We start from the raw sequence: 288358 nt of genomic DNA, 5'->3' as shown, positions 1-288358 counted from the left end.
AGAGCAGTATGTGAATTGTATCGTAATTTCTCTCGTCTGTGTCAAGTTATTGTTACTTGAACTTAAGAATTTCTATTGTTCATTGTCGCGTGCGAAGACATGGTTCCATCTGTTGAAAGTTATCACAGGCTGCATAATATTTTCTATAACCATGTTAATTTACTAAAAGATACACTATATCTAGAAATCAATAGTTAAGAAATATTAAAAGAGTAATGACACTATATATGGTATATCGGAGAGAAAAAAAAACATTTTGAAAGTCCAGTTCAATCAAAAAATCGCAAGTATATAAATGTAATTGTTAAAACAAGAACACGGTCACTAATGTCTGAAATATAGAAAAAAACGTTTGTTGGTGTCAAAAAGTTTAACTTTTAGGAAGTATTTAATACTCTTACAGAGTCCACTGGAGTAGAAAAAGAAGAGTTCCTAGGTGTAGAGTGGTTTCTCTACATAGATACCGAAGTAAAACCTGAGGATGGCAATAAGGAGTAGGGATGAAGAAATGGTCGCACGAACTGTAATGTGAACTGGACATTGTTAGGGCGTTGTTAAAAAAGTAAAAATAATATATTTATAAATAAAGATACGATAAAAAAATAATTTATTTATCCTTTGTCTAATTTAGTTTCTAAATAGTTAAAGATTTAAGTAAGGAAATAGTTTAGGAAGAGACTAGAGTAACTTACACTGTGACATGCAGGAACGTCAGCAAAAAAAAAAAGGTAAATGTTAACTGTTTTTTTTTTATTGTAAAAACAAAGGCGCGGACCGTACTGCCTACTGTATAGAGATTCAATAAATAAAAGACTGGTTTTAATTTTTAATTATATTGTTGGGATCAAAAGCATTGATTCATAAACAAAAAAAATAAAAAAGACGAACGAGTTGAATTAAAAAAAAAGTTTCAAAGTGACGTGTAAGCGAAAGTAAATCAAGTGTGGAGAAAGTGGATCTCGACAGAAGCGTAATGTTATTGTAGTCCACTACCCACTGTGGGCGATACCATTACATAATCCCACGGTTAAATTGGTTCATTTCCAGTTTTATTCAAACATATTTTTGTTTGTTATTTTGTATACATAATTTAAACAAAAGTGTTTAAAAAATAATAATGCAGAATGACATTAACAAAAAAAAACATGGCCGACTACTTATCGATTTCCCGCTAAAAATGAAAACAAAGACAACTCGTTTTTTTTAATAAGGTTTTTGTTTTTTTAAACTTTAGTTTTAATTTGAATTTTTATTAATATTTAGAAACGTCTACCCTATTGTGATCATTATAAATATTCATCACACAAATTTCTAAAATCACTATGGAGGCAAGTCGACAATATGCAATATCGTGCTTCCGATTTACCTTCCGACAAAATAGATTGCGCTGAGTTGGGTTTTCTATGGATCTCATTTCTGATTCGATCTCGCAGCGAAGCCTTCTTGGTTGCTCTCAAAGTGACCTTAAACCTTCATATGACGCCCGTCGCCTCTGGCATCGGTCCAAACACATGTCGATCTACCTAATCAAGTTACTTCACTTATTGTTGCGTAATTTAAGAGTTTAAAATAAGTAACCATCTTCCATTAACAGAAAAAAAATTATAAAAAGGTTGTATATGAATTAAGAGATCCTGTTAGGATGTTATTCTTAATTTGCTGACTATCACACTGGTTGAAATGGCATATACAGGCTGTGAGGATTTTATAGGTTACAAATTTTCGTTTCAAACGTACGACTTTCGCTATCTATCAGCAGTCATAGCTTTCCGACATATATAATATAAAATTTTATTATATATATATGTCGTTGTTTTAGCCAATAGACACCCACTGGCATAGGACTTCCCCAAAGACATTTTTGTTATAATCTGACAAAGCATTTGACCTCTGCCTGATGTTAAGCGATCACGAGGTCTTCGATGCTACATGCTTGCCTAGAAGATATCTATTTAGTCTATACTTGACTCCCGAGTGGTATGGATAGATATGCCATAATCGCCACGTTTGGCAGACAAGTTGGCAATTGCAGTGAGGAAACTTATTTGTGAGCAATAGCCATCCGGTATGATTAATACAAAAAGTGTGAAATATATAAGATTGTTCAAGTTTTCTACCGCCGGACTACCACCGCTATACTGCTTGTCTTCATTTGTTTTCTATAGGTTTTTAAGTTTATAAGTAATAATAGTTTATTGCTGTAATGTTGCAAAGTTATCTTAAGTTACATTTGAGTTTCTATGTAATTGGAAAACGAAGATGTGACTTAACTAAATTACTTACATATAACTTAATGCTACTGCCCTTTCCAATCCAATTACTTTCTTATGTATAGTAGAACATCAGCTTGACATGTAATCATAGCAAGGTAATAAAATATTTGGTAACTTGATATATACATATATGTTTCAACATAAAGTGAAGATGCCGTATACGGGTTGCTTTCAAACGTTCTTATTTTAAATAATGTTGATATTGCAGTGAACAAACCAGAATTTTAAAACACAATGGAACCTACAACTTATTACTGACTACGAAACTTATTTATTTTTAAATTGACAAAATTTCAACTATTCATTGTGAACACAGCTTTCTTGTTTTCAATCGGCGTGAATAAGTTGAAAGATTAGAATGAGACAGTAATTTCTCTCTATAAAAGATAAAAGATCAAGATCAAATCAATATATTTTTAATCTTTTTTTATTTTTGGCTTTACTTTATTTCGCAAGGTGTTATTAGTGGAGAAGAAACAGGAAGAAACTACACTACAACACATCTTTTAATATAGTTTAACACAGATTGATATATATATATATATATATATATATATATATACTTTATCAGATATAGCCTAAATGAAATCAAAATAATCAAGCGACATCACTGCCAAAGATTCTTGTTATTTAAATATTCTTTTATTGAATAATTAGCTTTTTTCTACAATTTACTTTTAATATGCGTTTTCAATTTTGTTAATGTTACTTCAATAATGTTTTGCGGAATTTGGTAAAAAAAATCCGATTCTGTTTATTACAAATAAATAAGAGACTTTTAGCAGTAGAAACTTTGATACAGACAGTTTTTCACGGTGTCTTGTAAATATACTATGGATGCCAATAGTTGTCTAGTACTGTTTTATAATACTATTAAATTACTGTTTTATGTATTAATATCTTGAAAATGAATATATTTTACTCTTCTTTTAGAAAATATAGCTAAAAACTATACAACTATGGTAAACCAACCCTATTCAACCAATTTTCTAGAATTTTCTAGAAATGAATTCAATGTGAATTCCTCCTCGGTGAGAGATACAGCTGTCCAAGAACGAAAATCGGCTCATTTTAAGTTTATAAATCAACATTAGTAGGGTCATTTAAAATTTGGTCACAGAAGGAAAGAAAGAAGAGTAATAGGTGAAGTTGAACAAGGAGATCCCTGACCTTCCAACGCAATGGACCTGTACGGTAAACCAATGCCGAGAAGTTACGCTACCAACAGTAATTTAAGACCTCAAAATGAACACAATTTTTGACTTTAATGCATGATGTGAGATAGGAAATTCCGAAAGGAGACCACACATTACATATGAAGAAGACTATATTTGATTCCTTCTACCTAGATTGTTGTATGGATGCCAGACATGAAGTCACACACATAAGGTAAAAGAAAAAGTTGTGGCAACAAGGAGATCAATGGAGAGAGGTATATTAGAAATCAAGAAGATGCACGAGGTCAGAAACTATCAGAAGAAAATTAAAATAACTGATGCTTTATCACAGTGTTTAAAATTTAAACTGGAATGAGCTGGTCATATCACTAGAGTTAAAGACAATAGGTGGACAATAAATATGACTCGTTGGAAAGGAGAATTACGTAAATGTCGGCAAACCAGCAAAACTAGGGGCTGATGATATCGTTGCAACGGCAGGACAGGATCGGATGGCCCTTGATAAAAACAAAGTTCTGGAAAGTAAAAGAAGAGGACTTCACCCAAGCGAGTTACACGTCAATGGAAAAACTAACCATACTAACAATAAACTAATAAGTTAGTTGTACTAGCATGACTAAATAACATTTGAAATGTAAATTATGTTGATGTGAAAATAAAAACAAGGCTTAATAATAATAATGCGTGACCTCATTAGAAAATGAAAGCACCACTTGTGCTCGTAGACAAAGAAATAAATATAATAGTAGTAGAAACTGCTGAAGTAATAAAAGGTACTCACCCTAACTCCATACGCTTGAGAGTAGTGTGGAACGGCATCGAAGTGGTCCTCTGAGGGTATAAACTTCGTGAGGTAAGGATAGTAGACGGGAGGTGCGTTGTTTTTCACTTGACCAGCACCTTCCAGCTGAACGTTCTCCAATTTATAAAGTTGTTGTGGCCTCTCACGAGGTATAACAGTGTTACTTATAGAAACGCCACGTAAGTTGAAAACTCCATTGTTCGTTCTTGGGTCGTGGTATAGCGTTTGCTTCTCTGGCCACACTTGCTGCTTCTTCAGTACGATTGGCGAGATCTGTGGTATCTGGCGGTATCCTGTGTATTCCGCTACGCTTTTGGGGAACTCCCGTATCGGCTGCGGCGGGTTGTAATTGTTATACCCTTTAGGCGTGTTGACAAGTCTTATTATCGCTTTCATTCTTTCGCTCTCGGGTAATTTGGTGTCAGGGTCGTCGAGGTAGCTTACTAGAGCATCTTCCAGGGTCTTGTAGGTGTTGTACGCGAACTCTGGGGCCTTTGCCCCTGGGCCTGTATCATCATAATTGTTCTCTATTGCAAATTTGATCTGAGATTCTGATGCTGCTGAATAATTAGGTATGGTCAGCCGTTCCTGGAGCGAAGTCACGCTTGAAACGGCCAGAACTAGAAGCACCTGTAGACAAATATTTTTTTTGTTACTGTTTTAGTATCATGGTAGATTAAATTTTAGTCTGCGAAGAAATTAACAAGCTATAGCTTACGTATCGGTATTAAATGTCTTGATACTTTACTGCTACATTCTCACGCAACAAAACGCACCGATACATTGCGTTACGCGCTAATAAATAGCTATTAACATAGCAGCTATTAGCAACGTTGTACGAAATATAGCGTTAATTAATATTGCGTTTTTAGCAGTTGTGTAACGGGTTATTTTTTCGTTCATGCACTAATTGTACTTCCACGTCGGGTTTTTTTTTATTTCGTTTATTATGTTTCGATATTTTTTTATGAATTTTTTACTGTGGCAATACTCTTGCATATATAACAATAAAATGTATTAAATATAGGTCCATTGTTTATACGTGTAAAGCTTTCAAAATATATATATATATATATATATGTATATACATATATACACTTATATATATTTAATTGTGATCACTTTATTTATACACGGTGATTGCAAATAGATGTAAATAATCTTAAGACTTTTTTGCTGACGAATGAGATATATACATTCTCAATAAAATTATATATATATATATATGTATATATATATATATATATATATATACATATATATATACATATATATATATATATATGTAATTTTATTATTTCTCTTGGTATGACAGCCAATTAACCTCGGGCATTACAAAATCTGTAGGAACAGATAAACAATAACAATTTTAATATATAGTATTTTTTGACTTTTGAAAACGTTTTTCTTACTAAATCATGTTGTTTATTATTTCAGAAACCATTGATTTTTAGATAGGGTGGTCCAAACATTTATTGACAAACCATATATGTCTCTTTAAAACTTTTAATACCTATTTAAAATCATCCTGTAGGTATACTTATCATATTGCGAGGGATTTTTGAATTCTAAGAGCGTATTTGAGATAGGGGCATTTGACGGATATCAGATTGACGTGTTATTTTTATTTAAAATGTCTTTTAACTGTATGGCATGTGCAAAGGTATTAATAAATAAATTATCTGATTATTTACTTTGATAATAAAGAAATATAATTTTGTTTAACGACTTACTACTATTAAAATGGTATAACCAAATATGAAATTTATTATGAGACTTTATAAACATTTAAAAACAATCTATTATAAACAGTTACATTTCGAAATGCTCCAAAAATGTTGACTATCGAAGAATGATAAGGGCATGAAAGTTTTATTCGTGAAAGTAAAGATTTAAATTTATACAAGGTTCTAGACAGTTGGCATAGGACATCCTTCTGATTATACTGTAAAACAGGGATACGCAACCTTTTTTAACAAGGGACTATTTTAAATTTAAAAATTGTTTAGAGTTCCGCACATAGAGTAACACTTATTTATAATCTACAAAACATTATTTTTAATAAACATTAGAATAAATTTAATACGAATAAACCGCGCAGTTGCACCGCGTTAGTATTGTATGTTTGAACAAGTCGTTGTGCGAATAACTTGTTACAAACAGATTGTTTCGGTTTAGTAAGTAATAGGGGGAGCGGAAAGTAACGTCACTTTCTTAAGTTAAATTCACACGAATACAATTTTAACAAGTTTTTATTTCTAACCAGCAATATATTCACCTACGTTATCAATAACCTTTTGCTGTCTAGTATACAAATCAATGCCGGAGCGGTAAAAAGCAATCGGTTTTTCTGTAAAATATGAAGACAGAAACGACATTACTTTTCGGTTCCCCTAATACTAACACTTTATTATAATAATATATTGATAGGGAAAAGTCGATAGAATAAATCAGTGAATCCCAAAGTGGTCTATATCGACCCCTAGGGGTCTATGACAACCTGCAAGGGGTCTACGTCAGCGAAAAAAATTTGGGGGTCCATGAAATGAAAATGAGGGTCCACGATAGTGAATCTCAATACATACACTGATAGTACCTATTTACTTACATCATACTATCTTATAATATCAAAACAGATTGAACTGACGCCAAATGTTGATAATTTATTATTAAAGCATCAGGTTCATCCTTCTAAAAATATTGACTTATTGCTTATGTTATTTTATTTATAGTTTATTTAATGTTACTTATATTTTACATAACAGATACATAATTTTATTTTTAGTAGTTTTAATTTAAATTCAATTAATAAATGTATAAGTTAACATGTGTTTTTACTTTAAGTTTTTAATACTAAATTTCACTACAGTTAGAAATTTACAGGAAATCAATATCAGGTAAGTAGGGGGTCTACCCAACACGGAAAAATATGGCAAGGAGTCTACGACACAAAAAAGTTTGGGGAACTCTGGAATAAATCGTATTTTCGAAATGCTAAGCGGGCCGGATTGACATTTTTAAAGAGCTGCAAGATGATTGCGGGCCGCGTGTTGGTCGTCCATGTTGTGGATCACGTTATAGAGGATTTTTAAGTTATAACTAGCTGATCCCGCAAACGTTATTTTGCAAACAAAAATTGATATTTTAATTGACAAGTAAAAAATAAGGGTTGATCGTAGAGGGGTGAAAATTTATGGTTGTATGTATTCTTGTATGCTGTATCATAAAAAAATATAAACAAAAAATTTCGTTAAAAAATAAAAAAAAAATTTTAAGTGTGAACAATCTTTATCACTTAAGGGTATAGAAAATAGATAGTAGCCGATTCTCAGACCTACTGAATACGCATATTAAATTTGGTAAAAATCAGTTAAGCAGTTTCAGAGGAGTTCAAGTTCGAACACCGTGACACGAGAATTTTAAATATTAGATAAAAAAAATTCGGGAAGCATTTCTAAACTCTAGTAGGTTTTTATTAGCAGTTATATTACTATACGACGAGTTAATGTTAATATTTAAAAAAAATATGTTTTCTCTGGCATTTCGTACAAAAATGAAAAAAGCTATAAATAAAGAAATGTTTCTAAAAAACTTTCAACATAGATGTTATTTTATGAGATCCGTTTTTGAGAGGCTTTCGTTCTGCTTGCCTTGTGAGAGGTAAAGACAGTACAAATTCGGGTGAAATGATATTTTCAATTTTTACTTTTTTTTTTTACATGATCTGTCACTCTCCGATTGCATCTCTTTCCTTCCTTCATCTACATTCCTAGATCACAGTTTTTGCGTCTTTATATTTATTAATATTCCTTTTATTATTTTACTACTTAGCTCTATGTTACTAACTTTTTTTTAAAAACCTTACACTTAATACACCTTTTCCTTATGCCTCCAACATAAGTAAGAGTTATTGCATGTTGTTGACAGTGTTAAATTAATATAATGTAACATATAATGAGTAGAAAGTAGAATCAGTCGCTCTGGTTTCATTTAGTCGATTACGTAGTGCGGTGATAAGTATACCAAAAAAACATTTATTATGTAAACTTACATTTATGAATAAAAACATACAAACAGTTACATTGACATATAAATAAACATTAGTTGCGTATATGCTAACATAAAGAATTTAAATTCAGTTTGATGTTTTTGTTACATATAGTACATTTGAATGTATAATTAAATTTAGATGATTCAGGATAAGGATAAGGCTGTAAACACAGTTTATAATTATAACCGTTGCTAACTACATACAGGTAACATATTTCGTAATTTTAAATATTTTTTTATATATTTATTCATTATAAATGAAATCTACTATAGTATATATGCCTAGAAGAAATATATTCACCCTTGATTTTTTATAATGAATTCATGGTTTTTTTATGACCTCTGTATTTGGGAACCTTTTGTCTTCCCTGTCATTTGTAAGCAGGTATATTTTTTACAAGTGATTTTTGACAGTTTTTATTTACTTACACTCTCACATTTTTTCCTTTTATAATCTTTCATTCATTTATCTATTGTCTTTCTCATTCTCTTCCGTTTCCTATGTATTATACATCGACTCTCTTCGTTTGACATTGCTTTCAGAATACTGTAACGATTATAAATTTTTATTTTTTATATTTATATTTATTTAACTTTTATTTTGTATCCATTATGCTTTACAATAAAACGTTTTTATATCACAATTTTTATTACGGTATTTTTTACAGTTTGTTTCCAATTTTACTTCGTGTTCTAAACTTTGAAGGTTTCGTGTGTTAACGGTATAAACCATGGTTGCACAGACTTATTAAGACTAGGGGCCACTCGGGCAAATCATGAACAGATGGCGGGCCGGCCGCAAGAAGTATAGGTAATTAAATTTTTTTGGTGTTATTCTGGAATAGGATTCCATATTTTTCGAATGTACGAGAGTATTATTTTTGCTGTCGGCGGGCCACCAGTATTCGACCGGCGGGCCGCGGTCTGTGCATCCATGGTATAAATGCTATATAGCTTTTTTGTTATTTATAACGATACAAGAAACTTTATTAAATACCATTATATTTCTGTTCATGTGACATACATCATCGTGTAAGCTATACGAATATGTAATACACTGAAATAAAAAAGTAAATATTGAAACAAAAACATTAATGTATGACATAAATCAATTTGGTATTTATGTAAGACATAACCTCAAAAATTTATTATTTGGGTAAAATATTTAAAAAATGTAATACTAAGGATATTTTAAATGATTATATAGCTTGTATATCAATACACCTGAAGGAGACACATTATGTCATATTCAGTGGCGTATCGATAAAGGGGAATTCCCCAAAAACAAATTTGTACATTTACGTCGGTATAAATACGGTCGGAGTTAAGGCTTCAGGCTGCAGGCAAACTTCAGGCTTCGTGTTGTTATAAGGTACCTCTAAACCTACCGTCCCTAGGAAGAATCACACAAACATAATTGCTATGATAAGAATTTTGGAATTTTAAAACGTAAAAACGTGTCCGAATTTTTTCTGGCATATTCTCAAATGCGTTTTCAAAACTCACGTAAAATTTATGTCGAAATATATCATCAACTAATTTGATTTTAGTAAATAAATTGCTTATTTGATATATATAACTAAAAATTAATACTATATTAGTGATAAATCAAAAGGTGTAAAACACGGAAAAAAATTTTCGACATTTACGCCAGATAGTAAATACCACACTTATTTATCTATATATAGAATAAATTAAAAGAGCTGTCAAAAATTTGACATCAATCAAAAGTGTAAAGTCTAAAAACTCAAAAGTAAAAATAAAAATAATTTAAAAAATAAACTACAACAAGAAATAGTGATAAAAGCCGATACATGGAATGAAGCATAGACAAGAGAGAGAGAATTTGGAGGAATAAAATGAGAAATATGAGAAGAGAAAGGAAATTAAAAAAATGCAATGTGAACAATTTTATAATGCAAAATAAAGACGCTTTTCACCCACTAGAAAAGTATGAGAGGTCTTAAAAACGGAGCCATATAAAAAAACAGTCGTTTAGTTTAGATTAAACCAACACGACTGTTTGAAATATTAAAACATTATATAATAATTAAATAGACTGAACAGTACAAAAAAAGTTTTTATATATATTTTTTTTTAAAAACAATTGCAACAGATAATAAAGTAAAAAAAACAGAGAGTCTGTTAGATACTAATTATATATAAAGCAGTGTATTTGACTATTCATTATGAAAATAAATATATAAATAATACTTACAATAAATCGCAACATATTGTTACGAGAAACTCACGATTTGAACTAAATGAAAACACCGGAATATTTTACACTTTTTACGTGTTACACTCGCGGACGACCGCCGTCTACTGCCTTACGGTCGTCTGACCAACAACTCGAAGCCTACCATCTTACTACACGACGGTCAATCATCCGATGGTAACAGTACGTAACAATAATTGATTTCTGATTTATACTGTACCGCCTTTAACATGTAATGAATATTTATTTGTTCATATAACTGTGTGTGGTCAGGTTTTGACTACCTTTCGCTCTTCTTTTTATAGGCGAAGCATTGATCTACTTCGCCTGATCTTAAGCGATGATGAGATCTAAGATTCTACATGCTTCCCCAGAAACCCATTCGCTCTTGTCTTGAAGACTGGGTTGTTCCAATCCTTGGCTGTTAAATAAAAGTATTAGTAAAACGCTAAGCGCGGGTGGAAGGAATTTCAACCGTGTACAGCTGTTGTGAATCCGTATGTCTTCTTGTCTTCTAGAATAAAGGAGATGGGAGGAATAATTTGTTGTAATTCCACTGTATATTCTCTGTTGAATACTGATAAACTGACAACTTTTTACTAATCCTCCAAGTTTTGAAGCTTTTTTCTCACTAAAGTATTTTTGCGATGAAAATGCAACTGACCGGGATACATATAACGCTTTGAAAGTAATAGATCAGCAAATAAAATTACATAGTGGATAAGCCCAATATTGTGTAAAATTAATGTCTTTCGTATATGTGTGATCGGTGATGACATACATATATCCGAGACGTGGTCACTTGCACGGTCTCACACGATGACTTCAGGTCACCCAGAGATCAATGGTAAAGATCACTGGCGTAGCTCGAAGCATTGCTGTCTTGCAACCGATGATCGTTAAGTTCTTGAGTGGCGACCACACACCGGTAGGGGGTGGTGGTGGGGGGAGGAACCCCACGAGGTAGACCTTCGACATATGTAAGATCGCCAGAAGGCGCCGGATGCGGGCACCGCAGAACCGGCCGTCATGACGATCTTTACCTTGCAATGGTTGACCATCGGCTGAAAAGAAGAAATATTAATAACATATTTGACAAACACTGCTGGTACTATGCCTCCTCCATGAACTTCCAGTATTACCAGTTGCAAGTGGCCTGCATTCCACGTCTTCCGACCATCTCAACAAGGTCACCACTCCAGAATGTTAAGGCTTCTACTGCTATCCGCGTGACATATGACCTGCCCGCTGTCACTGAACACACACAACATTGAAATTTTTTAATGCATTCTTATTGATCAACTTACTATTCATTTTGTCTATTTTATTTTTCTTTCTACTCTGCTTTCCAAGGTGTTATAGTTGTGGAGAAAAAGCAGGAAGAAACTCCACAACAACACATGTTTTAATAAAGTTTAACAATTCATATTTATATATATACACTTTATCAGATCTAGCCTTAATGAAATCAAAATAATCATGCGACATCACTACCTGGGATTGATATCTTTTATTGAATTTAGCTTTTTCAAGTAGTCAATAATATTTTGTAGTGTTTTATTTAAAAATCCGATTCCGATTATTTATTTATTTAATATTCTTTAATGTACACGTTAAGATATATTTAATAAGTTTTACAATAATATACAAAAATGTACAATGGGCGGTCTTATCACACAAGGCAATCTCTTACAGACAACCATAGTATGGAAAAGGTAAAAGTACTAATAACGGGTAGTTTACGTGTGCAAAAAATACAAACGAACATAAACATACATAGACTACATATGTGTATAACATATATACTTATAATAAATAAGGTTTAATACATATGATAAATATAATACAATAATAAATAAAAACATCTAACTGACTTCGATCAGTATTAGTTCGATCGCACTTGCCTCAGAAAGAAACAGAAGAAGAAAAATAAATGAATTAAGAGATAGATAATTATAGGTCTAGTAAATGGTTCTTAACCATTTTTTGAAAATAGGTAGTAACGTTTATTACGAACGAATTAAAGACTTTTTGTTGTCGAAACTTTGGTACAACCTTGTTTTTAAGGCGCCTTGTAAATAGACTATGCACGTTCCATATTTTTTTAAATTTATCATAATTATTGTAAACATACATAATATTATCATAAATATATTGGTTCGTCTATGTATCTCATTTCTGATTTCATCACAAAACACCCTCCATGGATGGTTTAGCAACTGTGACGGTGAGGCCTGTGAAAGACTTTTGATGCGTTGCATTGCCATAAGTCATCACCGGTAACACATAGTGTGTTGATGATTTGATTCAGTTGACAATAATGTGATTAAATATTTATTCCGACTCGCGAGTGAAAACGCCTTTAAACACAAGATTTATTTATGCAGGCACATCAAAAAATTTAATTCCGTTAATTTTTTTAGCAATCTTCATAAATATAAAAATATGGCGTTAAATAACGAGTTATATGCGAATTTTCTTATAGCAAAAATAGCACGGTAAATCAAATCAGCTATCGCTTTATATATGCGGATATAGCGTCCAGCGATTTTGTGTTTCCGCTTACGCAACGAAACCGTTATAAAATTTATTATGTTAATGTTGTCAGCTTGTTTTTTTGATTTATATAACGCATTCGCTTCCTATGTTTATGATACGCGTTATTTTACGTTATACATGAATAATTTTAAACTTGTTTCAGTATACTTTTGTTTGATTTTATACATGGCTTGAATAATTTTAACTAAAAGTGAAAACTGCAAATAGTTGATATAGCAACACATCGCTTTTATATTATAGCATTGCTGCTATATTGTTATAGTAAATATAAATAAAATTAGCAGTGATTTGACACGTGGCTACATAGTGCATAAACCAGATATACAATCGAAAACTTTTGCCATTTCCTTCAGCACCATCTCATGGTTACATGGTCAAATAGACAATGTTTGTTCTGGAATAAAGAATGATGAACATGATGTCTCATATCAGGTGCGGATTTCATATGTAAGTTCAATCTTTATTTTTTATATAGCTTTCGCTATAGGTCTCTCATTTCCCTATCTTATTTTTGGGACAGGGATATATTTTACAATGATTGTTTTTCTCAAACCTACCTATTTTCTCCCTCTCTTTCCGATCCTTCACAATTTCTCTTTTTCTTCCTTCTTTCATCCTTCATATATGTCCACGTGAATCCAGTGCTACCAATCCATCCTTGTCCAAAGTCAGAGAGAGGATATACCGCTTCTTCTGGGTACTGGCTGTGAGGATGCCACTGTAGCCTAAAGTTTCTAGATGACAAGTTGGATAGATTTTACTCAGGTCATAGAAAGGCGCTGGAAGCTTTTCATCCTTTTGGAAACCTTCGGTAAAGACATGTACAGCTGTGGATGCTATAATCTACCTTGAAAACCTAATTACTTATAGATATCAGAGCTTATTATGGACTATGAGCTCCTAGAATCAAAGATAATAAAGTAATTTTTTATCAGAATTTTTTTTTACGTTCAATATTTACGATTTTTTTTGCTTACGTTTTTGTTTAAGTCAAACTATTTACGTAAACCATTTAAAACTAAGTTACAGTCAATTAATTATTATGATTATTATTTAAAATATTGGTGTTTTGTTTATTTTTAACAACGCATTATTAAAGTAATTTTAATTCACTAATTATTAACCACGACTTTAATACCGCATAGTAAACGTAAAGCAGGTAAATAGAATTGTTTTTACTTCATTTGTTCTGACAGTTGTTCTTTAAATAGGTTCTACATAAGTTAAACAATTGAAGTTAACCGCAAACGTTCTGATATCGATCGCAAGTAACATTCGATGTTATTAAACCTGCAAGGTTATTGGATACAGTATAATATTTTCATTCATTTATATTATTCTATATTTAAATATTTTTTTACAGTGATCCTTCATTTATTTAAGATATTCCTTTATCGGACTACTAGGCGCAGACAAAAGTTTTATCCATACGTTGTTGACACACCTATAAGTCGAACTAAACGATTTGACAGCTCGTATTTGGTGAGAGTCGCCAAGATTTGGAACGACCTGCTTGTGTCTATTTTTCCTGATGAGTTGAACTCTGGAGCCTTTAAGAGTAGAGTGAACAGGTTTCTTTTGGATGGGCGTGTACCACCTTCGTCTTCATCTACACTTTCAATCAGGTGAGATGGAAGATAAACTCCTATTCCTTTACATAATGTGAACTTTATTCCGAAGGCATTCTCTACCAGTTAACCCTTTAAATGATGCAAAGATAAGTCAATAAAGGTAGGTGAAACAAGTTATTATTATGAAGACCATAAAAATAAAGATAAAATCAAAAATTAGATTAAAAGAAGAGAAAAAATACAAGATAAGAACACCTTATATAAATATACTAATGACTTCTAATATAAATATACCATAATTATTATATTTAAATATCTACATGTACTATTTATATAAATATAATAAATAGTAAAATCAAATTATGGTGATTATTCCGTCAGCTTGTCAATCATCAGCTGTCGAACCTTCGCTTTGAATGCGCATCGATTTCTGATCATCCTAATATCGAGGGGGAGCGCGTTACAAAGAAGAATAGGTTGTATTGCGAAGAAGTAAGTAAAGTCGGTGCTATGGTGGGATCAAAGTTGACGATTGCTGGAGGAGCGAAGTGTTACTGGCTACGAACTGGAATAGAGATGTTAATGTAGGTGAAGTAGAAGAAAAGAGCAAAGAGAGAAGTGTAGTTAGTGCAAAGAACGGTGCTGTCGGATAGGCAGACATTTTAGCTCAGAACGGTAGGAAGAATATGGTCGGATATGCGGAGATTGAAAATGAATCGAATGCAGTCATTCATAAGGCGTTTAATGGAATCAGGCGTTACCACGCGGAAGTCCATCCTAAGTAAGAAAAGGACCAATATTTAGCCACTTCCGCACATGCAGTGGTAGTCGTGCAATGAAATGCACCGCCCGCCAGCCCGCTGATAAATGCGTATGCGGCAAACAATGCGAATCACACAACCGCCACCGCCAAATTACTCAACACGTGTTTCACCCCTCCACGGGGCATCTTCAGGAGTTATGTTACACCGATTAGTGCCAAACACAGAGAATTCATAAGGCGGTCTATTTTGTTGAGAAAGTGTGGTCAAGGAAAGAATACCATAGAAGCTTCACATAATAAATCTGACGATTTACAAAATAAAGTTATGAGGATTTTTAGAAATTTCGAACTAAATTTTTTTTTTAAATTTTCATATGCATTCTGGCAGTTGTAAAAATTAGTTTTCCAGTTTATTTATCACGTAATAAATCCATTACACTGTTTGGAATCTTTTAAATTTTTTTTCGATGAATTTTAATATCCCATAATACTGAACCTGTATTTATTTTGACTATTGAGTGGTCTATTCATAATTATAATTTAAAAACAGAACAGATGTTGACCATAGAGTACAAAAGCCTTCTCTATACTATTTAGCCGTCCTCCACAATCTCGGCTAATCACACACAATTTTGTTGTCATTATATAAGAGTTTGCATACCAAGCCATTCGCAGCTTTGAGTACACAGTGTAGTTGAAAGCAGTAGAACAATTTGACTATCATCATTGATAAATATTGTGGTATCTTTTATGAGTACGTTTATTGCTCCAATATCTTTCTATGACATCAACAAAGCCTTTCTTACGATCCTTAGCTTTTTTTTCTTTTATTAACGTTAGAACTCCCCAACCATATGTCATTAGGGATCTTTTTTACAATAATAATTTTTTACGTAACATTTTATTTTATTTCTCATCTCACATCCTCGTCAGATCTTTCTGAATCTGAAAAGAGGTTATAAGAATATTAATAAAATGTAACAAATATAGTACAAATAAAAATGGGGAAAAAAATTCAAACCATGACTAAATTTTAAAAATCGTGATAAATTAAATCTGAAAAAAAAAAAAGAATCAGAAGTAAGAATTGAAGTAATGCAATGAATAAATAAAAATATAGAAACCAAGAGAGATGGAGTTGGAAGTGATGCAACGTACGAGTATGTATGTAAAAGAACGGAAAGGAATGAAATATAATGTGAAGTAAAGAAAGGAGAATGAATGGTAGACATAAAGAAGGACGTACGGTGAGAATAAAATTTTTGTTATTTGAAAAAAATATAATTGTGAACATGATCTCTGCTCACACGTGGTAGAAAAGTACAAGAAGCCATAAAAACCGGTGCACATAAAAAACAAAACAATTGACATTTAAAGAAAAATACTACGCTTTTTTTAAATATAAATAAACTATTAACAAAATAGAAAATTTATCTTAAAAGTAAATTGAAATAAAATGCTTAGTATTCAATAAACGAATATTTTAATGACAAGAATCCGTGACAGTGATGTCACCTAATTATTTTGATTTTATTTAGGCTATATCTGATAAAGTGTATATGTATAAATCTGTGTTGAACTATTAAATTATGTGTTGTTGTGTAGTTTCTTCCCGTTTCTTCTCAACAATTATAAAACCTTGGGAAGAAGAGTAAACAAAAAAATAAAATAGAATAAAGTTGTCGATCAATAAGAGTTCTATTAAAAGTTCCAATGTTGAATAATTTTATCTTTATCTTAAATAATTACAGTATAAACCATACTTTTAATGCAACCACCGTGACACTTTTCTCTCATACTCTGCACTTTGAACTAATTATGAACACCGAATTATATAATAAACATTTTAATAATATTGATTTGGTTTACCTCAATACATTACATTATAATAAAAAAATTTGGTTACGAAAGACGTCACATATAAAGTAAATAAAAGTTTATTATACTATGCTATGCTTATTCTAGACTATTATTGAAACAACAATGAAAAAAGTGTAAGATATATAAATATAGATTGGTGGGTTGAAGTGATAGTGATATAGCACGCAGAACTTATAGCACCAGGGTCCTTAACATTCTACAGAAGAGACTTCAGATAGGCTGGCACGGCACAGGCTGTCAATTTTCAAGGTATATACAGACGATGTGGTTAAGAAGACGCTAGAAGCACACTGCTTCCTATTGAAAACCTATGACGGTGGCCTATGTTCAGCTAAAGATATCCTATGACTGAAATTGTAATGATGATAGCATTACACATAAAATTAGCAAATCATTTTAAGTTACTAGAGATTATCATGCAATGATTTAAAAAAAATCATCAAAGGAATTACCACGTAAAAGATATTTAAAAGGTAATATACTATTGTTTTTAATTTATTATAGATATATCAACCACGTGCTGTTGGCGATGGCCCTACATTAGATGACAAAGATGCAGGTCATCGTTGAGGGAGGCATATTCCATGCAATTAGCGTCAATAGACAATAATGATAAAGAGAGTAAGGTTGAAGTAGATGCCGTTTAGGCAGGGAACCATCAACGGTCCCCGCTATTGGGAGCCTCTCGTACTCCTATTTTGTTTGGGACAGGGACTTTATTTACAAATAATTTTTTTCGGGGTTTTATCTTTATTCTACACTCACTTTCATTCTTCTCAATTTCTTTTATTCTTTCCTTTTATCCTTCATGATATCTTGCAATTTTTTTTGTTCTTTCATTCCTTCTTGCTTTCATCGCCTTCCTTTCCTCATCTTTTTTACTCTTAGTTGGCTAGGTACAATTTTATTTCTAATCTTTATTTTATTCTTACATTTTCTATCCTTATCTTTTAATATCACAGGTTTGTTTAGATTAGACTTTTTGATACATTAGAGTCTTGTCTTACATTCTATTATTATTTAATAAGTTCTTTTACATGTGTATATTATTATATTTTGGTTCAAGTTTTCCTATTTGCCACTATTGTGGTAGCGAAGAGGATACAACACAGCACACGTTTGAGGAGTGTCCACCGATACTGTGGGGAATGACCTCACGTTACCAGGCTTTGGTACAGAATGAGCAGCCATGGAGCTCTGCTACAACCTTCTGCGAAAAATTAATGTCGCAGAAGCAGGTTGCGGAGAGAGAAAGTGAAAAAAACATCTGAGCTCCCCATCCGCAGTCGGAGACCTGGACGTCGGAGGGTGTTATACCTCGACTTTCTCCAATCACATCATGGTCTTTGCGATGGAGTCGAGTTGATCAGCGGATTAAGTAAGGAGTCGAGACACGGGTCCACCGCCGTTAAAACTACGGTAGTATGCGAAAGCCTTCTCGTAGTTTCAACAAAAGGCGTTAAAGAATACAGTGGAGTTATAGCCGGTAGGAGTCCGGTGTAACCCTTTCGTTGCTCCTGCAGTGGAGGGTTATCCCATGCAGGTTTTCAACACGAGTTAAAAAAAAGTCGGCATGATTGAGTTAAGTGTTCTATTTAATTCAATCCAGTTAATATTTAACCGTGTAATTTTAGAGAAGTAAACAAAAAAAATATCAGATGATTCAGAAATAAAATAACGTCATATAAAACTCGGATTAAAATTAATTAAAACTAATACATATATATCAGTAAGAAGGACCAATATTTTGCCACTTCCGCACATGCAGTGGTAGTCGTGCAATAAAATGCACCGCCCGCCAGCCCGCTGATAAATGCGTATGCGGCAAACAATGCGAATCACACAACCGCCACCGCCAAATTACTCAACACGTGTTTCACCCCTTCACGGGGCATCTTCAGGAGCTATGTTACACCGATTAGTCACTAATCGGTAACCTTAGGATGGACTTCCGCGAGGTAACGCCTGATTCCATTAAATGCATATATATCAGCTGTAAAAGCTTAATCTTATATCCAGTCATGTATATTTTGTATTAAAATTACAACTATAGGACACTACTTCCTGAATGTACACAGTAGTAGCATTATTTATTGTTCTACTGTGTACAACACTGGGGTAAGTCGGCGTCATTCCACCGGAATCCAGTGCAATTTGTGTATAATAGCTGCGATATTTTCCTAAAACAAGCAGCTAGTTTGTTTAATGATAGATAAATGAAGTGATTAGCAAAAAATTACGAATATATTATTTATTTCATACTTGGGTGCACTGATAGAAATAATGTTATTACTATATTTCAGGGTGATTGAAATTTTATATTTTATTTTGAACAATACGCTAATTTACCGACGCCGTTTAAATATCCTTTGGTGACATTAAAACAATTTTATTTTAGTAGAATTCTCCTTTTAAATGCGCCACTAACTAACGTTGCTCCTACAGAATCTTTCGCAAGACAATCACAACTCCAGTTAGCTTTCAGTTATGTTTAATCTGACATTAATAACTAGTTTAACAAGTTCTATCATGGTTGTACTAACTTCAATGACAACCCACGTGAAGGACGTTCTTCAACAGAGACAACAACAACTTTGATTTTGTGCAGCAGATAGAGCATAACTTGAGATTAACGTACCAGAAAACAACAATCTTGGGCATTGGTACTAAATTCGGAATATTTTGCAAGATCACTTAATATTTTTTTTAATTTTGTTAAGTCTATGGTACCAGGTACCCCTTGGTACTAGACCGTCGTTTCAAACCATAGAAGCCTACTGCAGGGCATCGTTCTCTCCCAAAGATATCTATGGAGCGATGTACCATAATCAAGGTGATATTTAGAATTATATATATATATACACAAAATTGCCGCTGCTCTAAAACAAGCTTTTTTTTCTTCTCTCGTACCCCTATTTATGGTGGGATAGGGACTTTATTAGCATCTAATTTATTCACTTAATTATTTTATTTTCATTCTCTTCTCTTTCATTCTTCACATAATCTTTCATTCTGTTCTTTTATACCACAATTCTGCTTTCATTCCCTTTTGCTCTGTTTTACCATTCTTTCATCCTCTTTTCATTTTACATTTTCTTAATTTCTAGTTTTGTTGTATCACATTTTTATCTTTATCTTTATCACAGTTTAATATTATTTATTTTCACATATATTTATATTTGTTTTTGTTTGTTGATGCCTAACTTTTATTTTTTTCTATTGGATATTGTATAATTCTTTTGCAATAACTGAGGAATTCTTTCATGGTTTCTTTTCCGCCTATCAGGGAGGGTATTGTCTCCTCCCTGATTTCAACGCAAGACCGGCACTCGAAGCCGTGCCGGAGTCCTTATTCGAAAACAAGCTTCCAGAGGATGTGCAGCAGCGTCCTCTGCGTACCATATCGCATAATACCACATTGTGATCGCCAAACCGCCTACCATTCGTGGCGATTATGGTATATCCCCTCATAGATATCTTTGAGGGAGGCCTAAGCTTTGCACTAGATATCTATAGGCTGAAACAACGAAGATGTAAACATATAAAAAAGGCTTTCATAAAAAAAAATTCATGTGATCTTTTTAAATTACTGTTACTATGTATGGAGAGTTACTTTATCCAATTCTTAAGTAACCTTTTATATTTGCAAGCGAAAGTATTTCTTATCTAACAGACAATAGATTTTAAAATATTACATCAGATATTTGACCTACAACTTTTCGTAAACAGAACGTCACGTTTATTGTCTGAATATAAAAATACAGATTAGGAGTTGTAATAAAGATTTAAAATTAAAGATAAGTGAATATAGAAATGCGTAGAGTAGCTAACTAAATAAATAAATCTTTTATATGTATAAATATTATATCATGTACGTGGTTATTCGCAAAATGATTTTAATTTGAAACAACTGAAGCGTTTGGGAAATCGAAGGTTGTGTATCGAATGTAATTTGAGAATACTCAGTAGTGATTATATATCGGTAATCGTTCTGGTATTAATTATTTACTTATTTATGTACACCAATACCTCGCTTTGTGAAAAAAACAATACAAATAAAGCTAAACTAGCTTTATTTGTTTTAAAACTTTTAAAAACCTTTTGTGCTAGGAAGTCTGGTAGTTTCATTTATTTAAATGTATTTCTATCTATGGTTTAATAGTGGTTACCTTGATTGTACAAGCTATTAAAATCACAAATACACCGATACCTCGCTTTGCGACGTTTCGTTTTGCGTTTTTTTCGAAGTTGCGTCGCTGCTTAATTAGTACTAATTTTCACTGTGCGTCGTTAGATTTTCGAAGTTGCGTTGTTTTGGGTTCGAGTCTTTAAATTTTTTTTTAAAATTCTTTTTTTTTTCTAAAAGATGGCAACACTTTCGTTTCAAATTGCGCCATGCCATCAAAACTCGGGGATTCCCTTTCTAACTAATATCAACGCAATTTTAATACAGTTTTATTTTCAATTTGTTTTGCTAATTTTAAAGTTCAGTTTCAATTACGTAGTGCGTTATGCTTTTTTTTAAAAGATAATATTCATTTATGTAAAGATTTACGTGTTATTTCTGGTTACAAAAAAGGTAAATATTATTACAATTTATTTATTGGCAGAGTTATATTATTTTGGTTTTTTAAATGTTTACTTTAATCAATTTTATTTTTAAAAAATAGTATTATGTAACGCTGGAACCTATCTTCGATGTTTACATGATTTGCTATAGAAAATCTTAATTCACTTTGCGGCGTATCAATTTGCGTCGTGTTTTTTTGGAACGTAACCACGACGCAAAGTGATGTATTGGTGTATACTAGGTACCCCAGTAGACTTTTTACTATCAAAGCTGATGCAAGGCATGCACCTGCCCCAGCGATTGCAAGGATGACCAGCCCTGTGCTGCCCGTACCTAGTGACTTGCCTTAACTATATCATCGGTCGATCTAGTACAGAGTTCTTCAAACTTTTTTGTGTCGTAGATCCCTTGCCATGTTTTTTCGTATTGGGTAGACCCCCTACTTACCTGATATTGATTTCCTGTAAATTTCTAACTGTAGTGAAGTTTAGTGTTGAAAACTTAAGTAAAAACACATGTTAATTTAAATTAAAACTACTCAAAATAAAATTTTAAATCTGTTATGTAAAATATACGTAACATTAAATAAACTATAAATAAAATAACATAAGCAATAAGTCAATATTTTTAGTGAGAAGGATGAACCTGATGCTTTAATAATAAATTATCAACATTTGGCGTCAATTTTGTAAGGGTTGATCTTAAATCTCCTCGGCTAATGATGCCCAGTCTGTGCACCCCCATTTTCATTTCATGGACCCCCAAATTTTTTTCGCTGACGTAGACCCCTTGCAGGTTGTCATAGACCCCTAGGGGTCGATATAGACCACTTGGGGAATCACTGATCTAGTGGGTGGTGTACCATGTGTCTACCGTCTGTAGTGTGTGGTCAGTATTGAGCGACTCTGAGCCAATATATATCTTACTCACGGCTTATAACAGTCGATTAAAATTGAACCTTATATATGTATCAGTTTAATCTACCTGCAATATAATTTATAAAGGCCTTCGACAGTTAAGTTTAACTGATTGATATTGTTAACTAATACCTCGAAGGTTACTTAACAGATTAACCGTGCTTAACCACACGATTTTAACTGTAATTGAGAATGACGAATTAATACTCATACATTAGTATATAAATATATATATATATATATATATATACATATATATATACAGGTTGTCCCATAAATCAATATTAACCTACATTGGTCGTCTATCGTCAACTCGTGTAAAGTCATTTGTGTACAGGAACATAGAGAAGACATGTATACACATGTATACACTAATCACACTTTGATTGCAATAGAGATGTTACACTTTGTTTATTTTCACAACGAAAATATCAAAATTTTATTTAGTTTACTTATTAGAAAATTGGTTTTAACTACTCTATATAGATCTATTACATACATAAACATATATATATTTATGTATATATATAAAGGGGACTGGAAAGTAATGTCGTTTCTGTCGACATATTTTACAAAAAAAAACCGATTGATCTGTTACCGCTCCGGCATTGATTTGTATACTAGATGGCAAAAGGTTGTTGATAACGAAAGTGAATATATTGTTGATTAGAAATAAAAACTTGTTAAAATTGTAGTCGTGTGAATTTAACTTAAGAAAGTGACATTACTTTCCGGTCCCCTAATATAGAAGGTAAATAACTACATTTATTTACTGTGGTTTTTTTACACGACTGTCATAAGTCATTGTATTGATTTGCTATAAGATTTTCCTCTAAGAGAGCTATTAAACAATAAAAATGAAATTAATAATAAACTTTATTTGCCGTTCCTTTGTTTTCAGAAGCAACGCTTTATTGTAAGATCAGAAAAGGTGTCTTATATATATACATACATATATACATGTGTAAATAAGTATAAAATAAGTGTATTGAGTTTTGTAAATGATATTACTTTAAAAATTATATATCTGTACAAATATATCTCTGCTATACGGGTCGGCGAACCCAGTGAAAATATCTATAAAATTAATAATACATGAACATAAAACAAAATAAAATGTATAAAGTATAGTACAAGATGTATTACAAATTTGAAATGAACATTTAAAACGCATACGCAAAGTTTATTTACGCGCCATAATTTAAAAATGGCGACAGACATGTTATAAATACAAGAAACAAAAATTAATTCGTAACATTTTAATTTCGTATTAAAAAACAAAGCAATGAAGAACCGTGAAAGAGGATGAATAAGAGGTCTTCGAAAACGGAAGTCAACACATAAAAACATAGCGCTGTTGCAAATCTATGGTGATGAAAATATGATGAATAAAATCATAATGGAAACATAAATATATGGCTACAGTTTGGTTTTGTTATAGCGTGGTCTTCCATTTCAAAATGACCTTTATAACTTCGGTCTTTAAATGCTTTTAAATTTGTAGTAGGAAATAACAATGACGTCACCATGCGTGTTTGAATTTGGAATATAATATCTCACGATTTAGCAATCAATACAGCAGGAAGAGATCTGGTAGTCCAGGGTCATCGTGGTAACACCACAATACAGTAAAAGCATTATTCTGTTAATGAAATTATAGACTCGTTCATTTAACATTATGGGTGTGAAGTAGAGTTGAAGGAACTGGTGGAAAGCGGCAACATTGACTCCCTAATGGCAGACAGAACGCAGCTGTAAACTCCTGGATTATCGCAAGCTGTCAAGGAGGTTGTAAACAAAGATAAAGATTTGATGAAAACTACATTAGGTTAGATATGTAAAGAGAAAAATCAAAAACAGGGGTAAGGAATTTTAAATTGTAAACTAAATGTTATCAAAGAATATAGCGAAAGAAGAGTGGCGATGCGTGTAAGGATTATGAATGAAAGAAAGAGAACAAAAGAGAATGTGATTAACGTAGAAGATGTAGCAATAGACATTGTGAAGCGTGAGAGAGGAGAATAAAAATAAAATAGTAACAATGTTAAAAAATATTACTAAATAATATACCTATCTCAAATACGATTGGTGGGATAAAAGGCCCTTAATAATGGTGAATATAAAAAATCTCGAACGTTCCCGAAGGCAAAATTGAACGCGACATTTTTAACGTCTGTGACGTCACTAGAACATACGCACCGCCTTGGAAATATCGATCTGTTCGATTTGCTTGTATGTAGTATGTAGTCTACACAACATACAACATTATACATATCAACATGTATATATGTATATATATATACATCCAAGCAGAAGACATTAATACGGCTCGACTCGTATATTTCAATTAGATCCATAGCGTTATCTCTTAAGCTAATTCATAGTGCCACAGATAAATAATTCTATATTTATTTTACAAAAGAGAGCTTCATGGGAAATTTATAACTTAAAAGCCGGAGATTCTCCGAGAGATGTTTTTAAACAAATTGAAATTTTATCTCCTTCGCAATACATTTTAATAACATGTTAATTATACGCCATAATTAAATATTATATGAAAAATTAATGACAGATATGATAAATATAAGAAATTATAATAAATTTCGTCATTAAAAATTTAACAAATTCATATGCATATGTAATAAAGTTACATTAGATATCCTAGACCTACATTCTATAAGTTTTATATCTAAAATAAAAAGTATGTTAAACAAATATTATTATAGACTTCAAAATTTTTATTTGATCATTTCAATCAATTAAAAACTCGTGTGCAACTTTGTTTGTTGACTAAGTTGCATTGTTGCTTACTTATTTTCTGATGATGTAGGTGATGTTACCCGAAGGCTTTTACGGCATATGAGCTCACGGAGTGGAAGGGTCTTTGAACTTAAAACATTGTTGATATTATAATGTACATATGAAAAATTATTTAATTTCAATTATAAAAAGCAACTGTTGAGTTTCCTGGCGGCATATCTCAACAGATCAACGTTCTCAGACGGTGGTAAAGCTAAGTTTAAAATCTTATATGAAATAGTGCCAACCATATGAAGCCTTCAAGACATACGATTCCGTTTTGTTCTCCTGAATCGTAGAAACGGCATCCCAGAATTGGCTTTTAGTTTGCTGAATAACCAGACGTAGCAAGCCAAATCAAATACGGTGGTTGTGGAACGACATGTAATATAATGCAACAATACAGTATGACATCGACCAATAGAACATTGACGCATTTGAGACACAAATATTGCAACACCATCAGAGAGTCATCAGTCTCCTATCAATGAAAGATTTTCCACCAAAATATTTGAATTTTTGCACGTGGCTCTCGTCGATTTTAAATGACAATTTTACTTTACTTTTTTGATCACAGATACATATATAACGCACGACTAAATACAAGAAATATTTTGTAAGCTTTCTGTATCTTAATCCCTCTGCCCGGGTGTTTTTATGGGAAATATAGTTAATTCCGGCTTCGGGGTGTAGACCAGAGAGGGGGAGAGCGGGGTGCAGGGGGAGGAGGCGGTCCGATCCATCACGGCCGCTGTCACATGCCATTAGTAAGGCCTAGGCGGTATAGCACAGCGAAAGTACAACCATTGTTTATTTTTTTTTATTTTTTTTTTATTACAAATGAGTAAACCCATATAGCTGGTGAAGGCTTTTAACAGGCTTCTCGATAAATTTGCATATAAGGTATATGCAAGGTTAGAGGCATAAAATCTTTAATGGAGCGAATGTACAGTTCATATGTCAGCAAATCGCTCTGAAATATGTTACATTATTTATTTTCAGTAATAATGTGAGAGGCCAATAAGTGACAGTACAAAGTCGAATGCAATAGATAGTAAACAATAATTATTCTTAATACGTATACTCGATTAGAAATATGTGGGCAAACCCACAAATGTCATAAATTTATGACTGATGGATTGCCCACATCACTCTCCTCCAAAGAACGTTTCATGGGCGGTAAAGATTTGTGAATTTCACTCTGCATCCTGATCTGGTCTGCCTGAGTTCTTTATTTTCTCTTGCGTCTTCCTTGGTGGGAGTTTCTTGTAATGTGTATGCCAGTTTTAGACGATCTATGGATACAGTTGTGGTCTTTCCATTCATAATTATCTTAAAAACTTTTTCTGTCTTCTCGATAACAGAATGTGGACCGGAGTATGCTGGATGAAGAGCTCCATGTGCCGTGTCGTCTCTTACGTAGACTTGAGTTGTATTTGCCAGATCTTTAAAAACGAAGACTTTGTTTTCACAATGTCTCGATGTCGGCACGGGCTGCAGCTGCTGTATTATTTTTCTTAAGCGTACAGTGAAGTCTGTAAGATTTGTTATGGTGTTCGTCTGCGACTGGAATAGTTCTGCTGGCAGTCTGGGCGTTTATTTTTAATTTATGAGTAATAAGAATGACATAAGAATGTCAGTGCGACAACGACATAATAAGCATCGGTCGAATTAATTGCGTTCTGCGAATATTAATATTATTAATTGGAGCAATTCACAATCTCCACAAACATATTTTCATACTAAGTTAAAATTAAGTTTATTTATGATATCATTAATTTTTATATGGCCTATATATCCATTTAAGATATCTATACCTTAATCGCCACTATTGGCAAACGGGTTGGCAATTGCAGTATATGTTATTATGGTATGCAGAGGATAATGCTACTCTTCATATTAAAACTTGTATGCGACAAATGGCAATCCTATATGATTAATGCCCAAAGTGTGAATTATAAGACTGTATTCAGGGATTCGATCCCGCGATATACAGTTGCAAGTATCGCTAGGCTACAACTGCTCAACAGAAGGGATAGGGTTTACCATATATTAACAGCAAATGAATTTCAAAACATACTGTGTATCTCATTATGGTGTATGTTAGGGGAATACCCGTGTTTGCTTCCTGAGTTTAGATATAGAGAATAGATGTTACAATAACAAGACAGTTGAAACAATTGTAGGAAGATTGACAATGGTGAAGTAACATTTACATTTATAAAACAAATCATATTAACTTTATGTTTATAGTAAGATTGTGTGTAATATATTACTATTGTAAAAATATGTTCCGTTTGTTTATGTAATATAAACTTGTGTTATAAATAAATCATTATGTATTTTCTCATGTTCAACTTCAACTAAGAATATCAGTTTTAAATCTATAATTGAAAGTATATTATTAAATAAATCTTATTATATCATTCGAGATCAAAATGTATGCAACTTGGTTTGTTGTTTCATTTACAAGGTTGATATAATAATGTACATATGAAAAATTGTTAGATTTAAAAGATCAATTTTCCAAGACATTGGTAGCTAACTTTAAAATCTCACTTAAAAATAGTGACAGACATATGATAAGTAAAAGAAATACAACTAAACACGTGAAGCCTAAATTTCTTTTTTGAAAATTTAACAAATCCAGTTCTAAAGTACGGAAGTGAAGCCTTTTATGAAAATTGGTTTTAAGTAGGCAGTTTCAAGTATATATGAAGTAGACATGAATATGTTGCACATTATATATAGTATATAATCTGTACTGTTATATGATATATGTACATCCATCGCAGACAGGGAACAGATAGTTCTTATGTTATGATAAAGGTTGTACGGGACATCATAGTTCCGTACTTTCGTCGACCAATACCTGCAAGATATTTCACAAATAATCGTGTAAACGGGAAATATCTACATCCAACAACACATAGCTACTCTCAAATATACAGTTATATTGTAGCCGGGCAAACAATCGGCTTAGCCGGTTCAACCGGCCGTAAAGTGGATAGTCACCTACCGTGATAGTAAGAACATATTTATCATATCAACATCCGGCGTTACTGCCGAGTAGATTTGTAAGTTGAAGTGGCAAGAGAAGCAGAACAGAACAGAAGGTCCCAACCTTCAGAAGTAGAGACAAGACTAAAAAGAGAACAGATGGCCTTGTCGGAAGACTAGTTGTATTCTAGGGGGAGAGGGGCTACGTCCAGCCTTAACCATGACTGAATTGATGAAGATGATGGAGGTTATTTATCATCGTGTGATGTTTTAATGTTTAAATACCTTTAAATTTTCTGAACGTCTTACTTCAATTGGTCAATGTGAATAAAGCTTTCTCAATTGATTCATCTAGATCAGTGATTCCCAAAGTGGTCTTTATCGACCCATAGGGGTCTATGACAACTTGCAAGGGGTTTACGTTAACGAAAAAAATTTGGGGGTCCATGAAATGAATATGGGGGTCCACGATAGTGGATCTCAACACGTACACTGATAGTACCTATTTACTTACATCATACTATCTTATAATATCAAAACATTTATATTATTTATAAAAGTACCTATAAAGTAAAAAATTATTAATATGTTACGTATATTTTAGATAACAGATACAAAATTTTATTTTGAGTAGTTTAAATTTAAATTCAATTAATAAATGTATGAATTAACATGTGTTCTTACTTCAAGTTTTTAACACTAAACTTCACTACAGTTAGAAATTTACAGGAAATCAATATCAGGTAAGAAGGAGGTCTACCCAACACGGAAAAACATGGCAAGTTTGTGGAACTCTGATCTAGATACTTGGATTAGTCCAGTAATGGCATGTTCTACGACTAGAATGACGATGAATGAACTTCTTGACAGACTTCATACTGTCAAAATAACCCTGTCGTCGTTTAATAGAAAGAATAAAGATATATACATGTTTCAGAATGTTCAGTTGTCTTATGGATTTTATGTGTAAAAAATAAAATAAACATTTATTTACAAAAATAAGTTATTAAATAGATTTGTAACAATGTAATTTTATTTTCAACATGCGCTCAGCGTTTTGCTAATACTTTTATAGCGCGAACATCCAAGGAGTGGAACTACCTTCCGGCGTCATTGCTTCCAGACAATTATAACTTAGGAGTCTTCAAGATATAAGTAGCTATGTTTCTTCTAGACAAGCATGTAGCTTCGTAGACCTCGTCATTGCTTAAGTTCAGACGTGATAGAAGTTAAATGCTTTGCTTATAAATGATAAAAATAATGAACCAAAAACTGTTTAAGAGATTATGTCCGGGAACATAATTCGAATTTTAAATTCATATAAGATAAAAATTACAATAACTAAATATTTATTTAAATAATAATTACAGAGTAAAATGATGCGGATAATTAATTTTTAATACAATATTGTCTAAAAGCTGACCATCACGTCGAACATACTATTGAAATCAGGTCACGATATTTCGTGCAACTCGCTGTAGACATGATCGTGGGATAGCGTTAACCTCTAGATATGTTTTCTTTAAGAATTAAGATGGTCTCTGGACTTGATTCGTAGAATTTAACCTTTCAGAAACAACCACAAAAAAGAGTCCATGGGGGAAAGACCCGGTGATCTGGGTTGCTAGATATCGTCACTAAAACGACTTAAATGACATACTATGTATGACATACATAAGCACAGATCTCAAAACAATAACTGTACGCATGACTCAAACATGATTTCGATTCACAAATCGCTTCACTTCATAAAAAATTTTCATTTTTTTTATTTACTTTATTTTTAAATATACTCAGCTTCTCAAGGTGTTATAATTAGGTAGAAGAAGCAGAACGAAACTGTAAAAAAAACAAATATTTTAAAGTTCAATAATACTCATTTATACACTTACACTTTATCAGATATAGCGTAAGTAAAATCAAAATGATAAAGTAACAACACTGCCAAGGATTCTTGTCTTTAAATATAACATGCGTTTTGAATTTTGTAAATGGTAGTCCTATAAAGTTTTGCGGAATTTGATTAAAAAATCCGATTTCGTTTATTATTAGTTATTATTTCGTTAAGTTCGTTGTCGCTTCAGTTCCGCGAACGCCGTTTCGATGAAGCTATAAAATCCTCTGCGCTAACAGACAAAGCCTGATATCGCGGAAGGAAATATTGATTAATGCAAATAGCAACTGATTAAGACATTTTTCATGATCGTTATTATGATTTCAGTCGTAAGACCCTACTGCTAGACATTGGCTCCACCATAAAAGGGTCTCTGGTGAACTGGACAAGGTGGCCTGTTCACCCAATGCGCCGATGTCCTTCGCCGCGCCTGCCAATTAGTGATCACAACTTCAGAAAGACGATACCCTAGCGGTTTAATATAGGTAGAGTCAAAAGGATTCACCATCCACACAGTGAAACAACTAGATAGATGTAAATATAAAACTAAATCGTTTGAGCCAAGTTCAACCGAAAAAAGGATCTTCGCACGAAAATAAAGGTGTTGTAACACTAATGCGATATAACGCTGGTCGTGAACAAGTTTGGCAGGAACGGATGTAAACGCCCGTAACTTAGCAGCCGTCGCTTGATCGATCGTCTCAACTTAGAGACGATTATTTTGTGTATTTTTTTTCCTTGTCACGTAAAGTTCGAAAGAAGAAAAAAAAAAGCTTTGATGTTTCTCCGTCAATGACATTGTTGAAGAATTTTGTACATGTCAAGATGTTGTGTGTCAATTTGAAAAACAATAAATCTGTTTGTACTTTAGTACAATGAACTTATATCTGAGACCATGCAAGTTCACAAGAAGGTCCTATACCAACAAAAGTATAGGTTCCTAGCCCAGCGGGTGGGTAGGTTGTAGTGGCAGTATGTAGGCTACGATTGGAAGCCAGGAACCGGCTTTTGCAGCGTAGGTTGTTCACAGAAGTCTTTGTAACAGTTATTGGAGAACTCTCTCCTGAAATCTGAGAAGAGATAGCCTATATCCAACTGTGAACGTCATGCAGTCGAAAAATATCTTTCTCTCTTTGATCTTCTTTATTACTTAAGTTCTAATTTAATATAGTTTGGAGATAACAACGACAGGTCAGAATTTCTCAAGTTCTGCAGGAGAGTATTGAAGGTTGTAACAAAAATAAATAAGTCAAATACAGGTCGGGTAAGCCACCAAGTAAACAGGAGGTAGAATTAGAATTAAAGATAGGAAAATAAAACATAAAAAATAGTGAACTGTGATAAATAATAATGAATAGCAAATAAAGGAGGATAAAAAAGTAAAATAGCATAAATAAATATATAAACGTGATAATTCTGTGATATTTGAGAAACGAGGCGATGAATGAATCGCAATTAGTATGGGAAAGAATGAATGAAAATTGAAGAATGAAAGAAGAGGAAAGATAGATCTTAAGAGGAATGACAGAAGAGTATAAAAATCAAAAAGGATGTGAAAAACATTAATAAAAGAGGAATAAAAACCCTGTCGCGAAACAAGATAGGGGTACGAGAGGTCTAAAAGAACGGATGCCATTCAAAAAATTTAATATGGTTACAAAATCATCGTAATTTAATAAATAAATAAAAAGTAAAAATTTCTGTAATAGTAACTAAATTTACGACGATCGATTTATATATATCATACTTTCATTTATATGTTGGCGATGTGACTTCTGTACTTTTGATATATTATTGCATACATTTTAAATACGTACTACTACTACTACTTCTACTTCTACTTCTCATTTATGAGCTCTTGTCTGAGGGGTCGTGGTCATGCTGCGATCGGTTCTGATGCTCCCTCTGCTATCGCCATGTAACTCTGTATTTGTCGGAGAGAATTCGTTTACTGTCTTATTAGTGACAGTTTTGATGTCTGTCTTCCTCGTTGGAGAGCATCCACGAGATCGCTTGTCTTCATTTCCTTGCTTGGAGCTTGGTTACCCCTGACATTGTTCCAAAAAATATAATAAAGGGAGAACTTACAAAAATGTTGAACACCCCTGCATTTAACGTAATTAAATCAAATACACACCACTAGCGGTTTAAGCTCGTGTCGTCAACCCTTATTGACTTTAAACTTGTTTAAACTTGAAGGGTTGTGGTGACGAAAAGGGTTACGATTTAAATAAAGAATTATTTTTTCTTTGATGACAGTGGAGAGGTATTTTGTGTGGAGGGGGGGATACTATTAAAGTTTTTATTTATTAAAAAAAAAACATATAAAATATGATGGATTACAAATCTGGAAATTTGTGGAAGAGGCTTATGTCTAGAGTACCTCTTACAGCTGAAATAATGGTGATGATGTTGAATATAGAATAAAGTTTAATATAGTGTTAATTTATTAATAAAAATATAATATATATTATATATTATTGCGTTTGAATTTTAGTTATTGTTATGTCGAACAGCTTTCAAGGATCGGAGTATTGTATTGAGAAAATAATTGAATTCCTGCCAACCAATCTCGCGCGGCCCTGGTGACATTTTGAAGGGCCCAAAAAAAATACTAAGACCACCGTTGGGCCGGCGAAAATGTCGAGCTTCAACGGAGAAATACATGTTAAAGGTTGTTCACACACTAGACCTGGTATTTAATTTTTTGTTAAAATTATTCTTATCTTACCGCGTATTTAGTGAAAGAACTAATATATGTATTGTTTTATTAATTATTGTATTATTAAAAAAATACTAAATATCAGTAAGAAAAGGACCAATATTTAGCCACTTCTGCATATGCGGTGGTAGTTGTGCAACAAAGAGCACCGCCCGCCAGCCCACTGATGAATGCGTATGCGGTAAACAATGCGAATCACACAACCGCCACCGTCAAATCACTCAACACGTATTTCACCCCTCCACGCGGCATCTTCAGGAGTATGTTACACCGATTAGTGTCAAACACAGTAGCATTGCATGTGCGGAAGTGGCTAAATATTGGTCCTTTTCTTACTTAGGATGGACTTCCGCAAGGTAACGCCTGATTCCATTAAATACTAAATATATTATAAAAAATAAATAGACAGAAAAGAACGCAAGAAGAACCTAATACTGGCATCCTTCAACTTAAAGCAGCGAAGGTTCCAAGCGCATCCTGATTTAAAAATAGCCTACCTCAAACTCATTTCTTTGTACTTTTACAATATTGTTAATATAATAGTCGAGCAATTTAAATCTTTGTAGAAATCATTGTAAAAATAACTATGTTATCAGTTGAATCCCAAATCAGCATTTAGAATTGTCTTAAGTTTATTTTAAAAACTCCTTCTTCATTCAATGGATGCCCTCTGCAAGGTATATTAATCTCCCAAAGATCGTCACGTTGACTAATCCTGCGCTGCCTCCAGCAACTTCCCGTAACCTTAATTATGTCTTTAATGGATTCAGGCGTTATTTTGCGAAAGTCCATCCTAAGCAAGAAAAGAACCAATATTTAGTCACTTCCGCACATACAGTGGTAGTCGTGCAACAAAGTGCACCGCCCGCCAGCCAGCTGATAAATGCGTATGGGGAAAACAATGCGAACTACATATCTACGTTAAATCACTCAACGTGTGTTTCACCCCTCCACGGGGCATCTTCAGGAGTTATGTTACATCGATTAGTGCCAAACACAGAGTCAACTGTGTCAACTCACTCTGTGTTTGGCTAAATATTGGTCCTTTTCTTGCTTAACTATGTCATCAGACCACCTAGAGCGGCTCGTATTCGAGGCTTTCTCTTTCGAGAACCTTTCAGCTCCAACGGCCATACGGTTGCAAGAGCCATGTGCCACGCCCACTGCCACTTATATTAAGCACTTACAATATTATTATTACAGTTACTTGTAATTAGAGCAAATTATTTCCTAGTTTTAATATTATAGTTATAAATCTTTCACAGTATAATATTTTTTACATGATTTAATTTAATTAATATAAACTTTATAAAAAATATTGCAAGAAAAAAGATTTGCTAATTGTATGAAGCAGAAAAGGCATAAAAAGTCCATGTTTATCACATATATATATTATATCTCCCTCATATTTAATAATATACGTATGCAAAAAACGAAAACACTATATGAAGTATAATGAAGCAAATTAGATTTAAATTTGTAACTAAAAATGTTTAGTAAGAAAAGGACTAATATTTGGCCACTTCCGCACACTCTTTGACTCTGACTCTGTGTTTGTCACTAATCGGTGTAACATATTATAACTCCTGAAGATGCCCCGTGGAGGGGTGAAACACGTGTTGAGTAATTTGGCGGTGGCGGTTGTGTGATTCGCATTGTTTGCCGCATACGCATTTATCAGCGGGCTGGCGGGCGCTGCATTTTATTGCACGACTACCACTGCATGTGCGGTAGTGGCTAAATAATGGTCCTTTTCTTACTTAGAATGGACTTCCGCGAGGTAACACCTGATTCCATTAAATATTAAAAATGTTTACGTAATAAAGCGACTTTCACTCTAGTGTGTAAGCAGCCTTATACCATTTCCTTCCCTTAACGCAATTCGGGAGGTGATCGATGGGCCCCTGCGTATACACGCCTACAATACACAACGTATATACGGCTTGCTAATTTTGTTTGGCACTGTGTGCAATTACTGCGAATATAACGAAACATGTACACAATTAAAAAAATCTTTGTTAGACGAACCGAAATCGAGCCTTTGAGATTATTTGCTAAAAACTAAACATCAATTAGTTTACGTCCAGTTCCAATAGACTGTTAATTTTTGATTTAAGCTTCTATATTCGAAATTCAATCATCATTCTAGTCACATGAGGTCCACAGCTGGACCTAGCCATCCTCATATATTTCCAATACAAACAGTTTGAAGTTGCCTGTAACAAGCATCTTCCGTCTGTCCACTTTCTTTATTCTTAAATCCCCAACGGCAAAATAATAAAACCAAATAGGAAAACTTTAACCAAAATGCACATATAAAACACATGTAAAAGAAAAAAGTCTAATCTAAACAAATCTGTAATATCAAAAGATAATGATAGAAATGTAAGAATAAAATAAAGATTAGAAATAAAATTGTACCTAGCCACCTAAGAGTAAAAAAGATGAGGAAAGGAAGGCGATGAAAGCAAGACGGAATGAAAGAACAAAAAAAAATGCAAGATATTGTGAAGGATAAAAGGAAAGAATGAAAGAAATGGAGAAGAATGAAAGTGAGTGTAGAATAAAAATAAAAACCATTAAAAAAATTATTTGTAAATAAAGTCCCTGTCCTAAACAAAATAGGGGTACGAGAGGCTCCCAATAGCGGGGGCCGTTGATGGTTCCCTGGTGGTGTTATATCAGACACTTTCAAATATAAATCTCTTTATAACTTATTCAAGGTGGTAAAGAAGTTTTGAACAGTGGTAGCGCAGCGGTGGAAGACTGAGATTTGCAAACAGAGAGCGCGTGTTCGATTCCATGGAAACAATCTCATATAAATCACAGTTTGTGTAATAATTATATAGGATTAACACTACTCATAAAAAAGTTTTCAGAGGATAGGCAGCAGCGATTTCGGAGTACAATAATACCACACTGCAATCGCATAACCGTCTACCAAGTTTGGCGATTATGGTATATCCCCTTATAAATATCTTCGGGAGAGACCAATGTCTCAGTGGCAAAACGACGACGACGAAAGAAAAAAAAGAAAGTGTTTTTGGCCCTCTCTCTATTTCTTCCAGGAAAAAATATGCAAATAAATATTTCTTACATTTTATACTTTCTTCTTTTAATCTTTATATACTTTGTACAAAGGTAAACATTTATATAGGTACATTCCGATGATGTTAACTGCATCCTATCTTACTTACATATGAGACTGCCTATTTCCTGTGTAGATAGGATAGCAGTGTCATAGCTATCATAAGACATTATAAAAAAAATTTCTCAATCACAACATAATATACGCATGTGATGTAGTTGAATCACATGTAAATATGTTTAGTTTCATTAGAAAATATATTACAAAATCTTTAAAAATATTCACTTGTCTAATCAAAAGAAAAAAAACGTTGAGACGTAATATTTAAATTTCCGCCAATTCGTAAAAACAGATGACAGAAGGACATAATTCACAAGAAATGACGAACGGAGTTCTATTTTTGAATTGTTTTTAAATATTCTTCTTTAACTGACCAGTTCCAAAAACTTTAGTTAATTTTTTTTTTGAATTCCAGAGACATTACCATCCATGCTTCTGATTTTAAGTTGCATTTAATAATTCCGATTTTTTAATTGCACACGTTTCTGCATGTCACAATACGTACTGTTTCTTAAACTTAAATCAGTGCTTTCGTAAAATATTAAAACAAATTATTGAGACATAAGCATATATTGTTTTATACAGGGTCTGTTGTCAGTATATATATATTGTATATATTGATGTTAATGCTAGCAGCCATGAGGATTTTGTAGATTGTCGGAACTGATTTTGCAGAACTGAAAAGTCCACAACAATAAAATAAAACTAGCTCGATTTCGCTAGTTTAACGGAAACCTTCTTTTTTTTTCTTTTTTTTAATGCCCCACGCTTTTGGAAGCCTCTCGTACCCCTATTTTGTTTGGGACAGGGACTTTATTTACAAATAATTTTTTCAGGGTTTTATCTTTATTCTACACTCACTTTCATTCTTTCTTTTATCCTTCACAATATCTTGCAATTTTTTTTTGTTCTTTCATCCCTTCTTGCTTTCATCGCCTTCCTTACCTTATCTTTTGGTGGCTAGGTACAATTTTATTTCTAATCTTTATTTTATTCTCATACTTTCTATCCTTATCTTTTAATATCACAGGTTTGTTTAGATTAGACTTTTTAATACATTAGAGTCTTGTCTTACATTCTATTATTATTTAATAAGATCTTTTGCATGTGCATATAAACGGAAACCTTCGCACGAAGGTAGGTTATATGCGTGTGAGTGTAGTGTAATGAAGGTGAGATGCGAGTTCTACCTCGAATCGCCACACTATTCGCTAAGGGCGGGCGGCTGTCTCTGGAAGAGAAGCGATTAAAGTTTTGTCTTTGAACCCTCGAACTAGCTAAAATACTTGTAGCTATATATTGTGGAGTGGGTAGCTAACAGATATATCTAGGAGATTGTTTTTTTTTATCTCACTTTCGACATATGCATTGTTCGAAGGCAAGTCGAGGGTGCGTTTGTAGGAGTCGGTCGGACCGATCCATCAACCACTCAGCGCCCGCCGGCACCCTCGAGCCTTTGTGTAAAGCCCGATTGTTGTCCGTATATATTTATACGATAATTCCAACCGATTTCTAGTTAAAACCGTGTACATTCGGTGCAGATATATCGTCCAACTTCAGTATCGTGGTAACGATAAATCATTTTACATTTTTATATAATTATGTTCTTAATAATATAATAATGTTAAGTAAAGTAAAATAAAGTATGCAGACGAAAAAAGAATCTTTATATTGTTCATCTATTTTATGTTTACTTTGCTTAAATTTTCAATAGATGGCGCTGCTAGTTATTTTGTACCGGAAACCAAATCAAAACATGAATTACTTTTAAGATATTTAAATGAATAAGAATTATTTTACTACAATTGCATAGTAAATATTATTGTCTTATTTAACTTGGGAATTAACTTGACAGAGCTAGCGGGATAAAGTACACCTTCATGTGGGATAGTTACTTTGTTTATAGAACTAAATGATTTTTTCAGTTTTGATTTTCTTTCGTGCTTCACATTTTATTTTGGTCATCATCTTTGTTCTTCACAATATCTGTCACGTTTTACATTCTTTTCATGCTTGCTTGGTTTCGGTTGAAGTTGATGCTGTTAGCCCGGCGGCTTTTACAGCTTCATCAGAACTAAGTTCACGGAGCGGAAGGGTGCGTGAACTTATAAAAACAGAAGCTGGACAGACGCATTCCTGTTGTACGATGACGTTTGTACGTAATAAACTGCTTTACTCGAGTAGAGCTGTGTAGTAGTGTTGTGTATGCGGCTTGGGACGGCAGGGTGGACCACAGGCGAGCCAAGGATGGTTCCGAATCCAATGTCCGTTCGTCCATGCTGTTCGCGGTTAGGGAGCAGGCACACGCCCCCTAAAAACGGGTGTTGTAGCCGTCCTCTCCTGAATTCCCAAGATATCACAGATTTACTTTAACTGTAAGAAAAGGCTAAACACAGAGTGACACTGTGTGGCACTAATCGGTGTAACATAATTCCTGAAGATGCCCCGTGGAGGGGTGAAACACGTGTTGAGTTATTTGACAGTGGCGGTTGTGTAATTCGCATTGTTTGCCGCATGCGCATTTATCAGCGGGCTGGCGGGCGGTGCATTTTATTGCACGACTACCACTGCATGTGCGGAAGTGGGTAAATATTGGTCCTAAAGCATGCGTGCGTGGGTACGTAGCAAGCTTTTTAGAATAATAGAAGGTGCGAGGGCAGAATGGGAAAACTTATATTAAAACCAACGTATTTATGCGAGAAAGTTGAGGGGCAAACTGACATGCGCTCCGCGTCAAAATCGTACCGAGACTGGATCCCGCGCCGGCGCAGCCGCTGCACTGCGTGAGCGGGGGTTGCGCGGGCGACGGCGGGCCGTGACCTACATAGCTGGCCGGCAAGCAAATGTCGCAGCTAAACTGCTAAAATAAATGTTGCGTACAATGTCGATTTGTCAGTTTGACCCTCGAATATTTATTTATTGAATACATATATACAATTATAAGTAGATATATTTGAAATTAATTTAGGTGTTTAGGTTTATGTAAATAAAATCTTTTGTATTAAAATAAATGTAAATAAAAATTTTGACAAATAACAATTTAAATAAAGTGACTAGTGGTAGTGAGATCACTACATCAGCCCCCCCTTGAGACCGTCAAGGGCGATAATAGTTAGGAAACCTTACTTTTCGTCCAGATCGCGTAGTGTGAGTATTTTTCTCAGGATCTGGTGAGCTCTGGTTTCCTGAGCGTATCACATGTGTTTTTGTATCGTGTTTGCGTGTGTCATGTGATTGTGTCTGTGTTGTAAGAGTGGAATTAGTTGAATGTGTTGCTGTGTGTGTTGTGTGTTTAGTAGGTGTGCATGGAGTGGTGTCTGTGTCACGTAGTATGTAAGCGGGCTTAACTCGGTCTACCGATACTGTGACTTTTTTACCATTGACCAAGATAGCGAAAACTTTATCGTCACGCTGAAGCACCTCGTACGGTCCGGTATACGCGGGTTTTAAGGTACCGCCGACAGTACAGTCACGCAAGAATACGTGACTGCAAGTGGCTAACTCCTTAAAAACGAACGTCGGACGCGTACCACTATGGCGAGCTGCAGGTGAAGGCTTCAAGCTCTGAATTATACTCCGTAGTCTTGACGTAAACTCCATCAAGTCTAGGGTATAGTCTGCCTTTGAGTCAAAAAATTCACCTGGCAGGCGTAGTGGTTCGCCATATACTAGCTCGGCTGAGGTAGCGTGCAGGTCTTCCTTGTAGGCACTTCGAACACCCAACAAAACAAGCGGGAGAGATTCTACCCAATTCCCATCACCGTGACAGACTATGGCAGACTTCAACTGTCGATGGAATCTTTCCACGAGACCATTGCAGGCCGGATGATAGGCTGTGGTTCGGCGGTGGTTGAATCCAGAAATGCGTGAAAGATTCTTAAATAACGCGGATTCAAACTGCCTGCCACGATCGGTAACTATGTCAGCAGGACAACCAAATCGGGATATCCAGCCACTGAGTAGGGCTCGTGCCACTGTCTCGGCTGAAATATCTGCCAAAGGAATTGCCTCAGGCCAACGCGTAAAGCGGTCGATGGCGGTGAGACAATACCTAAAACCTTGTGACAGAGGCAATGGTCCTACCAGGTCGATATGGACGAACTTGAAACGGGCTGCAGGAAGTTTGAAGGTGCCAACGGGAGCGCTTGTGTGGCGTGTAATTTTCGAACGCTGACACGCTAAACACGTTCGCACCCAGCTCCTGCAGTCTTTTTTTACCTCTGGCCACACGTAACGCTCGGAGACTAGTTTGGCTGTTGCATTAGCCCCGGGGTGACTGAGAGAATGGAGGCTCTCAAATACCCGTCTCCGTAGCATCTTGGGGACGAAGGGCCGTACCACGTTGGTACTGACGTCGCAGAACAGCTCCGTGTGGCAGCCTGGAACCTTAAGTTTTTTCAGGCACAGTGACGTGGAGCCTTCTGCGAGTTGAGTAAGCTCTGGATCGGAGTGCTGAGCGACTGCCAGCTGCTCCGGATCTACTGGCTGGGAAATTTCTGCAACTCGCGAGAGGGTATCGGCCACCACATTGTCTTTACCGGATATGTGCTGTATATCGGTGGTAAACTGCGCGATCAGATCCAGGTGCCGGAACTGTCCGGGCGAGCAGTTTTCTTTCCTATTGTGAAAAGCGTAAATCAGCGGCTTATGGTCTGTATAGACCGTGAAGACTCGAGCCTCGAGCATGTGGCGAAAGTATTTTATACTTTCATATATGGCGAGCAGCTCTCGGTCGTAGGGCGAGTATTTTTGCTGAGAAGAACTCAGCCCACGAGAGAAAAATGCTAGTGGCTCCCACGACCTATCGTTCCTCGACTGCTGCTGCAAGACGGCGCCAATAGCCTTATCGGACGCGTCGGTGACAAGCGCTAATCTAGCGTCACAGCTGGGATGAGCCAGCAAGGCGGCCTGACATAGGCCTTCTTTACATGTCTCAAAAGCCTTGAGCGACTGTCCAGTGATATCAACAGGATGTGAGCCTTTCACTGATCCTGTGAGAAGCGCGTTGAGAGGAGCTTGTTGTGAAGCTGCACTTGGGATGAACCTTCTGTAAAAGTTTACCATCCCGAGGAACCTACGAAGTTCTTTCACTGTTTTAGGGACAGGGAAAACCTTGATCGCCTCAACCTTCGCCGGCAGCGGTGTGGTACCTTTACCTGAAATGCGATAGCCCAAAAAAGTGACTTCCGGCGCGCCAAACACACATTTGGCCGTATTGACGACCATGCCGTACTGCTTCATCCTGGCGAAAAGTTGTCGTAAGTGATCTTCGTGTGTCTTTTGGTCCCTAGAAAATACAAGAAAATCGTCCAGGTAAGCGTAGGTGAAATCCAGGCCCCGTAGCATCTCATCGACGAAGCGCTGAAACGTCTGTCCGGCATTACGAAGTCCGAACGTCATATAAGGAAATTCGTACAGACCGAACGGCGTCGTGATGGCTGTCTTCGCGATGTCATCCGGATGCACGGGGATCTGGTTGTAGGCTTTTACCAGGTCAATGGTAGAAAAGATTGTGCAACCTGACAAACAATGGGAAAAGTCGTGTATGTGTTTGATGGGGTACCTGTCGGGTACAGTTCGGGCATTCAGCATGCGGTAATCCCCACAAGGACGCCACCCGTTGTCCTTCTTGGGGGCTAGGTGGAGGGGTGAAGCCCATGCAGACTCTGAAGGACGGCAGGTACCGTTCTGCAACATAGCCTCAAACTCCGACTTGGCAATCTTAAGTTTATCAGGCGCAAGCCTGCGTGGTGTGCAAGAGACCGGTGGCCCAGGTGTAGTGCGGATGTGGTGAACTGTGTTGTGAGTCAGTGTGCGATGAACGCCGTGTGGGCGAGTGACTTCAGGGAATTTGGCAAGTATGTCGTGATACACCGAGTGACCAGATATCACCTTCACCGAAGAAATACTCTCGTTAGTATTCGCGAGTGACGCTACAGTCGCGAGCGTTGTGACGCCGTCGATGAGTCGCTGGTTTCGTACATCCACTATAATATTGTAGTGTGAAAGGAAATCAACGCCTATTATCGCCCTCGTAACGTCAGCTACAATAAAATTCCAAGGAAAGTCACGGCGCAAGCCTAGATTAAGCACTAAGTTGTAAAAACCGTAAGTGTGAATAATTGAGCCATTCGCAGCACACAACTCGAAATTTGTTTTTGAGCGATATTGTTTTAAATATTTACGGGGAAACACACACAAGTCACTTCCTGTATCGACTAGTAACTGTAATTTAGTTCGTTTATCCGTGACGAATAGGCGACCGGTAGTCGAGCAGTCGTCGGCCGCCATCACCGACTGCCTTTTGCGTTTCCCGTAAAATCGCAGGGCTTGACACACTTATTTGCTGAGTCCGCGAATTTGCTATGGTACCAACAGATTGGGAACTTTCTATAGTTTGAGTGAGACCTAGTGGATGATGATGATGAACGACCTCGACGTTTTGAGAAATTCCGATTTTTTGATTTTGACCGCGACATACGGTCGACTTTCTCCGTCAATGCTTGTACTTGTCGGGTCAATGCGGCTATCTCACTAGATCCACCAGAAGACGTACCCGAAATTCCTGCAACCTGAGAGGTCGGTGACACCGCATCTAGGACCTGATCTGCGAGCTCGGCGACTTCATCCAGCGTCATTTTGGCCTGAGACGCGATGATGGGCTGCACACTGCTAGGCAGACGACTGGCCCAGAGGGTTCTGAGCAGATCATCCGGTACACCAGAACCGGCAAGGCTCTTTAACCGACGCAGGAACTGTGATGGCTTGCTGTCACCTAGCTCTTCATGGTGAAGCAATTGCTGTACCTGTCGCTCCCGAGACGCAGACAACCGCTTGATTAGTTCGTTTTTCAGTGTTTCGTATTTGTTCGTCGCGGCCGGGCCCTCAACAATATCTTCGACGATTTCCGCATACTGCGGTTCCAGCTGTGAGACTGCATGATGATACTTTGTTGCATCGGACGTTATGTTAGCTAAAACAAACTGGCTCTCCAACGTCGCAAACCACAGTTTTGGCTTTGCCGCGTAGAACGGCGGTACCTTTACCGCGACGCGATTCAGCACGTGTTCATCCGATCCTTTGTTCTTGTTCTCCTCATTCGCCATTTTGTTCCAAAGGTGGTCACCACTAAAGCATGCGTGCGTGGGTACGTAGCAAGCTTTTTAGAATAATAGAAGGTGCGAGGGCAGAATGGGAAAACTTATATTAAAACCAACGTATTTATGCGAGAAAGTTGAGGGGCAAACTGACATGCGCTCCGCGTCAAAATCGTACCGAGACTGGATCCCGCGCCGGCGCAGCCGCTGCACTGCGTGAGCGGGGGTTGCGCGGGCGACGGCGGGCCGTGACCTACATAGCTTGCCGGCAAGCAAATGTCGCAGCTAAACTGCTAAAATAAATGTTGCGTACAATGTCGATTTGTCAGTTTGACCCTGGAATATTTATTTATTGAATACATATATACAATTATAAGTAGATATATTTGAAATTAATTTAGGTGTTTAGGTTTATGTAAATAAAATCTTTTGTATTAAAATAAATGTAAATAAAAATTTTGACAAATAACAATTTAAATAAAGTGACTAGTGGTAGTGAGATCACTACAGTCCTTTTCTTACTTAGGATGGACTTCCGCGAGGTAACGCTTGATTCCATTAAATTATTACAACTGTCGCATTATTTTGCTATCACAGACTTACAGTGGTTTACGACTTGCATCCATATCTTGTTTTTATTTTATTCTTTTTATTAAACCTACATTAACTATATGTTTTATCTCAGTTTTATTTATGAATCACAGTTTTGTGGTCTTACGCGACCCTTACGTAACTGAGTCTTATTACTACGTGTTGTGCTCTGTCCTATCCCACTGTCTTGAGGATATAGATACATTTTAATTCAAAACATACATAATATATCTTATTGATTTGTAACACGGAGAAAAGTAATAGGGGTGTATCGTCTAATGTAGCTTAAAGGGTAAGATCAATCCGTTCTCTCGAAATGGACTGGCTCAGTATTGTTTTGAGCCTTGCTTGTTTTATCAGAAATACGAAAGTATGTCTCGGTCATAGAAAGTCGCTTGAAGGTCCCTGCAGATATTGTGTTGTTTACGGCCCCTATAAAAAATTTAGATGTATGACGGAGTCAAAATAATGAATAGTTTTCCGTTTTATGAACTTGGATATCGTGAGAAGATCTAGTGCAGGTCTTCGTTATGTATGAACTAATATGCTCCCGTGGCTATACGTATCAACTGTATAATGTAAGGAGTTGCATGCGAAATCAATGTCTTATACCTACATCGTTCATTTATTAATATATGTACAGGGGCGGCTTGAACTATAGTGCAGGGTGGCGCTCTGTCTTTAGAAAAGAAGGGTCAAATGGGCAGCGAAACAGAAATTCGATACATCGCTTCTTTTTCACCCATAAAACACAAGACGAAACATGAACTATCGCTGTTCGCCGCTTAGTTTCTCAACAGAGATGTGCTACAGGCATAAAAACAATGTGTTATTCTGCCGTCATAAGAAGAAAGGCCGTAACTAATATTATACTGTAAGCTATACCTACTTATAAAATAACTTGTTGAAATATGAACTGGTGGTATCTTGTACTAGAGCATATCATTTCCGCGCATAATTTAAGAAATTATTATTAATATTACATAGTAGTAGCCATGATGCGCTTAAATTTTCTAATACAGTTGTTTTCCGTTGCAATGCGATTTCGTCGTTGTCTTTCCAATATATGATATGTGCAAGATGTCCCAATGACAATATATATATAAATGACTACCACTTTAAAACACAACTACAACAATGTTATTAAACCACAGCACTATTTATTTTATAAAAAAAAATAACTAATTGCGCCATCTAAAAGTCGGAACCGAGAGAACACTTTAACAATAGTTTTCCCAATCATATTTTAATTAAAGCGCCATCTCTTGACGATTTTAAAAAGCTATAGCCCACTGCAATTTTGAACAAATTAAGTTAGTTTATCAAATTATCAAAAGATGGCGCTTTACTCAAATATTTTAAGTAAAAGTCGTGATAACTAAATGCTATTTTTATTTTAACAGGAGATTGCAAGTTTTTTTAAAGTAAGTTTTTGTGGAATAATTTATTTTAGTTATTCTTTCTTAGCATCACTGCTTTGTTTGCTTAATCTTTAATTGTTTCAAACGAAATAAGCCCAAACGAATTTAAAAATCCGTTGCAGTTAAAATTTTATTTAGAATTGTGTTTGATTAAAAACCGGTTTAAAATTCTTGCAAGTGTTAGTCACCTGAGGTATGTAAGCGGAAGGAAGGCGGTAGACAAACGTCAAGTCAAGTCGTCTAAAATCCCTTGTGCGTCTTGTAAACCACGCTTGTCCCAGTCTCACGCTCACCTACGAGAGGCTTTAAGACTTAAAATCACGCTAACTTTAAAGCCTATTTGGAGAAATTCTTTAATTTTCATGTAAAGACAGATTATTTTAATAAACATCAACTATTTTAAATAAATCTAAAGATGTATTTACATATGGCCTATTTTATGTTTTCAAATATATATTTATTTAAATTTCTTAAATTAATAATTAAAAAAGATTTCCTTTTTTATGAGGAAACATTTTTTTAAATCAGTATTTTCCTATGATACAAATATATATCCACGTGTAAACACATCCTTACTTTTTTATCACTAATAAATGAGAAGGTCATGCATTTTTGGTATATTTATGTTCTACCTAATGTGTTTTAGTTATATACTGGTAACATACAAGTACATGGTATAAGGGCTTTAATTATACAGGGTCATTGGTTTTAGGCGTAAAACTTCAATAGACTGATACTACAGTTTATTTACCAGCAAAAAGCTTTAGAGCTGTTCACTTAGAACCTATCACCCTGTATAAAGTGATATTTGTTATAATTTACTATGAAATTTGTTACATTAATATATTATTTTTATTGAAATTTTGAAATCTCTATTGAAACGAGTCAATAATTTCTGGCAGTTCAGCCTGCAAGGACAAATAGTAAACAATATGTATTGTTACGTACTGAGGGTTCTGACTCGAAATGAAACACCATTGATTCACAAGGAGTCCTTTATTCACAAATCAGATGGTCACCTTACTTTAACACTAAGTATACTTTCGCTTAGTCGAAACTTCGCTTCCAAATAACTTACCAAATAGTCACTTTGTATCACTGATCGTAGATCTTAATCTTATAACACGAAAAACAACACTGAACTGTCGACATAGGGAGTACACCTATTTATACTACGGAGAAGGTTCTAGTAAGTTCGAGATAGTACTCGGTTAGATTTTTCGAGAACCGTACACAAAAATTTATAAATAACTTCTAGGTCACGCGTGTTTACCGCACTTCCTGATCCTAGGGTACCGTGTTTATTGTTTAAAGGGTTCTGTAACTCGTGCTTTGCAACAGGATGTTCACTTTAAAGTTTTACACCATTATTTATTACCATGTATAAGGTTTAAGTCAATGAAATAAATAAAAATTCAACTCTTAACAGATTTATTTCAACAAAATGCTTTTATAGTACATATCTGATTCTACGACCGCTGCGGGGAAGAACCTTTTTGATCTGTTTGATGCCGGTGTGACCGTATTTACAAATTTAAACTACCCACCATAACATATAAACACCAGCTACTGCTGAGCGCCTTGGGTTATTCTGTAACAAATTACCGGTAATTAATTGATAATCTCATAGTTTTACAGTACTGTACGCTAGATGGTGCTGGGGATTTTCATAAGACCTGTTGGAATTTAAACTAATATTTTTATTGTAAAAATTAATCGTAACTAAGCCTTTTATACCTATAACGTTCTCCACAAAGTATTGGGAAACTTTAATATCAAACAAATTTATATTCCATAGCAAACTTTATACCTGATTTTTTTATCTCTCATACAATACCCGGCGATAAATGTTGCAAATCGACCTTTGGAGAGAGACAATCGGCTAATTTCAGTTTTGTAGAGCATTATCTATATACCACACTACCTATGTGACGTTTTATCAGTCGTATATATTAAGAGTTGTTAACACCCCCAAATTTAAATAATTTATAGTTATACTGTGGCATCTATAATACAATAGGTATAATGGTGTTTATTATACACAGTTGTAATTTTCCTAAATATTTAATCTCTATCTTTGAAGTCTATCATTTATTGCGCAAGCTTTATTATCACTCTTAACTGTAAAAAGATTTTAAATTTTTCATACTCGTATAAAGCGCTATGTAAGCCCGTATAACGCGGTACTTACAGTTCAACTTTAACATTTCGCGTTTTGATATTTAAATCTATTGTAAAGGAAAAACTATGTGATGAACGAAACATGTCATGTTTTGTTGTTATATCAGCGGCTAATTCTTAGATATAGAAAAATGATCACCGAGAGGGTTTCAGTGGGAAGCAATTTCAGATTTATCGGCAGATTCATAGACTCAGATAATGATAATAGTGTGTTGCGGTGACCTGGTGATGCAGGTAGCTGTTGGCTGCTGGGGAAGGTTCTGTATCTCCCGGTACTGAGTAAAATCTGTAAGTTCCATAGGAGATGCAGAGGTACTCTCCAAATGTACGGTTGTTGTGGGTAGGAACCCCATATAACCTTATCTGGTATCTAGTGCCCATTTAGAAGATATCTCCCTTAAAATAAGTACCTGTTGGAAAGAACAGCTCGTGCAGCCGCCACCACGTCTGCAGGGCGTGGCAGTGCCAGCGCCTCGAGGCTGCGAGCGTACGGCATGGGCACATCAGCCCCCGTCACACGCCAGCACGGCGCGTCCAGCTCGAAGAACGCAGGTGACTCCATGACACGAGCACATATCTCCGCTCCGATACCTGAGCACAAACATCCAATTCCTAAACCCAGGATTCCCTACCACAACGGGATGCTGAGTTTTGAAACATTACCCAGAGCCCATATGTAGTATGTTCAAAATATTAGACAATGTAAATACAGAAGCAGATGGAGAAGACCTATGTCCAACAGTGGAAGTTATGCGATTCAAATCTTAAAGAGCAATGGATCGGATGAATAGACATGAGGCAGTTTTCAATGCTAGATTTAAAAAAAAATGTCATAGAACATTTTTGCGCCCATGGTTAGTACATTGTAAGACTTTGTAGAAGATAGCGCACATTAAGAATGTTGTGTTCGCTTTCAGACCGCCCAGATGTCTGAAGCGACGACTGCCGGGAGCAAAAAATGAATTCCGCGAACGAGCCCGTCGGGGCTGACGACGCAACATAAGTGGTGCGGAAATAAAAATAAAAAAACGAACTACAATAAATAATCAGCCTTTAGGTGCTTTTTATTGTTTCTTTACCTCATCGCCCCGCCCCATGTTGAACCTATATTACCAGCTTGCGTTGTTTAGAGATAAGCCTCAAGGAAAGCAGGGGTGTTACTACTTGTTACAATAATCGAACCTTAATGGATATCTTTTAGCTTTTCCAATTTTGAAAGCATCTCAAATGCCGCGTTTATTTGGAGATTTCCATTATCTCTCTTTTTCCCAAGAAACACTTACCCACCGTAATAAATGGGCGCAGAGGAAATCGTTACCACTTCCCATTATACTAGATAATCCCTTTTACTCTACTTTTGACATATCCCATATTCATCTGAATTTATATGATGGATGTTGGTGTCTACTATTCCACCAGATTGTCAACTCACCGGATTGGGGCCATCCCTGCTCCACAGTGATGAGGTGATGAGTCTTGGCGACGGACTGCGCGATCGAATCAAAGTCCAGAGGTCTCAATGACCTTAGGTTGATCACCTCACATTCGATGCCTGAAATAAATTTATTTTTATAACATACAAATGTCAAGACATTATCAACTCATAGACCCCTCAAAGATATCTATGGGGCGATATACCATAATCGCCACACTTGGCAAGGGGATTGGCGATCGCTGTGTGGTATTTTGGTATGAAGAGGAATAAATGAATCTTGTGTGTGAGTGGTGGCAATCCTATATAATTAACGAACAAAATTTGATTTATTATATCTTGGGAAATGAACCTGTGACCTAAGATTGGAAGTCTCAGTTCTTCAGGTTTTCCATCTTATAGTATGTATATGATATATCCAGCTTCATGGCGAATATCTCTTACTAACCAGGTTGTAACCGAAGCCCAGCTAAACTGGACAATTCCTTTCCTGAGATGGTGTTTCTCCAGAATTCTGGACAGACCTCTCTGCAGCATCAGAGGCACCAGAACCGAAAGCATGACTCAAGAGTATACGACTAATATATATATATGTGATGTGTATATATATATATATATATATATATATGTGTGTAAATGTGTGTTAATCATACCTTCTCCAGCGAGTTCATTGGCCGCTTGCAGAGCTGTATCCGTTGCTTTACCAGCGCAGACCACTGTGATATGCTGTCCAGGTCTTTCAATCTTCGCCTTCCCAATCGGCAGCACAAAGTCATTGGACAGAGCTTCATCCGACATCGGGAAAGGAACACCATATAGGATCTCGTCTTCTAGAAACACAACTGGGTCTGGATCTCTGATTGCTGCTTTGAGAAGACCTGGAATCAAATATATGATTAAAAATTGTTATATACACTCTGTTATACACGGTATCCTATGCCCAGTAGTCGATTTATGGCTCAAAGATGATGATGATAAGTCTCTCAGTTGTAATTTTGAATATCTAGTTTCACCTTGACTAATATTTTTTTTATGGCCCCCGCTATTGGAGGCCTCTCGTACCCTTAATTAGTTGGGATCAGGGTCTTTGTTTCCTTGACTAATATGATAGTGCAATGAGTAACATATACAGGATGTTTGATTATATATTAAAGCAATAAATAAACTAATTCGAAATATAGTATATAGGTGATGATACCCAGAGAGCAATGGAGAGGGCCATCCTCTGAGTTTCTCTGCGAGATCGAATTAGAAATGAGGTGATTCGCAGAAGAACCCAGAAGGATATAGCTCGAAGAATTGCCCGTCCGAAGTGAAAGTGGGCGGGGGGGCACATCACTCGTGCAACCAATAGGTTCTCGAATGACGACCACGAGCCGGTAGACGCAGCGTGGACTCCCACTAGGTGGACCGATGACTTAGTTAAGATCAGGGGAAGTCGCTGGATTTGGCCAGCACAAGAGGTCATTGTGGCGATATTTTTTGAAGGAAAATAAGATACAGGTGATATCATTGATTACAAATGTTTTAAAGAATATACGAGTACACCCATCCCCCCGATTTACACGGTACTTGTTTTACACGTTTTCGCTTTTACACGGTTTTCCAAATAAGTTTTTTTTTTTGTTTTTATCACACTCTACTAAATGCTACTGTGAATGAACACGTGCGCTGTGTGCACATTTCACGGAGAATCCCGAGCTTATGTGCTGACTTGGCTCAATATGAAGAAGTTTACAAAGATCTTACAAAAAATTCATAGCAATTGTTAATAACCGATTTTATTACCATCAATCATAACGTAAATATTTCTGCTTCAAACATCGAATCGGCACAAATAGCTTCGAGTGATGAAAGTGAATCCGAACCTTCGATTCCGAAAAAGAGGATTAGAGTAATTTCTGACAGTGATAAAGGATAATAAAACACCTTTGGTTATATTTTTTTATTCTTCTGTTTAATGTATTGTAATTAAATAAATAAAAAAGTGTTTCCGTAATATATTAAATATTTTAACTTCTCAATGCATTTTATTTTTATTTCTGTGTGCACCTAAAAATATTGAAAAAAAAAAATCACATCTGTCTTATAGCAAAATTATGCATTTTCTCCAAGCTTTTCGAGTTACACGGTTTTGGCTTGAAAATTTTTAATTTTCGATTTACACGGTTTTCTCGGGAAGGTATCTACCGTGTAAATCGGGGGATAGGTGTAATTTGTTTTATATTTCCTTTAGTGTTCACTTTGTACAGGGTGATTACCCTGTACAAAGTGAACACTTGTATATGTTACATTATCTTTTACAGCAAACAAAAAAGATTTTTATTACTCTATTTATTATTTCTGAATTGACAGCAAATTTGTTGTATGTTCACCTATTTAAAACTTTTACACTTATATATCGCCCTGTATTTTTTTTATTATGTGCCAGACCAATAAGTTTTGGTAGTACAAAGTATATAATATATGATATAGTATATATGTGGGGGTGTTGGTACCTTTAGCATCCTCAGAGGAGTAGGGCATGAGCACCTTGAGACCTGGACAGTGGCTGTACCAGGCTCCGAAGCACTGGGAATGCTGTGCAGCTACTCCCGCTGCGGCGCCGTTGGGACCACGAAACACGATTGGAACGGGCACGGCTCCCGCTGACATGTAGAAGGTCTTCGCTGCTGAGTTGATGACCTGAAGTTAATTGTATCATGGATTTAAAAAATTGTTTTTTTTTTTTTTAATATACATTACATTGCCTGACACTACTTGGTAAATCCAATCTCTGGTTTACTTATTTTTATTTTTTATTTATATATGGGGACCAGAAAGTAATGTAGCTTACTTAAGTTAAATTCACACGACATTTTTAACAAACTTTATTCCTAATCAACAATATATTCACCTTCATTATCAACAACCTTTTGTTGTCTAGAATACAAATTTTCAATGCCAGAGTGATAACAAATTAATCGGTTTTTCTGTAAAATATGTCGACAGGAACGACATTACTTTCTGGTTCCTCTAATACTACATTGCACGCCCCTGAGCCTCGTGGATGGTGAGCTTCCTTGAACCTGTCTCTGTACCATAGTGTCAGCTATTAAAAACTTGGTTATCTGCCAGGGTGTTTCTCTGTTGGACTATTAAAAGGTTGTACTAACTTGATCTATGGCCTGCATAGAGAAGTTGAAGGTCATGAATTCGCAGACAGGCTTCAGACCAGCGAAGGCAGCTCCCACAGCGATACCAGCAAATCCAGACTCTGTGATTGGGGTATCAATGACTCGCTTGTCTCCATATTTCTTCCACAGTCCTCTGTAACATCAAAACATTTTTTTTATTACCAAATAGATCCAAATTTTTGGGACCTTTTTAGGATTATGTTACAAAATAGTGTTAGATATAACTTCTCAGCATTCTATTTACATTGTAGAAAGGGAGCCTTTTTACTGGTAGGTGCTCAGGTTTGACCAACCCATGTATGAGGTTTAGGAAGCTTCATTGTAATATGAAGTTGTTTAAATTCACCAACCAGACTCCTCTCCTTGTCCAACCTAATTTTGGATAATCCTATCAATTTGCTTTAGTAGCCCACTCCAGTAAGCTCTTCAAAAGCTCTGAAGTCTAAAGTAAAAAATTAGAAAGTAAATAAAATAATAAATAATATATATATATATACTACTGGCAGGTTTGGAACCTTAATTTTTTCAAACAATTCTATTTAAAGAATGAGTGTTTACCAAAGCTGACAGTCAAAAAGACATTGACTAAATTAAATAAAGATTTTTTTTTACATATAGACTAAACAGCCCGCTCCTTCATCACTCTTATCTCCATTCAGAAAATGTCTGATAGAGATCACTTATAACGATAAGAACGCCTCTTGTACTTCTATATAAATTGTTTAATTTCATTATTTATAATGTTTAAAAATAAATTATCGTTAAAAAATTTATGAGGTTTCTTTTCACTCTCCTAAAAAAGTAGTCATTAATAATGAAACTAAAATTAGTAAATGAAAAACACATAATGAATTCATTAAGAAATGAAATTCGTAGTTCGTTATCTTTGTAAATATTTCAATGTGTTTCAGTCTACATATCATTCAGGATTTATTAGTTTATTACACGCTATACAAAAAGTTAATTTACTTTAAGATAAGCAATTTGAGGAGACATGCACTCAGAAAATTTATGTATTTAGATTATATGTATGCATATATATTTTTTACTGTTACTAGCACGAGTTAAAAAAGTGACACTGTATAAAAGACTTATTTAATGGAATCAGGCGTTACCTCGCGGAAGTCCATCCATTCTTAGTAAGAAAAGGACTAATATTTAGCCACTTCCGCACATGCAGTGGTAGTCGTGCAACAAAGTGCACTGCCCGCCAGCCCGCTGATAAATACATATGCGGCAAACAATGCGAATCACACAACCGCCACCGCCAAACCACTCAACATGCGTTTCACCCCTCCACGCACTAATCGGTGTAACATAACTCCTGAAGATGCCTAAATATTTGTCCTTTTCTTACTGAATAAAAGACATTAATTTTGGTGAATATGGCTTGAAAATAAAAATATGTCAATATTTGGGTATACCAAAGTCATCAAACTGTACAAAGTGCAGTCTCGTATCCAACCCAAAAGCATTTTAAGCAAAAAATCTTAGCAAATTTTGAAGAATGGTAAATGAGCTTTGTAATTTCTTTATGAACATTGATCTGTCCATGGAATGAAGCCTTATTGTTAAGATGTAAATTGCTAATGCAACTGCCGCATGTCAGTCCAAATTGAAGCTTTTAAAAACTGCAAAGTGATAGATAATTACAAAATTCTTCAAACCATTGTTAAAGGTTTAGATAATTAATATAAATGTTAAAAACTTCAGTTAAATTGATCTTTTCATATACTTAGTCTTGCCATAAATATTGTTATAAAGAAAAGCACGATTTTTTTTTTATACGTAACATTTATTCCTTTCATAGTGAGTTAGTTTAATACATCAATATATAACTATTAAAAATATACAATGTTTATTCGAAGTGGTCTCCATTGGCTGCAATACAGTCTTTTAAACGTTGAGGCCAGTTATCAATAGCAGCACGAACTCTTTCTAGAGGAAAATTCTTCACTGCCAACCGAATGGATCGTTTTAGGGACTCCAAATTATCATGGCGTTTAGAGCAAGCCTTACTCTCTAAAACTGACCATAAATCATAATCCAATGGATTTAGGTCAGGACTTGACGACGGCCAGTTTTCAGTGCTGATAAAGTCCGGAACGTTAGTTTTCAACCAAGATTGGGTGGATCGAGCTCTATGACCTGGTGCCGAGTCTTGTTGAAAGCACCATTCTTTGTTATTGAACATGGTGTTAGTTAAAGGCTTAACTACCGTCTCAAGAATGGTATTTTGATAAACTTGTGCCGACGTTTTAATACCTTTTTCACAAAAATATGGCTCAGTCACCCCTTCATAGCTAACACCCCACCAAACCATCACTGAAGTGGGATAATGCCCACTTTGTACTCTGTTTACTAATTGCGAAGCTTCTTTAGAGCTTCCAGCATAAATACGGTCATTTTGTTTATTAAAATACTGCTCAATTGTAAAAATTTTCTCATCCGTAAACAAAATTTTTTTGTGACCTCCCTTTGCGTACCGCTTAAGTAGTTGTTTGGATTTTACCACCCTATTCTTCTTTAAATTATCAGTTAAGAAGTGACCAGTACGTCTCTTATAGGCTGCAAGTCCTAAGTCATCTTTTAATATACGCGACATGGTTCTAGGAGCTATCTTCATCTCCCGAGATAAAATCTTTTGCTTACGGACAGGATTTCTTCGAATTCTTTCCCTAACTGCTTTAATCACCTTTTTCACACGAACGGTACGTGGACGGCCAGATCTTTTTCTGTCACAAACAGAGGAGGTATCATTGTACCTATCAATAGCCCGGTAAACAAACATTTGACTAATACCAAGCGGGTGGAGGGTTTTAAAAATTGCACTTTTCTCCATACCTACTTTATGTAAGGCAATCACAGCGATTCGGTTCTCTTTATCACCCCACTCCATTTTAATATAACAAAATATTTAACAATATAATGGCGCGAAAATAAGAAAACACATCAAGCAATCATATAAAAATGACAGATTCCAAATTCAAACGTAATATTTTCTTTTTTTGAATAGTAACAGTATTTATGGCCAGACTAAGTATTTGTTTATAATTTCATTTTGTCACCTAGTTACACATCCCCTATTATCTCATATAACTTACTATTCCATAATTATAGTTTCTGTATTTGCAACATATTTGTGGAACCTATACTACACAAAAACAAACTCAAAAACATGTATGCATGCTTTAGTTCATAGAGTATAAATCAGCCTGATGTTAAATTGTTAATATATGTCTCAGTTTAAATAAATGTATAAGTTTTATGAGTATTATTTGGTTTCTCCCAACTTTATGCGAGTCTGTTCATCAGTTGGCAAGAAAGGTTGCTTCAATCTATTCCACTCAGATCTCTCTCTGGCCACTCTGCCCCAAGTTATGCCTGCAGCCTATCTCAAGACAGTGTTCCATCTTTTCTATTGTCTTAATTAGTAACATTGTCTAATTAGTAAAAGTGTAACAGACGAGTGTTAAAAAAATCTTTACAGTTTTACAAACAATAGATATTTAACAAATAATACCTGTAAATTTCTACTATTTGTACATTCAGTAAATATATAGGAAACTAATCAAATATTTGTATGAAGGTATATAAAAAAAACAGCAAATTAATTCAATATTGTTTAAAATATAATACTTGAGTTAGGTTTAGCAGAATTTAATTATTTTTTAGATATATTAAAGCACTATGCAGTATAGTGGCGGATAAAGCCTATATGTTCAATCAAATATACATTAATATGATCTCATTAGATCAATAATTGATAGTACAATAATTATAAAGAATTTGTTATTTTTTTGACAATTTATTTTTATCACAACAGAAAACTTATAAGAAAACATTCTGTTCTAAAACAATATTTATAAATTTTAATTCAGATTATTAATATAATATTTTGATGTATTTATTTATTAAAGTCTAGATTTAAGGTTAGGAAATATAAATGAGAGCTGTCAACAAATCTATTATGTAATAATTCATGGTCAAGGAAAAACAGCGATAAAAATTAGGTAAACAGTTTTTAATTGAACACATTGAAGAACAGTGGCAGTGTGGACAGGTTTGATTAATGCTTGGAGATTAATTAGAATGTATTACCTGCTGACTTTGTAGGCGCCATCATATTGGGCTACTTCTTCGCCTAGGAGGAAGACGGTCTCGTCCCGTTCCATCTCCTCGTCCAAGGCTTGATTCAGGGCATCACGGACAGTCACGGGCTTTGAACTAAGAGCTTTAGAAGTAGAAAAAGAGCGCCGCGACAAACGAGACAGCAGACCGAACAGCACCGGTGTAGATTTCAACGCCATTTTCACCTTTAAACTTTTAACAAGTTCGCATAAAGCTTGTTTCAATCGTTTCAAAGCTCTTGAAAGAGCTTTTTATTAATAATAGGGTTGAAAATGGAGTTAAAATCTTCGATATATTGCTATGAAGGATGAATGGAGGTCGAGATGGACTGAAACGTCAAATACGGCAATGACGTTTCAACCACTCCATAGATTATTTATATCACAGTTCAACAAAATAAAGCTGCATCTCTTATAATAATGTTTTCTACTAAAATATTAAACAATTCATTCACAGTTTTATTAATACGTTTTCTTTTTGATCTTTGTATGTTTTATATTACTTTGTTTAGTTAGCGCCACCAATAGTACGACCGATGTAACCATATTGCGCTAAACAACCTGTTTTATTGCTTTATAATTTATTTTTATTCATTTATGTAGTTACTACGAAACTAAAGAATTGTTTTTATTCAAACGGAAATAAAATAAAAGATTTCATGGATTAATTTAGTTTTATTTGATATCTATAAAATGTTTAAAGCTATAAATCTTTAAATATTTTATAGATATCAAATAAGACAAGGTTAGATTATAAAAAAAGGTAAAATTGTTTTAATTTTCAGCTTTAATCTCGAAACGACTAAGAGTTTGAGTAATGTTTTCCTTCAGGTATAAAAGGCGTCAGGAAATTCGAAATATGTTTACAAAGTAAGAAAATATCAATATAAAATGTATTTAATTCTGTATCTATCTATATAAATATCGGCTCATCACGATACCTCTGGAACCATAAAGCTAAGAAACTTGATATTTTTCAGAAATATTTCTTTTGCCAACTATACGTCAGTTAACAATAAATTTCACAAAATTCCACCAGTATGGGGTTGGAGGGTGTTCATGTTTGCGAAAAGGACAGGGAACAGCTAGTATTATATAAAACATAATGCATAAATGTAATTAATAATATATTATAAGATCCAATTATTGTGCTTTGTCTTGTCAAGGAACATTTGAATTTTCGATTCTGAATGCTCAATGATTTTTGGTCATACTAAAGTAACCAAATTTTAAACAAATTTTTTAAACAAATGATTTACGTGAATCAGTTATAATGAGATACTGAAGTGAGGGTCAAGCAAGAAGCTGTAAACAGATCAAGGACGGATATAATCGTAAAAATTTAAATGTAGACCATCGGAATACATTTGTAACGTGGAGGACACATTTTATTACCGTGTTTTCGTGATCAATTTTGGACCTTACTTAAAGCTCTGTCCTTTGTACCTTGAATGAGCCCAATAATTACCTATTTGGTACAAATAAATATCGTACACTATAATTAAAAACAATATATTGTCTACGGTAGACTTTGGAATATAAGACTTACAATAAACTTACTCAAGGACTATTGTATTTTAAATTCTGTTCCTATGTTTAAACATTATAGTGCTATTAAAACATTTCTTTTTATACTATGGGATTCTTCCTAGGGTCTGCAGGTCTATGTAATAATAACACGTAGTCGGAAGTAGAAGTGTTTATAGTCATTTTTGCTTTTTCTCTGTTGATGTTAATGCTATTAGTCCTTAGGCTTTGACAGCTTCGTCGGTACTGCGTTCACGGAGCGGAAGAGTTCGTGAACTTGAACTAAAAACTAAAGCTGATAGGACGCCAACCAGTTGCTCTTCGCGGTAGAGCTTTGACAGGGTGTGTTGCTGATGTGTGCTTGCGGCGTGTGACAGCAGCGTGGACCACAGGCGAACTGAGGAGAGATCCGGATCCAACCACAGTTCGCCCACGCTGTTCTCGGTTAGGTAGCTTTGGCCATATTTATACAGATAAAACTGTCACAATGTTCAACCAATAAAAATCGACAGCCAATCACAAGTCGAGAAGTATTTTAGAGCGTTGGTCACCTGGTGTATATAAAGAATTATATTTCTATGGAATTCCCCCTTTCGATGCGTCATTGACAATGACATGATGTAGTCTACTCTCCGAAGTACAAGTATTGTTATTATTCAGGCAATAGCCATCGAAGAACTCAAGGTTATGCCGTCTCCGGAGCTCTTGCATAGGAATGCTAAGAAGTTGTTATCGAAGAGTTCAGGCCCATGAGGTCACTACGGAGCATCCGTCGAAGCGATCTAAGAGCTCTGCGGCCTTCTAATCCGATAAAATAGTAGAAAGTGACCCAAGACGGGGCTCTCTCGAGCTTCGCTATCTTAAAGCAGGTCTTAGGCTATGCAACCTCTGTGCGGTGCCCCCTCGAATCTGCAAATGCCATTTGGTCAGCAGTGTAAGCCCTAATCTAACCTCAGAGATGATCTGCGTAAGGAATGTCCTTCAACGTTAACTACTGTAATTGACATAGAAGTTGTGCAGCGTACCAGCATTGACATTGACATTGACACTGGGCATTGACATCTGTCAAATTCTATTTTTTTTTAATTTTACAACGTAGTTATAAACACAGCATTCAGCTTATTGCAGACTAATGCGCAAGCTAAACGAGATATAAAATTTATTTCTTGGACTAGTATTTGATTGTAAGCTATCGGAAAGATGATTTAGCATCCGACTTTCTCTTCATGAAAAAAAATTGAACAACGCGAGGGACGTCAGATGGTGATAGAGACAGTTCTGAGTTAGGCTCCGGAGGAATCGCTGGTCATCAGAGCACTAGCTTAGACTCACTTCGTCCCCAAATCGACTCATAATAAGTTAAACAATACAAACAGCGTCTGGTATAACTTTTAATAAAAAAGTAGTTTCAAAATAATGAAACTTGAAACGTGGTCACTACGTAATATTCATAAATATTCCTTTTAATTCTATAACGAGTATATTGATTGTGAATTTTGTAAAGGACGTTTAAATTGTAAAATAATTTGGTTAGTAAATCCTACCAAAACAGTAACAATTTCGCGTATGTAAATACTGACACAAAGGATATTTTTTGCAAACATAGGTTATATATAACAATCTGTGTTTTGTTAATAAATTACAATGACGCGAATCTCACGAATCTAATTTGTCTGTGAATTAAAAAAAAAAAACTAATTCGAATACAAAATCCATTGATTTTGTTATTATATTCTTATATAGATCCCTTGATTATATTGTCGCATTATATATATAAGCTTTATTTACAAATTTTATTGGTTGGCATATCTTTTTATTTTTAAATATCTAATAGATTCAGGCGTTACTTTGCGGAAGTCCATCCTAAGTAAGAAAGGGACTAATATATAGCTACTTCTGCTATGCAGCAGTAGTCGTGCAATGAAGTTGCTACATAGCGGAAGTAGCTATATATTGGTCCCTTTTTTACCTTATATTTTTAGTAATATATACTTTATTTAATTTATAAAGGATTATTGATTATAGGTGTAATTATTATTTACTATCTGTACCTCCAGATTTTACAATGCCAGAAGTTATTGGCTTGTCGAATACCACCAATAGAAAAAAAATAATGTTACATATTTTATAGTGATCGCTTTATGTGTATAGAAAGTATATCTTATTTTGAGCAAATGATGATATGGCTTCTTTGTAATGTGAGTGAAGCTTTAAAAGGAAATGCAGAGAGGTTCTGAAGTATCGACTACGAGTCTGTAGATGGGCCGTGGGTAGGTGTCCCACTAGTGGACCGACGAAATAGTTAAAGACACGGGAAGTCACTGAATGCGAGCAGCTCAGGATAGACGTTCATCGGCTGAAAATAAAAAGAAGAATGTATTCTAGTTTCGATCAAATTGTGCTGTTTTGGAATTCTTCTAGCAGAGGTATGAAAGTGATTACGTTTAATAATTCAAAGTATATAACATTAATAAATCAATATATAATTAAATGTAAGTATGATTGGCTTGATTTAAAAGAAATGCCATTAAATAAATTAAAAAAAAATGATTACACCGAATCGTATGAGTGATCCCCAGCGACTGCCACTCGAGGCGATGCCAAACAATAAACAAAATGGCAGTTTAACTTAGACGTCTGAAAACTACTTAATTACTCACCTATACGCGCTCGTAAATATTTGGACGGTACACTAGTGATGTGAACACGACAATCTAATATTGGCACACAATACCAAAAACGATAACAATTGGTACGAGAATAATATAAATAATATTAATGTAGCTAAAATTTTTACACATTAAATGGTACTAAGTTTAACAGTTATTGCGATGTAGTAATTTGTTGATATTGAATTTGTATGAAGGCTCAAGTTTATCCAGGGATCAAAAGAGAGGATACGGATCTCCTAGCTTCGCTGCGAAATCAAAAATTAGAAGATCCACAGAAGAATCGAAGACATTAATGTATACACAAATATATTTACGTATGGGGAACAAAATTAGGTTTGAGTTTTTGTTATTCATCTATTAGATATTTGAATATATCATATAATTACTTCGATATTTATGTAACCCAATTTATGATAGTACATACTGGAATTACATATACTGTAATAAAAAAAATGTGACTACAGCTTAAATATCCGTAATAAAGGAGACCGACAGGAACAAAATACGGATTGTGCGAACGAGTCTATCGGGGCTGACGATCTTCATTGTGCGTCCCTCGTTTTACTGCAGCTGACAGGCGGTGAAATAAAGTAAAGTATGGAAGAAGAGAGGCTTGTCCTTAAGGTGGATTTACTGTTTCTTTAGTTTAAACTACCACATCCTCGTTGAATTCTCTAGAAATAACCTGCATACGGTATTTAAGATATATCGAGAAGTGTTGGGTATATATTCGTCTGTCATTCGGGGCGCGAAAAAGCGACCACGAAGCGATGGTCAGCACGCTACCAGTTTGAATGATTGCATATTTACAAGTATGTCATTTCGGCGACGTGAATAAACACATCTTTTGAGTGAGATATTTTAATTCGAGCACCATATAATAATAATTTGTTGTAAATAAAATTTCGAATATATTCTGTTGACATTTTACCGGTTTTTTAGTGAATTATTTGTTGAAGCACATCACTATAGCCCGGTCAAAGTACTCCGGGATATGACGGGACGTGTGAGATCGAAAGTTGCCCGGATTGCGACTCCTGTCTTATGAACCGAGCGCCGCCCGCGGGAACTTTGCTTTTCTTATATTTATTGGCAACATTATATCAAGTTATACTATCGACGCTTTAGCATGATGAACGAAGAATTGAAAACTAATTTAAATTAATCTAGTTCTTGTTTAATGTTTTACTTTAGTATATAAATAAATACATTTAAAAAACTTTTAAGTTAAACGGTTTTTTGATACCCATATTGTGGTGGTTGTGGAAAAATATGTACCTAGTCCGCCATATTGGAACGGCGTCCATCTTGAATTTTAAATTTTGACATAATCATCGTGTTTTACTAGTGTAGCCCTTTCATTTGATACCCATATTGAGGGGGTTAAGGAAAAATACGTAATCCACCATTTTGTATCGGCGGCCATCTTAGATTTATAATGTTATTGATTTTATTATATTGTATTGTCATCTAAATTAAATGTGTGTACCAAATTTCAGATCAATCTGACTACGGGAAGGTGCTTAAATTTCAATTTCTAAATTTGATCCAAATAAATTCCGTACGGGTCGAACTAAATAAAACCGTTTAATAATTGAGGAACTGACATTCTAAATGACAAGATGTAGAAGGCAATTGAAGCCCACTATTATTATACTTTCAAGAGAACTTTGCAATATCGATAAAAACAATGCCGATACCATCATCAGATGTGTATCCTGCAGGCATCGGATATTGGTGGTCGTAAATAATTTATCAATGTAAAATTATGGTTATTGCAGTCAAATCTAGTTTAATATAAACTAGATTTGACTGCGACTTCGTCCGCATGCAGTTTAACAAAAAATTATTTAGTCTACCTTTTTAGTTTAAGAATCTTTCTAAAGTAAAAGTAGCCTCTCTTACTCTTTTTTATTAGTTACCTGCGAGTATAAGTCTAGTCAAAATCGGTCAAGCTATTTCAGAGATTAACATAACAGACAGACAAACAAAAATTTAAAAGACTGTAATTTTTATATATGTACCGTATATGTATATACATACGAATGAAGTAAAAAACAAACAAACCAATTTTATTCATTTGTATAGATGTGTAATATAGTTTTTTTATATATATGTATATTCTAGTTTCTTTCACGTGTTCTTCGTTGTTCTGAAGGATTTATGAACTGAACAAATGGTCGTCTTAACATGAAGTCAAAGTAAAGACTTTTTGAATTTCAATAATCCTTAGAGACTTTAAATATAATAAAAGTACAGATAAGAATTAAAGTTTGTACATAATATATTATACACATTCCTCATCTTGAAACATTTAAGGCCAATGTAGAAACTTTGAAACTCAATGACACTGAAAATTGTTTCGTCAAGAATTCTAGCACTAGACTGTGGAGCGACACCTGAGCGACGAGAAACTTCCAACAATTAATCTTATACTGTGTTTAATAACTTCAGCGTTGATTTTGAGATTATTTTACGGATGACCATGATTTTAGTGTTTTAATTAGGACACTTCTCATAATTTTTAAGTAAATTACAGTGTCTATAATATATGCCATATTCCTCGCCCTTGGAAGGCGAGTTAGATATCTCAGTCTACTTTTATTGCACGCAGAGGACGCCGCTGCCTATCCTCTAGAACAGTGATTCCCAAAGTAGTCTATATCGACCCCTAGGGGTCTATGACAACCTGCAAGGGGTCTACGTGAGCGAAAAAAAATTTGGGGGTCCATGAAATGAAAATGGGGGTCCACGATAGTGCATCTCAACACATACACTGATAGTACCTATGAAGTAAAAAAATTATCATTTATATTTATAAAATTGTGTAAGTTGTAGCATGTTGGTATTCGCTTTGTGGTCGCATTACATTTTCATAACATAACATGTGTTTTTACTTTCAGTTTTTAACACTATACTTCACTACAGTTAGAAATTTACACGGAAAAACATGGCAAGGGGTCTACGACACAAAAAAGCTTGGGGAACTCTGCTCTAGAAGCTTATTTGTGAGTAGTTGAATACATACATAAATAATGCACAATATATGAAAGATAAAGAATAAAGAAAAAAATGTAGAAAGCGATGTTTGAAAAGGAATAAGAGATATTGTGATTGAAATTAGAGGAAAAAATTAAAGACATTAAAAAAGGACGAAAGATAAGTGTGGAAATATAAGAAGTATATATAAAAAATGTATGCAGAGAATCGAACCTGCGACCTTCTATCGTAAGTTACACTTAGTCCACCGCTGGGCTACCATTGCTCCTTATGACTATTTTGTAATCTAATATATAAAATTCTCGTGTCACGGTGTTCGAACTTGAACTCCTGTGAAACGGCTTGACTGATTTTTACCAAATTTAATATGCGTATTCAGTAGGTCTGAGAATCGGCTACTATCTATTTTCTATACCCCTAAGTGATAAAGGTTGTTCAAACTTAAACATTTTTTTTAAGGAACTTTTTTGTTTTTATTTTTTTATGATACAGCATACAAGAATACAGCATTATATGCATACAGCATATAAATTTTCACCCCTCTACGATCAACCCTAATTTTTTATTTGTAAATTAAAATATCAATTTTTTTTTGCAAAACAACGTTTGCCGGATCAGCTAGTTATTATTATAAATATTGTCGATAGCCGCTGAGGCCAGAAGATTCTTGATAGAGAATCAGCCGATAGGTGCGGTCCCTAAAACTATACTAGGTGAACCGAGGACAGCAAGGGTCGCAGGAAGTAGCTGGATGCTGGCAGCGCAGGACCCGTCATCCTGGGGGGAGACCTAAGCCTGGTAGTGGGAGTATATCTGCTGATATGATGACGGTGATGACTGTTACATTTACATTGTAATACGACGACAATAATAATTAAAAATGTAATAATTACTCATTTCAATAAATACGATACAATATACCTCGTCTTTTTTGTTTTGGGGAATGCTATGCTATGCTATCCACTATACTTAAGTGAGCATTATTCACTAAATTCAATATTTAGTTGGACTATAGCTGATCTGCAGAAAAACCTCACCGGTTTAGCTTGAAATGGCTGTAGGTGGAGCATATCGCTCATGCAACTGATGGCCTTTGGAGTCGAAAGGTTCTCCAGTGCCTGTAGATGCGGAGTGGGTAAGACCCCCACTGGATAAATGGACGATACAGTCAAGGTCGCTGGAGGCAGTTAAAGAGCAATACAGGCAGTGCAAGACCTTGATATCAATGAAGAAATATCCGTCATATTTCTGTAGACATATATATATATATATATATATATATATACACACACACACACACACACACACACACAACACACACAATGTAAGCCAAATACAAATAGAGTACCACACACAAGAACTGGCTCAGTGGGTTGGAGGACTAGCATGTATGATCCCGGCCTGTTCAAGATAGCACTCGAGGATCGACCACTGCTTTCCAAAAGTGCCAGTGAAAAGGCGGCTGAAATCATAAGGAGGCTGACCGAGGCCTGCGATGCAACAATGCCAAGGCGACGCAACAACAACCGAACCCCACCGGTGTACTGGTGGAATGATAACATTGCTGAGCTTAGGAAAATATGTGTTAAGGCGCGTAGAACCTCCCAACGGGCTCGGAAAACACCACAATTCGAGCAGCTCTACGACAAATATAAGGAAGCGCGATTAAAATTAAATAAATCCATTAAAGAGAGCAAGAGAAACGCGTGGAAAATATTGTTGGAAGAGGTTGAAAAGAATCCATGGGGCAAGCCGTACCAGGTTGTAGTTAAACAACTGAGACATGAGAATACAACGCCCACTTGTCCTATTCTACTGGGAAGAATTGTCAGAGCTCTGTTCCCCACGCAACCAAAATCCTCCTTTCAACTAGGGATTGTGGATCCGAATGAAATCCCCCCTATTACCGAGAAGGAGCTAATGGTAGCATGCGGTAGGGTTGGAAACAACAAAGCTCCGGGACCGGATGGGATCCCCAACGTAGCTCTTAAGCAAGCTATTGTAGCAACACCAGGAGTCTTCTTGGAGGCCTACAATAGCTGCTTACTGGAAGGCACCTTTCCTACCGCGTGGAAACGACAGAGACTGGTACTTCTCCCTAAAGGTAAGAAGCCACCAGACGAGCCATCGTCATACCGGCCCCTCTGTATGCTGGATACTGCGGGGAAAATACTAGAACGTATTATCCACAGCAGGATCGAAGCAGCAGTTGAACCCCACCTAGCTAACTCACAGTATGGGTTCAGAAAAGGCCGGTCTACGCTAGACGCTATAGAGCAAGTAGTCAATATAGCAAAACTAGCAGTGTCTGGGAAAAGATGGAAGAGAGGCTCGATAAAATACTGCCTGGTTGCCACCTTGGACATTAAAAACGCCTTTAACTCAGCAAAATGGGAGGTCATCATGGGGGCACTTAGCTCACTGAATGTACCTCTATACCTACGTAAAATAGTCGCTAGTTACTTCTCTGATAGGGTCCTCATATACACTACGGAAATCGGGACGGAGGAGTACAAAGTCACCGGAGGCGTCCCACAGGGGTCAGTACTAGGGCCACTTTTGTGGAACGCTATGTACGATGGACTCCTAAAGAAACATCTACCCAGCGAAACTAAACTCGTCGCATTCGCTGATGATCTAGCAGTCGTTATAGTAGCGAAACACGTGGAGGAAGTGAAGTGGGCATTTGAAAGATCCTTCCAAGTAATCACCCTGTGGATGAGGTCAGTCGGACTAGAACTGGCTGAGCAGAAGACGGAAGCAGTGCTCATTACTGGCAGGAGAGTTGCGGAGACCATCACACTCAATGTCGGCAGCTGTGAAATCGCAACTCAACCAGCTATACGGTACCTAGGAGTAATGATCGACCATAGGCTAAACTTTAAAGATCAGGCTGAGAGAGCAGCAGCGAAGGCGTCTCTGGTGACAGCTAAACTCTGCCGACTCATGCCTAATGTCGGAGGTCCCAAGCAAAACAGAAGGAAGTTATTAGCGTCGGTGACTACGTCAGTGCTTATGTACGGAGTACCCATATGGTCCGACGCACTGAGCAAACAGGAGTCCCGACGGAAAATCGCCTCTGTTTATAGAGTCAGCACTCTACGGGTAGCTAGCGCCTTTCGTACAGTATCGGAGGATGCAGCATGCGTGATAGCAGGTATGGTTCCTGTTGCGCTTCTTGCAGACGAAAGAACTGATCTGTACCGTAGCAAAAAAAGCAAATCAGACCCAACTTCAGCTGAACTTAGAATTCGGGGAAGACTGAAAAGCTTGCAACAGTGGCAATCGTCCTGGGATAAGTCGACGAAAGGAAAATGGACGCGTAAGCTTATACCAAACCTAGAGTCATGGGTGAACCGAGATCATGGAGAGTTGAACTACTACCTGACTCAGATGATATCCGGCCACGGCTGTTACCGAGCGTATCTCCATAGGTTCAAATACGAAGATTCCCCTGACTGTCCTAATTGTGTCGGAATGATTGAAGATGCAGAGCATGTCTTTTTCGTCTGCCCCCGATTTAACGAAGCCAGGAGGTCTTGGGAAGAAGGTGTAGGATGCAAAATCTATCCTGAAACTCTGATAGCTACAATGCTATCCTCGCCTTCGGCCTGGGAACTTACGAGCGCGTACTGTACGACGGTGCTAAAGGAGTTGCGTAAAATAGAGCAAGAGCGGAGGAAGTTGGCCTGAACAGCCACTCTATCAGAGAAAGCTGCGGCTAAATCCCCCCCGCGAAGTAATGCCTAACGGCCATGCCGTGGGGACCAGGGATACCGAAGAGAGAGGATTGTTTTTAGTCGGTATTGATCTAGATCGAGTCCGACATACGGGGCACCAACATCAGGCCCTATGATACGTAAAGGTATTTTTAAACCTCTATAAAAAAAAAAAAAACACAACACACACACACACACACACACACACACACACACACACACACACACACACACACACACACACATATATATATATATACACACAAGCGCCAAGCATTCTACCGTCTGTCCAAAAACCGTCAGTCTTCTCTGAACTGTTTTCTATAGGACATCTGTCGCCCCTACCCTTATCGCTTTTACCATACTAATTCATAGCAGTGATACTCGAATACGTGTCTTAAGAGAAGAACAGGACCAGGAGAAATTCAAATGAGATTCAATATCACTCTTATATATTTATTTAGATACACCAGCAGTATATATAGATTAAAATTACATTTAAAGATACACTGTAAACAATGGTCTAATTATGTGTTCCTTTATATACAACGTTACAAAGAGATCAGATCATATTGAATCAGAAAAAGATTGAAGAGAAAGGTGATCGCACGTGAGAGACATCTGGGTTACAGCACCAAAAGAGCTGTTATTTTGAAAATGTTTCAGCAAACTTCAGCTCTGTGTGTTAAAAAATAATTAATTAAATTTAAGAATCTGTTATATACAGTGAATTATTAAGATGGTGTCTAAACACTCTATAAGAGCCATGAAACATCACTCTTGAAGGTACAAAACGAAATGCTCAGACAGTGTCTGGATAGACACTATATCAGACATTACTAAGGGGGTTGGCAGAACTGTCTGAACCATCAGCACACGCCAGTCAAAGCAACGTCATTTAACTAAGATTGGTTTTCTAATCTCAGGCAGCGGGAATCTTAGCAGATCGTGCGATGTCTGCTTAGAGTCGATGACCGTGTACTGTGTCTCTAAATCCTGTGCATTACTCGGACTGTATATAGATGGTATAGGTCACGATAAATTTTCAGTACACTCTGAAATAGTTTCAAAACGCGAATACAGTCAGAAGCAATGTTTGGATCATTACAATACTGAAATTAAATTAGAAAAATATTTCTATAATTTAATAAAGCCACGAGCGAAGATCACAACTCAATCTCAATGTTTACTAATGTCACCTAACACAGAAGTAGGAGCTAATAATTTACAACCTCTTTTTACTTAAAACAATGATTGTACAGCGGGCTCCGTTCTTTTTCCACAGAAGCGCTTTTTATTTTGACGTTAAGTGGATTGTAGCGTATCACGTGGGCTTAAATTCGAAAAGAAATATGCAGGACGATGAAGTAAATAAACACATTTATTAACTATACACGCAAGAATAATACAAAAATACAACAACTAAGAATTTAGACTTGTGGCGTGCACTGAAACACGCGTTGCCTAGCAACGAGCTCTTACCCACGTGTCCGTCGATCGCATCGCGGCGGCGGCGGCAATGAAACGGATAAATGACAGATGGCGCCACACAGCACAGAAGTTTGCATCGCGCTGTTGAGAGTCTCCGCGCTCACTATAAGTGCTAGCGGAGGTGCGGTCAACATTAACAAGAAGCTACAGAAGAACAAGAAGCTACAGTAGAACAAGAAGCTACAGAAGAAAAAGGAGCTACAGAAGAACAAGAAGCTACAGAAGAACAAGAAGCTACAGAAGAACAAGAAGCTACAGAAGAACAAGGAGCTACAGAAGAACATGAAGCTACAGAAGATCAAGAAGCTACCGTACTACGACCACTCCTACAGACTAATTAACAAACACACACTAAAGTCATGAATACAAACTAACTATACAATGTTACAAGATACCGTGCCCGAGAGAGAGTGCGGTTGGTTACGGTATCTTGGTCCCTGCTTTCTTTTACTCGGGCCTGCGCGCTAGTGGGAGAGGTATCGGGGCGTAGGACGCGGAGTGAGGTTCCGCGTATGCACGCTCGGCGCAGGCCTTCTAGGTGCGGGGCGCGGGGGAAGGATTTATAGTCGCTCTGCGCAATGCCAGCCGTACGCAACAATTGACTATTTTTAATTATTTTCACTCATTCTGTTATGAAAATAATCAGTTTGTTTTACCATTTCAGGGCGAATCAAAAAAAATTACGAGAATATCCTAAATATTTAAATAATATGGTCACCCTATATTAGACAGATTTTGATTTATAACTATACCGCGGACGGTATTAAAGGTAAATTGATTTGATACGTGTTATTCTTATAACGTTATAGTCCAATCAATTATAAAATCGGATATATCCAGTCCTGATGGGCAGTGTTGGGAAACTCCGAATCCTTCTCGTCTAGGTATCCTCAATGTTTGAAGATACAAGACGTGGTCACTTACGACAGGCTTTATAACAAGACTCTAGGTCAGCCAGACAGCAATAGAGTGGACAATGCTCGAATTGAATCAGAAATGTCGAGATCTGGAGAAGAATCAAGATCACCGACGTAGCTCGAAGAATTGCCCGTCTGAAGTGGCAGGGAGCGTGGTACGTCGCACCCGCAACCGATGGGTACTTGAGTGGCGATCACCAGCCGGTAGACGCGGCGTAGGCAGATCCTCAACTGACCGACGACATAGTTGAAGTTGCGGGAATTCGCTGGAAGCAAGCAGCGAAGGATCGACTATCCTAAGTAAGAAAAGGACCAATATTTAGCCACTTCCGCACATGCAGTGGTAGTCGTGCAACAAAGTGCACCACCCGCCAGCCCGCTGATAAATGCGTAAGCGGCAAACAATGCGAATCACACAACTGCCACCGTGAAATCACTCAACAACATGTTTCACCCCTCCACGGGGCATCTTCAGGAGTTATGTTACACCGATTTGTGCCAAGCACAGAGTGAGCTCAGTCCGTCTATCGTCGACCATTGTGCGATCTTTGAGTAAGGCATAAGGCTTTGCAGTGAGCGTCCATCGGCTGAAAATAAAAAGAGGAGAATTATAAGATTTACTCGGTACCCTTATTCAGACTTATCATCATGTTGACGTCCAAGACATGAACTTCAACCAAAGATCATCGCAATTAATTTGTTCTTGTATCTTATCACTATGTCGTCGGTGTATCTAGTGGGAGTTGCTTTCTAAAAATGTTATTAAAAAAACAATACGTCATTATTACACGACTCACGGGCGTGTTTGTCAATAATCTCTTCTATCTTTTAATTATTTTTAAACTGTTTTATTGTAAGTAAGAAAGGGACTAAAATATAGCAACTTCCGCTATGTAGCAGTAGTCGTGCAATGAAGTAGCGGAAGGTAGGAATAGCGGAAGTAACTATATATTAGTCCCTTTCTTACTTAGGATGGACTTCCGTAAAGTAACGCCTGAATATATAAAATGTTTTATTGTAGTGAATTTAAATAACCCTCTCTAAAAAAAGTGTTGTAAATAAAAAAATACTATGAGTGAATGTATTTTATTAATTTAGTTCAATACCACATAACTTATTTTTAATATTTTAAAAAGGAATTGTCGTTTTTGCCTTGTAGAGACATTACATTTCGGGTAAATGAGTTTTTCAGATTTTTTATTTTGATTTATATACCCCATCCTTTACAATATCACAAATTCTTATCTTTAACCAATAAATTACAGTTCGAACTGTATTTCTACTGTTAATTTCTAAACGGGGAATACCCAATCAACGAGACATGTATTTTAATTGAGATAACAAAAACATAATATTTTTGAGGATCCAACCGTTGTCTTAAGCTTTCAAATCGCTCTGTAATTGCTAACTTAAAGTTATTAAGTAAGCTATGTTATTTCTAAGTTTATTGTCTCGTTACGTTTCATTGGTCGCCGTGGGGCTTAGACGTTTGGTTATGAAGTGTGAATTGACCGTTGTCAAATTAATGTGCACATTTAAAATCGATCCTGGAAGTGCTTTTAAAATAAAAATCAAGTAGGAATTTACAAATGATTTCATGAGTGAATCAGTCCATGAGAAGAAACTTAATAACTTTAGATGTATACAATGATAAAAATGTGATAATTTTATAAAAAAGGTAGTTTTATTTTTCTTAACCTTCCTGTACCCGCGCCGGTCTCTGACTCCGAATGGCGCTCATTTCACCCAAATGTGGCCCCCACTCAAGGTCACACGTCACGTCAATTTCAAGGTCGTATCAAATTAGGTAAGTACTAGAAAGTTCATTAAACTAGTATTATTCGTTCTTTATTTAGAATCGAAAAATCATTCTGTCGGTCTCTCAGATATACGCACGGGTATAGGAAGGTTAAATGGCAACACTACTCGACCTCGTCACTCTTTTGTGACAACTTCCGGTAAAACGATTGAGAGTGGTGGGGTTGAAACAGCGTTTTGATTATTGAGTCGGGAGCTCGGTCATTCATTCCATAACCATCGAAGTGATATGTTGTCCAGTGGAAATATTCTAGTTGGTCTATAAGAGTATTAAAAGTGGAATATAAATTTTTACTGTGCTGTAAATTTTTCTGATAAAAATATTCTTGAATGTGTGAATGTAAGATTTATTTAATAACTAAATATTGCTAATTACACTCGCACTAAGCCTTTTGCTAATACTTTTATAGTGCGAACAGCCAAGTAATAGAACAATCTATCGATGTCATTGTTTCCAGACAATTATAACTTAGGAGTCTTCAAGACAAGAGTCAATAGGTTTCTTTTAGCAAATATGTAGCATCGTAGACCTTTACATCGCAATGACAAAAAAACTGCTGCAGCAATGGATAAGATTAATAAATTATTTAACATTAATTCAATAAATAAAATGGTAGCTCAAGTTACATTAATTTTAAGGTTCTAGATCTGCGACCACGAGATGGTATACGCCTCGTGGGTACGCCCACACTAGGTAAACTAACGACGCTCATGACAGGTCATCGTTGCGATCTTTGTCAGGTTTATCTTGCAGTGAGCGTCTATTTTTTGGTTGAAATGAAACTGGATAATAGCTTCTGGCAGCACAAAATCTATCAGTACAGCTTGCAGTATAATAAGCGTTGAAAATCCTGCCGTTATAGGAAATGTATGGATAATATATTGATGTCTTATGATTGAAACGATGATCATGTTGAAGTATATAACATACTGCATATTTTTCTAATTCTTATAGATGAAGCATTGGACCTCTGTCTCTTAGGCGATGACGAAGACTTCGATGGTACAGGTACATTTAATGTTACGGGAATAGCAATGAAACAAAACAGTCTAACAAACGCGCTGGATTATTTCAGTGTAACTTTATTTATGTGGAATGAACATGGTTTCCTTTTTTATCCTATATAGGCGAAGCATTTGACATTAAAAGAAACCAATTCGCTCTTGTCTTGAAGACTCCTTATTTATTTATTTATTTAACAGTTTATTGTACACAATAAAAACACTAAAGTAACAATACAAATATAACTGACACAACAGGCACTACTTATTTCTAACCAGAAATTTCTTCCAGTAGGCCTAGTTATAATTGTCTGGAAACAATGAAGCTGGTAGATTGTTCCATTCCTTAGCTGTTCGCACTATAGAAGTATTGGCAAAACGCTTATTGCGGGTGGAAGGAATTTTAACCGTGTATGAATGTCTTCAATTCGTGCGTACTGATGTTAGATGGAAGAAAGGTGAATTATTTGGTATAATTCCGATGTATACTCTTTAAGATGCAGTTTTTAAAATACCTCATTGTGATATATAGTTAAAACTACATTAACTATTATTGTATGATGGAAGAAAGGTGAATTATTTGGTATAATTCCGATGTATACTCTTTAAGATGCAGTTTTTAAAATACCTCATTGTGATATATAGTTAAAACTACATTAACTATTATTGTATGATGGAAGAAAGGTGAATTATTTGGTATAATTCCGATGTATACTCTTTAAGATGCAGTTTTTAAAATACCTCATTGTGATATATAGTTAAAACTACATTAACTATTATTGTATGATGGAAGAAAGGTGAATTATTTGGTATAATTCCGATGTATACTCTTTAAGATGCAGTTTTTAAAATACCTCATTGTGATATTTAGTTAAAACTACATTAAATATTATTGTATGATGGAAGAAAGGTGAATTATTTGGTATAATTCCGATGTATACTCTTTAAGATGCAGTTTTTAAAATACCTCATTGTGATATATAGTTAAAACTACATTAACTATTATTGTATGATGGAAGAAAGGTGAATTATTTGGTATAATTCCGATGTATACTCTTTAAGATGCAGTTTTTAAAATACCTCATTGTGATATATAGTTAAAACTACGTTAACTATTATTGTATGATGGAAGAAAGGTAAATTATTTGGTATAATTCCGATGTATACTCTTTAAGATGCAGTTTTTAAAATACTCGATTGTGATATATAGTTAAAACTACGTTAACTATTATTGTATGATGGAAGAAAGGTGAATTATTTGGTATAATTCCGATGTATACTCTTTAAGATGCAGTTTTTAAAATACCTCATTGTGATATATAGTTAAAACTACATTAACTATTATTGTATGATGGAAGAAAGGTGAATTATTTGGTATAATTCCGATGTATACTCTTTAAGATGCAGTTTTTAAAATACCTCATTGTGATATTTAGTTAAAACTACATTAACTATTATTGTATGATGGAAGAAAGGTGAATTATTTGGTATAATTCCGATGTATACTCTTTAAGATGCAGTTTTTAAAATACCTCATTGTGATATATAGTTAAAACTACATTAACTATTATTGTATGATGGAAGAAAGGTGAATTATTTGGTATAATTCCGATGTATACTCTTTAAGATGCAGTTTTTAAAATACCTCATTGTGATATATAGTTAAAACTACATTAACTATTATTGTATGATGGAAGAAAGGTGAATTATTTGGTATAATTCCGATGTATACTCTTTAAGATGCAGTTTTTAAAATACCTCATTGTGATATTTAGTTAAAACTACATTAACTATTATTGTATGATGGAAGAAAGGTGAATTATTTGGTATAATTCCGATGTATACTCTTTAAGATGCAGTTTTTAAAATACCTCATTGTGATATATAGTTAAAACTACATTAACTATTATTGTATGATGGAAGAAAGGTGAATTATTTGGTATAATTCCGATGTATACTCTTTAAGATGCAGTTTTTAAAATACCTCATTGTGATATATAGTTAAAACTACATTAACTATTATTGTATGATGGAAGAAAGGTGAATTATTTGGTATAATTCCGATGTATACTCTTTAAGATGCAGTTTTTAAAATACCTCATTGTGATATATAGTTAAAACTACGTTTTAGCACTATTAAAACTTACCTATCTGATTAGGGAAGTTCAAGTCCCAAATCAGGTCATCCCTCCAATCCCCAAGTCGACTAATTTAACCACTACCAACACTTCAACCGCTACAGCCACTTCAACCACTTCAACTGCTACTACCTCAGACGGAGACAAGAGGACCCGGAGCAGAAGAGTAAGGTTACCAAATTGTTATCGACCGTAGTTACGGTCTGGGCGGGAGAGTGATGTGGCGTTTTCTCCACTGTCCGATTCGCAAACTGAACCGCCTGACCCAGTCGTCGCGAAAACCTTGGACCATCCGTGGTAGGATCAGTATCCTTGAATTGCAGAGTGGTCCACGCTGCCTTCTAGTCCACACTCCACATGCACTACACCAACAACACTGACACGACCAGGTAAGCCTTGTCTTAGCTGCCACAACCTCCATTAGTATCATAAGCAGGTTCTGAAACACGAATGCTTTATTTTTCAGTATAGTTCACGGACCCTTCCGCTTTCCCTTATATCCGAATAAGCTATAAAAGCCTTAGGGATAGCCGTATTAACTTCATCGAAACAATAGAATAGTATTAAAAAGAGTAAAAGAGTTGAATAAAAGTTATAAGTTCAGCGCTGGAAGCTTTAATGAGGATCCAGTGTTTTTAAATACTTTAGAATACTTAAAATAAACTTAAAAACTCATTTGAAGAAGAATTTGTGTTGGTACGCTAAAAATATTTTTTAATCGTGCTTTTTTAATTATTTCTTTGTTTTAATTACTATTTAAAAGGAATCGTTGGATGAAGCTTTGATAATTTAAATAAAAATATAAATAACTGCAAGTTAGTAGTGTATCTCTTTTGATAGATAACATATTACTTTGTATATTTTGTAATATTTACGTATATTTTTGTTAAGACAAGGACCAATATTTAGCCATTTCCGCACATGCAGTAGTAGTCGTGCAACAAAGTGCACCGACCGCCCGTCCGCTGATAAATGCGTATGCGGCAAACAATGTGAATCACACAACTGCAACCGCCAAATCACTCAACACGTGGCACTAATCGGTGTAACATAACTCCTGAAGATGCCCCGTGGAGGGGTGAAACACGTCGTGTGATTCGCATTGTTTGCCGCATACGCATTTATCAGCGGGCTGGCGGGCGGCGCACTTTGCTGCACGACTACAACTGCATGTGCGGAAGTGGCTAAATATCGGTCTTTTTCTTACTTAGGATGGACTTCCGCAAGGTAACGCCTGATTCCATTAAATATATTTTGGTTATTTTAATTGCATTTTATCTCACGGTTATTTATTAAGGGGCAGTGCCGCCGGAATTAATTCCATGTTTAATTTACAAAAGAAATATGCGCATGCTATTTATAATTTAAAATCTAAAGATTCACTGTAAGATGTTTTTAAAGAAATTTGTATTATTACGCCTCCTTTTCAATACGTATTCAATAACGTATTATTTATAAGCCAAAATTCAAATACACGATAAATACTGAAAATAAATATAACTTGTTACGCCTAAATTACATGTACATGTAATCTTAACAAAATACACGTATAAAGTTCCACAATATATTTTAGACGTTCCATTCTTTAGTTTCAAATCTAAAATTAAATGTATATTATTAAATAAATCTTATCACAGCAAAGAGTTTTTAGTTCATCGAAATGTGTGTCATTTAGTTTTTTGACTCATTTACATTGTTTTTTTTCATTTTTTGGTCCCGTTTATGGGGACATTTTGTTCCACCCCTATTTATGTGGGAACAGGAATTAATTTTTTTTTTTACTTTCTCTTCTTTCATTCCTCACAATATCTATCTTGCTGCTCTTTCATTCCCCAATTCGTTCTCTTTTTATCTTCAACTGTAATTACCTTTCATACATCCTCAATCACTGCAGTTAGGTCTATTTACAATTTGCAATATCACAGATTTTTTATTTAAATTTTCTTTTATATATATGTATCACAGTTTCTTTTATTTATCATTTACATTGTAAAATTCCAATTGGAACAGTGCAACTGTTGAGTTTTTGGCTGGCTTTTCTCAAGATCAGTGTGGCTGTTACTTGCGGCCCTCATTCCATTCCTCGAGCTCTCCCGTATAAGTACGCTTGAGGAACGGAACAGGCACCACTCATATTCTGGTCTTCTAGATCGCGTGCCTTTCATTTTGCTGTGCAACTCCAAACGTTTTACTGATTCCTATTAATGGATGAGATGACCAAAAAACTTGAGAAAATTATACACATTTAAGCTATATAATTAAAAAAAAATACATTTAAATTTTTTTTAAGTTAAACGGTTTTTTGATACCCATATTGTGGTGGTTGTGGAAAAATATGTACCTAGTCCGCCATATTGGAACGGCGTCCATCTTGAATTTTGACATCATCGTGTTTTACTAGTGTGGCCCTTTCATTTGATACCCATATTGAGGGGGTTAACGAAAAATATGTAATCCGCCATTTTGTATCGGCAGCCATCTTAGATATATAATGTTATTGATTTTATTATATTGTATTGTCATATAAATTAAATGTGTGTACCAAATTTCAGATCAATATGACAACGGGAAGGTGTTTAAATTTCAATTTCTAATTTTGAACCAAATAAACAAATTATGTACGGGTCGAACTAATTAAAACCGTTTAAAAAGAGTGTGATTGGTTAAAATAATTATTTTTATCTATTATACTGCGGGGCATATATGTATACAGATAAGAATAAATGAAAGTTTATTATCAGCAAAAAGCATTATATGTTTATGTATTAGCTTAAATAATAATATAATACAGAATAAGATTTCGTACAATATTTGTAAAAAAAAAGTATTAATTTTTACCGCTTGCAAGCAGCCTTATCGAAATTCAACTGTAGAGAAATGCTATATGTAATTACTTACCGGAAGCCTAAAACTCTGATGAAAGGAGGAACGACGATCAGAGAGGACGAGGGAGGGTTTATCGTGACTGCGGAAATGAGGTTACGCTTGATATGTTGTAACATAATTAACGATATTTTTTTTCTATGACAATTTAGAATTCACAACAAAATATATATTAAACATTTATATGTATTGAAAGGTTTTGTAGTGTTTTTGTTTAACTTCTTCGTAAGAATTATGAATTTTGGAATGAGTATTTCATGTAGGTAGTTATAAAAGGATAATTATCTTAATTTCAGATGTATAGTATCCATGAAAGGGATAAGGTTCTAGCAGACCGCACCTAACATCATCCGAAAAACTTAACAGCGTCTTTTCTACACCTTATAGGTAGATTCACAGAAGTTATTCACCTATCACGATCCAATAGGAAAAAATATTTCATCTTTTATATTTAATGGAATCAGGCGTTACCTTGCGGAAGTCCATACTAAGTAAGAAAAGGACCAGTATTTAGCCACTTCTGCACATGCAGTGGTAGTCATGCAACAAAGTGCACTTTATTATTTAAAGTAATTGGCAACACCATTAGCAATTGTTAAAAATATACTCGATTGCGCTAGTAAGGTTTATCATCATATGACAGGTTAATCAAGTATTGAAACGGAAAATTTTTAGTAGTTAATAATAATTTTTTATATCATTATATATCTTTATGTGCAACATGGGTATTTTTATTTTATAAAATTCCGTGCCACAGAGTTAAATCACTTTGAAATAACTCTATAGTACATGTTGAGGAATTTGAAGGTTTTTGATAAGTGGTTGTATGCGCGTCCTTCGCCCTTTGCGTCACGGTACGATATCAAATGTCCATAAGCGTTAATGGGACACAGGGTTGCATTAGCGGAGCCGAGCGTGACGTCAGAGCTGAGGCCACAGCGACCTCAGAATTTGTGACCTTACATGGTCCCTTGGTAATTGTTTTTATTGTCTCCCTCGTTTGATTTAATTAGGTGATAACAGATACTGTTCTTTTTAAATTATATATATATATATATATATATATATATATATATATATATATGTCAATGCGTCTTCCCTAATTTGAAAAGAACAGTATCTGTTAAATATTTATCTTGAACATACTTCTATATATATATATATATATTTGCAATTGTACTTCCAGAGGATGGGCAGTTGGGTCCTCGGCGTACTATAATACCGCATTGCGATCGCCAATCCGGTCGTCAAGTTTGGCGATTATGGTATATCCTCTCATAGATATCTTACACACACATATATACACATATATACATATATATATATATGTGTATATATATATATATATATATATATAAATATTACTTTCCGGAGGATATTTATATATACATATACATTTATTACTTTGCGAGCTATATTTATAAGTATATATATAACAAAGTTCCACAAGATATCTGAAATCTAGCTTTTCTTACCTTTAAATCTAAAGTGAAAGCTGTAACACGGAAGGGTGACGACTTGACGAGATATGATAGTAGTAGATACATGGAGAGGAAAAGTAAAAACACGATTTACTAATCAACACAATAACTTTAAAACTAATCGAAGTGAATTTGTATATAAAATGTAAATTATTTATTTATTCTTACAAATCAATATCATCACTTTCAAAGTAATTCCCGTGGGATAAAACGCATTTATGCCAACGCTTTTTTCAGTCCTCAGTCGGAATAGGCTTTTTCCGGTATAGCCTTCAAGACTCGTTTTGGTTTTTATCTTTTCAATCGTATCAAAATAGAGTCCCCGAATTGTATTTTTGAGTCGCACGGAGCCAAATCAGGTGAATACAGTGGATGCGAAATGATACGAGTCGATTTTTTGATGCTTTTTTTTTTTCTAAAAAATCGAGATATTTTGATACTAATCGAGACGAAACGTACCTAAAAACAAGTTGTTTTAGAAGTAATAAATAACCTAATGATAATATAGTATGAAAAACCGTTTTTAAAACTCGGATTATCCATATTAAAATTAATTATCGTTTACTATGTTTCCCTACTACATATTTAATATAGCTAAGTTGCCGACAAATGTGCTGTAAATTCACATTTAATTCCTTTACATTTATAACTAATCACCTGTATAAAACAGATAAAGACAGAATCTCTTTTATTTCAAATTTCGAGGGTTTGTCACAGTGGCGTAGGTGGTGAACGGGGCGGCCTCACCAGGCACCACAAGCAGGGGGGGGGGGGGGGGCACCAAAGTTGAAAATAATTTTTTTTAATGATGAATAATGAAATGTTAAAAGAAAACCATAATTTAAAGTCAATAACATAAAACGATTATCGAATTATACTTTTATTTTTACTAAAAAAGTTGTTAAATAATATGATCATTAAAAAAAGTAAACGGTTACAAATTATAATATACACAGTGCCTTTCATTCGCAAAACACATAGTGTTTTTTAAAAGGGCCTAAATCACAAAAACACATATTTGTGTTTCAAACTAGTCGACACTATTGATTTTCAAAATGTGATTAATGACTTTGCAGGCCAAAAAGCGAGGAATGTTCGTTTTTAAATTTTCCCAATAAATTTTATTAAGATCTCATGTTATTTCATATACATTTATTATTATTTTGAACCAAAAAAATATATATATTAACTACATTCTGTTCTGAATTTTTAAATTATATACTCTTTGGGGGGGGGGGGGGGGGGGCACCAAGCCCCAATCTGCCCCAGGCCCCAAATACCATAGCTACGCCACTGGTTTGTCATCGTATTCCGTTCTAATCGCTTCAATTATTTCGATCACTGTTTATAACGGGGTGAATGACATTTGAAGGGTGAGTGTATAGAAGCAGTATGTGCTGTTACATCGCTTGTTTATTTGGCCACTGTAGACTGAGACATATTGTTTGTTCCAACTCATTACGCTGAACCAACACTCGCGTTAATATCTGAGCATACAGCACAAGTGCAAAGGTTACTACTCCTTGCGTTGTATTAATAGTGGTGACCCTTTTGAAAGTTTGTCTTGTATTACGTTACGCAATTTGTCCAGTTCGAACCTGATCTTATCTTATAGACGACTCCGTGATCACCATATATCCGGCTATCAAAGATTTTTTATCTTTTTTTGTGTGACTGAAAACAAAGATAACAGCTATACATAATAATATGACGGTAGTATATTTCGTTAATATACTTTCGATCTTTTTCAGGGTCCGACGGATATACAACAAGGCAAATGATTGTTTGAGATAAATATATAATTATAAGGATTATTAAAAGCGTACAGTCTTGAAATGGAACTTCATTTAAAAAGTAAGAAAAGGACCAATATTTAGCCACTTCCGCACATGCAGCGGTAGTCGTGCAACAAAGTGCATCGCTCGCCAGCCCGCTGATAAATGGGTATGCGGCAAACAATGCGAATCACATAACCGTCACCGCCAAATTACTCAACACGTGTTTCACCCCTCCACGGGGCATCTTCAGGAGTTATGTTACACCGATTAGTGCCAAACACAGAGTCCCTATCTCAGTCAGTGTCAGTGAGCTAAATATTGATCCTTTTCTTACTTAGGATGGACTTCCGTAATGTAACGCCTGATTCCATTAAATATTCATTGAAAAAAACTGCGGAGTACAAATCGTGAATGAATGTGTAGTGCTACCAGAACTTCTGTACCGCGTATTAGGAAAGCGCGGTGAGGTGGGATCCGAGGAAAAAATAGCATGAGTGCTATCGACGCAGACATTAGCAGTGGAATAAGGGAATGAAGTGATCGATACTCATCTATAAATCGTAGTACAGCAGGTTATGTAGCACTATACTATACTATACTATACTATACTATACTATACTATACTATACTATACTATACTATACTATACTATACTATACTATACTATACTATACTATACTATACTATACTATACTATACTATACTATACTATACTATACTATACTATACTTACTATATACTACTATATACACCTCTCGCGATATTAACTGTATTCTCGATCCATCTAGTAGTGGACTTACATATCTTTCTGCCCCAACGGTCATTGGTTGCACTAACGATATGCCTCGTCTACTGCTATTTCAGGCAAGCAATTCCTTCTTGCTGTCTTTTGCAAAACATAACCCACAACTAGCGATCATATTAGGTTAATGATTTTTTTATTTTGATGGCCCCCGCTATTGGGGGCCTCTGGTACCTCTAACTTATTGGAATCAGCGACTTTATTATTCAATATTTTTTCCAGTATTTTCTTTGTTAATCGCTCTCTTTCACGCGTCACAATATCTTCCATTCTTTACTTTCGTCTTTCACAATATCTTTCGTTTTGCTCTTTTATACCTTCTTCCTTTCCTCGCCTTTCTTCCATCATCTTCTTACTCTTAGGTGGCTAGGTACATTTATTTTATTTTTTTATTTACTTATTTTGTTCTTACACTTTATTTTTATCATTGTTAATACATAACAATTCTATACATAATTTGTCATATATTTCCTATTTATTTTATTAAAATCGTTTACATGCCTTTTCATTTCATTAGTTGTTTCTGTTCCTACTCGGTTTTATTCTTATCAATTGCATTGCCTGCCACCCTGCGAGCATAGGACAGGAAGGATGGGCGAAGATTGTCGTCGCCCATCATTAATGCGATGTTCTCTACATTCACTTTTAGCTTTACCTTCATTTCAAGGGCATTGCGCATCCGTGCATGTGCTTAGGTTAATGATTAACCTCAAGTCTCATTTGTTCTTTGCAATGTTAGACAGCGAACTGCCGATCCTGCGGCAAATCAACTAGCAGGTTGCGCTGGCGCATGCGAGTATTGCGTACTTATTCGGGGAACTTCTCCAGTGGCGTCGACACAAATAGGTAGTGTCGAATTGATAAAGTTAAAATAAGTTTATTTAAATTTGGAACTTTTAACAGAATTCTTATTGATCGTTTATCTATTTATTTATTTAATCTATTTTATTTTTGACTCTATACTGCTTCGCAAGGTGTTATAGTTGTGTAGAAGAAGCAGGAAGAAACTCAACAATAACGCATCTTTCAATAAAGTTTACTACGGATTTATACTTATATACTTTATCATATATAGCCTAAATGAAATCAAAATAATCAGGCGACATCATCTCAAAGGATTCTTGTCATTTAAATATTCGTTTATTGAATAATAAGATTTTTACGACAATTAATTTTTAGTATTCGTTTTGAATTTTTTTTATGGTTGTCTTATAATGTATTTATTAAAAATGTTTGTGATATTACGTAGTATTGTATTTCATATTTAAGTAAATATTATTTAGGTATTATATATATTCAGATGAAATATATGGAGTTGGCTTTAAACTTATAATTGAAATATGACAAATAAATTAATAAGACGTAATATATATATGACATTATCCATCTGATCTCCATTACTATGTCGATATATAGAAGCCTCTATTTCCAGTGAAGTCCGTTACCCTCATTTTTACGAGTCGAATATGCACAGGCATTTGACATTTCAAGTACCAAGTACTAGACAACGTAAATGTAACATAAGAAAAAAAGCAAAGCCGGAGGAATTGATTTACAAAATTTAATATTTTCTCTAGATGGTACGCGACAACGAAAGACAAGTTTATGTATTTATATTTTATCTATACTCATGTTAGTTAGGTGATATGTAATTTTTTTAACAGCATATCCGTAGTTACTCCTTCTTTTCTGGCGACACACGATCACAGCAAGGCCTAGGCCTCACTCGAAGATTATCAGGATGGCCTAACCATGGGCCTACCCACACACCGTTTACCAGCTCGTGGCTGATATTCAAGAACCTTTCAGCCCCAACGGCCACCAGTTGCACGAGCGATGTACTCCGTCAACTACCAATCTAGACGAGCAATTCTTCGAAATATGTCGGTAATCTTGATTCTTCTGCGGAACTCTAAAATTCCGAGCATAGCCCTCTCCATTGCTCTTTAAATGACATTGCCTATTGGGTTTCGTCAGCGACAACTTCCCACGTAAGAATATCCGAAAAATACTAAAATAAATGAAGCAACAAAATGCTGAGAGAAGTTAGTTAATTATTTTCTCACACATATATATGTAAATATATAAATAAAATTAAAATATTTGAATTACTAATAGGCTCTTACAAGCACTTTTGAATCGTCAATCAACATAAAATGTCGGCATTGTTGTCACTACAAGAAGCTACCGCCGATTCGGAAGGCAGTTCTGCTGAGAGCCGGAGAGAAACTCAACAGTTGATCTTTACAAATATACGTTTTATAAAGAGTGCGGGACAATAACTAGCTTCCTGAGTGAGCATAAATGTATACATACATACATATATATATATATATATATATATATATGTATATATATATATATATATATATATATATATATATATATATATATATATATATATGTTTGTCATTAAAACCGAAACGATTAAAAAAAATTACATTTAAGTTTCGAATTTGTCATTCTGTATCTCAGCATTTATTGCGAATTATAATTTTTAAATGTGTCAAACGTGTCAATTGCTGTAAAAAAATTACACAATCTACGTTTTGTTTGTTGTACGAGTCAAATGTATTCGAGCTTTCTTTATGATTTTCGTTCATCCTAATGAGTGTACGAAAAAAAAAACTTATAAAAATTCTTTTCCAAATTTAAATTGAATTGTAAGTAAAACCTTTTTATAAAAATCTTTGACCTTTATATGAATAAACTATGTTTTAAAACCGGACCAAAACAGGTATGTCTTTTAAATTTATAGTAACATTAAAGTCTTCGTGATTCATGAAAAGGGCGTCAACTCTGCTCATTTATGCGGGCAACGAGCACTTCCTTGGATAGTCTAGACGCGAAGTCAGGTTGAAAATTCAGTGGAATTCAGTGGCTCGGGTAATTTAAACGTATACCTTTATACTAATATCAAAAGCAATTGAATATGTTAACATAGCTCTCCCTGTCATAATTTATTTAACTTGAAATAAACCTAGAGATTCAAATGCTTCCTGATCTATGAATAGCCCGTGATACACTAGATTTTAGACTTAAATAGTTGCTGCAGTGTTCTACAACTTGAGTTTCACCCTTTATTTTTTAATATAAAACTTAGAAAAAACTAGTATACAAGAAAAAATAAACAATGAAAGAAGATATAGTAAAATAACTTGCGAAGAACAATAGAAGAGAACACTTATAAAAACGTATTTAAAATTGTTTCAATCAAAAGTCTGCGTCATAAATTTAATATAGGGGAATAAGTATAAAAATATAAAAAAAAATATAAATGTATGTTACATAGAATGTTGTAAAACTTTTAGAAAAGCTTAGATGGGGCATTTCATGAAATAAGTTGAGAAACATTGATTTGGAGTAATTTATTTTCAAACTGGAGTCACAATAAAGCTATAGATTGAAGATGTTGAAGCTCTAATATGAATGTTTTGCTCATTTAACACGTTAAAACTTTTTCTAACCACATCTTGTTAACATGTATTTAAGTGATATACATTAGAATTAATATGGGGCCGTTTATAAAATGCGTTCCAAGTTAAATTTTCTGCGACTTTCAAAATAATATGACACTTAAGCCAGAGGTCCACACTCACCTAAAATAACGGATAATTGGACCTAACAATTGTTATTAAATTAACATATGAAATAATAAACATGTAAATAATATCTTTAGTGTTCACATGTCCCTATAGTGAACTTATTATTGGTTGAAGTTGGCAGTGGTTGGCCAGATGACACGCAGAACAGCCAACCGGCAAGAGTAATATAGGACGGCCTCCCTCAAGGAGGACAGACGAAGTTAAGAAAGGGACTAATATATAGCTACTTCCGCTATGCAGCAGTAGTCGTGCAATGAAGTGCACCGCCCGCCAGCCCGCTGATAAATGCGCGTGCGGTAAACAATGCGAAACACAACTACCACCGTCAATCTACTCTACACGTGTTTCACCCCTCTACAGGGCATCCTCAGGAGGTGTTAGTAAGAGAGAAGTAGTTGCGGTTGTCAGAAGATTCTGAATTCAGGCCGCTTATAATCGAAGTTAAAGGAAATCTTTTAGCGTAATATATGTCCAGAAATAGAAGTTCTACCGCTGAACATAGTGATGATGAAAGTGTGTATCTAATTTGAATTCCCAACACAAACGTAAATAAAATCGTGTTGTGTGTAAAACCTTCATGGTAATATTAAAAAAAGTAAATAATGAATACGTACGTGATTTAACTTTAATATCTCGACTAACAGGCTTCGAGGCGATGTGACGTTTATATGATTGATGTATTTCCCAATTTCCATCCACCCGGATGCGATAGCGACGACCTTCTAATTCCTTAATGTGTCATTATGCTATGAGGTCAATTAAATATAAACCTTATTACAAAGGTATAAGGATTTTCTTACCGCAAACGGAATAAATGTCTGTTTTAAAATGCACATGCGTCGGACACTCGGGCCTACGGCGTAGAGCCGCTTCAGTCAGACGGCGTTCAACCGCCACATAACGCGCGCGTAGACCCCGCTACGAAATACATAGTTGTGGGTACGGAACTTTCGTACTTTTTCTAAAATTTATGACTTAGTTTTCGGACGCTATTTTATTATTTGCGTTCGTTTAATGTGGAAAATTAAAATTGTGTGCCTATTTATATTTCACAAATGACTTTATGTTTTATTTGCTAGTGTGATTAATTTTAAAATGGCTCCATTGAGAGTGCCAACGGATTTTTTTACGGACGATGTGACGGACTTTCTTAATTACTCCACTCAACAACCTGATGTAGAGTCGCCTCGGCATCATCTACGCCACAGGAACCACTCTCGGGACCATTCGAGGAACCACAATGTCATTGATATGCTTTCGAACTCTATAATGGAAGTTATTAATACAAAGTTTATACCGGACAATAGTGTTCTTCCTGATCTGGAGCCACTATCTACTCACATGGACGGCCAAGAGAGACTTCCTCTGCGAATGAATATCACAATGAACAGATCTGACTTCGGGGTGATCAGCGAAGAGTTTCTATATAGGCACAGCGGTGCTATGACTGCGGTATATTGTGTGGCTTACCTGCTGGTGTTCGTGGTGGGGCTGGTGGGCAACTGCTTCGTGATAGCCGTGGTCTACCGGTCTCCAAGGATGAGGACAGTTACCAACTTCTTCATTGTGAACCTCGCTGTCGCTGATATACTGGTTATAGTCTTCTGTCTGCCCGCTACTTTGATGTCCAACATATTTGTCCGTGAGTACTTTGATGTAAATTTTTTAAAATAAAACTATACAAATATATATCATATATATATATATATATATATATATATATATATATATATATATATATATGTATATATACTTATATAGATAAATTATATAGAATGTCAACCTCAATTTTTAATTTTATTTAAAGGTAACAAATGTTATAACAGCATATATATATATATATATATATATATATGTATATATACTTATATATTAATAAATATATATATATTAATGTCATATATAAATCTACACACAAAAATATTTTATATGCTTTTAAAACTTGATAACTCTTGTCAAAAATTTTCTAACTTTTAGTAAAATATTTTAAAATATTTCCTTGATGTATTTTTACTTTTAAAACTACAAAACCTTATTTATTAAAAAGAATAGGTAAGTATTGCTCTACTATTGTATTAATAATATTGTAAAAATGAATTAATGAAAATACAGTTTGAGTTTTTCGTAGGCTCTTTGGTATTCTCGTAGCTTTGAATTAAATGATACAATTGCAGGAAGGCTTGATTCTAGTTTTTAATGAAATGATTTGTTCCGGTATTCTCATTACTTACACGTGTGGTCTTGTGAATATATGAAAGTTAATATTTTAAAATTTAGTCATTTTATTATAAAAATAAAGTTAAATAGGAATATAAAATTATGGTAATATAAATATTTATTCAAGATGCCATTATAACAGATCGTGCGTAGCATAATCTTTGTTGTAGGCGCTACGAATTTCCCTACGTATTTCGCTACGAATTTTTGTACGAAAGATCATCCAATAGATTTTATATATAAAATATATTATTATACTTCTATTGTATTGCATTAAAATTGAAATTTATGCTCATTAATATTATATACATACATCACATTTTGTTATTTAATTTTAAATGAAGTTAGATGTAATCTTTTGACGTTGCGAAGCAAAAACTTTTTCTATCTTTTTCTCATTTTATTTTTTAACTTTTGCGCCATATAAATTAATCGTTGGATTTCAAAAAATTTCCTCTCGTATGGTAAGGTATTTAAAATGAGAGAATTTCTATAACATTTTCTAAACCGTGCGATTTTATGTTATTTTTTAAATATAATAATAAATTTAAATTTCTTTATATCATTTGGTACAACTGTATATTTCATTTTTAAAATATAGCTGTGCTTTGTTATCATATTTACATTAGAATTAATATATCTCGAGTTATTTTATTTATATACATATATATACATATATAAGTTATATTTGGGTATGTGTCGGGGTTCACATTTACTTAGGTTATAAAATAAACATAATGTAATCTAACAATTTTCTAAAACATATTAACTTCAAATAAATAAAATTATTTACTGTCAATAAAGAATATAACAACGTCTTATTAGAGTAGGTATAAGTAGATATTTAATATATTTTTGTGTGGTTGATTTTCACACTAAGAAATTTCAAGAAAGAGCTTTTTATATTACTTAAACTTTTCTGTACCGATTTGCAAGGGTGGTTATTAATCTAAGTAATGTATCGGTAGAAAGTTAAGTGAGAAGTTACTTTAGGTTATCAAGTTCTCGACTTGAATTGAAGCGATATAACACTGTCGGAAGTTCTTTTTTCGTATAAAATATTTAATTTTTAGTACTGTTGAGCAGTGGTAGTCCAGCTGTGGAACTTGTGATTGTATATATATATATATATATATATATATATATATATATATATATATATATACAATCACAAGTTCCACAAGTCGCGGAAACCTCCCCTGTTCGGTAGTTATATCGTTGTAAATGTCAACTTTGAAATAAAAGATATACGAGGTCATCACATCACAGAATTTTGTTTTAAAATAATCTGAATAATGCATTTGAATTCCGAATAAAATTGTTGAATTTCGTAGCAATTCTCTACGTGTTCGAATTACAAATGGACTAAGTGAAAACTTGTCTTACTCGAAGTAACAATTTGAATTGATATTAAATTAATTGGTCCTCGTAAGGTTTCACTTGGAGTAATTGAAAAACTTCGAATTAATATTTTGAAATAAGAATCCGTTGACGTGGAAGAATAAATTTTGATTCACGAATAAGAATGATTAAAACTTAATTTTCTGTGGAGTAACATTGTAAAAGTGCTATACAGGGTGTTTTGTTATACATGTCAAAGATAATTGATCGAAAAACAAGTTTAAGGTTTTTAAACCTGCTTGATATGATGATCACTATGAAATATCAGGTTTACAGGCCAATTACTTCTGGCTGTACAAAGTCTGCTGGAACAGACAGTAAACAGTAATTAATTTTAAAGTAAATACAAATTTTGAAAACGCTTTTTATTACTATATTATATTTATTCAATTATTAATAAAAATACTACAAGTAACTTATTCGATCTGTATTAATAAAAAAAATAATTATTTGTTAATTATTAATAAATCAAATATGGGTCAATATCAATTTTAAAAAAATTACTAAATATAAGTTTTTTTTTTTCAAATTCGGAAAGGGTTTAATTTATTACTTAATAAATACAAATAAATAAAATTGGTTTGTCTGTTTGTAATAATAAAATAACCGTTTTTTAATACATGCATACGAATATACTATATATACGGTAAATATAACAAAATTATATTTATTAAAATGTTTGTATATCTTTCTATTTGTTCCGGTTAATTTCTGAAATAGTGGAGACGATTTTGACTTGACTTATAAAGCCAGGCAGCTGATGTAAGGAGTAACTCAGGGTAATTTTATTTTAGATAAAATTTAAACGAAAAAAAATCTAAATAAACAATGTATTTTATTTAATCATATTCCACGCGGGCGAAGTCGCGGGCACAGCTAGTGTGTTAATAGTAATATTAGAAAACAGGTCAGTGAAGATGTAAATTTATTTTATTATATTTTCTTTAACCCACATGAAAGTTTATAACGGAAAAAATACATATCATGCCATATAAACCCACAGAGAAAATTAAAATACGTGCTCGCAAATAGAGCATCCTATATAGTGATGTTGTTTAATTTGATATTGTTAAATTTAGTCCTGATCTAAGCAAAACGCCGCCTAAAAAATCGAAAAAGTTTTTTTTTATTTTTTTTGTTCTCGCAATAAATGTAATAAGTAAAATTAGTATTCGAGATTCTTTAGACTTTATTTTTTTCAGTCGTTCGAGTCATTTATGCTTCCTTAATCCATCGTATTTTGTATAAAGGTTGTTTTTGTTTCAAAACTAATTTAAATTTATATATTACTAAAATTAAAAAAAAAAATCTTTATGTATATTGCCTATATGATTAATTTAAATTTATCTTCACTTAATGGATTTCTTGTATATTGCCAGTGCAACGAGGTGAAGAGACGACATAGTTAATTAAAGTCTCCGGAAGTCACAGGATGCAATCTTTTGGCGATCCTTGAGGAGGCATATCCCTTGCTGTGAGTGATGAAGAAGAATGAATATCCGTAAATAAATAGATCCATCGGTTTATATTCCAAAACATTTAATAGTAAACACTAAATTACCTTCATTAAGGCTTTCATTGTACTGTGAAAACTTATGCTAATAGGGTTGGTTTATTGCGAGGCTTTGAGTCGATTCGCGGACTTTTTGTTCCCGGAGCAAATGAACTCGAAGCTTACCTGAAAGCTTTGGAAATACATTAAAATTCAAAAGGAATATTCGAATCATTGTAGAAAAGTTTTTTAATATGTGTTTAATAAAATTTAAAGTATATTTATCAATGAAAATTTTTGAGCAAAAATTAAATTGACAAAAAATTTTTTTTGAAGATATTTCATTAATTTCGCTGCGTAATTCAAGTTGTTAACTTTACCCGGGTAAGTTATGACAAACGAGTATCCGGGAGTTGGTAACTAGTTCCCCGGTCAGCGGTACTTCCGGCTTGTTCCCGGCCATGTTGCATTGTTGAGGAAATTTCAACCTCGACACCCGGCAACTGTTTGAATGGTCATTTGTTATAAGTTTATACAAAACTTATTTTGATAGATGAATTCAGTAATTACCAAAGTTAATTTTCGTATTTATCTGTATATAATATACATACATATATATACATATTCATGTACATAGAAATGTTTTGCAAGAAAAGGACCAATATTTAGCCACTTCCACACATGCAGCGGTAGTCGTGCAACAAAGTGCACCGCCCGCCAGCCCGTTGATAAATGCGTATGCGGCAAACAATGCGAATCACACAACCGCCACCACCAAATTACTCAACACGTGTTTCACCCCTCCACGGGGCATCTTCAGGAGTTATGTTACACCGATTAGTGCCAAACACAGAGTGTAATCACATTAAATATAGAAATGTTTTTACTGACGTTCACTGCAAGACGTATGTTTTACCAAAGATAGTCATAGACGGTTTCGTGTCACCTGCGTCCAGGGACTTCACACAATCTTGACTAAGTTGTCAGTGCACATTGAGGAGGTCTACCCACGTCGCTTCTACCAACTAGTGGCCGTCACACGAGAATCTTCCGGCTCTATCAAATATATGCATACATGCTCTAAATCAGAGTTTCCAAAGCATGGTCGACGCTCACGGGAGCCATTTTGTTTCTTAAGGAGACAATTCGTAAATGGACTCAACAGAAGTTTAACTCTTTCGCTTTGATATAAAAAATAATACGTCAAATAATGGGTCTAATAATTTTAAAAAGGCTATGTTAACCTAAGAATAGGCGTATAAGAGAAGACAAGACAGAGTTAATTATGTTTGCATACACGCATGCATACCTGCATTGATGTATACATGCATACACATATTAATAAATAAATGCTTAAAGGCATAAATACATACATACATATATATATATATACATTTATATATATATATATATATACATATATATATGTAATAAAAATATTTATTGAAAATTATATAATATTTTAAATTTTAGAAAAGTTTTAATAAGTTTGTTTCGACCCCTCAGGGTAAAAGCCTCCTCCAAAGGTTTCTGTTTTTCTCTATCTTTTGTAACTTGGAACCACCCATGATCTGCCGTAGCCACGATCTCGCCAGCTTATAGATAAGCTATATATATATATATACACATATATTTATATATATATATATATATATATATATATATATATAGACACACACACATATATATATATATATATGTTGCATATATACTTTGGATAAATTAACTTCCTGGATTTAGTCATTAGGAATTAAATCATATGTATTGAGGTTTGTGGGTTTGTTACCTGTTGAGTAATGGTGTTGAATTTTGAGTGAACTTCTGCTACATAGTTTTCAAACTGATTATTACAGTTTATATATTTCACGGAAATATCAGTGATAATCTAGTCTAGACTTTGTAATCGTTGCGTGAATAAGACAGGCCTTCGTGGAAGTATCCTCGCTTTCTCTTTTAACGACGTCATTCCGACAAGATGCCCTGATAGTTGTGGACGCTATTAAACAAACTTTACGGCATTTTAGGGGCCCGCTACATAAATATAGTTACATATACCTGTTTTATAGTGACATATACCTGTATGTCCGTATTTTGTTGTGTTTTTGAGACTATATGATAAGATATAATGTCGATGTAATGGAAACAAGCTGTGTGTGTTTCATGGACTTGTTTGACGGGCTTATTTTACAAACATATTTTATAATCATGTTCTGTTGACTTGTTTTGCTGATATAGTTAGTAATCATGTTACACTGGCATATTTTTTAGACATATTTAAAAAGTATATACCGTCGGTGAGTTTTACGAACATACTTTATAAGTATGTTCAGCAGGCAAGTTTTGTGGACAATTTTTAATTAATATGTTCCGTGGGGAAGTTTTGCGATATGTAATAAGTATGTTCCGCTGGTAAGTTTTGCGGACATATTTAATAAGTATGTTCCAGTGGCAAGTTTTGCAGACATATTTAATATATATGTTCCGCTGGTATGTTTTGCGGACATATTTAATAAGTATGTTCCGCGGGCAAGTTTCACGGACATATTTAAAAAGTATGTTCCGTGGGCAAGTTTTGTGGACATAATTATTAAGGATGTTCCAGGGGTAAGTTTTGCAGACATATTCCATGATAATAAGCCGCTGACACTCTTTGCTAATATATTTAGTAACCATATTCCACTGGAATATTTTGCGGACATATTTAATATGTATGTTCCTCTGGTAAGTTTTGTGGACATATTTAATAATTATGTTCCATGGGCAAGTTTTGCGGATATACTTATTGAGGATGTTCAAGGGGAAAAGTTTTGCAGACATATTTAATAATAATATGCCGCTGACTTTCTTTGCTGATATATTTACTAATCATGTTACACTGGAATATTTTGCGGATATATTTAATATGTATGTTCCCCTGGTAAGTTTTGTGGACATATAAGTATGTTCCGCGAACAAGTATCACGGACATATTTAAAAAGTATGTTCCGTGGGCAAGTTTTGCGAAAATACTTATTAAGGATTTTCCAGGGGCAAAGTTTCGCAGACACATTTAATAAGAATATTTCACATGTATCCATCAGGTTTCGCATGTATCCATGGCATATATTTATGCATGTAATATGGGCATGTTTAATAAGTATGTTCAGAGTTATATTTTAAATGCATATTCCATCAGCACCTTTAAGAGGATGAACATGTTTCAATTTATATCTTATGGAGGAATATATCATAACCATATTTCGCGGGTTTACTTCAAAAATCCATTCCTGGGGTATATTTTTGCAACTAGTTATGAAGTAGAATTTCTTACACCAAAAGCGTATTCTAGAAAGCTTTTCGGTAAAACACTCATATATTTGCTATATATCTATATATCTGGGTGAGTAATATAAAAAGGCTCTATTTAGATATGTTAACTCCATCTTGTATATGTGAGTAATTGCGGTTATCCATGGTTGAAGGCTGTACCTTGCAGTGGGCATCTATCAGCGGACATGAGAAAATTAAATTTATATACAATTAAAATGATTACTATTCTATACGGAACACTGAGTTTTATAATAATATTTCACTTAACTTGTTAGCTTATACGTAACTTATATCATACTTACGTCCTTGCGTCGTGCTATTTTACGGATGTCAATTCATCTCATGTCCGGTTTATGGGTTTAACCGACGGTTCAACCAGATGATAGTGAGATTACATTAGGATAAGGTTTTATGATTTGATCGAATCACTCTGACACTATTACAGAAGGTTGTAATAATTGTCATGTGTCATTATTGTTAAGAAATATATAAACGTAAAGTTGAACTGGTAACCAAGATATCGATAAAATTAATTCATAAATTTTAAATCAAAGTTAACTAATATATGACTTGTAGTAATTTGTACCGTTTTAAAAAATTATTTACTTTAAGTATAAAATGATTTTACTACTAAATAATTAAATATGTATTCTTGTACTTAAAAAATAATAATTATTCTAGCTAAATGCCAAATGTTTTTTTAGCTCTAAAATATCTCGTCGGGAATACCGCAATATATGAAGACGAAAGTAGAAAATGGTTAAGAACCATTTACTAGACCTATAATTATCTATCTCTTAATTCATTTCTTTTTCTTCTTCTGTTTCTTTTTGAGACAAGTGCGATCGAACCAATACTGATAGAAGTCAGTTAGATGTTTTTATTTATAATTGTATTATATTTATAATATGTATTAAACCTTATTCATTACAAGTATATATGTTATATACGTTTATGTTTATGTATGTTTATGTTCGTTTGTTTGTAAATATGTATTTTTTGTACATATAAACTACCCATTATTAGTACTTTTACCTTTTCTATACTATAGTTGTCTGTAAGAGATTGCCTTGTGTGATAAGACCGCCCATTGTACTTTTTTGTATATTATTGTAAAACTTATTACATATATCTTAACGTGTACAATAAAGAATATAAAATAAAAAAAGTGTTTGACCAATATATGTTGCTATGTATATGGATCTGAGATGAGATAGATTACAATAGGCCTCATAAGATGACACAAGGTAACCCAGAGAGCAATGGAAAGAGTTATGCATGGAGTTTTGTTGTGAGGTCAAAAATATGAGATCCACAGAAGCATTTTTTTTGTGCCTCTCGTACCCCTATCTTTGGTGGGACAGGGACTTTACGGGCAATTTATTTTTTCACATAATTATTTATTATTTCCATTCTCTCCTTTCGTTCTTCACATATTCTTTCAATCTATTCTTTCATGCCACATTTCTGCTATCTTTTCCTTTTACTCTGTGACCTTTCATTCCTCCCTCATTACATGTTACATTTTATCTTTATTTCTTTTCGTTTACATTTATATCACATTTTGAGTTACATTTTATCACATTTTTTCTTATTTAAAATTTTTCTTATTTTCTTTAATTTTTATTTTTTCGTATCGCTTTTTTAATTATTTCCTTGCAGTATGAGAGGAATTCTTTCCTAGTATCCTTTCCGCCTATCAGGGAGGCTATTGACTCCTCCCTGATTTTAACGCCAGACCGGCCTACAGAAGCATTCACGTCACAGAGATAGATTGTTTGTTTAAAGTGGCAATGCGTGGACATCTCTCGTGACTGATGACAGTTGAGTCTGAAAGGATCTTGAGTAGCGAACACGAGCCAGTAGACGGAGCGTAGGTAGCCCTTTACTAAACTTACCGTGTCAGCTAAAAGACTCCCCCTGCAAGGCACATGTCTCCTCCCAAAGATCGCCACACTGATTGAACTCACACTGCTCGCAGCGACGTACCGCAACCTTGATTTTGTTGTCAGTCCACTTTGTGGGTAGCATACTCACGCGGCATCTACCTCGCGTCCGCCTGTCGTCACCACAAAACCTTGCAATTATATATGAAAGTCTTTATATATATACATATATATATATATATATATGTCCAAGTTTCTACTAGGAAGATTGTCAATTTAGGATCCCGAAAAGTCGTTACATCTTTGTAATAATATACTATACAATACTTGCAATGGTCGTGTATTAGTTAAATAAAAATAAATACATTTAAAAAAACTTTTAATTTAAACGGTTTTTTGATACCCATATTATGGTGGTTGTGAAAAAATATGTACCTAGTCCGCCATATTGGAACGGCGTCCATCTTGAATTTTAAATTTTGACATAATCATCGTGTTTTACTAGTGTAGCCCTTTCATTTGATACCCATATTGAGAGGGTTAAGGAAAAATACGTAATCCGCCATTTTGTATCGGCTGCCATCTTAGATTTATAATGTTATTGATTTTATTGTATTGTATTTTCATCTAAATTAAATGTGTGTACCAAATTTCAAATCAATCCAACAACGGGAAGGTGCTTAAATTTCAATTTCTAATTTTGACCCAAATAAATTCCGTACGGATCGAACTAAATAAAACCGTTTAATAATAAAAATAGGGCTGTTTGTTGTTTCGATAAATATTAAAATGTATGTGTTCTTATTGTGTTCTTGAAAATATTTTTTTAATATCCTGAACTAGTATAAATTAAAAACGACCACAGATGTTACATTCAATAGAACTTTATTAATCACTTTTATAATCGGGACTTCGTCATCCAATAAACTAACAGGCAATAGCTCCGCTGGCTGAACAAACGTGAGGTCTTTGCCCCCGCAAAAAAAAATTAGATCCGGCCGCCATTACAGAGCAGTCGTTAAAATTTGACGTAAATTATTGTTAGCTTTCATCTCTTTGCTATTCACCGATATATCACTTGAACTATACAATGAGGGAATGTAATAAAAAATCATTTTAATGTTAAATGCCATAACATTTAATAATAACATGAAATGTAAAGAAAACGTTTGAGTTTATTTCTGTAGTTGTTCTATAGGAATTTTTGTATTTCTGTACCTATAGCTATATTATATATTACATTCTGTTAGGGGAACCGGATAGTAATGTCGTTTCTGTCGACATTTTTCACTTCCTTTTTATCGACTAATGTCTGTCATGAAGAATATTTGAAAGCATTAAATTACGTATTACAAAGTTAGTTATTAAAAATGGAAATATCTAGAAATAGACTTTAATGATTTGTATGTAATATCAAATTGATGCTTAGCCTGTTTGTCGGCATATGGCAGCAATTTTAACATGTTAATTACGGTACGTTAGGGCGCGGTCACACTTTGCGTTCCAAAATATTTATTACGAGATATATGGTAATTATATATATATCTATATAGATATACATACAAATATAATTTTACTGCCATAAGTTATATATTATATATATGAGCAGTCTCATTTCAAAAGAAAGAATAAAATAATGTCCCATGTTTGTCAACTCTGTGCAACCATGTTTTAGAGTGACCACATTTTACTATATATATAGCGTTTACCAAAGCGTTATGAACGTTTTATATACCCATATAATAAATTATATATAATAAAATATGCGGTCTTACCCTACAATGAAATTCCTTCCAGTCAATCATAGTATGGAAACGGTAAAAATATAAATAATGGGTAGGTAATGTGTACATATCGACAAACGTTATATATATACGCAAACATACATACATATACATATTTATATACTAACCTGGATTACATTTGCCTCAAAAGGAATAAAAAAAATGACTTCAAGGATAATTAATAAATAATAGACTCTAAATGCAATATTTGCAGGATTTCTTTTTGTTTGTGTTCGCCGGTCTATTGTGATCACACCCTTAGTTCAATAAACTTTTAGCTTAGATCTAATATGGAAGCGTTTACTTTAAAGTAAAGTTCAATAATCTACTATTTATCACAGAGTGTTCATTTTATTTTGTTGTCTTTGGCATATTTTATTAAAACGACGTTTGTAAATGAAGAATTAGGTGTAGTATTTATATATGATCACGCTATATATATACTATCTGTACCCATTCCTGATCCCCTCTGCCTTTTATGTGTGTAATTCCATAGAAGTGATTTTAAACATGCCAAAAAAAAAATTATTTGACCAAGTTTCATACCTAACGAACATAGTTTGAAAATATGCATTTATGAAGACTCTTTAACCCCCTTACTGATCTTTCCGACATAGAGATGGATAAGAAGATAGAAGGAGCAAGCATCACCTCTCTGATAGGTGACGACAATCCGCGCCATATATTCCTTGAGTATTATAAAAACGTGGTGCAGACAGAACAGGAACATAACTTGACCCTAGATCATGATAATCAGAAAGACTCGCAGGAAATAGGCAAAACTGTTAATAAAAGTGATAAAAAGCAAGACAATGTTTTTAACACAAATTATAAAACTAGAAATAAAGTGTATTATGTATATATAAAATTGTAATTACTGAATGTAGAAAAGTGAAGAAAAGCAATGTATGAAAAAAATTGTAAATGAGGAAAGATTGAACATGTGAAGTAAAAGAAGGCATAAAAGATATTGCGAAAGAAGGAAGGATTATGTAAAATAAAAATTAAAAACCTGAAAAAAAAATTTAGCTGAAAATTGGCCCCTACGGTAAGAATTTCGTAAAAGCTGACCTTTATTTGACAAAAGAAATATCACTACGAAATTTCAAGTATAATACAATTTCACGTATAATACAATATCATTTCATATATCTAACATATAGTACGTACATTTCCTAATGTTTTAAATAGCTTGATTTTTTCATATTTTTTATTAATATACCTCGAGTACTCTTTTTCAAAAAAAAATCCTCTGAAAAGACTTGTTTCTTAGAGTCGGACTGTTTATTGAAGAAATTATACATCCTGTATATAAGATAGATATGGTTACCTCTGTGAGTTTAATAGGGTGAAGTTGATATGGACTTTTTTTTTGGTTTAACATGGGATTATTCCCACTTTCACATACACACCTAATCCAAAAACAAAATGACAAATAATATCTGACTTTCATCTACTAAAACTATATTACTTAACTATAAATTGTTTTACATAGTTTCTACACTTGAGAACGTTTTCTTATATCTTTCAAAGACTGCTTATTAAAATTTGTAATACTAAAAAAATTGAAATTTTTCCATTACCTTCCGTATTGGCTCTGACCTAAATATCGTGGGTCTGTAAAAATGAAACACCCTTTACACCATAAACGTTTAATTACGGCGAAGGCATAAGTGAATGAATCCCATAGGGATGTACATAGCCGTCTGCCTTGTTGTAACTCGATTAACCCTTAATAGCCTAGAGTTTCAATTTTGATACCAATCTTTTAAACCGAATGTTCACATTACTATTAGTTTTTTTCATAGGTTGGCTGTACGAATTTTACTGTTGTATAATATTCTTTCCAACGAAATTAAAAAAAAACTATTTTTCCCTTCATCTAGACCCTCAAGGAAATACAGTAATATTAAAAAAAAATCACTTTCGTTAATCAGGCTATTAAGGGTTAAACCGCATCTACTTTTATACATTAGTAATAAAAACTGGTCTTTTACTAGTTGTAATACAGTTGTAAAAATTAAGTTACTACCTGTGCCTCATGACTTCGTCCGCGTGGAGTTTGGCATAAAAAATATTTTGTTTTTTCATTTTTATTTTAATTATGTTAACCGGACGTGAATTTCACAATTTACAATAATTCGTACATCATTTGTTCATCGTTCGTTAGCTGTTTTCCTTTTAATTCAAATCACCATGAACTGTCACAGTAATATATGAAATTCATTGTAATAACAGTGGCGCCATCTATCAAAAAGAATAATACTAACATAGAAACATTTGTGGGCTTATGCACAACAACTTTGCTGAAGATCATCAAATGATAAAATGCATAGTTTACGATTATATAAAGGACATACAAGCAGACATTCATCTATATATATATATATATATATATATATATATATAGATTTAATATTTCTTCAATATAATATTGTATATATATATAATAAATTGAAACATACCTCCCAAAGATAAAAAAAATACTAATAGATATAACCTTATATATTTGGTTACCGATGTATACAATATTATATTGAGATAACAGTTGTCAAAAACTGAATATCCACTACATATATTCATTTATTTCAGTCGATAGACGTCCTAAGGTAAAAGCCTTCATTAAAAACGCCACAATAAACGGTCTTACTAAATCCTTATACTGCAACACCCCGCGACTATATATATGTCGTCGCATGAACCATCGGTTTTTTTTTTCTCTTACCCCTATTAATGGTGGGATAAGGACTTTATTAGCATTTAATTTATTCACTTATTATCTTTCATTCTGTTCTTTTATACTACAATTCTGCTTTCTTTCCCTTTTGCTCTATGAACCATCGGTTGCACGAGCTATCTGCTGAGCTCACAGCCATTTTAGACAAGCAATTCTTCGAGCAACGTCAGTCATTTTGGTTCTTCAACATATCTCCTCATTTTTAATTCGATCACGAACCAAAACTCCGAGCATAGTGTAAAATCACTTCAATTATATCAAATCGTACCGGTTCAAATGTGAACAACCTTTAATAACTCTCTCGAAATCAAAACGCCGTTTAACTTAATACTTCAACTTAACTCGCTGGAGCTGACAAGTTATTACTTTGACTAGTTGCCTGCCAATTAGCGGAGTGGCAGATACGTCTGACTACTATTTATTATCCTTAAGATGAGTAACTTAATATTAACTTAAACGTTTCCGTTTTGTTTACTTATACTGGATAATTAGTTATAGGTGTAAAGGCTTTGAAAGGGTGGATATATATCTAATTTTCCGTCAATTAATGTTTGTTTCAAGCTATAAAAAATTACATAATATATAAACTGTATATTAATATTAATTATTATTTATTATCTGTCTTGCAAACTTCGTACTTCGAGAAGTTATTTGCCAGTTGCATTTCGATGTTAAAAAAAAATAACTTAAAATATCAGAGTGATGACTTTATATAGGTTGATTAAAATAGGCGTAAATGTTTAACATTTTTACACATGTAAAAACTCATTACACATCTTGTATATAATTATAAAATCATAAAAATGCATACACTACTTGTTAATATCTAGGAGCTGTCACGCGTTATCTATAGCTTGGTATATGCATTAATCTAAAAACTCTGAAGGGTTATAAACTTACTCTGGCCATAAACACTGTTAAAATAAAAAACTATAACTTTTGAATTTCGAATCTGTCATTTTTATGTGGTCGCTCATCGTGTTTATTATTTATTTTTTATTTTTCGCGCCAATTTATTGTAAAATGGAACGCTAAAGACTAGCCGTCGTAAACTCTTGATCTTAAATCACTGTAATATGATTTATGGTCTGTTTAAGATAGTATGTGTTGCTTTTTATAACTGGCCTGAATGTTTAAAGGACTATATTGCAGAAAAAGGAGACAACTTCGAACAAGCCTTATATATTTTAATACTTTTAGTTACGTATAAAACTAATACACTATAATATTAATAAATGTTACCTACAATAAACGAAACATTTTTCTTTATAAAAATGTATATCAAAACTAAGTGTTACACCTCTTTGGTACACATTTTATGTATTTATTTCTATTAGATTTCAATTGGCTAATAGCTAGTGATAAAATTGTGCAGTGGTAGCCCAATGGTAAATACTAAGATTTGTCAACGTAGGTAGCGGATTCAATTCCCGGGCAATACTGTTATAGTCAACTCGGTTGCCAAGCGTGGCGATTATATTACACACACACACACACACACACACACACACACACACACATATATATACGCACGCATACGCACACACACACACATATACAAAAACACGCGCGCACACATATATTTACGAGGAAACGATATTACAGGCATTGTATTGTGTATCTATGTAGCATTATAAAAGTCAATATCTCCTATCCTATTTTCATTGCACCAAAGCATAAAATGATATCCCGTAAAGTGTTTAGAATAATTAATTATGTAAACTTTACAATTATATTCTAGATGTTTACATGTTCCGTAGATCAATGAAAACCTTACCCTGCTCTTGTGAGGGCGTTGACATCAACTGGCTCTCGGTGTAATGATTCGAAACGCTGTGTTGATGTTTGGTCACATTTACATCTCTTTGTGCAATTTATGTTTGCTTTCAATTACGTTAGGTTTGTATTATTGCGTTAATGTGTCTGTCATGATGTTCTAGAATATTCACCAGTGAATCAAATATAACTCCACATTAGTTATGTGGTCTTGGTACATGGGGCAACATGGTTGTTGCTAGGCGGTGCCTTTTAACAGACTTCGCCATATATCTCTCATTAATACTTCACGATAATTATAGAAATTAATGATTAAATAACTAAAAAACATACAGATAGATAAATTAATCAATTATATATACAAATAAATAAAATTGGAGTGTCTGTTATATTTCATATATATATATGTATATATATATATATATATATATATATATATATATATATATATATACATGGTCGTACTAACTTCAATGATAACCCACGTGAAAGACGTTCTACTAACAGCGACAACAACAACTTTGATTTTGTGCAGCAAATAGAGTCTACCTAGATATATACGTACCAGAAAACTGGAACAATATTGGGCATTGGTACTAAATTCGAAATATTTTGCAAGACCTCTAAATTATTTTTTAATTTTATTACGTCTACCAGGTATCTCTTGGTACCAAACCGTCGTCTCAAACCATAGAAGCCTACTGTAGGGCATCGTCCTTTCCCAAAGATATCTATGGGGTGATATACCATAATCAAGGTGATATTTCGAAGAACTGTGAATTATTAATAAACTAGGTTTTAGTCTTAATTATATATACATATCGGCTTAAAAGGGGAAGAATGTATAATGTTCAACTCATCAGGAAAAATAGACCTAGGCAGGTCCTTACAAATCTTGGCGAATCTCACCAAAAACGAGTTGTCATACCGTTCAGTTCGACTTTTGGGTATGTCAACAACGTATGGATGAAACTTTTGCCTGCGCCTAGTAGTCTGATAAAGGAATGGAGATGGCTCAATTAGTTCGAAAAGAGCCTTCGAGCACTCTCCAAAGTGTATCCTATAAAAAAACCGATAAGCTGGCAATTCGACGACGATTTAAAGAATTATCTTACAAATTTATTTTGTACACTTTTTTTCCGAGTTAAAATATTTTTACTTAAACAATCGGGCGAAGTGTATGTACACATATTTGACATCGTGTCAATAAATTCATAAAACGAAAGTGGCAATAAAAAAATCAAGATGTAAATTTGCATACAGAACTGTATTAAAATCCATTGGTGTATAACCAAATGTATGCAGTAAAAACATTGTAAAATTCATACAAGAACTAAAATACCAGTATTAACGTACAATCTTAAGTGCTCCTTAATAAAATCTCTTTAGTCAAATTAAATTTCAATTCCGTTTTATTTATTCAGCTCGGAATAGATGAGTTCATTGTCCTTCTCGTCACACTGAATTCATTTTGAGATACGTAAAAAGTAATAGAATAGATCTCATTGAAAATAATTTGCACTGATAACATTGCAGGGTTGGTGATTGCAATCGTAAAATTTAACCACGATAAGTGTGCATTTGTGTGTATAAATGTACGTGAAAATGTACTACATGTCAGTCAAGGGTTGATCATTGCAATAGCAAAAGTTAAACACGATAAGTGTCCATTTGTGTGTATAAATGTACGTGAAAATGTATTACATGTCAGTCAAACGTTGATCATTGCAATAGTAAAAGTTAACCACGATAAGTGTCCATTTGTGTGTATAAATGTATGTGAAGATGTATTACATGTTAGTCAAGTGTTGATGATTTCAATAGTAAAAGTTAACCACGATAAGTGTCCATCTGTGTGTATAAATGTACGTGAAAATGTACTACATGTCAGTCAAGGGTAGATCATTGCAATATTAAAAGTTAACCACGATAAGTGTCCATATGTGTGTATAAATGTACGTGTAATGTATTATATGTCAGTCATGGGATGATGTTTGCAATCGTAAAAGTTAACCACGATAAGTGTCCATTTGTGTGTATAAATGTACGTGAAAATGTATTATATGTCAGTTATCTCTGCGTCACTGTAAGGAATAGGCCTTCTGCAAACATTACCACATTGCCAGATCCTGCGCTTCGCATCCAGTGATTTCCTTTAACTATGTTGTCAATCCATCTGGTAGCTATACAAGAACATTTAGAATATAAATTCCAGAAGCAATAACAAATTTTATGTATCAATTACTCGAATAATCAACCATGTTAATCCTTCTATTTAAAATGTAAACTCTTTTATAATAGGATTATACGGATAATGTTAGAATAAAGATAAAAACTGAGAAAATTTCTGTCTTCTGATTTCGGATACACTAATCGGTGTAACATAACTCCTGAAGATGCCCCTTGGAGGGATGAAACACGTGTTGAGTGAATTACCGGTGGCAGTTGTGTAATTCGCATTGTTTGCCGCATACGCATTTATAAGCGGGCTGGCGGGCGGTGCACTTTGTTGCATTACTACCACTGCATGTGCGGAAGTGGCTAAATATTGGTGCTTTTCTTACTTAGGATGGACTTCCGCAAGGTAACGCCTGATCCAAATGTCTTCTGATTGGTTCGTCTCCAAGCTGTTTAAATGTTAATTAAATAAGAAATTTCATCTCAGATCTGAAGCATTTGGTATTTGAAGTAAAAATAAATACATTTAAAAAACTTTTAAGTTGAACGGTTTTTGATATCCAAATTTTAGTGGTTGTTCAAAAATATGTACCTAGTCCACCATATTGGAACGGCGTCCATCTTGAATTTTAAATTTTGTCATAATCATCGTGTTTTACTAGTGTGTTCCCTTTCATTTGATACCCATATTGAGGGGGTTAAGGAAAAATATGCAATCCGCCATTTTGTATCGGCGGCCATCTTAGATTTATAATGTTATTGATTTTATTATATTGTATTGTCATCTAAATTAAATGTGTGTACCAAATTTCAGATTAATCTGACAACGAGTAGGTGCTTAAATTTCAATTTCTAATTTTGACCCAAACAAATAAAATCCGTACGGGTCGAACTAAATAAAACTGTTTAATATAGTTATATAGCCTTTCCATCTAGTGGAAGCATATCCCTCTGGGTCTATTGGTACGTTTTTGCCGCTCAAGAACACTGCGGCCATAACCGTCTGTTTGTTTTTATGGCCATTATTATTAGGGGCATTTTGTACTTTACCTGTCTTGGGTACACAGGAATAAAAGTTACAATAGTAAATTTATTTACTAAAATTCCTTATTTACATACTTTTCTTCCTTTCATAATTATGCTATTATCCTCTTTAGTTCATCACAATTTCATACCTCGCCTCACATACGTCGCCTTCCTTCAAAGAATACTCAAGTCTATTGCACGGTTCAACGTGCCCGCTTCATAATGATGATCTTCTATAAATATCAGCATCGAAATCATAATCGGAGAAAGGGGTAGGTGATGATTTATTTAAAAAAAAACATTTGTTTACATGAGAGACTAGCGGGAGTTGAAAAACAAAAGAAAACTAATAAAGCTTGTGCAATCAAAGTGTCAAAAACTTTTTTCATACATCACATACGTGCTGCGCTATACGCTATAAGCTATATGCTATATGCTATACGCTATACGCTACATAGGTACGCGTGCATTTTAAAAAATTGTAAAAACTTTCTCCATAAACAATGTTACACGCTTGTATTTGGAATGAGTTGTATTTTTATGTTATCGGAATAAAAATCTTTTGTGCCATACATCGTGACGTTTTAACATAGATATAATATATCGAAATACAAGTAAAATCTTCGGCCATTTTTTTATTACAGATCGTATATACAGGGTGTATTATTACAGTTGAATCAAATAAATATCCTAGAGGTGGGATAGGTACCTCAATATCTATTCATATAACTCCAAACATATATGCAATTTTCAATGACTCGGCTAATATTTAGGAATTAGAAATAAAAATAAACTTTAGTGATTAAAAGAAAAATTGAAAGTCGATATGTAGGTTAGGTTTTCGAAATCGAAATAAAAATATTCTTTATACGAATAGGCTGTTACAAGCACTTATGAATCGTCAATCAACATAAAATGTCGGTATTGTTGTTCCTACAGGAAGGGCCGGCGAGAAACTGAACAGTTACTCTTTACAAATATAGTTTTATAAAGAGTGCGAGACAATAATTAGCTTCCTTAGTGAACATCGACAACATAAACGATTTATTCAACTTTTTAAGATGAAAATTAGAACTATGCAGCTTGTTTTTATTTCTTGTATTAACACCGTGTATTCCACTATTTTTAATAATAAAATAGTATAAAGTGGGTATTGAACGCATATAAAGTATAAGCTTCGTCATTACACAATGTGTAAAATTAGTGAAGAAATTCATTAATTGAAACTTAGATTGTATAGTTTAGACCAGTGTTTCCCAAAGTTTGACTTACCCCCAACGAGAGGGAAATCTAATTAGCGGGCAATTCGAAAAAGAACTCGACACTAGTTCAACCCTTTCGCTTTCATATAAAGATAATATAAGTTACATAGGTGAGATAAAAGTGTATAATTATACAAAAAGTTTGGGAAACACTGGTTTAGACTTTATATTAACATATAGTCGTTTTGCCTTAATGGAGTCGCTGCTATCTCTAATGAAGAAAATCTTCTTTGCTATTTAGTGTATATACCTTTTGTTATTTAAGTATCGTATTCTTATAACAATGTATGTTTATACTTGAAGTTGGACAAGAGAATCCTTATAGTAAGTACTCCATTTTTTTATAATCAAAGACCAAAATCCTCTAAATCCAAGTTTTAACTTAAGCCGATGGACTTTCACTCGAGTAAATCTCAAATCCAGACTTAATTCGTGGAGGGATTTTTTAAAATAAATTTAAAAAGGAAAGCCATATGTATGTCGTATATTTATGACGTATATTATATTTATTATAAATATATATATGTAGAAATAATTGAACAGTATAATGTCTTGGTAGGTAAAAAAATATTTAATGGAATCATGCGTTACCTTGCGGAAGTCCATCCTAAGTAAGAAAAGGACCAATATTTAGCCACTTCCGCACATGCAATGGTTGTTGTGCATCAAAGTGCACCGAGTGAGTCTCGGTGTTTGGCACTAATCGGTATATAACTCCTGAAGATGCCCCGTGGAGGGGTGAAACACGTGTTGAGTGATTTAACGGTGGCGGTTGTGTAGTTCGCATTGTTTGCCGCATACGCATTTATGAGCGGGTGTAGTAAAAAAATAATTATTCTTGAGTAAATTTTTTTTCGGTCGGTAGAGACGAGATGTTCTCAAGTGGCGAAAACGAGCTGGTGGAGACAGCGTGGTGGGTAGAGGTCCTTGCTGGATGAACTGATGACTTAGTCCAGGTCATGGGTAGTCACTGGATATGGTAGACGCAAGACCGATTATAGTGGAGATCTTTGAGGAAGGTCTGTACCTTGCAGTGAACGTTCAATGGCATGATGATGTTGATGACCACCTGAAGTTTCAAAGACACTCACCAACCTTCAGGTTCAGGGGCTAAAGAGCGAGGCGGTTATCACATCCTTGGGCTGTATAAAAGTGTCCATCACGCGGTGTTGGTATTGCTACAATATCACGTTACGCGACCTCGTGCGTGTATTGCACGGTGAGTGAGTCACTCTTAGTGAGTGATTTAACGGTGGTAGTTGTGTAATTCGCATTGTTTGCCGCATGCGCATTTGTCAGCGGGCTGGCGGGCGGTGCATTTCATTGCACGACTACCACTGCATGTGCGAAAGTGGCTAAATATTGGTCCTTTTCTTACTTAGGATGGACTTCCGCAAAATAACGCCTGATTCCATTAAATATTTATAAACTGGATATTGTTACAGCGTCTTTAAAATAGATTAAGACGTAGTTAATACTAGGACATGCAAAAATGTGAGCAAAAAATGTTGAAAATGTAAAAACAAAGTCAAGGACGCTTATATTCGCTTGAAATGAGTTGTTAAAAAATGAAGTAGGAGATCATGTCGTGAAAAGAAAGCCTTCGTTTGAAACTTCAGGATGTTCAGACTTAAGATATTGTTACTATGTCGTATTGTTCGGTTTTTATAATTATTATTATTTCTGATACCTTTCAATTTATAACTGAATTTAGCAAACAATAATTGACAGCTGTGGAACTATAAGTTTACTTTTGAAGTAATTTATATACTCGCCTTACAAAATAGCATTCATATGTTTAGGTTTTAAAGCCTTAAAAGGCTTTTACACAATGCAATCGCCATATATATATATCGATAACACGTAATATTTGTGAATAAAAATACAATAATTTGTATGAAACGCCAAAAACACTTAGAAATATGTTTTAGTAATATGAACTCCATATTTAAATAAGTCGACGGGGTTAACCGTTTATCTAAAGTGTCAAAAGCAAGGTTTTACGGACGAACAAAGAGGCTGTTAGAGGTATAACAAAAATAGTTTATTGGAATTATGCATGGAAAGTTTCTTAATTTATTGCCTCTCATTTACAATGTTAGAACTATTTCTACTATTTTAAATATTGTGAGTAGATATGAAAAATATACGAATTTATATTTTAAAATAAAATTCGTAGCTTTTTACATGTTTTAAAAATAAATTAAATGTGTATTAAGGTAAATATGTTATATATTTCTGCGTATACATCATGTTTGGACTAAGTAAACATGACCACATGTATTGTAGGTACAATGACATATTCAAAACTATAGGAAAAGAGATAAAATAAAGTTTATTTACCATAACAACACTATGAAACAAAGGTATGCAGATTACAATTAACTATAGTTGTCTTAAATTAATAATCAATCGAAAATATGTATATTTCATTATTATAATTATTTCTCTTATAAAACTCTTGCTAAAAACGTCTTAACATCTTCGAAAATTGCGTAAGGTATCCACGATTTCTTATTATATGCGACAGTTTGTTATATATTTTAAAATTAATACAAGACAAGCCTATTTTTAAATTATCAATTGGATGAAGGCTGTATCAGTTTTTAGTGCTATATTTGATGTTTATGAGATTGTTATGGTTGCAGATAATTGCAGGACGTATATAGGTAAATATAAATGAATGTGGTAGTAGTTGGAAAAGTTATTATTTTTGACAGAAATCATATCACAGAAATCAATTGACTATCCGTACTAATAAAATCATATCAGCCGACTGACGCTCTACAAGGGATAGGCTTCTCTCCAAAGATCTTCTTTCAAGACTCCCTGCCATCGTAACTATGTCGTCGATTCACAGTGTGGCGCCTGCGCACGTCGCGTCTATCGGCTTATGTCACAAGCGATGTTACCTGCATTGATGATCTGTCGCGTATGGTTAAAACTTGTTTAAGGATGAGTCAATAATAAGTAAGTAATAAGAGCTTTATCCAGTGTAGTAAATACGAAATCTGGACTTAATACAGACGTAAATTACATATATATATATATGAAGTAGTAGCCATTAATATATTCATATAAGATATTTTAATGACTTTTTTTTCTTTCTTATCAATTTGATTTTTCTTTCTTTTAAACGGTTTTATCTAGTTCGATCCGTACGGAATTTATTTGGATCAAAATTAGAAATAGAAATTTAAGCACCTTCGCGTTGTCAGATTGATTTGAAATTTGGTACACACATTTAATTTAGATGACAATACAATATAATTAAATCAATAACATTATAAGTCTAAGATGGCCGCCGATAACCCTCTCAATATGGGTATCAAATGAAAGGGCTACACTAGTAAAACACGATGATTATGTCAAAATTAAAAATTCAAGATGGACGCCGTTCCAATATGGCGGACTAGGTACATATTTTTCCACAACCACCACAATATGGGTATCAAAAAACCGTTTAACTTAAAAGTTTTTTAAGTGTATTTATTCATTTTATTTTTCGTGTTTTATGGTATTAATATGTTTCAATTACTTTTATTAATTTATCTCTGCATCGCCTAACGGTTAACTGGTAGAGAATGCTTTCGCTGTTATGTTCGTCGTAATACATAAAATGTATAATTTTTTTAAATAAATAAATGTTTTATGCCCGGTAATAAAAATAAATATTCAAAATTATTATTATTAAAGGATATATAACTTTATCAAAGGTAGTATAAACATAGCAAAATATAATGTTAAAAGGTCAATATCAATAAAAATATGGACCCAATACGTGATTTATCTTACTTGTTAGAATCTAATAAACAATCTATTTGAGTATCCGAATCATGTCCCAAAAGAAAACTGTGCAATTTCACAAAAACCCACTACCCTACTTAGCCAAGGACTAAGTTAATCAGGATCTCATGTCCTGATGTGTCCGCTTTTAGTTTTTCTCGGCAACTGTTCTACAATCGAATTTTCTATTTTCATCTGTATATTTTTTCAACTAAAATAATTAAACGTAGATTTTTATACATTTAACTAGCTGATCCCGCAAACGTTGTTTTGCAAAAAAAATTAAAGATTTTATTAACAAATATAAGATAAGGGTTGATCGTAGAGGGGTGAAAATTTAGGTTTGTATGTATTTTTGTATGCTGTATCATAATAAAATAAAAACCAAAAAAATTGTCTAAAAAAATTAAAAATAAAATTAAGGGTGGACCACCCTTATCACTTAGGGGTATGGAAAATAGATAGTAGCCGATTCTCAGACATACTGAATACGCATGTAAATTTTGGTAAAAATCGGTCAAGCCGTTTCGGAGGAGTTCAAGTTCGAACACCGTGACACGAGAATTTTATATAAATATTAGATTATCAATCTGTAGTTTATGGATTTTATTGTCGTTTACGAGCAAAGCATTTAACATATATCTCGCTTGATGTTAAGCATTGAAGTCTACGATGCTTCATGCTTGCCCAGAAGAAACCTATTCACTTTTAACTAGAAAACTTCAAGTTACAGTTGATTGAACAATGGTGTTCCACTCCTTGATTGTTCGCACTATAAAAGTATTAAAACAGTGAGGTGGAAAGAAATTCAACTGTGTACGAATGTCATGAATCCGTACGTCATCAAATGTTTAAAAGATTTTCTATGTTTTGATTTGTTTTATGAAATTTAAACTACATTAAATTACATATAACAGGTGGTGCAAAAGTAATGTCATAATTTAAACTGGCAGCCATTTTAGTTAAAAATTAAAAAAAGAGCTCGGTTGTTAAAGAAAAGTTTACTTGAAAGTGTAAGAATATTACTGAATGCTAGAACGGAGAAGCTACAGCGGAGAAGCCTATGTTTTGCAGTGGGTGTACATGGGCTGAAAAGAAGGAGAATATAATCTTTCTTGAATTATATAATATAACACAATTTATCAATATTTTATACATATGTTACTGTTGGTATGCCAAAGAAGATAAAACAATAAATGCAAAATAATCTTTACTAAGATTATGGTAAAAAAACCATACGAATCTTGAATTAATGTTAATGTCTCGAACTTTAAATGGGTTAATAAAATGTTACTACACCAGGGGTGACAAACTCAAAAGATAATTGGGGTCGAATAGAAAATTCCAATGCAATAAAATAAAAATTTTTGTTTATAGGAACAAACATTTTTTTTCACCAAAAAACATCTCTGAGAGGATATACCGTAATGGTCTCGATTGGCAGGCTGGTTGGCAATCCGTGTGATACTACGGTACGCAGAAGATGTTACTGCCCTTCCTCTAGATGCTTGTTTTTTAAGCAATGGCAATCATATGAAGAATCGAACCCGCGGTCTATGATCTCAATTCTTCTACCACTTCTCGTACTCGGCTACCAAATTGTAATCTAATACATAAAATTCTCGTGTCACGGTGTTCGAACTTGAACTCCTCTGAAACGGCTTGATCGATTTTTACCAAATTTTACATGCGTATTCAGTATATCTGAAAATCGGCTACTGTCTATTTTCCACACCCCTAGGTGATAAGGGTGGTCCACCCCTAAATTTTATTTTTAATTTTTTGGACATTTTTTTAGTTTTTATTTTATTATGATACAGCATACAAATATACGAACAAACCTAAATTTTCACTCCTTTACGATCAACCCTTATCTTACATTTGTTAATTAAAAACTTTAATTTTTTTTGCAAAACAACGTTTGCGGGATCAGCTAGTAGACATATATAAAGTCATTATTTTAATAACTATTTACGTCCAGTAAGGACTTGACATAGAGATGAGAGGAGAGGATCTGACATTATTATCGACAAGTGAGATCTAAGAAGTCGATGACAACCTCATAAGATATAGAAGAAGTTAGCGACCCGTGCTGAAGCTCCCCTGGAAGCTCTTAAGTTTCGCTACTTTAAAAGAGGTCTTAAGTTAGGCGCACTCTTCGCCCTGTCACTTTAAACACTGCGAATGCCATTGGGGTAGCAATGACGGTCCGGTCAGAAAAAAATCTCTGGTACTATCTTTCTTATTTCGAGAGATATGTTATTAGTCAAAATTACGTACAAATTTGATTCAAGAGATATATTAATTGGGCGATAAAAATGTTCATTTTGGATCGCATGGGGTATACGGGCCGTGAGTTTGACACCCCTGTGTAGGACTTTAGATCTCTCAGTACGATATCGTCGCACGAGCGTCCCGCCTAATTAAAATTAAAGATATTTTTCCCACGGCTTTTAATTAAAATTTACGCTTTACTTTATTCATATTTGATTAATGATTGTCGGAATTGCTAGGAGACCTAGATGAAAGATTATTTATTACGTACCCCTGACAAGAATTATTAATTTGAATTTCTTGTTCGACCAGATTAATAACACTTTTAATTAGTGATTCTTGCTTGTTTTTTGAGATTCCAAGGCCATTCTTACCATCATCATTTTCACCACAAGCACTGACAGACACAGGTAGATACGACTCCAGATTTTCAATAGGAACAGTTACAATCGACATTTATCCAGCTAAAGTATATTACGCAGAGATGATACAACTCTCTTTTTATTTAAATTGATTGGTAAATCATCACCATCATTTCTACATAAATACGTTTACAGTTCGACAAAAGCCTTCTCTATAGTTATACAGTTGAACCAATTTTAACAGCCTGAATTTACATTTTTCGACGATTTCAAAAAGGTCATCAGTTCATGTCGTGTGTGAATGCAATTCTTTACGCTTGCCGGATCGTGGTATCTGCTCCAGAATTTTAAATTCCCAGTAGCCAATAGCTGTTGTGAATTATTCTTCTTTTACGTCTTCTAGCAGAGCAGTTGTGGTTATAGGGAGATTTCACTTGAATAGTCTTTCGTAAAGATGACAGTGCTTAATATAAATTAACAAATACTACTCTGCAAAATTCATGTTCAGATAATGATACAAATATATTTATTGACTGAGCACCATAACTTAAGAAACGTGGCTTGGATAGGTCCTTCAGTTCTTGAAACGCCGACGAAGTATCTGGTTGCGGGTTGCACAAGACAAGTCAACGTGTCGATCTCTGGGTCAGGTCTATACCTTTTACTGGGCGTATATTGGTTGATATGTAGAAAATGATCACTATTCATGTCGAAGTGTTTAAATTTTAATAAAGATTTCTGTGAGACATAGGCCTCATCCAAAAATGGCGACGATGAAGAGTCCTTCGCTGCTCGTGTCATGACTTCCCACGATATTAACTATGTCGTTAGTCCACCTAGTGGGAGTCATATCCACGCCGCATCTACCAGCTTGCCGCCACTCGAGAACCTTTCAGCCCCAACGGTTGCACGAGCGAAGTGCCCCACGTACTACCAATCCAAACGAGCAATTCTTTGAGCTATGTCGATTGTCTTGGTTCTTTTGTGGGTCTTTTCATTTGCGATTCGATAAAGAGTTATTCAATGACTTACTACTTGAATAAATGTATTACTCACACTCAGCAATTTTCCTGTGAAATACATTTGCAACAAAAAAATTAGCAAAGCAATCAAAAAGAAAGTTGCTACCGGCCCAATTAATGTGAACTTGTAGGTTACCTCGTTCCCTGACATATGTGGAACATTTTTTGAGGCAACAAAAACATCTAATAAAGTTGATTGTGGCCTCCATTTTTGTAGTTTGTTGATAAAGAGTAATTATATTTACGTCTCAGTTATTTCTCTAATAGACAAAGATATTTGAGAAGAAATAGCTTAGTAATTAAGAACTATTACTGTAACATGGTCATGAGTCATTTGTGTTATCTGTAATGAGCAAAGTATATATGTGGGATCTTCCTTTTGACAATCTCACCATGAAACCATGGAAAGAGCAACATTCGTAATTTCTGTCTAGATAGAATTAGCAATGAGGATAAGAAGGAATCGAATGATGAGGAAAAGATGAGAATTAGGAATGAGAAGGAGATCCGTTGATGGAGGAAAGTAAACGACAAAGCCCAGCGATCGTAGAAACACTGAAAGAAGTTGGATGCAAACCGTTTTCAACCCATCTTATCGGAATTTATAGGTGAAGCCTATGTTCAACAGATGAGTAAGATTTTGTGCAATGTTTACGTTATGTTATGCTTTTTTATTCGTAGTATCTTGTTAACTGCCACAACAACCTTAAACGCGAGGCAATCGTCTGCCAGCGCCATCTATATTTTTTTATGACTCCCGCTATTGGGGGCCTCTCGTACCCCTGTTTATTGTGGGACAGGGACTTTTTTTTACAATTTATTTTTCCACATTAATTTTTATTTTCTTACTCTTCTTTCGTTCTTTACAATTTCTTTCAGTCTATTTTCTCTCTTTCATACTACCGTTCTTCTATCTTTCTCTTTTGCTCTGTTCAACTTTTATTCCTCATTTCTTATTACATTGTTTTATTTTGCATTTTTATTTTACATTATTTACTTATTACCTATAATACAATATATCACATTTGAGTTTTTTCCTTTTATCACATTTTATCACGTTTCTTGTTGCACATTTGAATTTTTATTTTTCTGTATAGCATTTTTGACTATTTCCTTACAACAAGCGAGGAATTCTTTTCTTGTTTCCTTTTCGCCTATCAGAGAGGCTATAGACTCCTCCCTGATTTCAACGCCAGACCGGCACTCGAAGCCGATCGCCATCTATATTAGTCAACTGAAGTTACACTCTTCTTAACGCCATCTAGTATCAAATATTATAAATTTCATATGCTGCGACGTAAATATTACGGGGACCGGAAAGTAATGTCGTTTCTGCTCATGTTTATACTTGTTTGTCATTTGGTAGTTCACTACGTACTTGGAAGACGTAGTATACTAGCCAAACTATTGTTGATTAGAAAAAAAAACTTGTTAAAAATGTAGTTGTGTGAATTTAATTTTTTTTTTTAAAAGCGACATTGCTTTTCGTTTCCTCTAACATAATCGTAAATAATAAAAACTGTTTAATAAATCATGATCCTAATTTAAATCGATCCATAAATTAGGACACCACTCGATCAGTTTAGCGTAATAAACAGCATGATTCGCGTATTTTTTGCCACCGTATTTCGTCGAGTAAGTAAATGGTCCGTAGCCCGGTCACCTACTTATCGCCAACCAGACAAAACAGCCTTAATAAATTCCACTAAAAGGTACTTCGTCATAGAAGCACGAGCACCAAGTTATATAAGACTTTAGAATTAATTTCCTGTTCCCTATTCCACTTCCGCTGTGACCTCGGAACAGGATGTGAACTGTAAACAGTTTTCTTTCATCCACTTTGAAATATATTTGGTTGGTGACACAAATTTGTACAAACGTGTTTGAATATGTAACAAACATAATGTAACATACTCTTTTATAAGTTTCATACAACTTTGTACAAACTTATTATCTATAGTGGGCGCATACAGTCCTGGTCATAAATATGACCTATTATATCTAAACGGCTATCTATGTAATGGTAAAACAAGATAAGAAAAATCTATATTTAATTAATTATAGCCAGGACTTTATATTTTACAGTAAAAGGTAAAAAGAATCATGTCTTTTTTGTTTTATCATTCTATCATGTGATAAATAGTAATAATCTACGTATTGGCATGTGTGACATTTGAGGAACGAGGCGAAGGAATAAGGAGCAAGTGAACGGAAATCATTATGTAAAAGAGTGAAAGAAGAGAAAAGACAGATCTTAAAAGGAAAGACAGAGGAGCATAAAAATAAAAAAGAATGTGAAAAAAAATTAATAGAAGAGGAATAAAAATCCTGTTCCTGAACAAGATAGGGGTACGAGAGGTATAAAGACATTTTATCTTTGAAAGCACCTTAAGAGAAATAGGTTGTGTTGCATATTCTAGGAGTAGGTTGGCATAGGCATTTTCGTCTTTGTCACAGTTACGCCATCTAGAGACTTTAATAAACATTAATTAACAAAAGAATGAAACAAGATATAAATAATTGATACTGAGTAAATTAAAGGAAATAGATAAAGAAAAAGAGTGTTGAAGTACACGTTGTGTTTTTAAACTTAATCGATGTAGGACTCTATTGTTTTGGGACTTTATTTTTAATGGCTCCTGTTTTGTTGGGCATCTCACGTTACTCCACGCCATTTATGGCGCAGTGACATTTTATATTCAGTTAAAATTTTTATTTATCATTCTCCTTCTATTCTTCACTAATTCTTTCGTCCTTACAATATCTATCTTTTCATCATTTATATATCACCTGCCTTTCGTCGCTTTCCTTCCATCATCTTAGGTTTAATTATTTGAATGATTTGAATTTGATGTATTTATCTTTTTTATGTAAAGAAAGACTACCCTATATATGCATTCACTAGACAGTTCGATTTTAAGCACTCACTAGATTTGGTCCCACTTTGGGCGTCAGTTTTAGTCTTCTCACGATTGCAATTATGTAAGTAAGGAAGGAAATGTTAATAAACAAATTCATATTGATAAAATTATTTTACAAATTACACAAATTGTACTATGATGCCTGGCTGTTAAGAAGCTGCCTGGCTGGCCTGCCTGTGCTCCCGGTACGGTGGGTCAAATAGGACTGGCAGCCTGGTGCAGGTATGGGATTTTCTATCTTTATGTCCGTAGCGACCATCTGTTCCATAGACAAAAGACAAAAGGGTGCCCGTATTGTCCAATATGTTCAGCAATCTGGCAGCGTTAAAAGTACCATACGTCATACAGGAACTTTATTTTTTGATACTCATAGATAAAAATATGGCGTTTTTAAAAAAGAATTTAATAATTTTAAAATATACTAAAGTGTACCTGTATATTATTCTTAAAAATAACTGTATTTTAAAGAGTAAGATTTGTCAAAAAGAATATTCTAAAAAAAAAATAACTTCTTTTTGATCACTTCACAGTAATCACATTTAATTTTATGTTGACAACAATCGGTTAAATTGTTAGTATACTACGTGATGTGTGTGATTTTACGCTACTAGCGAATTCGCTTTTTGAGCCCACGGAAATATAGGTTCGTCCCTAGGCTGTTCACAGTGAACAGTGAAAAGAATTTCAATCGTGTAAAGACGTCGTGGGTCCGTACGTCTTGTTGTCTGATGAAAGAAAAATGGGGGAATTATTTGGTGTATTTTCATCACCCTCACACTGAAAGAAGTACCGTATGGCATAGACTTCAATCAAAGATCTACACAATGACTTATCTTACGCACCCCATATCTGGTGTCTCCCCTTGACTACGTGTCGATCCATCAAGAAGTCAGCCCCAACTTCCCACGTTTTACTTTCATATTAAGTGAATTTAAATTGAAACAATAGATGGACGGTAATAAATATCAAACACAATTATGTTCCGTAATCATAGAGTAAAATCTATTTATTTAAATACTGTTCTGAATAGCCTAAGAAGCGAAATATGTTATATTTTCCATTAAATTTAATATTTATTTGCATGGCAGGCTAATTTGAATTTAATATGCATCGTAAAAATCATGTTATGTACTGATAGAGTTCCAGACTGCTTCATGTTTATAACACAATACCAATGGGGCGTGAAGATTTGTGTGTACAAACACGATGTATACGCTAGTGTGTGTGACGCGTTGAAGGGGTCATCGACCTCGTTGCATTCAGTACAGTCGTGAGAGAAATTCGCACTAAATATTTCTTGGGTGAAAATCTGCTGAAGTGTTTCTGGCATTATGCTCTGCAGTCGTTTTTGATATTACTAAGTTTTATATTATGCATAATGTTTAGATTCTAACTGTCGAATATTTTTGTAGCATTCAATGTATTTTCTTTCTGCATTTTATGTTGATGAACTGACTTGTGTCTTGCAATGGAGGGAGATTGTTTACGAGGTCCTTTAGATACGATAGAAATATATTATTGAAGGGTTCTTTGAACGTTTTTAATATCTATAATGTCCGCATCTCGAAAATTATTTTGGTGTTTCTATTTCTTCTTCTTTACAGCTATAGACTCAAAAGATCCAGTCCTGTTCTGCTGGCATCCAGCCACTTCCTGCAACCTTAACTATAATTTCGGTCCACCTAGTGGTGTCTACGCTGCCTCCATACGTTGCATGAGCGATGTGCTCCGCCAACTGCCAGTTCTGACAAGCAATTCTTCGAGCTACCTTAATGTTCTTCGTTCTTCTGCGGAAACTCGGAGCGTAGCCCTCTCTATTTCTTTTTGGGTGACCTTAACTTTATGAGGTTAGTCGTAGGTGATCACGTACTGGATCCATATGTCATCATCGGCAACACACATTGGTCAAAGGCCTTCATCTTCAAACATTGTAGGGAACGAGAATAGGTTTCAGACCTTCCTGTACACTGTCTATCCGAGTTGAATTCGGAGAGTGATCTCTATCGAAATTCCAATTATCAAGTCGTGGTAGCTCGAGAATCTTCTTGCAGCAATGGTTATTGATTGTACAGGAGATATGCCCCACCTACCATCACCTCAATGGAGCAATTGTTTTAGTTACGTCGATTACATTTTGGTCATAAATAATACTTTTTTTTATTTATGCTGCCCACTTCCAATTAGTCCTATCAGAGGAGATCTATGTCCAACAGTGATCTGAAATGTATAAGATAAGATAAGAAATAAATCATTTATTCAACAATTTTAGCTGAAACTCTTATCGATCGTCAACTTATTTTTTTATTCTATTTTATTTTCGACTCTACTCTGCTTCGCAGGGTGTTACAGTTGTGGAGAAGAAGCAGGAAGAAACTCTACAAGTACCCAATAACTTTGATTATCTCCATGGGGTTATATACATGTGTACTTTATGAGATAAATGATTGTAGTATAAAGTCATCTTTCAACTTAAAGCCACAAGTGTAACGCGTTGTTTGTTTTTATAACTCTATTTTTGGGGTCTCTCGTTCAACCCCTATTAAGGATGAATAGGTTCTTTATTTATACTATAATTGTTCACATAATTTTAATTATTCCATCCTCATCTATTCATAGTAAAGATAGTTTAATTTACTTCACGATATTTATCATTCCTTTCCCTATTCTCCATCCATACATCGCCTCCCTTCCTTCGCCTACTCTCCAAAGTTCTACAATTTTAACTTTTTATTCTTAATTTTTATTTTCTTACTATTTATTTTGGACTTAATTTACATTTTTAATATCACAGCTATTTTATCACTCTTTATAATTTTAATTATTCTTTTTTTTTCATTTATTTATTATTGCTTTTTTATAGTTTTTACTCAAAATGTTAGACGTAAGGAATAGAAAGATGTTTACGAATAAATTTCTCTAGATAGACAACCATTTAAAATTAAAATGAATCGAATGCAGTATTCAAACAAATTGTAAAGTATGTGTGAAGGTAGCATTTAAGTATAAATTACATACATTATCATCGGAAAGGTTTTGATCTGAAATAAATTCTTTATACGACAAGTAAAACATTATATTAGTGTTGGTACAATTAATACTTCGATACAGTTTAAATTAATCCGTGTAGGGTAACTTAAAGTAGTCAATAGAGTTCGTAACAGGTAGTTTATTCAAAACTCTACCTTAAAGTTGTAGCATAAAGTCTATTTTAGAATGTTAAACAATATTTAGCGGTTCAATTTGGTGGTGTTGGTTCTGGCTTTGTAACTTTGTCTCCACACAAAGACTAATTAGCGGTGTGCTTTGACAGTTTCTTGGTTGAAGATTTTCTTGTGTTCGGTTAATAGAATTTGTTCATAGAAGTAATTGCATTATTGTTTCAAAGTGGAAATTTTTTGTAACGTTGAGTGGAGTGTTAGTTTCGTGAAGAATCTTTCGCAAGTTTAATAAATTTAATGTAGCACTGTGTTCAAAAAGTGTAGTGAATTTGTTAATAAAATGTTAATATTTTATTTATTATTCCAAATCAATTTTATCCCTTTCAAAATAAACACACTCTTACCAACGCTTTTTCCAGTCTTTGCAACACTCGGAGTAGTTTTTCATAGAGCAGCTTTCAAAAGCTTCTTCGATTCGGTGTCAATCTCCTCAATCGTGTCAAAACGGCATATTCGTTTTGGCCTATTGAGATTGTTGAAATAGCCAGAAGTCGTACAGAGGCAAATTAGGCGAATACTAAAAGATACGAGTCGAGTTTTTGTAGCTCTTTTTAAAAAAAATTGAGCTATGATAGCACAAAATATCCTTCAAAATTGTTTAGGATAAACCAAATAAAATTCCGGATTTTGTCTAACACACGCTTGGCAAATATTATAGACAGTCCTCCTAAACTATGAAAAAAAATGACCTGCTTGCCCTAATAAATGACAGTATCACCTTACATCAATTAATAATAGGAAAAATAGAATAAGAAAAGTGAAGTAATGTATTAAGAAAGCACAATCCAAAGAAAACTATGATGAAAAAATAGAATATGTCAATAATAAAATAAAAAAATGTACCTAGTCACCTAAGAGTAATAAGATGATGGAATGAAGGCGATGAAATCAAGAAGGAATGAAAGAACAAAATGAAAGATATGGTGATGGAAATAAGGTAAGAATAAAAGAAATTAAGAAGTATGACAGTGAGTGAAGAATAAAGATGAAAAATCTGAAAAACTTATTTGTAAACAAAGACCCTGATCTCAACTAATTAGGGGTACGAGAGGCCTCCAATAGCGGGGGCCATAAAAAAAAGTATCACTTTACTTTTTGATCACAAAATTAAAAAACAGTCGCAAAAGAAAATTATATGTATCTTATCTATAGCAAGTTTATTATATGTACCTTATCTAGTTAGAAATGGCTTATGGCCAGCTGTGGGCATTGTTCGTACGAAATTTTGATCTTTATTATAAAAAATGAAAACTATTGTAACTTTATCTCTACAAAAATCATAATTAAAAATTATTATATATTTTTTTATTCTTTTTGCGTAATTATGACATTCAAATACAGTAATAATAAATGCATTTAAAAAACTTTTAAGTTAAACGGTTTTTTGATACCTATACTGTGGTGGTCATATTGGAACGGCGTCCATCATGAATTTTAAATTTTGACATAATCATCGTGTTTTACTAGTGTAGCCCTTTCATTTGATACCCATATTGAGGGGGTTAAAGAAAAATATGTAATCCGCCATTTTATATTGGCGGCCATCTTAGATTTATAATGTTATTGAATTTATTATATTGTATTGCCATCTAAATTAAATGTGTGTACCAAATTTCAAGACAACGGGAAGGTGCTTAAATTTCAATTTCTAATTTTGACCCAAATAAATAATCATATTCCGTACGGGTCGAACTAAATAAAACCGTTTAAAAAACAGACGATGTATTCTATTCATTAGGTTACCTTTTGTTCAAGCGCTGTCAGTGATTGCACCCACTTTGATATATCGTTTCAAATTCGCACCGCAATGAATTCACGTATAAACACGTCGTTAGTTATTGTTATACGTACGCTTGCGAACAGAGTCACAAATCAAGCGAGGCGAGCGTTTTTTGGAATAATTTGTAACGAATTGTACATTTAAATGTGACAATGTACTTTGTCACTTTTGTACATATATGTACTTATATTACTTTGTGAACGAACAGTGTATTTTGGCAATGAAAATTTGTTCTTTTAATTATTAAATAGCTTTTTTTAACAGATCTTTTATTAATTGTCAACATGTTTATTTTTTTATTTATTTTATTTTTGACTCTGAAGTCTCATGCGTTCCGTGCAACATTAGACAGCGAACTGACGATCCTGCGGCAAATGAACCAACAGGCTGCGCAGGCGCATGCGAGTATTGCGTGCTTGTTCAGGGCGCTTCTCCACTGACATCGACACAAGTAGACACACATCTTTATTAGCGTCCTCTTCCAAGCTAAACGAATTTTAAATAACCTCATCAATATTGTTTTGAGTTCTAGAAGATGATGTTCGTTCTTGAGAGTTACATCTCTTCTATTCTCTTGCTACCACCAATGTGTACAAATTTTTTGTTAGGAGGTTAGGACTGTCTCTTGGAGTTGAAAGTAAAACTCGAGTACAGAGAAGATCCAGATCTACGGCTGGGACTGCATAGCGGACTGGACTGACTTCAAATTAAACTCTTCCGGATATTTTTGGGTGGGATCCTAGCAGAAGAAGGAACTCCTGTAGTGGCGTTAAGACAGAACCATGGCTAGCTATGGTGTGGTGATGTATATGTATATAACATACGGTATCTCCCCACTGAGAAGAGAAGTGGAGACACTGACTACGAATAGAAGCGTCGTAACGCGTATGAATACTCTAACAAAAGTGACGTGGACACTTTGGGTACATATGTACCGAACAACGTTGTCCGGTATGTCCCTGAAAATAACACCATGCTACTACATAAGCAAATACAATGCTTATTATCTTTTCATTGTCAAAAGATGATATAATTCATAAATTAATTACTTCCCAGAATCAAATCCAAGATTTTCAATCCTAGATCACACTTAATTGATCTACTTTTAAAATAAACCAAATATAACCAATGACTGTTGAGAACCAAGTTCATTTACCTCAACCGAAAGCAAGTACTGCTAATACGTTTCCCCTTCAACTATAAATAACTTTAATAAATACCAACATATTTCTTAAATCGCCCATTTCTTACATTCCCATCGGTGCGGGCTGTTGTGAATCTCTCTAGCTATATTGGCAGACGATTTTAGAAAATTTTACGAACAGAAACAATATTTAGACGGTTATAAACAATTCTGTACTGTTCTAAGACTAGAAATGAAATGATAAAATGTATATAGACAGAAATAAGACTGCCTGAAAGCAAGGGCACGTCTTAAAGAAATAAAGGGGATAATATTTGAACAATATTTTTATACTTTTTATTTTATTTAGATACATTTTCTACGAGATTAGTATTTGAATCCATATGTATAAATGAAAATTCTTAAACTATATAAACATATAATAATTTAAGGCTTTACGAGGGTCAAGAAGTGGGTAAAGAAGAGGAAGGAAGAGTAGAAGAAGTAGAGGTAGAGATAGAGGAAGAAGAGAGAGTTTAATACAAAGGACAGTGGTGGCATTAAGAAGAAGATTTTAATTAGAAGAGAACGAGAAAGATAGTGAAGAAGAAGCTAGGGAGAGGGGGAGTGGGAAAATAGATAGAAAGCTCTTTCCAATTAATCTATTCTTCTTCCAAAAAAAAGTTTATGTTTTGGAAAGTATTTCTGACGTAAGGTAGAAATGTATTTATTGTATTTAGCTTTATGAAGTAATCTTGTACCTTTAAAATCCTCAAAGTGTTAAATACAACACACTCATTTATCATATCAATTACGATAATAATTATTCTGTTTCATGTTTTGCTGTAAAAGGAGTAAAATTATCTAACATTATACACTTAATTTTTATTATCGCTGTTTTCGTGTCGAAACACGAATACATTACTATGTTCATTGAAGTTCGCATACAGCTTGTTTACGATGTATTTGGTGCATTACCGGCAATGGATATTGGTTTAGCTATTCTCACGTCTACATTGGCGGTGGCGATGGACGATAAGCTACCGACACTAGCGCTGAGATTTTTATTTGTACCAGATTGAAATGTTGTTTTGTTTTTAGTATGTAATCTGTTTATCTATGGATGCTCCAAGCTTGTCATATTAGTAATCAATACTGTACATCATCTTGAGGACTAGGAGAACCTTCCTTCGGTAGTTTTGTATTACGTAGACAGAATTTTTAAATTTTTTTTGTGGAGATCTGCAGAAGAATTGCTCTGATTTTATAATTCTATATAACAAATCACCCTGTATATATAGTAATATTATTTATTGAATTACAAATCAGGAAGTAAGAATCGTAGATATATAAGTTATGAGTAATATTTAACTTATCGTAATTGTAAAATAAGATCAATAAAACATATCTGTTTGCAATCTAAATATGTCTGTAAAAACATGTAAGTAATTTCTGTTTATTTGGAAGCAGGTATCACTTTTCTTTTACCCTGTTAACACATAAGCGCTGAAGTCTTTGTTGTATGTTTTCGCAATAACTTCAAACATTTATATCACTCTACAAACATTCTTATTAGTGATAGTGTTTAACAACTATAGGTAAAAAGTTTGACCTCTGTCTCGCCTGATGTTAAATGATGACGAGGTCTATGATGGTACATGCTTGTCTAGAAGACACCTATTCACTCTTGTCTTGAAGACTCCTAAGTTATAATTGTCTGGAAACAATGACGCCCGTAGATTACTCCTTGACTGCCCGCACTATGAAAGTACTAGCAAAACGCTTAGTACGAATCAAAACATCACCCACCACGCCACAACACCCGTTTTTAGTGAGCGGCCGCCCGCTCCCTAACCGCGAACAGCGTGGGCGAATCATGGTTGGATCCGGATCCCTCTTCGGCTCGCCTGTGGTAAACGCTGCCGTCCTAACCCGCAAGCACACTCCAACAACACTTTATCAGCGGGCTGGCGGGCGGTGCATTTTGTTGCACGACTACCACTGCATCTGCAGAAGTGGCTAAATATTGGTCCTTTTCTTACTATATATTTTGGGTACTACAACTAGTAGGTGACTGAGCGCCCGCACAGGTTTGCACGTAGGTATATTGTTGTATATTGGTCTTTTTCTTACTTAAGTTTTTAGAGGTATCAGCGTTAAAAATTACTATACACGGTCCAAGAATAAAAAAAAATGCAGGTTCTGATCAGAACTTCCACTAAAAACTAAGTAAATGAATGAGACCATTCATTTACTCCACTCCAAGTAACTCCAAGAACATGGAGTTACACGGTGACGCAAAGAAATGGTAAGAGTGGACAACTTAGAAATAGAAGAAACTGAGATTAAGCAGAGCTACGATTGGGAGGGGAGCATCCGTCCACGAAAAACCGCAAATTAATGTATTTCACATGAGAAACTTTCTGGTAAACAATACGCGAAGTTAGATTGGTCAAGAGAAAACAACATTTGTTATGAAAGTATTTCATATATGCAAAACATTATAATTTGTATGGAACTATAAAAAGACTAGATGTAAATATAATTTATCAGTATTTTTATATATAGCACACTCGCTTACTTTGCTATATATTTGGCTGACCACTGAGTCATTGCCGAATTAAAATAAGAAGGAAAATTAAATTTTTTTCTTAAAAAATATAACTTTGTTCAAGGTTTTATCCACTTTGAATGGGGCCAGATGGTTGTGCATTTTTGGGTGGAAAATCACCAATAGGAAATTTTTCGAACCAATTTCGAAACTGTCTTTCGTTTAACAAGTTTATTTCGTTAGGAGATCTGAAAGATCTCTTGATTTTTAACATGACGAACAAAATCGTGTCTAACTCGGGAGCAGAATTTATGTTCAAAGTTCCTTATTTTTGATTGTATTAGATTTGATGGCATAATAAAATAATATTAGAAACATGTTGCATACACAGCGCAGAAAAATTTAGTTATGAGGTATTTATTCTTCTCGAAACAACAAAAGTCATTGCCGTGACAGTTAATGCTGATTTTAATTGAAACGTAAATTCATGTAAGACTCACAAAGTTAAAATTAAAACGGAAAAAAAAAACTGTATAAATTTTATATTTTTACTGCTATATTCCACGTGGATGAAGTCGCGGATCGCAGCTAGTATATTATAATTAAATGTAAATAAACTTTGTAAAACACGTCTATTGTCGATGACATCACATGAGAGAGTAAGAATCGTTTGGTAGAGAAGAAACGATGGTAGAGTTGGTTCTAAAAAACAGAAGAGGTAAAGCCTGAATTGTTGAAAACCTTAAAACACTTAAACAAAGAGCATAAACAGCAATAAAAAACGCGACGTCAGACTGATTTGTGATGACAGCGTAAATTATAAAAGCACCAACACTCCCGTCGGCAGTGAGACGACAAAGTGATGTGTCAGATGTATTCGAAAGTTTGCACAAACTTTTAATCTCATATAAGCTCAGGCCACTGAACTTTGTTTAATCTACACTGCTTCGAGTTCAGTGAACACTTGTGTATTATATAATAATAATAAGGATTTATTTTACTCCATATAAATGACTTAATATTAGTAATTTTGATAATTTTGTACTAAGTTTGTATGGACCCAGGGTAAAAGCTTCCTCCAAAGCTTTCCATTTTTCTCTATCTTTGACAACTTGGGGTGACCCATGACCTGCTGTTACCACTCTCTCTTCAGTTCATCTGGCATTAGGTCTGCCTCTCTCTCTGGTACCTCGTGTATTACATATATATGTATTACAATAAAATATATTTTCAACTGAAGGTCGTCAAGAGTTGGACATAGGCTTTTCCCATTGATTTCCAAATAGATCAGCACGCCGAGACACGTCTGTGGATCCATGCAGAATAAGTCTGTTTACGCACACAAACATAAACTAACACACACATACACACACGAATACTGTTAAGTTCTGTTGAGAAATGTTTACATATGTGTGTTTTTTATTAGTATATTTTTTCATTGTTTTGTGTAATTACATAAGTTTAATTATTGTTATTATCGTGTGCGATCTATTATCATTATTGCACGTTGACATTTTCTGTAACGTATAAATTTGCTATATTACGATTATTATATATTTCCGAGTACAAATATGAGCAATCGATATATGATTGGAATCGCTGAAGGATATTCAGTTAGTGGAATCGAGTAAGGTTCGTGAATGCGTGCATCGCATGCGGTTTCGGGTCATCGACCCCACAACCCCGCGGCCCCGTCACCTCGCATCGATCTGCAAGTTGCAAGCGCGATCGATACCGGAAATGCCTTCTTAACGGCAACCTCATTTCACTGCGTTGCACAGCTGAAATACCTTATTTAACGTGTGTAAAGTTTAACTAACAAAGTTTCTATTAATATAAAGTTAATTCATGGTTAGAGGCAACGCGAGGTGATGCCGGGGAAGGTTCAACTTAGAGTCATGGTACTGTCGTAAATCTAGGATGGAAGTATCTCCGGCGGAGGGCGTCCTGATGATGACTTATACAAAGTTTATCAGCTTTTACACCTGATCCAAATCACGCTGTAAAAAGTGTGAACATTCTAAAATATGTTACATTAATTTATTATTTCTAATAGAATGAGATACACAAATAACTTCTGGAATCATAAAGTCTGTAGGGATAGTTCTACTAAATCTTCTTTTCAGCCGATGGATGCTCACTGCAAGATGATGATTTCTTCGACCTTATCTATATCGTTGATCCACCTAGTGGGCTTCTATGGAATAAAACGACGATGTACACATTTATACATATCCATAAAATAACTGTATGTCTAAGTACTCAAGAAGAATTGGTGGCATTATTTCAACTGCCTAAGATTCTTTTATATTTAATGGAATCAGGCGTTACCTTGCGGAAGTCCATCCTAAGCAAGAAAAAGACCAATATTTAGCTTTTTCCGCACATGCAGTGGTAGTCGTGCAACAAAGTGCACCGTCCGCTATCCCGCTGATAAATGCGTATGCGGCAAACAATGCGAATTACACAACTGCCACTATTAAACCACTCAACACGTGTTTCACCTCTCTACGGGGCATCTCCAGGAGTTGTGGTACACCGATTAGTGCCAAACAAAGAGTCTCTGTGGCGGTGCACTTTGTTGCACGACTATAACAGCATGTGAGGAAGTAGCTAAATATTGGTCCTTTTTTTTGCTTAAGTTTCTTCTTAATTTTGTTCTTAATCCTTCAGTTCTTTACATGAACGATATAAAAGAAACATATCAATTAGGTTATATTAATTATGACCTGTTTAGAGATTTAGGGAAGTTAAAGATGGCAGTCGGTGGACGCAAAGGCAAGCAAGATACTCAAGTATTGAGGATCCGGGTCAAGTGTTTAAGACGGTTTCCTCCTTAAGTCAATTCAATGACTGCAGAAATCCGTAATAAAATCAATTCAAGTCAAATAAAATACTAACTTTGTTATGGATACAATAATTCTTCAACAACAATTATTGTATATCGTAGATCGTAAATATACAGGATGGCTCATCCTTGAATGAATTAGTTAAAATAAAAAAATATAATTATAATATATGTAATGATATATTTTTAAATTTGTTTATTTACAGGAAAGGTAATTTTATCAAATTTATTTTTTTTACTTTACCATATAAATGACTACCATATAGATTTTTGCAGTCTTTTTAGAAAGGAATGGAAGAATGAAAAGGACAAAAGAATGAATGAATATTTAAAAAAAGTAAATAAGGTCCCTGTATACATAGCAGGGTAGCATAAGAGGTCTTCAAAACTGAGGTCATAAAAATTTTGTAGTTGGAAAGAACGACGCCATATTGTTCCATACCTTGACTGGTTACGTTATAAAAGGAGTATCAAAACAGATAGTGCTGGTGGAAGGGATTTCAACAATGTATAGATGTCAATCCGTTATTCGTCTTGTTGTCCAGTGGAAGGAAGGAAGAGAAGGAAGGAGAGATTAATGGATGTAACACTCTCTCAACCTAGAAACTTTTAGTCAATGGTCCAAGCTCTGAAACATAGAAAACACGTGGTATAAATCTAAAACATATAAATTCTGTTATCGGCATTGATGATCATGAAACATAATACGTTTTGCAAGAGGGATTTTTTAAAAGATGTCTTCTTATTTAAATTATACGCGTCCTATAGTGTAAAAATAATATTATCAACCTTTCAAAGCATACCCCACCTTTTATATTTCAAAGAAGACTCGATTATAAAGCAAATTTTCTTGACGTGATTGTCTTTGCCATTATCGCTTATCTTTACATATTTCACTCTAAAATTGGATTCATTTAGGGCACGAATTTTTTGACGTTATATTGAGTTTTTTTTTAAACTTACAGTTCATTCTCCCTAGTATTATTAATTATAGATAAGACTTTGACAGCGTCTTTTTCTTCTTTTTCTACTTCTCTTTTCAGCCAATAGACTCTCACCGTAAAGCATAACCAGCTTTGAGCGGCTTCCCGTGAACTTAACTCGACTTGCCCAGACTTATTCTCGTTTCAAATATCTGTATCCGGAATTTCATCCACGTGAAATTTGACAATATTTTTTAAAGAAATATTATAGACAAAAAATGAAACAAAAAATGTTATTTTGGTATATGTGCAGTATATTCTCATGAATGTAATAAGAAGCGGTTTTTATAAAATTAAAAACTAGCACTGTTGTTTTGTTTATTTGTATAGATAACATCAGAACACCTGTTGGTTTTTTAATCGGATTTTCACAGCCTTAGGTCGTCAGCCCCGAGAACTGTAGATTGCTCCACTCCCTACAAGAAGATGGAATCTGCCACGGTGAATCTATGGGTTATTACTGAGTTATGTTACATTTAAAGTTACGTCTCATTTCTTACACTTTTTAAGAGACTATATTTTTAAACGCATCTATACTTTCCAAAAGACTTATTTTAAATGAATAATATAAACACGTGTTTCAAATTTTACTAGTCTAGAAAATTAGTTTAATTTTTTTTTTTATTTCGAGTGTGAAATCTTTCTGATGTTCAAGATACACTGCCTTTGGGGGGGAAATAGGGCTATGTCAGATTCCTATCCACATAGACCCCCCCCCCTCTCGACCCTTCCTTATATCACCTCTGCGCTATGTAATAGACCGCTTTTTTATCACTTTCACAGTCCTGCGCGCTGTTTTATTTTCGATAGGCCCATCTCGGGGAATGAATCCTTAATGCTACTAATAGGTTTATATGTAATATAATGGAATATATTACCTCGAAAATATTCCATTCGCATTGAGAAAACAGACCTGAGTTACCATCGCAAATATATATTTGTGATTATTAGAAACAGTTTCAACATTCACCTGTTGGACAATAGAAAGGATCCACCATAAATTCCGGCAGACGATGTATTGGGGTCAAAAGATAAATTGGTCAGATATTAGAGAACGGGGTCAAGGAAGTTTAAGGAAAAACAATCTTAAAATCAACTCGAATAGGTTTACATTTCAACAGCACATTTTAACTTGGGATATCATATGTGTTTTTTATCTAGTTATGTGTATTATTTTAATTCAACATAGACATATTTTACATTTCTTTTCTGTTCATGTATTTAATGGAATCAGGCGTTACCTCGCGGAAGTTCATCCTAAGTAAGAAAATGACCAATATTTAGCCACTTCCGCACATGCAGTGGTAGTCGTGCAATAAAATGCACCGCCCCCCAGCCCGCTGACAATATATGTGGATAATGTATGCGGCAAACAATGCGAATCACACAACAACTACCGTCAAATTACTCAACACGTGTTTCACCCCTCCACGGGGCATCTTCAGCGGTTATGTTACACCGATTAGTGCCAAACACAGAGTTGTTCATGTATTTTTTTTTCATTTATAGTGACCGCAGTGAAAAATGTAATAATTATCAGTGGTAATATAGCTTGAGTAATGGCAGCCCAGATGTTGAGGAATGAGGTATGTGATCGTAGGCCACTAGTTCGATTTTCGGAATTCAAAGTACTTAATAATTATGTTTTTATTACTACTGCTCATACATACAGATCTGAAACTTGATCACATACGATGTGCAACATAAGAAAGCTCAATATCACCTTTAGTTTCTTGGTTTTAAATTTAAATCTCATTATAGCATTCAATAGTTTTTAGTTAATAGGAACATGTCGAACTTGATTTGTTGAATCATTTACAATGATTGATATTATAATGCACATATGTAAAATTGTTAAATTTGATTTAAAAGAGCAACTTTTGAGTTTCTAGCCACCTTTAATAGATTACCGTTCTGAACCGGTGGTAGCTTGCTGCATATAATGTCAAAATAATCGACAATTTAATATCGCATGTAATTGCTTACTTGAGTAAAGATAATTTGAATTTGAAGGTATCTATGCCTTTATGAGTGCTTCCTTTATGGTAAGGCACGTCATCACCCATACAAAGTTCGCTTATTTGGTTGGTGATCGCCCTTTTGATCTCTTTTTCTCTTCTTTTCCTACGACATCCAAATTTTCTATATTCTCTGGTTGCCTCCGAGTCATTTTGCTGAAGTATCCAAGAATCCGCTAGTGCAGTTTAAGCTGCAATTGTCAACAAAATTGAGAAGTATTGTTGACTCTATGCAGCAGTTTTTTTTGCCCATGCCCGAAAAGCCGGGGACGGGGGGTTTGATTGTTAAGGGGAGCAATTTGAAAGTGGAGTCGATGCCAGTTTACCCTTTTCCCTTTTGTTTTAATTTAAAAAATATATATGACAAATAGAGGGGCGAAAGAATTTTAGAAAGGTTTAGGTGGAGCATGGCACATAAAAGTTTGAAAAATAACAATATATAGAAAATTAGAACATATAAACATAATTATATTCTACACATGATTAATTTACTGTCTTTTAAAACAGTGAACCTCACTTACATGAGAAGGTTTGTAAGAAGGTTAGGTTTGTGGATGTATTTGTGATTGTTATATAATTTTATATAAGGTTGTTTTATATATATAACCTTATAAGGTTGTAATACATCCACAAAACTAACTAAAACGCTACACGTACGAAGTGAGCTTATATAAGAAAGAATCGAATATCGAAGGCATCACCTGTCAAATGTCCATTTTATTTCACGCGACGAATCCCCGGAGCTTAAACATCGAATAAATTGCTTAAGAATCCTACTCTATCACGTGTTGTCTCTCCCAAATGCCTATCGAGCTTTGCGCTACATACCCGTTTAAGTATACAGGGTGTTTAGATTTATTTTTATTTCGAATAAAATTTTTCATGCATTTAGTATTAGGTTTATATTTTTATTATAAATCGATACTACTATTTATAAAGATAGTGTGGTGTTCCTGCTCTGAAATACAGCCTCCCTCAAAGATCGCCAAGATGACAGTTTCTGCGCTGCCTCCATCAAGCGACTTATCTCGATCTTAACTATGTCGCTGGTCCATCTAGTGGAAGGTCTGCCCATGCCGAGTCTATTGGCTGGTATGCTGAACCCTAATGCCATAAGGCTTTGATGTAAAATCATTCTGGGCGTTGTAATTCAAATTCGAACGTCGATTTGAATCCGGACGCCATCATTGACTTTGGTCGTTTCCGTTGCGTTAGGGTGGTGTATTGTAAACACTATTTGTACATATGTGAATACAGCATCTCGATCAATTCTGGTTATCTTCCTCGCCATGTACTCAGGTGGTAACTGCACGCGGCGACGGTAGACCCACCATAGATGGGAGGTCAAAACTGTAATCGAGGCGATCTTTGACTGAAAAGAAAAAAAAATACGTTTAAGAACAGAAGCTTCATGTATCAACTCACATGGGTGTTGCAAGCAAAAGAATTTATTTTTGAAAATAATTTTAGAGAAACATACACACTTAACAATTTGGTTATTCTATAGTTGATTTATTTATGGAGGTATATAGGTTAATTTTAAATTATTAAAAACGGCCGTAACAAAAGTTTATAACACTATTTTCTTGCGAAAAGACGAAAAATGAAATTATTACATAACTAATAAATATAACTAAAAAACACTATACCGTGTTTCTTGTGGGATCATCTCAAATCATATAGTTTTAACTCGGCGCTCTTTAAATTCAATATCAATAACGTAATTACAAAATATTCTACACGGTCTTAGAAAAATATTTCTAGATATTTTAACCTAACAAGACTTTTTATTTCGATTTGGTACTTATATGATAATTTAAATCACAATACGTCGCTTAGTAAAAAAAATTCAATAATAAAATACAATGTGAGTAACGATGCATTGAAAACATTTCGAATCAGCCTGTATGTTCGATATTTCAATAGACTGTGCGAAGGCTTTTGGGGATTTGTCCCCGATCTCGGGATAAGGACGGCGCGTGTGCCTACCCTCTATCAAGTAAGCGACCTTGAAGATATCGTTACAATGCTGTTGCTCTATCGAATTCCATTAAAAACAATTCTGATTCTTTAATTTGAATCGATGCATCTGCGAGAGACAATCGCAATTTGTTATAACGTGTTTAAAATAATTTGATACTTTATGGTATTGTTGATGAAATATGACTTATATTATTATCACCATTTTAGCTGAAGAACGTCTTCAGCTGAAATGGTGGTAATGTGGTGGCCTGACTTTACCAAGGCCATCTATCCAACTCATCATTACCAGTTTCGCTGGTGGACATCCAGTGAGAGACACCTTTAGCTTTTTTATGTATAATGACATCCGTGTTTACGGGCTTCTTGTTCTCTTTGCCCTATATGGAGCTGGGATGTTACAAATTCGAATAAAATAAGTTTTTAAATATTTATTCTCCATTTTCCTTCGTCCTTTACATTATTTTTAAACGGTTTTATTTAGTTCGACCCGTACGGAATTTATTTGGATCAAAATTAGAAATTGAAATTTAAGCACCTTCCCGTTGTCAGATTGATCTGAAATTTGGTGCACATGTTTAATTTAGATGACAATACAATATAATAAAATCAACAACATTATAAATCTAAGATGGCCGCCGATACAAAATGGCGGATTACGTATTTTTCCTTAACCCCCTCAATATGGGTATCAAATGAAAGGACTACACTAGTAAAACACGATGATTATGTTAAAATTTAAAATTCAAGATGGACGCCGTTCCAATATGGCGGACTAGGTACATATTTTTCCACAACCACCACAATATGGGTATCAAAAAACCGTTTAACTTAAAAGTTTTTTAAATGTATTTATTTATTTATTCATTTCTTTTACGCTTCACATGATCTATCAATATGCGTTTGCAAGTCTTTCTTGCGTCTCTTTTCTTCATTGATCTACATTCCTTTATCATAGATCATTTCTTTTTATTGCGCATTCTTTATATATATTATTATACTATTCAAAACTATGTTACTATTTAAAAAAAAGTATATGTGTTGTTTTATTTGCTTGACTTTTGCAAGTCTTAATATTTTTTTTATTTCTATGTCTGGTTTCTTTTATTTAAAAAATGATGATACACCCGGTGTTAATACAAGTAAACCCGGTGTTAATATAAATTAGGTACTCATAGTTTTAGATTTCAATAATCATATAAATCTTTTATGGAAAAGGTTATACATATATACAATTAAAATAAAAAGAAATGTATTAAAACGGGTATATTTTTCTATCCTCGTATACTATACTGATGTTAATGTGTGGAATTAAATGTTGTTGATGCTCACTCGGGAAGCTAATTATTGTCGCGCACTCTTTATAAAACTATATTTGTAAAGAGCAACTGTTGAGTTTCTCGCCGGCTCTCAGCAGAACTGCCTTCCGAGCCGGCGGTAGCTTCCTGTAGGGACAACAATGCCTACATTTTATGTTGTATGACGATTTGAAAGTTCTTATTTCGGACTCGAATAAAGAATATTTTAATTTAATTTGAAATATTTATATATGTGTATATGTAAGGATAATTAACTTTTAAGATTTCATTTATTTATTTATTTTAGTATTAATCTGATCTTCGTATGTAGTAAGTAATCGCTGACGACAGGCTTCATAGGAAGGCTCAAAGTCACTACCAGAAGAACATTGTAGAGGGCTATGCTTGGAATTTCACTGTGTGATAAAATCAGAAATGAGGAGTTCCGCAAAAAATTTGATTGATTTTTGATGATTTGATTTTAAGGTTCTGTTTTGTAGAGTGTCTCACTAAAGATATGTTTAAGATGAAAAGAGTATGTATGTGTATATATATATATATATACTAGGTGATCCCGCAAACGTTGTTTTGCAAAAAAAAAAAAATTTTTAATTTATAAATAAAAAATAAGGGTTGATTGTAGAGGGGTGACAATTTAGGGGTGTATGTATTTTTAAATGCTGTATCATAAAAAAAAAATTCGTCAGAAAATTAAAAAAAAAATTTTTAAGGGTGAACAACCCTTATCAGTTAGGGGTATGGAAAGTAAAAAGTAGCCGATTCTCAGACCTACTGAATACACATATAAAATTTGGTAAAAATCAGTCAAGCCGTTTTGGAGGAGTACGGTAACTAACATTGTGACTTGGATATTTTATATATCTAATATATATATATATATATATATATATATATATATATATATAAGTTATCTTTGAACGGGTAAGCAAGTCAATGACCTGCCTCATCACTTCCAGTCGCGCTGACTCCTCGATTTTTGACTTGTTAATTAACTTGCAATGACTGTTCGATTTAAGTTTTAAATTATCGTAGCATTTAAAAAGCGATCAAATCGTATAACAATAGGTTATATATTATTTTGAATACAAATCTTATTTTATTGGAATATATGATAAATTTAGAAATATTACTGTCTTTACATTTAAGTGGAATAAACATTTCACCCGTTCATTTTTAATATCAACAGGTAATGTTTTTTATTTATTTATTGGGTCTATATTCCACAGACAAAACAGTTAATATTAATCTATTTTTTTGTTTACTATTCTGCAAAGTGTTTACTACGTGAAATTACTCAAGTCTTTTAAACTATTTTAAACTAAATTGAAATAATCTAATTATAATTTTGTTCAATCAATACAGTGTTCTTTATTTTTAATAACGCCAAAACAATATACAGTTTTTAACATTATGGTTTGAAGAACCACTTACTTTAGATGGCAATATGTAGAAGGCATAATGATGATGACATATAATCATTATTGTCATCATCAGAGCGCTGCGATCACCGACAGTGCAAGGCTGCCCGCATACATTAACTTACCGCTAACTTACCTATATGTAGTCGGTCCACTTAGCAGGGATCTTAACCACGCCTTCTACCAATTCGTAGTCGTTGTAAGCTTTCGTTACCTATGGAGTCAGTCATCGTCGAGGATCAAATTGATCTTAAAAATAAAAATTATTTAAAACTAACAATGTAATTACATTTTAAATACCGCACACAAAAGATGTGTATTAAATATTTCTCTGTCATATGTTCGATAAATAACTTTTGTTTTATTATTTTTATTTTTCTCTCCTTAGCAATTAAAAACATATGGAAGTTATTATATAATCTATATTTACTTATTTTAGATTTTTAGCGACATATTTGTATTATATATCATTTTTTATCTGTGTACATACTAATATACTTTTAAAAGTTAACTTTAGTGTAAAATATTTGACAATTAGGGACTGTCATTTTAATTTTGCTATACAGAGTGATTGGTTTTTGATGTGATGCTTAAAATTGCGAATGTGTTCCTCATTTGCAGTGAATTAATTTATTGTACACCCTATCCAAATTTCAATGATTTTAGAAATAAACAATAATGGTAATACAGTAAGAAATCGCATTTCCAAAATTTGAAATATATATTTATATTAATTATATTTTACTATCTGTCCCTTTACAATTTATACTAGAAGCTAGGAGATATCGGTTTTACAAATTCCAATAAAGAAAATAAATTAACGAAATATATATTAGAGTCATTACTTTTTAGTGGTTGAATGAGCTATATATTATTATACGCTTTTATACCTGTAACCAATCATTCTGTATTAGATACCTTCGTGTCTTGTTTAGTTTTATTTATATAAATTATTGTAATTCAATGTTTGTGAACTCAAAAGCTAAATCGAAGTCTAAAATTCAGGTCCTAAACTCTAAGGCATCGAGTCCAACCATCATCCAAAGCAGAGTTCCCCAAACTTTTTTGTGTCGTAGACCCCTTGCCATGTTTTTCCGTGTTGTGTAGACCCCCTACTTACCTTAGCTCTGAGACTGCGACTCTCAGGTTTTCACAAGTTCAAAATGTATTGCGACCACAAAGCGAATACCAACATCCTACAACTTACACAATTTAATAAACATATATAATTTTTTTTTTTACTTTATAGGTACTTTTATAAATAATGTAAATGTTTTGATATTATAAGATAGTATGATGTAAGTAAATAGGGACTATCAGTGTATGTGTTGAGATCCACTATCGTGGACCCCAATTTTCATTTCATGGACCTCCAAATTTTTTTCGCTGACGTTGACCCCTTGCAGGTTGTAATAGATCGATATAGACCACTTTGGGAATCACTGATCCAAAGATCATAAAATAACCCGTAAAACTGCACGATTTGTTATAACTTAATTTGCAGTACAAATACTCAGTTGTAAATATTTCAATTCGCTTCCACTAACATTTCATTATCATACATTATGTTTGAATTACATTCTGAAAATATAAAGGCGTGTTCACAATGATAGTGCGTGCATTTAATTTGACGCAAATTTTTTTTCTCTTAATTATTAGTTGTCTGTAACAAGTTTAAAATGATTGAATGAAGGATTTTTGTAATTTAAATAATGTTTATAACGCAATAACTTAAATAATTTGACATCACACGAATTAAATTGATTTAATTTTATAATTTTAGTATACATAGTGTATATACATCTTTTTATATCGCACCGTCAGCCCCTATGAGCTCGTTAGTGATATTCGCCCTTTGTTTCCGACATTCTATTTTGTGTCTGTTATTTAGACGGTCATGACAATACTTTAGAAGATTTTTACTTTAGTTTCGCTATAGAGCTGCTGTTAATGACACAAAAAACGTTGTGTCCGAAATATTACAAATATCGGAAACTTTGTCGATTATTTGATATTTTTTTTAATAATAAAATTAAAAAAGTATATTTTTTTATTTGTCGCAAATTAAATAAGTCCTCACGATATAAAACAAAGTCAATTTTAATGCGTGGCGTAAATCCTTGCTTGTGAATGAGTCTTTATGTTTTCACTTCACAATGCTTACATTTGGGACGTCTTGAATAATATTCAAGAATTCTTTACTTTAATAAAATGAAACGTTTAAATTGAACTCGCTGAAATATCTTTATGATTTCTAAAAGATTTTATCGCAATATCGTATGGTTGTTATAAGCATGACCTTTGGAAATTCATTTACTGTAGGTGACAAATGGAACGATATGAAAAATGACGTTGCTTAATGGATTCAAGATTTGAGACTTGCAATAGTAGGTCACATGTTTGATTCCCGTGATACAATCTTATATAATTCACACATTGTGCATTAATTACATGGAATTGCCGCTGCTCACAAATAAGTTTTCAAAGAATGGGCAGCAGCGTCCTCTGAGTACCATGATGCCAAACTGCCAACGATTGCCAAACTCTCAAGCGTGACGAGAATAGTATTCCCCATAGATATATTTGGGGGACGCCGTGTCCTGGCTTTGGGCATCTATGGGCTGAAAAGAAGAAGAAATACACAAGAGTATAGGCGGACTCGGTACGGTGACGGGCCTCACAACTTGACACACTAGACCAAGGCTTTTCAGGAACGCACAGCAGCGTCCTCTGTGTACTATATTATCACATCGCTATCGCCAATTAATGCCAAGCGAATGTTTTTTTAATGGCCGCCCCCTATATCCCCTTTTGTGGGAAGGAATTCATAAAATGCCTAATTTACTGACTTAACTCGACGAAAGGAATATTCTTAAATATTTAATGGAATCAGGCGTTACTTTGCGGAAGTCCATTCTTAGTAAGAAAAGGACCAATATTTAGCCACTTCCGCACATGTAGTGGTAGTCGTGCAAGATTTGACACTGATATTGACTCTGTGTTTGGCACTAATCGGTGTAATATAACTCCTAAAGATGCCTCGTGGAGGGGTGAAACACGTGTTGAGTGATTTAGCGGTGGCAGTTGTGTAGTTAGCATTGTTTGCCGCATACGCATTTACCAGCGGGCTGGCGGTGCACTTTGTTGCACAACTACCACTGCATGTGCGAAAGTGGCTATATATTGGTCCTTTTCTTACTTAGGAATATTCTTACCAAATTTGTAGTTTCTAAACTAGTGTCCTTGTATTATCATTTCAGTCGATAGAAGGCCAAGACAAGTAATAGTCCTCACCCCAAGATATCTATAAATGGATATAGAATAATCTCCACGCTTGGTAGACTGGTTAGTGATCAGAGTTATCAAGGTGGCTTTCTTTGGAAACTTGTTTGTGAGCAGTGAAAATCCTATGTAATTAATGCACAAAGTGTGCATCCCGGGAGTCAACCCCGAGATCTACGATAGCAAGTGTTAGTCCTCTATCGCTAAGCCACCACTGCTCGTTGCCTTGTATATAATTCAATAATTAATTATACATGCAATTGAAGTTTATATTTTGAGTACTATATAACAAAAATAAAGTTGTATTTTAAATTGGTCATACGATAAATATGTTGGATTTTGTTTGGTTTCAGCGGTCATTTGTTCTGCGCGCAATATCTTAGTCGTCTTTTGCTCGCAACACGTTATATTTTTTGGTTCCGTTTTTGGGTCCTCCTCCAACCCATAGGTAGACAGGTTTTTATTTACATTTAAATTTTTGAAATAATTTTGATTAATTTCTTTTCTAATCTTTCATTCTTTCTTATCATTTTCTTCACTTCCTTCGCCTTCCGTCCAGAGTTCTACAATTTTTACTTTTATTATTTTTATCATTTGCTTCACTTTTTTTAATATTTATATTGCATTTAATTTACATTTCTAATATCATTGCTATTTTATCACTCTCGTTAATTATGTTCTTCTTTGTTGTGCACGACATAGCTCATTGAGCTTCTATTAGTTTTTCAATGAGGCCAGACACACTGGTGCTGTTTCACGTGGTGTTACCAGTATATGGTATAGTCCCCACAATCTCTTCACGTGGTTACTGAAAGAGCCAAGGAAAGTATGCATAGTCTCAACATGTGAAATTCTTCCCAACCCCGCACGTGAAATCTGGTGAGAATTACACTTTATATTAAATAAGACATTTTTATTTAATATTGCCGGTATAAAAATAACGTAACCTTAAAAAACATCTTCATTCAATCTAAATTAAAAATAAAATATCACACAAGCCACTCACCGACGTGTTCTTAGATTAAAGTACATAAGATTTCTTTAAAGATAAATCAGTTCTATCCGATATAGCCTTAAACTTAATATAGAATGAAAATTAAAATCAGAGATAACATAGTGCAGACTGCGCAAATGAAACATCATGTGTACATTGAATGATTGCATCTCTTTAATTTCGTTTTCGTTTGGCGTGTGTAAATAAAATTTATTTTAATATTTTGTTTTCACTCTTTAATTAAACCAGTGATTCCCAAAGTAGTCTATATTGACCCCTAGGGGTCTATGACAACCTGCAAGGGGTCTACGTCAGCGAAAAAAAATTTGGGGGTCCATGAAACGAAAATGGAGGTCCACGTTAGTGGATCTCAACACATACACTGATAGTACCTTTTTACTTACATCATACTATCTTATAATATCAAAACATTTACATTATTTATAAAAGCAGCTTTAAAGTAAAAATATTGTATATGTTTATAAAATTGTGTAAGTTGTAGGATTATTAAAATAAACATGAGTTTTTACTTTAAGTTTTTACTACTACTACTTCACTATAATTAGAAATTTACAGGAAATCAATATCAGGTAAGTAGGGGGTCTACCCGACACGGAAAAACAAGGCAAGGGGTCTACGACACAAAAAAGTTTGGGGAACTCTGACGTAGGGTTAGACGTAGGGTTTGGGGACTCGCACGTATATGTTACAACTTTTAACCTATAACCAATTGTCCAATATATTAGATTTCTCTGTATGGATCGAAGTATCACAATATTTCTTAGACATAACATATTAACGCGGGGGCGGCAAAACACAGTTGTCGCCCAAACTGCTAAAGTGTTTGGATTATTGAAGGCATTATTACTCTATCGCATTTGAGAAGGTTCTATGAAGAAAATTTATTTAATGTCAATCATGGTGACTCTGTGTTTGGCACTAATCGGTGTAACATAACTCCTGAAGATGCCCCTTGAGGGGTGAAACACGTGTTGAGTAATTTGGTGGTGGCGGTGTGATTCGCATTGTTTGCCGCATACGCATTTATCAGCGGGCTTGCGGGCGGTGCATTTCATTGCACGACTACCACTGCATGTGCGGAAGTGGCTAAATATTGGTCCTTTTCTTAATCATGGCGACGTCACGGTTTCAAAATTCACTTTTTAACCTTGTATTTAGTCAAATATATTCCTATTTTATATATAGATTGATTAGTTTTAGATGTAAAAGCTTTTCCTGTAAATTAATATATGGTATATCTTATCAAAAATCAATGATTTTAGAAATAAATTACATAATGATAGTAATAATAGTAGTAAAGTAAGAAAGGGCTTAAAATTACAGTATATTAAAATTAATTATTATTTACTATTTATTCCTGCAGATTTTGTACATTCAGCGTGCATTAAAATAGGAAAACTTAATTATGTCAATATATATCAGAGTGACCACTTTATATAGGCAGATTAGAAATATGAAGGAAAACAAGAAACAAGAAAAAAATTTATCGAATATCAAAAACCCCATTTTTTACTATATTATTATTACTTTTATTAATATTTATGGAACCATCGATTTTTAATAGCATGTACCTATATATACCTATACATTAACAGTTAATGATCTATATACACCTTCAATAATTTACACACATAAGCAATCACTCTAGATTAAACACGAATTTACATTGAAATATTCTAACCTCTTTGGTGAGACGTCAAAATAAAAAAAAAATTTGACAATTCGCCTTGAAGTTCGCGCGTTTGACGTTTAATAAATGATTAAAGTTATTAGTCTGAAGTTTTTTTTTAATTGAAACATGACAGGTCGGTATTCGTTAAGTGTGAAGTCTGTTGAGACATTTATATTATAAGTACAGTGATCAATAGGTTTAGGATCTCGAGTGGCGACCACGAGAAGGTAGACACGGTTTTTCTATGAAACAATTTAGATGATAGATAGATCAATGAAACCCTGCCTCCCCCTAGGCCTGATCCCCCCCGGCTATAACTATTAGCTTTGCCGTCGTAACAAGAAAGTTATTTCATATTTCGTAAGAAAAGGACCAATATTTAGCCACTACCGCACACGCAGTGGTAGTCATGCAACAAAGTGCACCGCCCGCCAGCCCGCTGATAAATGCGCATGCGGCAAACAGTGCGAATTACAAAACTGTCACCGTTAAATCATTCAACACGAGTTTCACCCCTCCACGAGAAATCTTCGGGAGTTATGTTACACCGGTTAGTGCCAAACACATAGTGACTTTGTTTCACGACTACCACTGCATATGCGGAAGTGGCTAAATATTGGTCCTTTTCTTATTAAGGCTGGACTTCTGCAAAATAACGCCGGATTCCATTAAATATTTCATATTCCAACAAGCTATTTTATAAGTATAGCTTATACAGTATGGAATTAGTTACGGCCTTTCTTCTTATAACGGCATAATAACACTCATTGTTTTTATGCCTATAGCACATCTCTGTTGTGAAACTAAGCGGCGAACCGCGATACAAGATACGTTTCGTCTTGTGTTTTAAGTTTAATGAACAGCGAAATAGAAGCGCCAGGGAACGCCGCGACGCCACCTGAGACGGCGGCGCCCGTGTGCATTGCAAGCCCTGCACTATAGGTTAAGCCGCCCCTGGATGGACTGACAACAACCTTCCGTTACTTAAACGGCGTCGATCCCCCCGCGAACAGCCTTGGTAATCCGCGGTTGGATCAGTATCCTTCCTTAGATTGCTGAGTGGTCCACGTTGCCATTTAAACTTATACTCCACATTACACGAACAACAACACTGACTCGACCAGGAAAAACTCGCCTGTACTGCCTCATCCTCCATATGCAGGTTCGGAAACCCGAATGCTCTAGTCTAGTATAGTTCACGGACCCTTCCGTTCCGTGAACTAATTTCCGATGAAGCTGTGAAAGCCTTAGAACTAACAGATATAATACAATATACCGACGGCATAATCAGGCGCTGAATGCGGGCAGAGCAGGACCGTTCATTACAGCGATCTTTGGGGAGGCCTGTGCCTTCAGGTTAAAATAACAAGCCTATTACTAGCTTATAAGATATCTATACAGTAATACCCCGCTTTACGCGAGGGATACGTTCCAAAAAAAATTGCGTTAACTGAAATTCGCGTATAACGAGGTCTATGATTAAACATAGTCAAAAAAACACAAATCATTTTAATCAATCACTTTAATTCTAGGAACACTTTATGCAATACATACTCTTATTTATTTACGGAAAAATACATCTATTGTCTTTTGGGTAACATTTGGTTTACGTTCTTGTAAAATACGTTCATAACACCCAACACTGTTTTTAATTGTTTGACAGATGGTCAAGACACCATAGAGAAGTTGATGACTACATTATATTTATACGCACTCTTTCGCGTAATTCGTGGCATTTGAGCGCGAAATTTGCAATTCGCGTTATAGTGAAACCGCGTATAAAGGGGTCGCGTAAAGCGGGGTATTACTGTACTTGCATATAGCATAACTTACCATTCCAATATCCTATTACCGAAGGTTGTGTACAAAATTAATCTCTTGCAGCGAGCGTTTGACAACGCCGAAGGTTGCATTGTTTCTCTTATATTGCTTTGGGTCGGACATATTGTTTTTCGCGCCATTTATTGACATTTGAAATGTTCGCGCAATTTAAGATTTATTATCTGTATCCTTATTGAACCTCCTTCCTTGTTAACGCTCCAAGGTTTTTGTATCGAGTATTTTGATGGTGTGTTATTAAAACAATTTCAAAGTTAAAGAAAATATATATTAATATTAAATGTTTTAGATATGAGAGTATATGTTGCTAATCATTTTAACATTAAAACTGTGAAATTATAAGTAATATCAATAATAATTTGCTTCAATTAACGGATGGTACACTCTATCTAAAAATGCTTACAGAAATATCAAATATTAAGTTTTTTTTTTATAAAAACCTTGTTTATGAGGAATAAAATACTTATCCAAAGTGTTTGTCTCTTTTTAAAAAAAAGTAAAAAACTGAATTTACGAGGTTTAAAAAGTGTGTAAATAGCATTATGGAATATCAGATTTATTAGCTTTTAAAGTTTATCTCATGTTCTTAAAAAGAATTTGTTTCATGTTATCTGTAATGAAATCATTTACTTAAATAGCTTCCACTTAGTGAACATAAGGTGTCTGGTGGCAGATTTATACTTTTAAACTTAATTTAAAAATCTAATATTTGACACATAATTTTTCTAAAAGCATTGAATGGTAGAATATGAATGCGGATTGAATTATGTTATAAAATTTGAGGAAGTAGTTTGAATGGAATGAAAATAAAACCAATCGAAAAATCAATAAAATTAATTTTAATCTTGCTTCATTATTATTTAAAATCGATTGTCTAAGTTAGTCCTAAGCAACATGTGCTTCATTTGATGGAAAGTATGTCTAAGTAGAACGACGAGGTACTTATTCTCCGCCTGCCAACTTATCTAGAATTAAGCTCCCAATTCATCTCAACGGGAGAGCGGCTCAAAAATACAGGTCATTGACTGACGTCCACTCGGGTTTATGTGACCACAGTTAACTTAATGTTCTGGTAGAGCGCTACTTAAGTTTTATAGTATGTTGTGACGGTATCATAAACGAGAAATATGTCAAAGCAATAATCGAAAATAACTTCCGAGCTAGCGTCGATATCTGGAATTTTGCAATGCAAAATATTAACAATTACACATACAATTTTAACTTTTATATATATATGGTTAGATACAATAATAAAAATAATTTACTACCTCTTTTTGAACTTTACGTGACAATTATTTATTGATAAGATTCACAAATTTTCAGACAATTAGCTGATAAAAAGACTTTATTAGTAGGCAATTCGTTGTGGTAAAGTTTAAATTTAGCTGCTTCTTCACATGTTACAGTATATTAGTTACGAGAATATATATATATATATATATATATATATATATATATATACGAGTATGTTCCCCGTACCTATCTTAATGTCGCCTTCTTTGTTAATATCGATTCTACCACTCCGATTATATGTTAAGGCCGAAAAATACTAGCGCCATCTGACGACGCCAGCCGAAAAAAGTTCCGGCATGAATAGAAGAACCGGAAAGTAATGTCGTTTCTGTCGATATATTATACAGAAAAACCGATTGATTTGTTACCGCTCCGGCATTGATTTGTATACTAGATGGCAAAATATTGTTGATACGAAGGTGAATATATTGTTGATTAGATTTAAAAACTTGTTAAAAATGTAGTCGTGTGAACTTAACTTTAGAAAGCGACATTACTTTATGATCTCCCTATATAAAAGGTTGTCAAATATCTCCCTTCCGCCTTTTTGTCTTTTGAATTTCGCGGCTATGTACAAAGCGCTACAGAGCTCGTATCTGGCAATACTATACATAATTTGAAAGGTCTTGACATAACCTACAAAACGACGCTATGCATGATTAGTTTGGATATTGCGTTCAACAGTTATAGACGTGTAAACATGGAGTTCACTAACGCCGAAATTCGCGCTATTTTAAAGTTTTCCTTCGTTAAAGGCAAATCCGCTAGAGAAACGTTCCGTGAGATTAATGGTGTTTTGGGGGATGGTACTCTATCACTTCGAACCGCGGAGGAATGGTTTCGACGATATAGAGCCGGCGAAAACGACACCATGGATAAGCCAGCCGGCGGAAGACCTGTGACGACAAATACCGATCAAATCATGGACTACATCGAGTTAGACCGGCATGTGGTATCTCGTGACATCGCCCAGGAGATGGGAGTTAGTCACCAAACCATTTTAAACCATCTGCAGAAGGCTGGATACAAAAAAAAGCTTGATGTTTGGGTGCCGCATGATTTGACGCAAAAAAACCTTCTGGACCGAATCAACGCCTGCGATATGCTGCTGAAACGGAACGAACTCGACCCATTCTTGAAGCGGATGGTGACTGGCGACGAAAAATGGATCACATACGACAATATCAAGCAAAAACGGTCGTGATCGAAGGCCGGTGAATCGTCCCAAACAGTGGCCAAGCCGGGATTGACGGCCAGGAAGGTTTTGCTGTGCGTTTGGTGGGATAGGAAGGGAATCATTCATTATGAGCTGCTCCCATATGGCCAGACGCTTAATTCTACCATCTACTGCGAACAACTGGACCGCTTGAAGCAGGCGATCGACCAGAAGCGTCCAGAATTGGCCAACAGGAAGGGTGTAGTGTTCCTCCAGGACAACGCCAGACCACACACTTCGTTGATGACTCGTCAGAAGCTACGGGAGCTCAGATGGGAGGTTTTATCACATCCACCATATAGCCCGGACATAGCGCCAAGTGATTACCACCTGTTCCTGTCCATGGCGAACGCCCTTGGTGGTGTAAAGTTGAACTCAAAAGAGGTTTGTGAAAAGTGGCTGTCCGAGTTATTCGCAAATAAGGAGGGGGGCTTCTACGAGGGAGGTATTATGAAGTTGCCGTCTAAATGGAAACAGATTATCGAATAAAACGGCGCATATTTGAACTAAATCCGATCACTCTAACACTTTTTATAAAGCATTGAATAAAGAGCAAAAAAGCGGAAGGGAGATATTTGACAACCTGTTATGTTGTGTGTTTTGTTAACTATACCTAGCACAGAAGATACATTATTAATACAGTAGTCTTTTAGTTTGAACCAAATATCACAAGCGTGGACCTAATAGATGCATTGTATTATTGTGTATTCATAAGGAATTGGATTTTTTTTTAAAAATTACAAATTCACAAACATGAGTCGATATATTAGAATTGATGAACATACGTAGAGATAAAATAAATACCTCTAACCATGTTTGATTTATCGGGCTTATTACACCCTGTATATGCCTGTATATGTATATGTCACCATTGGGTAGCGAAAGACTCGTCGTGGTGGTGATTTGTGGGGGAGGCCAATGCCTTGCAGTGGGTATCTATCGACTTACATAACGCAAATTCAAATGATTTTTTAAATTTATTTTAAAGGTTTTGTTTGAAGCCATGGGTAAGTTTTAATGTAAATATATTAGTGCCATCTATCTAGCTGTTATTCTTTCCCTCCGTCTCGCTCTCTGATAATTTTCCTTTACTTCTTTCTCTCCTATTTTCCCTTTCATCTTCTCTCTCATTTTTCTTTTACCTGTGCTCTTTTCATCTCTCTTTTTCACTTTGCATATTTACTATATCTAATTTAATAATGAAATATCATGTTCGTAACTTTTTCCGACTTGGGTCAGAGTATCACTTAATGTTAAACTGTGCAAGTTAAACATTAAGTAAGGCTTAGAGGGTTAAGTTGAATTAAGTTCGGGTTAAGCGAAAAACTAAGCCGCCCGCGGAATCGGGTCAGGGCCTTCAATTGAAGGCGCATAATGGTATGCTAATTTAATCGATGTTTGCATATGCGATGCCTTTGTGGTTCGTATAATCTAGCTTTTTGTTAGATCGTTCCATTCGCTTAAATAATGCCTAAAGCAATTTGGTACAGACAAATATGCGATAAATAACTTGTACAGTCTGAGAAGATACTCTTTCCATACCGGATAAATTTTTCTTCTATTTTAAAGTCTATTGAGAAAATAACCTATATTTTATTTGAATGTTCTTTTATAGAAGCCTAAAGCCTGGAGTTTCATTATTCACTCTTAGTACTCTTTCAAACTCTTTCTCTCGAATAAATATAATAAAATGTCAAAGCGAACGAAACTATCCATAAGGATATAGTAAGCAAAGAAGTAATCTAAAAAAATAACCTTGAATGTAATTTGAAATAATCATAACTTTTATTCTTAAAATCAATTAATATTAAATTGCGTTCTCCTGTTTTTGATTTTTTATCTGTATTCACAATAGAACTATCCTGTAATAAATTATAGGTTTTAAGTAAGAAAAGGACCAATATTTAGCCACTTCCGCACATGCAGTGGTAGTCGTGCAACAAAGTGCACCGCCCGCCAGCCCGCTGATAAATGCGCATGCGGCAAACAATGCGAATAACACAACAGCCACGGTTAAATCACTCAACACGTGTTTCACCCCTCCACGGGGTATCTTCAGGAGTTATGTTACATCGATTAGTTCTGTGTTTGGCACTAATCGCCACTAATTTTCTTACTTAGGATGGACTTCCGCAAGGTAACGCCTGATTCCATTAAATATTATAGGTTTTTTTTTTAAATGTATATATAAATCGTTTACTAAAATTATAGTGTGGACATATGTAAGTATAAATATTTGTCACACATATTTGAAGACCAGCCGGGTATTTTAAATAATAAATAAATATTATTTTAACATCTCAGATGTGCCAAAGGCCGTGAGTGCAGTAAAATATTCGAAACATCAAGAATGTAAATAATAACAAATTATTAACAAAAAGGTTACCTATTTAAACTAAAGTTTATGATATATCTAAAATAGTTAGTCTAATTTAAAGGCCAACTATTTTAGATATATCATACAGTATTTTATTACTAACAGAACAGAAACGTGGTATCTCACGCCTGGGATAATTAGAAGGTTTAAAGTAACTCAACTAGCCACGAGAGCTTGGGGCTCTGGTAGAGATTTCCCTACGAAATCGAATTAAAAACGGAGAGTCTCATAGACGAAAGAAATTGACCGACATATCTCATCAATAAAAATCAAAATTTTCTTCTTTTAAATAGGTTGTTACAAGCACTCTCGAATCGTTAATCAACATAAAATGTCGGCATTGTTGTTCCTACAGGAAGCTACCGCCGGCTTGGAAGGCAGTTCTGCTGAGAGCCTGCGAGAAACTCAACAGTTGCTCTTTACAAATATAGTTTTATAAAGAGTGCGACAATAATTAGCTTCCCGACTGAGCGTCGACAACATTTAATTCCACGCATTACTATCAGTATAGTATTCATGAATAGGATAATAAATATATATTTTTAAATCTCTTCAGTGGCAGATCTAAAATTAATTGTGAAATTATATTGTACATATATACTTTGTGCCATAAATGATTTATTTAATTATTGAAGACAAAAGTAAGGAGTATTAACACCATGTTTGTCACTGGTTTTTTAAATAAACTTGTTTGTTTTTGCACACAAAAAATACATTATCGTATATATATTTTTATAGTATTTCTGATGTATATAATTGAATTTTTTGCTGCTATACTTGAAGCTATGCGATAGGATACGCTACGCAAATAAGAGAATCTTTCACAACATCTCTTTACTCCTAAATCTATCTTATCCTAAAAAAAAGTATTTTATGGTTACCAACTGCTCTTCAGGTACAGTTGTGTAGAAAAGTTCGAGTTGAGAATTTCTTCAAGTATAAGATATTAAAAAGCAATACGCCGTAAAAGTCGGAAGACAGCCGTCCGTGAGGGCATCGCTCGCAGGTACGCGGGGCGGAGGGCGCGAGGGGGAGGGGGGGAGTCGGAAAACTGGGTCATCCGGATCCAGGCCACGGGTCGCCGGCCGCAGCCGCGCAAGCACATAGAGGTGCGTTTTAATGCACTGCATGTTTGTGGAAATTTTTAAACCATCGAAACTAGACTGTGTCATTATAAACTTACATTTGTCAAATATCCTTAAGGGGGTTATTTGTTTACATGAGATGTGTATTTAAATTTTTCAATATAAATTGTCGAGTTTACAGAATCTTAATTAAAAGCTTTAAAATAATATCACTATACCTAAATATACCATCTTTTCAGTGGAATCAATTACGATAATGAATTTGAGGTCTTTGAGGTCTAGTCACTTAATGAACCTTGAAAGAGGCTATACTCGGGATTTTTTTACGAGGTTCAATCATGCCATGCTGAACAGGTGACCGCTGAAACCTTAAGGTTCTGTAGTTTAGACTACAGACCCTAAAGCACATCGTTGGGTGGATAATAAAGGCCGCTTTCAAACTAGTCCTATTGGAAAACTCTGGGAAAAGTCTATGTCCATCAGTGGACATCTTACGGATGAAAATTTGGATAAATTAACAGCTCAATATTCTAGTAATTTTGTAACAATTATATTTAGTCGTACAAGCTTGAATTTACAAAGAAACAGAACAATTAAAATATTACTAATGAATGTAGATCTTAATACATACGGTATAGAATTCATTTTACAATAACAACAGTAGTTGCACAGTTCTTCCACTTTGAAGTGAAGTTAGAATTATGTATTCCTCATTAATTCGACCGAGGCCGGCCCTTGCCTCCCGGGATGACCTTTGCATTATACACGGAACCTCTTGCCTCCGTCTTCTTTCACCTGACTATTTTTTAGTAACTTAAATTTTATTAACGTGTAAGTTTTTTCAAGTATATCACATTCTTTGAAAAGTAACGTCAAGATTAAGCATGTCCGGAGCAGAATTCTTATTTTAAATACATATTAAGTAATGAATTTTTACAATTAAATATTAATTTTAATTAATCTTAAAACGAGAAATTATGCGGATTTTAGGTATAAAAATTTTGTTTAAGAAAAGATCCAATATTTAGCCACTTCTGCACATGCAGTGGTAGTCGTGCAACAAAGTGTACCGCCCGCCAGCCCGCTGATAAATGCGTATACGGCAAACAATGCGAATCACACAACCGCCACCGCCAAACTACTCAACACGTGTTTCACCCCTCCACGGGGCATCTTCAGGAGTTATGTTACACCGATTAGTGCCAAACACAGAGACTCTGTTATCAGCGGGCTAGCGGGCGGTGCACTTTATTGCACGTCTACCACAGCATGTGTGGAAGTGGCTAAATATTGATCCTTTTCTTTCTTAGTATGAAGTTCCGCAAGGTAACGCCTTTTTCCATTAAATATAAAAATTCTGTTGTCTAAATTCAAACCATCATGTCGGGCACACTCTTGGAATCTGATCACAGTATTTCATGCAACTCGCTGCAGAGGTGATCGTGTGATACAACTAAGTTTGCTAACAATATTTTCCTTAACTGCTGAGATGGTTACTGGGTTCTTTGGACTTTACTCTTCAGATACCTTATTCGGTTACTCATGACGGATTTCATAAGAATGTGCAAGTTTACCCAGAGAGCTATGGAGAGAGCTCAGAGGTTCACTAAGTGATCGATTCATACATGAAGAGATACGCAAATTAACTAAGGTCTCTGACGTGGTCGAAGAATTGTTCGTCTGTAGTGGTAGAGGGCAGACATTGCTCCTATAAGCGATGGTCATTTGGGTCGAATATCGCTAACGACCACGAGCCAGTAGACGCCGCGTGGGTGTGCTTCCCACTGGTGGACCGACGACATAGTTCAGGTCGTGGGAAGTCGTTAGATGCAGGCAGAGCGAGACCGGTCATCGATCATGTAGAAGACAATAAAAAAAGTAAATAATAAAATTAACGACACGTTCTTCGACACCAACGATACAATCTCCTTCAACTTATCATGATGGGAAAGGTCGCTGGTAAAAGGAAGGTTGGTAGGAGAAAGAAGTCGTGGCTTCGTAACATTAGAGAGTGGACCGGAATCGCCAGCGCTGCTGGGCTATTACGCAGAACCAAAAATAAGGAAGAGAGCAGGAAGCTGATAGCCAACCTCCACTAGTTGGAGAGGCACTTCAAGAAGAAGAAGAAGAATAAAATTAAATTTGACCAACATTTTTAAAAGTATATAGTCTCTTTATCAATATTAAAATAATTAAATAAAAGTTTAAGCCGCGGGTCATTACTTAAGATAAAAGATCGGACAAATTAAACCAATTTCCTATCAAGGATGAATGAAGAGATAAGTAAGGGCCGAAGTTAAATAAAATCAGTGGATTTATTAAAAACGCTAAACTTAATGGCAGCTGCCTTCGGCATCTTGTGGCCTCAAACGATCGATTCCTAAACTTTTAGGAATTAATTAAAAAAAAAAAATACACAGACTCTCTCGTATTACTTACTTTAATACTTTGTAACTATAATTATGTGTTGCCAGAAATAAAAATCATAGTCAAAATATTCCATTTTCGAATATGTTATGCGATATTTCATATATGTAAGACGTAAAGGTAATAACAACACGAAGTCTGAAGTAAACACGTGTTTATTCATCAATAATAGACCATATTTATATCGATTTAAAACTATGAAAACAATTTTCAACCAATACAAACCGTCAGTTAATTACAAGGCAGAAAATATTGTAGAGCACTCTATTTCGCCTGATGTAAATATAGAGCGCTATGGGGTGGGATTCCCCTGTTCGATGTGCTTCTGATGATAACGCAATGAAGCTCCTACAAGGCTGTTGTCCCTACAGGAAGCTGCCGCCGGCACGGAAGGCAGTTCTGCTGAGAGCCGACTAGAAACTCAACAGTTGCTCTTTACAAATATAGTTTTATAAAGAGTGCGCGACAATAATTAGCTTCCCGAGTGAGCAGGGACAACATTTAATTACACAAATTACTTTTTTTCCTCGTGTTTTTAATATTAACTTCAAATTTCTTGACTGGTGGACCTGAAATTTTTTGTGGAATTTTATTGTACATACATTGTAACATAAATAATTCACTTAAAATTTTTAAACGAAAATCACCGCAAGGTCACAGATGCACGAGAGATTCTCAATGAAGTAACATGGCCGGTCACATATCACGCAGAACTAGTGGCCGCTAGAACCTTAAGGTTCTGGAGCAGAGATCACGTATCGGTAAGTGCAGGAGCAAGAACAGATAAGATGGGCAGATGAATTTGTTAAGGCTGTCAGATAATTTTAAATGCAGCCTGCTTTTATACGGTCTTATTGGAAATGCTTGAACAAGCAGCCAAACCAACAATAGGCGATGTACGGCTAAGTGATAATTGTTACAAAAAAATATTAGGGGAACCGGAAAGTAATGTCGTTTCTGTCTATATATTTTACAGAAAAACCGATTGATTTTTACCGCTACCGACATTGATTTATATATGGCAAAAGGTTGATAACAAAAGTGAATATATTATTAAGAAAGGGGCTAATATATAGCTACTTCCACTATGCAGCAGTAGTCGTGCAATGAAGTGCACCGCCCGCCAGCCCGCTGATAAATGCGCGTGCGGTAAACAATGCGAAACAACTACCAACGTTAATCTACTCTACTCGTGTTTCACCCCTCCACGGGGCATCATAAGGATCCTGCGGAAGCAGCTATATATTAGTCCCTTTCTTAGTTAGGATGGACTTCCGCGAGGTAACGCCTGAATCTATTAGAATATATTGTTGATAAGAAATAATAACTTGTTAAAAATGTAGTCGTGTGAATTTAACTTTATGTATATATATATATATATTTGTCTTTGTGTCTGTTTGTTCCGGCTAATATTTGAAATGGCTGGACCAATTACAACAGGACTTATACTGCCAGGCTACTTGTATTTTCGACAATATTTTAAACAGAAAAAAAGCTAAATAAAATCAGTAATTTATATATATATATATATATATATACTTATATATATGTGTATGTATATATATTTATATGTATGTATATATTTAAATAATTATTTTAATTTATGGAAGACAATAAAAGGTTGTACATTTACCAATCGTATTCAACAAATCAGATATGAAAAAAGCTCCATACAACGTCTCCTGTTCCAAATACATAAATTCATGACAAACTTTCGATTTGCTTCGTACAGTACTTCCTGAAATGTCACGTGAACGTAAAGCACTCGCATTTACGTAGGAGTTTAGTAAGGAGGTTTTTCTTGTAGCTTTTTTTTTTTCAATTGTTTGGCTTTATTAGACTTAGACATCATATTTTGAATTTCCAAATCAAATTTAATTTATTATCTACTGGAATTATTTATTTACTAACAAAAAAGCGTTGTAATATACTATGTGAGAAGAAGATTGTACCAGCAGTGGGATGTCAAAATATAAGTATTACGTACACGCATATATAATTATTTAAACAAAGCAATTAAAGATATTTGTTATACCTACTTCAATAAAATTAGCAACTCCTTTTATTATTACGTATTAAATTTTAAAAAGAGTTTAAATCAAAAATACTTATAATTTATTAATAGAAATTAATTTGTCGTACTACTAGATAAAGGAAACTTTGAATGTGGGTTCAAAAAAACCTTTACCCATTGGAAACTTTAAGTTGAAGGTTGTCAGAGTATAGAGGAGATATTTTCTATTCTAGTTCGTATCAAATTTTTCTCTTTTTTTCTTTCTTCGAGCATTAAACATAATAATTATTATTAAAGAGTAAAAATTTAAATTCATAATTTCATATATATTTAATATCATCGCCATAATTTCAGCTAAATTACATATACTGTTGGACAAAAGCCTCTTCCATAGCTATTCAATAGGAAAGGTAGTAATTCCTGCTTCTAGAGTTTTTCGATGACTTTAACAAGGTAATTTGTCCATCTAGTGGAATTCTGAATCCCATGCTGAAATGACCGGTACGTGGCACTCCACTCCAGGACCTCAAAGTCTGGGGCCATCAGGTCTAGGGTGGCCGGTCAGGTATCACTTCAACATAACATTTCGCCAGATCCTGTCGGTTACATTCGATTGTCTGCGAGGAGATTTCTCACTCCTAATTCAGTGTCGAAGAAAAACCTAGAGCAAAACTTTTTCTATACATCTATTTAAATATGTTTTTATTTATAAATAAATAATTACAATGATATCACACGTGGTTATTTCTGCACCACTCAGGGTAGACTGTTAAAAAAATGCCTATAAAGCATTTAATTCTTCATTACAAACATATAGTATGTATATATAAATATACACACATGTATACATATATAAAGGTTTGTCTGTATGTCCTTTATAGAATCATAAGCTATGCATTTCATCATATGATGATCTTTAGCAAAGTTGTAAATCATAAGCCCACGAAGTTTTCTAAGTTAGTATGAATAATTTTCGACAGATGGCGCTACTGCCATTCAAACTAATTTCATTTGTTACTGTGACAGTTAATGTTGATTTGAATTGATACGAAAACAGCGAATGATGATATTTGAAGTTGTGGGTGATATAAGAAAACGAAAAAGAAAACTAAATATAGTAAATACTTTTTTTTGATAATATCCACGCGGACAAAGTCGCGGAGCACAAAGAAATACAGATGAAAAATAATTGAATTCATTACGAATAAAAAAGGTTATATCAACCTTAAATCTCTGCACAGATTGAAGATTATGTCTATTATGCGTAGTATGTGACATGATTATTGCCAATTCCACTTGCCAATACGCTAAATTATATCGGTACGAATATTTCGGTTTCGCATTTCCTCATACTTAATATATTATCATAGACAAATCTCCAGTATAGGATTATCTGTGATTTATTGTGAGTGATCGATTGTGAGTTTCCCAATGAGTTTTAATGTACTCACGTTTCTGTTTTTGGATATATGATCAATAAAAAAATTGTACTCGGTGCAAACAGATCTAAAATCTGGTTTCTGGTATATGGATTAACGAATGGAATCTTCTTTAACTTTTGGGGCCTCTAGTACTTCCCCTGTCTAGTATACAGGGATAATAGGGAATATTAACAACTTCTTCACAGAATTAAATTATTTACATACTTATATTTCTTTTTTCTTATTGTCAATTATTCTATCTTCTTTTATTACTCACATTGTATTCTCCTTTTTAGCTATTAGACGCCCACAGCAAGGCTTTCAGCGACCATAAATATGGGTTCACTTAAGGGGGAGTCTACCTACATCGCGTCTCCCGGTTCGTGGTCGTCATTTGAAAACCTTTCGGTAGACGAGCGATGTGCTCCGACTGCTGCCACTCAGTGATCTTGGTACTTCTGATGATTTCCTCATTTCTGATTTTATCTCGTATTAAACTCAAAGCATAGCCCTCTCCATTTCTCTCTGGGTGATCTAGAGCATTCATATGATATGTCACTGGTAACACCAGTCAAAGATCTTCGTATTCAGACATTGTGGTATTTTGGACAGAAGATCTGCGAGCATAGCCCTCTCCTCTCCTTCTATAATATGCTATATATATTTCAAGAATGGAATTATTCGTCAGGTACGCTAGAGATAGCTGTTTAGGGTCTTCCTTTTTATATCGAAAGCATACATACGATCACGATCGGCCTTCAAAGTTAACCAAATCTAATATTGTAGAGTTATTTTTTAATTGTAAATGATTTTCTTTCGTTCATCCAGCACCGGCGCGGCGGGTCAGGGCTGCCCGATATGGGTTGTGGTGCCTGTCGAAATATCGAGCCTCATTAAAAATAAATCTTTTCGCTTTGAATCGATATCTTCAAATGCATATTCCGTTCCATACAAGAGAATAAAAACTCTTTGCAGTTGTTATAAGATACAAATTCGATTAAAGCCGGCGTTATCGTTTCCGCCTTTTGTATTAATGCTATTACAAGGGCGGGCGTGAGAGGGACGGGTTTATAGGCGCGTCTCGTTGCGGGAGCGAGACGGACGAGGGGTATGCAAGGCTACCGGTTCGCAGGTACAGTGACCTGACCCAGTTTTGGTTGCAGGGCAACTTGTAAATATTGATTTAGTGACCTGCCCGCACTTGTTGCTCAGGTACCTTCCTACTCGCATGACAGATGGAATTAAAGAGATCGCATGCCGAGTAAGATTTATGCTTTACCATTATCACTATTTTCCTTCTTCTTTCTTCTTCATTTCCGACTAACCTGTACCAATTTTGATCATAGACACTTAGCCTGGACATGACATTAGCAAACATTTTAATATGTTTTATTGCATTCATTTTATGGCAGGCGTTTCAAGTAATTTTATTCTTTAGACAGAAACCAGTTAAATAATTATATTTTTTAATTAAATTTACTAAGTTGCTTCATCCGATGATACGCAGCTAGCATACGCTCTAGCATTTGCACGAAGCTTTGGAAATTTCCTCTCTAACCTACTTGTCGTATAGTGAAAAAAGGTGAAAGGTGGTGATTTACCTGGTAGAAGTCCGAAATAACCTTTCATGTATCATTTCGTACAGCTTTTATGTGGAGTATTTAAGCAAAACTATAAATTCATCACCGTCATCTTTTCAGCCGTGGACCTGTTCGTCCACTTTTGAATATATACCCCATAGATTTTCAACGATTTTCAATTTTCAATTTTTTTAAAATCTTTATTTATTGTATATATTAATATTATAGTATACTATAATTATTTTATTATAGCACCCTCATAGAACCATGAGGATACAAATACGATAAAATATTTACAATTTGAATTTGGATTTTTTAGTTTGTTTAAATAATAATATAGTTGTTGTCGATTTTTAATTTCTTAATTTCATTAATCACCTCCCTTTAGACGCCTTTTCACCAGAATACTACCGATTTACATTTATTTTATTCTTACATTTCCATTCTTTTATAAGTAATTTTTACTTTAATATTTTCTTTATATTTATTACAAATTGAAGTTTTTATTTTGATTAGTCTTATACACTTTTGTTTTGCTTATTTTTTCCTTTTAATGATCTCTCATATGACTCTTCTGCAGTAATCTAGAAAGGTCCTGCGATTCTCTTCATGTCCATAAGGGATGCGATTTTCCTTTTTGCTAATAATGGTTATATCGGTTATTTTCGTGTGTCTACGAATGTGTACATTCCTAATTTGATCTCCTAGAAAAATCGCAGCTGATCCGTTGAGAGTCGAGTCCTTTGATTATTAGATTTCGATTTGTCAGAATTTCTGACAACTCATTCTGTAACATTTGTGATTAAATACTCCCATCTCAACTTACCTTGAAGAAGATTGCACGCCGGAGTAAAGATTTTCAAATTAATAGTTCTTTTTGGTGTCTAAAGCCGTAAGCCAGATGTTTCCTTATGAGCGACCACTTTTATCTTCAATCTTTTTTTTTATTTCATGTGATCTGATCTTTCTGCAAACTTGTGTCACCTATAAAGGAACACATAACAGAACCACTATTTATATTGTAACTTTTAATATAACTTTAACTTATGTGTATGATGTACCTTAATAACTAAACTTACCAATTTGCTAAACTTTGACGGTTAACTTCGTTAGTATACGAACATGCTTCTTGTTTATATTTACGTATAGTGTTTTATAAAAATAATGTATTGATTTTTAATTTTGTTTCAGCGTGGGTGCTGGGTTGGCTGATGTGTAAAACGGTGCCTTACGTCCAGGGTCTTTCCGTGGCTGCTTCAGTCTACAGTCTAGTGGCGGTTTCACTTGATAGGTAAGTGTATTTCGTTATATAGTATAGCAGCTGCCAAATACAAATACTGAAGAATGAAGGGATCGCGTTTAAATCTTTTATGTATTTACAGTAATATCCCGCTTTACGCGAGGGATACGTTCCAAAAAAAAATCGCGTTAACTGAAATTCGCGTATAACGAGGTTTATGATTATACATTGTCAAAAATTATTACAAAAAAATACAAATCATTTTCACTTTAATTCTAGGAACACTTTATGCAACACATACTCTTAATTTTTAACGAGAAATACATCTATTGTCTTTTGGGTAACGTTTTGTTTACGTTCTTGTAAAATACGTTCATAACACCCAACACTGTTTTTAATTGTTTGAAAGATGGTCAAGACACCATAGAGAAGTTGATGACTACATTATATTTATATGGACTCTTTCGCGTAATTCGAGGCATTTGAGCGCGAAATTTGCAATTCGCGTTATAGTGAAACCGCGTATAACGGGGTCGCGTAAAGCGGGGTATTACTGTATTCATATTATTATCTATATTATCAAGAGTTGTTAGATGGAGCGTGGGTAGACCCGAAGTAAGTGGACCAGGGACATGATTATGATTGTGGGAAGTCCCTTGTTGTGAACGGTCAACGTGGCGATCTCTGTGGGAGGTCTATGGGAGGTTGACAAAGGCGCTGCCACTACGAATCCGACAACATTGACCAGCACCTACATCTCACGCATTGGGCACGACAATTATACTAAAGATCATCACATGATCAAATGCATAGTTTACGATCCTATAACGCAGTGATTCCCAAAGTGGTCTATATCGACCCCTAGGGGTCTATGACAACCTGGAAGGGGTCTACGTCAGCGAAAAAAAAAATTGGGGGTCCATGAAATGAAAATGGGGGTCCACGATAGTGGATCTCAACACATACACTGATAGTACCTATTTACTTACATCATACTATCTTATAATATCAAAACATTTATATTATTTATAAAAGTACCTATGGAGTAAAAAAAATTGTTTATTTAATGTTACGTATATTGAAATGAAAATGGGGGTCCACGATAGTGGATCTCAACACATACACTAAAACAGAAAGTAACAGACTGGACATCATTAGCCGAGGAGATTTAAGATTAACCCTTAAAAAATTGACACCAAATGTTGATAATTCATTATTAAAGCATCAGGTTCATCCTTCTCATTAAAAATATTGACTTATTGCTTATGTTATTTTATTTATAGTTTATTTTATGTTTATTTAATGTTACGTATATTTTACATAACAGATACAAAATTTTATTTTGAGTAGTTTTAATTTAAATTCAATTAATAAATGTATAAATTACATGTCTTTTTACTTTAAGTTTTTAACACTAAACTTCACTAAAGTTAGAAATTTACAGGAAATCAATATCAGGTAAGTAGGGGGTCTAGCCAACACGGAAAAACATGGCAAGGGGTCTACGACACAAAAAAGTTTGTGGAACTTTGCTATAACGGATATATAGACATACATTAATTTAACACATATATATACTAGCTGATCCCGCAAACGTTGTTTTGCAAAAAAAAATTAACTTTTTTATTAACAAATGTAAGATAAGGGTTGATCGTAGAGGGGTGAAAATTTAGGTTTGTATGTATTTTTGTATGCTGTATTATAATAAAGCCAAAAAAATTGTCTAAAAAATTAAAAATAAAATTTAGGGGTGGACCACCCTTATCACTTAGGGGTATGGAAAATAGATAGTAGCCGATTCTCAAACATACTGAATACGCATGTAAAATTTGGTAAAAATCGGTCAAGCCGTTTTGGAGGAGTTCAAGTTCGAACACCGTGACACGAGAATTTTATATATTAGATATAGATTGTCAACGTGGAAATGTATGAAATAACTTTTTGATTACTTAATTAGAAATCGACGTCGCATAACTAACTTTTACGTATTAATGAAAGGAAAATAATTGAACTTCGTTCAGAACTTACTGAAGTCTGACCAAAGATATACGAGTAAGAGCTTACGTAACAAGTATCGAAGTATCCAATAAATCTTTGCGATCGCCGGCCAAGACCTTGCGCCGGAGAGATTCGAATCTAAATTAATTGTCTCGATGCCGACCTATCATTTATACGGGATTATACCGTCAAGATATATTCCATTTGAAGTTGACAAAAACAGTTGCGCCGCTGTGAGTGGATACCAGCTCAATCTACTTCAGGATTAAACAAGGAGCGAACATGAATCTTGCTTTTCGGACGGTAAATATCGAAGGCTATATTTTCAATAGGTCTAAAGCTTTATAAATTACCTAAACTTATTGAGAACATTAGTATGTGTGTGATGTTGTGCTGCCATTTTGGATTTTTTTTTGTCCAAATTGAATTTGTATAATCAGAGGTCTGTGAGCTAAAACCTTTCAATCAGATCGCATCTCAGATTAAATTAAAAAAAATGACATTTGCACTAAGAGGGGCTACACTCGTGTAGGTATATAGTGTTACTGTAGTGTAGTGTAGGTTGCAAAACGAACTACTCGGCGGTCAGGAGCGACGCTGGTCGACCCTGACCCTCGCTTGCATGTATGTATCAAAAGTATAAGAGTGAGATAAGAATAGTATCATAGAGTAGCTTAGGAATGAAATATTCGCATTGTTTGCCGCATGCGCGTTTGTCAGCGCGCTGGCGAGCGGTGCACTTTGTTGCACGACTGCTGCTGCATTGGCGGAAGTAGCTACATATTGGTATTGTTTTATTTTAAAAAGATAAATGTAAAAGGATTGGTGGTAAATAAATGGTATGAGAATGGAATAAGAAGATAATATGAATGTCGAAAGAACAAGAGTGGTAAGAATTGTAGAGGATAGAAGAAAAGAATTTCAGTAAAATTAATTTGGCAAAAATATTTGGAAATAAAAGTCGTTTAAAGGCACTAATCGGTGTAACATAACTCCTGAAGATGCCCCGTGGAGGGGTGAAACACGTGTTGAGTGATTTAACGGTGGTAGGTGTGTAATTCGCATTATTTGCCGCATGCGCATTTATCAGCGGGCTGGCGGGCGGTGCACTTTGTTGCACGACTACCACTGCATGTGCGGAATTGGCTAAATAAAAGTCCTTTTCTTACTAACGAATTTGACATTATAAATAGTTTAGATATTTATCCCGATGCTACGTTTTAAATAAAAATAGAAAATATTGAAGATGTAATGTTTCGAAAAAATCTGTCAAGTATAAAAGTTCCCACAAACTAAGTAAGCTAACGAGGCTTTATTGACAAAGTTGACGATATGATTAATATCAAAAGTTACTCCTAAGTGAAAACTAAGTTAACGATAACATTTTTCCCAACTCGCCTTAAGCTGTACCAATGTGTTGAATTATTTTTTTTTTGTAAATTTCTTAAAAACATATGAAGACTATTTATAAATACAGGGTGATTAATTATAGGTGTAAAAGCTATAAAAATGATGAACGTATATATCATTTGCTGTCAATCAATGTACGGTACACCCTATATGAAAATAAATAGTTTCAAGAGTAACAAACACCGTAATAATAATATAGTCCGAAGTAACTCGCAACTGATAGCCGTTGGGGCTGAAAAGTTCTCGAGTGTTCTCGAAATCTACGAGACGGTAAATGTCACATGGGTTGGTCGTCCACTGAGTGGGCCAAAGACATAATTAAAGCCGCGGGAATCCCTGGATGCGAACGGCGCAGGACCCGTCATCGTATTGCTGTGATAGTCCATCGCCTAAAAAAAAATAAGTTTTTAAATTTCGAATTTCTATAAGTACATTTTAAAATTGATTATTGTAGTAAACATGTACTCTGTTCTCTGGTGGAAGGATGGTTATGTGAAATTTAAATCTACTAAAAAACCTCTTGGAAGTCGTATACGGTATCTTTTAGTAGTGGACATATATATTGCTAACCTAAACATATCATTTATGGTATAATAATTAAAAATATCTACATATAGTATGTGATCTGTGATAGCGGTACAGGACAGAGACTTGCAGTGTTATATAATTAACACTATATGCATTAATTATATAGGATTGACACTGCTTATAAAGAAGATTCCAGAGGATGGTCAGCAGTGTCGTCTACGTCTAATAACAACACAACGATTGCTATAATATATCCACCTGTAGATATCGCCGTATGACATCTATGGGTTTAAACCACAATTGTTTACCATATGATGCTGAATTTGCACTACCAGAAGTTTGGCTAGTTTGTGTTTAAAAAAACAATGAAACGTATTTCATAAAGACCACTTATGACAGGATGATTTGAAAGGTATATATACCTATAACAATATGCGTATCAATCACCCTGTGTTTTTTAATTTGTTTTGTGTATCTATTAACTATTGAAAAATATATAAAAATAAGATGAATCAAATCGGCAAAGTCGTTCTTAATTTATGGCGTAACAAAGGGAAATAAGGATAATTTGTATATATACATATATATATACATATATATATATATATATATATATATATATATATATATATATATATATATATATATATATAGATATATTCATTATTTTTATACTAGCTGTGACCGCGACTATGTATATGTCGAAATTAACAAAAAAAGTTTCTAATTTTCTTTAGCTTTTTTCTGTTTAAAATATTATCGAAAATACAAGTAGCTTAAATTACTTATTATTTCATCAGCTATCTGCCAGTATAAGTCCTGTTGTAATTGGTCCAGCCATTTCATAGTTTAGCCGGAACAAACAAACAGAGAGACAAAATAAACAAAAATCTAATTTCGGTATATGTGCCATATATGTATATATCATATACATCATATACATCTTAAACACGTGTGAGACACGCTACAGAACGAAACCTTAAAATCAAATCATCAAAAATCATCATCATCATTTTTGCGGAACTCCTCATTTCTGATTACTTCACACAGTGAAACTCAAAGCATTTTTTAATATTACAAACAGACGCTAATTTTATTTATTTGTATAGATATATAGAAATGTAAAGTATGCAGATTTCGATGGCTTTTCCTTCACCTAGTTGCGAGGCACGTGACCTGAGATGGAATTAATTCCATCTTCGGCGATATTCTAAAAAGGAGAGGTCGGGTGTTTTGTCACCTTGACCCATGGGCCCCGTCGCATTATGCGTCCCGGTGACCGTACAATTAAGAACTCGCGTGCCGGGAATTTACCAATAAATTCCCGTTAAAAAACTGCTGCTAAACTTTGATCGATGGACTGGAATACCTATCTGTGAGATTTGTTATGAAGGTTTGCGCTGTTAGTATGTTATCATATTCTAATCAATGTCGTCTGGAATCTCACCACAATATAGCCCTCCCTCATATGTCCCTTTGGGAGATATACGATAATCGCTAAGCTAGGCGATCTTTTCCTTTCTACAAAGCTGTTTGTAAGGGAAATCTAGATAATTAATAACATAAGTGTGAATCATCTTAAACTATTTTCATTAATTAAATTTTATTATGAATTTTTTTTAGGCAAAAGTACTCTTCGCATTTTGTGTTTTGCTAAAAATGCTTAAAATCTAAAACGAGAATCTAACCTGCAATTTGCGCTTGTGTGATTACTGTCAAAAACTCCGTTAGTAACAATTACATTATGGGCAGTCATCATGCACAAAACATATATAGACATACGTACATAAGTATATAATGTATATACTTATAACAAATAAGATATGATACATATTAAAAATATGATACAATGCTTTTTTGGAACCTTATCGTTCAACCATATTCTTCTACTGAATATATTCTACCCCGTTAAGTTCTTTTAGACCAGTGTTTTGACCTGTTTGACCTTTTTGTACCATGCCCTATCTAAATCTTTCTAAAATACTTACGTCCTTCTATGTAACATACATATTATATATATTAAAGCAAAAGCATTAAACAGATGTCGAGTCTATTTTAGAATCGCTCCCTAAAAAATTAAATTACAACTCTATGGGACGTGGGCCCCACCTTGGGAAACACTGTTCTAGACCATCGTTCACTAAGTATCGGGAGTTCTTCCACCGAATCGAGAAGTACTTAGTTAAGACTTAAGTTCTATGAGCAGTTAATCTTGAGAAGTCTTGAAGTATGATGTATTAATCGAATATATTACAAAATACCCCGTGGAACATTTATTTCTTGTATTTACCAATTAAACTTGGTAGCTTAATAGCGGATATCAGAAAATAAAACTTTTCTATTTACCTAAACTATGTTGAAAATGACGCGATACGTTACTGCATCACGTATCGGTAATCCGTCACGAGTTGACACAGGCTGCCCTTGAATGTTTCAGGGTTATAAATCTCTGCCTACCCACTTTCGTTACAACGTCGAGATTGAATAATTTAACTTGGTTATTTAAATAGTTTTATTTAATGGAATCTGGCGTTGCTTAGCGGAAGTCCATCCTAAGTAAGAAAAGGTCCAATATTTAGCCCCTTCGGAACATGCAGTAGTAGTAATGCAATAAAGTGCACCGCCTACCAGCCCGCTGATAAATGCGTATGCGGCAAACATAGGAATCACACAATTGCCACGGTTAAATCACTCAACACATGTTTCACCCCTCCACGGGGCATCTTCAGGAGTTATGTTACACCGATTAGTGCCAAACACAGAGTCTTAAATAGCTATACTCGTAGTTTTGTCTAAATTACTAAGAATGTTTAATTCAAGCGAAGCTATGTATGTCTGAAAGGTTACCTCAGGAACTTTAAGTCAGGCTGTTGAACAAAGTAAACAGATAGAAAGGATATCAGGCAATGCATAAACATACCTTGATTTACCACCAAAGATATCCAAAACATATATTGTTAGTAAAGAATCATGTCAAATAAATAACTGATCTCTCTCTTAATACAGTCCTAAGTAAAGCAGATTGTAGTTAACTATGGAAAAACTTGTTATTGATGAAATTCTTATCACGAAACGACAGTCAGTCTTACCTTAGTCAAATGTTAGAGTTAATGTCATAATCTAACAAAATTAGACATAAATGAAGCCAGATATATATAAAATAGATAATGATACAATCACAAAAGAACTGATAAGTTGATTATATGTACATAACGAACATTTGAAAAGCATTAATATCTTCATATCAGCCGATAGATACATACTGCCAGGCACAGGCGCTCTATAAAGATCGCTACGAAGCGTATCTTGCGCAGACTGTATCCAAATACTTCTTGCGACATTACCCATGTCCCGTAATGCACGTGCCAAACACAGAGTCCACTACTCACACGCTAATCGGTGTAACATAACTCCTGAAGATGCCCCGTGGAGAGGTGAAACACGTGTTGAGTAGTTTGGCGGTGGCGGTTGTGTGATTCGCATTGTTTGCCGCATACGCATTTATCAGCGGGCTGGCGGGCGGTGCACTTTGTTGCACGACTACCACTGCACGTGCGGAAGTGGCTAAATATTGGTCTTTTTCTTACTAATGAATTGGACAATAAGGGAGGTGATGGTGCCACTGTCAACCTTTCTCCCTATCTCCAACTAGCAGTCAGATCTTGCTCCACAGTCTGTCAATGTTTTTGTTTTTCCGCGAGGTAACGCCTGATTCCATTAAATATTACCTATGTCACTTTATGGAGCGCCTACCAAATCTGCCAAAAACTAAGAATAATGTAAACATATATTTGTACTGTGATCAATCATTTAAAACTCCCGGGCATTAGAAAGGCAGATAGTTTTTGTTCTTACGTTGGCAATACTAACTAGAATATTTGCCAAGCGTCAGCTTGTTAAAACATGGAATATCATTTGGTTCAGCCGCAACGATTTTGAAGGATGTTTTGTATCTCAAACGCATCAAGTCTGAGGTCGATATCATTCTGCATTAGTTCTTCGCAACTTATTTGCAAGAGTCTTGACTAATACCGTACCGCAACCACTGTATTGGCCTGATTTTTCTCTGTATGACGATTGGCTATTCAGAAAACTCAAAAGGCTAATACGGGGAAAGCATTTTGACACGATTGAGGAGATAGAAACCGAATTCAAGGTCATTAAGGCCATACCAGAAAAAAAGTTTCGACTGCATCGAGGATTGGAAAAAGCAAGCTTTGAATGGGATGAAATCGATTTGGAAGAATAAATTAAAATACAAGTACACCTTACATATGCAAGTTCACTCTACCTCTCGATTACAGTAATCTAATATATAAAATTCTCGTGTCACGGTGTTCGAACTTGAACTCCTCCGAAACGCCTTTACCGATTTTTACCAAATTTTACATGCGTATTCAGTATATCTGAGAATCGGCTACTATCTATTTTCCATACCCCTAAGTGATAAGGGTGGTCCATCCCTAAATTTTATTTTTTATTTTTTAGACAATTTTTTTGGTTTTTATTTTATTATGATACAGCATTCAAAAATACATACACACGTAAATTTTCACCCCTCTACGATCAACCCTTATCTTACATTTGTTAATTAAAAACTTTATTTTTTTTTGCAAAACAACGTTTGCGGGATCAGCTAGTATATATATATATATATATATATATATATATATATATTAATGTGTGCGTGTTTGTATATATATACCATGTATACAAGTAAAGATAATATATTATTACATGTCACAAACGACGTCCTTTAAAAAACAGCTCCATTTACCATGTTATTCTCGCGTTCTGTTTTGACATGCACGCGGTGTGACATATTGCTCGCGGACTACATGTTCAGAAGATTTTCCGCTTTGCCGGTCCCGCGATGTACGTCAACAAATTTAATGTTTTCTATTTGTACGGCCGCTTTGGTGGCTTATTATAGGGGTTTACGGTTTGGCAGTAAATAAAATGTATGATATACGGAGAACCAAATCCAATCATAATGTTAGTAATATCAAAATTTTATTGATGATTCCTACCAATTTATTTCAATTATAAGAGTTTTTGTACATCTTAGAGATATATTTATACTCTTGTATAATTAAAATCTTTTCTATTTCATAATTGCTACATAACAAATGTACCAAGGATAAATTTGGCCACACTTGAATCTGAAATTAGTAAATAACATGTAAAACCTTATAAGATGGGTCGTGGGCTTTTTTTGTCATTAACATGATTAAACAACTGATATTTCCGTGTCATATTATTTTCTTCATCCAAAGCGTATCTTTTAAAACATTAAAGATAAAGATAAAGATAAAGATAAAGATAAAGATAAAGATAAAGATAAAGATAAAGATAAAGATAAAGATAAAGATAAAGATAAAGATAAAGATAAAGATAAAGATAAAGATAAAGATAAAGATAAAGATAAAGATAAAGATAAAGATAAAGATAAAGATAAAGATAAAGATAAAGATAAAGATAAAGATAAAGATAAAGATAAAGATAAAGATAAAGATAAAGATAAAGATAAAGATAAAGATAAAGATAAAGATAAAGATAAAGATAAAGATAAAGATAAAGATAAAGATAAAGATAAAGATAAAGATAAAGATAAAGATAAAGATAAAGATAAAGATAAAGATAAAGATAAAGATAAAGATAAAGATAAAGATAAAGATAAAGATAAAGATAAAGATAAAGATAAAGATAAAGATAAAGATAAAGATAAAGATAAAGATAAAGATAAAGATAAAGATAAAGATAAAGATAAAGATAAAGATAAAGATAAAGATAAAGATAAAGATAAAGATAAAGATAAAGATAAAGATAAAGATAAAGATAAAGATAAAGATAAAGATAAAGATAAAGATAAAGATAAAGATAAAGATAAAGATAAAGATAAAGATAAAGATAAAGATAAAGATAAAGATAAAGATAAAGATAAAGATAAAGATAAAGATAAAGATAAAGATAAAGATAAAGATAAAGATAAAGATAAAGATAAAGATAAAGATAAAGATAAAGATAAAGATAAAGATAAAGATAAAGATAAAGATAAAGATAAAGATAAAGATAAAGATAAAGATAAAGATAAAGATAAAGATAAAGATAAAGATAAAGATAAAGATAAAGATAAAGATAAAGATAAAGATAAAGATAAAGATAAAGATAAAGATAAAGATAAAGATAAAGATAAAGATAAAGATAGATTTTTATCAGAACTCTTAACGAACCTATCAATTGTCAACCTAATATTTCTTTTTTAATCTTGTTTGTATTTGACTCTACTTCGCAGTGTTATGGTTGCGTAGAAGGAGCAGGAAGAAACTAAAACAACACATCGTTTGATTAAGTTTAAAAATCTAGATTTATACACACATACATTAATAGATATAGTGATAAATACCACGCTACATTAAACTAATCACCTCAGAACTAGTAAACACATCAAAATAATTCGTATGCGGTCAATTCAAGTACAGGATACGGAGATGTAAAATATGGGTCATAAACAAAAAAGTAACACACATAAAGACGTCACAAAGAGACAGTTAAGACGAAGTTAACGGCCGGAGCTTTTGTTAACGACGAACGCTTTAGACTTAACTTCGACAAGTAGCAAGTTGTGCTCTCAAACTACGAAGGACGAACCGATCCGGAAGTCGCAGGGCCTTTAACAAAAAGCCCATTACCAATATCGCTTGCTCTCTCGACACCCATTACTGTCCATCTATCAGCAATTATCCTTGAAGATACGCTTTGTAGCCAACCTTGGGTGCTGTTTATGTTGGGTTTCCGTTAATCCTGGGCATGGCGGAAGCGATAATTTACATTAAAATGTGGTTTATTAAGCACTGAAATTTGGTCAATGCCAGGACGCTACTTCGAGGATCTTGGAAAGAATCATTAGAATATATTTAAAGTCATTCATGCATATATAATTTCTATAGATTATAATCTAACAAATAGGTGTTTAATGGCTTCAAATAATTTGTCAGGGCAGAATTTTTGCCTCTATTTCAAATGTTTTTTTTCCTATCTAATACGTCAAGCCTTCAACTTCTGTTAGTGCAATGCCTGCAGGTACATAAAATGCAATAATTACATTTAATATTTATTTATGCTAACTATCAAAACGCCTTATTTTACAATACTATGATTACGATATTTATTATTGATGAAAATATTGATTTTCTAAAAGTGTACCATACATAAATAATTAGGAAATAATCTAGCTATACGATCACATTTTAGGGCTGTTATTACCACTTTTTAGTTTTAAAAAACACACCATAACTAAAGAGTGAATTTATCTGATTTCATTCATGTTTCATATAAGTTTCCTAATACTTTATATATATTATTTATTCTAATATGTTGTTATGAGCACTTTCGAATCCTCAACATCAAAATATCGGCGTTGTTGTTCCTACAGGAAGATACCGCCGGCTAGGAAGGCAGTTCTGCTGAGAAGAGCTGACGAGAAACTGAACAGTTGCTCTTTACAAATATAGTTTTATAAAGAAAAATGCGCGACAATAATTAGTTTCCTGAGGGAGATATAGAAAAGTCATATAGAAAAAAATTGTTGAAAAACTTAAAAAATATGATGTCTCTTTAGTGATTGAAGATGAAGTAAACAATCTATGGCTGAAAAGATGATGAAAGAAGGGAGTATAAAAAGAAAGAATAGGTAGAGTTTATAAATATGTATTTCAGTCAACCATCTTTACGGTCAATGATGGACGGCAATGATCGGTGCGTGTTTGACCACCGGAACAATTGGCGCGGCGTGGACGATGGGCGTATGTACGATGGGCGCGTGGACAATGGGCGCCGCGTGGTGCACGACCGCGCCATGGGCCACTGGGTGTACCACGGGGTGGGCGACCACGGGATGTACCACGGGAGCGATGATACCAGCTTGGGTGTAGGCGATAATGGCGAGAAGGATTGTCTGGAACAGATTTATTGGTTACATGTTAAAATTTTCATTCCTGATGAGTACTAATATCATTATCAATTTACCCATAGAATGCCTACCGCTGAACATAGGCCTCCCTATATATTTACAATAACACCGGCTGAAACGGACTTTTAATGCGTTCAGTACCTTCCAATTATCCCAACATATATTTCACAAGAATTTATATTATCTGTATTTTTTTGAAAGCATCTGTAGTTTCGTAAAATATCTATAGTAAACGAATACAGCTTTGATCATAATTACGTCAGCTATTATCATAAAATTTAAAAAGATTATTTGAGAATAATATACATTTTTAACATGATTACGATATACATTCCATGATAATTCCTTACGGAGATAAATAGATATGATACAATGCATAACCTTGTAACTTCAGGCTGCGCCAATAGATGGCGTTGGCAGTCGATTGACTCGCGCTATTGTTTTATGCGAGCGTTCGTACAAAAGCGAACTGTTCGGTTGACTTGCCATCAATAGAAGAATAATGAACGAAAAATAAATCTATTGAAAAGATCTTTTAACGATTGTGAGCAGTGGTGGCCTAGTGGAAAAGAAGTGAGACTTGCGAACGTGGGTAACGGGTTCCATTCCCGGGATATAGTCTCATGTAATTGACACTGTGCATTCATTATTTGTAAATGTAGATATTTACAGAGCTGAGAGAAAGCCTTCGCCCCATCAACAACCACATCCATTAATAAAACCGTTCCACATCTAATAACTTTAGAGCACCACGCATCTACAGATAATTAATAAATTCATTTGCAGTGATTTTTTTTAAATATGGAGATGTTTGTTTTTAATTAATTAAAGTGATGTTTATTCCTTTTTTAAATTTTCAAACAACGTTACAACAAAATTGTGTGTGTGACATTTTCGATTTTACATAAATGTGAAATTTATCATATGGATATAGCTTTAATAACAGATAATGATGAAAATTCTCCAACGCAATGTTAAAACAGCTAGTTTTTTAAATTAAAATTGGAAATTGAAATTAAGTATATTTTTGTATAGAGTGTTGTAACTATTAAGTGTATGTGAAAGGTAAAAATTTCTTCGTTATATTTTATTTAGGAATGAATAATTATTAGTTGGTTTACTAATTATAGGATTTCAAGTAAAAATGCAAGCTGGTTGCTTTATAAATATTAAAATTATATATATTTAAAATTATAATGACTGGTTCGTCTAAGTTTTTATTATTAATATTTTCACCATATCTGTTGATTTAAAGTCCGTTTATAAACAGAGTTTAATTACAATAATATGTTTACTTTTTATTTATTTTTTAACTTTTCTTTTAATGTTACATACCATATTACAGCATTATTATCCTACACTAGCTATGTGACGTTTTGTCAGTCGTTGTATTTCGTGCGACAGAGATAACGCTCTACGAAGCCGAAATTAGCCGATTGTCTCTTTCCAAAGGTCGATGTGCAATATTTATAGCCAGGTATTGTACTTGTTTGACTACATTTTGAAACGAATTTGTGTGATTTTGGTCAACTTTAATCAATCGGAGCCTTTTTTAAAACTATATTAAACACTATATATATGTGTTAAAGATATAAGGAGATGATTTTGGGAGTCTATTTCTAAAGCAGAGTGATCATCTTCAGTATATTTTGGGACTCCATGAGTCTATGCTAGAACTCTGGTGAGAAGCGTTTCCGCCGGAGCTTTAGAACTGTCTCTACTATAATATGATGTCGATCGAGTTGAGTTGTTTTTCTCGAACAGGACATCGAATGTTTACACTATTCAAACATCTTACTCGCCAAAAAGAGATCAAAGAGTATCTATATATAAAGCCTTCTGCAATATTTTTAACTAGATAGAGATATATGTTTTAATTTACTTAATGAAACTCAAAAATAAATGTTTAGTTCACTATCTTTTGTGTAATATTTTTCTTTTCAAGAATTTTTAGTGCCTTAACAAAAAAAAAAAACGAAAAAAAATGAAATTATCTAGCATCGACTACTCTATATATTTTCAATATCAAAATCGTCATTTAGGTTTTATGACGTTCACTGTTGGACATAGGCTTTCCTTATAAATTTCCAATAAGACTGTTTCGAAGTGGCCAGTATCCGGCGTCTTCTACTGAAGTTTCAAATTGTTAATGTGTCGAACTTTGAGCATTACTTTCATTCGTATACAGACCTATTTATATATTTTAATGTGAAGTTATTTCTACGATTTTTAACTCTTATCACTTAATGATAGCCTGCTCTATTTTTCTTTGTAACTAAATTCCCTATGTATTATTTTGCTAATTATATTTTAATGTACGATAAAATATACACGTATATATGTTTGATTTTGTATGTATGTACACCATGGTTGCACAGACTTATTAAGACTAGGGGCCACTCGGGCAAATCATGAACAGATGGCGGGCCGGCCGCCAGAAGTATAGGTAATTAAATTTTGATGGTATTATTCTGGAATAGAATTCAATATTTTTCGAATGTACGAGAGTATTATTTTTGCTGTCGGCTTGCCACCAGTATTCCCTAAACTAAACTATATATATACCCTAAACTGCCATTTAATTCATGTTTCTCATCACTATCCAAAGATTGTCTGGTAGAGATCATTTTGAGCGATAAGACTGCCTCTTACTTCTATATATAATTTGTTTCCTTTTTTTTAGTTATTATCTATGTTTTAAGATAAAGTATAAATAAATAATGTACGATAAATATTTAAAATAGATAAATAGATATTAAAATTTAACCACTTACCAGTTTAAACATCTTGAATGGTTTGTTGTTGTGTCTGTTTGTAAGATGACGGTGAACTGTGATCCGGTTGTTGAATCAGGCCCTTATATATGTCCTGTGTCTAAGGCAATGCACATGTAAGTCAAGTATCAGCCGGGCGGCTGCAATTTGATCGAACCTCCGTGTGTAACACTATACAGTAATTTACACTTTCATCTAAATTTTATAAGTACTATCTATTCTATGTTATGCTGTTTTGTATCTGTACGTATTATATATGTAATCGGCCATTACTGTCAAAATAGTTTTTAAATTTAAATTGTTCTTTTGCGTTCGAATTTCGAATTTGAATTCGAACACCATCATTGAAATAATTGCTTGCTGGCAGCTATTTGGAACCAAGGAAAGAAGTCATACGTTTGAATGGAAAAAGAGAAAGTTTACCGTTTAATAAGAGGAGATAGAGATCTCTAGATGGAGAAGAGACTCTATCGGTCATCTATTCTGGGACCTGCAGCTTGAAAATCCGCTAACCTATATTTTTTTATTTATTTAGGAACATCAACAGAAAATACAATATAAAATACATTTAAGTTTATATGTATATATATGTTTATTACGTTTTTATTGCATTGTTTATGGCACAAAATATATGTAAGTACAATAAAATTCAAAAATCAATTTCAGATTTTTCACTGGGCCTTTTTAAACCAACTTTATAAAAATACAAGAATACTAAACTGATGTAAATGCGTGGAATGTTGCTAATTATTGTCGCGGACTCTTTATAAAACGTATATTTGTAAAGAGCAATTGTTGAGTTTCTCGCCGGCTCTCAGCAGAACTGCCTTCCGAGCCGGCGGTAGCTTCCTGTAGGGACAAAAATGCCGACATTTTATGTTGCATGACGATTTGAAAATGATTGTAACAGTGTATTTCAATAAAGAAAATTTTGATTTTTATTGATGAGATATGTCGGTCAATTTCTTTCGTCTATGAGACTCTCCGTTTCTAATTCGATTTCGTAGAGAAATCTCTACCAGAGCCCCAAGCTCTTGTAACTAGTTGAGTTATTTTAAACTTGCTAATTATCCCAGGCGTGAGATACCACGTTTCCGTTTTGAAAGAAAATAAATACTGTATGATAGATATAAAGGAGTTTTTGTGAATAGTTTTTGAGAAAGTAACACTAACTGTACTATCTAAGAAGTACAAATTTTTCATATTTTTTAAAATATTTGAATTAAGAAAATGTGTGGATATTTTTAATTTACCTGTAATATGTATGTATAATTAAGTTAAATAAAAGACAATTGATTGTGATCACATTTATTGCTACATGGTCTATTCTTTTTGTAAAGGAAAATAAATGTCATGTATTTACATTTTATTTATTATTATTTCATTTGTTAGAAACATTCTCATGCTACAAAAAATATATAAAAAACACCTAGATATCAATTATTTTAAAACTATTTCCAGTTTTAAAAAGGTTATTATTGTAGGAATGTATTTGATCCACACTTGGTTTTGGATGTAAAAAAAAAGCTTGAAAACTTTTTTTATGTAAAGTAACGTACAAGCATCTAAACAATCAGTTGATAATATAAGAGTCAATGTCGTTATTGATTATTAATGTTAATAATTGTAGTTTGTAGTGAACTTATACTTTAAAGCTATAAAATCTCTAGAAACAAGAAGCCTTGAAATTTAAAAGCTAAAACGTCATGTACAAGCTTGAGAGGTCAGCGATGACAGACCTCGCTGCTCGCTAGTGAAGTCCTCGTTGAAATAATAAACAAAATTAAGGTCGCCATTATGCAAAATATAACAATTACCATTTAAAATTCCAAATTAGTCTATATTACACTTGTTTTAACAAATTGTCCGAAAATATCGAATTAAATAAATTGTAACAGTATAGGCTAACTTGAAATATACTTGTGAAGTTTTTAAAGTCATAAAATTTTATTACAATTTAAGAATTTAATAAGATACAGCGTGTACCAGCAAACATATATTTGACCAATGTGCTCTTAATTTTCTATCCTATGAAGCAGAAACCTTACCTTATCTTACCATCAAGGGAGTCATAATTATTGGTAGCTATAGGGCAACAGGGAGAAAGCTGGTAGATGTCACTTCAAGGAGCCTAAAGATATACAAGTGGGTAATAACACTCCTATATAAATAAGTCGGAAGCATTGTCAGAAAACAAGATTCATAGTGTAAGAATGAAAACCATGTGACCAAAATAGTAAGAAAAGTATCAATATTTAGCCACTTCCGCACATGCAGTGGTAGTCGTGCAATAAATGCACCGCCCGCCAGCCCGCTGATAAATGCGTATGCGGCAAACAACGCGAATCACACAACCGCCACCGCACCACCGCAACGTGATTCGCATTGCATGTGCGGAAGTGGCTAAATATTGGTCCTTTTCTTACTTAGGATGGACTTCCGCAAGGTAACGCCTGATTCTGAGTTTTGGAAGGGTATTGAGATGGTGGTAGCAAATGAATTATCACTACTCAAAACTGATAAAAGTGGAGATAAATTTCGGAGGAGTTAAGGTCTTAAATTTACAGTCGAAGAAGGAAAGAGATGAGAAGAGAAGGAACATTTCATGTAATGGAAGTCAAACATAAGGCAAATCACAACCCTCTTCTACTAGGCAACCATTGGTGTTTTGTTTATTGTCATACAAAAATATTACAAAGATAAATGTTCATATAAATTAGCTTCAACAACAACGTTGACTTTATCCCGTAATAGAAAACAGATGTTGAACGATTGCGTTAGATATAAATTATCGCATTGCCTTCATATCTGTGATTTATAATTTTAAATAAATTGTTAAATTTCAATTTACACTGAAATTTTTAATAATAATTAGTAAACAGATTTAAAAAAAAAATTGAAAACGAATTATAACATACTAAAGATACGTAATATTTACATCAAAAATACAAGTTGAAACTAAATAATAATTATATTTCATGTAAATTAAATTTTATTATATTACTGTATGCATATAAAAGGTTAAATACTATAGCATATTGATTGAACTAGATTTTTATTGGTACAGTCTTCTAATTGACTTCTTTTCAAACTTCAACTAGCAAACTATTTTCTTATGTCATCTTGTTTTTGATTTTAGATCTCTTAAAGTGTTTGTCAAGTAAAGACAGGTTTCCTATCATATATTCTTACATATGTCGTTGGTTCAGTCCATAGGCGACCCCTGCAAGGTATAGGTCTCCCTAAATATATCTATGGCAGGATATACCATAATCGCTACGCTAGGCAGACGGGTTGGCTGTTGTAGTATGGTATTATGGACTTCCTTCTACCACTGGAGTAGGATCCACTAGGATATATTATCAAACTTGAACCATTGTAAAATAATATTTGTTACCAATTATAAAATGATCTAATGTTATCTTAACATGCTTGATTTTAAGTATCCAATGTTTTGTGATAGTTTTTAGAAGTTTTATTTGAAAAAGATTTAAAATTAGTTCTATTACTTCAGTGAGTTGTATATCCTAACCTACACTTGAACAGGTAACGTACAGACCTTTAAATAACCTAGACCGAGTATTTCTACAATCTAGTTTCTATGGCGTTGGCCTTGATCTTGAATTTCAACGTTGAATTGCTGCAGTTGATTTAATTACTGCCTTTTAAGACTGTCACCTTGTCGTGAGTAATATATGTGTGATTGTTTGTGTAATGTTATAAAAATAGACTAGACGCTGAGCGAAAATAGACGGAACCATGCCCTGCGGCCCGCTTTGAGAGATTCACTGAAATGACCAGAAGTCGATCTCTACCACCAGCGCACAGGCCTGACTAGATGAAAGTAGGAACCCGTATAAAGGTATTACAACGTAGTTACTTTGTATTAATCAGTATTAATAAACGTCTTCTATTGCTCTATCGTCTTGTGAGTCGTTCGTCGTTCTTTTGAGAGTCCCATTTATCACTAAATATCATATGAGATAGCACCTCTGAGGGACACGGTCTGAGGCTCTCCCTATTAAATATAGTATATGTGTAAATATATATATATATATATATATATATATATATATATATAGCAATGGGCGCTATGCTCGGAGCGAGTATCATAAACAATATGATTTATTTGAGTGCTTATATGTTTTCATGTTCATATCACATATGCACTTCGCTTCTGTTGTATTCCTTCAGAAATGCTACGTGACTATTTTGATCTATTTTATTTTTTATTTCTGTTCCATTCTTTAGATTCATCATTTATTCCTATGTCTCCAAGATAGGACAGATGGTCCTTTTCTTACTTAAGAAGGACTTCCGCAAAAACAACGCCTGAATCCATTAGATATTTAATAAATTTTGTTTAAAATATAGTAAAAAATCAAGTTTTTTTATAGTAATAATGAGCACAATTCGTTTCATTTACTTTTATAAGCCTGTTTTTTAAATAATCATTATTTTCCTAACATCGATTTACCTTAAAATTCTTTAAATACGGAAAGATAAAACAGATAATCTAAATTTAAAATATCCTTAACTATTTAGAAACTACTAAAAGAGTTTAAAATCAAGTCACGATCGATTTAATTAAAACGAGAGAGAATTGAGGAGGGAAATTATTGAATAGTTGGTCCTCTAATTACAGGGAGTGAACGAACTGATGGAATTAATGTCTTGAATGTTTAAGAGAACGATTATCAGATTTTTCGATAATTGAGTTTTCCACTACAAGGTAATAGGCACTTAAAAACTTTTAAAACAATAAAATCTGTCTGAATGTTATTTAAAGACTTTGTCCTTAGAGAAATACGCTTAGAATCCTAATGGCTTTTAAATAAACTGTCTTTTCAAGTTACTCTAATTTTATTATATGTAAAAACAATTTACATTTTTTTTGGTTTTTGAAGTTGAATAATAAATTAAGTTTTTAAAAGTGTCTAAATGATTAAAATATTGCTGTAAAATAAACGTTGGTAAAGATTGTAAAATATTAATGTTAAGATTTTATTTCTGGCACCAATTTTAAGACCTCTAGTTCAACCTATCATAGGTGGACAGGGGTCTTTATTTACATCATAATTTTAATCAATTTCCATAATTATCTTTCGTCCTCTTCAATGTCTTTCATTCCTTTCTATACATCGCCTCACTTCCTTCGCCTTCCTTACAGAGAAGTCCAATTTTATGTTTATTATTATTATCAATTTCTTTATTTACGTGCTTTCTACATCGCACTTTATTTACCTATATTTTTTATTATTCTAACTGCAATGTTGTCACTATTGTTCCGGAAATGTCTTCGTTATAAGCCCGGAAGGCTTTTACAGCTTCATAGGAATTAAGTTCACAGAACCTTCCATCCGTGAACTTATAAAAATCCTACTGGAAAGGTGTATTCCAATTGCTTTATATGTGTAAGTGATATATGTTTGTGGTTGAAGATGGCAGCGTAGATCACTGGTCAATCTAAAGTAGGATAAGGATCCTATCTCGTATCGCCAACGATGATCCCGGCTTTAGAATTGGAAGGCATCTCCCAGAAACAGATCGTGATGTGTAATATATGATGTCAGACTTTGTTGTGTCAAAAGCAATTTTGTGTGCATTGGTATCGCAGGTAGAGTGAATATTGCTATAATAACGGCGCTTGCAATGTTGTGTGTCTGGAAAGAGAGTGGTGTGTTCTGTGTTCTGGGGTGATCTTGGTGAAGGTGCGAGGTCAGCTTGCTATTCAGGGATTAGGTTGCATTATCGCTAAGTATTTTATATAATATCTTTTAAACTGCAACCATTTTTGGAGGCCTCTCATTGTAAAACCTATCTTAAAACTATGATTGAGACTTTTATATTAATGAGTTTTACATCACTTTTTATTCGCATTGTCTTCTCTCGTCGTACACTATCTCTACCACTATATCATCTTTTTCAGTCTTTACTTTCTTCCATTTTTTTGTCTTTTATTCAAAATCCTTTCACACATAACCTGCCTACCTTCATTTGTTGTTTAAAATTTTGTTCCTACACTTATTTTTGTTTAGTTCTGTCTTTACTTTATTATTTAGGTACATTCTTTTTCGTTTCGCTTTACCCGACCTTATAATTACATTTCTTATAAATCACCTTTCCAATCTCCTTTCCTATTTTGTGACTATATCTCAGGAAAATAAGACGGTGGTCTTTATCTTCCATGAGGGAGGCGACAGTGTCACTTCTCACACAACCTTCAACTCCATTTCGCAATCCCATCTTTTTGGGAATATTTATTGCGTGCACCACGATCTAGTCCACCGCTGGGTTATGCTATATGTGCAATCTGATTAATCAAAAAATCACTGAAATCTAATGAGACAATAAATAAACCATTAGATTTCGTTGTAGTATATTTTCAGGTCAGAGGTTTGAAACCTTCGGAGAGTGTGTCAGTGCATGTGGTTGTGTAGGTTTAAAGAGATTAAATAATATAAAATATGAGATATTAATTTATTGAAAAAAAAAAAACTGTGGTCAGAGAGATTAAATAACAGATCATAACAATTTCAATTTAATTATTAACCAAACATTTGATAAAACATTTTCAATCTATACATAAAAGGAAATGGATTGTTCACAAAATTAAACTGTCGCATCGAGGACATTGAGCCGTACGGCGAATACATCATATAGAACGGAGGTAAGGTGTTCACTGCGACATTTGGTTCCGCAGGTTTTTTGACCTCCTCTGCTTTTGGTTCCAGTACCGTATGGAAATAGGCGTGTATGGTATGCTCTGTTGGTTTGGGTTTTTCCGGTTCCTTTTTTGGTGGGATTTGTTCTAATTTAACTGGCTCGGAGGTGTAGATGGTGATTGGTTTCGTGATCACCGGTGCGAAAAGCGATAGACATGCTAGTACCTGTAATATAAAAGTTTAATTGCATATTACTATCCACTAAGCAGATGCGGCATTGGTGGGTCCTGTCTCTAGTCGGGTAGGCGGTGTGGTAACGGAAACCGTGATGATCTTTGGGAGACATCTATACCTTGCATTGGTCTTCTATCGATTGACATTGTGATGACCCATCAGGTAAAAAGTCTACCTTATTAAGGCTTCACTACACCGGTCTTATTGGATAACGTTACGGCTAAAATGATAATAATCATTTACCAACTTCTGAACATCTTGAACATCCTGTGTAAAGCCAAATTAAGCATACTCTTCCTCTTTATGTTATATGAAAAAGTGTACACTGTACTTATATGTATATTCTCCAAGAGTTCAATATTCATATAAACATTGCGATGTTAACAAAGTTGTTACTACATGATGACTTTCAGCCTATAGCCTTTATATATCTTTAGGGAGAGGCTTTTGCCTTTCAGTGGGCGCTTATGAGCTGAAAAGAAGGAAAAGTGACCACAGAAAAAAGTTAACTTATTATACTTATATATATACTTAACAGCGTGAATCAAAATTAATAAAACATTTTGCGTTTCACTTTCAAATTATTACTACAGAATAAATTGATGTTTAATTTTCAGCTGATGGATGCTCACTGCAAGGCATAGGGCTCTTACAGAGATCGCCTGCGTTCATATCTATACTATACATAACTATAGCGACGGTCTGCCTATTATGACACCAATAGAAAATCTTTCGGCCCCAGCGATCATAGGTTTTTTAAACGGTTTTATTTAGTTCGACCCGTACGGAATTTATTTGGATTAAAATTAGAAATTGAAATTTAAACACCTCCCCGTTGTCAGATTGATCTGAAATTTTGTACACACATTTAATTTAGATGACAATACAATATAATAAAATCAATAACATTATAAATCTAAGATGGCCGCCGATACAAAATGGCAGATTACGTTTTTTTCCTTAACCCCCTCAATATGGGTATCAAATGAAAGGGCTACACTAGTAAAACACGATGATTATGTCAAAATTTAAAATTCAAGATGGACGCCGTTCCAATACGGCGGACTAGGTACATATTTTTCCACAACCACCACAACATGGGTATCAAAAACGGTTTAACTTAAAAGTTTTTTAATTGTATTTATTGTGGTTTAGTTTTTAGGGTAAATATTTTTTTTATAATTTACATCTTGCACTCTTTCTTCTTTTATACGTCACAAAATCGGTCGTTCTCGTTATTCTTTCTTTAATTTACATACATAGTTTTCCATTCATTCTTCATGTCATTCCTTATATCTTATGTCTATTTATTACAACTGCGTCTTATGCTATACACCAATATCTCACTATGCGTCGTGGTTACGTTCCGAAAAAACACGACGCAAATTGAAACGCCGCAAAGTGAATTAAGATTTTCTACAGCAAACCATGTAAAGATCGAAGATAGGTTCCAGGGTTATGAAACTACTACTTTTTAAAAAGAAAATTGAACAAAGTAAACATTTAAAAACAAAAATTTTATAATTCTGCCAATAAATAAATTGGAAAAATATATACCTTTTTTGTAACCAGAAACAACACGTTGAAATTTATATAAATTTATTATTCTATTTTAAAAAAAGCACAACACACTACATTACAACACACTAAGTTAGCAAAACAAAGTGAACATAAAACTGTATTAAAATTGCGTTGATTTTTAGTTAGAAAGAGAATCCCCGAGTTTAGATGGCATGCGCAATTAGAAACGAAAGTGTTGACATTTTTTGGAAAAAAAAACAAAATTTCAAAAAAAAAAAAATTAAAGACTCGAACCCAAAACAACGCAACCTCGAAAATCTAACGACGCAAAGTGAAAATTCGTACTAATTAAGCAGCGACGCAACTTGGAAAAAAACGAAAACGAAACGAAGCAAAGCGAGGTATTGGTGTATTCCTTAGGTGTATGTTATTACAAAATATTAAATAGTGCAAGAATTTACTTAAGCCTATGCTTTTTATATATTATAGTACAATTTATTTCTATGCTTATTTTCTACGGTATATTAACTTAGGTGTATGTGGTATATATCGTTAAAAGAAAGAAGTTATTCTTGCGTTTATAGGTTGGACGTGCGATTTGTTCCTACATTAATGTAATATTTAAAAATCGACTTAATAATCGTAAATTAAAAATTTAATTATATTTGTTATGACCATCTCAATTGAATTTTTACGATAAAATACTTACGTAACAAGATGCTATTAAAAAGGACCTTTTTTAATTGAACAGTACTATTATTCGTGAATAATAAAATCAATTACCGTTATTTCCAAGTTTACGATGTACAGTCGAAGGTTTTATATATTTTTAAATTGCATAAGGAAAGAAGTGTTTTCAAGGTTTCACTCTCCAAGATATAAACCTTGGATATATACAAATGCTAATGCTTCTTTGTAATTAAAAAGTAAGATGAAATTGTAATTTACAACTCCCGCGCGAAACAGACATAATTTTTTTTCCTAGGTTGGTAAGACTGTCTATAATATTTGCAAAGCGTCTGTTTTTTTCTATTCATGATTTTTTTTTAATTTTGTCGAAGGCTTCAACTTTTTAGTGGCAAAATCGTACAACAAATTTATTCAGCGGCGCCTGGTAAACCGGTGCCGCAATTCCACCAGGAAACCTCCTGCTAAGGTTCTTGGCCGGTATATCCTTGATTATCTAGTAAACACTCATCTTTATTCTCTAGAACAAAAGTTATTCTTCTAGTTTTAAGCTTATCTATACGAAGATCTACTAAAACTACTGCATCTATTTTGACAATACGTATCAAGACAGACATGAGTTTTAAGAATAAAGAATAAAGATAAGAAGAATTAATAAGATAACAATGCAAAACTGTATCACAAAATATAAAGGAATCAAAATATAAACTATAGATTCTTACTATATAATATGAATTGTATGTTTACATAAAGATTAATGATTTGCACGCACATAATGTATTTATGAGAAGCAAAAATGAATTAACTGTATTTTACAGAAATTTGTACTTGTATGCTTTTAATAATATTTTACAAAAATGTCAAAGAATTTTGACTTCCAAGAGTTATATATTGTAAACAACTTTATTAGTATACTTTGGGAATATATTCGTCCCGTCTATATGTATTTAAATTAAATAGGTAATATTAGACCATTTAATATGTATGGTAAAACTCAGATCTGACGTGTCGATCATCTGAACAGAACCTTTTTTAAAATCACTATTTTTAAACCTTTGGTTTACGTCCTCATATGTTCCTTTTTATTCGGAAAAATCGGAAATCTTTACTTCACTTTCAACACACACCTCAAACAAACTTTCTTGACTTTTATTTCGCCGTACGGTTGTAATGTTTTTAAAAATCGATTTTTAAAAATATTTTTAAAAAATTTCAAATATCTGCGACTACAAGAACTTCCGCTGCGAATTTTTAACCGCAAATTTGAACGGTGTTAGACTGAATTGAATAGCGTATGTTTACGTATGACGAATAAAGTGTTTTTAAATACCATAGTGAAAATATAACAAGGGTAACCAAACGATTTGTTGACGCAGTCTTCGAGATAAAAAAAACAAAGTAACAAAGCCTATCGGATAGCGGGACATCTTTATCAGCATAGTAATAATTCCTGTCGGAGGACAACATTGGTTTTGGCTGACGTGATTCCGGGGTCGACGACCTGCGATCGGCTAGGACCGTCACGTTGAATACGGGATCGACTCGTCGCCATATCTCTCATTTTATAGAAGCAAAAAAATCACTTATTTCGCGGATAACTCGTTGAGATTATCTATTGTAAACTTTTCTAATATGGATCAATAGACATATATTTTTCCATATAAATGATCTATACTATAGGCTTCGTATTTTCTCTATGATCCCGATTTTATTACTCCTTGTTCAACTTACTAAATAAATTTTTATTTTTGTTTTTATTTCCATACTCATCTTTCGTCCTTCACAATTTCTTACATTCTTTCTTCTAATCTCCTTTACAATATTTTTCATTCCTTTCCATACTTTCCTTATATACTTCACTTCCTAAAGCAAAAGGGGTCAAACTCGTGTAGAGTCAATTTTTGAATTGCTCCCTTAGCAATTAAATTGCTCCCTGTGGAGCCCAGGCCACATGTTGGGAAACATTGATCTAAATCGCCTATAAAAATGATCAAGAACTAATATTGATTTAGTAAGAAAAGAACCAATATATAGCTACTTCCGCCATGCAGCAGTAGTCGTGCAATAAAGTGCACCACCCGCCAGCCTGCTTATAAATGCGCACGTTCTATTCTTACTTATGATGGACTTCCGCAAAATAACGCTGAATCTATTAGATAATGTCAATTTAAGTGAAATATTTAAATACGAAATCAATTTCGCTGTCATCTGTTTTATTACAAAGACGCCTACTGCTAGGCATAGGCCTCCCCTAGAAATGTCTAAGGGGGGATATACCACAATCGCCATGTTTGTCTTAGGCGGGTTGGCAATCGCAATGTGGTATTATGGTACGCAGAAGACGCTGCTGGCAATCAAAATATATTTGTAAGCACTGGCAATATTATATAATTATTGCACAAGTGTGAATTATATAAGATTATATCCCAGGAATCGAACCCGCGAATTACGTTCAAAGTCTCAGTTCTCTATCACTAAACTACCACTGCTCTCAATTTGTAAAATTTAATAAAACATTTAACAAAGAAAATAGGTAAAAAAAAGAGTAACTTACAATTAAAATTCTGTATTCCATCTTGAATAAAACGTTGCAAACGAATGCTTTCATTTCAATGCCGTAGACCCTTTTAACTGTAAAAATGATAATCGATTTCGCAATGGTTGCAAGGAAATAGATTTAGTGTCTTTCGTGAGAAGGAAAACTGTTTAGATGAGTCAAAGGAAGTTACAACTGTTTATAAATAGTTTCAAGACTTGGTTGGCGTTTTAGATGTTCTCATGGTCATTTGCATTTGATCTTGTTGAGAAATATAACATCATGTCCATGTCCAAAAATATTTCAATAATTAATCAAATTGCAATATATAGGGTAGGCAGATTATATTGGACACTTTCATGGTCCAGATATTTACGGAGCACGGGAGATTCTCCCAGTACCTTCATAGGCTTAAGCTCAAGTAAAATCCCTCAAGCACCTTTTGCCCAGGTGTGGGCAAGACCGTGATGCACTTAATCCCCGCAAAGAGTAGATGAATAGAAGAACTAGAACTAGTTGCAAAAGAAGATTGAGAAAGAAACCCTTGCCTGTATGTCAGCAATAAGGAAAGTCGCCAGATATTCCTAGACATCTATAGAAAGGTCACAGTATCTAAGATAAGAGCAAAAAATATAGAGTATATTTGAAATAATAAAAAATAAATTAAAAAATGAGAGTTGTAATAAACTTTGATAATTTTAAAAGTCGACCAAAAATAAACTGTGATATAGTTAATAAGGAAATAAAATAATATTAATATTAAACTAAAGCAAATAAACGTAAAAAACAAAATGTAGAGTTCGGCAGAAAGGCGACGAAAGAGAGGCAATCTACGAAAGGAGAGGTTAGAAAAGGAATTAAAGATAATATGAGAATAAAAGTTAAAAATAATAACAGAAAAAAAAGTAATGAATGGAAGATATCAGTAAGTAAATATTGCCTACGGCTTAATTCTACTAAGTCTGGATTGACAGGTAGAGAATGTCTATAAAGAATTAATTTCGCCATTACATCTCTAAATATATATACTACATAAACTACATATAATTCATTTGTAATAAACGGAACCTGATTTTTAGATATTTTTTTTAGAAAATCCGCAAAACATTATTTAACTTCCATTTACAAAATTAAAAACGCATTTTATAGTAAATAGACGAAAAAGGCATATTATTCAATAAACAAATGTGACAGGAATCCTTGGCAGTGATGTCGCCTAACTATTTTGATTTCATTTAGGCTATATCTAATAAAGTGTATATGTATAAATCTGTATTGTTAAACGATTAAAAGATGTGTTGTTGTTGAGTTTCTTCCTGATTCTTCTATACAACCAACACCTTGCGAAGTGAAGTAGACTCAAAAATAAAATAGATGTCAGAATGAGTTGTCGATCAATAAAAGTTCTATTAAATGTTTCAATGATGTTAAAATTAACATTATTTTGTCTTAATTTTTACAAAAAATTATAAATGAATTTAACTAATTTTTTAATACATGACATTGTTGAAAAATATATATACATTTAAATTTTCGCAGAGTACAATAAGAACCAACGTATATATCTTAACACGTTCACTGCGGCTTGAGGTCGATTCAGCCTCATGGTAAACTTTGCACTGGTGCGGCGCGTAAAACTCGTGTTTTCTCTCTAGTGCGGCGGCTGTTTACACTCAACCGTATGAGGTATGACAAAGACAAATATAGCTTTCTTTATGTCTGCGAAGCATTGACTCAATATTGTAAAAAAATATTGATGAACATGAGGCAGAAAAGGCCTCAACCGCACTACTAGGAAGTTCAGCTTGAGGCTGATTCGACCTCAGCCGCACCAGCTGAAAGTTCTTCAAAATTGGGCCCGCAGTGAACGTATTAAATTTGGTAACTAATGCCATTTAGCGCTCAAAACTCTGTCCTACGAAGAACGGGAAATATTAAAATTTGTATAAACATTTAGTAAACAAGAAATTAAATGAAGGCCCTACAAGCCGATATCAAATGACTACTCAATAACTTTTCAAATTAAGTAAAGCTATCTAAAGAAAATCCGTCCTGCGTAAACAAATTCTTACGCGAAAATAACCTGCGTAATATTCTTGATTACGATGTTTAGTCTATTGACTTGGAGCTCAAGATCTCTGGATATTTCTTAAAAGGAATTAATAAGGATTAACTATTTCCACTCCAAGGCTGTTATGTAGCATCGATATAATTTAATTGAATTATAGTATCTTGCGATTCTGGAATATGTTTCGTTCATTCGTGATTCAAAAATATTAGTAACAAAAATCTTTCCTGTTTTTAAATTTTCCGCAAAAAGAAGTATTACACCATGTCGAGTGTCACTCGACATTGGAGCTTGTGGAACAAAATCAGTGTCGAGTGACACTCGACATTGGATTGGAAAGGGTAAATGCACTTGATGATGAAACTTGAGTAAGTGTTGCATATATAAAAAATTGCAGAGATCTTCATACGAAATTCATGGTGTAAACATTGTTGGGTTGTTCATTGGATATTACATTACATTGTTATACACTTTGAATAATGTACTGAAATATTTCCTACGTGTAATAAAAGCATAATAATAGAAAATATTGTAGAACTCTCCTTCAAAATATGAAAACGTGGTCAACTTAAAATATATGGCTGTGGGGGTTTTCCTGAAGTATCTTAGCCATTTGGTTTCCAAGCCTTACAGTAAGAAAAGGACCAATATTTAGCCACTTCCGCACATGCAGTGGTAGTCGTGCAATGAAATGCACCGCCTGCATCCTGGTGTAACATAACTTCTAAAGATGCCCCGTGGAGGGGTGAAACACGTCTTGAGTAATTTGGTATTGGCGGCTGTGTGATTTGCATTGTTTGCCGCATACGTATTTATCAGCGGGCTGGCGGGCGGTGCATTTCATTGCACGACTACCACTGCATGTGCGGAAGTGGCTAAATATTGGTCCTTTTCTTACTTAGGATGGACTTCCGCGAGGTAACGCCTGATTCCATTAAATATTCAAGCCTTACAGCTTTCCTATCTCTGTCTAACAATAAGCAAATAACGGATATACATATATTTAAATATCTATGTATTGTATTTCTCGTTCCGAACCATGTTTCCCCTTCACTCGATCAAGATGAATGTCGGGTAGTTACAAGAATTATTCTCACCCCGAAACGTATTAACTATTTCTAAATAACAAGGTCAAGAGCGGAGCAGACAGCGCGGGCTTGGGCGGATTCATTAATTTATCCCGAAACAAGACGGATGGCTGGTGCCCCAGAATATAGAATGATTAGACTATTCCCTAGCGGCGCTAATCTGCACTAAATTGTTTAGACATTGATACAAAATGAATCTGTGCCGAGTATTAATGATAAATAGTTTATGCAAATAATTCTTTGACACACACTCGAGAGAGGCGACTATCTCTTACCACTTCATTGGCACTTGTTTACTTTTGTTCCTTCGACACGGGTTCTGTTTTTACAATATTATAAAGTCTAAATGCAGTTTTTTTATTAATTCTAATTTGTATCTAGGGTGTTTTGTGATTACCGCTATTTGATTCGGATCTTTCTTCTCGCAGCTGTCACGACGGCATCTTGTTATCACTTACAATTTTTCTTATATATAAAATTTATAAATATGAACAATATCATTTAAATATTTATTGGAATCAGGCGTTACCTTGCGAAAGTCCATCCTAAGTAGAAAAAGGACCAATATTTAGCCACTTCCGCACATGCAGTGGTAGTCGTGCAACAAAGTGTACCGCCCGCCAGCCCGCTGATAAATGCGTATTTAAGACTATTACTCAATTATACATTAATTTCTGCACTATTTGAAGTCACTGTCTAAGCGCTACAGACCGTTAAATGCTTTATAGTTTAAGACAATATGCCGGGTCAACTCATAAAAAGATTCTGCAGTAAATTTTTCCTGTGAAGGTTCGGTAAATTGAACGGAGGTATATCAAGTTTTTCGCGTAAAGTCACGTGATTACGTCTTTTGGATTCGAAAACGGAGCAGTGTTTGAGTAAGTGGTGTAAAATCTGTACTCTGGAGCCGTCATATTGGTCAGTATCGTTGTCGATTATTTTAAATTGGTACAGGTACTGCTTGCAGTACCCGTGTCATCTTAGCAGTTGTGTGAGATGGAAAAATGTCTTGATGTGTTTGCGTTGTACTTTTTTGTTTATTTCCTCCTCCTTTTCCAGGAGTCCTATATTTTGTCGACCCGTATAAACGCAGAATAGACTTTCTTATCTGAAACCAATATGCAACCACGAACCGGAATGCGTTAGCTGTCTTGGTTCGAATTTGACAGCGGTAAAAATTCTAGAAAAGTTATAGTTTTTGGTCTCTATTACCATGGAACGTAATAAAGAATTAGCTCGAGTGAATATGGATGTCATTAAGGTTATCTAGACGAGGAAATAACGAAAATACACAGTGGCTTAGAGGATACAGAGAACACGAGCAGTGATGATGATACTGATGAAGCAACGGGAGGAAGAATATCGAAGATTCGCACAATAGACTGTCCAGGGAAGTCGGTAAAGTATTATTCAAATAATGACTTGATCAAAGAAAACTAGGGTACGTTTTAATGTATGTTACATAACATATATAATAAACTATTACTAACTCTTACATTATACGAAAAAGAAAATATATTTTCGTAAGTGATCATTTTAAAAAACATTTTATTTCATTAAGAAATACATTACACAAATATTCAATGCAATTAGAGTAATATTTTAACAAAAAAAAGTAAAAACCTTCCTGGGATTACGCACAATAATGTTGATAAAAATTTGATCTGATCAAATGCGTAGTTTATGATCCCATTAAGGACATACAGACAAAAATTCATTATCCACGTGTATATATATATATATATATATATATATATATATATATTCGTTTATTATTATTATATATTATTATTATTATTTGAAAACGATCCTACTATTAATGATTTGTATACATAATAAAGCGTGTGTTCCAAATATAAAAAAATAATAAAAAAATTACAACATCTAAACAGTACTTGATACCATAGATTTATATCTATAACATAATATAAAATACATTCATCCGTAGTTATGGTTATAGACAAAATAATCTTTGACATATTATAAACACGTCAGATAAATCATCCAATTACCACCACCAGGGCGAATGAAGAGCTGATATTGGAAGCACTGGGTGGTACAATGGACTGTGGGATATATGGACTGGTGAATGTATGACGTGAGCTAGCTTCAATATCGGGGGGTGATATATCGGCAGCAATGGAGGCAGCAGGTACCCTGGCTTCGGAGCTGGTGCTGGTGCTCCATGAACCGTGATCAGGATTGCCAAGGTTAACTGTAATGATAAAATAATAGTATGTCAAACATAATATTCTATTATTATGACAATTGAAGCCGAATTAAGTTGAATTGACTGTGCACAGGCTGTATATTGCGTAGAATAGTTCGCCGCTGATACTATTGGATTAAAAAGGTTCTATATTCAGGCTGTTGATTTTCTTGAGAAGTGTATGCGTTGGTGTGACATCAATTATTTCTCCATTTCTTTTCCTCAATCTGATACCAAGACACGGATTTACGACCTTCATACTATTACTATTGAAGTCTCAAAGTATGGAACAGGCTTATTGTTTCATGCCAGCTATAACTTGATAGTCTTCAAGTCTAGCGTAAATAGGTATTGTATATGCAAGTATATGTTATTGTAAATTTCGTTAAAAGAGATCAAATGATTTGCCTATATTAAATAAATCCAGAGAGAGAGATGTTAAATCCTGCGTAAAAGGCAAAGTAAATGACAAAAGAAATATTTGTAAATACACTCGTCTCACGCAGGGGCGGCTTTAGCTGGTTTAACGCCCGTGTGCAATAAAACCATAGCGCCCCTAGGCCTGAACCTCTTCCCCCTGGGGCTATAATTACTAACTTTGCTTAATTACGTGAAATAAGTTTTATTTCGAGTTGAAACAAAATGTTGCTGGCTGACCGCTTCTGTCATATTTATGTTTAATGGAATCAGGCGTTACCTCGCAGAAGTCCATCATAAGTAAGAAAACGACCAATATTTAGCCACTTCCGCACATGCAGTGGTAGTCGTGTAACAAAATGCACCGCCCGCCAGCCCGCTGATAAATGCGTATGCGGCAAACAATGCTAATCACACAACCGACATCGTCAAATTACTCAACACGTGTCTCACGCCTCCACGGGGCATTTTCAGGAGTTATGTTACACCGATTAGTGCCAAACACAGAGCATTGTTGTACCATGATGGTCCAAGACGATGCTCTTAGCTGTCTCAGGGACAGCCGAGGCGCTCTTTGAGACGGCGGCGCCGTTTGCATTGCACACCCTGCACTATAGGTTAAGCCCCTGGTCTCACGTGTAAGTATAAAACATACCAATACTCACAAATCTAATCATTTTTCTTCACCTCCAGAGATGATGTTATAACTTAAATTCTGCACCAAATGAACTGTTCCCAAATCTGTCAGCTATATATATTTGTAACGTGACTCAATCGAGTCACCAAATACGGTAGACGATTTAAACTAAATATAGTAAGATATTCATTCTAAATCTCTAATCACATTCTTGACGGTGTAAGAATTTGAGGATATTTATGTAATTACGTAAAATAGTGGTATTGAAGACTTCCTCGTGAATATATCTTACATTTAATATGATATAAGTACTCTTTAAGATATTTATATGAATACTAGCTGATCCCGCAAACGTTGTTTTGCAAAAAAAATTAAAGTTTTTAATTAACAAATGTAAGATAAGGGTTGATCGTAGAGGAGTGAAAATTTAGATTTGTATGTATTTTTGTATGCTGTATCATAATAAAATAAAAACCAAAAAAATTGTCTAAAAAATTAAAAATAAAATTTAGTGGTGGACCACCCTTATCACTTAGGGGTATGGAAAATAGATAGTAGCCGATTCTCAGATATACTGAATACGCATGTAAAATTTGGTAAAAATCGGTCAAGCCGTTTTGGAGGAGTTCAAATTTGAACACCGTGACGCGAGAATTTTATATATTAGATACAGTGATTATAAATATATGTAAAGGCTTTAGAAGTATGCAAGTATTAGTCATAGCATAGACCTCTCCTAAATATATATATGAGGGGATATACTATTATTGCCAGGCCTGGCAGGCTGGTTGGCGATCGCAGTCTGGTATTATGGTACGCAGAAGATACTGCGAGCCATCCTCTAGAAACTTGTGGGTAATAGTAATCCTATATAATAAATGCGAAAGTGACAAAGTGAGAATTATATAAGATTTTATCCCGGGAATTGAATCCGTGACCTACGGTCGCAAATCTCAACGTCCCACCTCTGGGCTACAATTCCCCACTAACAATTTAAATATACATATTATTAATTTTATATTAATTTAAATTATTATTAATAAATAGTCATAGCACCGCTCGCATCGACTTCCTGCAATCTGAATTATGAAAATACTGCACATCATTTAAAAACTTGTGTGTGTAAACCTATATAAGTAATTGGGATCAGGAATTGAACCCGCTACCTTCAATTGCAAGTCTAAGTCCTCTATCACTGGGCTACCTAAGTGTAGCCTGTATATAGAATTCGCTGTCAATTCATGTATGAAACATACTATCCAAAAATTAATAAACAACGTAATGATAATAAAATACAATAATCATTTTAAAAATTCTGTTTAACGTATATAAGCTATTGTTTACTATCTTTCCCTCTAGTTGTAAACAGTCACATTAGAAAAAAATGTAAAATATTTGAGAATGATCGCTGTATTTGAAGTGATAGGGATTATGTTTTTTTATTGAAATATATAAACATTTTATTATAAATATTAAAAATGTTTGATGATTTTTTTATCTGGCAACTGGTCTATATCTTCACCTATTTGTAGCTTTTACACCGATATTCAATAATCCTGTAAAGTGGAAAAAAATATATTGATTACATATATATATATATATATATATATATATATATATATATATATACATGTGCGAGGTGTTAGAGTATGAGGGCGGACGTGCCCAACAGCCTGCGGAAGCTGCCCAGGTCAATAACCTCGTATCTAAGTATACTACTTATATATATATATATATATATATATATATATATATATACATTCTTCCTCTTTTAAGCGGATTGATTCCTACTGGTAGGCATATGCATCCCTTAAAGAACATCTTAATGGTTTTGTCCTGCTCGCATCTAGCAACTTCTCGCAACCTTAACAAAGTTATGGATTCTCCAAGTGGAGGCTTACACACGCCGTGTCTTCCAGTTAAAGGTTTAACTGCGCAGCCGGTGGTTACGTGAGTGATGTGCCTTACCAACTGCCATTTCAGACGAGCAATTCTTCGAGTACTTTCGTGACTTTGGTACTTCTGCGGATCTCCGGGTTTTTGGTTCGATATCGCAGTACATTACCATAAAAAACCATATATACAATATAGATATCTTAGGGGTAAGTCTGTGATTTGTAGTGGGCATCTATCAGCTGAAACGACTACAATACAGTTAAATAAAAAAATATAACCTTTAAGTAGTAAGACCTCTTCTGTCAATATAGGTTTCAAAGTTATTGGAATGTCGTATGAAATATAGTTGTATATTGTACATTGACCATATATATATCCGGTACAGATATTTGAGTAAAATAAATATAGAATTAATATCTTCTGTGCCCCATAATAAAACAACGTAAGAGAGAAAGCTATGAAATTAACTAAAATATACGAGTCGATCTGTTACCATTGTTACTTGTTTGTTGTTTTATTTTTTAATTACAAAGATTGTCGAGTTGAGTCCAACTGCGAGTGTTGAGAGGTACGACCCTCATATAAAGAATCTTTGCTACAAGAACGGAATTTTCCACTTTGTTTCTCTGCTATCAATTTTATAGAAATTTGTACTGTCCATAATCAATTTTATGAAGATTCTTCGAAACTGTAATTATGTCTGGATTCTTATAAAGAATCCCACGCACCAAAATAAAACCACTATATAGGTAGTGAAAAAATCCAATGAATCGTCTTCAAAAAAATCGTGATTATATAAACTAAGGCAACGCCATCTATTGAAAAATTAAAGTAACATATTAAACATAATCCTTATAAACACTACTTAAGCTATTTCAACGACATTTATATAAATTTTAAATAATTCCAAGGCACAATATAATAAGACTATTTATAATTTTTTATGATACATTGTAAATGTGATCATATATTACTGTGAATTTTCCTCCCCGCTCTGCGTACGTTCCGAGAAAAACAAATTCGCCCAACATTTTCCTCTACTATCCTATTTAGTGTGGATCGTTAAAATATCCAGCATTGTACAAGTACAGATTAATAAATGTACAGAGCCTTTTAAATTGGAAAACTCTCACAATTGAAAATGTTAAAATTTTATTTCGCTACTAGAAAGGTTCGGATTGATCTAGAATTTCCATGCGTTGGTAATAAAATAATTGTAAAAACCTTTCTCTATGATAAACTGAACATAAAACGCGATGATACACGTTTTAAAGTATGTTGTGAGCTCAACAAATGGTTACGTATGTTTTTTAATTGCGCTTTCTAATAAATATCGAGTACAATAAAGATTTATATCCGTTTCCATCAAAAATATCTAGAGGATGATATATAATAATCGCCTAGCTTGGTAGGCGTTTTGGCGATTGCAGTATGGAATTACGGTATGCAAAGTTCACTGCTTCTTATTCTCTGGAAACTTTTCTGAGGAGTAGAAATCCTATAAAATAATGCGATAGTGAGTAAGAGAGAATTGTATAAAATTTTATCGCGAAATTCGAACTAGTGACCTACGATCGCAAATTTCAGTTCCCCACCGTTGAGCTACCACTGCCTAAATAATACATATATAGTACATGTAAATACTTTTATGTTAATTTAAATTATTATTAATACTTAGATATAAGCCTCCAGCGAAGATCGTCATGATGACTGGTCTTGCACTGCTTGCATCCAGCGATTTCCAGTGACCTTTAATATGTCGTCGGACCACCTGTGGGAAGCCTACCAATGCCACGTCTACCGACAAGTGCTCGCCGCTTGAGAACCTTTCGGCCCCAAAGGCCATTGGTTGTACGAGCGATATGTCCTGCCCACTGCCACTACAGACGAGTGATTCTTCGAGCTACGTCGGTGATCTTGGTTCTTCTGCGATTCTCCCCATTCCTGATTCTATTTCGCCTAGAGCTTTTTTACGAGGCCCATCGTAAGTGACCACGTCTCGAACTTATATGTCATCACCTGCAACACATTGTTCATAGACCTTCGTCTTCAGACATTGCCTTATTTTGGACGAGAAGAGATTTCTGAGCTCTCTGAACGCCTATCCGTATTGGATTCTTTTTCATTAGTCCTGTTTTTTTTTAAACATTCTTTCTTTTATCTACAATTATAAATTTTAAAACTACTTTTATCTTGACTTGATTAGATTTTTACATTATACGCTCATTTAATAAACTTACTAAATATACATTTTTTTATATTTAGTGCCTTTTAAGTTCCATATTCCATTTTCTTATGTATATAAAATTTTTCTAATATCCAAACCTATTTACACTGCAATGACAATAAAAATATGTAAAATATTTAAAAGTAATAAGAATGTAAAAATATTTCTTGTACAATCTCAAAGTCTCTGTTTACACTTTACACTACACGCGTTCGCCGAAGGAATGCCTAAATACATGTGTTGCTTGGGTAAAGGAATCTTTGACGCGGCATATCTAGACAACGTGTTACGATTTTGCAATATGTTATCAATGGAGAAATACGGTCGTGAAAGTTTAGAGATAAATGTTGACTGGTTTATCATGATTAAAGGTAGTACCAAAGGCTTTATAGGTGTAAGTAAAACGTAAGTAAGAGCTTGTTGGTTAAATTCCAGTTAGTAACTAGTAAACACAAGGAAAACACTGCTTCTCAAGCTACCATAGTACCAACTTTACTCACTCCTGCGCAATGCAATTTATTCTTCTCTGAAATGCGCTTCCCCATATTCATTCATTCATTCATTCAATTATTCATTCGTTCGTTCGTTCGTTCTTTCATTCATTCATTCATTCATTCATTCATTCATTCATTCGTTCGTTTGTTCGTTCATTCATTCATTCATTTATTCGTTCATTCGTTCATTCATTCATTCATAAAGAAATCATTGCGCATTCAAAAAGTTCCAAAGCTGGTGTTTGACATGATGATGGAATTATTTATGTTGTAATTGATTATTAAATATATTTAGAGATAGTATATGTAGATATTTAATAATTTCTAATTTTGAAGTTTTATGATATGTACTTATTCCTTCTTTCATTGAGTTATCACTACGCCGAGAAAATGTTTTTGTTTTTTGGCTCCGTTTTTGAAGCCTCTCGTTCAAACCCCTATCATGGGTGTACAGGGTGTTTATTTTTATTATAATTTTTCGAATAATTATAAGCAGTTACCATCCTTATCTTTCGTCCTTCTCAATGTCTTTAATTCCTTTCACATACTTTCCTTTCATACATTGGTTCACTTCCTTCGCCTTCCATATAGAATTCTACAATTTTTACGTTGATTATTTTTTACATTTATTTTGATCATTTAATCAGAACGTCCATATGCTTAACTGTAAGAAAATGCCTTTGGCTTTAATTTGACCGGTAAACGTAAATTTTTTAAGTAATTTTCTAGAAAAGTTGAGTATAGATATGTTTATGTTTTATTGAAGCTTCTAATATTCTTTATTACTCTCTCTTATATGCACGTTGGGTGGAGGTGAGACACCACCAAGATGTAACCTAATTCGGTACACGCCATTATCCTTACGCGCCGATTCAAAAATTTATACTTGAACAATATATAATTATGGTTTAAAATATATATTAAAACTTAACGTTTACAATAACGACGTGATAAACAAAAGTTTATTATGAATGCTTGTAATTTTATTTAAAAATTTCGTTTTCTATTTAATTCAGTATTCTTTTACCGATTTTGTGTTTGTTACAAAGTAACATATTGATAATACAGTTAGATTTAACCTTGGCAATGAATTTTAACTTGTAGGCCTGTAAGTTAAAAAAGGTGATTGTACACTCTCACGTTATTTTTAATTTGTGTATTTTTGATCTCATTGTTTAATACTTACTTCTTTCTTACGATTAGTTTTTTAGTTTTTTTGTGCAGTTTAAAAGTTATAGGCGTGTGATTAGGCAATAATTACGCAGCTGATAGGTAAGCATTCGCTCAGATAGAGAGTATGTGTTGTAGAGCACCACGTGGATAGGTATGTTAAGAGAGTTCAGGACAGTTCTAAATAAATCAAAAATTATGGAGGTACTAGCTTTATTAAATTACACGAAGATATTAATACTGTTGGGCGTTGAGTTAATGAACAGCTACCAGCGGCACGGCTTTGACGACTGTACCATGATGAACCACGGATGAACTGTGAGCGATTGCGGCTGGGGCAGTTTTCACCACAACTGGGGTGTGGACAGCATGTACAAGTGGGGCAGCAGCTACGACTGGTGCGTGGACAATCGGAGCAGCATGAACTACTGGAACGGCTGTCTTCACTACTACTGGAGCGACGACGGAAGATCCATGGTTGACGACCTGGCTGCTCTTAGTGACAGTGGTTTTAGCTGCAACCACTGGGACAGCGTGGACAAGTGGGGCGGCATGTACCACTGGGGTAGCGTGTACAACCGGAGCAGCGTGAACGGCGGCGACCACAGGAGTGGCGTGGGATAAGAGGAGTCCAGGTGCGGCTGCAGCGCAAGCCAGGAGAGCGGTGAACACAACCTGAAGTTTAATTACACTTTAATCGTTTGTTAAATTCTTACCAGCGCTGTATTCATCCTTGACTAGTTTGACATAAAAAACAATCTGCACATGTAGTTACTTCTAGAATTTTAAAATAGATCAATATTAAAGGATTACTAGGAAGTAAATCTTGATGGACTATTCTAGAAATGTCTCTTGAAGTTACAACAAGATTAATTGAGTACAAACCTTAGTCACAATCCTCACTTTTCAGAAAAGCCTAAAACAAGAAGTTGGATTTAAAAAGCAAGAGACGCTTGTGTTCGGAATATCGTTTTAATCTTTTATAAAATATCCACCAGGTCAGGTATAGTTAGATTGGCAACTGTCTTCTATTTTTCAAGAATTTATTCTCTAGTAAAACTACTTTAGTGACATATATAGGCAATTGAACGATAAGTGACATAATTGTCAGTGTGTTGATAGGTACAGCTAGATTACTAACACAAGTGTTCGTGTGATGGATCAGACAAGAGTGGTATTGTTGCTAGCAGTATATCAGATGGTAGAATGTTATATAGGAAATAGCAAAGACGGAGATGACGAAATAGAAAGAAGGAGAGATGTTATGGTAAAATAAGATAGAGATGGAAATTTAAGATGAATATACGGTAGACAAAAAAAGCAATGGTTGACTACGTATAAGTGACAGCTAAGTCACAGATGATTGAATAGAAAAGAGAAGAAATGTTATGTAAAAAGTTATGGTAGATTTAGATAAATAATTGATGGTAGACGACGAAGAAATAGATTGGCATGTTAAAACGGAACGAAAAGCAGCTGTGACAAGAAAAAAATGTACTCACGATTCCCTGCATGATGTCTGTTGTTTTTTTTGTTTTGGAGTAGGTGTGTCCGACTTGGAGTGACCGAATTATCTAACAAATGCACGCCAACGCACCCTATTTATACCGGTGCTGCCAAAATTTTACAATGAGTGCACGCGTACTTACTGCGTACTTGAACCTCGGCGCCAATGATTTACGAATGGTGGGCTTTTGTGGATGCGGCATCGTATGATTAAATGTGCACACTATACGCCTTTAGATACATCGGATGTTAAAGGTACTATATTTTAAATGGTAAAAAGACAATCATTTCCTCTTTATGCGTTATCGGAATTGATCTAAGTTGTATCAGATACTATCAGATATTCTCTATCAAAAGTTAAGACCATTGATCATAACTATTATTAGACTGTATTGTCGCGTGTTGGTTTCATGGGATCGCACAGATACTGGCGTACAACATGACGATGGTAATATGGAAATGAATTTAATTTAACAAAATGTAATATTTAAGTTACAAAATATTCTAAGAGACTTATTTAATAATGCGACAAGCAGAAACTTGAGCAAAAAAAATCGGATACATAATTTCACCACGGATGCTAATATCTGTTTTAAATTTGTGTGTTAAATTTCTTGTTCGGTATTTGAAAATAGATATTGTTCGTCATGTGTATGTATAAAGGCTTTAGTTTTTATGAGTGACTAACATATTTCTGTTAAGTCTATTTGGAAGCGTCTTTCTTGATAAGATCTGTTTACCTTATAGGTGGTCGCGATACGTTGTTCTTTTCTATTCGTTGCCTGCTTTCCAGTACTATAAGGCTACATTAGCCATTTCTTTCTCTCGCTATATACCTGCAGATTGCACAAAAACACTTAATGTAATTTTTAAAATAATCAAAAATTTTTTAAGCAACCTACGAACTGCCGCATCCAAAAAAGCTTTCACTTCGTACATCACCGAATGCCTTCAGGCTGTAGTTGGGAGATAATGAATATATAAATACGTAAGCAGATGGAGCCTCAACTGGGTATGTGGGCCGATGCCAAGATCATTTCGGCCGCGAGCACTGCGACCGGTTGCAATGTGTTCGTGTAAGCGATTTTAAAAATAAACAAACTTGTTATTTGATTAACTTTAATGGTCAATTTGTATAAGCAATAATAATGTAATAAAAGTAATAGATCTAATTTGATAATTACATAGCGAAGAATAGATATAATCATATGAATAAAAATATATCTAATCATTCCATTTCAAACTACAAACATATATATCGAGTATTTAATCATATCGCTATAATTATATCACAGAGAAAGAGCTTGGTAGAAGTAACCTGGATCTCAGAAGACATCTTGGTAAAGATCGACGAAGGATAGAGAGAGATAGAAGGAGATCGTGGAGGATTTTAAGATATAAAAGATTGTAGCGCCACAGGAATAAGAAGAAGATATTATATTGTGTAATAGTAAGTTAAATGCCTAATAGGAATTCTCTATAGCCTGTAGTGGTATAGAAATGACCAGTTATTTAAAATTGTTGGGCATTAGGAAGGCAAGTAATTTTTTTCCTAGGTTAGTAGGACTGCCTGTAATATTTGCGTCAAAACCAGCGTTGTCTAAACAAGAGTCTGTTCCTCAAGAGTTGGAATATCGTTTTGCTCTGCTCAAACTATTGTGAAGGAGGTCTTGTATCTCAAACGCATTTAATCTCAATTGGTGATAAAATCGTTAAATTTTTGGGAAAAAAGCGTCAAAAACTCGATTTAAATCGATCAGCAAACACAGTAAACGCCTGATTAGGATCCATGCGAATTTTTCTATTTAGAAAACTTAAAAGACTAATACAGAGCACTGATTTGATTCAGGAGGTTAAAACTGAATCGAAGAAGGTCTTAAAGGCTAAGAGGCAAGAGTTGGTAAAATGCGATTTATCAGACTAGGATTACCTTTAAGTGAATGAAATTATTTGGATGAATAAATAAACGAATTGGCATTTTATAAACAAATTCACCTTATTTTTTTATCAAAGTGTTTTTTTTTTGTATTAATGGCCCCCGCTATTGGGGGCCTCTCGTACCCCTTTTATTCACATAATTATTTTTTATTTTCATTCTCTACTTTCATACTTCACATAATCTTTCATTCTATTCTTTTATGCCACAATTCTGCTTTCTTTCCCTTTTGCCCTGTTTACCTTTCTTTCATCCTCTTTTCATTTTACATTTTCTTAATTTCTATTTTTATTGTATCATATTTCATTTATTCTATATCACAGTTTTATATTATTTTATTTTTTAACTTGTCTTGTTAGTTTTTATTTGTTGTCTATGCCTAACTTTTATTTCTTTCTATTGCATATTGTGTGATTCTTTTGCAATAAGAGAGGGATTCTTCCTTGGTATCCTTTCCGCTTTTCAGGGAGGCTATTGACTCCTCCCTGATTTCAACGCCTGACCGGCACTCGAAGCCGATATCACAGTGTTACAAACATTTGTGATATTACTTAAATGAACTATTATTCTGATCCTCCCAACAGACTTACTGCTAAAACCTATTGGCCTGACGCATTTCAATAGAAATTATATTTTCATGTAGAATTTATAGTGATCGCTTCAATTATTGATCAAATATGAAATAAATAAAATTATTTTATGATCCATAACTACTAAACTTTGTAGCTTTTATACGCACGAAGTTTATAGCAAACTGACCAATGCGTAGAGAATCTATAGTGCCGATATCTTGTTAAGATTCATAAGAATCTTTAACAAAGTACTATGAATTCATATAATCATATCGGTCGATAGTCTTCCATTGGAAGGCATATGTTTCACACAAAGATCGCGTCCATCATCTGTGTTATGCTACCCGCATCTAGTGACTTTCTATGATCTTATCTATGTCCCTGGTCTACCAAGAGTGGAACCACCCCATGCCGCGTCTACCGATACCTCTCGTGGTACGTACTCGGGAATCTTTCGTCCCCTACGCCACTGCAGACGGGCAATTCTCGAAACTACATCGGTTACCTTCTAGAATAATATTCACTTGATCACAATTATTTCTGGAACATTCGAATGAATCAAACTTCGAGTTACAATTCCACAATGTTACATTATTACATCAAGGGTGTTAATTGCTTCATTGATCGAAAATTAAATCAACTTATCGTTTAAGGCTTTATCAACTTATTTTGTCACTGAATTTATACTTTTACGATGTGGAATATTTGACTTTATTTGGTAATATACATATTGAAATACGATGAGGAAAAAATTAAATAACCTCTACGGATCATAAACAACTTATTGGAAGTATTAACGAAAGTAAATAATTTCAGAATGTTTTGTTGACGAATTTGAAAGAATACGAATACTGCTATTATGAGAGAGGAGTTGGTAGACGAGGCGGGGGCAAGTATCCCACTAGCTGGACCGACGCCATAGTTAATGTCGTGAAAGTCATTGCGATCTTTGGGGAAGGCCTATGCCTTGTGGGCGTCATCAGCTGAAAAATAGAAGAAGTTGTACGTTTATGATACACTCGCATATTGTATCTATTTCATCTTGTAATAAATTTAGGAAGTTCATTAAAAAAAATAGTACAAATTTTTATTACAATATCAATGATTTTTAAAGACATAATAAAGCTTGGGAATTATTTGTTTTACTACTGTATAAAAAGAAGAAGAAGAAAACCGTTCTAATTCTTTGTGGATTTATTTTAATCAAGATTCTTTTAGAACTATTATAGCATCTAGATCTTCATCACATGATATAGGAGTTCAATCTGATTTTAGATTGTATCAAATTTGGTACTATCTTTTCGTGAAGTACAAATGATTATTGCAACTAATTCTATGTGAACATTAATAAATGAACGAAAATTTTTGATTGTAATTAAAAAAAATTAAAAGGATAAAACAGATTCGGATGTTGAGACTAAATGTATGTCCAATGGTGACCAAGAACACAACGAAAAAATCACACTGTGTGATTGAAAATCAAAATGTGATCCAATCGAATGTTCCAGAGTTAATTGTAATCAAGTGAACACTTTTCAAGAAATTAAGTCTGAAGAAGCTTTGAAGGCGAAAGGTTGTAGAGTGGTGATGACACGCCTTTTCACTAGACTAGTGGATCGATGATATAGGGTCGCGGGGGGGTCGCTTAATTTGGGCAGTACAATACCGTTAATAGTGCCGATCTTTGGGTGAAACAAATGCCTTGCAGTGGGCATTCATCAGCTGATATTTCGATAAAAATCAGGCATAAGATCAAGGCTGGAAGAAAGATCTGCGCCTAAATGTAAATCTCATAATAACAATAAATTATAAAAGATACAAAAATCGTAAATATATGAGAAATGTTTACTTTTCCGTTAATAACTTATACACGACCTTGCGCTTTTTGAATCGCAGCTTAACCTTTACTTAATTAAATACTTAGTAAAGTTAACCTACATATATTGGTACGCGGTTGGTTAAAAAAAATATATATCTTAACCGGTGTCCAGAAATGAGGTCACTGCGCGTGAGTTGTCATTTATATTAATGGAAGCTGTACGTTTGACGGATCCATCTGACGGAAAGTGAAATTGAAATGCGCAAGCGCAGCGCGAATAAGTTTTTTGCAACTAGTGTAACCATGAAATATAACGGACAAGATTTATTAATTATTTATATATCCGTTTCTTTATTTTTATATTTCCGACGTTTGTGTTCCTCTAACCTATCCATCTTATAAGTCAAATCAGGAGACGCTTTTAGAAGAAAATAAGGTTTTTATTGTTATTTTAATTTTGAGTCCACCTTCACAAAATTATTGAATAACTGAAGATACTCGAAAAAATAGTACCAAAATGTTAACGTCACGATCCAGATACTTTAAATAAATTTCAATATTTATAAAGTTTTCCATTATAATGTAATATACAGGATGATTATTTACAGGTGTATTTTGGTGAGAATGCGACAGAGCAATAACTTCTGGCAGTAAATCTACAGGGAATATTTTTGAATTACATAGTATAGGCTTCTCTTAAAGATATCTATGGGGGATATACTATAATTGCCATGTTGATATAATAAACCTCTAGTAGGACTCTTAGTCCAGAGTAAGTATTTATTTGTTAGAAGTTCAAATATCTTATTTATTCTCAGCTACCTTTTAAAATTACAAATTATCATTGTTAGCTTTATGTACAATAAGCTATATGTTCTATAGTTTTATGACCACCTTTATGAAAGGTAAGACGAACATTAATTTAAAAAGCTTACTTAGCTCTAAAATGGTTTACATAATATACCGTAACACACTATGACATTAACAGGAACTTGTACTTTTTTCTGTTTGTAGTCGACGCTATTAACCTTGTAAAGATGTAACAGCTTCTTCATTCACAGAGCTCAATAGGATTGGAGATCCATGAGTTAAAACGGAACCCAATAAAACGAATCAAAAGCGATCTGTTCCTTATATGTTACTTATATGATACCAGTAAGCAATACATGTTATGACTGCACAATAAATATATATTGAAATACCCAAAAAATTACGTTCTGTTACCGTTCGACGCAAGATACGTAGCGATGTTGATAAATCACGAAACGACCTGGTTTATCATAGTCTCATACATTTCAATACAGAGCATATGTTTTTATATGGTACATTGATATACTTTCCAAAGGGACTTACTAAATATTATACACTTCATTGTGGTTACTAAAATAATGAGCTATGTGCATTACTTCTTTAAAACTTACAAGAGGATATTTTTTTAAGTAAAAAATATGATATAAAATAATAATAGATCATGAGTTAAAAATGTGATATAGTATATAAAAAAATGTAAAAGTAATGAGGAACGAATGAAAGGTGATACAGAGCGAAAGGGAAAGACAGTGGATTTGTGAAAAGAAAGAAATGAACGAAAGTTAATATGAAGTATGAAAGAAGAGAAAGAAAATAAAAAAATGTATGTGAAAAATTTAAAAAAAATATAAATAAAAAGTCCCTGTCCCACACCAGATAGGGGGTACAAGTAAAAAAAGAGGATATTTTATATTAATATTTATAAGTCATACATTTAGAACAGATGATGTTATCCTGTTTTGTTTTCTAATGATATGGTGACCCTACATCTTTGAGTTTTCATACAATCATTACGCATAAATATGACATGCCTGTCCGCGGTTGTTCGTCGCACTCTTTGCCTTTGCGTAAGCGCAGGATGAGTGTTTTAACGAGTTTATTTGGTTAACTGCGAGCTTAATGACTTGTGTAGATTACATCTGCAGATATAGGCTTTTGTTTTTCAATAGTACATTTTAATTTTACATATGTCAATCGATTTCGCATCATAAATATAATAAACAGAGACACTTAAAGGTCGTGTTTTTTAAATTTACAACATGCTCACTTTTAGTCACTCATCTTTAACCAAGCATGACTTTGTATTTCTCTCTATTTACCTCTCTATATTTATATATGTTTGTCTATCCTCGTGTCTCGATATAAGTCAGTCGATCTCAACTGTTATAAATGCCCGACGCTGTTTCACCCTACCGCGCACTCTATAACATCGTGCTGGACACTGTCTTGGCCCAGGTCTTCACGAGGATTCCCAGAGTACCTTCGCAGGTTTAAAGCTCAAGGAGTGTACCGAGCTTCTGTGAACCGTTTGTGAACCAGACCGTGGTGCATCTGGTGACTGTTCCATATTTGGAGGACCTCTGATTCTGAATGACGGTTAGAAAGAAATATAGATGAGGAAGGCATAGTAATCTTCCTCAGATAGTATAGGAGGGTTATTGAAAATGTAATTTAAAGGAATAAAAGTTATAATTAATTTGGGGTCAGATAAGTAGATTTATATAAAGAATAAAAATATACCATAACTGTAAGTATCAAAGTAAGGTAATAAAATAATAATGAAAATAAAACAATGTATTGCGATAAAAGAGGAGAGGCTATGAGGCGATGCAAAGAAGAAAATTAAGAATAAATTAGAAGTTCATAATATAAGATGAGGAAGGCATAGTAGTCTTCCTCAGATAGTATAGGAGGGTTATTGAAAATGTAATTTAAAGGAATAAAAGTTATAATTAATTTGGGGTCAGATAAGTAGATTTATATAAAGAATAAAAATATACCATAACTGTAAGTATCAAAGTAAGGTAATAAAATAATAATCAAAATAAAACAATGTATTGCGATAAAAGAGGAGAGGCTATGAGGCGATGCAAAGAAGAAAATTAAGAATAAATTAGAACGTTTGATTTTGCGATGTGTAATATGAAAACCGAGAGAAGAAAATAAATAGAACTATGAAAAAAATATTAAAATCAAAAACGTTCTGCTCCCAAAACTCAGATAGAGTACGAGAGGTCTCGAATAACGGGGGTCATGTAATAAAAATAAAAAAAAGACATTTTTGTTTGTAGCTTTTCTTTTGTCCGCATTTGATTACCAACTCATCTGATGGAAAGCGATGATGTAAACAAAGAAGCAGGTTGACTAAGTAGACCATTCAATCTGACCCTGAATAGACCTAGGCTATAATTTCCGGGAAATAATAAATCCAGCAGATCGTTCTATACTCGGGCTTCTTACCTTCCTTCTCTCTCTTAGCGTGAGTTTCTCTCTATCTCTCCCCTTTCTTTTAACAATAAACTTTATTTTAAAATATTTTCCTGCCTTAGAAGCTCTTTTTTGCAGTCTGCATATTTATTAAATATCTATAACATTATTTTAAAATAAATTATTTCATTATGGACAACTTTGTCCTTATCCTTTTTTTATTTAATTTGATACTTCCTGACACTATAAGGCTAACAAATAGTATGAGAAGCATTATTAAATGATCCTAATGATAGCTTGTAGATATATTTATTATTGAAATTCGACAACCCAATAACTTTTGTCAATACAAGTGTGTTATAGCCGTGAACTTGTTCCCCTATAGATGCCCACTGCTAACCATAGGCCTACCCCAAAGGTGGGATATCCCATAATCGCCACCGGCGGTCGGGCTGGCGATTGCAGTGCGATATTGTGGTACTTAGAGCTCACTGCTGCCTATCCTTTTGAAACTTGTTTGTGAGCAGTTACAATCCTATATAATTAATGCACTAATAAGATTATATACCGGGAATTGAACCCGCTACCTACGATCGCATCAGTGCTCCACCGCTGGGCCACCACTCCTTGTCGATGGGTGTGGTTTCGAGACAGATGGTAGATGACAATTCATTTGAAATATATGGTAATTCGTATTATACCTTTTTTACGGTATTATCTTTACTTTGTTTTTTATTCTTGAAAGCATTGTTTTGGACAGAGTCACTCTGTGTTTGGCACTAATCGGTGTAAAATAACTCCTGAAGATGCCCCGTGGAAGGATGAAACACGTGTTGAGTGATTTGACGTTGGCAGTTGTGTAATTCGCATTGTTTTCCGCATATGCATTTATCAGTGGGCTAGCGGGCGGTGCACTTAGTTGCACGACTACCACTGCATGTGCGGAAGTGGCTAAATATTGGTCCTTTTCTTACTCACGATGGACTTTCGCAAGGTAACGCTTGATTCTATTAAACATTTACACATATAACATATTACTATATGTACGTATATAAATTGGTTTATATTCAATGGTTGTATGTTTTATTGAAAACGATTCTGAAGTATTGAACAATAGATATAATTGTTTTAATCTTGAATAGGACCTTTCATTGAGGTCAGTTTAACACGCGCGTCTTCGCGCCTTACCTTGAAGAAGATTAAAGTAATTTATATCGTAACCGGTAAAAACGACGGGTATATCTCTATAGCTATTGATGTAATTAAAATCAAAATTATGGTTTATTTATATATGTTATATGTATATTTTTATATCTACAAGTAATAATAACATATACGTGTGTGTGAATGTGTGCGCGTGTGCGTGTGCGTGTGCGCGTGCGTCTGCGTGTGTGTTGCGTGTGCGTGTGAGGGTGTGTCTGTGTGTGTGTGTTTGTGTGTAATACTATATAATTACAGCCATTGCATGTCCACTTCTGGTCATAAACCTCCTACAAACATTTCCCACGTCCGGCTTGATTTCGAAGGTACGAAGAGATAGGGAAAAAGGTTCCTAGAATACCGTAGAAAAGTGGGGCAGACTGCAACAAAAGGTAACAAGATTCGGAAATAGAAAAATTGATAAAACTTGCAAAAGTCAGTAAATTAATATATACTTTATTTTAGGCACAGGAAAAAAGTATCAAGAGTCAAGTTTTTTAGAAAAAAAAAAATAGTAAAAGTAGTATCAAATGGTAAAATAACATAACACAAAATAAAAACGAAAATTTAAAATAGATTAAGTTATTTTGTTATTTTTTTGCCATTTTACTTTTTTTGTTTATTATTATAAAACTATTTGAATGTATCATTGCGTGTACAATAAAGAATATTAAAAAAGTATAATAAAAGGTAACTTATATATTTCTAATAAACATATTAAAAAGGGACCCAGAATCGAGTCTTCATTTTGACTTTGAAATTGTATCTCATTAATTAGGTAACTGACCATTCGACACAGACAGATCAGAGATAAATCAATCTAAATAACAGGTTTCGTAACATCTCTCTTGTACCGTTTTGTATCTACTCAATTATATTTGTAGCATGCAATCAAACTAATTGTCTGAACCAATAGTATACATAAATTTAAATCACATTAAAAGTACCTGTATAAATTTTGTATGTTATGTGATTTTTTAAACTATTTAGTATATATATATATATATATATATATATATATATATATATATATATACATATATATGTCGCTTCCACTCTAGAACTATAAATCTTTATTGGCCATCTGTTCTGCGTGCTTTGTAACCACTGCCACCGACAATAAATAGAAATATAATCAGTGAATAAATAACATATCCATTACGTTTATACGAAATAATATTCTTAAAGCGAATATGTTTAAGTAATTTATGACATTGGTTATAAATGAAAGGCTTTCTCGGGAAAATGTACATTTGAGATGAAAGGAAATTTTATCATGACAGAAACTCAACGATGTTAAATTATTCGGATTAAGCATTATTTTTGTTTAAACCAGTTTTGTTTTATCTATATAAATAAAAAAATTACAAAATTTATTAATTTATCTTTTTTAATTTTCTTTAAGACACCGAGAAGATTATTATAGAGTGAAAAATATTACGATATTTGAGTTCTTAATATAGTTTCGTTTCGTTGTGTGAACCGCATTATGAATGTTCCATACGGAACGCTTACGGAGAAAGTGACAATGGCTAATTATATACTTTTGGAAATAATATCACGAAGGGTTCCCATAATCGCAAGCGTATGAGCGACTCGTATTGGCGACGTATTTCAACGTTGTTTGTTACACTTGCGGCCTTATTCGTGTTTCGGAACAATAAAGAAAATTTTTCGGTTTTGTGTTTTTATAAGTTGAATTACTATAATTGTTTAGTGCGATAAATAAATTATATTAAGTATCTTATTATTGCAATATCGGAACCGAAAGTAAGCGCTATCATAGTTTTATTTCAATATAGAATACACTATTTTTTAAGTTGTTAGAACGTACGAAGTATAGGACAACCAGTAAAACTATTCACTCCGGAGCCACTTGAATAGGGCTAAGGTATTCCAAGCCTGTAAGAGGCAACAAGAAAGGCTTTGTTCGGTTTGGCGAGCGTTGAGAGTGAAAGCCTTCATTGTCCACTCAATGCGAACTCAAAGAAGAGCGGCAATGCGAAGTGATCTCGTGTTGATCGGGTTCAGCAATCATGCTGAAGACACAACTTCCTCCCGGGAGCAGCGAGTTCTGTAAGAAATCCGGCCGCCCCTCAAAAGGTAGAGAAAACGACAATCAAGGTAGTTCTAATGGGTAGGAATGCCTCATAATCCTACCTTGCCCCCAAAGCGAAGGGTATATTTTGTACATCATAAAGACTTTTCCAATAAAAACCAAAAAAAGGGTATCTAGTAAAACAATATATGAAGATCAAAGTTTAATGTAAAGCATATAGTGGTAAAGAATTGACAACAGGCACTGTCTCGTGGATTGTTGAACTATGGTGGGAGACGGCTGAGTCAGGAGTCTTGAAGGTTACCAGAGGAGATGAGTGGTACACTAATGGTGATGAGTGGAACGCCATCACTGGTTGTACCACTGGCGCGTGGTACACAGCGGTACCACCGTGGTTAACGATCTGCTTGCTGTTCGTCACCGTGGTTTTTGCAGCTGGTGCGTGGTACGACGTACGCTCGTGGGATTGGGTGCTAATAGACATTGGTACATGAAGTAAAGGCGCGGTGTGGACTACCGGTATAGGCTGGATCACATGGGTGCTTCCATGGTCAACTGTCTGACTGCTTGTCGTGAATGTTGACTTCGCAAGTGGTAGGTGGACATAGTCGTGTTCTTCTGCAAGAAGATAACCGGGCGCTGCTGAAACGCAGGCAAGAACAGCCAAGAAGATAACCTGGAGAAAAGAAAAAAATATTATAATTTATAAAATCGAATGTTTATTTAATGTGCGTCAAGTACGAACATTAAGCTGTTTGTTCTCAGATATCTCATGTGCGTTTCATCTTCCCCCGTCTCATCGCATACCCCAGGCAGTGATTTCAATTTCCTCACACAATAAAGTTCAAAAACTGGACTTATTGCACTGAAATAGATTTTTATAAACGCAAAAGCTTTAAGGGTGAACGTATAGCTCATTTTTAAGTTTTTATTTATATTTAATATAACTCTTATCGTGGAAAATTATAAAATATTCCAGTATTACGAAAATATTCCGTGGTATATTTTAATTATAACAGATAGTGAAATATTTACGGGATAATATCGATTTTATTTTTATGTCTCGATATTTCTAGAGGTATAAAATTATTAAGTGTTCTATATGTTTATGTGTAACAATATAAAACCTAGAAATAGTTTCGTGTCGCGGCAATTTTTGAAAATTTTCCATTCAATCCGCGTGGGGTGTATACGACTCACATTTTAAAAAGTAAAAAAAATTGTTTAAGACGTATGCTTTACTCTTTTTCAAAACTACAAAGGTCATTGCTAAAAAAAACTATAAATTTTAATACGCATTACGTACGCATGCGTGATAAGAAATTGTCAATATTCTAGCGTACAATTCATTTGTTTGAAATTATTTGTTTTTTAATGAGAACTGCAAATGGTGTAAACGGAAAGTGCAGCGGCGGTCGTATACGCCCCACATGGCATGCAGTGTGTTATAATTTGTTACTAATATGTTTTACTAAAATTCAAAACGGTGAAATACTTGAAAAATTAGAAAATGTGTCGAGGAAAAATTTCTGTTTAGCAAAAGTTGAAACGAAATACGGAGAAATTTATTTTATGTAATAATTAATATATGAATTAAAAATACAAACGAATTTTTTAAACTAAATTAAAATTTAGAATCTGTTAGTGAAAAATTATTTAGATAAGGGATTGATTTGTCTTCATATATAGTCAAGGATAAAAACTTTCTTATTGCTCTTAATGGAATTGTCTGTACTTACAAATAATTGCATTGTGGTACCGCGTCTGATACTCAACTGATGGCACGTATCCAACATGTCCTTTATATATTAAACGGAATAATCGATCGGCTTCGATTGCGAATTTCACAGGGGCATGTACTTGAAAAATTTCTTTTGGCAACTCGTAAAAAATTGCTTTTGCGAAACATGAATACATCGGTATAACAACCTTGGATTATAATCAAGTGTTTAATCATTACATTTGTAACTATTAGTATATATCAATAATGCTTTGACAGGAACCAGTCGTTATATGACGTAACATAGATTCTGGTCAACTGTTACATTTCTCTCTGATCAAATATGCAAATATGATTTTGATCTGTTTATAATATGACTTATTAATACTCGCAGGATATCATGTAAAAATATTTTCTTAAAAAAAAAAATTGTTTTTCATTCTTAAACTAGAATTAAAGTTTATTATCTAAAAGTGAATCATAGAAATCTGTGATATGTAATTTAAAATTGTGATCAGAGATTGTAGATAAAAAAAGAAAGGTGATATATGAAAGAAGAACATATGACGGACAAATAGAAGGTATATTAAGTAGGCAAGAAAAGTTAGGAGTATGTAAATAAAAAATCTCTTAGCACGGTAAATGAAATGCCTACAAAAACATGTACAAGCGAGAAAACTTATTAAGCTCAATTCAGATCAAACTGTATATGTTTACCCTTCTGAAATATGTTACGATAATTTATTTTTAATATTGTAATGAAATAAAACTATTTTTTATATAGTTAAGGGAAGTCGCTCGATGTGTTATAGGGTCGGTCATCGCAGAGATCTTTGACGGAGTTCTATGCCTTGCAGTGGTCCATCGACTAAAAAGCAGAATGTAATGCGATATAGCAATAGCTTATATATTAGTATAAATTCTATGGTAATGTTTTAAAGGCAGAATTTTTAATTATACCTTATCTTACTGTATTATCATCGTTATTTATTATTTCTAAAATAATTAATTTTAAGTGGTATGTACCATATATTATTGGTATCAAATTATAAATATGTTTCCATAATTGATGACGAAATTTACAACGAAAGTTTTATTAATGTTCTAAATTTAAATATCAAAGATAAAATAGTCATTAATCCTGAAAGGTTCCATACGTGTCGAATTTCGGCACCTTCGAACGCATAGGAATGTTAAATGCCTATTAAGTTACTGCTTAACCAGAGGTCCTGTATCGAAGGCTCTTGTGCGAGGGTCCATTGAATATCCGCTTTCCTAATTCGATAATATTGAATGTGATGTAACAGGTCAAGCTGAAGTTATGGGAATATGCGAGCTAAGTGAACGAGGTTTAGTCTGCCTTCAGTGCTTGACTCTCTAAAGCCAGCGGAATGTGTAAAATTAATCTTAGCAGTGTCGTTGTATGCATTGTTATGAAATTCAGAATCTTTAAAAACTAACGAAAAACGTATTTAATGTAAAACAAGTAAGATATACTTTTAACACGCATAACTTTTAGCATCCTCTCTCATAAATTATAGAAAAATTTACATTCTCAGAACAGAAAAAATATAAATAAAATTAATATTAGGAGGCAGTGAACATCTCACAGCTAATATAATGTTGAAGTCGGAGCAATATTAGTATGGTAGTAGAAAACTGTGATTTATAAATATATGAACAAGAGTTCATTTCACGACAAGCGATTATTTATATATGTAATATTGTCACTGGAAAATGGTATAATTTCCCAGAAACCTTTATATCTTAGCACGAATAAATTCAATAACATATACCTACAATTATGTATTATTACTAAAACGAGATTCAAGTCCCAACAGTGGGCTTTATACAGATAAAGATAAAACTCATTTATTCAAAATTGCAACTTTTTACAGAATTCATATTGTTAGTCAACTATTCTTTTAATCTATTTTATTTTAAACTCTGTTTTGCTTATACTGTGTTATAGTTGTATAGAAGAATCAGGAATAAACTCCACAATAATACAATAAAAATTGTTTAACTAACAAGAAAAATCTCATAACAACTCTCTTAATATTATTATAATTGGTTCTATATGTGATTTTATTGCATCTTTTCAACATAAAAACGCAAATTTTTTTAAAAATTTTCTGTCATCGTTCATCGAAATCTTGTATTTAAAAAGCAGTACATACATTGTTTGTTTTGTGCCGCCAGATGGTAAGCGCAGGTGTTGAAAATTATTCAACAATTTTTATCGTTCATACGTTCCCCGTCTTTTGTTTTCAACCAGCCATTCATCTTGCATGTTTTATTAGCAGCTGATATCTTATCGAATCATTTTAACACTCAGTGCTGTTTATATATAAATTTAGTATATTATGATAAAGGAAAAATTTATTCGGTATACTTTTATAGGTGACAGATGAGATAATATAATTATTAATGTTTTTGAGGGGTGAAGACTAAAGGAATTGTTGTGATGAACATAGAAACTAACTAAATCTTTCATGATTTTATACAATAAGCTTCTATAATTAAATATATTAAAATACATGGTGATTAAAGTTAGTTGTGAAAATACTTTGAAGATTTATACTAGATAACAAGCGCAGCACAGGATGTCTACTCAAAAGGTGGATCAACGACTTTTTTTCGTTATTTTTAAAGCCTTCATTTTTTGAGGATCTCTCGTTCACTTCTTTCTTTACCATTACAGTGACTTTAACTTCGTTATAATTTTTTCACACTCTTTCATCATTCAAAATATATCTTTCTCTATCTCGTTTCGTCCTTCACAATATCATACATTCTCTTTTCATTTATTCACAATAGTTTCATAAATCTCTTCTTATACTTCGCCACAATCTTTAAAATCACTATTAACAATTTTATTGCTTACATTTCATTTCTAGTTTTCAATACATAGCATTTCGCTTTACCAGGTTACCTTTTAAGTTTTAACTTTACCCTCTTTTTGAAAATCTAATGAGGAGGCTTTTATCAAGCAGGAGAAGTCCTGGGGCAATAATTTTGACAATATAGCGATTCGTCGTCGTCCACTGCGAAGCATGGGCCTTTTTTTAATAGATCTATGAAGAGTATGTCATAATCGCCACGAATAGCGGATATGCGATCGTAGTATGGTATTATAATACGCAGAGGATGCTGCTGTCTATCCTCTGGAACCTTATTAGTGAACAGTGGCAATTCTATGTAATTACTAGCTGATTCCGCAAACGTTATTTTGCGAAAAAAAGTATTTAATTAACAAATAAAAAATAAGTGTTGATCGTAGAGGGGTGAAAATTTAAGTCGTATGTATTTTTGTATGCTGTATCATAAAAAATAAAAACAAAAAATATCGTCAAAAAATTAATTTTTTTTTAGGGTGAACAACCCTTATCATTTAGGGTTATGGAAAATAGATAGTAGCCGATTCTCAGACCTACTGAATACGCATATGAAATTTTGGTAAAAATCGGTCAAGCCATTTCGGAGGAGTACGGTAACTAAAATTGTGACATGGAAATTTTATATATAAGAATTGCAAAATGTGTGAATTATATAAGATTGTATACCGAGAAACGAACTCGCAACTTATGATCACGTGTCTCATTCCTTACCGCTGGGATGGTACTAATCAAATAGATATTAGATAGTAGATTATAGATAGTAATTTTTATAAATACATATATATATCAAACTTTCACAGTTGTCGCTGTCAGGTTACGTAATTACTTACCAGGACCAATTAGATGCGCTGAATTACTGTCAGCATTTAAAAAAATAGCAACAGTACTTCCTTCGCTTCTAAAAAAAGATATTGTGTAGCATATGTTATTTATTAATATTTTTGTTATACCTTTTCCATATATATAGATATGTATATGTGTATATATGTATATAAAAGTATTCTTGTATGTATGTGAGTATAGAAATGTATGTATTTGTATGTATATACACCATAAACTGCCCTCTCCTTCATTTCTCTCGTCTCCATCCAAAGGCTGTCTAGTAGAGATCGCCACGAGCGATAAGACCCCTTCTTGTAATATCTGAATGGTTCCTTTTTTTCCTCTATTTATTGTTTATGGTGTAAAAGGTAGACAAATGAATAAATAAATGCGAGTATTAATATACATAAATTATTTCATCATAGTTTTAAATGTCTTCGAGTTGATCTCCCACTATTTCGTTGTCACGACTGTCAACGTAATTGACTTCTGTCTTGTTAGCATGTTAACAAATCATTATCTAACTAAATCGTATCAGTGTAATGCTAGTTTGCAAATATTTTGATTGCAACACCAATCGACATTGACAGACAATCCTGTTTTGATTGATTGTTAAATATTTTTTATATCATTTTAACCGTTATAAGTAAAAAAAGGACCAATATTTAGCCACTTTCGCACGACGCACATGCAGTGGTAGTCGTGCAACAAAGTGCACCGCCGGCCCGCTGATAATATGCGGCAAACAATGCGAATTACACAACTGCCAGCGTTAAACCACTCAACACGTGTTTCACTCCTCCACGGGGCATCTTCAGGTGTTAGATTACACCGATTAGTGTTAGTAAACACAGAGTCAAATCGGTGTAACATAAGTATTGGTCCTTTTCTTACTTAGGATGAACTTTCGCAAGGTTACCTTGCTTGATTCCATTAACCGTTATAATCACGGAATCCATCTCGGATAGGCAGCGCTCGGGAAGAAATATTTTACATTCTAGCTACTTTTAAATTAGTTACTTATTTTCACTCTTGTTGCAGTGTAAACGGGTCTTTTCGCATTTGCATTATTCTTATAATCATTCGTACTTCATCATTCTTTCCACATTTCTTCCGACTTTCTCTTTCATTCGATATCATTTATTCCTCAGTTTTACATATCTTTATTTTATTTTAAACGTTTTGTTCTATATAAATTTCGTTTTTATTTAGCTTTATTTGCTATTTTATTGCTTATCCTTATACTTATCTTTAACTTTTATCTTTGCTGATTGCTTTTTCTGCAATTTTCCAGCAAAGTTCAAGTTTAATGTAGATATAAAAGAAAAAGTACTATATCTGGAATATTGATCGCACACATAAATATATTTATGATTTAAGTTACTTAAGCTTAATAAATGCGTTTAGAATGTTTTATAAAAACTTAATTAAGTTAAGATAGATAAAAGTTATTTTAAACTTTATTATTGTAAATAAAAGAAAGAATGTTAAGAAAAAGCATAGGACTAATGGAGAGCTTTCGGGAAACTATCATCGTCTGGTCTAAAATACCGCAATGACTGAAAAAGAAGGCTTTTAAGCAATGTGTGGTGACGTTTAAGACGTACAACGACGTGGTAGCTTAAGAAAGACCACATAAAGCTCTAGGTCACCCAGAGAGCGATGCAGAGGGCCATGCTTGAAGTTTCGCTAAGAAATCGAATCAGAAATGAGATCCACAGAAGAACAAGGATCAGAGACAGCTTGTCTCTAGTGGCAGTAGCTAGGCAGTAGTTGGGATTCCCTGATAGGAGGAGAAGATAAATAGTCATTCGTATCCCTCTGCAAAAAAATTGCAAAAAGTACCATTGAAATGAACAAAAAGCAAACACAGTAAATAAATAGAGATAAAAAAATTATAAAATAGAACCAAAGTGATACATAAAATTGTGATAGAAAATAATTATAGGATATAAGTAATAAAAATGTTAAATAAAAATGTAAAAAGAAAAAGGGAAAGAATGATAGATGAACAGAGCAAAAGGGAAAGAAAGCAGAAATGTAGCATGAAAGATAGATAATAGACCGAAAGAGAAATTAAAGTATGAAAGAAGAGAGAGAAAATAAAAAATTATGAAAAAAATTAAATTGCCAATAAAGTCCCTGTCCCACCATAAATAGGTACGAGAGGCCCCCAACAGCGGGGGCCATAAACAAAAAAATAAGTAGTTGGGATTCTTGAGTGGCTAACATGAGCTGGTAGATGAAGCAGCGCAGGAAAAGATATCGTGGCTATCTTTGGAGAATGCATGTGGCTTGCAGTGATGTTTTGGCTGTAAAGAAAAATAAGATTACACTGCAAGGCATAAGACTTCCACTAAAATATCATTGGCAGACAGATCATGGCATGCAAAGGACACTGCTGCCCATCCTCTGGAAACTTGTCTATCAGCATTAGCAATCCTATATAGTTAATGCACAAAGTGTGAATTATATAAGATTGCATCTCGGAATCGAACTTGAAACCTGCGATCGCAAGTCTGCTCTTTACCGCTGCTGCTCAAAAACTTCCATTGTTTCGACTGCTTCTTACAAGTTTTGCTGTATGTTATGATGCATTGGAAAGCATTTTTAAAAACTTAATTCATCTATAAATTTATGTTTTATTTAATTATTGGTATTGTAAAACCAGTGTTAACAATTGTATTTAAGACTATCATCTCCGCTACGTTTTTAAATCAACAACTATACACTACATGTTATAGATTTTAATAATCTTATTAAAAGTTATTATAAAAGTATGAATTTTAAAATGAGATTTAAATCTTCCGTCTCATCGGGCGAAGGATAATTTAAAACAAATAATAATAATTTTTAAACTTGCCACTGATTTACGTCATCAACGGTCGACTGACGGGCGCCTACGAGGTGTTAAGGAATTGTAAGGGTGCTGTCACACTGAAGTGAATCCACGAAATACTATTCTAATTTATAAAATCATATTCTTTTAAATCTTAATCTACACAGTGGATATCTATATACGACTTATGATTTAGATTATAATTTTTTATATTATTTTTTGAGGGTTTACAATTAAATTTACAAAATAAATTTGGTTATTCTGCAGATTTTTACTCATAACAAAATTAAAAAATGGTATATATCATCAAAATCAATATCATCAACAATCTATCGTATTATTAGTGCTTGGAGAACTCAAAATATGTTCTTGGCTTTATTTTTAATATGACATATGATGATATCCATGGGACATGCCTCCATAGGGATTTTAAAATCACTCAACTTCAAGTGTATGATATTTGGAATCATTTAATCGTATTACGGAAATTATTATAAACAAAAAATAAGTTTTTGTAATATTTTCTAACAAACTTTACTATTAATTTCTATATATTTATCCTTTATTTAAAAAAATGGTAGTATAAATTAAAGTAACCTGAATGTATAGGAGTGTGTTTAGTTAATGTACTTTTGTGTGCGAAATAAGAAAGCTAGTTACTAATAAAATCAGAACAAGCTGTACAAGCGCTTCTCTGTTAATTTTTATATGATATAGATTATCTAGTAAGGATTTTATTTAAGTTGTGTCGAGCTTAGAGTTCATATGGCAATAAAATTTACAAAGCAAGTCTTTGCAAACTTACTTTTACAGAACATGTCAAATGATTTAATGGAATCAGGCGTTACCTCGCGGAAGTCCACCCTAAGTAAGAAAAGGACCACTATTTAGCCACTTCCACACATGCAGTGGTAGTCGTGCAATAAAGTGCACAGCCCGCCAGCCCGCTGATAAATGCGTATGCAGCAAACAATGCGAATCACACAACCGCCACCGCCAAATTACTCAGACCTTGTCATCAGATGTGGTGTGTTGCCACCTTTACATTTACAAAATTTGAGGTTATGAAGATTGGTCAACCGCTAATTGGCGCCAAAACAAATTCGCGTCGAACACGAAAGCCTGTCCACTGTAATTCCCTTAAATGAATTTTACCACTTGTAATGTTGTAAAACTACTTGATTGATATTTTTTTTGGGAAAAAAAAGAGTCGAAAACATTTTCATTTAGCTAGCGAAACGCAATATTGGTTAATAAGGTAACAACGAGTTAATTATCTGTGTCTGTCTATGCATAAATTAAGTTTTTTTTATATAATAACTTCACAACGAACGATTTGTTAATGGAGATAATCGTTGTAGCAATTTGGGATTTTTTTTTAAACTTATCGACATATGTTATTTTTTTAACCATATCCCATTATTAAATAGCTGCTAGAGAAATTGTCTATGGAATGATTTATTGTGACAATAAAATAATACAGTATATTAAGAGTAACAAAGCTAAAAATTATTTTTAAATAATTTTTATCATGATTTAAAATCACAGCACAGGCCTTTTGAGTTTGAAAAATAGCCCCAATAGTTGTTGCGGAACATTATGAGTCGAGTTTTCAGCAAAAAATTCGTGAAGAACCAATGCAGTATGACATCGACCAATCGACTTGACGCGTTAGACAAGACATCCTTCAAAATAGTTTTCGTTGAGTAAAATGATATTCAAACTTTTAATAAACAGACGCTTGGCAAATGTTATAGGCCATGGATGCACAGACCGCGGCCCGCCGGTCGAATACTGGTGGCCCGCCGACAGCAAAAATAATACTCTCGTACATTCGAAAAATATTGAATTCTATTCCAGAATAAAACCAAATAATTTAATTACTAATACTTCTGGCGGCCGGCCCGCCAACAGTTCATGATTTGCCCGAGTGGCCCCTAGTCTTAAAAAGTCTGTTCAACCATGTTCTAGACAGTCTACTGACCTTGGTAAAAATACCTATGGTATATTCCTAACTATATGGTATATTCTTAACTTTACTTTTTTATCACAGTATCATCTGAAAGTGATCACAAAAATCTCACCTGAATTTGTTGTTGGTTATGGAATCCTCTTAGCATTTAATTGTAATACCATTATAGTGGGAGCTCAATATGACTCTAGTCTTTATGAAATTTGTCTCTTCTGGCATTCTTCTCAAATGAGATCATTTTAAATTGCAAATCAAAATAGCTTTATTATGTAAGGTCATATTTTTTATGACTAGAATCTATATTCCAAAGACATTAGAGTTCCTGCCTTTGTTTTTACATATACGTACAATATTTCATGTTACAGCGCTTACTAAGTGTCTTGATCTATTTTAACGACGCCTTAACAATGTTCAGTTTTTAGAATTGCATTTCGTGCGACCACTTCCTCATTCCTACTCCATATCGACATCCTCAGGTTTTGCGCCAGTGTCTGCGCTTCGTCGATGAATCTTGCGATCGCATCTTGAGTCTCGTCCGTGCAATACACGCACGTGTGTGACGTGATATTGCTACCGCCGCGTGATGGACACTCTTATACAGCCCGAGGGTGTCTTTGATGACCACCTCGTCCTTTAGACCCTAAGCCTCGTGGAGGGTGAGCGTCCTTGAAGCTTTCCATTTACCGTAGCCTTAGCTAATAAGAAGTTGTTTTTTGCTTTGCGTGTGACTTAGGTACAGTGTGTTTCTCTGATTCGAGATATTCTCCCCAGAGTAAGATATAGGTATATATAAACATAGATATAGTAAAGGTTACAGGAAGTAACTGAATGTGGCAAGCGCAGGATCGGTCATCGCGAGGGTGTCTGTTGTTCGACGAAATGTTGGACAACGATGACCGCCTCGCTCTTTAGACCCTGAGCCTCGTGGATGATGGGCGTCCTTGAACCCGTCTCTTTAACGTAGACTATGTATGTATGTATATATATATATATATTTACATAGTACTTATATATATATATATATGTGTATGTATATATATATGAGTCACTTAACAATCTCTCTTTCTATTTCTCTTTCATTATGATTAATATTTATTTTTAATAGTTAAATTAATAATTACCAACATATATTTATTCACATAATTCCCTAAGGAACTCCAAGTTTTTTCATAACTTCTATAGTTTATTTGAAACAATTAGTAACATCATTCGACTAGGCACATTAGCAGTACGTTTAACTTCTAATATAATTGCAGGCCATCTCCTTCTTACTTTATTAAGAAGAACTGGAATCAATATAGCCTCTTAAATACCATTTTTTTTTAAATTTTCATCAAATTCTACTTTTACTTCTTGAATCAGCAATTGCTATTATTCAATTTGATGTAATTTCTATTCTTACAACATTATATACAAGAGAAACTAATTAATGACAATACATGATAATAACATAGTTTGTATATCATGTTTGTATATCAAATTAAATTTACGTTAGATCATAACGCAAAATATAACAAGACACTCCGAAAAATTTGTACTTTTCTTTTATCATTCATTTCTATATCATAAAATACTCTGAAATTGAGTAATATGACCTTTTTGACCGTACCAATGTTTAATAATTTTCCTGATTTTACTTAGAGATAAATTTCCCATATCGCTTGGTAAATAAAAATATAATTGAAAATATGAGATAATCCAAAACACTACGTAATCGTGGCAATGATAAACTTAATAATTTCTCAATCCATGCGTGATTTATTGGTGCTTAAAATGAGAAAGCGGATGACGTAGACGGCTGCAGATATGGCCCGCCATTTAACATCCTGTCTGGGGCAATTAGCAGAGAGGGGGCTGCATCGATATCTTGCGACCGTATTATCTTCACGATATTCCATCTTAACACCTTCAAGTAAGGTAAATTTAGACTAACAACGTCGCATTATTTATGAGATGTTTTTATTAAAAATCCTTATAAATTCTCAAAAATATTGCAACTCATAAGAGTAATAATAGGCTCTTCACAACACATGAAGAGTCCGAATGAAGAGAGTACATTTTGGATTTATATAGATAGTGTAAATATCCCTAGATTTTGTTAAATATAGTATTTAACTTAACAAAATTATTCTAGATACTTCCACTAGAGAAATACTATGAAATCTACAATGTAGTATTACGTAAATATATACGTGTATGCATTATGTTTGTGTATGTGTGCAAACGGACTTATTCATGGGACTACTGCGACCTGATCTTCGATAGGCCTATGGTGTTAAGGTTTTTCTGTTTGTTTACTAATAAGTTCGAAAGTTATATGACAAAGAAACTAATAATAAAATTCTATATTAAAAGGTTTAATTTAGAATTTATATACAGTACATATTACATACAGTATACAGTATACAGTATATATTTTATAGTACAGATAGGAAGAGACAGAAACTAATTTTAGCCAAAGAGAAAAACTTTAAATCGGAAATACGATTTTACGGAAAAGCGAAAGAATATGATGCAAGGCTTATTACGTTGCAAATTAGTTGGGAAAGATCGCGGTAGCAAGAAGCGTGCGTCTAATACCCGAGCATAGCTAACAATGGCGAGCAGCGGCCGAAGATAGCCGAAGTTGACCGATGCGCCAGCGCAGACAATAAGCACTCGCGTAATGTAGGTGCGATCTTTGCGTTACTACCCTATATATATATATGTGTGTGTATGTGTGTGTGTGTGTGTGTGTGTGTGTATAGGATCAAATGATCCAATTTAAGCTCTTACATTGAAATTGTATTTAAAATGGTCAATATACTATTTAGTTTAATTATAAAAAAAAAACAATTTTATATCGTTTCTAACAACCATATATCTTACATTCAAGCAGGAAACATAAAGTTGGGTCATTCGACCCGCTATAGTAGAAATATGTACCCAATAATTTCTTAAAATAATCCGTGAAAATCTGGAAGTATTTATTTGGAAATTCGCGAAAATGTGGTGGTCATTATTTTACTATTGTGTGTTTAGAGTAGCTGTTCATAAAACGCCTCTGTGGTGAAAATTACAAGGTGGTAAGCAATTGTCCTGTACCTTCTTCTCTTTCCTAATAAAGATATTTAAAGATAATTATTTCATAATAAAGATATTTAATCGAGAATATTATTCTAACAGTTACTTTGCAACATGTTTAAAATAACATACAAATTATGTCATAATTTAAAATCTTATGTTAAAAATGACAAACTAATGATAAATACAGTAAATAAAAATAAACTCGTAACGTCTAAATTTCGTCTTTAAAATATTAACAATTCTTTTATGGGTCTTGGTGTATGTACAATAAAGTTTCACAAGATATAGTATATCTAGTCTATTATAACATTCAAGAGATTTTGGTCAATCATAACCTGTGTAACTTGGTCTTTTGACTCATTCACATTATTGATATTATAATGCACATATGAAAAATTGTTAAATTTCATTTAAAACAGCTTTTAGGATATCAGCGTTCCGATCCGGTAGCTTACTGGTATATTAAATAAATACATTTAAAAACTTTTAAGTAAAACGGTTTTTTTGATACCCATATTGTGGTGGTTGTGGAAAAATATGTACCTAGTCCGCCATATTGGAACGGCGTCCATCTTGAATTTTAAATTTTGACATAATCATCGTGTTTTACTAGTGTAGCCCTTTCATTTGATACCCATATTGAGGGGGTTAAGGAAAAATACGTAATTCGCCATTTTGCTTTGGCGGCCATCTTAGATTTATAATGTTATTGACTTTATTATATTGTATTGTCATCTAAATTAAACGTGTGTACTAAATTTCAGATCAATCTGACAACGGGAAGGCGCTTAAATTTCAATTTCTAATTTTGATCCAAACAAATCCCGTACGGGTCGAACTAAATAAAACCGTTAAAAAAAAACATAATAAAATAGTCGATTCAAAAGCGCATGACAATACCTACTTGAATAAAGATATTTTGAATTTTCTATCGAGTCTTATTTAAAGAAACAAAGCATCTGTGAAGATCCCATAATAAATCTATAACCAGAGAAGTATAGGGATCACTTTAAAGTGTGTTACACTAATTTATTTTTTACATTGAGATGTAATAGTCCATGTGAAGAGATCAGATCATCTGCGCTCTTAATATTGTTTCAAAATATTTCAATGTAATACTACTACTACTACTACTACTCCGCTGGCTCAGTGACCCAAAGTGGGTTTTGGCCTTCGAAGCGAGAGACTTCCACTTTCCTCTATCGTGCGCCATCGTCTGCCATTGGTTGACATTCAATTCGCGCAAGTCTGCCTCAACGCGATCGATCCAGCGATACCTGGGTCTACCCACTGGTCTTCGACCCCTCGGTTGTTCCAGGTACTTTACCTTCACGCTCCGATCCGATCCCATTCGCTCCAAGTGACCAAGCCAGCAGATTCGTTGAGCTTTATATTCGCCAATGATATTTGGCTGTGCTACTATAGTCTAAATTTCGGCATTCTTTCGGAGCCTCCAAGATCCGTCTTGATTTCATTTGTAATCAGTGTAATAATATTTGATATATTTAAGTACAGTCCGGCTCGACAGTGCGTTTTAAAATTCGATCGACACGCTGTCAATATTTGATTAATCACTTGCATTCGCGATTGTACGTAGCATACACTATAAATCATTCGCGTACACCGGTAACTCAAAAGAGTGACCTTTTCATTTGCAACGGTGAGGACAAAATAAATGGCTTATCTTATCAGAGAATATAAATATGCAGTTTTCAACCTTATTCCAAGGATATTAAGGCTATACGTTGTTGTACTTTCACGCGATTAAATTAAATGATACAATAAAAAATAATACGCTATTACATTAAGTGCGGTGAAGTAATTAAATTATAATAATATGACAGCAAAGTTTGGTAATAATTTACTCGACGTAAGATATTGGTGTTATTAAAAATAATTTACAACTGCTTTTAATTATTTTGATAGGTTAAGTAATTGATGTCACACCTGTACTTGTGTGTATATATTTATTTATTATATTCCTACAATGGCCTCACAATATATATATTATAATTTAATGTAAGTTTAATAATTATAATAATTTAAAAATAGTATAAAAAGTCCATGATGATTTATAAGGCACAGTGACTGCACCAAAATTTCATTTGTAATAAACGGTATTAGGTTTTTTTTTAACAAAATACCGTAAAATATTATTGGACAATCATTAACAAAATTCAAAACGCATGTTAAAAGTATATTTCCGATAAGGCTTATTATTCAATAAACGAATATTTAAATGACAAGAATCCTTGGCAGTGATGTCGCTTGTTTGTTTTAATTTAAATTAGGCCATATTTGACAGAGTATATATGTTTAAATATATCATGTTTAACTCTATTAAAATATATGTGGCAGAAGAGTTTTTTCTTGTTTCTCCACAACTATAACACCTTGCGAAGCAGAATAGAGTCAAAAATAAAATAGATTAAAAAAATAATTATTATTTAAAATAAAAAAAATAATAATTAAAAAGTGTTGATCATCAATCAGATTTCTGTTAATTATGCGAATATTGAATAAATTAATTTTATCATTTTATTTTTATAATAAAATAATATCTGACCTGACAGACTTTATGCCTAATGTTAGAGACCAATAGCAAAAAATGATTATAAATGAAACATATTTTAAATTAATAAAAATATTTATTGATTTTTTTTAAATGAGGCCTCCGCTATTGGGACCTCTCCTTTTACCCCTATTTTGTTGGAAACAGGGTTTTTTATTTCTTAACAATTTTTTTCACACGAATTTTTTACTTTCGTCCTCGTCTTCCATAGTTCGCAATATCTTTTTTTCCTTCTATCATTCCATAATTCCATCTTCTTTTGTCAATCATTCTATTCCTATTTATTGATTGTTGTCATTTCAGCCCACAGACGATAAACTCCTCTAAAGATATATATGAGGGGATATACCATAATCGCTACACTTAGAAGGCGGTTTGGCGATCGCAGTGTGGTATTATTGTACGAAGAGAACGCTACTGCCCATACTCAGTAAATTTATTAGTGAGCAGTGGCAATCTTTTATAATAAATGCACAAAGTTTGAATTATACAAGATTATATCTCGGGTATACAACCCGTAACCCACTATCGCTAGCCTTGTCATATATTAATTATTTTCTATTACCAATAATAACAATATTATCAAATTTATCAAAAATAACTAATTTATGTAAAATGAAGAGTGCCAGAGGATAAAATAGTATACAACATTTTTATTTCCCTGTGCACAACCTCGCATTCTGTGTCTATAACTTGAAACGGCGACAAGACGCATAAAATATGACCCCGATAATACAAGAGACCTCTTACTAAAGTTGCATTGTTACCAGTAATCGTATGAAAAGCATGAGAAAATAATGTATAAAATACACATAAAAGTATCAACGCTTTTTATAACCCTGTAAATGCACAACGAAAACATTAACACAGTGTTTCCAGTGTAAATTATTGTTTTATTAATGGTATTTAACATCAGAAAAGCAATCAATTGGAGAATTTATATGGCAACCGTGAAATAAGGACGGCTGGTGATTTTAATGTATGATTTTTCGATTTATAAAATGCATTTCTGATCGTAAACATTGACCAAAAAGACATTAATACCCGTGTCAAAATGGGGATTGCTAAATTTTCGAATTAGTGTAAAAATATATCAATAGATGCCGTTGTATAAACAGATAGTAAGTCTGCATTAAAATTTCTGTGTAAATGTAGCTATTTTTAGTTTTTTTTTTTAATTTACCAGCTGGTGGATTCTGGATCCGAGTCCTGTGACTGTCAAACCTGTAACAGGTCTTTAAAAACTAACAGCGTCCAAATCAGTCTAAGATGTATATAGTCATTTTAAATTTTGTTCCTCAATTAGATCGATTTTTTTTAATATTTTGGCCACATATTCTACACGGTTCGCGTTTTTTTATAATTTAAAGTAGAAAAGAAGGTAAAAGAACAGGTCAAAATGATAGAAAAATTAAGAGCAATGAATACATACACAAGGATATTTATATATTAAGAGAAATCACGTGCGATTCGCTAAAATATTATTTGTCTAAATCAAATAATTCGATTCCTACATCCTTTGCACAGATAATATGACCTTACTCGAAATCCGACGCCATGTTTGAAATAATGTCGTCGGTAGCAAAATCTGTGACCACATTCTTTTAATTACACTTCATTGCACTTTCGACTTTAACTCAAAGTGATAAAGTTTTTCAAACCGCATTAGTAAATTTGTAAGACACATTACAATTATGCCATTTTGATGTCAATGTCAGGCTCAATGAGAGCAACGCCACATATCATTTTAATGGCGACAATTAAAAAAAAAAACTCTTTTCGCGCGCGAATTCACATCAAAATATAAACAGATTTTTTATATTGTTTCTACTTTTATCGCAATATTTATTAATTGCATGTTTTTAGCGGTTTTTAAAGAACGATATGCCGAAATAATATATTGTATGTTATTAAATTTAATTACATAAACATTATATTTTGCAGAGAATTAAAAGGTCATAAGTAAAATACTATTAAACAAAGCAAGACAGTTATTACTGAAGTTTTCTTTCATATTTATTAAAAGTAATTTTAATTTTTTTAATATTTTTAAGCAGATTTTTAAATTTTAATCAAATATAGATTCTTAATTCGACAACTGTTACCCATCTAGTCGAATTTTGGCCTTTACAAATTCAGGCAGAAAGTTCTGGAACTTCGGCTTTGACAGTAACATCATTCGAAATATTATCAGATTGGATTTTATACAGGATGATTTCTTACAAGTGTAAAAACTTTAAACGAGTGAATTTAAAAATCTTTAAAGCTTCACCTATTTTCAGTCACCAATTGTAAAACTATCGCTGTGAAATATGTTACATTTATTTTTGCAATTTGATCGCAGATTAATAAATTCTGGAAAAAGTCTCCAAGGACTGATAGAAAATAATTAATTTTAATATGTAATATAATCCATTTTGAATTTTGTATAAAGTGTATTATACATACTCAGCGAATTTAAGTTTACCTGTAATAGAACATTATGTATAACACATATTATTCTTGGTAAATTCAACAACCGCATATTAAATTGTAAAATAATTTGCAATCCACCCGAATAAAACAAGATTCAAATACATTATGTAATAAATGTTTAATTTTTTCATGAACAAAATTCTTTTTATAAATTTCAAATAATTTCTAATCCAGTTACTACTCGTATCACGAAATGCGATGATGTCGCCAAATGTATTTCGTTTTGTTATTGTTCCTTGAAGAATGTGTCAATACTCGGCGACTATTATGCTTCAAATTATATATCAGATACCGACTTTAATTAACTTAAATATTGAAGTTAATATTTTTCTTCCAACTCCTTTACATTGTAAGGCAAGCACTCGGCATGCGAAATGATTTACGCTGTCTCGTAATTCGTGTTTTTGGGGCTGACGGTAGCGTTCTTGTGTTATAGACACAAGAAAGTATAGAGTGGTATAAAAAATTGACGGAGTTACATCAATGAATTAAGTTATCGAATAACAAGACGCACGGATTCACGACATACATATACGGTTGAAATTACTTCAACCTACACTGAGAGTTTATATACTGTTTTTATAGTTGGAACAGCCAAGGTGTGGAACTACCCGCCTGGAATGCCGCGCTAATTATGGTAGCTGCAATTCGTTGTTTCAGTCTATAAAGTGGACACTGCAAGATACAGATATTCTAAAGATATCTATGGGGATACATACCATAATCGCAACGCCTAGCAGGCGGGTTGTTGATCGTTGTGTCGTATCATAATACGACACAACGATCAACAACCCGCTTGTACGCAGAGGACGCTGTTCTTCTTCTTTCTTTCTTCTTCTTTCTCTCTCTTTCTGAAATCTTTTTGAAACTTTATTGTGAGCTGTGGTCGTGGTAATCCTTTACAATAATGACAAATTGTGAATTATACAAGATTGTATTCTAGGAATCGAATCTCAACCTATGGTCGCTGTTCTCAGTCCTTTACCGCTAAGCTTTACTGCTCAATTTTTAATACTCAGGTATTCTAAATAAAAAAAATATTAATGGCACATAACATTAATATTATATAAAACGGTTTGTTTTAATAAAAAATAAAGGATTGTGCTTGATTCGCTAATTAAAAAATAAATGAATAGTTAATTAAAGAGTAATTATTATTTAAATAGGTTAATTAGACGTAGATAAGTTTATTGTTGATCTATTTCCAAAAAATATTTTTTATTACCCAGCACATATAGTCGTAGCCTGCCATTTAAACTTCTTTTATTATCTTATTTATTTGTATCTATTTACAATGTATTGTACACCATAGATATTAACTTAAACTTAAATTAAAAAAAAGATTATTAATACATACATATAAATACACACACACAAGAGGCTGTTTTATCGCTCAAAGCGATCTCTACCAGACCTTAACCTTTTTTCTAAATTATTTTGTATTTATATACAATATAAAAAATTTACTTGCGATTCCCGATTATTTGAATTAAAAAAAAATACTTTAGAAAGACCATAAAAAATGTTGTCAGTTCTATGAGATTAATAACTCTGTAGTAAAGATGCGTTACAATTCAGCTCGTATATTATACGGGTAAAGGGCATCGACGCTAAAATATTCTCGATGATGCCATCTCAAATGTCAGCGCCGGGTTTCGTCGGGTCCTGATTAACGAGCTTTCGCAGGATTGCACGCAACGTCCAGTAATTGTTACGTGATGCAATTGATAATAACATTTATTCCTATGTCCTCAACATGGGGCAAAGGGCGTCCAAAGTACGTCGCCATCCTGAGCGGTCTTGAGCCTTCCAACTGCCTTCACTACTACAGTTATCTTCGCCAGGTGTGCTTTGGGCGGCCACGTCTTCGCTTTCCTTGAGGATTCCATTCTAGGGCTTGCCTCGGTATGTGATCAGGGTACCTTCGGAGCGTGTGGCTTATTCAGATCCACTTGCGGCGTTTGATCTGCAGATCGATCGACATCTCACCGCAGCGTTTCCAGAGGTCTACGTTGGAGACTTTCTCAGGCCAGTATATACCGAGAGTACATCGAAGACAGTTGTTAACGAAGACTTGGAGCCAATGCGTGATATCTTTGGTAACCTTCCATGTCTCGCATCCAAATAGCAACACGGTTTTCACATTATACCGGAATATTTTGAGCTTAACTCTCATAGTTAGCTTCCGTGTTTGCCATACAGAACGGAGCCGTGCGAAGGCTGCCTTTCCCTTGAAGATTCTCGAAGCGGTTAATTGATAATATAAATACTATAATAAAAAAATACTAATGAAAAATATGTAGCAAATAGATTTGAATTGGTAGAAAATTTGAACGATCGCGTCGATCTCCCTTTTGTTTTGAAATATCAAAACGAAATGTCGTCACATATTTTGTACAAGATGTTTGCGGTATACAAGCTCGTGACAAGCTATAAGTCTTTACCATCATTAAAAATATTATAATTAATTAAAAACTGAATTCAAGTTTATTCTTTTTTTAAATATTTATTTTATAATAATTCAATATTCACTTACTATATTTATATTAAAGTTTTTATAAAATATGTTAATTTTTTGATAAAATCAATTAATCATCTTTTATTAAATGTTTAGTCTAACGTATTTATTTATTTTATAATTATTAAATAATCTATGACAAACACTCAACATAAAAATCTTAAAAATAATTTGCCTTAATTATATTGGAGTACTTAAAAAAGTATATAAGAATAATTTTTATCGTTAATATTTACGAATAGTAAATAATATTAATTAAAATATTCAATTTAAATCACTTTTGAATGTAATTTATAAGTACATACATTACCCGGCTATAAATATTGCACATCGACCTTTGGAAAGAGACAATCGGCTAGTTTCAGTTCGTAGAACACTATCTCTGTCCCACACTACCTATGTGACGTTTTGTCAGTCATTTCGTGAGACAGAGATAACGCGATTTGCGGTCGATTTGCAATATTTATCGCCGGGTTCTGTATATAACTTGTAATTATATAAAACTAAAACACTTAACCTGTTGCTTTTGTACACGCCTAAGGATGCATAACCTCAAAAACTTTTATATTTCAGCACTCTTAACTTTTTTCAATGATATTTTTTATGATAAAAAGAGTTTGTCACAAACGAGGTTTTAATGTAGTTTTTTTGCCATGTGATAAATATTTATCTTATCTTTTCCTTAAATATACACTCTTACGTAATCCCACAAAGATAATTTAAGTCAATTAAAATCAAAGGGTTAACATCGTAATATATTAGCATTTAAATAGAGAACTGCCTCAAAATAATAATTATGTAAAACTTGGCCAATGAACCCACGGGTTCGCGAAGTTCAATGACCTTCACCATGGACCCCATCTCCTTGGGTAGACTACGATTTGTCATTTCGTCAATGCCTGTCCACCCTTACCAGGTGGGTGCTAAAAAGGCGAGCCAAAAATAAAATGATAAATGTTGAAACAGCCCTTTTGTTAACGAACGGACAAAGGTTGTTTATATTTAAACGAAATACGTTTTTATATATTTATAAATCTATTTTTAATATCCTAATTTATGGCACAAGGTACAATACAATAAAATTCTACTTCCACTTTGAACACTTGTAATAAATTGTTAATTAGAACGAGGTGACTAAAAGTGCGTGCGTGGTATTGAAATGTCAAAGTTATACCGTGGACCCATGTGGCTAAATATCTAGTATCGACAGCTCAAGGTGGACTAAGGATAGTGACACACCTGGATATAATGTTATTAATAAATATTTTTTTAATCAAATTATATTAATAAGAAATGCATAATATTAGTATTATCAATAAATATAAGCTCGTTACACCTTTTTATTCGATCTAATAAAATGACTAATTATTCTGTGAAATGTAATGATTGTCAAAGTTAGAAATATAATGGTTTTTAAAGAAAAACCTTTTACAGTGTAAAGGATTTATAAATGATAGTATATATAAATTTAGGGCAAAAATAATTAAATTTTAATGGATTCAGGCGTTACATTGCGGAAGTCCATCCTAAATAAGAAAGGACCAATATCTAGCCACCTCCGCACATAAACACTAGTGACTCGGTGTTTAGCACTAATCTGTGTAACAACTCCTGAAGATGCCCCGTGGAGGGGTGAAACACGTGTTGAGTGAATTTACGGTGGCGGTTGTGTAGTTTGCATTGTCTGTCGCATGCGCATTTACGAGCGGGCTGGCGGGCGGTGCACTTTCATGCACGACAACCACTGCATGTGCGGAGGTGGCTAGATATTGGTCCTTTCTTATTTAATAATTAAATTATCTATCAATTTAGCGTTTAGCTGCGAGATCGAATTAGAAATGAGATCCGCAGAAGAACCATGATTACCGACGTACCTCAGAGAATTGCTCATCCGCAGTGCAAACGATGGTCATTAGAGCTGAAAGGTTCTGGAATGACCACGAGTAAGTAGACGCGGCGTGGGTAGGCCCTCCACTATGTGGACCGCCGAAATACTAAAGGTCACGGAAAATTTCTGGATGCGATCAGCGCTGGACCATAGTGGCGATCTAAGGGAGGGGAGGCTGTGTCTTGATGTGGTTTGTCGTGTATTCTTCACAGATAAAGGCGCATTTGAACTATTATAGCTTTAAATGGAAGAATGAATGGCAAAATAACAAGGGAGCAAACTTTTATTCTAAGTTCTATAAAATTAGGCTCTTTTGACATTCTTCTCCCAGGTAAACACTACTTACATAGACCACTTGTGTACTTTAAGGGGCAAATTTGATAGAAATTCCAAGTAAATTGTACTCCATTGTCATGTCAGTTTCCAACTTGTAATAAAGCCACGAGGATTTGCAAATACTGCTGATCTGATAAAAGCACACAATAAAAACAGACGATTTTTTTGTTATTAGGATCTACATTCCATAGACATTAGCGTTCGTGCCTATATTTTTACATTTACGTTTAATATTTCCGAAATTATTATTTTCTTGCTCGTGTTTACGTGTTACAGTGTTTACTGTCTTTTTATCTATTTTAATATCGTCCTAACAATGTATAGTTGGTCCAATTAGACGGGCTGCTTTTTCTGATTACTTTATGATCCCGCAACTTGCATTAAATTTTACACAGATGCAGTTTTCTGCGCTCATCAATCCTCTTCCAACATTTGATATAATAACATACAAAGTACTGATCAGTTCCAAATTGACTTTGGAAGACCTGCCTGCCTCCTTTTTACTTTCAATGGAAATCAGCGGCATTAGTTATACCACATAATTAATCAATTCCCTTATAAGTCAATGTAACAGTGACCAGTTGAAGGATTACTTTCGAACGTAACGACTAATTATGTACGAAGCAAGTAATTAATACAGTCATAGAGCAACCATCAATTAAAGTCCGATTTATAAATTTTATTTAAAGGCACTACTGATTTACGGAATTTTCTTTAAATTTCTAAATTATGGTAACTTTTTCTTAAATATTTGTTACAGTATTAATTCTTTGAGTAATATCCAAATACATAACTTAATAAAATATTTTTTGCTTATCGCTACAAACTTTGTTCTCTTACTTATGCTATAACCGTTAATTGTATATTAAGCATAAGTTACGCATTTAATTTTGTTTAAGTAATTATTCGATTAATATATTGATTATAAATAAAAAAATATTTGCTCCGATTGTGTTCACAGCTTTATCGTCGACTCAATGTCTAGGACAAGTTCTGTTCAAAAGTGATACACAATTACATATTTTTAATATTAGGAAGTTTAAGGTGCCTTAGCTAAGTTTGATTTAAAACAGGAAATCATTAATATAAAACATTATATATTTAACGTTACATGTTAAAAAAGATTTTATGTATTAAAATATAGGGTGCAAAATTGCTTGTACCAGTGACTTAATTTTCAAGCTGTATTTTCAGCTCGAGTCGAATCAAGTCAACAGACTGGATAGTTTCCGAGAAATTAGTTTCCGTTAAGGCATGTTCTATAATTACAGTAGCAAAAAATTTTAAAAAGGATCGTAATGGGTTTTTAAATGTAAAAATTTGTTACGATGTTAAAATATTTTTACTTTCAATTAATGCTTTAGACCAGAGTTCCCCAAACTTTTTTGTGTCGTAGACCCCTTGCCATGTTTTCCGTGTTGGGTAGACCCCCTACTTATCTGATATTGATTTCCTGTGAATTTCTAACTGTAGAAAAGTTTAGTGTTAAAAACTTAAAGTAAAAACACATTATACATTTATTAATTGAATTTAAATTAAAACTACTCAAAATAAAATTTTGTATCTGTTATGTAAAATATACGTAAAAAACCACAAAGCGAATACCAACATTCTACAACTTACACAATTTTATAAACATATGTAATAAATTTTTTACATGATAGGTACTTTTATAAATAATGTAAATGTTTTGATATTATAAGATAGTATGATGTAAGTAAATAGGTATTATCAGTGTATGTGTTGAGATCCGCTATCGTGGACCCCCATTTTCATTCATGGACCCTCAAATTTTTTTTCCCTGACGTAGACCTCTTGCAGGTTGTCATAGATCCTTAGGGGTCGATATAGACCACTTTAGGAATCACTGCTTTAGACTATCGTATATTGACAAATAATATAAGAAATTTCGATGATATATATATACAGGAGGAAAATAATTAAATTTTACTTTTAAGAGAGAATTTGATCACCATCCTGTCAGCGAATAGGCGCCCACTGCAAGGCATAAGCTTTCATCAAAATGACCACGATGATCGGTCTTACGCTGCTGTATCCAGTGACTTCCTGCAACCTTGTGTATGCGGTCGATCGTAGTCACTACTCAAGAACCTTAAGGCTTTAACGCCCGTCGGTTGCACCAGCGATGTGCCTTATCTACTGCCACTTTAGATGTGCAATTCTTTGAGCTACGTCGGTGATCTTGGTTCTTCTCTCAATTCCCTTAACATATTACAATGAATTACAAGATATACGTATGTACAATAAAATTCCACTTACAATTTCAGATTTGCCACTAGAGAAGATTTAAACTAATACCAAAAACGTTATTGAAAAAAGTATATTATTCTATCCAAGATTGCTATATTGATGTTAATGCGTGTAATTAAATGTTATCGATGCTCACTCAGGAAGCTAATTATTGTCGCGCGCTCTTTATAAAACGTATATTTGTAAAGAGCAACTGTTGAGTTTCTCGCCGGCTCTCAGCAGAACTGCCTTCCGAGCCGGTGGTAGCTTCCTGGAAGCACAACAATGCCGACACCTTATGATGATTGACAAATCGAAAGTGCTTGTAACAAGATATTCAAATAAACAATATTTTGAATTTGATACATTTCTCACATCAGCTATAAGACGTTAACGAACATACTAATAAGATATACATTTATGAATCCTTTCATTGATCTTAGTTATATTTTAAATATCTGTGTAATTACGTACACGGTTGTTATGTAAAAGAGAGCCATCTGATATGTTTACGGCTTGGGGCCGCTAATCTCCTTGTGAAAGCGGTTTACAGAGGTCAATATTGTTACAGTGACCTCACAATGTATTAATAATAATATCTTGTTCGTTTACAATAATCGTAATAAAATAAAAAAAGTGATGTCAATAGTGTATTTACAAGGCACTAAAAAAATTGTCTGTACCAAAATTTCGACTGCAAAAAGTCTCTTTAATTGTTATAAATGGAATAAGATTTTTTAATAAAATTTGTCAAAACCTTATTGGAGTAACATTAATAAAATTCAAAATAAATATTGAATAAACTAATATTTATGTGACAAGAATCTTTGGCAGCGATGTCGCCTGATTATTTCTATTTATTTAGGCAAAATCTGATAAAGTGTATATATAAAACTATGTTAAACTTTATTAAAAGATGTGTTGTTGTGGAGTTTCTTCCTGCTTTATCTTTCCAATTAGAACCCTGCGCAGTAGATTTAAAAAAGAAAATAAGTGAACGACCAACAAGAGCTGTATTAAAAGTTCCAATGTTTGATAAATTAATTTTATTATTACCTTTACAAAACATGACCACCGAAAAAGTTTAAATATTAACGATAATAATTCTTTGTTTCAGATTCCTCGCTATCTGGTGGCCGCTCAAATGTCAAATCACCAAACGCCGCGCCCGAATGATGATCGTATTCATTTGGATATTCGCTATATCCGTGACCACACCCTGGGTATTCTTCTTCGACCTGGTGGTGGTCTTCGAAGACAGTCCCCACGTCCGTCTCTGCCTCGACGTCTGGCCCAACCCCTTGAGTGAAATATTATACTTTGTGATCGGCAACCTCATCTTCTGTTACATTTTACCCATGGTTTTGATCACCATGTGCTACATCCTCATCTGGATTAAAGTTTGGAGACGATCAATTCCAACCGATACTCAAGACGCCCAAATGGAAAGAATGCAACAGAAGTCCAAAGTTAAAGTTGTTAAAATGCTAGTTGCAGTTGTGATACTCTTCGTTCTCTCTTGGTTTCCGCTCTACTTGATATTTGCGAGGATAAAATTGGGAGGACCTGTCCAGAAGTGGGAGGAGGATATGTTTCCAGTAGTAACACCATTGGCGCAATGGCTGGGCGCATCGAATTCATGCATCAATCCTATACTGTACGCGTTCTTTAACAAGAAATACCGAAAGGGATTCGTAGCTATAATTAAAAGCCGGAAATGCTGCGGAAGGCTTCGCTATTACGAGACAATTGCGTTACAATCATCGAGCACGTCGACCAGGAAGTCATGGCATTACAACAATAACAATCACGCTTCCATCACCCGACGATCACCGCCGGTAGACAAGAACGCAGTATCATTCATCTTTAATCACACAGGAGTTTAAACTCTTCTGCTCTGGAGATTGGATTGAATTTACAACGGAGCTGCTAGAGCCCAAGCGTTGTCGTCCGGTGAAGAGGCGTATCGAAGTTTGTGCTTGTAATTTGAGTTTGCAAGTCTGACGTCGTGTCACAGGAACCAAGTCCTCGACTATCGTGAAATTCAATAATAATTTATAAGTGAAGTTACTCGGTGTTGTACAGTATATACTAAGGCATTAACTTTTATACGTAAACCGTTTGAGATGTTTCTACGTTCAAAGCCGCGGAATTAAAAACGCACATCTAGCACAAATTCTTAAGAAATACTATCTATTTTGTTTCTGTTATTTACGCATTTCTGTTATAAGTTTCCGCATTTATATTATATTTCTACGTGTTTCCGCATAGTTCGTTTTGCGGAAATAAAACTTTATGTCGAATTTATAAATTATTTTTCTCTCGTTCAATTTAATAAAGTAATAGTTGCTTCTATTTATGTATAAATTTTATAAAAAAATATTAAAAATAATAATTAAAAATAAACTTTTTTATAATACTGCAGTACAAAAACAATCCAATAGATACGATTTTTTATTACGTATTCAAAATAAATCCAGTCATAAAAAGATATTTCATCTCTGATCTTCTTGCAATATATTTTGGTTTGTCAAGGTTTTATGATTGTGTGACATATATTGTATTTATACTGTTTTATATTCTATTTACATATACAAAAATAGATGAAGCAATGTTTGTCATTGTATCGACGATTGTTTTACGTTTGTAGTAAGCATGTAAAGTTCAAGTTATATTAGGTAGTTAAGTTGTTAAGTATATCAAAAATAATAACTTAGGATAGATTTATAGTTAATGTAATAATATTGTTTACATTCGTTATAATTTGATATTGACAAAGACGGTGTGTTTATTCTCCTCTTCGATTGATATTCACGTTGCCTTTGTCAATAGACAATATGTTTACAGTCCAATAAGAACTGGGAGCCGCTTATAATGCACAAATTACTAAGCAGAAAATTTAAGTAACTATTTCTAAGTATAAACTTTCTAAAACTAATGTTAATAAATACAAATATATACAAATATTTAGAACGACACTCTTTATAAGTAGATATGGTTATGAAAATAATTTAACATGTTATCTAATTACATGTAATCGAAAGCACATTATAGTTACGAATTATTAGAAAAAATTTCAACTTAAAAATGAAATAAAGTTAGTATTTTTCTACCGAGAAAATTCACAATAATTAACAAATTTTCACTAATTTCTTTGCATTGGCCAGATATTTTTAAAATTTCGATTCACTTCCTTACATGTCAGTTACGACATTTAATATCAAAGACATAGTCGAAGCTCGCAAGACTGACAATGTGAAATCGAAATTCTCCTTGTAAAGGAAATGTTTGTGATATGGTGATGGTTTTATATATATGCTATTTTTGTATACAAGCTTAGCTTGCGTTATGTTTATTTGTCTAAAAAAACATCTGTAAACACGTGGTCTTTTCAATAAAATACAGTGTTTTTGTTTTTGATGGCCATCAAAAATAAAAAAAATTTTTTTGATGGCCATCAAAAAGTCTACTCCGTTTCCTCAACCATCTCTAGTGATTGATTAACCAAAAAAATCTTTTGTTTTCAAATATAAATATAATAGATTTTAGTTTGCTTATTTCAAACACTTTTCGTTTTACCATGTTACACTATTATTTATTATTGTTTTTAAAATTAATGTTGCAAATATAATTATATAAATATAATTAAATTATTTATTTGGTTTAAAGTACCGCTATAAATCTTAAAAAGACAAGATCATAAAATTTATAGTGTTACAGCTATGACTGGCGCATCCGAAAGAAATCTTATTACGTTATTTTGTAAATTTATTCTGAACATGTTAGATATATATTTTATCTGTAATGTTTTTTTTTTAATGAATGCCAGTGTCTGTATTTTTTTTTCTTTTTATTCCATCATTAAAATATGTTTTATAAAATATATTTACAATACACAATAACATTAAAATGCAGCGTTTAACGTTATACGCAAAAAAACTTTTTGATTGCATTTCTGCGAAGATTTCCGATAACAGTAGTTAAGTGTATACGTCACGATGCGAGCTTAAATGTGACGCATTAAAATGATAACTTAATTAAGTTGGCAATAATTGTATTTTTATACAAAATAACTTATCTTTGGATTTGATGAGATAGCTACGATGTTCATCGATACATCTTAAAGGATAAAATTTCCAAAAATCGACTAGATTTGTAGTTTTCTAATGAATAAATAAATATCTTAAATATTTATGGTAATGTGTGTTGCTTTCTTACGAAGATATATCTATATTTATACATGAATTGGTAACATATACTCGTTCCCTTCAATTTTGTATAATATTGATGTAATATATGTTTTAATAGTACAATAAAATTAGAATTAATAGTTTGTTTTAGTTCAGTAGGAGCATGAATGTAAGATATCGCTGTATTCTTTTGCTGTTTTTGGTGTTAGGATATAAGACATACTCGCATAATTGCTTTTAGAACTGATTTTCATGATACCTTTATTTAAACTGGAACTTAAAAGCATTCTATTGGGTCTGTGATTCTCAAAGTTTATTTTTTCGTCTTTCATTTTCAAATATAAAAATTTAAAATATAAAAATCACAGATCAAAAATAGATATTTTAAATTACTATTTCAGTTTAAATAAAATAACTTGAATAAGTACATTGGAACAAATAATTTAGAATTGGTCATTCTAATTTTGAATTTTAATAAAAATGGACCTTATTAATATATACATACCGTGATTGGTTATATGGGTAAGAACCTTTAAAACTTTTACATCTGTCTTCAAACAACCTGTATCTGATCACACCGAAATAACTTTAATTTATATTTTACTTTCAGCATGCTTATAAATTCTGGCAATAAACAATGATTAATTTTAATACGTAGTAATTTGAATTTTGAAAACAATAATGTAATAGGTTATTTATCATTTCTGATAAGATTTAGCAAGTCAATTTTTACATCAATCAACCTGTATATAATGTGGACCTCATATAGGTAATACAACTTTGAGAACCACTGTGTTATATAAATTCAAACCTAGGCGGCGTTTCCATTTCTGGCTTGTTGAATTCAATGTAAGTTTCACATTGTCCTAATTTTTTTTTCAGTTTATTGTAATCTAACATATGCGATCAGTGTAATATACAGCTTTTTAGATTTAGTTGTTTATAATGTTGTAACGATAGAAAGTTATATGAACAAAGGAATTAATATGAAAAGATGATAGCAGAAAAAAGGCTAAAATATCTTGTAGAAAGATGAAGATAATAGCAAGGAAGAACTTGAGGAAAGCAAGGAATGTTTTAACAGAAAGGTTTTGTTAGAATGTTAGTAAAGATTATAATTGTAATATAGTATAAGGTTTTAAAATAGGTCATACTATCTCAAACGAACATTGTTATACTCGTATGTGGGACGATAGGTTAAAATTTTAGTAAGCCGTTTGCAGCTACAGCTGACTTAATTTTTAAGTTAGACACACACACGAGATTATTACCTGAAGATAAGCCATGAATTAGACAGATAAATAAGGAGATATATATGAGAATATATTAAATACGTATAATCAAAACAGATCTATTTATTTTTAATTAGAAACTAAATAACAAAAAAATATATTTGAAAACAATAACAAACGAAAGTAATAAAGTTAAGAATTTTATTCCGAATGATGTGTTTCGTATGATCTTTAGTTATGACGAGGTCTTAGATTGTAAATGCTTGCTTAGCAGATACATATTCAATCTTGTCTTGAAGACTCCTTAGTTATAATTGTCTGGAAAGAATGACGTCGGTAGATTGTTCCATACCCTAAACCCTAAGTACAAGTGGAAGTAATTTCAAGTATGTACGGATGTCGTAAATCCGCAAGTGTTGTTGTCCGATGAAAGAAAGAAGATGGAGGAATTATTTGGAGTAATTTCACTGCACACTCTCTAAAATGCACTTTGTATAATACTGATAAACAGGCAACTTTTTTCAAGCTACTTAGCTCTAATTAAGTTACGAATCAGCCTCTTTGCTCGTCTAGAAATCAAAGCCTCCAGCTGGTACTTCATTGATCAGTTCCAAAGATAGCTACAGTATAGACATGACAGCACTTGTACAACATTCAGACTTAAGTGCAGTCGTGGTGTTACATTTGGTTTCAAAACTTGAAATTTGGAAGGAATATTTCTTTAACTGAATTAAGGTAAGCAAAGTATAGATTTAACCCAATTTTACCAGCAAAGAGGGTTGAGGTGGCTTTTATTAGCATGTCAAAAATTATCGACGATAGATTTATTCACAATATGTACATAAAAGGCAGTATAAGCATCGTGGAATGAACAGGGAACCGGAAATTTAATTATTAACTTAAAAATTAAGTCAGTTTAGTTTCTAGTAAGTTATAATTTTGTTTTATAAAGGCTATGGTAAAATGAAGCAATCTAAACATATTAATACATTCAATGTCAGATTATACAATACTTCTAACATATCAAATTTACCGGATTTTCGTCTATCTTCTTACGGAACCGATGTAACAGATACTTTTGGAAAATTAAATTTTCTAACTGAAGTTTTTATAAAGATTTGTTTACACATAATTCTCACCATATCCTTATCTGGTAACCTCAAAAATATTTGGAAAAATTGAAAATTAAATGTATTTTACTCATAAAAATACGATATAATTTAGTTATTAACATAGATTAATATTGTATTAATAAATAAAATTATTTCATGCTTTTAATATGCAAACAAATAGTTTATCGACATAATAGTGCCTTTAGGAAATGAGATACTTTTTTTTCTACAATTTTTTAATTAGTGACTAAAACCAATTAAAATAAAATATTTCAGATCTAAATACAGAAGTTTGATTGTAATCGAATAATTTGAAAATTTTTATACTAATACATATAATAACAAACATTAAATTTCATTAAATTTCTCACGCATTTTGTAATGGATAATTAAAATAGAAAAATGTCTGTCATACTGAAAATATAACGTGTTTCTCCGTGTAATAAATATGTTTAAGGCAATTACAAATTATAATTACTTTTGTCTTTAAACATGTAAATTATTGTTTCCTTACTTTGAACATAAATCTAAACAGAAACTTTATGATCTCCTAAAATTAAATATATTAACATATATGTATATATATATATATATATATATACGTCAGAATTCTGTAATTTCAACTGGCGTCCATAGATGGCGTTGGTTGTTACATGTACAAAGGTATAAGGAGCACCGCGCGATGGAATCGACACTGAACATTCCAGTTCCTGGTGTTGCCTTCTGCCCCCTAAGTGAAAAAACTGTTAAATATCCTGTTTAAAATATCATACATTTCGTTGCTTACAAATATTACACTATGGAAGATTTATTATGATCACTTGTGTATGAAATTCTTCAATTTAAAAAATATCGCAATGTTCTGAGAAAAATCCGCAACGAGAGTCATTTTATTTTAAAAACTCTCTCTTATAATGTATATCATAGAATATTTCATCACAAGTCGATAAGCAATCGATTTTAATTACTTCTAGAATCGATGTAAAAAACATTTACAAAAATATCATCTGCATAAAATTTTCTACGGCTTTTTTAAAAATTATTATTAAACGCGTGAAATACTACAAACTAATACATTTATGACAAATATTACATGTGTAAAATTTATTAATAGATAAGTTTAAATATGAATTGGCAATATTAAACAATTTTAATGTAGATATTATTTAGCTTGAAACGGAAACGAAATAAATATTAAGTTATTGTAAAAATAATAAATAATATTGGTTTGTAACTTAGAGAAGGTTGTTGTATTAATATATTTACTTGACAAAGTTGATATGAGAAAATGTACAGCTTTTCCAAGTTTAATATACTGATGTTAATGCGTGAAATTACATGTTGTCGCTGCTCACTCAGGAAGATAAGATATCGCGCACTCCTTATAAAACTATATTTGTAAAGAGCAACTGTTGAGTTTCTCGCCGGCTCTCAGCAGAACCGCCTTCCGAGCCGGCGGTAGCTTCCTGTAGGGACAACAATGCCGACATTTTATGTTGATTGATGATTTGAAAGTGCTTGTAACAATATATTGGAATATGACATATTTGGATTTTATCTAATTGATTAGTAAGAACAATTTCAAGATACGTTTACATGGAATGAAAAAGTCAGTCTATATTTTCAATCAACAACTTTTTAGATTAAATTTATAAAAAATTGAAACGTTTTATAAAAAGTAAATATGTAAACGCATCTTTAATTTTGTTATAATTGTAGATAATGACAATTACCTATCTCCATTTATCAGAAGTGCAGATGAAAAAGTGTCATATTAACTTTGTCGAGCGAATGTAGTAAAGAGACGATTGTATCATAAGGAATTAGGCCTTACAACAGTATAATAATACATTAAATATTAGAATGATTATATTTTAATTACAGATTGTAAAGGAATGACTATACCAAATATTGTAACATCAATCATATCTGTTTAAAATAAAAATATTACTTCTGTATCTCATTTAGACATAAGCCACCGTGTGAAACAATTCCGCCATTTTGTTTTCGTATCAGAACTGCTTAGTGCAATGTTATCTTATTGCGTCGAAACACTAATGAATTATGATTAAATAATTAATGTGAAATTTGTTGTTTTATTCTAATATATATCTTTAAAATTCTATAGATAAGTTGGAATATCATAAAACAGATAGGTCTTATTAGTCATGATCAAGAGCTAAACAGTAAGATGCCCTAAGGCTGAATAAAAGTATTAATCTTGCGGTGGTAGCAATATTGCATCACACGAACTTGTGCGTGAATTACACGGACGAGATTCAAGATGCGATTGCAAGGTTCATCGATGTGGCGATGTGGGATAAGGAAGTGTTCATACGAAACTGTAATGTAAAAAACTGGACATTTTTAGAGTGTTGTAAACAATTATTGGGAAATAATTTATGAGAATTAGTAAAACACTGTAGTTTGCAGAAAGGCAAGCAAAAATTGTCTGTGGAATACGAAGAAAAATGTATGTTATATATCAGATTAGCGATGATTAGAATAAAAATCTTGTATGACAAGTTTAAACATTAAATAATTATTCTACAAAAGGTCCGAAAATGTAATAAATTTTTGTCTTAAACCGTTTTTTTCAAAAAGTGGTTAAAACATGTGACTTTAACTCCAGGATAGAGAGAATAAACCTTGATTTAACCTAATAAGTTATAGCAAATGATTCTAACTATCATATAATTCGTGCATCAGCGACGATTTCCCCAGAATATGCTTCTATGCTGTAGAACATATCAAATCATCTATAAATAAACGACTTTCTAAATTTGTCGTATTATAACTAAAGAGTGCAGTAAAATAACAGATTTAATAATGTATCAGGAATATTAAAGCTTAGATCTTAAATAAATAGCGAAGTAGAATTTATATGACAGTTCATTGACCTAGTAGAATTAGTAGAGTAGGAACATGTAGAATGTTCAAGAGACCGTTTTAACAAATTTAAAAAAAAAAAAGTTAAAGTAAGGCAATAGTAAGTTTAAAGCCTAAAAAAGGTATTAAATATCATTAACATATGTAACATATGAGTGTTTATGTTTGTGTGTGTATTCGCTTTCGTGAGGGCTTAAATATATTTGTCTTCTATGTGTCTTCATTTGTAAGAAAAAGACCAATATTTAGCCACTTTCGCACATGCAGTGGTAGTCGTGCAACAAAGTGCACCGCCCCCCAGCCCGCTGATAAATGCGTATGCGGCAAACAATGCGAATTACACAACAGCCACCGCCAAACCACTCAACACGTGTTTCACCCCTCCACGGGGCATCTTCAGGAATTATGTTACACCGATTAGTGCCAAACACAGAGTCTAAGACATTACCACTACTACCACTACATATGCAAGTGGCTAAATATTGGTCCTTTTCTTACTTAAGATGGACTTCCGCAAGGTAACGCCTGATTCCATTAAATCTTCATTTGTGTTTGTATGTGTACGTATGCCTGTGTCCGTGTGTGTGCGTGCGTGTATAAGAGAGAAAGAGATCGAATATCTGTATGTATGTGTCACTATCTTTGTTTATGTGTGCACGTCCATATGGTATTCTTTGTGTAAATATGTATCTCTCCCTTTTTTGGGCCTGTGGGTAGTAGAGATAGCAAGCCTTGTAATGGCCATCTATCAGCTAAATTTGAAGCTGAAAAGAAAAAGTATGTGTTCGTACATACGTGTGTGTAAGTGTTAAAACAAAACACGAAGTCTCCAAATTTCCTATTCTTTTACCATTGTGCAAAACGTCTGAACGAATCTATGTTACAAAAGGGAAACGTAGATTCAACAGATTGAATTTAATATAATTCCGCGACACATTTACGTGAGCCGGTCACTGACCTCTTGCTGTGACGTAGATTTAAGCATCCACTCGAAGGAATAAAGGTCTCTGTAATAAGTTAATGACCCCGCCTACCAACTCGAGGAATAAGATTTTAAAGACATCGAGGATTTGTTTTATCCCGACATTACTCATTTTATATGAAAGCTAGAATATATATGTATATATATATATATATACTAGCTAATCCCGCAAACGTTGTTTTGAAAAAGAAAAATATTTTTAATTTTCAATTTAAAAATAAGGGTTGATCGTAGAGGGGTGAAAATTTATGGTTGTATGTATTCTTGTATGCTGTATCATAAAAAAATAAAAACAAAAAATTTCATCGAAAAAAAAAAAAATTAAGTGTGAACAACCTTTATCACTTAGGGGTATAGAAAATAGATAGTAGCCGATTCTCAGACCTACTGAATACGCATATAAAATTTGGTCAAAATCGGTCAAGCCGTTTCAGAGGAGTTCAAGTTCGAACACCGTGACACGAGAATTTTATATATTAGATATATATGTAATATATTTAATCATTTATTATAACATGGTATAATCGATAGCACATATGAAAATTAGTAGATAAAATCGTGAAAGAGACAAATAAAACGTGATACAAAAGTAAACTAAAGAAAAATAAAATAAGCAGACTGTACTGTATCTATAATATTATGAGAATTGTGTGTGTGAAAGAAAATGAGAAATATGAAAGACGAAATGAAAACTGAAACTATAAAAATGAATAATAATGTCCCTGTCCATACATACAGGGGTTAAACGGAAAAAAAATAAAAAAAAAACAAATTATGATACAAATACAGTGTGATTGGTTATTGTCGTGAAAGCATCTCAGGAGTGAATGTATACACCAATACCTCACTTAGCGTCGTGGTTACGTTCCGAAAAACACGACGCATATTGAAACGCCGCAAAGTGAATTAAGATTTTCTAAAGCAAACCATGTAAAGATCAAAGATAGGTTCCAGGGTTACGAAAAAACTACTTTTTAAAAAGAAAATTAAACTAAGTATATCTTTAAAAAAATAATATAACTCTGCCAATAAATAAATTGGAAAAATATTTACCTTTTTGTAACCAGAAACAACACGTTGAAATTTATATAAATTTATTATTCTCTTTTAAAAAAAAGCACAACACACTACGTAATTGAAAATGAACTCTAAAATTAGCAAAATAAAGTGAAAATAAAACTGTATACAAATTGCGTTGTTTTTAGTTAGAAAGGGAATTTCTGAGTTTTGATGGCATAGCGCAATTAGAAACAAAAGTGTTGCCATCTTTTGGATGAAAAAGAAAATTTAAAAAAAAAATTAAAGACTCGAACCCAAAACAACGCAACCTCGAAAATCTAACGACGCACAGTGAAAATTAGTACTGATTAAGCAGCGACGCAACTTCGAAAAAAACGCAAAAAGAAACGAAAAGCGAGGTATTGGTGTATATCTAATACAGGCTGTATTAGATACCCGTAAATCAATGATCCCAAAAATGATAATACAGCATAAAAAGCATTTTCAAAATTTTATTACTATGTATTAATTAAGTAAATTATTTATTATTTACCACTTCTATTGAACAGTGGTAGCGCCGCGGTATAGGATTGAGAATTGCGATCTTAGTTCGCGGGTTCGATTCCCAGGAGTTAATCACCTGTTGCATTGATAGTAATGAATTGCTACTTCTCACAAACAAGTTTCCAGGGGATGGTCACCTGCGACCTTTGCATTATAGTACCACGCTGCGATCCCCTACCTGTTTGCCAAGCGTGGCAATCATGATATATCCTACCATAGATATCTTTGGGGTAAAAAAAAAATTTCACATTTAAAAGTGTACACTATCTACAGGTTGGTTATAAACAGGTGTAAAGACTTTGAATATTGCTTTGACCCCTTTAAAACTTTTACACCTATAACAGATCATGCTGTATATATTTCAATTTAAATAGAATCGTTTATAATACTAATTAAATAAAACCACAAGAATTGCTATTAGAGAGTAAAACAATTTTTACTTATATATATATCAGCGGATGTATCTCATGATATTTATCTCATGTGCGTTTGTAACAAAGTGATGAGAATGACTAAATTGCATAAGCAGACTTTTGATCGTGCTGGATTTTATTTTTCTATCTCTTACGATAAGACCGACTCGCAGACCTCAGGAGGTGATTAAAAAGAATTAATAATGTCTCACGAATAGCTAATGAAAATATCGCATAAAAACACAAAAATAAAATCCAATGTCGTTATAATAAATAGAAACAGTATTAACAATATAAAGCACTAAATAAATTTTACAAATGACGTCATATTTATATTGTATTAACATAAATATGGAGAATAATTCGCCGACTTTCTCCGGATAAAATATGGCGTCGCGAAACGGTCGATGTACCGGATATCCCTTAAGCTGCGTCTACTAGCGTTCTAAATTTAAATGTGTTCCCTTTGTAAAGAGATTGCCAAAAGGGCGATAGAAAGAAATAAAACAAACAGAGTATAAAAAGATAAATAGATTAAAAACGTAAATAGAAACAAAACTGTGATAGAAATAATTATAGAATAAGTAATAATGTGTAAAAAAAATGTTAAATAAAAACATAAATCAAAAAATGTAAAAAGAAAAAGGGAAGAATGATAGACGAACAGAGCAAAAGGGTAAGAAAGAAGAAATGTGGTATAAAAGAATGGAATGAAAGATCATGTGAAGAATGGAAGCAGAGAACGGAAATAAAAAAAAAACTAAGTAAAAAAAAAGTAAATTGCCCAAAAAAGACCCTGTCCCACCACAAGATAGAGGTACGAGGGGCCCCCAATAGCGGGGTCATAAAAAAAAATTAAGTGTGTAATATTTTTATCATTTATCCTATTTGATATATACTAACATCATACATACATTACGTATAAACAAAATGCAAATGTTCAATAACTATATTAGCATTGGCTCCACGAATATATATGTATATACACCCAATGCAGTAGTGATGGATTTTTTAATATTACACCTATCCCCCGATTTACACGGTACTTGTTTTACACGTTTTCGCTTTTACACAGTTTTCCAAATAAGTTTTTTTTTGTTTTAATAACCGATTTTATTACCATCTCTCATAATGTAAATATTTCTGCTACAAACATCGAATCGGCACAAATAACTTCGAGTGATGAAAGTGAATTCGAACCTTCGATTCCGAAAAAAGAATGAGAGTATTTTCTGACAGTGATAAAGGATAATAAAACACCTTTGGTTTTATTTTTTGTTCTTCTGTTTAATGTAATGTAATTAAACAAACAGTGTTTCCGTAAAATATTAAATATTGTAACCTGTCAATGCTTTTTATTTTTATTTCTGTGTACACCTAAAAATATTGAAAAAAATTACAACTGTTAAATAGCAAAATTATGCATTTTCTGCAAGTTTTTCGATTTACACGGTTATTACTTGAAAATTTTTAATTTTCGATTTACACGTTTTTCTCAGGAAGGTATCTACCGTGTAAATCGGGGGATAGGTGTATATTCATTACATCTATTTATACCAGGGAAAAACCGTCCACCTTTGTATATCCAACTAAAGAAACAGATCACTCGCCGAATCCAACTCGGTATTATTCCGAAATCTTCGAAACCCATTTTCGTGTAAAATGCCGCAATATTTAAAGACGAAGGTCAGTGACCAATGTGCGTTGCAGGTGATGACATGGATCCGAGACGTGGTCACCTACGATAGGTTCCGCTCGAGGGTTTCGGGGGTAGCGTATCCACGCATACCCTGGGACGGGCTATCGAAAAATAGCGCAGAGGGCGACCACCGGGGGGGGGGGGTTAGTGGGTAGGAATCCCACATACCCCTGTCCTCCCCCCAGAGGCAGGGCATCTTGAATACCGGAAGATTTCAAACGCCGAAAAAAAAAAGAAAGAGGTTCCGTTAGATGACTCAAGGTAATACAGGGACCAATGGAGAGAGATATGTTCAGATTTTCACTGCGAGATCGAATCAGGAGTTGCTCGAAGAATTCTTTCTCGCTTGTCTAAAGTGGCAGCGGGCGGACATATCGTTCGTGCAAACGATGTCCATTGGGACCAAAAGATCCTTTAATGGCGACCACGAGACGGTAGACGCGACGTGGGTATGCTCACAATAGGTAGACAGACAACATTATTAAGGTAGTGGAATGCCGCGTGGCGATCCCTGACTGGGAGATACCGCGGTCCCCTGTTTAGTGCAGAGGGCGACCACCGGGGGGGGGGGGGTTAGTGGGTAGGAATCCCACATACCCCTGTCTTCCCCCCAGAGGCAAGATACCCATCTTGAATACCGGAAGATTTCCCCCACCGAAACAAAAAAAAAGGTAGTGGAATGCAGTGGACTTTTATCAGCTGAAAAAAAGAAGTACATGTAACTGAAATTTTAATATTCATTTATCACTTCCATTAGGCGTGAAAATTTAGTAAATTATAAAACGTATCCCTGGGAACGTTCCTAACAACATATTTTTAGTTTATTAATAAGGTATTCACTATAGATATAGATATAGGTACACTATATATACACCTAGGTAAATATGAATACCATATTTATAAATCAAAGTAAACACAACAACTACACAGTATTATGTATAAAATCGTATATCTTGCAGTTGACTTTCATCGGCTGAAAAAAAGAAGAAGTATATGTAACTATAATTTTAACATTCTTTTACCAACCACAAATCATCCTGTATATTATGTTACCCATTTCGATTGGATTAATAAAATTAACTTTTATATTAGTACTCGAAAAAGAGATTAGCTTGTCTTGGCTTTATTAAATATGTTGCTTCATATATTACTATATTACAAAGTGATCATTTTATACAGGATGATGTAATAATAGGAAATAAGAGAAAGAAAAGGCTTTTAAATCATTTTGGTGACGGACGAGTTATTTTCATTCACGCTCCTCTAAATATTTTACACCAATCACTCTGTATATAACCTTGTGATACTCTTTTATTGGCAATTGTATACGATTATGCAATAGACTACAATGCCATAATAATAAAAAGTTCATTATATAAAAACATGTTAAAATATCCTAATAATTTTTTTTTTTGTGATAACAATGATAAGTCGTTATTTAAAAGTGATCATAAATATAGGGGTTATGTTCCAAGTTTCGACGGTGGCGCCATCTGTCGAAAAATGCATAGTTTACAATTCTGTAAAGGACATACAGAAAAATATGTATAATATTTTTTTCCAATGCCTTCCCGGGGATATACCTTATAACTTACCAAATTTTTACGACGAATGGATGTGTGTAATATATATATATATGTATATATATATATATATATACAGCCGAAAAGAAAACTAAACCTCTATTAATCTCTCAGACGAGGCAATCAACAAAGGTATTGCAACCCTGAAATTCCGGGCGCATTGTATAGGGTTGCTACACATTCTATGTTCCTATTTATTTATATTATTTTAAATGTAAGGTCATATATTATGATCACGTGAGCGTTTGAAAGAAACTATGATCTAATCAAACTTAAAGCTTAATGCTGCTAGGGTTACATATGGATTCTGATATATGATGAGTCGGTATACCAAACTCTATCGTAATCTCTTTTGAACTGATAGGCCCACTGGAAGACATAAATCTCCCTCCAAGGATATCCACGATGTCCGATCTTTCGCTGCATGCTTCCAGCCACTTTCCTGGGCTTTATTTCGTCGGTACACCCAGGGTACCCTCGCCGCGTCTACTGGTAAGTGGTCGCCTCCAGAGAATCTTTAGGCCCCAACTCCTGAACACGAGCGATGTGCCGCCCCCTGTTACTTCAGATCAGAAATTCTTCGAACTACCTCGCTAGCCTTGGCTTTTCTGTAGATATCCTTATTTCTGGTTGAACCTCATAGTGAAGAACGAGTAAAAATAAAATTTGAAATATTCCACTATAGAAGTATATTTTAATAAGTTTTTGTTTATTATATTTTAATCCAGAGACATTGCACAATATTTTTTTATTTTCAGGGATATACATCCTCCTACTTTTATTTTTCTTCTTTCATCCTTTACAATTCCTCTCTCTATTCTCTCTTTCATCCTTCATATTTTCTATCATTCAGCATACAGTCACCATACAGCATGGGAGTGTTAAAAGTTACTATTTTTTTTCTAGAGAAGGGTATAACACGGCAATATATAGGCTGTTTATATTTATAGAGTTGAATGTATGGCTCGTTTGTGACCAGAGAACTTTAAAAGTTTTGACATCAATTTTTAAAAATCTTGTATATAGAAATCACATATAAATATGGTACATTATGAAGCAAAATATTCTATGAAGCCTAGAGAAAAGTATAACAAGTGGTATATAGGGTGTTAGTCATAGTGTAATAGATTTAAAGCGGTGAACATATAGCTCAGAGATCACCAAAGAGCTTTAAGAGCTTTTACATTTTTTTTTCAATCAACCTGTATATAGTGATACTCTTGAAATATGGTACATTATGAAGTTACAGGTTTTACGATGCCTAGAAAAGGTATAACGAGCGATATACAGGAAGATTTGTCATATGTGTAAATGATTTATCCACCATTTATTGTTCGTTTGTCGCCAAAGAGCTTTACAAGCTTTTACATCTATTTTCAATCATCCTGTATATTCTGGTCCCTTTCAAATATGGTACATTATGAGGTAACATATTATATGGACCCTAGACAAAATAATTTTTATTTCTAGACCTACCACAGTAAGTAATATTTTAATTTTTACATCTAAATATATTGTTCAAAATTGCAAAGTCGTCAGATTTTTTGAAAGAAAATAGGATTGGAAGCTTTATTAAAACTACAGTTAAATGAGATTGTAGGAGTGGTCGTGGTACGGTAGCTTCTTGTTCGTCGGTCGCTTCTTGATCTTCAGTTGCTTCTTCCTGCTTTGACCGCACCTCCGCTAGCCCTTATAATGAGCGCGGAGACTCTCAACAGCGCGATGCAGATTTTCGTTGCGTCTACTGTGGCGCCATCTGTCATGTATCTGTTTCACTGCCGCCGCCGCCATGCGATTGACGGTCACGTGGGTAAGAGCTTGGCGTTTGAGTGGCGCGCGATATGCACGCCACAAGATAAATATATAATAAATATTTTAAATTCCCACAGTTTTGTTAGTGGCAACCCTAGAAAAGCTCAGTGCAGCCTACCTCGCTGCAACCTCGCACGGGTGACCTAAAAAGCTCAGTTCACGGCCTCCCCAGGGACGGCTCGATAAGGCTTTAAACTCATTAGTTAGGACTCTAGGTCACATTTCTCATTGCCTAGATACAACCTAATTATACGAACGACGGAACTGTTTCTTCGAATTGTACAATGTCAAACTACAAAGTGTATATATCTTTATTTTTAAATTGATTTTACAAAGTTCATACATATTTCTTGATAATGTAATAATCAATTTAGTTGTTGTGTTGTTTGACATATAACGAGAGAACAAGGCTTTATATATATTACTTAATAGAGAGTAATCCAGAGCAAGGCGACTGAGAGTCATGGGGAAATGTAGCCTGTCTGTTTATGCTCTGGCGCGATACATCCTGCATTCTATGGTCTAAAGTTAGACAAGTGGTATACGACACTTGTTTTTAAAGCCAAAGGAGCTTTTTTTATGGTCCCCGCTATTGGGGACCTTTCGTTCTCCTATGTCGTGTGGGACAGGGACCTTTTATTTCTAATAATTTATTCACATCATTTTTTATTATTATTATTCCCCTCTTTCATGTATCATATTATCTGTCGTACTGTTTTTCTTTCGTACTACAATTTTTCTAGTCTTTCTTTTTCATTACATTCTCTTACATCCATCATATTATATCACATTTTACATTTTTTTTGCAACATTACATTTATTGTTCATATATTTAACACATATTTTCTTTATAATTATCATATTATACTATTTATTGCACTGTTTTTGGTTACAACTTTTTTTTACAAATGTATTATATAATATTTTTTTAACAATTGTTACAAATTTTCTTTCTTTATTTTAGTGTTTAGTTTACTGCCAAAGGAGTTTTAACAGCGTCACCATAAACAAATTAAAAAAAAAACTATCTATGTGGACCACACGAAGCGGACAGGTGAAAGCTAGCTATTTATTTTTAACAAATAAGTGAGGTACCATAGCTTCAGACGTTATAAAAATAGACCCTATGTCTTAAATATTTAATGGAATCAGGCGTTACCTTGCGGAAGTCCATCCTAAGTAAGAAAAAGACCAATATTTAGCCACTTGCATGTGCGGATGTGGCTAAATATTTAGCTTAAGCAATATGTCAATGTAATACAAAAGATTCTATTTATATATGTATGTATATATATATTATGTGAAGAGTGCTATTCTCGGATTTTTGCTGCGAGATCGAATCAGATGCTAGATGCTAGATGCGTTCAAATCAAAATCGACTATTGTACGCTTCTTTGGAGGAGTCCTGTTCCTTATAGTGGATGTTTATTGACTAACATGGTGATGGAAACGATGCGGTGGTAATAAATATGTTTCATCATATTCATCACCAATTCAAGGTACGAATGGAATTCTCTGATAGATTTTAAATAAGACCGGTTTTAAGCGACCTACTTTCAGCAATTTCCGACAATCTTATTTAGTTTATTTGTCTATATTTACTTTACAGTTCTGTAAGTAAGTCTAAGTTAAAAATCATACATCCATTAGGCGTGAAAATTTGGTAAATAATAAGATGTTTCCCCGGGAATGTTCCTAACAACAACATTTTTTTAAGTTTATTTTTAAGTTATACACTTTATATAGATATAGGTACACTATAGATACACCTAGGTAAATATAAATACCAAATTTATAAATCAAATTTAGCAATAGATTATATATTTTCCGACATAGTAATATGGATAATACAACCTCCGATACATAAACAAACCTTGATAATAACCCCGGCGTTATTAGCGCGGTCCGGGACGAAGCCCCCCGCCCCTCTCCCCTCCGCCCCGTCGCTCCTGACCTAAAAACGCGCTCGAAGACCATCGCTGCATTTCGGCCACTGGATCCTGCCTTTATGATTTATATATTCATATCTATTATATTTAATTACCATTTGACCCTCGCACATTACGCGTGGTTTAACCCTTAGTAGCCTGATTTACGAAAGTTTTTCTTTTTTTTTAATATTACTGTGTTTGCTTGAGGGTCTAGATGCAGATACAGCCAACCTTTAAAAAAAACTAATAGTAATGTGAACATTCGGTTTAAAAGATTGGTATCAAAATTGAAACTCAAGATTATTAAGGATTAATACGTTATTTGTATATTTATTTTCTAGTTAATTTTTATGTTTATCTAATATATAAAATTCTCGTGTCACGGTGTTCGAACCTGAACTCCTCCGAAACGGCTTGACCGATTTTTACCAAATTTTACATGCGTATTCAGTATGTCTGAGAATCGGCTACTATCTATTTTCCATACCCCTGAGTGATAAGGGTGGTCCACCCCTAAATTTTATTTTAAATTTTTTAAACAATTTTTTTGGTTTTTTCATTTTATTATGATACAGCATACAAAAATACATACAAACCTAAATTTTCACCCCTCTACGATCAACCCTTATCTTACATTTGTTAATTAAAAACTTTATTTTTTTTTTGCAAAACAACGTTTGCGGGATCAGCTAGTATACTATAATATCAAAACGTCTCTTTCCGCAAAAGTTGAACCCTGTTTAAAACATATTTTACCATATCTAACTTTACAATAGGAATACTCCTAATAAATGTCAATTCTCTAAGTTTAATTATTCAGTAGATATATAAGGAGTTGGTTATATATATAAAAGTATAAAGCATATTTCAAATAAACCTGTATAAAGTAACAAAAACTTCTAGATATAAGTCTGTAAGGGAAGATATTAAACAAAAATGTATTTTTATATGTATTTGTACGAATTATGAAAGCGCTTTTTCTGACAATATTATCATTACGATATTTATAATTTCTAAAAGCTCTGGATAGGTTGTATGTATCATATATTTATTGCCTGCAAATGAGCCATACATTCATTCTTTTCAAGCCTTTACACCAATATATTAATTAAATTTTTGTACACGTAAACTACTCATTATTAGTACTTTTACCTTTTCCATACTATGATTGTCTGTAAAAATTACCTTGTGTGATAAGACCGCCCAGTGTACTTTTTTGTGTATTATTGTAAAACTTATTAAATGTATCCTAACGTGTACAATAAAGAATATTAAATAAAAATAAAATAAATAAATTGCCTGTGAATCTATATGTGATTTGATTCGGTGAGAAAAAGATGTTCCGAGAACCGGACTATGCCTTCACCCTGTCATTTAAAATGCTCTTCTAAAAGCAATACGACTAAGAAGTGATACGGTCTTTAGCGCTTGGGCAGCGACTTAAATAAAATAATGTAGCAACTAATATATAATTGTGTATTCAAAATTGTATTGTTAATATGTATAAATTTTAGCTGTATTTACCTGTAAGTGAAAATTGTGTAAAAAAAAATTAAAAAAAAAAATATAGATAAAACGCTGTCGTGCCTCGCAGCTGGGAGAAGAAAGATCCGTATCAAATAGCGGCAACCCTCTCCCAACTGTCTGCATTTAGTTGAAGCGAAAGATAAATACTGTAAAAAAGAACACCAGCGATACAAATTAGAATTAATAAAAAAAAGACTAAGAAGTGATATACAAGTGATAGGCGTTAGCGGATTCAGCTGTTACTGAGCCGGGTTGCGTTGACCTATATCCGGGTAGTTCAAGGCCGCTGCAACCCGCCCGCCTCCGATCGATACCGTGCAGGTAACCGCTGTATTTGAATACAGCCTTATTTACGCTCCATCCGAATTTTAGATTATAGTTTAAATAATTGATTTGTTTCGTAGCAATTTTTCAATCATATCATTTTCATTTATTTTATACCACTTATACATGCTTTAAAACTAAATTCGCTATAGGTCGGACATGTAACGTTATGTTGACAATCGATGGATCATGAGAGTAATGTGGAAGAACCAGCGAATTGATGATGGAAAAGCAGTCAAACACTTACTGGCCAGTCTCACTTACCTCTCACTGTCACTTCAAAATACGTGAAGCATTCTCGTGAGAACACTTCGTATACCTGGCCACTTCGTCCATATCGGCTCGAAAAATACTTTGCTTCAGTCCGTTCGACCTACAGGTTCGGTTATTTCAGCTATCTTGCTAACTACGCAACTACCTTTTTTCTTTCGGACGTAATGATAGGTGAGACTTTACATTTATTTTAATAATTTTATATAGTTACATATGTTATGAACTAAATATATATATAACATGATTGTGGATTGAAGTTTTTACTTACTGCAGAACACAACACTCATATGTCGATCAATATTTTTAATCAAATCTGTACATAACAATATACGGATACGTTGCTCAATTAATTCGCTGAAGTCTGTACGTAATCAAAAATAAGATTTTACGTACAATGTTGTAGCGAAAATGCACGTATGTTACTCAATTCATTTATCAAAGTAATTAATCATTGGTAATTTTTTACAGATATTTATCGCAATACACACATAAACAATTCTGAAACTGAGTATAATATGATAGATAAGATTTTACATTCATTATTTTTATAACTAAATATTTGTGACTCAATAGTTTTACTAGAGTCTGTACATAATCTTAAGCGACCTATCACAAGCAGTTGCTACTATGCTGTATGCGGAACCACTTGCCAGAGTACCTCTCTGCGTGTTTGCGGATCGCATTGGCCCCACTCTGTCCACTTGGTCCGCTTTGGAAACACTTGCGGCTGAATGCTTTAATGATCTCTCTTTAAATGTCAATTCTATGTTCATATTAATCTCCTACACAAACTTCAATTCATTTAATTCCTAAAACAATAATCTATTTATTTATTATTCATATTGTTTTTACATTTACATACATTGCGTAATAAAAACACTAAAGTTTTGATAGCTCAAAATAACTCTCATTCTTCAAATAATAATTTTAAACCTTTAAAAATCTGAACGTATCAGGGGGACCGGAAAGTAATGTCGTATCTGTCGACATATTTTACAGAAAAACCGATTGATTTGTTACCGCTCCGGCATTGATTTGTATACTAGATAGCAAAAGGTATTTGATAACGAAGGTGAATGTATTATTGATTAGAAATATAAGCTTGTTAAATATGTAGTCGTGTGAATTTAACTTAAGATAGCGACATTACTTTCCAATATAACATACTTTCTTAATATAACATACATACATGCTAGAGGGACCAACGATATAATTGAGATCGCAGGAAGTCGCTGTAGTCGCTGGGCAGCGCAGGACCGGTCTTCGTGTCGGTCTTTGGGAGTGGCGTATGTAGTGGACGTTCATCAGCTGAAAAGAAGAAGAAGGTACTATATAAAGTAATCACTCTAATAAGTAAATCTATTTCTGCTATTGCAATTATTATTTAATGGAATCAGGCGTTACATTGTGGTCCATCCTAAGTAAGAAAAAGACCAATATTTAGCCACTTCCGCACATGCAGTGGTAGTCATGCAACAAAGTGCACCGCCCGCCAGCCCGCTGATAAATGCGTATGCGGCAAACAATGCGAATCACACAACTGCCATCGCCAAATCACTCAACACGTGTTTCACCCCTCCACGGGGCATCTTCAGGAGAAGAACTCCTAGAAGTGGCTAAACATTGGTCCTTTTCGTACTTCTTAATTACAATTATTGCAACAGCTTCTGCCACTACAAAATTTAATAGTAGCATGCCTATTTCAAAACGTTTTTTTCTTCTTATTATTACGTCATTTATTATTTCTGCAATGATTTTTTGACACTATAAATTAATTGACAGTAAGCTAGCTACACATTCACATCTTTGAAGCTTTCACACTCAACCAATCCTCTTCCCTCAAAGAACGCCAGGATGACCGGTCTTGCGCATCAAGATTCTTGCAACCTTAACTATGTCATAAGTCTACCTAGTCGGGGGCTACCTAGTGGAGGAGCTACCTAGTGGGGGAGCTACCTGGTGGGGGAGCTACCTAGTGAGGAGCAACCTAGAGGGGAAGCTCCCTAGTGGGGGTGTCTACCCACGCGGTGTCTACCTCGTGGTTTCCAACGGAGAAGGGTTTAGCTCTCATTGCCACTACATGAGCTATTAAAGAATCAACTTGATTTTAATAATGAATATGAATCATCTTAAATAAATAATTTTTAATTTAAACTTCATATACGTATACATGTGAGTTAGTGGATTTTTTTAGAGATGTAGTTAGATACAATTATCTTGTTTTATTATTATATTCGTTCCCGTATCTTAAATCTACGATAAAGACTTCTGTTTCAAATAATTTATCGTACATTTTTATCAGCATTCTCTTCTGTCATCCTTTGCAAGTTCTTTTACTATGTCTTATACTCTTTTCTTGCGTCTCACAATCCTTACATACGTTATATTTTTTCGTTTAATATCACAAATTTTAATTTTACAATTTTTTAATTGAGGTTTATTTTTATCTGTTACTATATTTATTATTGACACACTTATCTACGTGCTATTTAATAACGTACACGTACGGCACCGTATACGTTCGCCAATAGCATTCCTACAGGAAGCGAAGATATCCGGGGCGAATGCAGTTGAAACTGGACAAGGCCTCGGCCCCCGATCTAGGTAATCAGGTCACGAGGGTCTGCGATCCGAATGACATTTAAGTGCATTCGTTTCAAATGAAGTTTAATATTTATATTGTGTGACAAGTGGAGACCAGTAGAGCAGTAGATTCGTATAAAATTTTTATTTAAATCATCTTCTATTTTATTCGATATAAAATTCTGAGATGTTTATTCTAGGTTTCTTTTATTTAATTATTATTTTAATGTAGATTTCAATTCTGTATACATCATTGAAGTTTAATACGAGTGTGTTTATTTAAATCTTATTATAATTTTAATTAGTTTTTATCAATTTACATTTACATTAGTATAAATATTTCTCTTTGCTCCTAGGCTTCCACTACAAGGGATAGCTCTTGACTATGTCGTTGGCCCACCTCGTGGGCGGCCTACCATGCGTTTTGCCTTGCCTACTGCCACTCTAGAAACACAATTCTTCGAGCGACATCAGTAATCTTGCTTGCTCTGTGGATCTCTTCATTTCTTATTCGATTTCCCAACGAATCTCTAAACATAGCTCTCTCTATTGCTCTCTAGGTGAACTTGAGCCTGCTTATATAGCCTCTCGTAAGTGACCACGTCTCGGATCCGTATATCATCACCGGCAACACATTTTCGACGAGAAGAAGTTTCAGAGTATCTCGAACGCTGCCATTCCGAGTAGGATATGGCAAGTGATCTCTTTCTAGAAGTTGAACTTAGATCTCGCGACATTGAGTATTTCGTTAGTCTACCTAATGCGAGATCTACCAACGCCGCGTCTACTATTTGTGATCACCAATCCCAACAAAATGATCAAGATAATTTAATTTTGATGACTCATTTCGGTATCATTGGAAACGATTTAATGTTGTCAGAGCCAACTTTCTCATGGTACCTTTTTTATTTTTATTGTACACCAAATATCTGTAAAAAATACACAAAAAGGAGAATATGACAAAAAAGATATTAATAAAGAAATATTTATGTAGAGGTACAACAGTCATTGTTATCGCTCAAGGCGATCTCTACCAGACAACCTTTGGATGGAGATGAGAGACATGAAGGAAAGCGCAGTTAAGGGTGTACATAATAAAAAACGTCAAATTATTAAAATATACTACACATTTCACAGTAATTCACTTGCACATATACATACACATATAATGATACAAACATACTTATATAAACATAGTGACACACATATGTATATATGTATATATATATATATATATAGATTAGATCCAAAGATTATTTTTTATTTAAAATAAAAACAAATATTTCATAGTTTAAAATAATAAAAATATTTTTTATGGCAAAACGTCCGAAATACAATAAAATCAAATTAAGACACCAAAAGCACAGAGTAAATTATATGACTGTAAAATATATAACAATATATAAGACTGATTTGTATTATCTATGAACAAAATATATATATATATATATATATATATATTACATGGAAGAGGTAATACATCAATACAATAATATATTAGAGGCCAAGAAAGTATCCTTTTACCATATTTTTCTAAGCTGAGAGCTATTTAGTGCTTCTATCAATTCATTCCACAACCTGACAACGACAACAGTGAAAGATTTCTCTATAAATGATATTAATGAGAAGTGATATTTTTTCCGTCGAACGTTTTACTTATTGTGTTCATATCTATCACTTATAAATCTGTAAAATAGTCCAAAACGAAAAAGCCCAATGAAACATCTCTATTAAAATTATGATATGTAGTAGTATCTAGACATATAAGGCAAAAGAATACATTTGCGTATAATTTTATAGGTCGACATTGGCCTATTTCCAGTCCATATCACCTGTTTAACAACTCGGAATATTTGTCTGTAAGAATAAAGCCTCCCGCAAATGGAATGCGACTATCGTTAATTTTTACGAGTTTTGTCAAAAATAATATGAAAATAATCGTTATATATGTTATCGAATCTCAACAAGGTCGATGTTAACTTTGTACAATGAAACTGAACTACTTATTTTCTGATATCCTTGTATTATACTTTTGGATTCCAGTTGGATAGGTTATGTATTCCATTTATACCCACAAATTTAAGTTAGTCCACTGTTGGATATAGACATTTCCCAATCATTTCCACGAAGACCGGTTGGAAGACAACCGTAACAAGATCGTATGTCTACCTTGTGGATATTATGCTACATTTATTTAATGGAATCAGGCGTTACTTTGCGGAAGTTCATCCTAAGCCAGAAAAGGACCAAGAGCCTCTGTGTTTGGCACTAATCGGTGTAACATAACTCCTGAAGATGCCCCGTGGAGGGGTGAAACACGTGTTAAGTGAATTAATGGTGGCGGTTGTGTAATTCGCTTTGTTTGCCGCATACGCATTTATCAGCGGGCTGGCGGGCGGTGCACTTTGTTGCACGACCACCACTGCATGTGCGGAAGTGGCTAAATATTGGTCCTTTTCTTAATTATGCTGCATTTGACGTCGGCTTTCACTACAAAACTGGTCTTCTGCTCTGCCTGCTGTGTGGTTCGTTCACTGCCACTTCGAATCTTTGAAGTTCTCGTGAAGAAATCCTGACAGAGATATGTTTATCCAAAATAATATAGAGAGACGCAAAACAATTGTTTTCATTACTTTATATTATATTTAAATAGTGTGTGTTGTGCAGTAGAGCGTGAAGGTAGCGTACCTGGAAAAACCGAGGGGTCGAAGACCAGTGGGTAGACCCAGGTATCGCTGGATCGATCGCGTTGAGGCAGACTTGCGCGAATTGAATGTCAGCCAATGTCATGAAAGTGGAAGTCTCTCGCTTCGGAGGCCAAGACCCACTTTGGGTCACTGAGCTAGCGGAGTAGTAGTAGTAGTAGTAGTAGTGTTGTGCAGTGCGGCATTGTGGTACGCAGAGGATGCCGCTGCCTATCTTCTAAAAACTTATTTGTGAGCTGTGGCAATCCTATATAATTAATCTGTTCCGGGAATCTAACCCGCGACCTGCCATCACAAGTCTCGGCACTCAACCGTTGGACTACCACTGCTTATTATCACTTACAACTAAAAAATCAGTACATGGGTAGAAACCTATTATATACTAAGTAATGTGTATAATGTAAATAAACAGAAAAAAAATAATAAAATACTAATTTGTAACGAGAGAGGAACGGAAGGTCACAGAGCGAAAGAGAATGAAAGAAGAAATGTGGAATGAACACGGAATTAAAGAACATAAGATGCATAAATGAAGAGAGCGGAAATAAAAAAAATTGTGAAAAATTAAATAAATGAAAACAAAAAGTCCATGTCCCACACCAGATAGGGGGTACGAGGGGCTCCCAATAGCGGGGACAACTATAAAAAAAAAGTAATGTGTAACACATTTAATATATGTTACTTACATATTCAGAAATAAATGGTTTCAATAAATTTAAATAGCGTAATGATAATATATGAAGGAATAAAAATGGTTTTTAAAATTCGATTTTATAGTTCGTTACAGTGTTTCCCAATGCAGGGCCCACGCTCCACGGGGATACAATTTGGTAGTTGAGTGAGGCAATTCGAAAGCAGACTTTACACGAGTTTAGTCATTTCGCAATTATTAAAATTATGTATGTTATATAAGGGGGCGAAAGAATTTTAAAAAGGCTGAGATGAGGCATGGCATAAAAAGGCTGGAAAATACTGGTTTAATGTAGAACAGGCTTCGTATTGCCAGGAGTTATTGGCTTACCGTATTCCAATAGAGTTTCAGATAGATCACTTTATACAAGGTGATTAGAAACAGGTGTAAAAGATTTAAATCTTTTTGCAGACAAATAGGCTGTACCAGGGTTGGCCAAGCTCCTTGACAGTTCGAGCCATTGTTCGAAATTTGAAATTTTAATACGCATATAAGACACGCACACGAAAATTTTTTTTTTCACAAAAATTATATTTTTTTTAATTATTATGATAAAAGTACAACTTTTTTATAATGAAGTTAGATGTAATGGCAGACGTATATGACAACACTCCTAATAATACATAAGACGCCGGTTAGTTAATTATGATCGGCGTTTGGATTTCGCTAATTTTATGGTGGAATAATAATAATAATTATTCACATAGGTTACATAAATTTAAATTATTCGACAATCAATCGGAGCCAAAAATAATCGTTCAAAAGCCGTATTTGGCTTGCAAGGCTGCTAGACATTCACCACAAGGTTTTACAATTGTAACTAATCATCCTGTGTAGGTGAAACTCATGGTAGCAACTTAAAATAAGATATACCTTCCTTCCTTAGATTGCTGAGTGGTCCACGCTGCTCTCTAATTCTCACTCCTCACACTACACCAACATCAACAACATCAAGCCTCGTCTTAGTTGCCTCAACCTCCATTGCAATGTCAAATGTAGATTCTGAAACACGAATGCTTTAGTTTTTAGTTTATTTCACAGATTCTTCCGCTTTAGTCATATCAGATGAAGCTGTAAAAGCCTTTGGGCTAACAGAACAAACTTTTTCGAAACATTAGAGTACAGAATCACTTTTTTTTTTAATTTTTAGCAATGAAATCTTATATAAAAAATGTAGAACTGAAGCAACGTATTCCATTTCCTAACCGGGTTAGCTAGCAGATCATTTGGAAATAGCATGTTTGGCGTTTAGTTGAACAGGAAGCGAATAAGATAATGTAAGTAGGCTAGAGGGTGTAGGCAGGAAGCTAGAGTTGTCGGTACGATTTAGAAATGTCAACCGGTCAAGTTTAATTGTTTTTCTAATATTAAATCGAAAAAAGATTTTATTGCAATTTTGGTCAGACTTCACAGATTCCGTAAGGTTATGTATGTATTATGATATTGGGAAGGCTTCATTTATAATAATTTTATACTGACTGCTAGAAACATTGACTCGCATTTCAAATACCAAGGAATCATGAAATTAAAGCAAGGAATTAGGAAAAAATGGCCGGAATTAATCAATACAAGGGCGTGGTATTTCATGTTTGGAAGGCTTACGTGTAGTTATTCAACAAAAATTTGAAGATTTTGACTTATAGGTGATAAAGCAACCTTCATAAAGTTTCGGTTCCTTTAGATTTTTAATTATTCTTTTGAGTCGATGGACGCATACTGCAAGACATAGGTCTCCTCGAAATATTGCCACGATCACCGGTTCTGCGCTGCTCACATCTAGCTACCATCCTTCCATTCCTTCATCCTTACCTTTTTTTTTGTTTCGGTGGGGGAAATCTTCCGGTATTCAAGATGCCCTGCCTCTGGGGGAGGACAGAGGTATGTGGGATTCCTACCCACTAACCCCCCCCCCCCGGTGGTCGCCCTCTGCGCTAAACGGGGGACCGCGGTATCTCCCGGTCAGGGATCGCCACACGGTCTTCTCTCGCGCCGTGCTATTTTTCGATAGCCCGTCCCGAGGTATGCGTGTATACGCTATCCCTGAAGCCCACGCGGTGCTATCACAATGGTTCGAGACCATGTCGAACCATCGTCCTCCTCAGAGTCGCCGAAGCTGGTGGGAGTTTAGGGCCCCCACCCTAAACTCCCGCGACTCCGAAACCCGCATCCCTACCTATGTCAATGGTCCACCCAAAGGGGGGCCTAACCTCTTCGCATCTACCGGATCGTGGTACGACCTTTCGGCTCCAACTGCCATTTGTTGCAAGAGCGATGTGGTACACCTACTACCATTTCAGATGTGCCCTTTTTCGAGCTGCGTCGATGATCTTGGTTCTTCTGCAGATGTTCTCATTTCTGATTCGATCTACACCCTCATTTAAGAGCCTTTTACATCAATTAACTTTTAATGTGCGTTTTTAATTTTGTAAATAGCAGTTCAATAACGTATTACGGAATTTAATTACAAAATCTGATCCGTTTATTACAAATAAATTAGAGATTTTTTGCAGTTGAAACTTTGAGCTTGTTTTTCTTAGTGCCTTGTAAATACAGTATGAAGTATCTTATCATTATCATTGTCAACGTACAAGATATTATCATAAATACTATTATATTACACTTTTAATATTCTTTTAAATAGCAGTAAATCCATTCTAGAAGATGTATCTAAAATGTCCTCAAAAATTCTGTAATGTATATCATTTCAATATAGAGTTCTTCAGTATAAAGTTTCATAACATAAAAATAGATAAAACTAAACAAAATTTCCTTAAAAGCTTACAAAGTAAATCTTTTACAGATGTATTGTGTTACAAAGCGATTTTTGTGATCCTATCTCTTCACAGAAGCCGAGTTCGTTGACCTTTAGTAAAGAAAATAGAATAAAAATTATATCTCTACTCCTCCAATATTTGCTCGCAAAATATTCGGTGACAAACAATAACAAAGTCCAATATATTGTATTCCTTATAAACCATTTACAATATATATAACTATTTAGACTGTTACCGTATATGATTCAATAGAAGTAGTTTTTATGGTCTTAACTCTCCTTCGTGTTCTTTTCAGCCGATGGACGCCCCCTGTAGGGCATAAGCCTTTTCCAAAGATTGCAACTATTGCCGGTCCTGCGCTGCCTGTCTCCAGCGACTTCCCGCTACCTTAACTATGTCGCCGGTCCAACTAGTATTACTTCCACTACTACTGGTATTTCTTCTACTACTACCACCACTACTACTACTTCTACTGCTACTACCACTACCACTATTACTACTTCTTCTACCACTACCACTACTATTGCTATTACCGCTACTACCACTACTACTGTGTCTTCGGCTGCGACTACTACTACTACTTTTGCTGCTGCGGCTGCTGCTGCTGCTGCTGCTGTTGCTGCTGCTGCTGCTGTTGCTGCTGCTGCTACTGTTGCTGCTGCTATTACTACTACTCCTGCTGCTACTGCTCAAATAGTATTCACAGATTCCGCGGGTTCGAAATAGCCAGGTGCAGAGGGCACCTAGCCTGAGACCTCTTTTAAGTAGCGAAGCTAGAAGACTCCGGATACAGATTGGGATGCCGGCAAACTGTTTCATCGTAGTTTAGGCGGTCGCTTCATGGAGTAACTACACCCATGGTTCCTACTAGGAGACCTCGGGTTTAATTATTACTCGTACTATAACACTAGATTAGCATTCCGACACAAGAGTACGCGAGAAGAGGGACCATCTACCAAAATTCGACTTAGTCGATTGCAATTGTCTAACTAGCAGCCTTACTTCCACTTCGGAAAGCTGATGGGAGAAGAAGTGGATGAAACCTCAGCTTTTATGTAATATAATCGGTTGGCGTCCTCTAATAAAATATATTATATTCAAACATAATATAGGATTAATACAACATAAGCCAGGAGCTTCGTATTGAACGGAGTAATATGTATAAGTGAGAATAGCTCTACAACAATTACAATATACTTTTTGTAGAAGTATCGAGTGATATCGAAAGGATATATTTAAAAATAAAGTGAAGACACTAGGCTAGGATTATTAATAGAAGCGTTCCCCTAGTTTCGATAAATGACGAAGAACGTATAGTTTTAACTGACATAATACTTTCATTGTTGAATTTTAAAGTTTTATCAGGAGATAAGAAAACGAAGGTTAAAATACTAAGAAATAAGTCCTTGGTAACAGGCTTACTAAATTCACTTAAATTAAATGTTATCTTACATCAAAATTAACCAACAGAACAACAAACTTTTATCTTAAAACATTTTTTTAAAAGTTTTCACGGGTTAAGTGTAGATTGCTTCCAACAGGATAATTTTCGAAAAGTTTATTAATTAATTTGATTAACGCCCTTAATCTTGAATACGGGGAAGTCCCATTTAAAACATTCGCAGCGTAAACTGAATTTCGGAGTTCAACGAACTTCGAGCACCGAGATATATTATCAAAATTAAATCAAAATTCACATAAATATGACTCTTTTATTTTATTTTGACCACGCATTGCTGATTAAATAATATTACGAAGATTTTTCTGTGTTCCTATAAAGAAGTTTACAAACAAAATTATTTTTGCTTTGAAGGTATTACTCCATTGATTCGACTCCATGATCTTTGAGTTACATAAGGCATGTAACCTCTTTTTTTAATATAGAAAACGCTTGTGAAATTATATGATCGCTACAATGACCGATTTTGGTCGTGGTCGCCACTCGAGAGAGAGAGAGAGAGAATCGAGAGTCGGCTGCAAAAGCGATGTGCCATACCTACTGCCACTTTGCACGTATTTTAACTAGAATTATAGAGTAGTAGTATATATAAATAAATAAATACATATATTATATATATCGACAACGACACGACATATATTATATATATAGACGTATTCATTTTTATGATAGATGTATTATAAGTACTTTACATTTTAAAATTTATGTACATCTGTTTTTAATCAATCCATTTTTTTCTACGTAAAAAGCCATCCAATCGTTGTCTGGAATGATATTATTTTTCATAATTTTCCTTTATTTGTATTGTCATCTAACAAATAATTCAGACATAATAAGAAATAATTTCGCGTGTTTTGTTCGTTATAATATATTATGATAAAAGGTACTAACGGATTGTTATTATTTACAAAACATGCCACATAAAGCAATCAAACAGCATGATAGCATTTCATCTGTGAATATACAGGATGATTGTTTATAGATGTAAAAGCTTTAGATGGGTGAATGCTTAGCTAATTTGTTGTAAATAGATGTACGGTACAGACTATACAAAAGTCAATAGTTTTATAAATTATGTAATGATAATATAGTAACCAAAGCTCATAAAAATTAATTATTGATTACTACTTCTTTCTGTAGACTGCATTGTCGGTATGTCACCGACTAAAATAAATGAAGATAAATACATTCAAAAAACTTTTAAGTTGAACGGTTTTTTGATACCTATATTGTGGTGGTTGTGGAAAAATGTGTACCTAGTCCGCCATATTGGAACGGCGTCTATCTAGAAGTTTAAATTTTGATATAATCATCGTGTTTTACTAGTGTAGCCCTTTCATTTGATACCCATATTGAGAGGGTTAAGGAAAAATACGTAATCCGCCATTTTGTATCGGCGGCTATCTTAGATTTATAATGTTATTGATTTTATTATATTGTATTGTCATCTAAATTAAATGTGTGTACCAAATTTAGGATCAATCTGACAACGGGAAGGTGCTTAAATTTCAATTTCTAATTTTGACCCAAATAAACAAATTCCGTACGGGTCGAACGAAATAAAACCGTTTAAAAAGGAATTACACAAATATGTTCGATACATTTTAAGTCATTTTATTAATTTTAAACGTTTCGAAAAAATATTGACATTGCAGCATTTCGTTTCAATTTGATATTTATTGAAGTGATACACGATATGACGCGTAGATTAGATTTTCCGTCACGTGAACATGCCTGCTGAGATTTTTGTCTCGATAACATTTTTCATTTTTTTTAGAGGTCTGATTCAGGTGAAAAGCCGTATATATTTTGAAATAAAACTATATGTATATACATACATATATGTGTGAGAAGTGTATATATGAGAAGATTAAATAATAAAACATGTACCTCTGATTCACTTTAAGTATTATATTAGCCAAGATACATTTGATACAGAACAGTTTAATAAACATTCGGATATGAAAACAGATAAAAAATCAAATAAATAATATTATTCATAACGAAAAGTTAGTTTGTTTACTTGTCTCTATATACCTTGAGATTAATTTGACGTCTGTTTTCTTGTGTTCATATCTCGTATACTGATTTATTGTTCGCGACCCACGGAGAATTCTTTGAGTGCCTTCATCGACACAAGCTCAAGGAGGGTCCATCAGACTGTGGTGTTGATGACCAGCTGTCCCATCTTCAGAGCAACGAGAAAGCAATGCCAGTTTCAGTTAGCAGAAAAAAGAGGTAGACATCACCTATAGTAAAACTTTAAAGCTTTTTACCGAAGTTATAGCTTATGCAGCTATGAATTCACCCCTATAAGGTTTTTACACCAAAAACTTTTATGCTTGAAACCTTCAAGTTAGATAAACCATAAATTGATTTTATTTGCAAGTTCAATAACTTTAAGAATCAACTTTCAAAATTTTAAATCAATTATGTTTCATCGAAAAGGATTCCTTAATCTCATATTAAAATGCATAGCAATGATTTGACTTCTGTTAGAGCGACAGTAGACTAAGCGTTTAAAATATCTATACAAATAAATAAAAATAGAGTGTCTGTTTGTAATATTACAATAACCGCTTTTTACTACATGCATATAAGTATATATATGGAACATACATAAAAATTGCATTTTGTTCCGGCTAATCTTTGAAATGTCACAATTTTTACGGGACTATACTGGTAGCTGATGTAATGAGGAGTAACTTAGGCGATTTTTATGTTAGAAAAAAAATTATTATGTTATCATATCTACAAAAGTCAGTACGAGGCACGCGAAGCAGCGGGGAACAGCTAGTTATTTAATAAGATGTGAGTATTGTGGTAGTAAATATGGAGTAGGTAGACTGAAGAGATAGTTACGACGAGGTCGCTGGAACTCATTGGATATGGTTAGAGCAAGACTGGTAGTTGTGGCGATCTTTTTAGAAGTTCTATGCTATGCAGAGAGCGTCTATTGGCTGACTTGATGATGACGGTGAAAGATGTAGAAGTAAGAAAAGGACCAATACATAGTTACTTCCGCCAATGCACTTGTAGTCGTGCAATAAAATGCACCGCCCGCTAGTCCACTGATAAATGCGCATACGGCAAACAATCCTAATTACACAACTACCACTGTTAAATCACTCAACACGTGTTTCACCCCTCCACGGGGTATCCCCAGGAGTGATGTTACACCGATTAGTGCCAAACACAGAGTAGCACTCTACGACACGACTACTACTGCATAGCGGAAGTAGCTATATATTGGCCCTTTTCTTACTTAGGATGGACTTCCACAAAATAACACCTGAATTTATTAGATGTTGTAGAAGATCACATAGCACGTCGAACAGATGACTGGAGATCACAGAACAGAAAGAACAGCAGTGAATCTTCTACGACTGAAACCATGATGATGGTGCGCGAGAATTCGGATATTTAAATGTACTCCATAGATGAGATATATGAGAGAATACAGTGTTACTTTTAACTATTTCTGTCGCAATTTTTCTATTTTATCTCTCCGTACTAACTTTTCTTGTCTTAATTAAACAACAATCTACTGCGAGTTGGAAAGGGCAGTATTTTTATTCTAAATAGGTTTTGAAAGATGTAGTTGTCCATCGTCCTATAACATTTATCACTTAACCAGCTCTTACGACAACCTTAGGAGGTAGTTTGAGGGTGGATATAGGTCTAGTCGATGCACTAGGATCACAACAGTTTTCTTATTCGTATTCTATAGAGGAGGTCAAAATCTAGCAGTAGACGCCTTACGTCTGAAATAATGACAAAAATTGATTATTATGTATTACCTTTTACCCAATTTTTTCGGACAACGAATTTTTTAAATTCCATCAATCGCTTTGTCTGTTTCTTTTGTACGCAATTCGTCAATTGCTAAGTGTCTAGTGTAATTACACACAACTACTACTAACATCACACCAACATCCAACAAGAGACATGTATTAAGTGAAACATAGGTACCCTAAACAGGTAACATATCTAAAAAGGTTATATATTTAAATAAAATAAATTACGTACACTTTATATAGGCAATTGTTAATGTTACAATTTTGAATTTCATCGCTATATATACAACCTTAAAACTTATCATCTGTAACATAAAACATATGTGACATTTAACATAGCGAAAAAACCTTTTACAAACACATATTGTTCAACCACAAAGCACTATAGTACGATGACCCCGGCATCGGATATCCTTTTATAAACATTGTTTACGTATAAAATTTGTGTCTAAAATAAACATAAAACCATTTCGGTGGCTTCGTACAGACCGACGAACGTAAAATGGATTTTCTATATACACACGCGCGGCCGAAAATAATAAATATGGAAAATGACTGCCTTTTCACGCTACATTAAACAGTTCCAAACGAAACAAGGCAAGCTGTTCGACGCTTTATTTGAGCTGAATTTTTGATTTATTTGCTAACCGTACTCTGCCATGAAACACTAAATCCCAGAATTTGTAAATACAAACAAAAAGAAATTGTTAAACAAATCTAGTGTCCCATAAATCAACGTCAAAACGAAATTTTAAAGAAAGTGACACAAGACAAAAATATATGTCACGTACTTTGAAATTACTCATTTTCATTATTTTAGCTGGAAAAAGTATACTTCTGGATATAGGATTCCATACAGTTTTCCAGTAAGATAAGTTGTAAAAAGCCTTCTTGACTAGTGTGTGAGTGTCACAGTTATAAATTAAAAAGTTACTTATTCGAAGAGCCTGGAAAAGGTATAAAAAGTTTCTCTATATTTCCAATAAAAGTTGACGCTTTTCTTAATATGTATGGATTCATGTGCGAGGTGTTAGAGGTCTATAAATAGGGCGCGATGGGGGCTCATATATGAGGGCGGACGTGCCCAACAGCCTGCGGAAGCTGCCTCGGTCAATAACCTCGTGACTTATCTATGTTCACATTAGGATATCTGTTTACTAAAATATGAAATGCTAACATATATATATATATATATATATATATATATATATGTATATGTATAAACTCATCGGAAGTAGCTGAAAGTAGGTCGCTTAGTATCTATCTTATTTAAAATCTATCTATGAAGCCTATGTCCAACAGTAAACTCCCTCCGCATCTTCAAATGGTGATGAATATAATGAAACACATATTTTGTAACCACCGCATCGCTTTCGTCACCATGTCAGTCAAAAGCCATTCACTACAAGGAGTATACCTACTCCAAAGAAACCTACAATAGTCGGTTTTAGTTTGCTCACATCTAGTATGTGATGACCTGATTGGCAAAGGTCAATTGTTGATGGTAGACATTTTTTGGTTTGATAGCTAACCACTCGCTAACCGCTCCGCCTTTGGACCGCGCCTCAAAAAACGCGTTGCCTAGCAACCAGCTTTTACCCACGTGCCCGCGCAGTCGATCACATCGCGGCTGCGTCGATAATGAAACGTATAGATAATAGATGGCGCCACAGTAGACTCAACAAAAGTTTGCATCGCGCTGTTGAGAGTCTCCGCGCTCATTATAACTGAGAGCGGAGGTGCGGTCAACAGGAACAAGAAGCTACAGTACTACCACCACTCCTACAGAAATATAACCACTCTACTTATATATAAAGGAGAATCCGTAATTGTCTGTTAGCGTCTAGATTTGGATCGGACCGAACGGGCCGGCGCGGAGTAGCAGTACCAGGACTCTTGACAGGAACGCCTTTGTGTCTTCGGCAGTTTTGCTGTTAGATTATTGTTTCAGCTATACCTCCTGATAATGTTATCATTAATACTCTTATGTACTGTTGGTACTGACTCGAAATGAAACACCATTGGTTCACAAGGAGTCCTTTATTCACAAATCAGATGGTCACCCTACTTTAACGCAATGTGTACTTTTGCTTAATCCAAACTACGCTTCCAAATCGCTCAAGAAATCACTGTCCAAATAACTTGCCAAATAGTTTGTATCACTGATTGTAGATCTTAATCTTGTAACTCGAATAACAACACTGAACTGTCGCTATGGGAGTACACTTATTTATATTACGGATAAGGTTCTAGTAAGTTCGAGATAGTACTCGGTTAGAATTTTCGAGAACCGTACACAAAAATTTATAAATAACTTCAAGGTCACGTGTGTTCTTGATCTTAGGGTTCAGTGTTTATTGTTTAGAGGGTTCTGTAATTCGTGCTTTGCAACAATACATTAGATGTTCACATGCTGATTGAACTAACAATCTTGTTTGCAAACAGATGATCAAGTCAGGTCGGCTTATCGTAAATCCTGTTCTGCCGATAAGACGCAAATGTCTTGTATCATAGCTTCCTCGCATTAATATTTTGATTTAGCTATGTTCATTGTTAACCATTGGGACTTAAAAGTTCAGGAGTGGTGATCACGAGCTTTATTGACTCGAAGGTGTCCTTATAGTGAACGTCTAACAGTGAGAAACTAAATATATGATTTTATTCAGTATCCCAATGTGAACAACCCCGATTAGCTTTACAGGTTTCGTAGGGATAATAAATTGCGTCAGTTCCTTCGAAATTCTTCTCCATCCTGTCACAACTCTTTCGTTGTTTGTAACAAAACTGCGAAGTAGCATGATCAATGCATGCCATATGCATGCTTATATTAGCGTAGTTAAACTGTGGGAATAATTGTTATTATATAAAGACTATCTATACGTTTTTTTGTAACACTAGCTGTGTACGCAACTTCGTCAAAATGGAATTTATCAAAATTTTATTTAATTTTTTTTAATTTGAGTTTTTTTTTAAATAAAAGCAATCAAAGTTACTCCTTATTTTACAGTATAAGTCCAGTCAAAATCGACCCAGCTGCTTGATATATTAGCCGGAAAAAACAGACATACAGACTAAAATTTAATAAATATAATTTTGATATATATTAATGTATGTAGTAAAAATCGTTTATTTTAATATGACAAACAAACATTTATATTTATTTATTTATATAGATATGCAAACATTAAAGAAGCTAAACTGCCGAAATTAAATATAAAAAATATCATAAAATGTTATTATTGTATTTGTAACGTAAATTTTTAATAAAAATTTATTTATTCTAATATTGAAATAAAAAAGAGGGAATATATTTAACATTCACAAGGAATTATTCATAATAGTATATGTCTATGATCCTAAGGTATTGTACATTAAACAGTTAATAAAATTAACAAAACAATTTTTAATTTTATTTACATATTTATTTCCAAAAAAATGAACATATTTATATATGCAGTATACAGAACGCATTGACATAAGCGTGCACAGATAAAATATTTAGTAACGATCCTGTGTTAACAGAAATAATTTTTATTAATATACTGGTGGTATTTCAAATAATTAAATCAACAAAGAAATTACAAACCACCACCACAAAAAGGAGACATGAATTGTTTAAATATTTTTGTATATATGTTAGTATAAACATATACATGTAGTATGTACAAAGCGTAAATAAAGTATAGACATATATCATTAAACATATTTTTGATTTTAGTGTCCGGATGTAATATAGAAAAAACATTTAATAGACTACTATTACTGTACTTTAAAAAAATCCCTCAACATCAAGTGATATTGCCCTGTTTCTGGCATTTTCTAGCTAATGATACAACCCCCTTACATTTATAAAGGTTCTCTCATATTGTCACAATTCATTCAAAATACTACCTCCAAACTAGACCGAAGAAGACTGGTGGAACACTTGAACTTCGTCATTTCAATTATTATTTTTGTACTTCGATGCCCACTGCTGGGCATAGTCTCTCGTAAGTTCCCAACAGTTCCAATTGAAAGTGGCCTGCTTACACCGTCTTCCATCGATACTAATAAAATCTGTCTGTCTATAGTCTGTGGTCTCAATTCCTGAACATTAAAGCTCCACGGAAGCTTCTACGGATCTCCTCATTTCCTTCTCAAGCCTTCTTATGAGGCATGTCGTAAATTATCATATAAATGAAACGAAATATCATTGAATTGCTTGCATTTTGTTACAATAAAATACGTAACAAAACGTCTAAAATTATTACTTACAATGGTACTTACAATAAAGACCACTGTCACAGCATCATTGGGTTTAGTTCTCTAAATAATAAATCACAAAAAATATAAAAAACACATATAATTAATACTTATCATAAGATATAGTATATGTCATCGGGCGACGGGATTCGTGACTCTATTTAGCTTACGAATAATCCGGTTTAAGTTAATCCTAAGTTTTATTAAGTAGTTAAAATCATAACATGACTGTACATTACTACGATAGCGCTAAGTACGTCTGACGTGCTTATTATGTACTTGGACGTTAACTTTGAAGCATTAAGTTAATCTTTATGGGTAAGTAAGCTTTATGTTACTTAAGTTTATTAATATATTTTAAACATCAATTTTAATATTGGATTTACATAACAACAAACTTCTTTTTGGCTGAACACATAAATAAATACAGACGGAAAAACGGTAGAAACTTTTGTGATTGACATTTTATTAATGTAAATAAAAGATTACATTTCTATACTTTACAATTAGATATTTTAATACTGTACAAATTTATTGGTCTATGACAATGTATTGGCAAAAATAAATAAATAAAACCTATAAAGTGATCAATTTGTTTATTGATTTTGTTGGCGATCGTGTGGTATATAGTCCACGGAATAAATAAATCATATAATGCTAGTAATTTGATTATAATTTAACAAAAGTTGGTAACAGTAAAATATTACGTAACAATAGACTGATAGAATAAACGAACAAGCTAAAATGCAAAGCAACACAAACTGTCAATATAAAAAAAAAACAAAAAATTCCTTAAAATATTAAGATATCTAATAGATTTAGGCCTTACCTCACGGAAGTCCACCCTAACTAAGAAAGGGACTAATATATAGCTACTTCCGCTATGCAGCAGTAGTCGTGCAATGAAATGCACCGCCCGCCAGCCCGCTGATAAATGCGCATGCGGCAAACAATGCGAAACACAACTACCACCGTTAATTCACTCAACACGTGCTTCATCCCTCCACGGGGCATCTTCAGGAGAATCATCCCTTTCCTAGTTAAAATATTAAGAGGTTTAAAATGACCCAGACAGTTGACACCAGATTTAATGTGGTAATAACATATATAGAAATACATATATTTCTTTTTTATACACATCTTACATATTATACTTACGAAGTAATTTTTCATGAATTTTAATACCTTTTAACATCTTAAGACAATGTTTAATATTGATACTCTGCGGACTGTATTGAAAAAGAAGGGTTGGTTTTACACGGTCGTACGGAATTCGTGTCGCACGATATCCGTAAAACTTGCCTAGTATCCCTAGCCTTACCTCCCTAGGGTTCATAAACAACCCACGCGTGGGCACCGAGAAGGAAGTACAGTGCCGAGTTAAACGCGAACCGCCACGCCCCCATATCGGAGCGAGGAGTAACTGCGACAACGTGCGACTGACGTACGGTACGCGAAAGACGGAATATCTTTTTTTGTGTAAGAAATTAAGAGAGGAAAGATAGAGAATGGAAGTAGAGATAAAGAGGAGGAAACATTTTGAAATAAAGAGCTCTTTTGGTGTCTTCTGTCGAAAGGCAGATGTTTTCTCTTACGTGCGATCACCTTTCTCTTCATTCTTTTTTTAAATTATAGTATATACATTTATATATATGTATACATATATATATATATATATATATATATATATATATATATACATATGGTGTGATCTTTCTTCAATGTTGTATAAAGTAAATCTTTAATAAAGTGCCCCCTAGGACCAAATAACAGAACCATTATTTATAATATTACTTTTAATATACTTATTATTTATGTGTATAATTAAATAAACATCAGCTTTTGCCTGTCACAAACATACCTATTTTAATCACTATTGTTCGTTTAATAATTAAAAAGATATACTTTTACTATCTTATTCATTTTAACATATTTTGATCTATGATATAGAAAAGTAATAATTAAATTATAAAGAAATATTGTTCAAGCTAGTTGCTCGGATTCAGTTTGCTTCTTGATCGAAGCGACAAGAGCAGCGATGGGTCCGACTGGTGTCGCATACCGAACTTGCGATCACTGTCTAGTCTCATGGTCGACCTTCTATGGTTCTCTTGTATAAACAAATAGCTGCGTTAGCTACTACGAGAGACGAGGAAGTCTGAAGACATTTCCGACGCCTCAAACTTTGAGCGCAGGGTTTTCTTGCAACTGGGTGCAGGATGTTGAACCTACGTGCAAAGCAATACTGGAGGTAAGTCGTGAGACAGATCATATTGCTCAAAGCGATGAGTTTTCTGTTGTTTCCGCGAGCAGCATAATGTCTCTAACATAACATATAAGATACATAAAATTAAGTCTGTTGTTTGCACTTTTGGATAGTACAGAGACAATCTCCTAGACCTAAATGAATGTTATTATAGGTTTGAACTTTTACTAAAATTCTTTAAGTATTTCAACGAAACTAATATAAAGATATCAAGTTATATCTAAGCTACTTTCTCGCACTCCGCAGAACAATCGGGAGAGCTTAAAGCGACAGATGTCTTGTTATAAAACTGCTTGGCTTTGCTTTCTTGTAACTTATAGAACTTAGATTGTGATAAAAGCTTTTCGATTAAACTTGATGTATCATTCAAGTTTCTATAAGTTTTTATATATAAATTTATATATTTTACAACGTTCTTGTATGATAGTTTTTTTTTATCGTCCCGTTTTTGGCGCCTCTGATACCTTCTATCATATTGAGGACAGGGATCTTTTTATATATATATTCAATTTGTGTTTTTTTCATGACTCTTCTCTTCCGTTCTTCAATCTCTTATTAGCTTTATAAGCATTCCATTTCCATATAGCCTCTCTCACTTTACCATACTCTTATGGTTTATTTATTCATTTTGTTTAATATAAGTATTCATAATTTATGTTATTTTATTTCCATATTTCCTTGGTTCAAATTAACAACTTGTTATCTAGTTCTTATTTTCATCAAAAAGATGTGGCAATACTCTTCACTTCTCTCTAAGGAGCCTATGGTGCCAGTCTCCGCCTTTCTTCATAGCTCTAGCTCACAATCTCCATTATTATAATATAGTAATGACAGATGCGCCATACATACCCGTTCTAAGGGGGCGCCCGCCTCCTCCATAACCTCAAACAGAGTGAATGAAACAAGATTAGATCCGGATCTATCCTTGGTTTTCCTATAGTTCACGCTCCCGTCCCAAGCCGCAACAACAACAACACTACACAGCTCTACTCGAATAGAGCGGTTTACTACATACGTGCGAACGTGATCGTACAACTGGAATGCGTTTGTCCAGCTTGTGTTTTATTTTTAAGTTTACGGGCCCTTCTGCTCCGAGAACTCAGATCTTATGAAGTAAAACATCCGGGCTTACAACATCAACTTCAACTGAAACCAAGCTTACAACTATACCTCAAAACGATAGAGACCTTGTTCTATTTCATTTGAAAAAATTCTTTATTCTTAACTTCTCTATACTTAATATTTACTATATAAATTATCTATTTACATCTCTTATAATTTTTATGCGAATCTCAATTTAAATGTCTTAATTACGAAATTACACACTTTTGAATATATTTTGACCCCTTAGACAATTATTATATGCCCCACTGGTGCATATAATCATGGCTGCAGCTTCAGACGAAAAATTATTCTAGATAAATCATACTAATATTAATTATCCAAACAAATTGTCAAAGCAACAATAACTGTACAATCACTTTAAAATTTAGTCACAAAACAGACCTCAATTAATTAATAATAAAGTTTCGTTTGAGCTTTACGGAGCTTTTCAACTCAATAGATAATTATGAAACAAAGCGAAGTTTCAGGAAAATTTTACTATCGAAACGAAAACTGTGTTCCAATAGATTAATGCTTATATTGTTGTGTTGAGTGTACAAGGAACAGGATGGTGACACATTAGTTGGTATGGTATTATTTTTTAACTGTCATGTTATTTTACAACGCTATCACGCCGTCATACATATGACAGTTTAATGTTGACCTGCGACTAGTTACCACCATGATTATGATAACGGTGGTAACTACCTTCAGCGGTATTACAACCACTACTTGACAAAGGTTTTCTTTATATATTAGTAAAAGACCCGCAAGTGACATTTTTGTAAAATTATACATTATTAATAAATAAGAATACAGATAGTGTGTCAACAGCTTTATATCATCTTTGTAACGAGTTCGTTCAACCCATCGCGAATCAATGCGAAAGTTTAAATTGAAAAACTCGGGAAAGAGAATCTCAATATTTATATGTATTACTTATTGTTTAGTGAGAGAATAATGATTATATAGAACTACAGAGCTACCGAAATCGCTATGCCACGCCTTAGGAAAGCGTGTGGGGGGGGGGAGAAAAGAGCTAATGAAGCGTCGATACTCCCTTCCGTCTCGCTGTGCCAATATCTAAGGCGCGGTACAGAGGTTTCGGTAGCCAATTTTACTGCCAACACTGGAAGTCGTTCATTGATATTTAGAAAACTAAAATAACAGTCTAGTGTCGAGCGATTCCCGACTGCGCTTCTGTGTGAGTGTGTAAAGTGCTTTTCTATTTTTAATGTGAATAAAGTGTAATACATTTCCTTTCGTGTTGTTTTAAAAAGTTCGTTGAGCTAAGACTTGTAAAAAAATTATTATATAGTTATTTTAAAGGTTTTGTTGAATTTTGTATTATAAAAGTGACCACAAAAAAACAGTCCGTTTGTTGTGGCTCTTCAGGTCAGGATGCGTTTGGAACCTTCATAGCTTTAAGTTGAAGGATGCAATTATAGAGAAGTTCAATCTGATTCTAGTTCTTCTCCTGACGTATAGGTTGTTATATATAATATATCATCGGCCTCAGAGGCGCCATATAAAATTATCACACGGTATCTTTTATCTAATCAGCTACGTAAAAACCATTACTCTTACAAATGCTTCAACAGAGAACGCATTATATTCATTCTACTTCTGAAATATTATGACTAAAAACCCGCACGGTTAATTATTCTAACAACATTACTTTCTTTCCATATTGTATATTAGTTTTGAAAATAATTGTGCTGAAAAATATATATTTGCCACCAGACACCATGTATAAGTACCTTTTTTGGATAGGGGGGATGAAATATTCCGGATGGACATGAATACCCAACCTTTTGCTTCCCCCAAAGATTAATAGTAGTCGCAAAGACACATCCCGGGACGAATCTCTGCCTCCCCCGGCATTCTCGCTATACCGTAGCAACACGTGACCAATTCGCGAAGCCATAGCTCAAGTTCACATTGAGTGGACAATAAAAGTCCCTACCCTCAACGCCTGTGAACACGATTCCTATTAAGTCGTCTCTTACGACAGGTAGGGGATACCTTAGCCCTATTCTAGTGAACTCGAGCTACGGCTTTTTTGTGATCTTTTACGACCATTGGCCTTCTCCCGATTCAGCTAGACTGCCTCCTTCAGCGTAATCACTGTTACTTGCAGAGAATTCTCCTGCCCGATTTGTTGGATCAGGATCCTTCGCTCGGATTCCCAATCAGGACATTTGAAAAACGATTGCTGCGCAGAGTCCCAGTCTACGCTACAGTGATGGCATTGCTTAGAGGGTTTGCGTCCGATTCTGTTTAAGTACTCACCGAAAAACCCGTGTCCGGTGAGAAGCTGCGTGAGTGTGTAAGTGACGTATTCGTTCTTCTCTGACGAAAGCAAAGCCCCGAAGCTGGGCAGTATAAGAATAGCACAAGTATTGAACATTTATTTGTTTAGAGGAAGGCTACTAAGTAAGAAAATTTGTCTTCACCCCTAAGATATAACGCCCATGTATTTATTTTTCTAAACCGTAAAATAGTCGTAAACCCAAATAAAGTTCAAGTAATGTTAGCTTCCATTAATTTTTACCGTCAACTTAAAAGGACCCGTTTATGATCGCGTCGACCACACGGCGTTCACTTGTGATATATCTCGACAAATAACATATTTGGACATTAAAATTAATGGATAATATTTCCTTAAAAGATAATACATATTTATAGAAGGCAGTAATGATGCAGAACAGTGTTTCTCAACCTTTTTTGTAGCCCAACTTAACATAAAAAAAAAATTATGGAGAAATCACTAGGAAATTATTAACGAAACACAGTTATATTTTATTTAGTTAAATAACAAATTATTTTAATAATGATTTTTAACTCAATTTATCTGAATTATTATTGAAACAAATTTTCTTCTTTAATTTCAGAACCAAAATTTAACATTTTATTTATATGACTCCGAGGGTACGGGCTAAACTTGTGTCGAGTCCTTTTTGTAATTGCAATCAAACTAACCCAGCAAAGGGCAGTCCATGTTGGTAACCGACGTAGACTTAAAGGATTTTTAGGCCTTTTATATGACACTTAGATAAATTTTATAATCTATGGCCTCTGGTGGCTGATTTATGTTTTTAAACATGTTTATTATTAAAAGTAATAAAGGGTGCAGGGGAAAGGTGGAGCCGTTGTAACCACTAACTTGCAGTGGTCGAGTAAACATAGCAGGTTTGCTGTCAAGACACTTTTTTTATAATTCTTCGAATCTTCCAGAGCATTCACGGTTAAGCGATAAACCCAGTGTAATTATTCGTTCCTGGGTGCAGAAATTCCTCGCAACTGCTTAAGCTATGAACACCCTACGGCTATAACTTAGTGGCCTTCAAGAACTTTCGAAAATTTTGAAATTTTGGAAAGCAGTTTACCTGAAAATCCGCTACCGGATACCAGAAAATTCAATGAGACATAATAGCGATTATTCATGAAATTTCAAAATATGACCCGAAGTTGAAAAATTTTAAATTTATTTCCCAAAAAAATTTGTCAAACGACGTAGAAACGTTTTCGTACTTTAGGTCCAATTCTTTGGTTATACATTCCCTTTGTAGTTTTTACATTTGTTACCGATGAAAATAAAAGATAAAATACGTTTATTAAACTTGGGAGCTTTTAACAGAACTCTTATTAATCATTAACTTATTATCTATTTAGTTTTTTAATTTTACTCTCCTTCATATTGTTATAGTTGTGTAGAAGAAGGAGAAAGAAACTCCACAACAACACATCTTTTAATAAAGTTTAACATAGTTTTATATATACATATACACTTTATAAGACATAGTCTAAATGAAATCAAAATAGTCAGGCGACATCACTGCCAAGAATTCTTGCCATTTAAATATTCCTTTATTGATTAAAAAAAATTTCGTGGTCTTGAATTGTGTTAATGGCGTTCCAATAATGTTTTGTGTGTGTGTTTTTTTTTAATCTGATTCCGTTTATTACAAATGACGACTATTAAAACTGTAAAGTTCAATGACCTAGGTTCGCAAGTAGATTAGGGTGACCAACCAGCCGTACGGGCCGCGATCTGTCCCACTTGTATAGCCCTTTTCGGGATTAACCCGCTAAACCCGGGATAAATTACTCCAAGCGCACCTTGTAATTACGCGGTAAAATTAAAAGGACCGCAGAAACGGTTTCGTATTGAAGTACGATAATTGTATAAGAAATTTAAACAAAATTTAATTGAAATTCGTGTTAAAGTAACTTGAAATAATTATAGACACAATTAAAATTAATTATTACATATTACTTAGAAAATTCGGCGGCGGGACTGCGCGAATGTGTGTGTGTGTGCATATATATATATATATATATACACATACATACAAACATACATACATACATATATATTACAGAATATGTATACATTCTAACTTTATATAGATGTATGTAAAAAAATAGTTTCTTTAATAATTATATTTTGTATTTTACTGCGCATATTTGATGTTGGTAAAACAGTGTCTGCTTAACCTTGACGCTTCATAGATGGCGCTGTTAATAATGGTGTTAGAATGGCGTCCATTGCGGTCGCTAGTGGTTGAAGCAGTGGACTTTTTGTGATGTTAAAGGGATAAAAAATATATAAGAATACTTTTAAAGGAATTGCCAATTTAAGTTATAACTTTAAATGTCGACCTTAAGCCAGTAGACGATTTGAGTAAGACAAAGTACGCTATACATTAAATATATGTGCTAAATAACATACATTCAAAATTTTAAAGCTTATACACGAAAAAACAATATGTTTCGCGTACTTCTATACGTGAGACGAGATTTGACAGGTAAGGATACACTATTAATCTTTTACAGGACATAGGATTTTTTATTCAACCCCTCACACTGGTTTGTTTATCCTTGCTTCATATTTCAATAACAGCATATTGACATATTAATCAGAATACACATTATTTAGAGCTCGTACGTGATGTGGTTTATTAGAAAATTCCGCTGATTCGTACACATGGAATATAGTATTAGAAATATTTGTTAGAGGGTTGATGTATTCTGTTTTACGCACTAAAGAGTCCGGTCTTCGATATCGAAATCGAAACTGAGCACTGTACGATCAGCCAGCGATGGGTATTGGAATGTTTGACATAGCCAGGAACGGATCGGAGAGGCCGTAGTCGCGTCAGTTGGTCCGACCAAACTCATTCAACACTTGATTTCAAGCTTCATATTTTTTTTAAGGCCCCTGCTATTGGGAGCCACTCGTACCCCCCATCTAGTTTGGGACAGGGACTTTATTTACCCATATTTTTTTTTCAGAGTTTTATCTTTATTCAACACTCACTTTTATACTTCTCAAGTTCGTTTGTTCTTTCCTTTTATCCTTAACAATATCTTGCAATTTTTGTTCTTTAATTCCTTCTTGCTTTCATCGCCTTCCTTTCCTCATTTTTTTAACGGTTTTATTTAGTTCAACCCGTACGGAATTTGTTTGGGTCAAAATTAGAAATTGAAATTTAAGCACCTTCCTGTTGTCAGATTGATCTGAAATTTGGTACACACATTTAATTTAAATGACACTACAATATAATAAAATCAATAACATTATAAATCTAAGATGGCCGCCGATACAAAATGGCGAAATTACATATTTTTCCTTAACCCCCTCAATATGGGTATCGAATGAAAGGGCTACACTAGTAAAACACGATGATTATGTCAAAATTTAAAATTCAAGATGGACGCCGTTCCAATATGGCGGACTAGGTACATATTTTTCCACAACCACCACAATATGGGTATCAAAAAACCGTTTAACTTAAAAGTTTTTTAAATGTATTTAAATAAATATACCTGGCCACCTAAGAGTAAATACTCTTAGGTGGCCAGGTATATTTATTTTACAATCTTTATCTTTGATTTTTGATATCACAGATTTGTTTGGATTTGAACTTTTTAATACATTGTATATACTAGACTTGTCTTATATTCAAGCTTCATATTACACTTCACGATGCTAGGAACAGATGAAATAGTAATGTTAGTCGAAGGTATATCTGTGTTCATGAGATCATGATGCAAGGATGATGACAACGCAAGGAGGTGGAGGTATTATGTATACGTATTTTAGTCACGTAATAAATGTTTACTTAGAATAAAGCAATATAAAAATATGGAAGTCGCAGGATACGGGCAGTGCAAGACTAATAATTTAAGCTCTACAGTGGGCATATATCGGCTGACATGAAAGTAATGTTTTTTTTATTAATTCTAATTTGTATCGCTAGTGTTTTTTTACAATATTTATTTTTCGCTTTAATTAAACGCAGACAGTAGGGAGAGGGTTGCCGCTATTTGATACGGATCTTTCTTCTCCCAGCTGCGAAGCACGACAGCGTTTTATAACTCTTTACAATTTTTCTTACACAATTTTCTCTTATGGGTAAATACAGCTAAAATTTATACATATTAACAATACAATTTGGAATACTCAATTATATATTAGTTGGTATAATATTTTATTTCAAGTCGCTGCCCAGACCAGACCGTTAAATGCCTTAAGATTTAGGACAATGTGCGGGGCCAACTCATCAAAAGATCCTGCTGCAGATTTTTTCTTGAGAAGGTCCGGTAAGTTTAACGGAGGTATATTAAAGTTTTCACATAAGGTCACGTGGTTACGTCTTTTGGATGCGAATCGGGAGCAGTGTCTGAGTAAGTGATCAAAAGTCTGTACTGTGGAGTCGTCACATGAAAGTGATGTTAATGAATGGATTGCGATCACAAGATATGACAAACAAACTCCTTTATTACTTTAAGTATATTCGCGTAAAAACTAAAGTGTTCAAGTTAACTAGTTGAAGTTAGCCCAATACCGAACTAGTTCTCAGCTTGCTGTTGTGTGGAGGCTCTTTAACTTTGGCCTGGTTATCCACAATGAAGCTAAGATGAACCTAACTAGCCTATATATATGAGTATGTGTGCATGTATATGATATGTATATTTATATATATAAGAGATTCAATCGCACTCTGATCTAAGAAGTTTTCTTTTTTTATCTGACTTGCTCTACTGCTTTAATGGCCTTTGCAGATATCGCGTGGAAAGAGCGCAGAGGGCGTCTAGCCTATCACCTCTTTTAAGGTAGCAAAGCTTGAAGGTTCCCTAAAAGGCTTGACACAGGCCGCTACATACTAGAATTTCACAGGATTGGAAAGCGGCCGAGCTCTTGGATCTAATCGGTGGAAGCTGCATAGAGTGAACAGACTGAAGGAGTCCTTGGTAAAAATAGGTCCAATACTTAGCCACCTCCGCGCATGCTGTCGCAGTCGTGCAACAGAGTGCACCGCCCGCCAGCCCGCTGACAAATGCGCATGCAGCAAACAATGCGAATCACACAACCACTGCCGTTAAATCACCCAACACGTGTTTCAACCCTCCGCGGGGCATCCTCAGGAGCTATGTTACACCGATTAGTGCCAAACACAGAGTCACGCGTGCCAAACACCTTCCAAGGATCCTTTCCAAGGGACCTTGACTTTGGCTGTCACTCGACGAGTTAGCATTCCATCCCAAGGGCGCCCGAGAGTACCGAACCACAGCTTGTACCTTAGCTATTACCTAACATACATTACTATCACTTTGGAAAGGGTTTGGCAACTCCTGTGACATACAAGCCGACCTCGATCCGACAATGCCGATTAGTTTTTGAATCGCTGTTAAATGTTTTGTATGAAGCATGTCTTAATGTCATCGCACCGTGTTGTGACTCAAGCGCATGTCTTGGTCTCAGCACGTCGTAACATTTCAATGTGTCGCATTGGATTTGATGGGTTTCAGGTTGTGCTGCTAGGCGATTTAGGCTTTGTACAGTTTCATCGAAATTGAGTCCGTGGATTTTAAATTTATGCTGTATAATCGTACCGCAGTTACAATGAAGATACATAAAGAAAGACTATACCAGTTTAGATGTATAGTGTAGTGAATGAGGTGTAGTGTAACCGAGGACTACTCGGTGGTAGGCGGCACGGGCCTCTCCAGAGCGCCCTCGCTTGAAAGCGGGCTAATTGGTGCATTACGCATAAAGAGGGCTCGATGTGAGACGAAATGTGTCGGGTGTGATTGTTTTGTATGTGACGTCTACAATCACATATATTTAATGGAATCAGGCGTTACCTCGCGGAAGTCCATCCTAAGTAAGAAAAGGATCAATATTTAGCCACTTCCGCACATGCAGTGGTAGTCGTGCAATGAAATGCACCGCCCACCAGCCCGCTGATAAATGCGTAATCACAAACCGCCACCACCAAATTACTCGACACGTGTTTCACCCCTCCACGGGGCATCTTTATGAGTTATGTTACACCGATTAGTGCCAAACATAGAGTGCACTCTGTGTTGCATTTCATTGCACGACTACCACTGCATGTGCGGAAGTGGCTAAAAATTGGTCCTTTTCTTACAATCACCAAGCTTGTGTGTCAAAGTTTTTGCCCGTTTTAAGAACTGGGTGATCTTTGTCAGTTCAAAATCTTCGTACAGATCTTTATTACAGGATATCCGCATTACGTCATTTTGTGAATGACACGTGGATTTGCATGTGCAAAGCATGGGCTTGCTTATGGTAAAACTAGTCTGATTACAGCTTTATAGGAGCCCACGACAATCTCAGACGATATTTTTTTGGTGAAATGCTCCTTAGCGATTAATTATTGACTATTTAAATAAAATTTATATTATTGAAACGCAGTAATTGTCTTGAGCTACTTGACCTTGCGGCATGGTCGAATAATTCGATCTATGAATAGGCTCTCGAAGTAAATTGAAGCCTCTAACAAAAGGTTAAATTATTAGAAATCATTCATTCATATATTTTGCGGCTCAATAACTTGTTTAAATATATTCATAATACAAAAGAAATAACTTTGATTATTTGATACACTTCTCTTAACTTTGTTTAAATAAAATGCATGTAAATAGTTTATGAATTTATTTCAAGAATATTTTTTTAAAACAAAGTGTTTCGTTGTAGTTTGTAAAAGTTTTAAATTAGTAATTGTCCAGCTAATATATATATATATATATATATATATATATATATATATATATATATATATATATATTATAATGGCGAATGTTTACTAGATTTATCTTAATAAATTTTATTGTATCTGTATTTTATTTATAAAATAGAAACTTACAATTTATGTTTATTTACTAGCTGTGCCTGCGGCTTCGCGTGGATTTTAACAAACAAAATATTTAATACATTAAGTTATTTTTTCTTTCGTGTTCTCGTGGCGAGTAATAGCAAAGAGTGATCAAAATAGGTGTAGTCAAATATGTACAAGGAGTGTTTATAATTTACACTACCTAACACAACGGTGGAGACCACTTCACTCATGGTGTCAGAATTGAAACCGATGTTTGAATTTAAATCCGAACGCGCTGGAATATTTAAATACAAAAGTATTAAATCCATAGTCGTCAGCAATATGGAGTGTGAATGCTACATCTTATATCCTTTTTGTGGTTTTCTAGTTACAGGTGATTTATTTTACTATTAATGCGTTTGTATGTGAAAATAAAGGTGTTGTTTTATAAGATCTTCGACGCGGTTTATATATTTATTCTCAATTAGAACCTTCCGCGTGTCTTGTTGACAATATAAAAAAATACGTAATAATCGAGCTTTTCTGAACTTTTGTGGTTTGGCAAATGATTTACCTTTTTATGCAGATTCCAACACATTTTTTTTCGCTTTTCGTCGTTATCATTGTTACAGTACATCGACACCCACTGCAAGGTATGGACCTCCCCTTAAGATATCTATGGGGGATATAGCACAATCGCTACGATTGGTAGGCGGGTTGGCGATCGCAGTGTTTCATAATGAGATGCAGAAGATTCTGCTACCTATCCTCTGGAAACTTGTATGTAAATAAAGGCAATTCTATATACTCGTAATTAAAGCAGTGAATTATATAAGATTGTATTCCATAAATCGAACCCGCGACCTAAAATCGCAAGTCTCAGTCTTCTACTGCTGTGCAAGGACTGCTCTGTGCGTACCATTCTCTGAATTTGTAGCCAAGCATAAAATAAGGTAATAAGATGCAGTATTGTTGCATCATATTTCTTAATCAATTACTAGATTATGATATTAAATGTAATAAAAGAACAATTAAATGTTTAAAATTTAATTATAAACACAAAATATATTTACAATCGCAATTTACAATTTTCTTACAATGAAAACAAGTTTACAAAAATTACACTAAAGGTGGTTGAAGTGAAGATCTTCTATCTCACGAAGACCTGACCCAAATGGCACTCACCGACACTTGCCGTGACATTCTCCTCTTCAGTCATTCTCCTTCTAAAGTCAACTCATACAAATATTAATCTACCTAACGAAAAGAATTTACACAGTTATGGTAACTAATTTACAGTAATTACTACTGTAAACATACAGTCTACACGAGAAATAAATATAGATATACAAATCTAGAATACAAATATACAGAACTAAAATTCGATTGAAACAAACTCATCATCTCATACAATATCACATTGATTACTTTTGTTATAATTATTCGTTGCTTATTTATTTATTTAAACTGTAGTTGTAAGAATAGAAGTCCCATTACTACCGCACAACTGGGCCCCGACT

General features: G+C 33.9%; 4 protein-coding genes across 4 annotated transcripts; 1 reads left to right on the top strand and 3 right to left on the bottom strand.

Moving 5' to 3' along the window:
• Positions 1-46868: 46868 nt before the first annotated feature.
• Pdhb (Pyruvate dehydrogenase E1 beta subunit) lies at positions 46869-56722 on the bottom strand. The gene is made up of 7 exons (XM_068767279.1): positions 56345-56722; positions 52223-52376; positions 51566-51752; positions 49721-49945; positions 49068-49187; positions 48046-48226; positions 46869-47045 (listed from the first exon to the last, which is right to left on the bottom strand). Exons 1-7 carry the CDS (start codon positions 56551-56553, stop codon positions 47021-47023), a joined length of 1101 nt encoding a protein of 366 aa, XP_068623380.1. The 5' UTR covers positions 56554-56722; the 3' UTR covers positions 46869-47020.
• A 29579-nt stretch (positions 56723-86301) lies between these two features.
• On the top strand, positions 86302-236442 carry LOC137924205 (neuropeptide SIFamide receptor-like). Its single transcript, XM_068767577.1, has 3 exons — positions 86302-86848; positions 158290-158389; positions 235674-236442. Exons 1-3 carry the CDS (start codon positions 86302-86304, stop codon positions 236440-236442), a joined length of 1416 nt encoding a protein of 471 aa, XP_068623678.1.
• Positions 169969-173066, bottom strand: LOC137924215 (larval/pupal cuticle protein H1C). The gene is made up of 2 exons (XM_068767589.1): positions 173021-173066; positions 169969-170231 (listed from the first exon to the last, which is right to left on the bottom strand). The coding sequence occupies exons 1-2, from the start codon at positions 173030-173032 to the stop codon at positions 170010-170012; spliced, it is 234 nt and encodes a 77-aa protein (XP_068623690.1). The 5' UTR covers positions 173033-173066; the 3' UTR covers positions 169969-170009.
• Positions 197112-198425, bottom strand: LOC137924225 (cuticle protein 70, isoforms A and B-like). Its single transcript, XM_068767600.1, has 2 exons — positions 198372-198425; positions 197112-197544 (listed from the first exon to the last, which is right to left on the bottom strand). Exons 1-2 carry the CDS (start codon positions 198381-198383, stop codon positions 197125-197127), a joined length of 432 nt encoding a protein of 143 aa, XP_068623701.1. The 5' UTR covers positions 198384-198425; the 3' UTR covers positions 197112-197124.
• Positions 236443-288358: the final 51916 nt, after the last annotated feature.

Source organism: Battus philenor, unplaced genomic scaffold (assembly GCF_028537555.1).
Source record: "Battus philenor isolate CCGP_79_NKW_IND1 unplaced genomic scaffold, ilBatPhil1.0.hap1 SCAF_10, whole genome shotgun sequence".
NCBI classification, from domain to species: Eukaryota; Metazoa; Arthropoda; class Insecta; order Lepidoptera; family Papilionidae; genus Battus; species Battus philenor.
Note: the sequence above shows the minus strand (reverse complement) of the source record. Positions and strands in the feature narration are given on the sequence as shown.

Excerpts from the sequence above, each read along its gene's own strand:
- Pdhb (XM_068767279.1), bottom strand. The coding sequence starts at position 56,553 with ATGGCGTTGAAATCTACACCGGTGCTGTTCGGTCTGCTGTCTCGTTTG. Across the intron at positions 52,377-56,344 it reads GGCGCCTACAAAGTCAGCAG|AGGACTGTGGAAGAAATATG; the intron begins GTAATACATTCT and ends TTGATGTTACAG. Across the intron at positions 49,188-49,720 it reads CAATGAACTCGCTGGAGAAG|GCATCGAATGTGAGGTGATC; the intron begins GTATGATTAACA and ends AATTTATTTCAG.
- LOC137924205 (XM_068767577.1), top strand. The coding sequence starts at position 86,302 with ATGGCTCCATTGAGAGTGCCAACGGATTTTTTTACGGACGATGTGACG. Across the intron at positions 86,849-158,289 it reads GATGTCCAACATATTTGTCC|CGTGGGTGCTGGGTTGGCTG; the intron begins GTGAGTACTTTG and ends ATTTTGTTTCAG. Across the intron at positions 158,390-235,673 it reads GTGGCGGTTTCACTTGATAG|ATTCCTCGCTATCTGGTGGC; the intron begins GTAAGTGTATTT and ends TCTTTGTTTCAG.